The sequence below is a fragment of the Ctenopharyngodon idella genome, chromosome 16, assembly GCF_019924925.1.
Source record: "Ctenopharyngodon idella isolate HZGC_01 chromosome 16, HZGC01, whole genome shotgun sequence".
Taxonomy (NCBI): domain Eukaryota; kingdom Metazoa; phylum Chordata; class Actinopteri; order Cypriniformes; family Xenocyprididae; genus Ctenopharyngodon; species Ctenopharyngodon idella.
Window position 1 is genome coordinate 17,957,550 of NC_067235.1, and position 214,864 is coordinate 18,172,413.

Consider the following 214,864-nt stretch of genomic DNA (forward strand, 5'->3'; position numbering starts at 1 on the left):
TAGTATTTCGACTCTTTTTTTGGTGCCAGGGGTCCAAGGTAGTTCCTGTCAATGATTAACATACCCAGATGTTAAATTATGTAACAGTTACATGATGTCCGCGCAAAGCATAGACTAACCAACAGTGATAGAAAAGTGAATGGATTAATCATTCTACTTTTACTGAGTTCAGATGGTTCAGAGATTATCTTGCCCTTTGTCAAGTACGTATTTTCAGCTGAAAAGGGACATAGGAAAACACAGATTATGACTATCTGTACACATAACGCTAACTATTAACCTAGCTCTGTTAGCATAGGTCAACTCATTATCAAAAGCTCATGTAAACACCTCTGATTTCTTTATTTTTGCCATTTCACAAGTTTAACTATTCAATTTGTAAAAGTTTTCACTTAGAGTTTGCTGTATCGCCTCAGGACATTGATAAGTTAAGTATTAATCCGAGTAATAATGTTAATGTTACTTGTGTTTTAGTATTTAGCTTAAAATATTATATGTTCATATATATATATATATAAGTCATGAAACTCCAGAGGGCGGAGGCTGATAGGTCCTTTACATGCAATCTGCAAGCAATCACATCATTTCCGCATGGCCCATCTGATTGTCCTCTGCTTATCCTGCAGCCAATAAGATTGCTTGCTCAACATTTAAACAGTCTGGTTCATTGTTTTCTGTAAGCTAGTCCTGCAGCATGCTATCAGACAGTGGCGGCGCTATAGGCCGGGGCTTGCAGGGGCTACAGCCCCACCCGAAATAGCATCGGCGCAGTAATATATAATTTACTCTGTGTCACTTTCATTAAAAAAGTCATTAGAACCTAAAAAAATAAATAAATAAGAGTTAATAAATGTTGTAAATGGTTTTACTGGGGGAGGAGTCATTGAACGTTCAGGTACGGCGCGCACGTTAGGAATAGCGATCAAGTGCCTTATCAACAGCCATCATATTGGAGAGCAATGAAATATGAAGCGAAAGATCGCAGACTTTAGACACATCTCAGAATATTTCAGAAGATAACAACAGAGATATTGTCGTCTTCTCTTGCATTGTAATCTGCTATTGGTGAGTAGCTAACCTGATCTTTTGAATATTCACTCATGTTATAAACGTTAATATAAATTCTTGTGCTTTGTTCGCCCTAGCTAGCCTAGTAGTGATGAAAAAATAAAGAGAATGAGACCTTGTAAAGGTATAGTTTAAGGTAAAATGGAAAATTTAAAAAAGTAAAATGCAATAAATGCAGGGTATTGAAGTTATTAAGTTATTGATGTACATAATTTTTTTTTGACATAATCTCCATCTGGGCTGCTATTGGACTGGTGTTATGTTTTGATCAGATTTCATTTGATGAGTCCTGCAGGGAGGATGGTGAGACTGACCGTGACTGTTTGTCCAGACATACAGTCTGCCAGCTGTCTCGCCAACATAAAGGTGCTGGCAGAGCTGTGGGGTCCCTTTGGTCCCCAACAAACAATCTTCCATGACCCATCAGGAGATAAGAGCAGAGCAGGCATGTGGTCAAGGTAATTTTTGTAGGAACTGGCATCGCATGTTACGTATTGCATGTATGTGTTTAACGGATGATTTGGCATGGATATCAGACATGCCTTCTTTTCACTTATCACAACATAGCTGGTTAGTTGATGCTGAGCAAGGGAATAACCTGGCAGTTTTGATAAAGATTCAGCAATATAAAGACACTCCAGACACTACAGACAGACCATCTAAAAGCCACACACACATACACAAAAACAAAACAATACTTGAACAAATATGAATCTCATTTCACCCAACACTAACTTTCCTCCATGAGCTGTCAAATTAAGTGACTCTTCTACCCTGCTGTGAACCACATTATTTTGATAAGATTTCAATAATGATGCATGCTATTTAAAAGCAGTATATTACATCATGCACTCTGCAGTAAAATAAAATCACTTTTGAACATCACATAATGTTGTGCAATATCTTTGCAGTCACAGATTAAGAAAGTCAAGCAAAGCTTGAAACAACATGATGCCAGAACTTTATATTTGGGTGAATTATTCCTTTAAAGAGCATCATCTGAATCTGACTGACTAAATTTCCTTAATTATTTCTTAACTGTAATTCCTGTGAATCTTAAAATAATACATTGATCAGGTACTGTAGCATGTATCGTACCATTGTTGCAGAACCATATGGCTTCAAAAAGGCTCCCATACTTATAGCAACTCCATAATGCATCCGAACTGGTTTAATTGCACAGAGCTTGACTGACATCAGCTCAATGGACTTAGATCAACCTATAATTAATCATCTGACCTGTCGTTATTGAGGGCAAAGGTTAATGATCCATCAAGCCCATATTAGCTGGGTGGCCGTGACTGATCTGTCAAGCCTGAAACTCTAGACTCTTCTCACTGGTTTGCTCCACAAGCAATTTGTTACTTAAGGTGACTAGACTAATAATGAAATCACTTTTCTAAGTGTCAATACCATCTTACTTTTGAATCAATATATGATCATTGTGAAATTCTTCCTCCATCTCTCCACTGTCAGAAAGCAGTGCTTATTTAACTGGGAAAAAATTGATTTGTTTCTCTTGAGGCATTTTAAATCAATAATATTTCTGCTTCTCATTCACATTGTACTTGGATCTTCTGCCAATAAAGCACATCCTGAAATCAAGGTCACATTGTGTGAGCATGCAAAATCAGATATTACATATCCAGGCCAAGATCACAGGAATAAAAACAAATATAAGTAAAAGATAGATTTTCTTTGCTGTCAAGAAGTTTCTGTCCCAATGAGCTCAACAAATGAGACTCAATTACATTTCAATGGAACAAACTCCTGATGCAATCAGGGAAGCACATATCCAGATCCATAATTCTGTGCATCACATCAGCAATTTCTCAGCTGAGAGCTCAGGACTAATCATGTATTAATAATGATCTTACAAGACAGCCATTGTGAAGCTGTTCATGATTCGGTCATTGTTTACTCATGTAGTTCCAAACTTGAATTACTTACTTTCTTCTGTAGAATGCAAAAAGGGTGTTTATGTAAAAATGTGAATTTGGGTATTTTCTATTAATCATCAACACATTAATAAATGCGTAACACCATGTTTTACCTTTACATTTAAAGTAGCATATTTGTAATTTAAATTCTCAAAATGGCCTTATAATTGTTATTAGGAAAATCATGAATCATGAAAAGCAAGTAATGTATGAGAGTAAAAAAAACCTTAAATAGAATAGATATAAAACCTGTATCTGTCTCAAATATAGCAATCTATATTCTGCATATGTAGGTGTCAATTTTAAAGCCAGGACTGAAAGCTTTGATGCTAAGAGTTTTGCATAGTGAAATTTATATGAGAGAAGGCAGCAGATTGTGAATTTGTCATTTCATTTCCGCCTTTAATGGTTATGCACATACACACAAACACGCACACACAGAAATGTTTGGGAACAGCAACTCCAAACTTCAATCACTGATACAAATTTATACCACTCGAATGCTAGACACTTATTTTCTGACTCAGGAAATGTCTTGTGTAATGTCACAGAACGGGTATTACATTATCCCAAAAAATGATGCTTAATGTTCCTTGAATGGAATTTTTCATCTGGTAAATCAGCTGAGGAAACTGGGAAATTACTTTTTGACAAGTCACGTGTGAAAAACACTTTCTATTAATCTTTGAATAAATTCAATTGCAAATAAATTCAGGTAGGCCTATTATAATTCAGATCTCTTTCTCCATGTACATGCATGAATAGCCTACATGCCTACATACATAGTGTGTGTGTGTGTGCGCGCGCGGGTTTGCATACATCAAGAACAATTTGAGGTAATGCTTTATCCACCTTATTCCTGACTAGCCTACTGCGTTTCGAATTATGGGTTCCACTTCCGGTTTGGGGAACTTCCATTTAAAAAGACTGAAACGAATTGTTTCAAATCATAAGGTTGCCCTACAAATAAAGCTTATCCGTCAGTTTGACTGAATGAGCTGTCAATTTTTCTTTCATGTTTTATTTTCAGACATCATGAGAATAAAGTAACGCTTGGTATTTTAATGTAACATGTTATAACAAGAATATCTATGGCAAGAGCTCTTTTCAGTCACTGCTTTCTATCCTCGTGATTATTTTCTTTTGTCCCTTTGCATACCGCTGTAATAGTATGAAAAAGGACAACATATACTGCACATTTGCGGTCTGTTCTCCCGATATAATTTACGCTATATCCCATTAATAATTCACTGGAATACACGAAGAATCTCTCGTTTTTCTCCTCAAAGCCTCACGTCTCTTTCCAGGTTTGTTTTCACAGGTAAATACAATTTATTATCTGTAAAAATGATTTAAATCACTTTGAAATAGTATCACACAATGCTGAAGTTCATGAACATTTTTAATTAAGGCAACGTATATTACATAATACGGATATATATCACTATAGTTATATTTAACCCGTCTGTTATTGCTGTAGAAAGAATCGCGCTTTTTCATGGCCTGTTGAAAGTACCTTGTTGATGCTTTTACACATTTAAATGTCCTTTTAATGTTCGTTGGTTGAAGGGTGAGTAGAATAATGTCATCTCATTGTACCCAGTTTAAAAATAAAATGTATTATTGCGTTCATAGAGCGAGCCTTTCACTGACTGTTTACAGCTTAACGGAAGTTACACCCATAATTCACGCAAAGCGTCATGGGGCGTAGGAATAAGGTGGATAAAGAAAAAATATTAGCTTGTACAATACTCTTTATTATCTTTAGATAATGTTGTGTCTCATTCCTCTCTCTCATTGTCGCGGTAAGTAACGTAAACGGAAATAAAATTCGTAAGCGAATTCGGGCACTGGTCGAAACATCGGGCTAGCTGGAGTCTCTGCAACGCAATTACCTGGTCGCGTATTAAAACGTCACTGTATTTATTAACGGCGTTGCTGTATACGCGTCAGAACGGTCATCATTGTATTGTCATTTGTTTACTGGGCTACTTTGTTGTCCAATCTTTCAAAAAGTAACTTACAATCATGAAATAGGCTACGTGCTCGTCCTCAATTTCTGTTTTCTCAAATCTGAAGAAAACATGATGACATTTCCGGTAAGTGTGAACACTTGGTTTTTACGTTAAGATCAGTATGGTTTCGATGTGCGATTTTTTTTTTTTTTTTTAGAGAGAAAGAACGTTTCAGTGCACCAACAATGAGGCAGCCATAAAAATTCTTACATTTTATTAAGAAATGTTTACATTTTAGAGAGAGTTTTTACATTTTCTGAAGAAAATGTGAGCGTGCTCTGTGATAGGCTATTGAAGATGACACAACAACAACTTTCTCTGTGTTTGATAATCCATTGCCAAGGTGAGTGGTTGACAGGGTGTTGGTAAGGTATTCTGAGTAGTTCCTTGCTAGGAATTTTACAAAATCGCCAATGGGAGCATGAATTCATACTGTACCTACAGGTTAAAGTTGGCATGAAATAAAAATTCACCTATTCATCTATTTTCTAAATCATGTTATAGATCTTATTGTGAAAAATTCATCTGTGCCTATGTTTCATTTTTTTTTTTTTTAATGTTCTGATCTTGTAATGTTTAATCAAATTATCATAAATGGATCTGTTGGTGAAAACAATTTTTCTCTGGTGATGTATGCAGGATGCTCACATTCATCTTCCTCCAATTTTAAATGCAACACCTATATCTCAAAATCCAAACAACAAATAATTCATACAACCAACTCCCCATGCACCCTACATTTTTTCTTTTTCCATTACACTCAGATGTACATCACAATATGTAAGAAAAGATATGTCGCTACTTCAGACTTTAAGAATTACAAGTACTTTAGATATTTATAATATCACCCTTCAAATAAGAAAAAATAAAAGGCCAGAATATAATAAGAAAATAGTGCTTGGGTGTATTCCATACTGAGCTCACTTGCTGGAAACAGTGAGGGTTGGCATTCTCCCATATCTTCACAGGAAGGGAAGTAATATAAAAATGTTGTTTTGAACGTCAGCGTGATGATTTCCTCTGGGTTTTGGGGGATGCTAAAAAAGAGAGTCATTACTGTTTATCAGAGATATTTTTTAGAGGAGCTGCTGTAGAACATGTGAATGAGATAATTTCCCCTTCTTCGCACGAGGACATGCTAATCAGGCCGGTTCATAAGGAGTCCAGTCAGTTACCCACCCTACAGAGTATCAGACTAGTAATTCAGGAAGTTAATTATAGCAAGGTAAGGGACGCTTATTGATTATTCACCATGGATAGTCATGGGGTTTAGCATGGTGAAAGGTCAAGAAAAGGCAATGCTCTTTCTGTTAGTCCACTTAGCTGGTTGGAGATTGACAGTGTTTGAAGAGTAATATTTTTACCTTTGAATATACAGTACATCAGCACTTTGTTATTTTTATATTATAGCATATCAATCTCTTTGGATGTTGAACAAAAATTGCTTTTTTACTCTTTGCTAAATAACATCTGCTAAATAATATACTTTCATAAATATAATATAATTACACAACTGTTTTTGAATGATTGTCAATGTGAAAGGAACCAGAATGGTGGTGTTATTATGACCCTATCAGGGACTCTCCTAAAGGAATATTCTGGGTTAAATAGGTAATAATTGCATCAACAATGTACTTAAAATGTAAGTTATGTATCACACATACAGTGGTGTTCATACAATAGATGGCTTAAAACGACAGATTGTGTTTGAAAATAGAGGTTTTAGTTGTACGAGCACATAAAAAATATTGCTTCTAGGCAGTTATTGGGTACTGCATGTTTTATCCAATCAATGCATCCCATTCTGAGCTCAACAGGAGGTTTAAAATAGAGGAAAAGTGAGTGAATCAATCTCAGGTTAGGTGAGACTGAACAGAGAAATAGATCTGTATGTAATCGGATCAGAAATACCCACCAGTTTTAATGGTCCATTCTTGTTTTCCCATCATTCTCTTAGTGGCAGATGGTTATGACAAGCCTTAGGCATGTTTGTGCCACAGGTGAGCGTCACTTCTATCTTAAGGATGAAAGAATGCTCATTGCGGGGATGACAGGGTTAGATTATGAGTGATGACATGTTATCTGAGGATGTAATTGGTGGAATGACAGTTCAGTGATGGGAGAATTGATTATCAAGCCCTCACCATCTCGCTCTGCCTGTTATCTGTCGCTGCCGTGTCATGAGAACATGTACTTCCATAATCTCTCTTCAGGGATTCCTCACTACAATTTACCTCCCTTTGCCACAGATCTGTGCAGGGACATGTTTTTTTCCCCTCTCATCCTCTATATGGCTGTTAACCTGGAAAAAAACCCCTGAGGCAACGTATCAGCAATGATGTGCTCCTGATATGACCATTATGTGATATGACCGGGAAGATGTCCAGCTAGAATTATATCAGATGGTCAGATGTGTGTGAGAGGTTACAAATTGTGATAATATGGCTCTTTTTCTGTCTATGGTCCAGTGGTGGAAAAATAATATAAATAGATAATGGCCTTGCAGTCCTATATTTCAGAAAGTGATGTCACAAACTCACTGGGGCTAGTTGTCACACTGAATTTTAACTGAAAGTTGTTATTGGAAAACGGTATTTTTCATCAGGTTGGGGAAATTTGTCACATTTTATTGACACTTTAAATGATTTACATTTAATTAATTGCAATAATTGTTGGACAAAATATAGTTTGATATTTTTTGTTACATTTAAAACATTCGTGACAAGTTGGTTTTTAATAATATTTTCATGTTTCATAACTGTTTTACTGCTAAGATTTTGACTAGTCCCTCATTTTCTTAAAAAAAAAAAAAAGCAAAAACAAAGGCTACTCAGAATAAATGTGAATGGGGCCCATTTTTGGAGGATTTAAAAGCAGAAACGTGAATCTTTTTTGTAGCAGGGGCACATGTTGCCTTTTTGTGCATTTGACCTGAGAGAAACCGAGAAGCGTCAGTCCTCTCATGCCTGACAAGTGAAGAAAGGTTAATGGTTGTGTATTTCGGGAATGTGGTTCATTCTGTTTCACCTTATCTGAATGAGTGGCCCACATGGGTTTGCATATCTTTGAATTCATTAGGGCCCATTAGCGACAGAGCTTGTTACAGGCTGATCCATCGCTACATTCAGGACGCTGGGTCCTTTTGTTCCTCAAATGCCAAACACTTAGCAAGTGAGCACTGCAGTCACGCTTCTTCGGGCAAGGATCAGGTTTCAAGCGAAAATAAAATGAGACAGAGGTCAGACAAGATCAGAAAGTGAAGAGGACACTTTCAGGTGTCTGACAAGATTGCTAAATGACTGGAGAATATAATTTAGTAAATAGGTGAATTAATTGAACCCCCTACTGCTGGTCATTGCTAGAATATTCCGTAGTAGATTTTTAGAAATTATGAGTGAACAAAGCAAACGGTGTGTGCCTCCGTGCTCGCGTCCTATGTCTGACGCGGACACACACCAATACTGCTTTGTTTGTTTGGGGGAAGAGCACGCTGCTCTTGCGTTAGAAGGCTGTGATCTTTTCACAGTTAAGTTGCGCTCACCTCGCTTATTTCCAAGAGCCAGCACCTACTGTACATTCGTGGGGCTCGAGAATGGATCTGGCTGATGAGCAGGAGATGGGTCCTGCCCTTTCACCCGCATCATTATCAGATCCAGGCATTCACTCACGTGATCTCGAAGCACGCTCCGGTGCTTCTTCGACTCACGCGGCGGATGACGATTCTCATTTCAAGCTTGCTGCCTCTGAGCGTTCCTCGCACGATGATAAATCCGTTGAGGAATTACTCGAGGTGGTGACTTGGGCTGTGGCCAGATTCCAACTTGACTGGCCACAGGAAAAAGAGACCCCCAAACGCTCAAAATTAGAGGATAGGTTTCTGTCTGGTGGCTAAGGGGAGGGATCTCAACGCCAGTCTCTCCCCTTCTTTCAGGACCTCGATGATGAAATAACTAAATCATGGAGAAAACCATATACCTCCCGTATCTTTGTGCCCTCGACGTTGATTTATTCGACTATCGTGGGTGCTGAGGAACGGGGGTATACGACGATGCCCCAGGTCGAATAGATGCTCGCGAGCTATCTCTCGCCTGGATCAGCATTGTCATTAAAGAAACCTACCCTCCCCACAAAGCCCTGCAGAACCACCTCAGCACTTGTGGGTAAAGCTTTTCAAGCTGCAAGTCAGGCTGGTGCTGCTTTGCATACCATGGCGGTGTTACAAGCATACCAGGCTGACCTGCTGAAGGACCTGAGTGCGGGTGCTACCATCGACGAGGAAGCATTCACAGAGCTCTGTCAAGCCACAGACCCATCTCTCTGTGCAACCAAGTAGATGGCCTGTGCTATTGGCTGTTCTATGGCTGCTATGGTCAGCACGGAGAAGCACCTGTGGCTTAACCTAACTGGCATCAAAGACAAAGACTGCGTCTTTTTGCTTTATGCGCCAGTGTCACCTTCCAGCCTGTTACTGAGGGCAGTGTACCTTCTTAGGTACCAGTGGGAGTGGATTTACTGTCTAGACAGAAAGTACTGAGTGGGGAATGGAAACTACACCCCGAGGTGATGAAACAGATATGGCTGAGATTCTATGAAGCAGAGGTGGACCTCTTCATCTCCCATCAGACAGTGCAATGTCTCCTTTACTTCTCTCTGAATCACCCAGTCCTCCTAGGTCTGGAAGCGATGGCGCTTACATGGCCTTTGATGTGCCTGTATGCCTTTCCTCCAGTTTCTCAGCCCCCGGGAGTTCTAGCCAGAGTTCGCCAACAAGGGACTTGCCTCTTACTGATAGTGCTGCGTTGGCCGAACAGAATATGGTTCTCGGAGATAATATCTCTCCTCGACGGCTCGCCGTGGGCAATACTGAAGAGGAGGGACCTTCTGTCTGAGACGCAGGGGACAATATTTCATCCCCGGCCGGAGATGTGGAACCTTCATGTCTGGCCCCTGAGGGGAACCAGCTTAGGGACACAGGGCTTTCACCTGATGTTATCGAGACCATTTTAAATGCTAGGGCTCCCTCCACTAGATCAACAGGCACATACCCCGCCACTCTCAGGGTTATGTGGCCGCTCTTTCAGCTTGCCACATTCTGATTGACGGGGTGGCCCTGGGCAAGCATGTCCTGCTCTCTCACTTCATTCAAGGAGCTTGGCAGCTGAGGCCCCCTTCTTAGAACAAGGATCCTTACGTGGGACCTAGCAATAGTCCTAGAGAGCCTGGTTGAGACCCCCCTTTGAACCGTTAGAGTCAGTTTCTGACAAGCTGTTAACTCTGAAAATGGTTTTTCTTATGGCTATAACTTCTCTGAAAAGAATTGGGGATTGCTCTGTCCATTGTGCCATCCTGCTTAGACTTTGCCCCAGGAATGATGAAAGCTATTTTGCATCCTCATCCTGACTATCTGCCTAAGGTTCCTTTCTCGACCTTGCATCTGGTCACTCTCTATTCCTTTTTCCCTCCGTTGTTCACTACGCCGGATCAGGAGAGACTTCACAGACTGTGTCTAGTCCGTGCTCTTCAGGCCTACGTCCACCACACTAGCCAGTGGCGTAAGTCAGAGCAACTATTCGTTTGTCAAGGTGGCCATAACAGGGGTGTGGCCGCCACAAAACAGACCATGTAACATTGGGTGAGAGATGCTATTGTCCTTGCCTATGAGGTGCGTGGTCACACTTCGCCAACAGGCATCAGGGCTCATTCCACCAGGGGGGTTGCCTCTTCTAGAGCTTTGGCGGGGGGCCCCCCCTTACAAAATGTTTGTGATGCGGCAGGTTGGTCCTCTCTGCACACATTCATAAGGTTTTATAGTTTGGATGTTTTATAGTTCGGGCTCTTGCGTCCTTGAGTCAACATCGCAAGCTAATGTCTGAGACTCTCTGCGCTTTGTGACACACTTCACAGCCTGAGGGTCCGGACACATAGTGCGCCGGCGTGGGTATTCTCGTTCCCATAGCGCTGATAAAGCGCAGCTTGAGTGTAGCTTTTGAAAGGGAACGCCCCGGGTTACTTCACTGTAACCCTGTTCCCTGAAAAAGCGGGAACGAGAAGCTGCGCTTCATTGTCGCACTGGGATGTCCCAGGACTGCTCTTCAGACAAAATATCTGCAGATGCACTTGCGGCACATCTAATTATAGCCTCGCATACGACGCATTCCAGTGATGTCACGCAGGCTATAAACATAGGTCAATTTCATTGACGTTGTCTTACACACATTCACAGCTGGTCATGACTAAAGACATTCCCATAGCACTGATAAAGCGCAGCTTCTCGTTCCTGCTTTTTCAGGGAACAGGGTTACAGTGAAGTAATCCGGGGTGTTTTCATGCATTGCCGGTCTTGGCAATCAGTGCCCTGCTATAGTCAGTGGTCTAAGCCGCTCATATGCTGACCAACAACATATGGTGCTAACTCTGTCAAACTCACATTTGCCTATTGCAAATATTTTTATTTTACAGGAGATTAAAACCAAGCCACAAAGTCAAAGTTTTGAAACAACTTTTTTCACTAAAAAAAAAGTAGTTTTTTGTTTAGATACAGTATGTAGTTGGGTCCCAAATTGTAAGACCACTAGTGTAAATGAAATTTAGCATTTTTTTTTTTTACATTATTAATTTGATTTTTTTTCATTACAAATGTTAGTATTTTTATTTATTTATTTACAAATTTTTCATTGTAAATTATATTACCAGCATACAATTTTGAGTGAAACTTTCTAATGAAAAATCTGTATTTTGTCAATCTTTTGTACATTTTTCCCATAACAGATTACGTTATTAGCATAAAAATTTGAGTGAAAGGTTAGAAATTAAATGAAAATCAGTATTTCAGGTTTTTTTATTATTATTATTATTTTTTTATTTTTTTTTATGTTGTATGGATCTTTCCTTTTTTTTATGATTTCATTACACTGTAATGAAACTGCAGTTCAGTTTACTTAAAAAAAAGTTTGGAAACCGATTGCCTTATTTTTGCAAAGCAAACTTAAATGCAAAACTTAAGTTAATAATCTGCTAAAAGTAAAGAAAGCAATCTCTTCCCAAGTAAATTAAGTAATAAATATCAAATATCAAATTAAGTAATAAATATCAAGTTAGTTTAATGTCAATTCTAGTTAGCAATAAATACTCTAGAATATTTACTAATCTTACTTAAGATTAATAGTAAGATTACTGGAGGAATTCCATTTAACTAACTGCAAACATCATACATATTTTAATATGCCATTTTAAGCTATGGAGACTTAAAAAACTACGTGCAATGGGTTTCCACATTTTCTTCAAGTAAAGTGAAAGAGGAAAAGTATTGTACTGACAAAAGCTTTGTTAGTATAATTCACTAACACAAGAGTTCTAGTAACTAAAAAAAGAACTGTAGAAAGTGCTTAATTTACTTTAAATAAGATTTAATTGTTACCACTGCTGTGGTTTGCATGCTGAATGTTGAAATCTGTGTGTGACTCAAGCGCTGTCAGCTGTAAGATATTGTTACAAATACACAATCAAAACATCATTACTGAATAAGAAAATTAAACATCTAACTAAACAACATTCAGTTAGAAATCAGATCACCTTTTAAAAGTGACCTATTTATTACTTCCCTTCTTTTGAAACCACAAAATGTGATTTCTTGATGCACAGCTGCACCAAAATGAAAAGAATTATAAAAACATAAACACAGTTCCAAGTGCTCAACCAAAGGGAACATGAATCACCATAATGGTAAATAAAAAAATAAATAAAAAAAAACTTTTTAGGAAAATCAACATCAATTTATGAAGTCAGCTTATGTTGACTTATGATGTTCTCTCAAATTATTTAGTTGTATTGACAATTAAAAATTACAGATGACTTTGGGAAAAAAGTGAATGAAACTGCAGACGTGAAGGAAATGGGTGAAAAGTCTATTAAGATTTGCCCCCCCCCCCCTTTTTTTTTTTTTTTGCTTGACAACATGGTACTCAAACCAATCAATTTTCTGAGTACACAAGCCATTAATAGATAGCAAGAATAGCTTTTACCTTGATTTTACCAAAGTAGATCCATGCTGCAAACATAATGTTGAATTCTCAGTCCGTGTGCTTCTGCGCTGTGTGGGGGGAGGGAGAATTGTCATCTAGTACGCATGCGTAACAGCATGTCTTGAACATTTTTTGTAATTTTACTACAATTAAGTTAGTTATGGGAACTATCTGTTCTAATATTTCAGCAACAATTAAACATTTGCAGTAAAGTCAACATTTTGGTTAAAATCAAGTAAACATACTAGTGTTTTTATAGTAAGTAATACTATTTGAATTTACAGTGTATAAATGATATTATCAGCATAGAAATTTGAGTAAAAAGTTTAAATGAAATTGAAAAAAAAAATCTGATATTTATTAATATTTGGTTTGTCCCTGTTTTGCTTTAATGGCAGCACTGCAGCATTCAGACTTATGTTTGTGTGAAACCTGATGGTCATCTTCTCCAGTTTTATTTAACAATGTCTTGTGGTTCCATAAAAGCAAGAACATCTCTCTCTAGACTCCCCATACAATAGATTAAGAGGCTGTCAAAGGTGCCTGTGATGGTGTGCAGTTGTGCAGTTGGGAGAGCATTGTTATTCTCATCTCGGTGGTGTTTACACCCTGGTGTTATAATTTCACGCATGATCACATACACAAACACACACACACACACACACACAAACACACACATACACATAAACACACACATGCTGATGCTTGGCCATGCCTTTCCACAAGCAGCTGCGGTGTACTGACACATCTGCTTGGAACAAATAGATAAGTGGTGAAAAAACACCATTCTCTTCCTTTTTAAGCCCACATCCCTTATTTTTCTCATTATTACCTTATTGTCATTATGTTTATCTCTATTTGACACTGAGATTATAACAAACGTGTTTGGTAGATCTGCACCATAAAGAACGAGTTAAGTCCATTAAATAAACAGAGGTCAACTGGTCATATAAAGAAAATGTTGATTCACATGATATTCTTTCACCTTTTGCCCCATGACCTTTAAATCATTGTTTGTTTCATTGCTGATGGAAAATTCAGATATTAAATTAACCCTGGATATAAAGGCTTAAACCATTAAAAGCAACAATTACCAGGAAAGCACATAAACCTGTCAATATTTGATTGAGCTTTATGACTCATATAAATCTCCTGCACATTTTGCCATCTGCCTCCCCATCCTTGTTTTTTCACGAGTTGCTCATTTCAGAGGGGAAAAGGGCCTTCACTGTGGTATCATCTTGCCACCTCATGCCAACTGCTTTTTATAGGCCATTGGTTTCGTAATAATGTAGGTTGTAAATCTTGTGAGATTATAACAGTTGTTTATCTGCCGCTATCTCTGAATTTATTACTTGCAGTCCCTAAGAGCCAAATGAAAACTGAAAACACAAAGAGGGAGGCAATGGGGGGTAACAGCAATTGTGCTTGGTGAATAACAGCAAATACTAGAGAGTTATATTTCTTCATACTGCATGTGAAGTCAAGTGTAAAGTCAAGTAGTAACAGCTTCTCAGTGTAATCCTTCTTCTGAAAAGTTGGAGAGTGTAGGAGGTGACATAAAAGTGATGTTATATGTCTTGGATTGTATATTAACTATTGGTTAATATATGTGGAAGGAAAAACAGTTGCTTTTTCAATTGTTATTGTACAATTAAAATAACCTAATAAAAAATAACCTAAATAGAAGAAAAAGTTTTATTTATATAGCGCCTTTCCATAGCTCAAGGTCGCTTCACATAGTGCTATACAATATCTTTGCACATCCACATACACAATACAAACACATAAGGCCAGATTTAGCCACATTATCCAAAATACATATTGAAAAGTAAATAAAAAATAAATAAATAAAAATGTATATTTTAACAAGTACAAAACACAATTTTGAACTACTTATAGTTATATTAACTTTTATATAAATTTTAATATATGTATATATTAAATACTATTTATTATTTATGTGGATTTATATTTTATATATATAAATAATTTAATTTAAAAAGAGTTCAAAATAGTTTTTTGTTTAAAAAACTTGTAGATTTCTTGAAATAAACAGGGATTTTTATTAGTTTAGTATTAGGGAAGAAAAAAAAGTTTATCGTATTATTTATGTCATGGTATTATTTTATATTTTAGATTAGTTTTATATTATTTTATATTATTAATATTTTGTAGTAAATTAAGTAGTTCAATCCAGTTTAAATCAAATCTGTATGCATAAAATGTCTGCCAGTCAACATCTATAAATTGTGTTAGTTTTGCTTTCTTTTTCCATGTGTCAGCATGCTTGTTCTACAGTATCACCTCTGTAAACAGTCATTTCCAAAGGTCTGATGTGTGGTCATGCTATGTGAATACAAATGTACATAGTACTCTCGTCTACAGGCAGGTGATAATGAGAGGCCGACTCCTGGGGGCACTTTGGTCACTCTAAACCTGGCATTACTTTTGCTTTCATTTGGTCCCCATTTCATCTGTAGGCCAGAAAGCTTTGTTCCCTAAAGCACAAGTGTCAGCAGACTGAACTTGGAGAAAATCTATTCCATTTCCTTTTTGCCCTGTCTCGACACAAAGCTCTTTATTTAGAAAGTGAATTTCTGTAAAGCACCAGTGTAATAGGAATTTGTGTTGACATTGAATGCAGAAAATAGAAAGTCACATTTTATGAGAAAAATAGTGGCTCAGACTGATTCTCAGGGCAGATAATCAGAGATATATTTTATCCACACGGTCTTTCACCTATAGAGTCAGTTAGGTGGCAGCTGTGTTGGGAAGTTATAGGGTTATAGTGATGTAAATCAATACACAGAGTCAAACTTAATGACTAGTCTCCTTCATAGTGATGAATAGAGTGTCCACATGGAAATCGATGTGGACGAACAAGTACACTCAAGATAAAAGATATGCACGCACACACATGCATGCATGCATGCATGCACACCCTGCTCAACACTATGGGTTATAGTGATACAGTCTTGTCCTGGCGATAATGATTCATTACACTGGACACTGTTTGTTTGGCTTGGACCCTTTTTTTGTTTCTGTCCAATCAACAGCCAATACAAATTGTCACGGGTCATGTGTGATGTCCTACATAGCCATAAAACTGACAAGTAGAGTTATACTTTGGTGCTTTAATGGCCTTTTAACAAAAGTGAAAATAAATTACATTGATATAAAAAAAATGTTAGTTATTTTATCTGAAAAAGAAAGAAAAAATACTTGAAACTTGGTGAGTGGTTAACAATCTGTACATTTATATTTAACAAGACAGTACATGTATTGCACTGTAAAATAATTGTATAATATTTTATAGAATAAAAAAAAACAACGAAAATAGAACTTTTTGATTATGGGTTTTTAAAATCCCAAAATCAAAAAAAAATTCATACCCAATGAGAAGAGACTGTGGGTGGAGTCTCTCTGCAAGAGTCAATAAATACATAATCATCAGCAGCTTGTCTGTTTAGGACACTGTGTTAAGCAGATTTTTGTAGTTGAATAACTTGGTATATTAATATTACTGAACTACATATACAAATATGAACATTAAAACATATAGTCAAAATAAGTAATCTAGTAATGTCTGAAGCATTTTTACAGCAATCAGCTACTAACGTCTTATTGTAGCTAAATACAACAAGATTTTTTGTGACATGCCACGTTAAGGAACTGACAATGTACACAATTTTTTATGTCTCTCATTGATTTAGGAGGTCCAGAGGTTAACAAAAGTATTCATAATCTGTGTTTTTCTGTCATTCTGTTAGAGAAATTTATTTTTCAGGGAGCCATGACAATAGGAAAGCAAATAATCAAATCAGTGTTGTGTTTCCCTGAGGTTCCAATCAGACTCTGAGAGACGCTGGGGTGGGGAGGACAGATCCAGATGATGCTAATGATAATGACTGCATGATTTTTGACAAAAGGTTTCCCAGGAAAATGATGGAATGATTTGATTTCCTTGCTGCATTTCCACCCGGTACAAAAAAGGCCATTATAAATACTCCCCTATGGTGAATTATAATTTGTAAGCAATAATTTTGAGGGTTTTGTCTTTTGGGTAATCAAAATCAAACAGCTACTTGGAATAATAAGTGCAAATCTGAGCTAAAAAGCAATTTTGTTTGTAACAATCAACTCTATTGTCCTCATGCCCTCAAGTTGATTGAAGAGTGCATTTACTAATTTCCTGAACAGCAACAAAGAAATGAATACGTCACGTTTTAGTCCAATGATGATAAGAAAATGCCAAAAGGATGAAATTATCAAATGTTTATTAACTAACACAAAAACAGGTAATCCAAAACAAGCAAACATAAATGAAACAGCATGCATGGCACAAACGATACCAGGCAATAAACTGAAAAAATGGAGGAACTTAAATACACAGGGTGAAAGAACTCGATGATGAACAGGTGACAACTAATTAATCAAAAAACCATGGTAACAAATGAAGAGCGGGAAATTTTGTACTTAATATACTAAAAATTCTTCTTTAGTACTTCTTAAGATAATCTTAAGAACGTCTAAGTGTACTCAACTGTGCTATTTTGAGACACCATGAAATATGAACTAAAATGTGCTTTTAATATACTATCTTTGAATTTAAAAAATATATTTAGTTACCACTTGTAGTACACTATGGGTTCAAATGTACTATAAATGGTATCTAAATACATTTTTTAAATACAGAGATAGTATATTAAAAGCACATTTTAGTTCATATTTTATGGTGTCTCAAAATAGTTTGAGTACACTTAGATGTTCTTAAGATTATCTTAAGAAGTATTAAAGAAGAATTTTTAGTATATTAAGTACAAAATTAGTGCATGAAAATAGAGCACTTTAATGTACTTTTTTTCACCTGGGTAAGTAGACTGTAGGAGAAGCCAAGGAGGAACTGATGGTGAAAGGATCGGATGGTGGAAGGATCAATGGAGGAGCGGATGGCCGACAAAAGTCCAGCGCGACGGAGGCAGCCAGGAGGAAGGTGTTGGAAGCGATGGAAGGAAGGGCCAAGATGTACATTTGAGCCTGACCGACTAAGGTGACGCAGTGACATGGTGAGGCCCAGGTGAAGTCTGATTGACCGAGACACCCGGCGACATCGATGGACCAGGAGACCAAGGCGTAGTCCCTGACAACAAGCGGCAGAAGTGGAGCCAGGGGGCCTGAGGACTGAGGCTGGACTCAGTCACACTGTGCTGGACTGGATCAGTGTTTTCTCAGTATTTAAAAAATGTATTTAGTTACCACTTGTAGTGCACTATGGGTTCAAGTGTACTATAAGTTGTAACCAAATACATTTTTTAAATACAGAGATAGTATATTAAAAGCACATTTTAGTTCATACTTAATGGTGTCTCAAAATAGCACAGTTGAGTACACTTAGATGTTCTTAAGATTATCTTAAGAAGTACTAAAGAAGAATTTTTAGTATATTAAGTACAAAATTAGTGCACGAAAATAGAGCACTTTAAGTACATTATAGAAATGTACTTTTTTTCAACTGGGTTGTTTTCCAATGTGCATTGGTTTCTGTGGCAATGATGTTGCGTTGGTAGGTATATATGCCAAAAACATAAACAACTGCAACATGGAGGGGTTTGCAACACAGATGGTGTCTTATTTACAACATGAAAATGTGTAGCAGCCGCACTGGACTACTATGTCTTATGAGGCAGTGGCAGAAACGTAGGATGCTGGTTTGCATAGCTTTATTACGTGCTGTCGTCTCCGCCAGTTTCAAATTATGTCTCCATTGTATTGTCATTTTCTGCTAGTCCGGCACTTTGCAACAACACAACCTTGTTTCTGCAGCGACTTTCAGCAAGAACTCAATGATGAACAGGTGACAACTAATTAATCAAAAACCATGGTTACAAAGGAAGAGTGGGAAAATGGAACAAAAGAAAGCACAAAGTCCATAAAAACAAAAACAAACCAGGCAGTCTGTGACAGGATGCCTGTCTGAAGGAGCATCAGACGATAAGTATGGCAAAAGCAGCAGGTGAATGTTTTAAGTGACAATATCTACCAGCTGGAGGAGGTGTGTGAGGCCATTCGCCAACCTTTTCTCCACAGGTCATCACCATGTCAGATGCCGCCGACGTGGTGTTCATGGCAACCGCAGCCTAGAAGAACAATAGAAGTGCCACAGAGCACAGTGGATTGCTTTCCAAAAATAGAAAAAACTGCCACTAGCTGATAATTGTGTGTGTTCAGTGTCATCCTTTTCAAACCTTAGATCTCTCATCTTTCAACAAGAGTATGCTCATTTGACATATAGCCAAATATGCTATAAAGACAGAATGAGGGTTGGAGAGCCCTTTGGGTGTAATTATGGAAGATCAAGCTGGATGAAGAGACAGGAAACTTAAATGAAGCAGTCCAAACTGATACATCAGGTTTCTGAAGGTGAAACATGTGTGTTTACTGTGTCCAGCACGTCAAATAATTGAGCTGCCAGACTTCATCAAGAGCCTCTTTAATCACCAGCCTGTTATTGGTAGCTACTAATGATACATCGTAGGATTGTCTCCTTCACAGTGTCCTGGTACCAGGGTGGATAAAGTCAGAAGAGGACTCTGAGATTATTACGATGATTGTGTTTGAAAATGGCAGTTCATCGGTACATCATCAGCCATCAGAATTCAACTGTTTGTGAGTGATCACATCATGGTTAATTGTTTATGCCATCCCGCAGGGAGCACGCCTCAAATTCATTCTTGATTAGGGACAGAGGTGAGGGAATAATTGTAATAATAATACAATCATGTGTGGAACAACACAACTCTCAAATCAGCTAAAGACGCTCGTAAAAAGAACTTGTATTATACCCTGAGGCAGTAGCAACAGGTACTGTTGAAACTGACAAAACTGTTATCGCTGTTAGAAATGTATATTACAAATATAATCACAAAAACGTAAACGTCTTTACAGTTGGGTAACTGTGGCAGGCGGCACCAAAAGACTACAAAAAGAATGTCAGCAGATTGCGCCTGGAAAATTACTGACAGAAATTCTTTTAAAAGTTGACCACCATGGAAGTCAGTTGCAATTATTGTTGTTCAGCTAATATTTGCGGACCAAATCCAGTCATTATATAGGAATCTATGCGAATGGGTATTTTTTCGTGAGGGTGAAATGTTTCCACACAAATTTCGAAATGGGTTCAAGTTGGTCACGCAGATTTGCAACCAAACAATTGAAACAACTGTCAATAGACCTTATTCACAGCAGCACCATCTTTGATTTTTAACGGGAATGAAAGTGAGGCTGTGAGGGATTGACCTACATCTCTTTAGTGGGTTGTACTATTATTTAATGTGTTTTTGGATTGTTTGTCTGATGAAACGCTGCAAAAATACTTTTCCAAAAATTTCAGTAGACAAAAAAAACTTTAGACAACATGAGCTGTGGAAAATAATGTGATCTAAGAGCTTTATACAGCTTTTTACAGCAGACGCCATTGAAAACACGACAAATCTATCCCTCACAGCCTTGCTTTCATACCTGTCATGGCGCTGCTCTGAATAAGGTCTAATGATTTATGAATCTGCCTCAGAACTCAATTTTAAACCAATCAGCTTTGTTAGTCAACACGTCGAATCTGTAGAACACTTTGCATTATCAGTGAAGGGAAATCTTTCTCCCTTGTGCGAAATTTACAATTGAAATAACTGGATTTTGCTTGTGAAAATTCGCTGAACGATGGCAAATGTGACCTCTTCTTAACACGGTAAAGCTTTGCATGCATTAGCAATGCATTAATACGTCACTTACCACTGTAGAATTTCCACCAGGGTGCTCATAAACTGGTGAGCTCTTTTCTCATATGCAACTGAATTTAATTTATATAATATGAAAATCCAGGAACAGCCATTCATTCAAGTAATTACATATAGTACATTTGTTGCCACCTGCTCTGGATTATGCAGTCCACAATAAATCTGTATGAGTAGGCTGGTGTACTAGCTGGCCTGGTCATATTGAATTAAACTGTAATATGTACTGTTACTTTGTTTAAAGTAAAGTTGTTGTAAAGTGATGGAAAATTGGCACAAATTATGTTGGACATCTTTTATTAGGTGTGCAACTTGATTTTTTTGTATTTTTGCAGTAAAATTGGTAAACACAGTTACCAGTTTTTATTTACCAAAATATGTTTTACTGTGTAGGATTTTCTTTCAAATATCAGGGAAAGCAGATTAAAATTAGGCATTATAGTTGAATCTGGAACATTGCTATAACAGTGTGATGTTAATTAATGTGTTCTGTTCTAAATAAATAAATATCTTCCCCGATTTATCTTTTAAATCAGCGATCTGTCTATCTGTGAGCCTGTTCTTCATTTTCACTGTATTATCTGCCTGCCTTGTGCTTATCCTTACTGACAGCTCAGGCTTATCATGTCTGAAATATGTCCAGTGTAAAGTGGAGGAAGCCTTCTGATGTAATTATTTCCTCTGCTAATCTGAGCATGCACAGGTGGGCTGTGGACCGCCGTGGCATCGGTTGATCTCCATGCTGTCAAGTCACTTGAATTGTCATCCGCTTTAATAGGGGGCATGCAGGGCGCCCAGACAGCGTGGCAGTCATTTGTCATATTTCAGTTTAAACTGTGAATTATGTTCTTAAGGCCGTCAGCATTTGCCTGATATAGACTTTGAAGAATGAGGGAACTGGCATGTGCATTAGGATATCATCTTGTTTGTAAGAGGATGATGATGAACTATTAGAGTATTCATCACTATAATAACATAAATATTTAGAAAGTTTAACCAAATGAGTCTGGTAAATGAAAGAAGACTTTTACAGTATGTGTATAATAATACATAATAATGGGTAATCATATGTATGTTATTGTCCTGTTTGTGCTGAACAGCATTTGTTAACAAGAGGAAAATCATACAGTAGTTCCAGTGAATATTCTTGTGGGATGAAGAGCAAGGCAGAATAATCCCATAATCCAATATGTGATCTTATCTTAATTAAAGGGGACCTATAATGCCCCTTTTACAAGATGTAATATAAGTCTCTGGTATCCCCACCCAGATAGCAACTTTGTGCCAGCCCAGATCCGGCCCACATCTGCCACACATGGTATGATGATCTGGGCCATATGTGGCGTGGAATGATGGCACTTGGGCGGACCGCTCCTGTTTGCCAGATCTGAGCCACAAACAGGCCATAACTGGACCTTATCTGAGCCACAAAATCTTTATATATTATAGAGTACCTCAGGGATGACGTGTTGTTGTAAGCCAACCCGGAAGTTAGCGGCGCACGGGTTCCCTCGATCGAAAGCCAATGCATTTTTCCCATAGACTTTTTGAAAAAAAAAAATAAAATAAGCTCTGTGTTTAACAAAGGGTTATGACACTTACACATTTTGTCTATCAAGATAATCTTTACAAGTTAACACAACATTTATACATTTTGAAGCCTAAATAAAGTCGTCAGATATAAAAAGCTAACAGTAGGCTATAAACGGACTACAGCACACCATGGTCACCGATCAACGTCACCACCACCAAGCTTCCTCAAACTTTATTTAGAAAACAACTTTATTTAAAAACATGCTCGCTGATTATGATCTGCGCTGTGTATTAATACTTATCCACTTTTTCATGAGAAATGCTATCTAAATGACCTGTTTGACGTCTAAAGTCCCCGCCAAAGGAAGTAGTCCCTTTTAGCAATTTGTTAGCAACCGCCGTTTTTAAGACACAATAAAGGTTTAAAAAAAAAAAAAAATCACAAGCGGGTTATAACTGTTGTGTTTTATATCATAGATCAAAACGTGAAAATATTTAGAGGCTTTGTTAACCACAGACTTTATTTCAGGCGATTTAGCAAAAACCCATTCAAAAAACCCATTGACTTCGGGGCGATGGAACCGGAAGTCCTAAAATGCTAACTTGCTTCTGGGTTTTGCCTACAAAAACACGTCATCCCTGAGGTACTCTACTTATAGAACCATTTTAGCATTAACAAGCCTTTTAACAAACAGAATCACTGAAGGAAAAAAAGAGAACAGAAAAAAAGGGACAAACAGCCACAGCCTTAAATGAAAATCAACTGAAGACAAAAAACCAAAAAAAAAAAAACATTAAATTTAAGTAAAGTTAAAAGGTCAAGAGTCAAACTGCACAACTAAATCAAATACTGATCACCATAATAGTGACTGAAATTAAGTCAATCTGTTTAATCAAAAGTGAAGCTGGTAATGCTGTTTGAGGAGTTGTTTAATCCTCCTCTGCTGAGATCTTGAAAGATTTAATTCATGTGATAAGATTTGGTACTGCGTATTTATAAATTTATTGAACAAATAAGCCAGTGGTCTTAAATTCTGTTCCTGGAGGGCCAAAGCCCTGCAGAGTTTAGCTCTAACCAGCTCCATCTCATACCTGCTTGAAAGTTTCTAGTAATCCTGAAGACCTTGATTAGCTGGATCAGGTTTGATTAGGATGGGAACAAAACTGTGCAGAGATGTGGCTTTCCAGGAATTGAGTTTGAGAACACTGATTTAAGCAGTACATACACACTACAATATATAATTTGCAAATTTCAACATATATATATAGATACATATATATGTGTGTGTGTTTTAAATATTTAGTTAACAATAGTACAAGCTCACCTGAATGTATTAAACCATTGACCAAATAGCCAATCATAATCTTTCATGTCTTTATATAACAAATATACATTTGTAAGTACTTCAGCCTACTCTTCAGCACAACGGTAACCCCAAAACTTAGGACATATCAGAAACCATTTTAAATTCCAAAATAATGCATTAAACACTAACACATATCCCCCTATTTTAATATTGAGCAAAACACATGCGATGACACTTAATTTCAACATTGAAAATTCAACATCCTTTACCAGTCAGAAGCAAAGCATGCTGGGAACTAGAAATCTGCTGTAACTCATTCCGCAAATGTGGGTACATAAAACTTTATGAATTTTACATATAATGCTATTTTGTCTTCATGTCTAAATATTGTATCGATATAGCCATACATGGTCAATGTATATATTGCAGTACATTGAAAAATATAAGCACTAGTTTCCTATATATGGAAATGTATTATTACATATTTTGTGTATTTTCCCATTTATTTTTGCTACGTAAGAAGGTCTATGGTTGGAAAGATGCTTGAGAAGACCTGCAGCGGTCAACCTGAAGCTTTCACCTGCACACCCACTGAAGCTAAGCAGGGTTGAGCCCGGTCTATATCTGGATGGGAGACCTTCTGGGAGACTGGGTAGCTGTGGGAAGAAGTGTCAACCTGTGGCCCAAGTTGCAATAAGCTGTACTGTATAAAGGGTTAACATAAACCCCAGAATATAAGGGGTGTAACCTGTTGTAAAATTGTCCATACAGCACATCACATACCACCCAATGCTCCAGTACAGTCACCATAAACTGTACTAAATAAAGAGTTAAAATAAACCCCAGAAAATAAGGGGTGTAACCCTGGGGCAAAAATAATCCCTACATTACATTACATACCCGTCACAGTCTGGTGGTATAGTATTTAAACACACGATGAAGGAAATATCTTCAAGAACTTTTAATGGAGTAAACTGAACAAGGAACAGAAAAAATCACCAGAAAAACTAACTACAAACACCAAGTAACAAACAATACAGGACAAAGACTGGACTGAAACTGAGGGCTTATATACAAGGCAAACAGAGGAGTTAACAAGGCTAATTAATAAGACACGCCTGAACTGAGGACACTAAACAAATCAGTAACTATGACACCAAACAAGTGGCGGGAAACTGAGAACAAAGGAGAACATGTGACCAAAGAAAAACTCATACATGAACAGAACAGGGAAACAGATCAAAAGCAAACTCAAAACGTGACAATACCAGGTAGTTAGTTAGTTTCACATCACAAATGACATAGTTCTTTATTTAGTTCTTACAACTTAAATGGAGGCACTTTTTTTTTCATTACTATTTTTAATGTTTTTAAAAGAAGTCTCTTATGCTCATCAAGCCTGCATTTATTTGATCAAAAAATACAGAAAAACTGTAATATTTTGAAATATTATTACAATTTAAAATAAATGTTTTCTATATCAAACATGTTTGATATTTACGATTTGAGATCGGGGACCTTCTGTCTTGATCAAGAGCAGTTAAATAATCATAATGACACCACACAATATTGTGTGATTTTTTGAACGGAAAAGCCTAGAATCGGGCCACACCACCCCAATCATTCGGCGGTGCAAGTCAAACTGAAAATCGGGCTTAAAATTTTCAAGTGTGTGGGCAGCCTAACAGAACAAAACTGACTGACACTAAAAACAGACTGTCATTGAGATCTTGTAACTGAACGAAACCGAACATCATTGAAATCTTGTAAAAGAACAAAACCGACTGTTATTAAAATTTTGTTAAAAAACAAAGCCGACTGTCATTAAAATCTCGTTAGGAAACAAAACCAAGTGGCATTGAAATCTCGTAATGGAAAAAAACGACCATTATTTAAATCTCGTAAAGGAACAAAATTGACTGTCATTGAAATCTTAGAATGGAACAAAACCGACCATCTTTGAAATTTCACAAAGGAACTAAACTGACCGTCACTGAAATCTCGCAACGAAATGAAACCGACGGTTGTTGAACCCTTGTAACTGAACAAAACTGACCATCATTGAAATCTCCTAATTAAACAAAACCAAAAGTTTGATTTGTTTCAAATTCCACCGTCATTGAAATCTCATAACAGAACCAAACCAACTTTCATTGAGATCACGTAACCGAAAAAAACCGACCAAGATCCCATAACCAAACAAAACCGACCATCATTGAAATCTCGTAAAGGAACAAAACCGACGTCATTGAAATCTAAAAGCGGAACAGAAGCAGCCATCATTGAAATCTCAAAGCAAATCCATCAACCATTGAGATCTCAAAAGGAGCAAAACTTACTATCACTGAGATCTATTAAAGTAGTAAAACCGACCATCATTGAACAAAACAAACCTAACCGTCATTGAACTCTTGTAACTAAACAAAACTGACCATCATTGAAATCTCGTAACCGAACAGAACCGAACATCATTAAAATCTCAAAACAAAACTGTCAACCATTGAGATCTCAAAAGGAACAAAACTTACCATCATTGAGATGTCTTGAAGTAATAAAACCGACCATCATTAAACGAAACAAACCTGACCGTCATTGAACTCTCGTAACTGAACAAAACTGACAATCAATGAAATCTAAAAGCGGAACTGAATCAACCATCATTGACATCTCAAAACAAAAGCGTCAACCATTGAGATCTCAAAAGGAACAAAACTTACCATCATTGAGATGTCTTGAAGTAATAAAACCAACCATCATTGAACAAAACAAACCTGACAGTCATTGAACTCTTGTAACTGAACAAAACCGACCATCATTGAAATTTCGTAAAGGAACGAAACCGACGTCACTGAAATCTAAAAGCAGAACAAAACTGACCATCATTGAAATCTCGTAACCGAACAAAACTGACCATCATTGAAATCTCGTAAAAGAACACAACCAACGTCATTGAAATCTAAAAGCGGAACAGAACCAACCATCATTGAAATCTCGTAAAGGAACAAAACCGACGTCATTGAAATTGGTCAACCATTGAGATCTCAAAAGGAACAGAACTTACCATCACTGAGATCTCTTGTAGCAATAAAACCAACCATCATTGAACAAAACAAACCTGACTGTCATTGAACTGTCGTAACTGAACAAAACTGACCATCATTGAAATCTTGTAACCGAACAAAACCGACCATCATTGAAATCTCGTAAAGGAACCAACCGACCATCTTTAAAATCTTGCAAAGAAACAAAACCGACCGTTACTGAAATCTACTGTAACGAAACGAAACCGACTGTCATTGAACTCTCGTAACTGAACAAAACTGACCATCATTGAAATCTCGTGACCGAACAAAACCTACCAAGATCCCATAACCGAACAAAACCGACCATCAATGAAATCTCGTAAAGGAACAAAACCGATGTCATTGAAATCTAAAAGCAGAACAGAACCAACCATCATTGATATCTCAAAACAAAACCGTCAACCATTGAGATCTCAAAAGGAACAAAACTTACCACCAGTGAGATGTCTTGAAGTAATAAAACCGTCCATCACTGAACAAAAACAAATCTGACTGTCATTGAACTCTTGTAACTGAACAAAAGTGACCATCATTGAAATCCAAAAGCGGAACAGAACCAACAATCATTGAAGTCTCAAAACAAAACAATCAACCATTGAGATCTCAACAGGAACAAAACTTACCATCATTGAGATGTCTTGAAGCAATAAAACTGACCATCTTTAAAATCTTGCAAAGAAACAAAACCGACCGTCACTGAAATCTCGTAATGAAACGAAACCGACGTCATTGAAATCTAAAAGCAAATCCATCAACCCTTGAGATCTCAAAAGGAACAGAACTTAACATCACTGAGATCTATTGAAGTAATGAAACCGACCGTCATTGAACTCTCGTAACTGAACAAAACTGACCATCATTGAAATCTCCTAAAGGAACAAAACCGACGTCATTGAAATCCGTCAACCATTGAGATCTTAAAAGGAACAAAACTTACCATCATTGAGATCTCAAAACAAAACCATCAACCATTGAGATCTCAAAAGGAACAAACTTACCACCATTGAGATGTCTTGAAGTAAAAAAAACTGACCATCATTGAACAAAACAAATCTGACAGTCATTGAGCTCTCGTAACTGAACAAAACCGACCATCGTTGAAATCTCGTAAAGGAACAAAACAGACGTCATTGAAATCTAAAAGCAGAACAGAACCAACCATCACTGAAATCTCAAAACCAAACCGTCAACCATTGAGATCTCAAAAGGAACAAACTTACCACCATTGAGATGTCTTGAAGTAAAAAAAACCGACCATCATTGAACAAAACAAACCTGACAGTCATTGAGCTCTCGTAACTGAACAAAACCGACCATCGTTGAAATCTCGTAAAGGTAAAAAACCAACGTCATTGAAATCTAAAAGCGGAACAGAACCAACCATCATTGAATTCTCAAAGCAAAGCAAAACAATCAACCATTGAGAACAGGAACAATACTTACCATCATTGAGATGTCTTGAAGCAATAAAACCAACCATCTTTAAAATCTTGCAAAGAAACAAAACTGACGTCATTGAAATCTCATAACCGAACAAAACCAACCATCATTGAAATCTCGTAAAGGAACAAAACCGACGTCAGTGAAATCTGTCAACCATTAAGATCTTAAAAAGAACAAAACTTACCATCATTGAGATCTCTTGAAGCAATAAAACCAACCATCATTAAACAAAACAAACCAGACCGTCACTGAAATCTCATAACCAAGCAAAACCGACCATCATTGAAATATGGTAAAAGAACAAAACCGATGTCATTGAGATCTAAAAGCAGAACAGAACCAACCATCACTGAAATCTCAAAACAAAACCGTCAACCATTGAGATCTCAAAAGGAACAAAACTTACCACCAGTGAGATGTCTTGAAGTAATAAAACCGACCATCATTGAACGAAACAAACCTGACCGTCATTGAACCCTCATAACTGAACAAAACTGACCATCATTGAAATCTACAAGCGAAACAGAACCAACCATCATTGAAATCTCAAAGCAAATCCATCAAACATTGAGATCTTCAAAGGAACAAAACTTACCATCATTGAGATCTCTTTAACTAATAAAACCGACCATCATTGAACAAAACAAACCTGACTGTCATTGAACTCTCGTAACTGAACAAAACTGACCATCATTGAAATCTCGTAACCGAACAAAACCACCCATCATTGAAATCTCGTAAAGGAACAAAACCGATGTCATTGAAATCTAAAAGGGGAAAAGAACCAACTATCATTGAAATCTCAAAACAAAACCGTCAACCATCGAGATCTCAAAAGGAACAAAACTTACGATCACTGAGATGTCTTGAAGTAATAAAACCGACCTTCATTGAACGAAACATACCTGACCGTCATTGAGCTCTCATAACTGAAGAAAACTGACCATCATTAAAAATCTAAAAGTAGAACAGAGCCAGCCATCATTGAAATCTCGTAAAGGAACAAAACCGACTTCATTGAAATCTCGTAAAGGTACAAAACTGACGTCATTGAAATCTAAAAGCGGAACAGAACCAACCATCATTGAAATCTCATAAAGCAACAAAACCGAGGTCATTGAAATCTAAAAGTGGAACAGAACCAACCATCATTGAAATCTCAAAACAAAACCGTCAACCATTGAGATCTCAAAAGGAACAAAACTTACCACCATTGAGATGTCTTGAAGTAATAAAACCGACCTTCATTGAACAAAGCAAACCTGACTGTCATTGAACTCTCATAACTGAACAAACATGACCATCATTGAAATCTAAAAGCGGAACAGAACCAACGATCATTGAAATCTCAAAACAAAACCGTCAACCACTGAGATCTCAAAAGGAACAAAACTTACCATCACTGAGATGTCTTGAAGTAATAAAACCGACCTTCATTGAACGAAACAAACCTGACCGTCATTGAGCTCTCATAACTGAACAAAACTGACCATCATTGAAATCTAAAAGCAGAATAGAGCCAACCATCATTGAAATCTCGTAAAGGAACAAAACTGACGTCATTGAAATCTCGTAAAGGAACAAAACCGACGTCAGTGAAATCTAAAAGCGGAACAGAACCAACCATCATTGAAATCTCGTAAAGGAACAAAACCGACGTCATTGAAATCTAAAAGCGGAACAGAACCAACCATCATTGAAATCTCAGAGCAAATCCGTCAACCATTCAAATCTCAAAAGGAACAAAACTTACCATCACTGAGATCTCTTGAAGCAATAAAACCAACCATCATTGAACAAGACAAACCTGATTGTCACTGAAATCTCGTAACCAAACAAAACCAACCATCATTGAAATCTGGTTAAAAATAAAAAATAAAAAAAAAGAAATCTGGTAAAGGAACAAAATCAACGTCATTGAAATCTAAAAGCAGAACAGAACCAACCCTCATTGAAATCTCAAAGCAAATCCGTCAAACATTGAGATCTCTTGAAGTAATAACACAGACCATCATTGAACAAAACAAACCTCACTGTCATGAACCAACCATCATTGAAATCTCAAAGCAAATCTGTCAACCATTCAGATCTCAAAAGGAACAAAACTTACCATCACTGAGATGTCTTGAAGTAATAAAACCGACCATCATTGAACGAAAGAAACCTGAATGTCATTGAATTCTCATAACTGAACAAAACTGACCATCATTGAAATCTAAAAGCAGAACAGAGCCAACCATCATTGATATCTCAAAGCAAATCCGTCAAACATTGAGATCTCAGAAGGAATTAAACTTACCATCATTGAGATCTCATGATGTAATACAACCGACCATCATTGAATGAAACAAACCTGACCATCATTAAACTGTCGTAACTGAACAAAACTGACCATCATTGAAATCTCATAAAGCAACAAAACCGAGGTCATTGATATCTAAAAGCGGAACAGAACAAACCATCATTGAAATCTCAAAACAAAACCGTCAACCATTGAGATCTCAAAAGGAACAAAACTTACCACCATTGAGATGTCATGAAGTAATAAAACCGACCTTCATTGAACGAAACAAACCTGACTGTCATTGAACTCTCATAACTGAACAAACATAACCATCATTGAAATCTCGTAACTAAACAAAACCACCCATCATTGAAATATCGTAAAGGAACAAAACCGATGTCATTGAAATCTAAAAGTGGAAAAGAACCAACTATAATTGAAATCTCAAAACAAATCCGTCAACCATCGAGATCTCAAAAGGAACAAAACAAAACCATCACTGAGATGTCTTGAAGTAATAAAACCGACCTTCATTGAACAAAACAAATCTGACCGTCATTGAGCTCTCATAACTGAACAAAACTGACCATCATTGAAATCTCGTAAAGGAACAAAACTGACATCATTGAAATCTCGTAAATGAACAAAACCGATGTCATTGAAATCTAAAAGCGGAACAGAACCAAGCATCATTGAAATCTCGCAAAGGAACAAAACCGACGTCATTGAAATCTAAAAGCGGAATAGAACCAACCATCATTGAAATCTCAGAGCAAATCCGTCAACCATTCAAATCTCAAAAGGAACAAAACTTACCACCAGTGAGATGTCTTGAAGTAATAAAACTGACCATCATTGAACGAAACAAACCTGACTGTCATTGAACTCTCATAACTGAACAAAACTGACCATCATTGAAATCTACAAGCGAAACAGAACCAACCATCATTGAAATCTTGTAAAGGAACAAAACCAACGTCATTGAAATTCGTCAACAATTGAGATCTCAAAAGAAACAGAACTTACCATCACTGAGATCTCTCGTAACAGAACAAAACTGACCATCATTGAAATCTCATGACCGAACAAAACCTACCGCGATCCTGTAACCGAACAAAACCGACCATCATTGAAATCTCAAAACAAAACCGTCAACCATTGAGATTTCAAAAGGAACAAACTTACCACCATTGAGATGTCTTGAAGTAAAAAAACCGACCATCATTGAACAAAACAAACCTGACAGTCATTGAGCTCTCGTAACTGAACAAAACCGACCATCGTTGAAATCTCGTAAAGGTAAAAAACCAAGGTCATTGAAATCTAAAAGCGGAACAGAACCAACCATCATTGAATTCTCAAAGCAAGACAATCAACCATTGAGAACAGGAACAACACTTACCATCATTGAGATGTCTTGAAGCAATAAAACCAACCATCTTTAAAATCTTTCAAAGAAACAAAACCGACCGTCATTGAAATCTCGTAAAGGAACAAAACCGACGTCAGTGAAATCCGTCAACCATTGAGATCTTAAAAGGAACAAAACTTACCATCATTGAGATCTCTTGAAGCAATAAAACCAACCATCATTGAACAAAACAAACCAGACCGTCATTGAAATCTCATAACCAAGCAAAACCGACCATCATTGAAATCTGGTAAAGGAACAAAACCGATGTCATTGAAATCTAAAAGCAGAACAGAACCAACCATCACTGAAAACAAAACCGTCAACCATAGAGATCTCAAAAGGAACAAAACTTACCACCAGTGAGATGTCTTGAAGTAATAAAACCGACCATCATTGAACGAAACAAACCTGACTGTCATTGAACCCTCATAACTGAACAAAACTGACCATCATTGAAATCTACAAGCGAAACAGAACCAACCATCATTGAAATCTCAAAGCAAATCCATCAAACATTGAGATCTTCAAAGGAACAAAACTTACCATCATTGAGATCTCTTTAACTAATAAAACCGACCATCATTGAACAAAACAAACCTGACTGTCATTGAACTCTCGTAACTGAACAATACTGACCATCATTGAAATCTCGTAACCGAACAAAACCACCCATCATTGAAATCTCGTAAAGGAACAAAACCGATGTCATTGAAATCTAAAAGGGGAAAAGAACCAACTATAATTGAAATCTCAAAACAAATCCGTCAACCATCGAGATCTCAAAAGGAACAAAACTTACCATCACTGAGATGTCTTGAAGTAATAAAACCGACCTTCATTGAACGAAACAAATCTGACTGTCATTGAGCTCTCATAACTGAACAAAACTGACCATCATTGAAATCTAAAAGCAGAACATAGACAACCATCATTGAAATCTCGTAAAGGAACAAAACTGACATCATTGAAATCTAGTAAATGAACAAAACCGACGTCATTAAAATCTAAAAGCGGAACAGAACCAAGCATCATTGAAATCTCGCAAAGGAACAAAACCGACGTCATTGAAATCTAAAAGCGGAACAGAACCAACCATCATTGAAATCTCAGAGCAAATCCGTCAACCATTCAAATCTCAAAAGGAACAAAACTTACCATCACTGAGATCTCTTGAAGCAATAAAACTAACCATCATTGAACAAGACAAACCTGACCGTCATTGAAATCTCGTAACCGAACAAAACTGACCATCATTGAAATCTAAAAGCAGAACAGAACCAACCATCATTGAAATCTCAAAGCAAATCCATCAAAACAAAACCGTCAACCATAGAGATCTCAAAAGGAACAAAACTTACCATCACTGAGATCTCTTGAAGTAATAAAACCGACCATCATTGAACTCTCGTAACTGAACAAAACTGACCATCATTGAAATCTCGTAACCGAACAAAACTGACCATCATTGAAATTTCGTAAAGGAACACAACCGACGTCATTGAAATCTAAAAGCGAAACAAAACCAACCATCATTGAAATCTTGTAAAGGAACAAAACCGACGTCATTGAAATCCGTCAACCATTAAGATCCCAAAAGGAACAAAACTTACCATCACTGAGATCTCTTGAAGCAATAAAACTAACCATCATTGAACAAAACAAACCTGACCATCATTGATCTGTCGTAACTGAATAAAACTGACCATCATTGAAATCTTGTAACTGAACAAAACCGACCATCATTGAAATCTTGTAAAGGAACAAAACCGACAAAACTGACCGTCACTGAAATCTCGTAATGAAACTAAACCAACCGTCACTGAACTCTTGTAACTGAACAAAACTGACAATCATTGAAATCTTGTAACCAAACAAAAACGACCATCAGTGAAATCTCGTAAAGGAACAAAACCGACGTCATTGAAATCTAAAAGCGGAACTGAACCAACCATCATTGAATTCTCAAAGCAAATCCATCAAACATTGAGATCTGAAAAGGAACAAAACTTACCATCATTGAGATGTCTTGAAGTAATAAAACCGACCATCTTTGAATGAAACAAACCTGAATGTCATTGAACTCTCGTAACTGAACAAAACTGACTATCAATGAAATCTAAAAGTGGAAAAGAACCAACCATCATTGAAAATCTCAAAACAAACTGTCAACCATTGAGATCTCAAAAGGAACAAAACTTACCATCACTGAGATCTCTTGAAGTAATAAAACCGACCATCATTGAACTGTCTTAACTGAACAAAACTGACCATCATTGAAATCTCATAACCGAACAAAACCGACCATCATTGAAATTTCGTAAAGGAACAAACCGACCATCTTTAAAATCTTGCAAAGAAACAAAACCGACCGTCTCTGAAATCTCGTAATGAAATGAAACCGACTTTCTTTGAACTCTCGTAACTGAACAAAACCGACCATCATTGAAATCTCGTAACCAAACAAAACCGACCATCATTGAAATCTCGTAACCAAACAAAACCGACCATCATTGAAATCTCGTAAAGGAACAAAACCGACGTCATTGAAATCTAAAAGTGGAACAGAACCAACCATAATTGATATCTCAAAACAAAAGCGTCAACCATTGAGATCTCAAAAGGAACAAAACTTACCATCATTGAGATCTCTTGAAGTAATAAAACCGACCATCACTGAACAAAAACAAATCTGACTGTCATTGAACTCTTGTAACTGAACAAAACTGACCATCATTGAAATCTCGTAACTGAACAAAACCGACCATCATTGAAATCTCGTAACCGAACAAAACCGACCATCATTGAAATCTCATAAAGGAACAAAACCGATGTCATTGAAATCTAAAAGCGGAACAGAACCAACCATCATTGAAATCTCGTAAAGGAACAAAACCGACATCATTGAAATCCGTCAACCATTGAGATTTCAAAAGGCACAAAACTTACCATCATTGAGATGTCTTGAAGTAATAAAACCAACCATCATTGAACAAAACAAACCTGAATGTCATTGAACAAAACTGACCATCATTGAAATCTTAAAACATAACAGAGCCAACCATCATTGAAATCTCAAAGCAAATCTGTCAAACATTGAGATCTCAAAAGGAACTAAACTTACCATCATTGAGATCTCATGAAGTAATAAAACCGACTATCATTAAACGAAACAAACCTGACCATCATTAAACTGTCGTAACTGAACAAAACTGACCATCATTGAAATCTCGTAACTGAACAAAACTGACCATCATTGAAATCTAAAAGCAGAACAGAACCAACCATCATTGAAATCTCAAAACAAAACCGTCAACCATTGAGATCTCAAAAGGAACAAAACATACCATCATTGAGATGTCTTGAAGTAATAAAACCGACCTTCATTGTACGAAACAAACCTGACCGTCATTGAACTCTCATAACTGAACAAAACTGATCATCATTGAAATCTAAAAGCAGAACAAAGCCAACCATCATTGAAATCTCGTAAAGGAACAAAACCGACGTCATTGAAATATTGTAAAGGAACAAAACCAACGTCATTGAAATATTGTAAAGGAACAAAACCAACGTCATTGAAATCTAAAAGCGGAAAAGAACCAACCATTATTGAAACCTCAAAACAAAACCGTCAACCATTGAGATCTCAAAAGGAACAAAACTTACCATCATTGAGATGTCTTCAAGTAATAAAACCGACCTTCATTGAACGAAAAAAACCTGACCGTCATTGAATTCTCATAACTGAACAAAACTGACCATCATTGAAATCTAAAAGCAGAACAGAGCCAACAATCATTAAAATCTCATAAAGGAACAAAACCAACGTCATTGAAATCTCGTAAAGGAACAAAACTGACGTCATTGAAATCTAAAAGCGGAACAGAACCAACCATCATTGAAATCTCGTAAAGGAACAAAACCGACGTCATTGAAGCCTAAAAGCGGAACAGAACCAACCATCATTGAAATCTCAAAGCAAATCCGTCAACCATTCAAATCTCAAAAGGAACAAAAGGAACAAAAGGAACAAAAGATCTCACTGAGATCTCTTGAAGTAATAAAACCGACCATCATTGAACGAAACAAACCTGACCGTCACTGAACTCTCGTAACTGAACAAAACCGACGTCATTGAAATCTAAAAGTGGAACAGAACTAACCATCATTGAAATCTCGTAATGGAACAAAACTGACCTCATTGAAATCCGTCAACCATTGAGATCTCAAAAGGAACAAAACTTACCATCACTGAGATCTCTTGAAACAATAAAACCAACCATCATTAAACAAAACAAACCTGACTGTCATTGAAATCTCGTAACCGAACAAAACCGACCATCACTGAAATCTGGTAAAGGAACAAAACCGACGTCATTGAAACCTAAAAGTGGAAAGGAACAAAACTTACCACCATTGAGATGTCTTGAAGTAATAAAACTGACTATCAATGAAATCTAAAAGTGGAACAGAACCAATCATCTTTGAAATCTCAAAACAAACCGTCAACCATTGAGATCTCAAAAGGAACCAAACTTATCATCACTGAGATCGCTTGAAGCAATAAAACCAACCATCATTAAACAAAACAAACCTGACTGTCATTGAAATCTCGTAACCGAACAAAACCGACCATCATTGAAATCTGGTAAAGGAACAAAACCGACGTCATTGAAATCTAAAAGTGGAACAGAACCAACCATCATTGAAATCTCAAAACAAAACCGTCAACCATTGAGATCTCAAAAGGAACAAAACTTACCACCATTGAGATGTCTTGAAGTAATAAAAATGACTATCACTGAACGAAACAAAACTGACTATCAATGAAATCTAAAAGTGGAACAGAACCAACCATCATTGAAATCTCAAAACAAAACCGTCAACCATTGAGATCTCAAAAGGAACAAAACTTACCACCAGTGAGATGTCTTGAAGTAATAAAACCGACCATCATTGAACAAAACTAACCTGACCGTCATTGAAATCTAAAAGCGGAACAGAACCAACCATCATTGAAATCTCAAAGCAAATCCATCAAAATTGAGATCTCAAAAGGAACAAAACTTAACATCATTGAGATCTCTTGAAGTAATAAAACCGACCATCATTGAACTAAACAAACCTGACTGTCATTGAACTCTCGTAACTGAACAGAACTGACCATCATTGAAATCTCTTAACTGAACAAAACCGACATCATTGATATCTCAAAACAAAACCGTCAACCACTGAGATCTCAAAAGGAACAAAACCACCATCATTGAGATATTTTTAAGGAATAAAACTGACCATCATTGAACGAAACAAACCTGACCGTCATCGAAATCTCCTAACTGAACAAAACCGACCATCATTGAAATCTCGCAAAGGAACAAAACCGATGTCATTGAAATCTAAAAGTGGAACAGAACCAACCATCATTGAAATCTCAAAGCAAATCCATCAAAATTGAGATCTCAAAAGGAACAAAACTTAACATCATTGAGATCTCTTGAAGTAATAAAACCGACCATCATTGAACTAAACAAACCTGACTGTCATTGAACTCTCGTAACTGAACAAAACTGACCATCATTGAAATCTCTTAACTGAACAAAACCGACATCATTGATATCTCAAAACAAAACCGTCAACCATTGAGATCTCAAAAGGAACAAAACCACCATCATTGAGATATTTTTAAGGAATAAAACTGACCATCATTGAACGAAACAAACCTGACCGTCATCGAAATCTCCTAACTGAACAAAACCGACCATCATTGAAATCTCGCAAAGGAACAAAACCGATGTCATTGAAATCTAAAAGTGGAACAGAACCAACCATCATTGAAATCTCAAAGCAAATCCATCAACCATTGAGACCTCAAAAGAAACAAAACTTACCATCATTGAGATGTCTTGAAGTAATAAAACCGACCATCATTGAACAAAACAAACCTGACCATCATTGAACTTTCATAACTGAACAAAACTGACCATCATTGAAATCTTGTAACTGAACAAAACCGTTAACACTCGCGCCACCAGCCTCGCGCCGTTCCCTCACGGCTCTCGCCCGCCCTGCTCGTCACAACCAGAATTTCGTATAAAAACAAAACTATCTTTGAAATCTCGTACAAAAAAAGAAGGAACAAAACTTACCATCATTGAGATCTCATATAGAAATAAAACCGACCATCTTTGAACTCTTGTAACGAAACTGATCGTCTTTAGAATTTTTAACGGGGAAAAAAAAACAACCATCTTTGAGATCTCACAAAGAAACAAAACCAACCTTCACCAAAATCTTATAATGCATCAAAACTGACCAGAAGATTAAAAAAAACCACAAATTATTCTAAGATGACACACAAGGACATCAAGAATCAGCACATGAATCTCAACAAAGGTGACAATCAAAAGTGTCATGCCACAATGCATGCTGGGAACAATAGTACAAAACTCCCAGCATGCATTGCAGCATGAATAAATTATGCAGCTGAATTGTCCTATTATTTTCTTTAATTCTAACTATTTGCTTTTATTTTTTTCTGTGGTTTTTGTTCTGTATTTTAGTAGCTTTTTGTGATGTCCAGAATTGATCTGATTGTCTGAATTTGTTGTCACCATTGTTGAGATTCATACGCTGATTGCTCTTATCTGTGTTTGTCATTGTAGTTTATTGTTTTCTGCTCATTTTTTTTTTTAATTTTCAATCTTCTAACTGATTTTTACAATGCAGTGTGGTCTCATGTTGTTTTAAAACAGGGGCTGTAATTATGACATTCAAATGACATCAGTGATTTACACTAGCTCACAACGATTATAACCAACCTCCTTATAACCGATCTCAATTCAGTTTTTTTTTTGGTACTGCAAATGTTTTTGACAAACACACTGTCACAGCAGCCAGAGAAGACAAACATATTATAAGAGTTAAGAGCCCAACTAATGGAAACACCAATCACCATTATGGTGACAAATGAAACAAACATGAGTGTTAAACTTCTGTAGATGAATGACAGTAATATGTGAAGCTGTAATGATGTTTGTGGTTTTGTTTAACCCTCCTCTGCTGAGATCTGGAGAGATTTAATGTCTTCTTTTATCTTCAGTTGATTTCATCTAAGGCTGTGGCTGAAGTCAGTTGTAGCTCTTGTGTTTCTGTTTGTCTCTTTTTTTTCAATTCTCTTTTTTGCTTCAGTGATTCTGCTTGTTAACAGGCTTGTTAATGCTAAGATGATTATATAAATAATATATAAAGATTTTGTGGCTCAGATAAGGTCCAGTTCTGGTTTATTCCTTTGCTCTTGGCTGACCTGTGGCATTACTATGGCCTGCTTGTGGCTCACATCTGGCAAACAGGAGTGGTCCGCCCAAGCATTCCACGCCACATGTGGCCCAGATCATCATACCATGTGTGGCAGATATGGGCCGGATCTGGGCCGGCACAAAGTTGCTATCTAGGCAGAATGTGTCTGTGAAGTTTCAGCTGAAAATAGCCCACAGAACATGTATTATAGCTTGTCAAATTTGCCCCTTTTTGGGTGTGAGCAAAAACACTCCATTTTTGTGTGTTTCCCTTTAAATGCAAATTAGCAGCTGCTCCCCCTGGCCCCCTTTCCAGAATAAGGCAGAGATTTAACAGCTCGCGTTTAGATTGCTCAACAACAACAAAGCTGGACAATCTCACGCAGCCAAAATGACGATTGTCAGTAATGGTGTTCAGCCTTGCATTGTTCAAACCAGAGTTGAACACTGATGGAGAGACTTAGAAAAAAGTTACAACTTACAGAATGAAACTGGACGTTTCTGAACGGTTAGTGGATAAATTTATGTAGTTACTGTGGAGTTGATTCAACTCATCAACTAGCATGTGCCGTCATGTTAATCTTTTGTGCAAATCCAGCAGTGAATTGACCCTTGTTTGTGAAGCAGTCAACTCTTCCTCTTCTCTAAAGCAATCCCAACGTGGCCTCACCCCCTTTGTTGCATGTTCCCGGAGGAATGTTTATGTAAATTTTGGGGGTTGTGATGTTACCAACCCGGGAAGAAGCTCGTTGTAGTCCCTGTACCAGCCATTTGTTGTAGTCCTTAAAAAGCGATTTCTGTAAAAGAAAATATCTCCCTTTGCATTGTACTTTGAGCATTGTAATTTTGCAGATGTTGTTTATGATCAAACAGCAACATTACACTCTAACTAAAGTTAAAAAAAAGTGAAACCATAAGCGCCATAAGCGCATCTGCTAGTGGTAGACACACAAATCACTTCTAATGCTATTTAATTTCTAAAACTGTATGAATGACAAGGTTATAGCTGTCACCTCAGGAGCAAGTCAGAAGTCTAGTATATATTGAAACAATGGATTCATAAGGGGCATTTGGCTTGAAATAAGCTGTGCTAATAAACACAAGTCCTGGAATTTTGATTTCACACTAACAACAAAGAAACAAATAAAAAAGCATCTATTTCACTTGCTAAATGGAGTTGTTGGTGCTTTTTCTATGATATTGGTGCAGTCAAACATGAGCAAGAATTTAAAGTAATATGTCACTCTGATATGGGTTTCTTTCAACTGTTGCCCATAAAATAAGATCAATGCAAATTTGTCACTTTTGACAATCACATCAGGTTTTGAAGTCACTAAAATCACACTGAAATGCTTTGTAACCTAAAACATGGTGTTCATGTTGTAACATTTAATTTAAATGGTTTTATTCAAACAAAATTATGATATTATGATTTTATGTTAGGTTACTCCAGCTTAAGTGTTAAGTCAAGTACAAATGGCTTCCTAAAGGGAGAGCTCACCAAAAACTGAAAATACTATGAAAATAAAAAATTATATCCTTTAGTCACCCTCATGAGAGAGAAAATTTGAAAATTTGAATTTGAGAATTCTCAAAAATATTATTGTTTTTTAATTTTTTCTATAAAAATAATTTAAGAAAGCCAAACAGTTTTGGAACAACACAATGTGTTGTTGACGGAATTTTATTTTTAAATTGTCCCTTTAAGGTAAAAATTGGCACACTATGTCTCCTCTTAATGTTCTCTGGTTACACGCTGTGTTTTGCAATAATGACACTTCCCAAACTGTGACCTCTTTAAAAAAATATTTGTAATATATTCACTGTCACTGCAAGTGTTTTAAAATAAATGTATGCTGATATGTCCATTGATGTCAGACTCACTATTATTTGCTATGACCCCTGCTGATGTGTCATTGAACTGGGAAAAAACTGCTGAAAACTGCTTTATTTAAATGAACTCAGCACAACATGTTTAGACTCTGCAAGAGAAAAGTGGAGGATAAGTTATGCAGAAGGTAGCAAGAAGTGGAAAAAAGTGACAAAAAGGGGAAAAACACTAAAAGAAACCAAGATGGCTCTGATTCTGGATACTCAAACCTCTAAAATGTTATTGCCAGTAACTATTTGATAACTCTACTGCCATCACTAGGCACATCAGAACACTACAGATGTTGTGTTTGATCTGGCTGGTGATAACCATGACAATGACCAAACTTGTACAATAAGGTGATATATAAGAGCTATTCTGAGGGATTCTTGACTTTTTGACTCTATGAAACCAGATGTTCAGATAATATTTTATGAAAATTTGTGATTTTCATGTGGCTCCACACAAACTATATTCAAACAGACTCTTGGTTTGACCCAATTTAAAAACAGCATAAAATATTCCAAAAGGATTAATGTGAGTATATTTTTAGTTCGTTGTAGTAAAATGACTAAGGGTTTCCTATAACAGTGGGAGCTAATGATCTTTCACAATCTTCACGATGGTCTTTATTAAATAATGCTGATAGAACATGTGACATGTGATTAAATACTTTATATGGAGATGATATGGCAATTAATTCATCTTATTCTGCAATGTATTATAAATGAAAGAAATAGATTAGCATGACAGAACATTGATCCATTTACCACATTAAACATTTGATTAATGATATTGTCATACATTTTAAAGGACAGATTTTTGCCTTTAGCATGAAATTCGGACAAAGTTCTGTTTACTGATGTAAGTGTTCAATTATGTGAGAGGCAATGCTGGCAGAATCTCTCTTAGACTCTCTAGATAATAAGAATGAGGTTTTAAGACAAACATTATGGGTACAAAATAAATAAAGAAAACAGAAGCAATGTAAGATTCGTGGCACATTCTGCATACAGTAAATTCCTAAATCCAGCTGGCCATGATGAGGACTGTCCTGGTAAATGGCTCTTTGCTAATCCAATTCCTGACACTATGCCAATGACAAAAAATAATTCTTGTTGTCAACCTGCCACCTCTCTAAATTTGTATCTAACTGTACTGGCACATTTCAGTTCTGTTTAGCTTAGGAGAGAGAATGTGCTGTAAATCATTTCTCCAAGTAAAAACAGGGCCATGTTTGCCAGTTCCTCACCAAAAGAATATATTACTATCCATGCATTTAAACATAATTGCTCATGATCATCCAAAAGATTTAGTCCAGACTTTCAGCTATGTAACATTACTTACTCTGTTCCAAACCCAGAATTTTACGAATTAAAATAAAATAATAAATTAATAAATACCGCTGATATTTTTGTGGTTGTTCACAGCATACATAAGAATCATAAGCTGTCCTTTTAGCTCCCTCTAGTGGAATACTAAGGGAAGAAAACTGTAGATTTGATAGTTATTATTTAGTTATTAACATTTGCATATAGAGGAGACTGGTGATACTTGTCACATTGTCAAGTCTAAATTAAGGTCTAGTCAAAAGTCTAAATTCCAATTACACAAATGTGTTTTCTTTAGCAGTAATTTTGTATATGCCGTGCATTCAAACAACATAATGAAGATTGAAAGACTGAACTATGTTCTCAGGACAAGGAATATTTTTCATAAAAGTCAGGATGGAGTTGTGATATGTGTTTTTAATGTTATACAATGTAATGGTTTACTTAATCCAATAATAGGCTGTTTAATGGCAGGTTCCATTGTGATTTGTGTCAAACGATCAGTGTATGTTCAATGAACTATATTTTTTCCTGTGTAATAATGGTGGAAATTTTTTGTGGTGGCTTTTTTGTAGCCAAGATGTAAGGTATGTGATTATATAGAAATATTCACTGTATCACTGGAGTGAAAAGTGTGACAACTAGCCCTGGTCTCCCCTATAGGTATATGGTTGGTGCATAAGTTAATCAACCAGCAGTTTATGATTGTCAATGAACATTTAAACACTAGTTCAGAGTTCATTTATCAATAGTGATTTGTTTATAAAAGCATGAACTTATGACCCATTTAGATATACATAATTATGTGCAGGCCATAAAAAAGAATATTAGTCAGTGACACACTGCTCTTCTGATGCCCCAAATGTGAAAGTACAAAGAATGCCCCAGTGATCGCTGATGAAATAGTCACACTTCAGCTTCTCCAGACCAATCAGGGTCATGCTTTCTGGCCGTAGCTTGGCACTGTCTGCGGCTGTTCTGATGAAAACTCGATCAAATCGCAGGCGTATAGGATCAGGGATTTCTTTGTTATCATTGATGGATGTGTCCCAGGTGTATCTGCTTTCCTCTGGTTTCCCCAGCATCTCCCACACATCAGAGATACCGTCTGGCAGCCCCCCAAGCTTCTTCACCTGTCATAACAAACACAGTCAAACAAATTTACATATGACATTTTGACAGATTAAAATGTGAGTTTTGAATTTGAGGACATTAGAGCAAACACATGTTAATATCACACACAACCTCCCAATCCCTAAGGTTAGTATCTCCTCCAAATATGACTGAGTGGTCCTCTGGAGCCTCTTTCATCCACTTCCAGACTCTCCGCAGCTGATTCAGGCGTTCTTGAGAGCTTGTCTTACAGCTCTCCAGATGAGATGTCATAATGCACAGTGGATGGCCTAAAAAGCTCACCTAAACAAATACGCAAACACAAAATGGGAAGCTGAATGTTTTGAATAGTTTTGAATTTTATCATTAAAAACATGGTCAAAAGGGTTAAAAAAGTGCATATTCATAATCAGGCATATCAAATCAATAATTATCCAACAGCTAAAAGGGACCTACATTTGCTATTAGCAGGTTCCTGCCCATCTCTGTTGTTGGGTACTTCACAATGTTGCTCTGGAGGAATTGTACTCTGTCCTTTCTGAGCAAAATGCCAGTGAAATAGCCCTCATCACTAGCTGAAAACAGAAAATGTACACAAAAATCTCATTCTATTCATGCAAGAAATAGTATTTATTTATTGAGTTTGTATGCAACCATTAACATACCTTGCAGAAACTGATAATCATTCATAATGTTTTGTAAAATCATCAAAAAAGGAGGAATCAGCTCTTGTAACAGTACAACATCTGCACGGTGCCTGCATTAAAATCATGATTTAGTTATCAATTCATTCAAGTCTTTTTGTAAGTGGTTTTGTAATACATTAGATTTTTCTAGTTAATTGAGATGTTGAATACTGTAGACATGATGTGTGTAATGACACACTTCACCTTTAAATGTAAATGTAAATTAATATTAGTTAAGCAACCTGAGAAACACTATTATGCAACTGTAAACTCTCTAAACCTGATAATTTAAAGATTTTATTCATCCTTAATACTATATTTAATCATCCTTATAAATATGTGCATGAGAAATCTATTCATATTAATGTTTGGTCTGAAAACATATAAACATAAAAAATTGCAATTGGTAAATAACACTTACTTTCCTAAGAGTGACAGCAGACCTTTGACCCGGTTAAAGACATTATCCGAATCCAGACCGTCTATATTCCAGGATATCACTGTCAGATAGCTGCTTTTGGTGCTGGATTGGGTTTTCTGCTGATCAGCTGACTGATCTGTGAGTGAATTTTCCCAGTATGCCTGTTTTAAGGGAAAACTGGACTTTATTGTCTGGGTGGACTTGGATTCTGCTGATGGTGTGTGTACTTCCTGGAACGAAGTGGTTTGTGTTGACTGCGTTTGGACAGATTGGGGGTGTTGGGGTGACTCCGTCTGAGTTGACTGGTCACATGTAGACCGAGCTGATGTTTTTTTCTGTGCACTTTGGGCTTTTTGTCGATGAGAGGAGCTTGCAGGAGAAGTTATAGGTGAAATAGATTGATTTCTTGTTTTGCGAGTATTCTTTTCTTGCTTTGATCCTGCAGACCTTTTTTCGAGGCGCTCAGGCAGGTGTTGTGAGGGTGGTGACATCTTTTCAACAGTGACCTGAGTACACTCACCACCTGCTTTCATTTGGCATGCAGCACTCTGTCTCTTTTTATGCTTTTTATTCTTCTTGCCAGTTTTCCCCTCAACTTTGTTGTCCACAAGACATGGAGCAGTGTCATTACAGCCCACATGGGGCTCTCCTGAGCAGGTGTGACTATATCAGAATAAAATACAGTATGTCAACAAGTCATTTTTGTGGCAGCTCATATTCAGTAAAACAGCAGGATATTATCTATCAAGAATAAAGCAGCTTGACATTTTGAAATTAGATAATATAACTAGAAATTAAACAGTCTAACCAAAGCAAACTGTTTTGTATACGGTAAGACTGACATTGATTAACTACAGAAAATAAAAATAAAAATTTAATGCTTCTTGATAATACTGAATAATGTACTTACCCTGGTGAACAAGGTGGTTCATCCATTTTAATAGGGAAGATAGGTTTGTGTTCGCTTGGAGCTTTCAGATTCAATTTCTGTTCAAGGGTTTGGTACTGACAGTGATTATGCTGTCAAATTAAACCTGACATGAACAAGTTTATTCAGCCTATGCTTATGAAAAGCATAGTTAGCTCATTAGTCAAAACATGCATTGTGTCCAAAATGTCAACAATGTGAAAATTAGTCAACAGGTTAGACCTAGGTAAGCTATCACTGGGTATGTGATCTTATAATTTTGTAGGCTATCGTTTAAATCTACAATTGAACTGCCATGTGTCCGTGCTTTTACTCCTTTATATAACTTATATTAAATTTACCTTTGGCGAACTAGCATACATTTAATAAACACGGAATACTGTCAAACAATTTCGTAAAGAGGATAAATATAGAAAGAGTTAAGAGGGGTTTTTTTTAACGTACAGCTGCGAGATATAAAGTCGAAATTATGAGATAGCATAAAACATATTTCATACTACTTACAGACAACTGTACTTGTCTCCCAAGTTTCGAGTAAATCATCACTCTCTTGCCATTCCAGAGGGCAGCAGCAGTTAGTTTCGATTTCCCACACAGCGTGAGGTTGGTCTATGAAATACTGCGCGGCAATAGCAACATATTCAAATCTCAGAAGGTTTTTCTCGTACTTTATGGTATAAATTAATAAATACTTAAACAATGACAATAAGATATGTATACCTACACTGAATTAAAAACGCAGGGAAGGGTTAAAATGAGACGAGTTAGCCAGCTGCTAAACTCCGCTGGTTTTGATCTCTCTGTTGTTGTTGTTTCTCTGACCAGGTTTTGGAGTGTAGTCGACGTAATATTAATAGTAAAATTAATAAAGCTAATATAATATCTTATTTCTTAAATAACAAAATAATATAATGTTGTTTTTGTGATCACATATTTTGGGGTGTGGTCGACATAATATTAATTATTATAATTAATAATGCTAATACGATAACGTATTTTTAAAAAAAATAATATTTACATAATATAATGGTGTAAAAAAATTAAACGTAAAAAACTTTCCACTAAGCCTCAAGACGCAATTAATACCAAATCCGGGATGTGATGTGTGTTTCTGCAACATGAGAGATCACGTCACGTGTCTCCCTCCGCCCTGCTCGTCTCTGTGTTCTCTGCTGACACTCCCTCCCGGACCTGCAGACATACACCTCAACATCTCTCTAGCAATATCAGACCTTCATCAAAACATCACTGCCGCAATACCAGCTCTTCATCCCAGCATTACTTCAGTATCCTATCCAGCGCAGGTTCGCTATGGAGCAGCGGTACGGAAGCTGATTCTCGATGTCATGGAAACAGATGCTTGAATAAGAGCGTCACATCCCACGGGTACAGAAACAACTCACAATAGCTGCGCACATTTTTGCGGTTGACTTTCTCATTGTTTTTAATGATTTGCTTGTTTTATGTAACATATAGTGCTAATTGTGGTAAATAATAGGCTATAAAATTGCAGATAATATATAATGTATTTTAGTATCACATGACATTTCTCCAGAGGTATCCTAGCCCTCAGGGCCGGTTGCTGTGAGGGATGGAAGTCAAATAAAAAAGGCTATGCAACAAATGCTTTAAATTACTTAAATTGCTTTAAATTACTATTAATTGATTAACGCTGCTGCTGTAATGTTATTTTTGATCTGTCTGTTTGTGATAGCCTACCCTGTGTTGTCTCCCCTGTCTTTAACCTTATAGAAAGTTTGAAGAGGTAATGACGGTCAAAATCCATTGCTGTGAAAAGGCAGCAGTGGCATCATGAACATCTCACCAGTTCTCCCACTTGTGTTGCTCTTCTGTATCAAAGGCAAGTATATATTTCTGCATTACATGCATCACCACCAAGACAAGTCCCTACTGCCATTCTATAATATATATTATAATATATATATATATATATATATATATATATATATATATATATATATATATATATATATATATATATATATATATATAAAGTTTGCATGTGTGTTTTATTTTTTGTATCATATTTAATACATCAGGAGTGAGACTATGGAGCTCACACTAGAGGACAATCATTATATATATATGGATAATCAAGTAAACCTTAGTTGCTTCAGTCCAGTAAATGTCCATCTTGAAATATTACTAAAAATATGAAAGTTATTCTCATATTTACTTTCAAAAATTATAAGAGATTTCACAGCAAAAAGACACGTGCCACAAGCTGAAGCTAGACATTTTTAGAATTTTACTTTCTTAGGCCTTTTACCTGCTAAAAAAGTATGAATTATCAATCAGAGGGAAGAAAACATGTAGTAGATTGTGTACAACAGGTTTTTCAGCAAAGTTTTGATCATGCTGATTATTTAGAGGACTTAAAAATTAATTTAGCAAGCTGCCATTTTAACATCATTTTTAGAACATGAAAGACACTGAGAGAATAACTAGGTGATAAATGCACATAATTTTTTCATAAACTTGTATTTTAACTATCTTCTTGTTCTTTTCTGATTCTTTTGAGATGGTCTGTAGGGGCTTGGTTGTGTAATGTCTTTTTTAAATACTGAATCAAAAATGACAAACCCTAGCATTTATTTCATCATGCATTTGTTGTTGATGCAGTATCGGGACAGTGCTGGCAGGCCGCAACCTACTCGGAGAGCGTGGTGTCTCCGGAGCTGAGGAGCAGCAGTATTTTACGGGTTCCGGATGTGTCATCTCTGGCCCAGTGTGCGGGGGCCTGCTGTGATCTCCCGGGCTGTGACCTGGCCTGGTTTTTTGAGCGCCGCTGCTATGTGCTCAGTTGTCAGCGAAAAGAGAACTGCCAGCCAAAGCAAAGACCTGGTACTGAATCTCTCTTGGCCTTTTTGCAACGTGGGCCCCCACAGACACTGGTTCTGCAATCCCTGGTCCGAGGAGAGTCCTTCCCAAACCACTGGCAGCCTCTGCCCAGGCACAGGGGCTCTGAGGACCCCATGAAGGACCTTGCCTTGTTGGAAGGCATTCGAGATTTGGACAACACTGATGCTGAGTATGCCGAGAGTTTTCGAAGTTTGGAAGACAAAAGAGCTGAAGACAGGGGTGGTGCAGCTGTAGAACAAGAAGAAAGCCCTGGGCTATATGCTTGGCCACTTGTTCAAGGAAAAGAAGAATTCAACCAATCAGAAACAGAGAGAGTTGGTGAAAGACTGATGACAGTGCAGGGTTCTCTTGAAAGTAGCACCTTTTCCCCAAGTAACTTACCAGAAATGGGAAATGAAAGCAAATCATCTCTTGTTGAAGCAGAATCCAATCTTACGCCCCCAACCACTGCACTTAACTTGATGGTGAGTGTTGGTTACAGATTCATGCATAATATTTCCAGACACACTAAAGACATTAAAAACAGACAGGTAAATAAATATTATATACAGTACTGTTCAATAGTTTGGGGTCAGTAGTTTTGGGTCAGATTTTTTTGAAAGAAATTAATACTTTTATATAGCAAGGACACATTAAATTGATCAAAAGTGACAGTAACAACTTACATTGTTACAAAAGAGTTCTAAAATAAATGCTGTTCCTTTGAACTTTTTATTAATCAAAGAATCCTGAGGAAAAAAAAGTATCACTTTCCACAAAAATATTGATCGGACAACTGTTTTCAACATTAATAATAATGTATTTTTATATAATAATAATAATAATATATTATTAATGATATATACAAATATTTCTTGAGCACCAAATCAGCATATTATAATGATTTCTGAAGGATCATGCGATGCTGAAAACTGGAGTAATGATGGATTACATTTTAAAATATATTCAAATAGATAAAAGTGATTTTAAATTGTAATAATGTTTCAAAATATTACTGTTTTTACAGTACTTTCAATATATATATATATAAATATATATAAATATATATATATATATATATATATATATATATATTAAAAATGAATTTACATAGATTTCATATATATATGAAATGAAATGTTGGCATGGCAATTAGCAATGAAAGGAACTGGCTTTTCTCTTATAGATAGTTGCCAATTCATTATCATGACTTGAAATGTCATTATTCTATTTTAATGTTGTGGCGTCACTGGGAAACATGGTGTCTCAAATGTACTCTCACTCTGGCCAAGTGCTTAATCAGTGTTTCATGTCTCATCTGCTGTGTGACATCTTGTGAAATTTGTAAATAACACTTCATCATTATCCTGTTAGAGTCATGTCATTCACTTTTTATTGCCTTGTTCTGGTGTCCTCTACTAGTCTACAGACTTTGGTCGACATGGGTGACAACAGTTATGTAACACAATGTTACTTTTATCATTAAAGGTTGAAGAAGACCCACACAACATTTCGTCTGCAACTCCTTCACCTAATGTCCTGCAAGACATCAGCACAGAGCCCTCGAGGTTCAGCGCTGTCAGTAGTTTCTTCACTACTCCACTCAGCACTGAAGCCACATCGCAGATGATCTCAGAAGAGCAAGGTAATACAGATGTTTTACTGCAATATTTACATTTATTAGTGGTGCATCACTATTATTATTACTCAAATTGACTTTCTTTTTTCACACACTCACTTTGTTCAGTAAGAGCCCTGTCTGTGTCCATTGAAGGACCTGTGAAAGCAACACTGCCTCAAAATACAGTTGAACTAACTGCTACTGTTAATCCAGATGACACTGCAGGTTGGCCTTTTGCATTTTGAATTATGTGCATTCCTGAATCATAATTAAGCCTTTAATATTATGTTGACAGTACCTTTTTCCTCAGAGGCTCCTTACACATATGAGTGGACTTTGGTAACGTCACCTGATGGACACCATGGGGTGATGGAGGGGCGGCACAACAAATCTGTCAAAATTTCAGAAGTGAGACTCAACTCCTGGCCACTTTCAGTATGACTGCCAAGTGATCATTTAGAAGATTAGACAATGTAAATTTTTCTTAAAACATCTTTGTTTCCTTTATTGCAGCTTTTCATTGGTGTCTATGCTGTCAGAGTGAGAGTGAAAGCACAACAAGCATATGGAGAAAGTTCTGTGAACTTTACAGTACACCCTGGTATAACTTCACCCTCTTTAGATCATAATTTGATATTATTTGCCAAGCATACAGTATGTGCATGTGCCTCATATATATGAACAGGCTTACTTTTAATTCTGCAGCAGTGAATGTAAATAAGCCTCCTGAAGCCGTCACTCTACCCAAGAGCCAAGATGTGCTTTTTCAGGAAGGTTCCATCTTCATCATTAATGGCAGTCGTATGTAGCTTGTTTTGTCCATTTCTCTCAGTTTTTTTTCTTTAGATCATTTAGGTCATGAGTTTTTAACCAAATGTGCATCCTGATGCTTCCCAGAGAGTGTGGATGATGTTGGAGTAGTCAGTTACCTGTGGGAGAAGGTGGACGGCCCTTTTTGGAAACCTGAGGGCCCTGTTGACACACCTACACTGCAGCTACAGAATCTTTCACCAGGAGAATATACCTTCAAGTAAGGACCTAGCTAAGTTTGTACTGTAACAACAGGCCTATTGTATAATTTTCATTTTTCATCTTTTACAATTTGCTGTTGAAATCTTTGGTGGGCGATTCCTCCGGGGCTTTTTTAATTTGGCTTGACCTCATTAACTCGATCCTGACCTGATTTTGCTTGGCCTACATTAGGCTGACAGTGTCTGATTCTGATGGACTGACTGACTCCAGCACTGCCACTGTAAGGGTCAGCAGCCCAAAAGATGACCCTCCTCGGGCCAGAGCAGGCAGTGACCGGGTCATCACCCTGCCTCTCAACCACCTCACCTTGTTGGGTAACCACAGCACTGATGACCATGCCATTACCAGCTACCTCTGGACTCTCCATCCCAGCAGCCTGACCCAAAAGGTCACTATGCAGGTAATTAGATCTGTATTTTACCCAGTGGAAAAATGTGTTGCTCTAAAGTGAAGAACACTTACTGGAGTTTGTCAGTAATGTCTCAGATGTTCATTGTAAAATTCCTAAGAAGAAATAAAAGATTAGAGAACAGAAATAAATGAGACAATTGCTGTGGGAGTAAAGAGCTGTAAAACTTAATGTTAACTATATGTCCAGATGAAATACTGGATATGAATCATTAAATTGTTCATTTTATATGATTCATTGATTCATTTTATAATTGATAACATGACACATACAGTCTCTTCTGAAAATATGAGAATCAGGAAAATAAAAGCGAAAGTCTTAATTTCCTCTCCATTTAATCTCATTGCTACCTTTGAGAAACAATCAGCACAGATCTCATTTATGTCTTACGGGCATATGTTTGCTGGTTCCAGATGTTTATTAAAGGGATAGTTCGGCCAAAATGAAAATTCTGTCATTGATGTCCAAACCCGCAAGACTTTCGTTCATCTTCGGAACACGAATGAAGATATTTTTGATGAAATCTGAGAGATTTCTGCCCCTCCATAGACAGCTACGTGACTACCACTTTGACACTTCAAAAAGTTCATAAAGAGATTGTAAAACTGGTTTAGTCCAAATTTTCTAAAGAGACTTGATCGCTTTATATGATAAACAGGTTTAATTTAGGCTTTTATTTACATATAAACATTGATCAGCGAACATAAACAGAAGCTCAACCAAACCTGCATGACGCGCGAAAACAACCCTCTTGCGGAAGATCAAAAGTACTGTGTAACACATAAGAATGAACCTCAATGGTTCTCGCATGTCAAACAAACATGCTTAAGCTTCTGTTTACCACAACTGATGTGTGAGTTGATGTGAATAAAAGCCTAAATTCATCATATAAAGCGATCGTGTCTCTTCAGAAAATTTGGACTAAACCATTCAATTAATATGGATAAGTTTTACAATCTCTTTATGAACTTTCTGAAGCGTCAAAAGTGTCAGTTGCATAGCTTTTCAATGCAAGGACCAAAAGCTTTCAGATTTCATCAAAAAGATCTTCATTTGCATTCCAAAGATGAACAAAAGTCTTATGGGTTTGGAACGACATGAGGGTAAATAAATAATGACAGAATTTAAATTTTTGGGTGAACTATCCATTTAAGTAAAATTATTTTGGTTTCAGTAGACATAAATGTGGAGCAGTTGATGTTTGCATATGCTATGTGTTTTCAGGATGTGAGATCACCTTTCCTGCAGCTCTCTGATCTCCAGGAGGGTCGGTACACGTTTCAGCTGACAGTCACTGACTCCAGAGGTCAACAGGATTCAGACACCATCTCAGTTACTGTGCTCCCTGGTAAAACAAACCCACTACACCAATCAGTGTGTATAAAGAAACACTATGCATTCTCTATAATTGAAATTTTGTTGTGTGGTAGCAAACAAAGCACCAGTCGCTATAACAGGGCCAGAAAGGCAACTCTTCCTCCCAGTCAGCAGCATCACATTGAATGGCAGCGGCAGCACTGATGATCAGGCCATCATCAGTTACCAATGGGACATGATCAGGTACCAATATCATTCTTTTAATGTTGATTCTTTACAATGAACTGGTTGAACTGGTTTTTGATATCATTTAAATTATATCATATATTATTGTATATTTTATTTTATACAAACATTTTTTTACCTACACCTACTTATGTAGTGTTCAAAAGTTTGGGTGCACCAAGGCTGCATTTATTTAATCAAAAATACAGTAAAAACATGAAAATAAGCCAGACATCCCAACTCCATAAATAACTGGACAAATGTGGCATGTTGTCTTTAAGACATTTTATCTTCCTTCATACAGACCTGTCTCATATTTCAACACATTTCAAAACACATTTCTAAATCTTCAATCACCCTTAGTGTTGAATGAATAGTGAAGGATTTTGGTGAAAAGTGTATTGATGTGCCATCACCACTCTCCTATGTAACGGTGAAGTGGCCCTCCAGGCTTGAAGATAAAAGATGGCAATAAAGCGGTTGCCATAGCAACTGACCTGAGATCTGGGAATTACAAGTTCAAACTGACTGTGACAGATCAGCAGGGAGAAACAGACAGTGCAGTCCTTACCGTCACTATTAAAGAAGGTGAGCAGAATCATGTAAAATGTATAAATGTAAGTAACACATAATATGTATTTCTATACATAATTTAAACACTGACATATAAAATGTCTTCGCATTACAGAAAATAGAAAACAAATTTGCATTTATTTTAACCCTCTGGTAGTGGTCAAAAATTACAGATTTTCTTTTTATTATTATTTCAATTAAATGAATGTACTATATTTTAGTACTTTAATATTTTGTATTTTAGGGGATTTTCTGGTGCGAAATTATATTTTTTAACTTTAATACTTAAAAAAAAAATTTTTATTGTTATGAAAAATACTTTTTTCCAATTTTCTGACATATATTTTCCAAAAATATATATAAATTATGACATATATATTTTCCGTTTTACTCTAAAACTGCTAGAAAATCAAAGCCATAAATCTAAACAAGTTTTGTTCCGAATTTGAGGTTGATATTTCAAAAAATTAGCTTTCAGTAAGATTTTGTTTGGGTGCAGTACATAAAGTTTCCACTAGATGAAATTAGTTTCCCATTCATTTCCAATGCAGTCATTATTGACTGCGAACAGTACAAGTCAAGTCAGGTCCATTTAACCTTTTCAAATCATGTCCATGATTTGTGTGTGTCTGTGTGTGTGTTCACACAGCAAGTGGCAAAACCTTTACCAAGTTTTGTACCATTCCGATGAAGTAAAAAATTCTATAAAAGAAAACGTAAACATAAGAAAAATTTGAAAGAAGAGCTCCAGAGGGTTAAAGAAAGATATCACAAGAACATTTTTCAAGCTAAATATTTCACAAAAAGAAGGTTGTCTGACCTTAAATGACAGAACAATAGATACTCTGAAAAAAAGCATTCTAGGACATTTCCAGCAATTCTGTGCGTTGTTAAATTCACAGCCAAAAGCCTTCCACTGGTCGCTCATGCAAGCGGCAGCCACACGCTCACTCTGCCCAACAACTCTCTGGTGCTCAGGGGCTCGGCTTCCAACAGTGGAACAGCAAACGTGTCCTTTCTTTGGGTCCGAGATGAACAGAGTCCTGCAGCTGGGGTGAGTGAGTTATTTGTACACCATTTGCTGTAACTCAGTGTTTTACCTGATGATCTCTCTCTCTCTCTTGTTTTCACATGTTTTGAGAGTAGGATGTTTTATATGGCTCAGATCACGAGGCCTTCCTTTACCTCACCAATCTGGTAGAAGGAACGTACCTATTCCAACTCCGGGTCACTGATGCCCAGGGCCGCTCGAGCATGGCTACGGCCACTGTGGAAGTACGGCCTGGTAAGATATTACTTATTTATAGTAGGAAACAGTTGCTAGATATTTAAAGTGCATCATTAATTTGGCACGTCATAGCTGCTAAGAATACACTTGGGGCCAATAAGATTTTTAATCATTTTCAAAAAAGAAGCTTCTTTTGCATTTGTTTGATTAAAAATACAGTAAAAACAGTGATATTCAGTAGTATTTTTACAAGTTAAAATAATTATAATATGAAAATCATTCTAATAAGCTGATATGGTGCTCAAAAAAGATTTATCAATGTTAAAAACAGTTGTTCTGCCTAAAATTTTTGTAGAAACATGATACATTTTTTTCCACTGCAGAGCCACATGACATCTAGCTCCACCTCTGTGGATCTAATGGGTGGAGGAATAGAGTTATGGGTAGGGTTAGGGTGAGGTTGGACCTTCTAGCTCCACCCATTACACCCAAATGACATCCAGACTTTATGCTCCACCCATGACTCTGTAGTGAGAACAGCATATTTTGTAACATTGTAAATGCCTTTGTGACTTTTGATCAATTTAATGCATTCTTGCTTAATAAAAGAATTAATTTCTTTCAAAAAAAATTAACTCTACAAATGTACTGACAGCAAGCTTTTGAATGGTAGTGTATGAACAGCATCAGAATGATGCTATCCTTATCAGAACATTTCTACCTTCATGTAAACATTTAAGGTAATTAAAATAGTATATTCTGCTAAATTACACATTGCTTGTTTGATGCCATTGATATTTGTGTGCAGATCCACGTGAGCGAGAGGAGGTGGAGCTTGAGCTGCAGGTGGGCGTGGCTCAGGTCAGCCAGCAGCAGAAGGACACAGTAGTGAGACAGCTGGCCGCCCTACTGCATGTTCTGGACTCAGACATTGCACTGAAGGACCTGCACGGCCAGTCGGACATCAGGTACTACACGTATTAACCAAACTAACCAAACCAATGAGAACTCCATTTTGACTTGTGTTCTTAAATGAAGCAAAATTATAATTACTGAAGACTAACCCTAGTTTAGTTGAAGCCTAAATGTGTTTCTTATGTTTAGCACAGTATTTAGGTTCTCAGTGCAGGGTCCTGATGGTACGATACCAGGCCCAAAACTCGCTCGTCTGCTGAGAAACCAGCTGTTGCGAGAGAAAACCGACTTCTTGCTCTTTAAGGTCTTAAGAGTGGACACAGTTAGTGAGTGACTTGATTTGTTTCTATTGTTTTCCATTTAAGTTTCCTTAGACTGTTTAACAACAAATGGTAAGAGTAATTTATATAATAAATTAATGCAGTCTTTCTGATTTTACCTTGGTGATGAATACTTCAGTGTGTTTGCTGCTGTGTTCTGGGCGTGGTCAGTGTGACCCCATTACAAAGAGCTGTTCCTGTGACCCTCTTTGGATGGAGAACCCCATTCGCCGTTTCCTTGAAGATGGCGAGAGCAATTGCGGTTAGTGGGACTTCTCTATTCTTTCTCAGAATAAGGTGAATATGCAAATGAGACATTTTAAATAAGATAGAAGCAAGTTCATTCTTAAGGAGTGGTCATTTGCTGATTTTACATTCAAAATCAATTTATTTCAATAGGAATCTGCGCAAGCAAGAGTTTCCTGATGTAGATTTTGCATTGGGTTTGAGTGGGGGACTCAAATTGATATCAGAAAGCTGGGTAGAAAGTGACTTTTGTATGAGCGATGCTTCATGCAGTGCTATATTATTGACAATGGGCCTTTTATTCCCACAAAATTTCGCTAATGTGACCACACCTTCATTGATTCTTTCTGCTGTGCTAAATTATTTAGGGATATTTCTGATGGGTTGTCATGAAAAAACTACACTGTAAACCCTAATGCTCAAAATACTTAATTGTTTTGAGTAGGACAAACTTAAATTTAACAAATTAGTTCAGTTAAATTAACTGTTATGAGTATTTAGAACTTCCTTTTTCTTTTGAGTTCACAGAACTGATATATTTCAAGTAAACTGAACTGTTTCATTGTTTTGAGTTGTATGAACTCATTTCTTTTAATTTAGACTAACTTAAGTTTAACTGAAACTGGGCTGGGATTTCTATTTCCCAGCATGCTTTGCCCAAGGCACTCGAAAAGGAGAGTAAATGCTAAAATTAAGTGTTATATAATGTTTTGTGTGCAAAATTAATGGATAAGAGAGGTTTAGTAGTGATTAATGTTTTGTTAAGCTAATTTAGAAGAGTTTCTGTTAATGTGAGTTTTTGGAGAGTTACCATCATGGTGACAAGTGGTGCATGCGGCTAGGTTTAAGAGCAGGTAAGTTACATGTTTTAGGTTGCTGTACTCATTCAGTAAATATGCCATGCTATTGTTAACATGTTAGCAAATTAGCAAGTTGGCATTTTCTGAATTTTCTTATTAGGGTTTACAGTGAAGTAAATAACTCTTGATTTGGAAGACCTCAAAATAAAAAAATTAATTAAATATTTTATGTTTATTGCTATCAAAGTGTATGAGTTAGCTAACACAATACTTCAAGTTAAGAGCAATTAACATGCATGAGTACTACAAACTCAAAACTTGATAGTTCTGCTTACTTAAAATTGGGAACATCATAACTCAAACAATTTGATGTAACTGATTACCCTGAGTTAGCCCAACTTATCCGGGTTTACAGTGTAGAATGACAGCAGTGGAAAGGCTGAGGGCTGATCTTCTGTCTCTTCCCTGCAGACTGGAGCGTATTGTATGTCACAATCTCTTGTTTTGTGACAATCATTTTCCTCTTGTCAGTCAGCTGGATTTGCATCTGCTGCTGTAAAAGGTGATAAAGATTCTATTACTGCATGTAAACAAACGGCCTATTGAAATGTGTGGCATTAGTTATGCCATATTTTCCTGTTAGTACTACAAGTCCAGTATTAAAGGGACAGTTCAGACAAAAAAAATATAATTTGTCATTGTTTATTCATCCTCATGTCATTCCAAACCCATATAACTTCTTTTGTGGAACACAAAAGGAGATCTTTTGAATTATATAGCCTATAAATTGCTGCTTTTCCATGCAAGAACAGTGAATATCAACCTTTTAAACTTCAGGAACAACACAAAAGCATCATAAAAGTGGCCACTTTTAAACTAAAATTTTGTCAAGCCATTGTCTTCAAATGATTTTGAATATAGTGCACAGGTTGCTCTGTATGGACTGCTTTTATATTTTTGTACTCCTTCACTTTAATTATTTTTAATGGCCATTTTTTTGTTTCATGAGAAACGACATAATGGTGATTTTGTGTACTTGTGGTACGAGTATCTATAATTGTGTGTTTGTTTTGACCTGTTTTAGAGGGAGACGCACCAAAGTGAGAAAGAAAACCAAGTACACAATACTGGACAACATGGATGAGCAGGAGAGGATGGAACTTCAGCCAAAGTATAGTAAGTTTCAGACCTGATTTCTTGATTAACTTATTTCATGCTGCAATGTTTTTTACAGAGATGAATGAAGACACTCATTGAAGGCTTGTGTTTGTAAGTGGTTTGCAGCATTGTTTTAGAGGAAGACCATTAGGTTTGTAATTGTAGTTACTGCATTCACTTTTCTGTGTTTGTCATTTTTAGATATTAAACACAGGAGCACAGAGCACAACTCGAGTCTGATGATGTCAGAGTCAGAGCTGGACAGTGAGCAGGACAACATTTTCAACTACGGGAGAGCCGATAAAGCTCGAAACAGGGCCAATGGAGTGGTCAGAAATGGAGACACTCTCAGCCTTTGTCCTGTGGAGGGTTGAGTCTCACATGAACAAATGGACATTTCTTCATGGTGGATATTTACAACGCAATGGTATTGTTGAATTTTCCACAAATACAGACAAAGACTGGCTGAATGAATGGGCTACTAAACTTACTGACTACTGAATGCAGTTGGTCTTGCAATGAATAATCACGGTTTGCTGAATGATACACTTAGCCTTTCAGTTATCAATACAATTTGAATATAAAAAGACCTGCGCATTCAACTCACACAATCGCAATTTTCCTCAGTATGTGCTTAATAATACTTGTATGTTCAGTGACAAAGTGCAAGCAACTTAGATTGGTTATTTTGCTATTTATATGATGCTTCAATGATACATTTTGGGGAGAAACTGCAAATAACCGATCTATAGAAAAGCAAAATCAAAAAAAAGAAAGAAAAAAAAAGCAAATATTCTTCTTTATGCAAAAACATTTTAACTGTTCTTAACTATTTAAATGTTAATGTGCCTGATTAAAATGCACTCTTTTGTTATGATCTGTTGGTTTTTCAGTCTTGTTCCCTGATACTATACTGTGTCTTTTTAACATTCTGGTTTTACAAGCTTTTAAAATTTCTGCTTTAGCTGGAATTGCAATAGAACACAATTGCATATTGTGAAAAGGAGATGCATTTCTTATATTTTCTCTTTTGTTTCAAATGCAGCTGGAGATGCAAAAAATAAATAAATAAAGACATGTGGCCCTTTACAGAGGTTAAGACTGTTTTATAACCAAAAATACGAATTCTATATAGTAGCAGTGTCAGAAATGTCATGAATCAGTGTTGAAATGGTGCAACTAAACAGAAGTTGAAATGTTCAGAGTTGAAGTTTCTTTACTGAGACTTTCAGCTGTATTTAGCCAGCTTCACGTGATTATCAGCAAACATTTCAATCCTAATTAAAAAAAAAAAAAAAAAAATTGAATATACTTCTAAACACAATTTACAATACAATTGGGTACATCAATTGAGAATTAATATTTACAACAATTAAAAAAAAAAATACACTGGCACTTACAACATTTGGCCATGACAAATTTGTTAACTTACTATACAAATCTCTACGCTTTAATACCTCAGTTTAAGCACCCAAATATATCCCATCATTTAGATTTATACATTTTGCAGATGCTTTTATCCAAAGCGACATACAACACAAACAAACAACCGTCATTATAGTCAATGTTTCATCTTAATCTATTTCTAGAATTTACAAAAATAGAACACTTAGTAAGTTAAACATTTACACATTTACTGGAATAGCATTTTTTTAGCAAGGTTGTGCTTTTATTTCTTACTGGATCAACCCCCAATCCCTATATTTGTACATCCTTAATCATCAAGTGGGTGCGCTCATTTCTTTGTGCCTAAATGAATCAGTTACACTGCAAAAAAAAAAAAAAATTATATATATATGTATATGTGTGTGTGTGTTTTCCATCTAAAATGAAATGGGATAAAGAATAATTAAAAAAAAAAATTAGATATTCAAGATAAGAAATCTCATCTTACACAATTACACAAAAATAGTTTTATCTTGTTTTAAAGATGTTTAGCTATTTTTACATAATAAAAATAAAGAAAATGTTTTTTTTTGCAGTGCAAGTCAATCTTGTTTCAGAGCAACTAGGGTACTTCAATCAGTTATGATGGACAGAATCTGAAAGAGGACAATTTGTACCACCCCTTTTTACAGAAAATATCTAAAATACTGTCATCAAAATGTCTCTGTGTTCTTTGAGAACATCAATTCGTACAGTCACTATTCAGTTACATCTGACTAAAAGAGAGAATGGTTCACAGGGTTTCATGGATTAATGTTTTAATGATGGTCTTGCTTGAATAATGGAATACTGCCTTGTATTTTTTGCTCTAACCACTAAAAACCATTGTCTTTATGGAGAAAGTCCCCCCAAACACATGTACTTTATTTCCAGATACTCATCAATGCCATATTTGGATCCCTCTCTGCCCAGTCCAGACTGTTTGACTCCACCAAAAGAGGCTTCTGTGGCGGAGAGCAGACCTTCATTGACCCCGACCATGCCCACCTCCATCTGCTCAGCCACTCGCCAGATCTGACTGATGTCTCTGGAGTAAAAGTAACCTGTTGAAAGAAAACAGTTTTGAATGCTATGTCATGAAACTGTGTCAATTGCCAGTTGGCCGGTAACATTCTAACAATGCAAAATTGTGAGAACATGAATACAAATATTGCTCTGGACAGTGGACTGGTCAGTGCTGGATCGTCACAAAGGTTTAAAGCTTGCCAATTTAAATATTCAAGCTCAAGAAGACGCGAAAGGGAACTCAATTCATATTTGCGTGCTGTGTGGGAAGTTTTCTGTGTGCAGCATCCAAAGCACACGCACAGAAATCCGCGTCTTAGACAGCGCACGAATATTGTATTGAGTCCTCTTTCATGTCTTCTTGTGCTTGGACAGACATATTCAAACAAAATTATGTCAAAATGCCCATTTTGGCAAGTATCCTTGTAAACATAGTTGGTTATGTCTTAACTGAATGTAAACAGTTGAGAAATAAAATGCATATGTAAGAGTATATTGGATCCGTGCTCTTAAAGGGTTAGTTCACCCAAAAATGAAAATTCTGTCATTTATTACTCACCCTCATGCCGTTTTACACCCGTAAGACCTTCATTGATCTTCGGAACACAAATTAAGATATTTTTGTTTAAATCCGATGGCTCGGTGAGGCCTACATAGGGAGCAATGACATTTCCTCTCTCAAGATCCATAAAAGTACTAAAAACATATTTAAATCAGTTCATGTGAGTACAGTGGTTCAATATTAATATTATAAAGCGACGAGAATATTTTTGGTGCGCCAAAAAAAAACTAAATAACGACTTATATAGTGATGGCCGATTTCAAAACACTGCTTCAGGAAGCTTCGGAGCGTTATGAATCAGCGTATCGAATCATGATTCGGATCGCGTGTCAAACCGCCAAACTGCTGAAATCACGTGACTTTGGCGCTCCGAACTGCGGATTCGACACGCTGATTCATTACGCTCCGAAGCTTCCTGAAGCAGTGTTTTGAAATCGGCCATCACTAAATAATTCGTTATTTTGTTTTTTTTGGCGCACCAAAATATTCTCGTCACTTTATAATATTAATATTGAACCACTGTACTCACATGAACTGATTTAAATATGTTTTTAGTACATTTATGGATCTTGAGAGAGGAAATGTCATTGCTGGCTATGTAGGCCTCACTGAGCCATCGGATTTAAACAAAAATTTCTCAATTTGCGTTCCGAAGATTAACGAAGGTCTTATGGGTCTGGAACGGCATGAGCGTGAGTAATAAATAACAGAATTTTCATTTTGGGGTGAACTAACCCTTTAAAGTGACAGCAGCCTATTAATCTGTTAATCAAACAACAAAAAACAGAGAACAATCACTAATTGTTCTTGACTGAATAACTTTTGCAACTTTAATAAGGATTAATCTACGTTTCATGGCTGGTAAAACATTTATGGCTGGTAAATTTATAGCAATACATTTGTTACAGTATTTATTAATCTTCGTTAATGTTAGTTAATGAAAATACAGTTGTTCACTGTTTGTTCATGTTAGTTCACAGTGCATTAACTAATGTTAACAAGATTTTAATAATGTATTAGTAAATGTTGAAATTAACATTACCAAAGATTAATAAATGCTGCAGTTCATTAAGTGCAGTTCATTATTAGTTCATGTTAACTAATGTAGTTAACTAATGTTAACTAATGAAACTTATTGTAAAGTGTTATATATATATATATATATATTATATTTTATATATATATATATATATATATATATATATACATACATACATACATACATACATACACACACACACACACACATTAGGGGGGGGACTGGATTTCGTCCTTGGGAACTGATTGGATCATAGGAAGTTGGATGTTGCTAACTAAATGAATATAGTATGTCATGATTGATTAATTTTCTACTTGTGGTCAAATGATTGACTAGAAAAAATTCCAGTGTAGTCTATTGTACATGCCTTTCAACTAATAAGGAACACTCATCATCTTTTCAGCCATGTCTGATAATAAATAAACAGGCATGTGAGAAAAAGTGGCCACACTCAAGACTGTCCAACAAAAAAAAAAACATGATTAATTTGTACAAACCTGCTAAACCAACAGGAGAAGCATTGGCAATAGCAAGTGCCTCCTGTTCTGTGTTGAACCTGGTGAAGAAAAAAAAACAAAAACACAGTCAGCAGCTGGCAGAAGACTCAAGCAGATAAGTTAAATCATTCACACTGAAACATGTTGCCCATTAAAACCTATTCACAAAACATGTTAGGATGATGTAAAATGAAAATAAATCATTTTAAAAATCAAATGAAACCTAAATATTTTCATTAATCAAATGAAATTAAACTTTTCACTAAAATTGTTATGTTAATAATATAATGAAACCTGTAGATAGATAAATCTGTATTAAAAAAGAATTTTTTTAAATGACTACATTTGAGGTTACTAACAAGTTATATAAAACAATAAATTGTAAATACTCACTTAACAACAGGAATAAGGGGTCCAAAGGTCTCCTCTTGCATACAGAGCATGTCAGTGGTGACATTAGACAGCAGGGTGGGCTGCATGAAGGAGCCCTCCAGCCTCTTCCCACCTCGAACTATAACTGCTCCCTGTGCCACAGCATCTGTGACCTGACCCTCCACCTGAAAGAAACAACTGCATTAAATCCTTTCATCTCAACCAAATTCCCTTTACATGATCTATCTGTGTGTGTCCGTGTTGCCAAGTCCGAGGTTTTCCTGCTATTTTTACACTGTTCCAAGTTTTTTTTTTTTTTTTTAGTCCTCTGGTTAAATTTTTACCCCGCAGGAACGCTGATTGGGCTAGTTTTGGCCGTGATTGGGTTAGTTTTGATTAGCAATTGGGTTGGTTTTGTTATGTAGACCTGGCAACCCTTGTTTGTGTGCTTGTTGACAGTGACATGAGGCACCTTCTCTGCAGCACGGGCATTGATGAGCGGCCCCTGTGTAGTGGTGGGCTCCGAGCCGTGGCCAAGCTTCAGCTCAGCATCCATAGCCTTCGCCAGCTTTTCCATGAAAGCATCGTGGATCCCACTCTGTACCAAAAAGCGGTTGGAGCACACACAGGTCTACAGCAGAGATGAGTACAAGATGCATTACAGATGAGAACGCAGACAAATGTCATATATACCATGATATTTACAAGCTACTCAAAGGTATTTCAAAGAATACCATGGTACTGAATCCTGATGAGTAAAGTTCCACCATTTCACTCATTATTTATGAAAAATATTCACTTTAATACAGTTTTCTCCCTTAAAGGGTTAGTTCACCCAAAAATGAAAATAATGCCATTTATTACTCACCCTCATGCCGTTCCACACCCGTAAGACATTTGTTCATCTTCGGAACACAAATTAAGATATTTTTGTTGAAATCCGATGGCTCAGTGAGGCCTCCATAGCCAGCAATGACATTTCCTCTGTCAAGATCTATTAATGTACTAAAAACATATTTAAATCAGTTCATGTGAGTACAATGGTTCAATATTAATATTAAAAAGCGATGAGAATATTTTTGGTGTGCCAAAAAAAACAAAATAGCGACTTATCTTGTGATGGCCGATTTCAAACCACTGCTTCCTGAAGCTTCAGAGCGTTATGAATCAGCGTGTCGAATCATGATTCGGATCGTGTGTCAAACCACCAAACTGCTGAAATCACGTGACTTTGGCGCTCCAAACCGCTGATTCGACACAAAAGATTCATAACGCTCCAAAGCAGTGTTTTGAAACCGGCCATCACTATATAAGCCGTTATTTTGTTTTTTTGGTGCACCAAAAATATTCTCATCGCTTTATAATATTAATATCGAACCACTGTACTCACATGAACTGATTTAAATATGTTTTGAGTACATTAATGGATCTTGAGAGAGGAAATGTTATTGCTGGCTATGCAGACCTCACTGAGCCATCGGATTTCAACAAAAATATCTTAATTTGCGTTCCGAAGATTAACGAAGGTCTTATGGGTGTGGAACGGCATGAGGTTGAGAAATAAATTACATTATTTTCATTTTTGGGTGAACTAAGCCTTTAAAAACTGTTTAGGTGAATCTCAAAAAGAAATGTATGGGTTATATTTCTCCCCAAAATAAACAGGAAAAAAAAATATATATATATTTTGTATAAATTAAGCCTGTTTAGACAGTACCATTAAGATTATTTGCATAGTGATTATTTTCATGACAATTAAGCACATTTTTCCTCACAATTCCCTTTACTGTAACATAAAAAAGTAAATTAATTTAATTATAATTTTAATAAATACAATTATAATTTAAATATTATAAAAATATATTCATTTAAATTATAAAGTATTTATTCATCATGTTAGCTGAAGCAGAAAACTAGGCACTACCACGAGGTTATTCAATATATCAATTATTTTTAGGGAGAATTTCCAACAAAAATAACAAAGTAATAATTATATTGTGTATATCAAAATTACTCATACCATGATATAAGATTTAAATAACACTCACCTGGCCTGAGTTCCTGAATTTGGAGGCCATCGCTCCGGCAACGGCTTTATCAACATCAGCGCTGTCAAATACAATAAAGGGGGCGTGTCCTCCTAACTCCATGGAGACCTTTTTGACCGTTCCTGCAGCATGTCTTAGCAGTATCTGCAAAAGCATTTAAAATGTTTACTTAGGCAAGTACTAAATTATGGCAAACATTAATTGTCAACTGCACACATAAATGAGATGTTGGGTGGATCTTTACCTTGCCAGTGGCAGTGGAGCCGGTAAATGAGATTTTGGCCACTAGAGGGTCTGTGCAGAGCAGCTCTCCCACAGCAGGGGTCTTTTCTCTTGAGCAGGGCACCACATTAAACACCCCTGGAGGAATGCCAGCCTGAACCGACAGCTAGATAGGAACACAACAGATTATACATTCTTTTATATACATTGCCTTTCAAAAGTTTGGGGTCGATAAGATTTGTTAATGTTATTGAAAGAAATTTCTCACCAAGTCTGCATTTATCTGATTAAAAATACAGTAAAAACTAGAATATTGTGAAATATTATTACAATTAAAAAAAAAAAAAAAAATCTTTTTTAATATATTTTAAAATGTAAATAATTCCTGTGATGGCAAAGCTGAATTTTCAGCAGCCATTACTCCAGTCTTCAGTGTCACAAACTTTTGAACAGTAGTGTATCTACTAAAGCCTCAAGTTAAGTAGGCTTTAATGGAAACAGACAGACCTCAGCAAGGGCAAGAGCAGAGAGAGGAGTGTCCTCAGCCGGCTTCACCACTACAGTGCAGCCCACTGCAAGCGCTGCTCCCACCTTCCTGGTTATCATAGCACTAGGAAAATTCCACTGTAAAGAGAGAAAATTTAAAATCACACCTGGCAGTTTTAGTTTAGCTCATTGATCCTGACGGTGTTATGTTATCAGAATGAAGAAGAAAGTCTCACAGGTGTAATGATGGAAGCCACTCCCACAGGCTGCTTGAGTAACAGGATCTTGCGGTCCTTGGCTGAAGGTGCAACAATATCTCCATATACACGCCTGGCCTCTTCAGAGAACCACTCCAGAAAGGAGGCAGAATATGTAATCTCTCCAATAGACTCCTTCATGGGCTTCCCCTGTACACACATACATGTTATAACATCTCCTAATATCTGGATACTTGTAAATGGACATGTTAAGAAGTTGTACACTGTATGTAATAGGTATACCTACACACTCTGCTGTGATCAACTTGGCAAGATCTTCCCTGTTCTGAATGATGAGATCAAACCATTTCCGCAACAAAATGCTTCTTTCCTGCAAAGAGCATGCATCAATATGAGAACCTCTGACTTGAATATATTGAATTAAATTATAATTTTATTTATTTAAACAGTAAAAGAAATCTAATTCTAATATGCTGATTTGTTGCTCAAGAAACATTTCTTTTTATAAATGTTGAAAACAGTTGTGCTGCTTAATATTTTTGTGGGACCTGATATTTTTTCAGGATTTTTTGATAAATAGAAAGTTCAAAAGAACAGCATTTATTTGACATAGAACATCTCTGTAACAATGTAAAAGCATTTATGTCAGTTTTGTTCAGTTTAATGCATCCTTGCTGAATAAAAGTATTAATGAAACACTATAGCACTATGCAGGGCTTGACATTAACTTTTTTGCTCACCAGCTACTGTGCATTTTCACTGGCCACAATTTTTCTGTAGGGAAATTACATTTTATATGATTAAAGTTGACTTTGGCATGCTACATTTTTTTTTTTTTTTTAAACTTTCAAACTTTTTAAATGCAGATTGACCACCCAAATCAAGACTAAGCCTACATGGTATACCAGCTGTTATGTACGGGTGGGCAAGGGGTGGGTAATATGAACATAATATGATCAATTTTATAATTTTATAAGTTATTTTTGTTAGGCTATATAAAAAGAACAAAGAAGCAAATTAGCAAACTACAAATACGATAGTAAATTAAATAGCCTAAACTCTTTTTTCAGATACACTAGGTTTATTTAACAGGTATACATTTATTTAACAACTTTTGTTGTTTGATTAACATTAATGACAGACAGGAATTTAACTGGGCTGCTGAATGCATGGACGTAATATACTGACACATATCCAGCTTTTACCCACCTGTTTACGTCCACTTAAGCCATAACCGACTGTATTCACGCGAGATACTCCACACGATGGACATTTTGACATCTGTGTGTGCGTGTATTTGACTATTCAGGCGCAAGGAGAACTGATCGCACGCGCGACAGAGAGAGCGCTTCTGTTGTGTGTCATTCAGCGCGACTCCGCCTATCCCGTGTCACTAACTACAAGTTATTCGATAACGAATTGTGATTGGATTATAATTTTGGTTCCCACTTTATATTAAGTGGCCTTAACTTCTATGTACTTACATTTAAATTAATCATTTGATACAATGCACTTATTGTGTACATACATGTTTTTACATTGTACTTATATTTTAAAAACACCTGCATGTAATTACATCTGTAATTAATTTCTGTAATTACATTTATAATTACACTGTTGACCCATCCCTTACACCTTACCCCTACCCTTAAACCTACCCATACCACCAAAGCTTTCCCTAACCTTACCCATATCCCACCTCAATAGCAGCAAAAGTGTATTGCAATTAAATATGAACCCAATAAGTACACTGTACTTATTTTTTGATGCGAGTACACAGTAGTAAAGGCCACCTAATATATAGTGGGACCTAATTTTGTGCTACGACGAGCTTGGCTACCTTTGATTAGGCTGTAGGCTGAAATTATATTCAACCCGCCAAAGTGGCTAGTGGGAGTGGCCGTTTTACCCGCATTTGGGGGGTTGGCGGGTGTTAATGTCAAGCCTGGCACTATATAAATAGACGTAAATTATGCAACATATACGTTTTTTTCCTCCAGTGTATTTTCGGAAGAAATATGAACTGTTTTTAAGGGAGAAAAATATGTTAAACTAAATAATGAGTGAAAAGTGGGTTGTAGTATACCATAATTTTTTCAAGCTCCTTTGAGTACCATGTAAAAACCATATATATTCAGATCACCTTGGCTGTATGACTCTTCCACAGGTGAAACGCTTTGTATGCAGCATTGACAGCGTCTTGAGCTTCCTTTGTACCGCAGTCTGACACCTTCGCGATTTCTTCTCCAGTGGCTGGATCTAACACAGGGAATGTGGATGCAGCGGACACCCAGCGCCCATCTATGAAGCCTTCAGTCCGCAGGAGCTGCGCTGACACATCGAGGCTGTACGGCCGCTGCAGCATGCTGGGTAGGCCAGAGAACACCTGCCGAAGAATACATCGACCTCTTGAGAGATACAAACTGCCCATGGTAAAAACTTACAGGTCTAAAAACACTTCCGCCTGTTTGTCTGCAGGTTGAGGCGTGCAAGTCTAAAAACAAGCTCAGTCCAGTCTAAAAGGGCGGTCGCTTTAAACACGTGATTACATGCGCTTGTAACAGAATTTCCTTATTTACTTTATGCTATCGACTGATATATGTATAGCAGAAAAATCCAGCTGTTAATTTCCACTCTAAACTCTTAAAAGGCTAAAGACGGAGTATTAAAAATGAATTATAAGGCATGTTGCATAACTCTGCTTGTCACTCACTGCACAGCAGGAAATTCAATCGGGTTCAAGGTACGGTAGTGATGGAAGGCGACATTAGCGACGTCCGATTCATGAACGTTCGGATCTTTTTAATGAATCAGTCGAACCGGTTAAAAACGGTCTAAATGATTTGTTCACGAAACAGTCCGTTAAACCATACAATAGCCTATGTAACTTTAGTATTAGCTTTGAACCGAAAAAGAATCAGTTGAACCGGTTAAAAACGGTCTAAATGATTCATTCATCACGAACCAGTCCGTTAAACCATACAGTAGCCTAACATTAGTAGTAGCTTTGAACCGAACTGTTCGAAGGAATCGATTCGTGAAAATGAATCTACGTGGCACATAAACAACTCTGGCCTGTTCACAACATAAGAACAGCGCCTTCTGTGGCAACTTTAAATAAGTGGCTGTGCAGTTTAAACTACAGAAAATCTCATAATGTAACTTTTAAAAAAACTATCATGTCATAACATTCTTGTGGTCTCATCAAGGGAGGAGAATAAAAACTTGTTCATTGGTCTTCACACATAATATGAAACTGCTTTTGCTTTCTCCTTCAAATCATCCATCTGTCCAAAATGCTTTATCTTCTACAGCAGTGTTTCTTAACTCCAGTCCTCGAGACCTACCTCCCAGAATGTTTCACATGTGTCCCTGTTTAACACACCAAGAAGCTGATGAGTTCAATCAGGTGTTTTAAATAGTCTGACATCTAAACCATTCTGGTAGTTGGGTCCCCAGGACTAGAGTTGCAAAACACTGCTCTACAGGGTTGCAGGGACGCTGGAGCCTATCCCAATGTCTCGGGCCACAGGCTGGGGGCACCCTGGACACATCACAGGACTAGTGAGAAATCAAATATGTTCAAATATCCCCACTCAAATTATGAATTTTGCTTGAGCTCTTCTTTGTTCCTGTGTCCCTTTAAACAAAAGCATTTACTAGCATCCAGCTCTTGAAGTTCGAAATGTTGGTATTTTTGCAAGCACCCATTTTTCTGCTACACAAAATGAGCACGGGAAGTAATGCAAACAACAAGTGAACAAAACAACTGCAACTGGTGATGTATTATATATGTATTTATATAAAACAAACTACATAATGACATTATTTCAGTTAGAGATTCAATGTAAACTTAGACTTTCATTTGAAAACTTAGAGAACAGCACTAGAAGTCCCTCGAGCGAAAAATGACGCTCCTTTATCATAGACCTTAAAATGAAATATTTTTCGTTGGTTGTACATGGTCTCTCCACTCTGTCGCCACCAAACCTCCATCTGGAAAAACATAAAAATCAAAATGTAAGCTCAAATCAGGGCCATTTATTACAGAGTATTAGTGAAGTTTTAACAATAAACCGCACCTGTCCATGTATGTCCCTGCAGTAACCCGTGGGTAACCCCTCTACATGTAATGCCAAGTTACATTGATGAACTAGTCCCCTCTGGAGCAGGTTTGATCCCTCTTCATCATCATCTGCATCCTCCTCCTCACATCTCACCAGAATGACCATATTTCCCTTAATATCAAAACAGAAAAATAATGTCTTTACACAATGAAGCATTAAATCAATAGTCTGGCATCATCTCAGGCACTGAACCAAAAACACTGACTCACCTGTAACTCAGAGCACACGGTGGCTTGGCAGTAGAGGGTAAAGTCTAGTATTGCTCCAGCAGTAACACCTAAACTCAGGAGCACGCTGAGTTCATCTATGAGTAACACTGGAGGACCCCATGATTCACCATCATCACGTCCTCCATTCTGACGCACAGAACTTTCCACAAATCTGAACAGACCTTTCAGTCCAGCACCTGGGGACCTAGAAAAACAAAATGTCAAGACTAGTCTTTTTTTTCTGTATATATCTGACCATAATTTATATGAGGGGGGGTGTATTTAAACTAGCAACATGATTATAAACTCTTTGATACATGCCTGAGATAACTCAAAGGTTGTGTCCCCTGACTGCTTTCCTCCTGTAATAGTGCTCCAATAGAGTCCTTCAGTCCTTCGAGAAACACTAGCTGGCCCTTCTCTCTTGCCTGGGTCAGACTCACTCCCTGCACACAAACATTATGATCAAGTCACATTAATGTAATAAACAAAATATATAAATAGAGCAAACAGGTGTAGACTTACCAGCCTCTGACCGACAGCACTGTAGTGGCTGAAGGACTGAACAAGACCCAGAAAACACACCTTACAGCCAGCTGGAAATATAGAAGTTTATACATAAACGTATATCATCATAAGATTTCCTCACTATAAACAGTAGGTCACTTACCACGTAAGTAGAAAGACAGGTAGTGATGAATGAGAAATGATGCATCAGCTTGTCTGTCAGACACCAGGATGAAGTCACTCTACAAGTACAGAAGACGTCAGTTAGAGTCAATGACATTTTGTGAGATATATTAAGCGTGTAAAGAGATGTAATTACTATAATTAGTTACCGATTTGAAACTGTCTGGAGTGGAATTGAGAATACTGTTCAGTTCTGGAAACATGTCTGTGAGACAAAGATGAACTTGACAACAGTTGAGTAGGATATGCTGCTGTCTTTTCTCTACTTCTGCTTTTCTTCAGTATTTCTCATGCTGGCAAAAAAACAAAAAAAAACACGATTGTAAACAAAAGCATAGAGTTGTTTTCAAGTGCTTACTTTCATATGTATATGTAGCGCAACTATCATACTAAATTAATATTAGCGTTGTCTAAGCATTCGGAGTACCTTAAAGGAGAAGAAAACATGAAGATAATAATAACATACCTAAAGTGTCTGCAATTACATCAGTTGCTTTTACATTATGTACAAATAAATATGAAGAAATATCTCACGTTTGCCTGTTGTGCTAGTAAACGTGGGTACGGAATTCGCATTAGGACAATCTTTCTGAAAAACGCGTTTCGGTAGAGTGGTTTGAAATCATGACTAGCGAGGAATTTCACTACGAAGGAAAATATGAATATATATATATATATATATATATTTTTTTTTTTTTTTCCCCTCATTAGTGAGAGTATTTTCTTCAATAAAAATTTACAGTAGATATACCAAACCTCAGAAATATTTATTTTGACCAAAGATAATAAAATGCAGCTGCAAGTGCACTACAGACAGGCTCCAATAGTGTTTCATTACAAAAATATATATGTAAAAAATATACAAACAAGAAATCTTAGGGACAAACTGTTGATCTATGTTATGTATCATGTGCTTGTGTCTTTTAAGTTAGAACTCTTATGCATTTGCTTCCATCAAACTGAAATACAATGAGTAATTCTGCCAGTCCAAACAAACTTCACAACAAAATAAGTGTAAACATTTTTACCTATAAAGCACAGCTGATGACATCCTATACAACTGAAATTCTAAATGCATAAAAAGCAAGGGAAAAATATAAGGTAAAAACACGGTCTTGTCCAAGTGAATATCCCATTCAATAAATAGTATAATGTCCTTCTAAATCTTAATATTCATGGGTTTAGATGGAAGAAAATTGTAAATATTTGCATATGTACAGAGCAAAAATATGTTGTGCACAATAATGGTGATACAAGCCCTTAAAATTCAATTTATGGAATGTTAATCATCAGTTGTGTACCTAAAAAACATAAAGAAAACACAAAACCATTTTTCTATGAGAAGGAAATCTATAGAGCATTTAAGGTCTAGTTCCATAAAATTTCATACGGCATTCATTCACATTTTAAAACTTGACATAAAAAAAATAAATAAAAAAAAAAACTAAACAACACAACTGATGATGTAACTTTACTGAAAGACCAACTGTAAAAGCTGCTAACTGGGAAATTGGCACATGGACCAGGACCAGGCCATGGAATGCAAGCACAGACATGTTGCATACTTTTTAGAGCACAAAACTTTGAAATGCAAATCGTGATTTAGTGTCTAACAGAACAAAGGAAATGATGTAAGATTTATAAAAAAAAAAAGAAAAAAAAAAGTGAAACAACCTTTGCTCAATCTTGTACTCTGAATAGAGTAAGTTATCTTTATAAACAGCGAGAAGTATATAAAACATGAAAGAGTTTGCTTAAGTAAATACACAGCTACTTCAATTACCACGTCACCCAATGCTGACTGTATCAATAAGACACCTCGCACTGCAGGAGCAAGTCAATGGCACACAAAGCCATAACATAACAGTTCTCATCTCTGAATAATGTCTAGTATTGTTCTTTATATGATATACTGTTAACCTTCACTCTCATGTCACTATTTCAGGAATGTTCCGTGTTCAAGTTAAGCTATATTGACAGCATTTGCAATGTGACTTGTCCTTCAGTTTTTTTTTTTTTTTTTTAAAGAAACAAAAATCATGGTTATAATAAGGCACGACATGGGGCCAGGCAATAAACATTCAACTTTGATAAACATTCAACTTGTAATGACACATGATGATACTAAACTTAATCATTTCTGCACAATACTCAAGAAGATCACGGACCTAAAAAATCTTCAAAAAGAATGATTTACACTAAAATAATAGACACTGCAATTCAAATAAGTAATGCAAGTGTTTTAACAAAAAATAAGCTATTTTTATAGTATATTTTTATTAAAAGTGCCTTACTATAACCACAACTTGCATTTTTAAAAAATAAAACTAGAAAAGGACGAGTCAAAATGGTGTGTATTGAACCTGGAACATTCCTTTAAGTACACTATTGTGCGTACTAATAGTATAGTATGCACTGGAGTTGCATAATAGGCCTTGATTGGAAAGCATCATCACTAAAACTTACATGACTTGCACCGCTGTTTGTTAAAAGAACACACCTGATCTTCCTATTCTGCCAATCTGAGCAGCTCAGCATCGTTATGGCCACCTATTTATAGTTCATGCTACGTCTTTGTAGAGGTCTGTACAGAAACTGAATGCTACGAGTAAAAAAAAAAAAAAGGATAAAACAAAAGGTTATGATTTACAATAAATAAATACAACATGCCACTCCAGGTACACAGACTAGAAGAGTGTATGTAATTCCTGAGTGTTTGAGTCTTTGGGTTCACTGCTACGGCGTGCCCTCAGAAGTGGCTGTGATATCTGCCGCCTCTACTAATGTCACTGTTTCTCCTGCTGTTGAATCAAGGGGTTCCTCTTTAATGATTATGGCCCCTTCCGGCAACATGACAACTTCCTCTTCACTGACCACCTCCTCCTCTTCCTCTTCCTGGAGCACCACTTCCTCTTGGGGCTCTGTGCTGGTGCCATTGGTCTGCCCGTTGGCGATGGCTTCTAGTTTAAGCCTGTACTGCTCAGCTTCCTGTTCCTTTCTTAGTAACTGCTGTCGGTATTCCTGTGCTTTTCTGTTTGCCTCTTTTAGTTGCTGTTCCAGTAATTCCCTACTGTCCTTCTCATCGGGTTCCTGCAGAAAACATCAAACAGTTAAATTTACCATGAAATCAAAATTGACAATTTTAAAGAGGTCATGCACTGCATTTCTTTTGATTTTATGTTTCCTGAGATGCACTTATAATGTTAGTATGATTTTTTTACCCTGATTTTACCCTGTGAGACTTATATAAACGCCCACTGCTATGATTGGCTAACATACAGTGGGTACGGAAAGTATTCAGACCCCCTTAAATTTTTCACTCTTTGTTATATTGCAGCCATTTGCTAAAATGATTTTTATGTTCATTTTTTTTTCCTCATTAATGTACACACAGCACCCCATATTGACAGAAAAACACAGAATTGTTGACATTTTTGCAGATTTATTAAAAAAGAAAAACTGAAATATCACATGGCCCTAAGTATTCAGACCCTTTGCTCAGTATTTAGTAGAAGCACCCTTTTGATCTAATACAGCCATGAGTCTTTTTGGAAAAGATGCAACAAGTTTTTCACACCTGGATTTGGGGATCCTCTGCCATTCCTCCTTGCAGATCCTCTCCAGTTCTGTCAGGTTGGATGGTAAACGTTGGTGGACAGCCATTTTTAGGTCTCTCCAGAGATGCTCAGTTGGGTTTAAGTCAGGGCTCTGGCTGGGCCATTCAAGAACAGTCACAGAGTTGTTGTGAAGCCACTCCTTCGTTATTTTAGCTGTGTGCTTAGGGTCATTGTCTTGTTGGAAGGTAAACCTTCGGCCCAGTCTGAGGTCCTGAGCACTCTGGAGAAGGTTTTCGTCCAGGATATCCCTGTACTTGGCTGCATTCATCTTTCCCTCGATTGCAACCAGTCGTCCTGTCCCTGCAGCTGAAAAACACCCCCACAGCATGATGCTGCCACCACCATGCTTCACTGTTGGGACTGTATTGGACAGGTGATGAGCAGTGCCTGGTTTTCTCCACACATACCGCTTAGAATTAAGGCCAAAAAGTTCTATCTTGGTCTCATCAGACCAAAGAATCTTATTTCTCACCATCTTGGAGTCCTTCAGGTGTTTTTTCATGTGTCTTGCACTGAGGAGAGGCTTCCGTTGGGCCACTCTGCCATAAAGCCCCAACTGGTGGAGGGCTGCAGTGATGGTTGACTTTCTACAACTTTCTCCCATCTCCCAACTGCATCTCTGGAGCTCAGCCACAGTGATCTTTGGGTTCTTCTTTACCTCTCTCACCAAGGCTCTTCTCCCCCGATAGCTCAGTTTGGCCGGACGGCCAGCTCTAGGAAGGGTTCTGGTCGTCCCAAACGTCTTCCATTTAAGGATTATGGAGGCCACTGTGCTCTTAGGAACCTTAAGTGCAGCAGAAATTTTTTTGTAACCTTGGCCAGATCTGTGCCTTGCCACAATTCTGTCTCTGAGCTCTTCAGGCAGTTCCTTTGACCTCATGATTCTCATTTGCTCTGACATGCACTGTGAGCTGTAAGGTCTTATATAGACAGGTGTGTGGCTTTCCTAATCAAGTCCAATCAGTATAATCAAACACAGCTGGACTCAAATGAAGGTGTAGAACCATCTCAAGGATGATCAGAAGAAATGGACAGCACCTGAGTTAAATATATGAGTGTCACAGCAAAGGGTCTGAATACTTAGGACCATGTGATATTTCAGTTTTTCTTTTTTAATAAATCTGCAAAAATGTCAACAATTCTGTGTTTTTCTGTCAATATGGGGTGCTGTGTGTACATTAATGAGGAAAAAAAATGAACTTAAATGATTTTAGCAAATGGCTGCAATATAACAAAGAGTGACAAATTTAAGGGGGTCTGAATACTTTCCGTACCCACTGTATATGAATGCAGTAATCTCATCATTACATATCAGAAATCACAGATTAGGCATTAGAAGTAACACGGTTACTTACACATTGTGGCACTACCATCAGGTCCATATCTTACAATAAAAGTCTGTTTGCAAAGCCCGCACCAAAATTGCGTATGATTTATCAAAGGATCCTCAGTGAAATGTACTGAACATCTACTGATCTGAGACATTCACATAGTTGAAAATAAATAAGCACTTAGGATCCTTTGGAAGGTGATGTTATTTTTAGTCCAGTGATCCTGTATTGCTCTTCTCTCCTTCTCATCTCACTAACGTGCCAGTGGGCAGGGGCCAAAGACACAATGATGTAGAAGTAGGCATTGATCTTCTTCTGCCGAGGCAGTATTTCGTCACTCTGTTATGTCATAATGTGACAAAATCCTAAACTTTCCAAGTCTTTTTCAGAGCTTGGTTTCAGTAAAAGCTGTTTTTGGACTACAGGTTTGACAGGATGTTTTTATAGTACAATGACCTCTAACATGTCAAAAGATCCAGGAAAATTTGATTTCTCATTTCATGAACACTTTAATTCTTTTTTTATGGAATATTGCAGTATTATAAATGATTGATCCAAGCACATCATTATTTTTTTTAAATTCATGTGCCCTCAAAACCTTTAATCAAAATAACTTCCCCTCCCTCTTGCAGTGACATCTCTTCTCTTCTCTGATGACGTGTTCACCGGCGCGAGAGCAAGACATCCTGTCACTCACATGACATCACAGCAATAGCAAACCACAACGATCCAATCAATTTTCGATGGACAAAATCAAGTCCCGTCCTACATTTTTTTTCTTGTTCAAAAATTCGCTCAGATATTCGTCACAAAAGAAAAGACTATCGTAACTTTCTTTCATGCTGACTTTTGCATCCCAAAAAGTAAGATTTAAATAAGAATCTCTACCGGTCTCACCTTATGTTTGACATCTGTGTGGTTGACGGTTGATTCGAATTTCCGCTTCCGCGTTGGAACTGGTTTGGTGTCCTCTGTTATGATTTCTTCTGCTATCTGACCCGCGGGCACTGCAACCACTAAATATATACAGACATGTCAGAATATAAATACTGCAAAATCCTAAAAGAACTATAAAGTAATGCTGCAACAATCTACTCACTTTGCTGCCCCTGCATTGTGACAAAGAATTTCTGTCCCAAGTTGCCAGGCTGCAGGTTTCCCTGTTGGTCAGTTACTATGGTGATGACTCTCTGACCATCTTCCCCTACAAGATGCTGGATGGCAGAATCCACTGAATCAGCAGCAATCACACTCTCTGAAGCTCCTGCAGGAATATAGAAGCAATTTGTTTGGAAGGGAGAAATACACTAATAACAATCTCTAGGTGCATACAGTTCAAATATAGGTAAAAACTTTAAAATGCTAATTAAATACTGTTGTCTATGTTCCCAAACGTCAATATCAAAATGCAAAACAAGCACAAAATGCAAGAAAAATTGGCTTTAGTGAGTAAATAAAATGCCAGTTGGCAGGTAATTTTCTTATGAACCGCCACAAAATCAGTTCAAATTAATCAAATTTAAAGCGCAAATGAAAACAAGTGGTAGAAACCAGCTAAAGAAACTTGTCACAACTCATGTTGCTTAATATTTTTGTGGAAACCGTGATACTTTTTTATGAATTTTTGATGAATAGTATAGAACGTTCAAAAGCACAGCATTTATTTGAAATAGACATCTTTTTAATTATAAATGTCTTTACTGTCACTTTTGATCAATGTAATGTCTCCTTGCTAAAAAAAAAAAAAAAGTATTAATTTAGTTTAAAAAGTTCTAATGACCCCAGACTTTTGAATGGTAGTGTATATGTGAAAACTCCTTGCTTTTAAGCCAACAAACTGAGTATACTAGGAAGAAAATTAGTGATTCAGATCATTTTTGACAGGAAGGATAGAAAGAATAGATTGCCACTGCCATTGTTGTCATAGGGACACATTTTATAAATAAAAATTATGTAGAAATATATAGTACCATGCACACCCAAATCTGCAGCAGGTGTGCAACAAAACATAAAACGTAAACCAAAAAATTAAATAAATCTTGCACACCACTCGAATTTGCTGATTCACTTAACAGCTTACCTGAGGGAGGTCTGTTGGCTGCATATTAAAGCTATTAAATGATTCAGCAAGTTTGAGTGGTGTGCAAGATTTTTTTTTTTTTTTTGATTTTTTTGTTTTAAATAAAATTAAATTATATAAACGTTTCATGGCTTGCAAATTATCTGAAGTAACAAACTGTAATGAAACTCATACCTGTGTTAGCCTTAGCATTGGTGAGAACAATATCAGAGAGATTGACCACTCCAGAGGAGGAGATGATGAACTGAGGGCTGGCAGAGGCAGGTGATGTGCTGCTTAGGATTGTCCTTTCTGGATTCATGTTCACTTGGTTCTGCATTCCCTCCTAGTATAACAAACAATCCAGTCAAGTTAAGATACAGCTAAGTTATACAGCTTGATTTCACCTAAAAACATTGCTAAATACACAGCAGCTGGTGAGTTTTAGATTGTGCCTTAATATCTGATAGTAATATCTGTAATTTTTTACCTGTAACAAGAGCATCAGCTCAGTGTTTCCTCGGTCCACTGCAATGTTAAAAGGCGTCTTGTCAAACTTGCTGAGGGCGTGGGTATCAGCACCATATTTGATTAATAGCTCCACAACCCCCCTGTGCCCATGTTCCGTAGCCCAGTGCAAGGCGGTCATTTTCAGCATGTCTTTGGCATTGATGTCTGCTCCACTCTGTCCCAGACAGGAGCAGAATCAGATATAACAACACAACAAAAATTAAGAATGTCAAAATTTGAATAATCCAACTCTCTTCTGAGATCATTTGTTCTTACCTTGACCAATAATTCAACAATGCTTGAGTGGCCCTCTGCCGCAGCCATGTGGAGGGGGGTCCGATCCACTTTAGTGCGGGCATCTCTACTAACGCCGGCACGGAGAAGCACCTCAGCGGTGGAGTAGTGCCCATATTGAGCTGCTAAATGAAGTGGCGAGGTTCCCAGCTAAAACATATTACCATCATCATTACTGTTATAGTAAAATGCAGATTATAAATGGCAGACAATAGGCAATTGGTCTGCATTTGTAGTATGCTTGAGCAGCAAATACAACTCACCCAGTCTGTAGTAAAAGGAGCTCCATTGGCCATAAGTGACCTCACTTCATCATCCTGTCCTTTGCGCGCTGCCTCCAACAAACGCTTTCCCAAATCCACAAGCGACATCTAATGATGCAAATAAGGTTTGAAGCATTAGAATATACTAAATATTGATACTGAAAAGTTGCTTTATATCTCGACATCCACCTGTTTACATTCATAGGGCGTTTAACCAGATGAAGTGTTTCAAAGTAAATGTCCAAAAGATGTTAAGGAAACGGTTTTCCATATATACAAACTGTATACTGAATGACATTGTGGTTATATTAATCATAAGACTTTATTCCACAGGTATTTCCACAGTGTTTTAAGTGCCACGAAGCGGATGTGTACATTAATGTTAGACATAATTCATTATCAATAACAGGACGGGAAATAGTCATCATTTTATAATAAGGCAAGTTCCGGGGAAAGTTGATTTCATGCTGGACACTTTTGTTTACAATATCACTGTGTGGCTGGATGGACGTTTTCACACTTTAAAAAGTCAGGTTAATTATATCTATTATATAGTGATATTATTTACAAAAAAAAAAACCCAGTTTGATTACTATATCAAAACAAGCGCAACAATGACTATTGTTACCTTATTGGTTGTCTTCAATGCGATTTTTGTAATATACACAGTATATTTTCCTAGATATTATACTACAGACTGTTTTCATGCGCAAGCTAATAATCTGACAGGTAAAGAACAAATAATTTAAAGTGCAAATTTATCCTTTTCAACAAGTTGAGTAAGTTACGCGTAAGTTTTCAAGTTAGAAAATAGCTCTTCGTATTGACAGGTGATAGTCTGCAGTTACTATATCGCCAAAACCATGTAAAACATGTAATTAAAATCTCTTTTAATGACAGTTCATCAAACTCCTCCAGTCAGTTTCTAGTAAACAGAATAAAGCAAAACTTCAGCTGCTCACCTCGCCAAAAATGTTTCCCGAAGACTTTTACTGAATTATAACACGTTAGATACGGTAAAAACCAGACGTATGCTTCGTTTAATGCGATTTAGTGTTCTATCATACTTTTCGATACTTTTTGAAAACAAAAATAACATACATGGGCTATGTATCGTCAAAGATGGCGCACGAACGGTACCGGAAGTAGAAATATTTGATTGGTTCTTCTTTGGTAGTGTTTAAAAGTTGAGACGTCTGTAGCGCACCCTACTGCATAACTGGTTGATATTTGTTACACCAGAAGAAAAATGTAAATCATCTATTCTGTTTTTGGAAATGAAGAGGTTTATGCTCATTTATTTCCTCCAACTTGTTATTTTACTATTTAAATCTATTTAAAAGGTTTTCCAATGCAAAGAATTTAAAAGCACAAAATCGGTTATGTGCACGTTTGCATTAAAATAAATAAGCATAATGCATTGTGTGTCACACTATGAAAATTAATACTTTTTCGCCAATGTAATATTTATATTCATGGAAAAACAGCTCATATATATTTTAATGAATGTATTAAATGTATTTGTCGTTAAAAATACATGTTATGCTATTGTTTTCATCAATATAAACACTAATGCAAAAAAAAAATAAAATAAACTTAATGAGACTCACCGCATAATGTTTAATAGCCTACACAATTTAATGCAAAAGTGCACACTGCTTACTGCTTTTAAATATCGAGCATTGGCAATCTGATAATCTCAGCAATTATATCCTAAAGAGACTAGAGAGAAATTTAAATGCAGTAAAGTAACAAGTTGGAGGAAATTAATCTAAATAAACCTCTCAGTTTTCATCAAATAATCGACAAATCAGATGAAAAAAATATCTATAGATTAAAGAAAGGCTTTATGTATGTCTTATATTGTATGTCTACTACATACATCAGATATATTGTATATATCAATAGCCTAATGGTGGCGCTGGTGGTCTCTGGTTTGAAGTATTTCCTCATATTAATGGGGGAAACTTCAACCACACCTCAGTGATCTGGGAAACACAGAGTCATTTCCACCCTCAGCTCTCCACACAAGAGGCGCTTCACTCCAGCCGTTCACAGGGACTCTCTTTTACACGTAAGGTAGCGTTTTTCTTTATATTTTAATTCGTATGAGGAAAAATAACTTTTTCCAAGACTCTGTTGAACTTTATTAATTCATTTGAGTCGCTAACATGGCCCGGTATCGATCGAGCTGGATTGTTGTGCCAAACTTTTAGTAACAGTTAATGTTTGAATAAGAACAGCGCTGGTGTGCTTGAGTGATAAAGACCAGAAAGATAAGAGATGGACGCTGATAGTCTAGTTAACTTTAGTTGGATTACTCTCTGACAACTAAATCATCGAGGTGCTGTGAGTTAAAACTAGTCGATGGGGACTGAAAACATTTGTGAACTTTTAGACACTGCTGTATTGTTGTACTTCCTCCGGGCTGTTTGTTTTTTCTGCTTGCGGCTCAGTGGTTTGTTACTTTGTAACGTTTGTAAACCGTGGTTCCTCGTTTACTGGGCTCATTCTAGGTGTGTTTAGTAGCTGTCAGTTTAACAGGTTTCTTGCTCATAATTACACTGATTTTCCGTGTATTTCTCTTAGTTGTAACGGTTTTTCACAATAAAGGGTATTCAAGAAAGCGGTTGTGTGTCTTTAAAAAAATAGTGAACTGCCTTCCTAGACAGCATAAAGAAGCCCTATAATTGCTGTCTATCTAGACAGCTCAGCTCAAAGTTTGAGACGGTTACACAGACTGGGTTGTGCTAATATTGTTTGTTTATTGACGAATTATTTCATTTATTTATTATAAACTACCATGTTGCTTTTCGACATGCACCGTATTCTTTAAAATTAATTGGAGTACCATGTACCTGTATGAATATATTAATCATTCAATACAACAATTGTGTATATATCAATGTACTATGGTATTATTACTATATGATACGTATGGAAATGTCATGATATTACTCCATGATACTGCCATAGTACTTAATTTTCTTTTTACGAAAATGGTAATACTATTCAGATTTTTTTAAAGGTTATTTGGAGTATCTACCATATAAATAAATGCCACATTAAGTGAATATGGTAATTGTTCATTGCCATATTACATGTCAAAGTACCATGGTACTGTCATAGAAAGAAATATTAAGATATTAAGATTACAAAAACATTGTATATTTGTCTTGTTTTTAAAGTCAAGATTAGATTTGTCTTATTTGCTTCATTTGTAGTCTGTCATTTCTTGCCTTGTATGATGGATTCTTGTCTACTTCATTGAAATTGTTTTTTTTCTTTCTTTCATTAAACAGATTCGTTTGCAACATCACTGGCTCACATAAACCCCACAGTCCTACAGAATCAACTGGAAATCAGGGTCCCAGAATAACTGAGGGAATTTCTGAGGGGTCATATATATACTTAAAGCAAAGACATCAACAAGGATTCTGTTGTGATCAGGACAGAGGTTTTTGGGACGAGCCACGGCTTATATCACTGAGTGTTGAGGATTAGATTCTCTGTCTATCTCGTCTCTAAACGGACTGCAGGGTGGCGAGAGAGAGGAGGGAATCCAACCGGTGCGCGCCGGAGATGAGTGCGTTCTGGCATAAGATTGGTTGCTGCGTGGTAGCCAAACCTCCTCCGGTAAGTGCCTCATTTGGAGAGATTTATAGTTTTATTTCCCAGACTTTAATCATAAACCATTCTAATACAGTACAGCCTAGTTTTCAAGAATCTGCATGAATCACAGGTATTGATACCAGGCCCCCCTTGAGAGCAACATCTGGACTAATTTCATTAATTTGGTTTTCCCCGTGGCTCATGCGAGTTTTCTGTTCACTAATCACAAGAAGAATGACTCACGCTGGTCTAGGACAGAAAAGAAACCTTTCAGCTGATGTGAATGTGACCCAGATAGTCTCAGGAGTTTGTCAGGAGTGCAAAATGTGTTTTGGAGAGTGAAGCCAGACGTGAAACTCAGATGGACAAAGAATTCTCTGTCATTAGACGGGTGAATGTGTGGAGGTAGCGTCATGGATCCAAATCACTTTGTATGTGAAGGAAGTCTGATAAATGTGCCCATACATGCATATTTATTATTATGATAAATGATCAAGAGTTTGAGGTCAGTAAGATTTGTTTTTTAAAGAAATAATACTTTTATTCAGCAAGGATGCATTAAATTGATCATATTTAAATAAATTCTGTTCTTTTGAACTTTGTTCATTAAATTCTATTAATAAAAAATGTATCACGGGTTTCAACAAAAATATTAAGCAGCACAACTGTTTTTAAAAGTATTACTGAGAAAAGTTTCTTGAGCACCAAATCAGCATATTAGAATGATTTCTGAGGGATCATGTGACACTGAAGACTGGAGTAATGATGCTGAAAATTCAGCTTTGCCATCACAGAAATAAATAATATTTAAAATATATTAAAGTACAAAACAGCTATTTTAAATTGTAATAATATTTCACAATATTCCTTTTTTTTCCGTTTTTCGGTTTGCTAAATTGCATGATTTAGTAAATCGAGGGAACGAATTAGTAAATTGTGTGTATAGCCTACTATTTTTTTTTTTTTTTCCCTGCATGTCATGTGCGGAGCTTCGTATTGAACAGTAGTATTGAAAGGGACAGTTCACCCAAAAATGAAGATGTTGTCGTCATTTACTCACCCTCATGTTGTTCCAAACCTGTATGAGTTTTTCTTCTGTTGAACACAAAATAAGATATTTTAAAGAATGTTGGTATCCAGACAGTTGATGGCACCCATAGCACCCATTCCTACTATGGAAGTCAATGGGTGCCGTAAACTGTCTGGTTACCCACATTCTTTCAAATATCATTTTTTGTGTTGAACAGAAGAAAGAAACTCATACAGGTTTGGACTTACTCAAACTTGAGGGTAAGTAATGATGACAATTTTCATTTTTGGGTGAACTATCCATTTAAGTTCACCCAAAAATGAAAATTGATGTCATTTACTCACCCTAATGTCACTCTAAATCCACATGACTTTCTTCAGTAGAACACAAAAGAGAAGTTTAACAATGTTGACGCTGCTATTTTTCATACAATGAAAATACAGTGACCACCGTCTGTCAAATTCCAAAATGAGCAAAAAGCACCATAAAGTACTGCATGACTCATATACTATATTCCAAGCCTTCTAAAGCCATATAGTTTGATATAAGTTACTCTTCTGTAAAAAATATTATTTTCCACTTCAGCTCTGAAATCTCATTCATGCTTGGGCATATTCAGAGGTTTTACTTCAAATTTTATTGGTTCTTGCAAGTCTTGATCATGATGCAGCAAGTTTGAAAAGCAGTTTTATGTGAATAATGACTAAAATATCAGTCTGTTCCTCACACAAAATAATCATATGACTTTAAAAGACTTTTGAAAATAGAGCATGAGTTATATGGAACTCTTTTATGGCACTTTTATGACCCTGTTGGCACATGAACAGTCCCTGGCTGTGTACTTTCATTTCTTTGGAAAAAAGCAAGTTTGGACATTCTACTAATCTTCTACTTTTGTGTTGCATGAACAAAAGTCAAACATTTACAAAAAGTGAGTAAATGATGGCAGTAATTTAATTTTTGGGTGGACTATTCCTTTAATATTCTTGTAAGTAAAAGAATCATGTTTTTATTTCTAAAATAACTTAGCATATTTGACAATTTTATTTTGGCTCCATTCAATCTTTGTTAGTCTGTTTGTTTTTAGTCTGGATTGGAGTTCTGAGCCAATGATGAGTGACCCAGGTTTACCATGGTCTCCTGTAACAATGACAGGGGGTTCTGAAGGGAAGCTGGCTTCTCCGAGCTGGGAGTGCTCATTCTTTTCCTCCCTCCTTCCTGTTTTTATTTTTAGGTTCTTGTTTGTTCTATTGTTGGGTGGGTGGGGGGTGAGGTTGGACAGCAGTGGGCATCTGTAACACAGACCAATGCTACTTCCCAGTGCAAGAGCAATTTTCTTATACTGATTTAGATACATTTTTGCATTTAAAATATGGAGTTGTAACTTTAGGCTGTTTTTTTTATTATTATTTTTATTTTTTTACTATAATTATTTTAAAGGGTCATGGAGTTTTGTCAATGTTCTTTGAGGTTCACTTATAATGTTAATAATGTTTTTTGCACAAAAAACAAATACATATGCAGAAAAATGTTTATTTTCAACACTCATTCTGACACTTTCTGAAATGATCCATTTTTAAAGGGCGGCTCCTTTAAGGCTTGTCAGTAAATGGCCACTCTTATGATTGGCTAATGTCATTGCATAGGAAACGGTATCAACGGCCACTCGCTATTGCACATGTGTTTAGTGTTTTGAAAACATTATCCATGAGAAAACGTCATTTACAGGCAAAGCATTTTGAAATCATTTTCTTACGGTTTGTGATGCAGCTGCTATCAGATTCAATTCAGTCTTTCAACTAGTGTTAATTTTGTCAGCTATTTTCAGTCTTGTCAAATATACTTTTTAGTTTTTTTTTTATCATATTTAGTCAACCTTGTCCTGTTTTTGTTTAGTCAAGTGAGATTTTGGTAAAGTTTTTATTTTTTAACTACATTTTAGTCTTTTTTTTTTTTCATCAACAATATTGCATGTTGATATAGTTGCAATTTTCTCTTAGTGATCTTATTGTCGTCTCGTCTTAGTCATGGGAAAAAAAGCTTTTTGACAAACATTTTTCGTTGTAGTTTTTGTTAACGAAATTAACACTATTTTCAACAAAAGTTTATTTGCGAACTCTCCACACTGCCTTGATTACAAAACAAAATGCACCGAACAGACCTATAATTCTCTGATGCGATCCGGGACAGCATTAAATAAACCATCCATTTGTTCCTGACGCTGGGATCCTTCTGAAGTCTGTACAGAGATGCAAATGAGCTGTTTAAACTAGACACGTCAAAGCGAACATTCTTTCAGTCTTCCATTTGTCCTGTTATCGACAGATTCAAGTGCGTGGACTGAACACACATCTGTATACAGTATCCAGTGTAGACGGTGTCAGTGGTTTATAATGGGTTCTGTTTGCTTTTGATGCGACATGGCACTCACATCAAGTGTAGGCAAATGTCAGCCATTAAACAACTGCATGCCAGTGGGCGGGGCCTATGATGGGATGATGTATAACTATTCATCGATGTCTTGCTCTGGAGGCAGTTATATGCAAATGTATTTGCCCATGTAACGTCACAGATCATGCAATATCAATACGAGTTTATATTATAAAATAATTTTTAAAAAAAAATTATTATTATTATCATACAGAAATTAAAAATAAATATTTATAGCTTTATTTTATTCTAAATTGCACCTCAGAGAGTTTATTAGATTTGTCATATTGATGATTATTTAAACAGAAAGAATATTACTATTATTTTGAAAGAAAGAGCTATTTATGTAATGATAAATATAATGCTAAAGTATTAATGTTAAAGCAGATGTATAAAAATGTAATCAGTAGAAACTCACTTCTGTGAGTCGGTATGGTTCATACCAATTGTGAACGGAACAAGAGCTTACATGAACCATACACAGACCACTTTTTCAAACCGACTTTCAAAGCGGCTTGCTTGTATACTTTTACACTAGCCAAATGAACTGAACACTGACATCAAATGATCTCTGGTCTGTTTTTCAGATGAGTCTAGAAGATGTATTTGATGGTTGACAATATAAATCCACTGCTATGAAGTATGTTGTGTTAAATGCACTTTGTTCACTATGGGCAGACAAGTAATGGCATGTATGCCAACACCCCTATATGGCACATGATCTCATCAAATAATTATTCTGGTTGTTGATACAAGGTTTTTTTTTTAGATTTACTTAAATAATGTCTCACTAACTTTACCGCATAGGTCTGGGAAAGAAGGAAAAGAGAAACCGTTGAGTAAACTGTATGACATTTGGGGATTTTTAGAAACTATCCTGCTTATCTTCAGGATGTATCCAGGAATAGATTCCATAGGGAAAAATTAGTGTAATATCACCCAGGCACTGGTATGGTCACATGACAGGCTTCACTCACTACATTTATATTTTCAACAACTGTGGCTTAAGTCACCTGCCAATCAAGTGCTTTATATCTTTATGCTGCACTTTTTTTAATATAAGCCTTTATGTTCACAGAAGAAGAAACGGAGGAGAATTGACCGAAGCATGATCGGAGAGCCCACAAATTTCGTTCATCTGACACACATAGGCTCTGGTGAAATGGCAGATGGCATGCAGCCGGTAAGATGTTTTATTGTGTTATTGTGTACAGTGGGACTCACTCATCTTAATGTTTATGGCATGGCTATAATAAATTGACAATGACAGAACAAATGCTTCTGCATGGATTCTTTACTAAACCTCAGGGTCATACCGAGAAAATCTAAACGGGGTTTGCTGGGATTTTTCTACAAATACACCTGACACCCCCTTTCAAACCTTTTGAAAGTCCCTGATGTTTTTCTTTTACCCTCTTTTCCTTTCGTTTTTGCCTTCACACCAGCTGCATCTGCCAGCTGTCTGAGAATGTCATGTTTAAAGGGGTGGTTGATTATGATTTCACTTTTTTTAACTTTTTAGAGTGTAATGTTTCTGTTAGAGCATAAACCACACCTCCAAAGTTACGACGCTCAAAGTTCAAAACAAAGGGAGATATTTTCTTTTAAAGAATTCTCTGTTTAAGGACTACAACAATCAGCTGGTAGGGACTACAACGAGCTTCTTCCCGGGTTAGTGACATCACTAACTCTAAAATTTACATAAACCCTGCCCCTGAGAACACGCAACAAAGGGATGAGGCCATGTTATTGCAATACAGTGTGTAACACAAATGCAATAGCATGTCATAAAAGCAAGATGACAACATAAGTTATAACCATAATTAAACTAAACTATATCTGTTCTATCTTCATGCAGCATATATTCTCTGGCTCTGTAGGATCTTATAACAGTTCCCACACAAGCGATTTATAGATTATCATGGCAGAATATGCTAATCAATGACTTTAAGATAGTTAACTCCACATCAGCTACATAAATTAATCAACTAACCATTCAGAAATGTCCTGTTGCATTCTACATGTTGTCACTTCTTGAGTCTCTCCATCATTGTCCGACTCTGGTTTGAACATAAAAGGCTGAACAGTTTCTAACATTTTAATTGTGACTGTGTGAGGTAATCAGCGCTGCTAACATGAGCTCTTGAAACTCCGACCTGTTCTTGAGAGCAGCAGCTCATTTGCATTTAAAGGGACACACAAAAACAGTCTTTTTTATGTAAAGATCATAAATATCAAGATGTCTAATGAGCATGGGAGCAATATTTTTTCTAATTAGTTTATTTTAGTTTATAAAACCATGACAAAAATATTTTTTTTATTATGCAAAGACATCATAAATGTCAAGACTTTGTAAATGTGATGAGCTTGGGGGCACTACTCTTTCGGTTTAGTTTTTATTATTTTAAAAAATTATTTACTATTATTATTATTATTATTATTATTATTATGTAAAGACATTATAAATCTAATGAGTTAGGGGGTAATATATTTGTATTTAGTTTAAGTTTGGGGGAAAAAAAGTATTGTTCTGTCATATAGGTGTCATATAAATCTAATTCACAAAGCAAATTCATGTGTGGTTGAAAAAAGTAGACATGCTGCATGTGTGAGATGTGATACTGAAGTGGGACTTGTGTGAGATCTTAGCTTGTGTTCACTGGGCTGTTGTGTTGTCAAATAAGAAAGGTGAGGAGTTATCTAATCCTGAAGTTCACAGAGGGACTGAATACCTGGGCAGAATCAAGCAGACTGCAACTTGCTCAGAGGAATGTTGGCGGGCGGCCCATCAGGGACAGAATAGAGCTCTTTAAATGAGGAAATGTTCGTCAAGGTCTTTGCAGTGGTCATTGATTGATTTTTAAGTGGCAGTCTTTAGCTTCATGTGTTTCTTGCAAAATTTACAGCTCTTAGGTGACTCAACACCTCTTAAGAAATGCGCAGTTTATACAATGGCAGCTTTAATAGTTGTATTAAAGCAAAGGCTGAATCTGTTAACAATGCTGTGCTGATAGCTGAAACTTTCACTGATAAGTGGTATTGGTTGATATCAGCCTTTCATAGTCCATGTGATGTGCCGATTGTTGAACACAGGTGATTGACCCGCTGGGTTTTCCCTTGTGCTTCTGTTCTTTTGTGTTGTACTGGGAAATTGTGTATAGAATGAACCAGAGAAAATTGACTTCCTTCTCATTCTGCTGTGAGATTCAGTGTTCCTGAGACACATGATGTAACAATGGGTGTGACGCTGTGAAGAGCTGTGTGTGTGAAACAGGCTTGTTGATGCATGAAGGATGTAGGTTTTTTTTTTTTTTTTTTTTTCAACTCCACCTCTAGAAGTGTGAACTTCTTTAACAGTTTATGCATCATGCAGCATTGATGTAATCCAGTGTTTCTATCTAATTAACAGTTTGCCACATAAACAAAAGCTTCATTTGCAAAGACAGCACAGGGTCATATTATTATTATAATAATAATAATAATAATACAATTTAGGACTGCCCTCGACTGAAGATTTTTCTAGTCAACTAGTAGTCGTTGATTTTAAGCGATTAGTTGACTAATTGTGCGCTTTATTAATAAACCATGTAAATCATAATAATGAGCCTTTATAATAATACATGGCCTAATCTAAAATGTAATGATTATGAATGTGGCGTGAAAAAACAGGAGACTAGACATTTTAATATTTTATTGATAAACTAGTGTTTTGTGTGTTTTCAGCTGCAGAGATGAAGTCGACGATGCTGACTCGTCATCTCCTCAGTAGTGGACGTGCATGCACTTTTCATACGGATTACATAATCTGAGAATATTTGTTTAGATTTGAATCTGCTCATTTAAAAGTAGTCATTTCAAGCTTTCCATAGCATATACTTGCCTCACAGACATGATGAATATATCTGAGTTTCCGTTTGTTTTTGTGATAATAATAGCGCACATTTATCTAGGTTAACGTTAGAGCGAGCAGACTTGTAAAGTTGCTACTACTTGAATATTTCAAGTGATAAGCCATAATTGGTGTTGATAAATTATGAATGATATAGGCAAATGTTTGGATTTCTTGCCATTAATGATCTGGCCGTCACAGACTGTGTGATTTCGCTACTTCCTGTGGAGAGTTTTTTTTTTTTTTTTTTTTTCTGCGACTAACTGATTGATACCAGTTTTGGTCGACTAAGCTACTTTTCGCCGACTAACGGTTAGTCGAATATTAGGGGGCAGCCCTGATACAATTTTTTTTCATTGTTGTTAATAAATAAATAATATTTTTAAGATATCCCCTTTCATGTAGTGTGTAATATACCTGTTTGTGAATGTAAAAGGTCTGCAAAGTTTTAAAAGATCGAAGTGGATGACAAATAAAGTTATTGTCTTGTAAAAGAAAGAATCGGTTCTAAACCGTTGAAACGAGTGGTCAGCAATTCTGGTCTTACTTCCTGTTACAAACCTTTGTAACAATGTAACAAATTTGCATAAAGCCAGCCTGTGGTATTTATTGGCTGCCTGCAAACAATGTCTACTTTGACAAATCATACTGTAGTTGTAGCTCAGGCCTGTAAGAGTTTGGTTTGTGTTGTCGACATGTTGAGAAAACACTGTTTTCAGCGCTGCAGTCTACTTTGCATGCACTTCAAAAGGTTGAGGACTTGCTCTGGAATTGATGTAGAAAAAACCGACGCCATCCTTACTGTTTGTATCACTGTGTACACAAGCACTTAGGAAGCCTCCAGAGCTGAAATTCAGATATGGTAATAGGTGTTTCGTTTTTGACACACAAGACTGTCACAAAAGACTGGGCCATCTGACCAATCAGAGCAGAGTAGGCTCTTGAAAAGGCGGGATTTAGAGAGACTGAATCTTTGAAACGAATTGTTTTTAGACACTTTGAGAAATGAGGTGATGTGCAATGTATATTATGAGAAAAAGTGTTTTTTTTGACATTGGATGCTTTGTAAACCTATTGTAGGAGACCTTCAAAACAAAATTAGGACCCTTTTAAAATAGCATAATAGGGCACTTTAATGTTGGGATACTTCAGAAGGACATTTTTGCTGCTTCGTTTCAATAAAAGCTTTTTTGTTTGACACAGAAGAAGGTTTTGCATTCTGAAAGTTACTGTATTTTCCTAGTACATCAGACTATTTTACCTCAAAACATTATGTGGAATCAAATTGTCCTTTATGACCACTTTAAGACTTTCAAGGGAAAATTACTATACTACTAAAAGTATAGATGTGTTTGTTAAAATGAACTTCTGTTTTTGGACATTTTGTTAATAATTATGTACGTTTTCCATGCCGCTAACCTGATTGTGTCACTTCCTCTTGCAGTCTGGCCCAATACAGGAACAAATGAGATCCAAAGTGCCTCACGCTAATGGACGAAACAGCTTGTTATAGCCTTTTTACCTGTGAGTATGAACACGCACACCATCTTCTTCCTCTCCATCCTCTCACGTTCACTCAATTTTAACCATAGACCCCTCATCTGTTCCCCAGGATTTGTTTTTCGTTTTTACCCCAAGCTCCTTAATGTGTCTTCAGCAGAACCTGTCCAGCTAGCAGAACTGTACCAGTTAGGAGGAGATACAGAGCAGATTTTGATCAAAAAAACAACCTCCAGTTGCTGCAGCTACAAACATGGACGCCACCTCTGCAGGTTTTTTATGTTTTGGATCCTCTGGAATGTTTAAGAGGAGACATTTGTTATTAAATTTGGACCTGATTGTATGAGAACGCCTGACAAAGAGTGTGAATGTGTGACGTGTGCATTTGAGACACTGTGCTTGCTGTGGAAGAGGAAAGGCTCTTATCGCTTTGACAAAGGGGACTATTTGACTGCCTTCCCAAAGTTATAACCGGCATGTTTGTCATAGTCTGTCATTGATAAGGATGTGTGCAAATGTGTGTTTACTTTTGTTTTGTAATGGAAATGTATGTGCACCTATACCATTACAGTGTCTCCAGCTGCTTGTCATTAACAGTTGCACAAATTGTTGTTGATTAGTGTATGATAAAAAAGCTCATCTGGTATGTGTATAGTAGATGGATATATTATGAAAATATGGATTTGTTTTCATCCTGCATGTCTGATATTGCATTTACAAAAGCCGATGTGACCGGGTTGTAACTCTAAAGGAATAGTTACCCACCCCCCAATTAATATTAAGTCGTTCCTTCACACTCCATATAACTTTCTTTTTTTCTGTGGAAAATTTTTTGATAAATCTTCATGCAGGACAACATCAATGCATATTGACATCATGACTGTTGAGCTGCAAATAAAAGGCTTGTATGACCTTATATTCCAAGTTTTCTGAAGATGCTTCAAGAGATGAACAGACCAAATTTGTTATTATTCACTGATACCTTAAGTGAGCTGTTAAAGGGATAGTTCACCCAAAATTGAAAATTCTGTCAACCCCCATTGGGCCCCATTGACTTCCATAGTATTGGGGGTAAAAAATACTATGGAAGTCAATGCAAGCGATCAACTGTTTGGTTACCCATATCCTTCAAAATATCTTCTTTTGTGTCAGCAGAAGAAAGAAATTCATACAGGTTTGGAACAACTTGAGGGTGAGTAAACGATGACAGAATTTTCATTTTTGGATGAACTATCCTTTTAACTTGAGAATTATTGTTTCCGGAATATTGAGTCAATAATTTGGGATCATATGGCTTCAGATGACTTGGAATATAAAGAGATTATTACATTGGTTTTGTGCACCATATTTGGTGCTTTTTTATTTAAAATTTTGGGGGGGGAGCAACTAACATATGCACAATTGTTGTATTGAAAAAACTTCATGAAAATTCTTCAAAGCTCCACTGTAAAAAAAAAAAAAAAAAAAATAGCAGCATCTGAGTTTGGAACAATGGGAGGGTGAGTAAATGATTTTTTTTGTTTTTAGGTGAATTATTCCTTTAATTGCTAAGTATTAGAAAAAGGCTATTACCTGACTATCTGAGTTGAGACTTTGAACGTCGGATACATTCAGGCTTGCTGCCAATAGCGAGCCACTGCCCTTTGTCATTTAAATCTCACATTTAGTCTCACTTTCACACATCAAGCTCCACCCTACACAAGCTTGAACACACGCTCTCTGTTTTCAGCCCTCGCACGGCACCATGATTAAATCACTGATTTACACACACACACACTTTGTATACTTTACTCTGTACTTTGTTTTGAATACTGCTCAGTGTAGCACAATGTTGGGCTGAAATGATAAACAATATGTTTTTGCTTGTAATTGTGATGTTGTATTTTAAATGCATTGCTTTGCAAGATCCCAAACTGTAATTTACTTTTAGTGTTTGCTGTAATTTGTTAGGAAATGTCATAGGAAAAACTGTGCGTAGTGAAAGCTTTCAGAATGTGCATGCTGCTTTTAGAAATCCAATTTTTTTTTACTGTATTTGTAGAGTGGAGCTGCCCGGTGGCACTCTAGAAATGTATTTCATTCTTAGCAGACGGTGTAGACGAACATGCAGATGTTTGCATCTCAGCCAAAGACCTCAACAGCTCCTTTAACTTAATTATGCATGTTGCTTGCAGACTTTCTCACTTTTTGGTTTTGTTTGTGTGACTGTTTGAAAGCCATGATGTTTGTGCAAAGCACTCATTATGCCCTTATTGTTCTTAATACTTTTACTTTTGTTGTTTCTTACTTTTTAATTTTTTTTTTTTTTTATAAATGTCTTTTAGTTTATTAGTCCAGCTGATTGATTGTGATCAAATGGGAGCAGTAATAGTGTTCTGTTCATAAGGCATGGTAATGATGCATCCTTTTGTTGTGCTTTGATTTGCAACAATACAGTTGTACAAAGAACGGTCTGTTGGTTTTTTTTTATTGAGACACATAATAATAATAATTATTGTCTAAAGTATGTTTTAAAAATTCTCTTGGGATAATTTGAGAGGTGGATTGACATGTTTATATTAACCAAACATTTAAATGTGCAATAAGTGATTCTCTACAGAAACATTTTTTGTTATACTGGTTAAAGGGTTAGTTCACCCAAAAATGAAAATTGTCATTTATTACTCACCCTCATGTTGTTCCACACCCGTAAGACCTTCGTTCATCTTCAGAACACAAATTAAGATATTTTTAATGAAATCCGATGGCTCTGTGAGGTCTGCATTGACAGCAAGATAATTAACACTTTCAGATGCCCAGAAAGCTACAAAAGACATATTTAAAACAGTTCATGTGACTACAGTGGTTCAACCTCAATATTATAAAGTGACGAGAATACTTTTTGTGCGCCAAAAAAAACAAAATAACGACTTTTCAGCAATATCAACTGATGGCTGCTTTCAAAAACACTACTTTGAATCAGTGGTTCGGAGCTCCAAAGTCACATGATTTCAGTAAACGAGGCTTTGTTACGTCATAAGCGTTTTGAAATTTCAATAGTTCACGTGACTTTGGCAGTTTGATACGTGATCCAAACCACTGATTCGAAACAAAAGATTTGTAAAGCTTCAAAGCAGTGTTTTGAAATCGCCCATCACTAGATATTGTTGAAAAGTCATTATTTTGTTTTTTTTTTTGTAAGTATTCTCGTCGCTTTATAATATTAAGGTTGAACCACTGTAGTCACATGAACTGTTTTAAATATGTTTTTACTACCTTTCTGGGCATCTGAAAGTGTTAATTATTTTGCTGGCAATGGAGGCCTCACTGAGCCATCGGATTTTATCAAAAATTTGTGTTCTGAAGATGAACAAAGGTCTTACAGGTGTGGAACAACATGAGGGTGAGTAATAAATGACATAATTTTCATTTTTGGGTGAACTAACCCTTTAAAAGTCTCCTCCTATCCTGATAGCAATCAGTTAAACGGTCTAAATGTATTTTTACATTTATCAAATGTGGAAGGCGTAGGACCGTAAAATGTAAATCCAATCATTATATTCGGTCCGAATGAAATAATACGATGTCCTACCTACATGTTAACGTATGTTTTTACATAGCCTCACACGGCTCGTGCACCCTTGTTAGCGCAGATGCTCTGCAGAGTTTATACCAATATCTATAGTCCACTTTATACTGACAGGCCTCAGTCATGGAGCACCGCAAACAAACAGCAGCAACATTTTACAGTTCCTACCGAATCAAAACTACGAGCTTATCACGTCATAACTACCGTAATTAAGAGATGACAACCCATGATGTTCTAACCAGAACTGTTCAGTCAGACTCGGAATTATGCGTATCCATGTCGGCAGTATCAACACCAAAATTAATCTGCAGCAGTCAGGTAAGCTACAAGTTGTTTACGTTCATTATTATTGTAATGTTATGTACTTTGAGACATGAGGTAGTTTAAGGGTCTCTTGTGACGCTTTGCCGAGAGCAGCTGTTTTTGTGTGCAGGCGCATCCCTGTGTTTTGGAGGAGGCGTGGCTTTCGATGGCGATTTGCAGGGAGTGTGGGATCGTATGCTTTCAATGCTAGCAGGCTAATGTTAGCATTTCCCAGATCACTCACTGCACCTTTTAACTTAAAAAAAAAAAGTTTCTTTTTACTACTGTAAAAAAAAAAAAAGTTATAATTTTACTTTGATCATTGCTTTGTGTCTGCATAACTTAAATAGAAAATCCAATACATACTTTACATTAGGTGTCACAGTTGTTCATTTGCAGCTATACTCAGCTCAGGTACTTAATCACAAGTTGTATCTAGTTTATTAAACCGTACACTTTAAACTTCTCTACGGCTGCAAAAAGTACACAGGCTCTCTTACAGTTAAACGCTCATCGCAAATGCAATAAAAATGGATTTTAACAGGATTATCTTAATACTACACAGGGCTGTTCCTTGACTTGGTGTTTTTGTTTACCTTGTCATTCATGTTTGTGCAAATGTAAGCCTTAAATTTATGGGCGAAGAAATCAAACCTGATCCCTAAATCATGTTTTAACATCTACTGTAACATTCATTAGTAAAGCAGCCTGTGTGAAAGATTGCGCAAAACACCTACAAAAACAAAACAATGGACCTTTGGCACGAAGATTATTTAGGTCTCACACCGGTACAGACCACATTGCATTTTAATTTCCTTTTTTAACAATGGCTTGAAAAACAGTAAAATAGGCTGTTTAATGGACTAATTGTGCCGATGTTTTATTGATGAGATATTTCACTTGCTAAACATGAGACAGAGACAGAATTTATTTCCATTCTTTTATTGAATTTATATACAAAATAATTCAAACAGATACCACATATTCTTTAGAGATAGGACAAAAAAATATATATCCTGAGAAGTTTATTTGATGCATACGATTGCACAGCAGACTCATTTCAAGTCTTATATTTCATAATCACGATTTGCAGCTCTAAAGTTTGCGATTTTTTTTTTTTTTTTATATATATATTATTTGCCTACTTTCTAATTTATTTGGCTATTAAAGTATAATTGAAAAAAAAGAGAGTGGTTTTTGCATTTAATACATGTATTGCATAATTTTTGTGGCAACAATTCCATTTATGGTTCTGAAAACCAGTGAAACCATTCTGTAGTTCATTCATTGAAGTGAATTATTTGCTTACACAAATCCAAAAAAATGAACTTTCTACTAAACATTACTGACTCATTTATAACATCTGGCACATAAAGTGTTACAACGGAATCTTGTTATTTAACCTTCCAGTACTCTCTCTGTTCCTGTTTGTAACTTCAATGCATAAAGAAAAATGTTTCACCTCTCAGCTACCTCACTTCCTCTCTCTGCCAGTCCCGGTTTCCTGAAAGGCGCAAGAATATTTCCATAGCGACTCAAAAAATAAAATAAACCCCTCCCTCCCACTATTTCCTCGTTACAATTAATAGTGAATCAAAACAATAAATCACATCAGGTGTTTAATATAACCCTTTATTTCCTTAAATTTCGTAGGAAACACATACATGTAGTATATATGTGTGCAGTTTGAAAGCTCAAGTTGTTCAAGTGTGGCCTTGTATAAATATTTGCACATAGGAGTCTATTAAATGAAAGCACATTCAATGGGCCACTTTACAGGCAGCAGCAGCAGCTGAATATTAGAGAACATTTCCCTACCTTATTCCAGAAGAAAACCAAGACCTGTTATACATGTAACAAATATGTACAGGTATAAACTGAACAATGTGACTCCTTACAGCAATATTATACAATTTGTATTGTAATAGCTCTCTGATTTTGCATTAAAAGTTTGAACATTGCTGCATTTGCACTGATAACATTCACAATTAAATGCTCAAGTACAGTGTATTTTACAGAATATATAAAAACAAATTCAATAAAACAGTCAATACCACTTTACAGAAAAGACAAAAACCTGGCCATTTAAATGAAAACAGTAGTTTGAAGACTTTAAACCATGTACGATTAATGGTTCATACAGGTTTCATATAACGTACTTATAATGAGACTTTGTAACTATTTAGTGCAAATATTAAAATAGAGCCATGAAACAACCTTATTTAATCTAATATTTACCCTAATTTGGGTATGTTCACCACAAGTCAAAAAAGGAAATGTTTTTAAATATTTAGTAAGGTTGTGTATGTTTAACTTTTCATGCTTAAATATAAAAGCTTCTATAAAGGGTGTATTGTGTGATTTTGTACAGTCTGGGAAAACACTGCACATTTGTTTGTTTTTGTGTAACAGTTTAAATGACGTAAAGCAGGCTTTCATGTTGTTCACGGATCTCTCCTGACCCACCTTGTGGCTTGACACAGCTGTGTCTCTCTGAAGGACAACACTGTCTTTGTGTATTTCATCAAAGAGTCGTCTGGTAGGAAGCAGTTTTTCTGTCATTAGGGCATTTGCCCCTAAAACTTGACCTTTAACCCCAACCAGCTCTGATTCCCCAGTGTGAAGTCTGTACAGTATGTACACCTCTGCTGTCTTTCCATCAGACACCCTCACCTGTTCATCTGCTCATCATACCTACAGAACAAAACAAATCACTTCTATCACTTTCACAGTTATCATTTTTATTTAGTTAAAGGTTTAGTTCACCCAAAAATGAAAATTCTGTCATTAAGTACTCGCCCTCATGTCGTTTCAAACCTGTGTGACTTTAAATCTTAGAGCTTTCTGTCCCTCCATTGACAGCCTACACAACTACCGCTTTCAAGGCCAAGCAAGGTAGTAAAGACATCATTAAATTAATCCATGTGACTTCAGTGGTTTAACCTCAAATTTATGAAGCGATGTGAGTGCTTTGTTTGTGCAAAAAACAACAACAACAACAACATAGTTTACCACTTTATTTACACAATATTAATCTCCAACGTGTGTTTAATGTTTAATCAGAGATTAATATTTTGTAAATAAAGCGGTAAATTATGTCTTTTTGCGCAAACAAAGCACTCGTGTCACTTCATAAAATTGAGGTTAAACCACTGGAGTCACATGGATTACTTTAATGATGTCTTTACTACCTTTCTGGGCCTTGAAAGTGGTAGTTGCGTAGCTGTCAATGGAGGGTCAGAAATCTCTCAGATTTAATTAAAAAGATCTTCATTTGTGTTCCAAAGATGAACGAATGTCTTGTGGGTTTGGAATGACGTGAGGGTGAGTAATTAATGTAATTTTCATTTTGGGGTGAAATAACTCTTTAAAACAATAAAGAATTTATAAAAATGAATAACATTTTTTTATGGATTTATGTACAAAAAAGTGACTGGGGTAGCGGCTCTGGAAAATGTATCTAACTGTTTTAATTTAACTATAACAAATTTTTCATTTATTTGTAACAATAAATAATTAAATGTTTATTTTATAAATACATTTGATCAATAAATTTAATGATAATTTTAATGTAAATTATTTACAGAGAAATTACAGGATCTGATGGGTAAAAGAGGGAGAAATAGGGTCAGGAAATCAAATTTTGACTCAAACATCACTTTCACTGGTATACATTTTTTGTGTTAAATTATTTAAAACAAATTATTAAATTCATTACAAATAAATATATATAAATATTTATTTTATGAATACATTTTGTGAATTCTTGTAAATTTAATAATTAAATTTATTCATAAAATGTATTAATTAGAAATGATCAATAAATATTAATTTTATGAATACATTTATCAATACATTTAATTATGTATTGTTTAAAAAAAAAAATGAAACCAGTGAAATGAAGTTTGAGTCCTGCTCTTTTGCCCATCATATCTGGTCATTTCTCTCTAAACAATTTCCATTAAAATGATTAATAAATAAGTATTTATGAATACAATTTACGAATAGATTTTATGTAAATTATTTAGAGTGAAATGATCAGATATGATGGACAAAAGGAGGAATAGGTTCAGGAAATTAGTTTGACTCAAAGTATTTTGTATTTTTTTTTTTTTTTTTTTTTAAACATTTACTGGAAGAATTTATTTTTATAAATATTTAAAAATGTAGGTAACACTTTACAATAAGGTCTCATTTGTTAACATTAGTTAATGCATTAACTAACAACAAGCAATATATTTTTAAAGCATTTACTGATCTTTGTTAATATGCATTAGTAAAAAGTTGTTCATTATTTGTTATTAGATTACAGTGCATTAAAATCAAATTTTGTATTTGTTAACATTAGGTAATGCCATTAACCAATGTTAAATACAACTTTTGATTTAATAATGTATTAGTAAATGTTGGAATTAACATTAAATGCTGTAGAAGTATTGTTCATAGTTAACTCATGTTAACTAATGCAGTTAACTATTGTTAACAAATGAAACCTTATTGTAAACTGTATTCATATATTTTTATTTATATATATATTTTAGTTCAGGTGTCAAATAATGGCAGTGCACTAATGTGGTTTGATGTGGACACTCACTCTCTGATGCAGTCTGGGATTTGCAGCTGGTCCACAGGAACAAACTCTGCCAGTTCCTGCAAGCTGTGGATGAAGCGCATCTTCCTGCTAAATTTCTCACTGTGAGAGAGAGGGAAACGACTCAGACCGAAGGGTTTATATAATACGAACCGTCTAATAATGATTATGACATCTTGACCTCTGTTTGCTGAACTAATGATCATCCGTGCTCACCTGATGAATGGTTTGATGACGGTAATTACCGCTCTCACGTACCAGGCCGGGTGAACCACGAAAAGCCCTTTCAAGTCTTTCCTTAACCTGCAAAGGAAAAGAAAAAAAATAAAAGAAAATACATTTAAGACCCCAATCAGAAAAGCCAAAGGAAAATACTTTGTGTTAACAATTAAAGCTATTTTGTTTCCAATATCTGCTTTGGTTCTCCCACTAGAGGAACTGGTAAAATTCCCTGGATTCATGCAATTGCACGATGCCAGCAGAACATGACGACACAAGGGAGCAATCGCTGACTGGCACTAACACCAGCACCACCCGGACCCGTGTGAAACCATGAGAGGCAGGGCGTTGAATCATGGGACACAGGCAGGCAGAAACTTGGAGATGACTATTTGTTATTCCACTGGTTTCCTAGCCCAAAATATTATAACCATTTCCCTTTTTGTTTTGTTTTGTTTCTTACATATGTTATTTAAGGGTTAAGGCTTGTATGGCTCAAAGACATTATTCTGAATGTACAAAACACTTTATTCTGATCTACATAATAGAGTAGAGTCCAAAAGTATAGAAGCTTGTTTCCGCCATGGAATAAAAAATACAAAAGGTAATTGTGACTTTATCTCACAATTCTGACTTTTTTTCTTGCAATTGCGTGTTCATATCTTACAATTCTGACTTTTTTTTCTCAGAATTGCGAGATATAAAGTCAGAATTGTGTAATATAAAGTCAGAATTGCGTGATAGCCAGAATTGCAAGTTATAAAGTCAGGATTGTGTAATATAAAATCAGAATTGCATGATATAAAGTCAGAATTATGTGATATAAAGTCAGAATTGCAAGTTATAAAGTCAGAATTGTGTGATATAAAGTCAGAATTATGTGATGTAAAGTCAGAATTGTGATATAAAGTCAGAATTGCAAGTTATACAGTCAGAATTGTGAGATATAAACTCGCAATTGCGTGTTATAATGTCCAATTGTGAGGGAAAAAAACATGTTTTTTTTTTCAGAATTGTGAGTCTATATCTCACAATTCTGACTTTATAACTCACACCTACATGTTATAAAGTCAGACTTGCGAGATATAAACTCTCAATTCTGAGAAAAAAAGTCAGAATTGAGTTTATAAATCGCAATTCTGACTTTATATCATGCAATTCTGACTTTATAACTCTCAATTGCGAGTTTAAATAAAAAAAAAGTCAGAGTTGTGAGATAAAATTACTTTGTTCATTTTTTTATTTAGTGGTGGAAACAAGCTTCCATAGAAAGACAGACTGTCAGCAAAAATCTGTCTATTTTGCATTTCCAAATGTATACATTTAAAGAAAATTAGGCTAATTCTACTATTTAATTACAATTAAATACATTTTCTAACTTTAAACTTTTTTATTTGTATTATTATTTTAAATATTAACATTTAATTATGATTAATTATTTTATATAATTATTTAATTATATAAAATTAACAAGAATTTCACATTTTTTAATATTTGGTTTGTCCAAAGTGTACCTTTTGTACAAAGAAGCTGACATGGTCAATCGATCATTTATTTATAGACATTTTTGCTTTAAATACAAAATGCTAATTTTATTAGAATTGGAATGCCACATTTTAAATGCGGTCTCAGAATTTTAGACCCCACTGTATGCTTTGATGAAAAAAAAAGGACAGTGTTTACACTGAAACTCTAAATAGAGTAGCTAAAATTACAGAACTGTGTCTCAGGGATTTCCATTTAGATTCAGTGGTATTTACACGGAATTCTATCAGTTATTTTTTTCCTCCTTGATTCTTGTGAAGTCATGCTTGACAGTGTTTGTTTGTGTTGTTTTCTGTTGCTGTCTGTAGTCAGCAGCGTATGAGTGATCTAAGAGGAAACTTCATGCACTGACGCAATGGAGCCAGCAGGAATGACAAATCAGGCTTTCGAGAGCATCCCACACTCCTTAGTTCCTCATTTCCCAAACTGATCTCACATGATAAGCCATAGAAACGACCCTGAATTTCCCTCACATAAAACATTTATGAGAATGACCTTCACCTGGGAGAATGAAATACAACTGTGAAACGGCTATGCCAGAATATAAAGAATTAAAACATGAATTTACCATGGTATTTCTTCAACTGGTCAATAATCACAAAACAAACCCTTTTGGTATCTTGACCTGATCACATTCTCGAGGTTATGTTGGGATAATGACTGGCTGACTGTACGTTATCCCTTACATAATCAAAAACTGCTAGATAAGTACACAGTGATTTTTTTTTTAAAATAACATTTCCATTTGTGTGACGTCCATTGAGAACAGCCACACTGGCCTTGGAGAGCCAACACAAGAGTTATAAACCTTATGGAACTAATCCTCAATGAAGTATGCAATCTAAAAATGTCTAAATATAGCAACAACAACAAAAAAAGATGACAGCTGAGAACTGGTCAAAGGTTATCTTAGGAATGTCTGGAAGAACTCTGATAACATGGCCCTGTATGTACGAGTCCACAACATTCCTATCATATTTCATACAAGGGGCATTAAGAAAGAGAGAGCTGAGGTGGGATCTCATGTTCAACAGGAACTAAACTAAAGGAGAAGACCGCCACAGTCAGAGCAGCTTAGACACAGACGCCCTCTTCTGGAACTGATGGAAATTTCGTTTCATGAGAAATCAAAATACAATGGGGGTTTGGTGGCTTTCAAATATTGTGAAATATTATTAGCATTTAAAATAACTGTTTTCTATTCAAATATATTTTAAAATGTAATTTATTCCTGTGATGGCAATGCTGAATTTTCAGCAGCCATTACTTCAGTCTTCAGTGTCACATGATCCTTCAGAAATCATTCTAATTTGATTCGGTGCTCAAGAAACATTTCTTATTATTATCAATGTTGAAAACAATTGTGCTGCTTAATATTTGTGGAAACCATGATCCTTTTTTTTTTTTTTTTTCATTTAATTGAAATATAAACATGTATAATGTTACCAAAGATTTCTGTGATATTAATGTTTATAATCAAATATACACACTTAAGAAATTACAGTATTACATTAAAAACATTATTTATCATCTCCTGTTCAGGGGAGTATACATATTTTTGACCAATAAAATGATCTTCAGAATGAGAGCATACCCTCCCCCAATATCACCTGCCACCAGTTAGCAAAATCAAGTAGCTTTGTTTTGTTTTGTTTTTCCAGGCTGTCTCTCTATTGACTATCTGTCCTACCACAACTTCCTGTTTCAAGAGCAAACATGTCAAGATAATAAAGAAAATTTCAGTCATCAACCCATTCCATTGTGTCTTTAAAAATAATGTGAAATAAAAATTACCAATTCATTTCTTGATCAGAAAAACGAGGTTTGGTTTCATAATCATAATCAAAATTGCGATGTAATAATGGTCATCACCAATCTTTTTTGTTAGCCACATGGGTGGAGAAAATAGACAGGGCCGGATTTACCTTATATTGTGACTATAGGCAAAATAAATATCCCCCCACCCCCCAATGTAAATCAAATAAATCAATGGATGTGCCATTATATTATTAAAACTCTACCAAAGCTCAAATGGAGTATTTGACCAGTGAATGTAGGACATACATGTTTTGTTGTTTTGTCTGCCATTAGAATGGCCGCATCTGAGGCAGTAAGTGCATCGCATTATGTTTTCATCAACTTACAGGTTATAAAGTTTATTGAAGCTAGGTGAGTGCTCAGTTTTTGTAATTTGTCCAAAATCTCATGTCATAAAAGATAACGTTCTTTAAAGGATTAGTTCACTTTCAAATGAAAATTAGCCCAAGCTTTACTCACCCTCAAGTCATCCTAGGTGTATATGACTTTCTTCTTTCTGATGAACACAATCTGATTTATATTAATAAACATCCTGAAGCGTCCAAGCTTTGTAATGGCAGTCAACAGGGTTCACGGGTATTAAAGGGTTAGTTCATCCAAAAATGAAAATTCTGTCATTAATTACTCACCCTTGTGCCGTTTTACACCCGTAAGACCTTCGTTGATCTTTGGAACACAAATTAAGATATTTTTGTTTAAATCCGATGGCTCCGTGAGGCCTACATAGGGAGCAATGACATTTCCTCTTTTTGGTGCGCCAAAAAAACCAAAATAACGACTTATTTAGTGATGGCCGATTTCAAAACACTGCTTCAGGAAGATTCGGAGCATAATGAATCAGCGTGTCGAATCTGCAGTTCGGAGCGCCAAAGTCACGTGATTTCAGCAGTTTGGCGGTTTGACACGCGATCCGAATCATGATTCGACACGCTGATTCATTACGCTCCGAATCTTCCTGAAGCAGTGTTTTGAAATCGGCCATCACTAAATAAGTCGTTATTTTGGGTTTTTTTGGTGTACCAAAAATATTCTCATCGCTTTATAATATTAATATTGAACCACTGTACTCACATGAACTGATTTAAATATGTTTTAGTACCTTTATGGATCTTGAGAGAGGAAATGTCATTGCTCCCTATGTAGGCCTCACCGAGCCATCGGATTTAAACAAAAATATCTCAATTTGCGTTCCGAAGATGAGCGAAGGTCTTACGGGTCTGGAACGGCATGAGCGTGACTAATAAATTACAGAATTTTCATTTTTGGGTGAACTAACCCTTTAAGCTGAAGAAAGTGCCTCCATCCACATCCATCCATCATAAACATACTCCACATGGCTCCAGGGGGGTTAATAAAGACCTTCTGAAGCAAATCGATGCGTTTTTGTAAACAAAATATCCATATCTAACAAGTTATGAAGTAAAATAGCTAGTTTCCGCCAGACCGCCTTCCATATTCTACTTACGAAGAAAGTGTAAAACTCTCACAGTTCAAAACGCTTACGCTACATCCTACGCCTTCCCTATTTAACTTACGGAAAAAGCTTAACTGACACGACACCAGTTCCGGATTTTTTTTTTGTAAGTTGAATACGGAAGGCGGTCTGGCGGAAGCTAGATATTTTACTTCATAACTTGTTAAATATAGATATTTTTTTACACAAATGCATCATTTCGCTTCAATAGGCTTTTATTAACCCCCCCCATGTGGATAGATGCACTTTCTTTGGCTTAATAATTGTGACCCCTGTTCACTGCCATTATAAAGCTCGGATGTTTCAGGATATTTATTAATATTTCTCTGATTGTGTTCATCAGAAAGAAGAAAGTCATATACATGTAGGATGGCTTGAGGGTGAGTAAATCTTGGGGTAATTTTCATTTGAAAGTGAACTAATCCTTTATGACAGTATTGACTATGACTGAACGACAAATGATAGACTTCTCTTCCTCAAATACATAAAACAGTAGCCTTTATATATATATATATATATATATATATTATATATTATATATATATATATATATATATATATGAGAGAGAGAGAGAGAGAGTTTCTTGAGTAAAGAAAACACTTTACTTATTCAAACAACCAGTTCTTTATTTACCCTTGCAAACAAGCAGAGACGGTCCAAACTGCATGCGGCACTTCATTCATGATAGTTATGAGGTTTGACGGACATTTTGAGGATCCAATGGAGATACGAGGTTTAGTCGCTAGCTCTTTTAATACGTTATATTGGTTAAATATTTGCAAAACCTACAGACACATGTAAAGGGTGACCAATAGTAATAATTCATGGGGAAAAAATACAAAATATGGAGATATGAGGTTTCTGCACAATATTTTTCATTTTCTTAATTTAGATAGTAATTGTCTTACACTGTTTTACCATTAGAGTGAAATAATAAAAATGAAATAATAAAAATGAAATTTCAAATTTTCCTCACATAATTTCAAATAAATATTCTGCATTACTTAGAAATAAATCACATTTCTGAAATGGTACAGTCAAAAGTTTGGAAACATTACTATTTTTAATGTTTTTGAACGAAGTCTCTTATGCTCATTAAGGCTGCATTTATTTCATAATAAATACAGAAAAAAAACAATAATATTGTGAAATATTATTACAATTTAAAATTATGGTTTTCTATTTTAATATACTTTAAAATAGAATTTATTTCTGTGATGCAAAGCTGAATTTTCAGCATCATTACTCCAGTCTTCAGTGTCACATGATCCTTCAGCAATCATTGTAATATGCTGATTTGATACTCAGTTATTATCAATGTTGAAAACGGTTGTGTTGCTTAATATTTTTGGAACCTGTGATACTCTTTTCAGGATTCATTGATGAATAAAATGTTAAAAAGAACAGCATTTATTCAAGATATAAATCTTTTCTAACAATATAAATCTTTACTATCACTTTTTATCAATTTAACACATCCGTGCTGAATAAAAGTATTAATTTCTTTCAAAAAAAGAAAGAAAAAAAAAAAAAATAATGACCCCAAACTTTTGAACGGTAGCATATATTGTTACAAAAGATTTCTATTTTAAATAAATGCTGATATTTTTTTAACTTTTTATTCATCAAAGAATCCTGAAAAAGTATCACAGGTTACAAAATAATATTAAGCAGCACAACTGTCTCCAACATTGATAACAAATCAGCATATTACAATAATTTCTGAAGGATCATGTGACACTGAAGACTAGAGTAATGATGCTGACAATTCAGCTTTGCATCACAGAAATAAATTCTATTTTAATGTATATTAAAATAGAAAACCATAATTTTAAATTGTAATAATATTTCACAATATTATTGTTTTTTCTGTATTTATTATGAAATAAATGCAGCCTTAATGAGCATAAGAAACTTCGTTCAAAATCGTGAAAAATAGTAATATTTCCAAACTTTGACTGGTAGTGTATGTCTTATGAATGTCATTTCCTGTTGTTGTCTTTAAGTATAAATTTGTTAAACTTCTAGTATAGCTCACCTTCTATCAATGGACATGTAACACTGTCGGAGCCACTTAATGCCAGGCATCTTATTGCGAGGGGCCATTCCACACAGATACACCAATATGTAATTCTCAGACACCATCAAGTCCAACGTGCCAATAATGTACCTAAATCCAAATAAATCATTAAATGTGCATTTTCCCAGAATAAACATTTAAGTTCCAAAAATGTATAATTGCTCGTAGAGAAAATTCATAGCAAATCATCAGGTTTTACCTGAACAGATTGTCCATCACATACTCATAGTGTTCTGTTGTATTTTCTGGTAGGTAGCAGGCAGTAAATATGATGATGGCTGTCGATCCGTCCTCATAATACCCTATAAAAGAAGGTCAATTTAGTTTAATTATTCAGTAAAGTATATTCATCTCAACTTCTTCCACAAAAGCTCACCTCCGTGTGAGAGAACTTGGAGGTACGGCTCCAGAACACTCATGTTGACTTGGTAGTCTTGGCCACCAATATGGAATCGTCTCCATCGCCGCCCGTTGCCGTCCACCTGATCCAAGTCCAAATGTCCCATCTCTGCGTGCTCTAGTAAACTGGCTTTTCTGATTGCTGCTTTACCCATCCTAGGAAGATCATCTGCAATGACCACAGTACTAATGGTAAACCATGGTTGCCCTGTCCTACACTTCAGCATGTGATCCCAAGAGAAACAATAAACAACACAACCATAATGAGCGTCAAAATAACTGAATACCTTCCCACTCTAAGTCGTGCATGCTGTCTGGGAAGTTGCAAGACTCGCTGTCTGAGGGGGTCTCTAAGGCCTCTAGGTTAATGTCCAACTCTAGGTCATCATCAGCAGATGGTGAAATGGCGGAAGCTTCAAACTCATCTGATTTCATGCTCCGGTCAATAGAGGTTTTGTCCAGCGTTAAACTAAGCGCTGGTGCCACTAGTCGCTTCTTCCTCACAGTATTACCTGTCAGGGCCAGGGTGGTCGGTGGGACTAGTGGAAAGAAAGAATGGTCAAATGGCAAATACTATACGCTACTGTTTAAAACTTTGAGGCCAGTCAGTAAAACTGTTCAAAAGTTTGGGGTCAGTCAGTAAAACCACAAACTTTTGAACAGTAGTGTGTATACGTACAGGTCCGAAATTATATGCATTTTGGCCAGTAACTAAATGGAGAAATTAAGTTACCAGGCCTGTTTCCCTCAGCTCCAGGGCTTTCCGGTTCATCGTCAGGACTCTGTGTGTCCTCGGGAAGGGGCCTACAAAGATCACATTATTTATTCCCATTTGCACTCAAGATGAACATAAATAAGTTGCATGTACCTGTTAGTGCAGATTACCTGGGAAACTCCTCATCTTGCCATTCCTCCCGGAGCTCCATGTCGGGGATGAAGGCTGATGTTTTGCCGTTGTCTGAATGCCTGCATGAATAAATTGAAAATGTAAAGGAAGGCACAGGGGCTTCTTGGTCCATACGTTACATTTTTATTAATTATTAACCATTAAATCTTAAGGAAACAACGTACTCCTCAGTTTTGTCAAGATAAAATTCCAGGTGTATTTGTTTTAATTACAAAACAGGTCAGCACACGATCAATGTATAGAAAATATTTAATGTGCAGCCACTTAAATTCCTGCAGTGAATGACGGAGACTGATTTAATCGTTGATATTTCATAAATGCTTATATTTGCACCCTATGTAATAATTTTAGCTGCAAAAAAAAAAAAAAAAATTCAACAGCAAATCTGTCTCCCCCAATTCCCTTTATGTTAAATTATAGCTTTTATTTTTTTAAGCTTATGGTGAAATAAACCTTTCTAAAAAAAAGTTATACAAACAAATGAAAGTTTCTAAAGTTATTTACTTTAAGTATAGGTCTTTAAATACCCATTTTTAAATCCCAGTTTTTAGATTTCACTGCCTTCTTTGCTACTCAATGAAATGCAAAACCTGTATTTTAACAGCATACACACACAAAACATAAACAAACAAAACACCTCATTGTATTCATATCCATATCGAGCTTTCCAAAAAAGTTTTGTTGAAACAATCAAATCTGGACTCTTTTTGTCCTGTCTTTGACTAACACTGACATCTTCTTGTCAATAAAACACATCTCTGTTCTTAAGAGCAGAACTGAGGAAACTTTTTGGAAACAACTTTGACATATAATGTATAAGCAGATCTATCTTTTTTCATACATATACAGTCAGAGAGACAGACAGATAGACAGACAGATAGACAGATAGACAGATAGATAGATAGATAGATAGATAGATAATTAAAACTGTAAATCATTTTTAAAGATTCGTGTTGGAGTAGACAGCACGTAGTAACAGGGCTGTGTACACTTGAAACCTCGCTAACGCCCATCACATCGCTCTTTACGGACATATGTAAATAATGACAATGTAAACTCACCTTTTCAACAACTACGTAGATGCGTCTCAAAAACAAATCGCTTCTTCATTTGACAAAAAAACATGTACTACCTAAGAACATTACAAGTGCTATATAGTTAAAGTGATATTATAGGATACTGATGTAAAACTTCCCTATGAACCTTTCCTTTACAAAGACGAGGGCGATTCTCTACCTCACTAAAGCAAGTACCGTCATGCCAAACATAGAATTCAGCCAATCAGCGCGCGTCACACCTGATGACGCAGCCTCCGCACCTGAGAAAGCTGTTTAAAGTCCCCGCCCACAAACCTACAGTCCTGCGCTAGACCGAGGCATCATACCTGTGGAGATTTAGATCCGTAAAACTCCAATAGGTAAAAATTAAAATAAAAAAATTGAATGACAAGGATAGTTTCCGCTAATAAATAAATAGGTCTACAATAGAATTAAAAGCTTGGGACAAAACTTTACCCTTAGTTGCCATTAGTTTACTATTAGTCTGTCATTAGTTGTTGTTTTTATATTTTACCAAGTTAGCAGCTTGCCATAAATGACTGCATTTAATACATGTGTGATGTGCAAAATTTGGTTATTTTGTCAACACTGTAAAATCTGACGCTGATGATAGTTTGAAACCATATTGTAGTAGTGAATGCTAGATTTCTCAATATTTAAAATAAATATATGACATTCATTTTTATGTCTGACAGTGTTATTTAGAGATATCCATGGAAATATGGAGCAATTTTCTGAGAAAATGGAAGAGTCAGGAGATGTGCCCGAACATAGATGAATACCTCTAACAGATTATAACCCAAAATATGTACTATATCTTCATATTTAAACTTTTTTTCAGTTTTGTAACTTTTTTTTCTATTCATCATGTTCCTGTTTTTACCTCAAGTATTTCTTTACGTCAGCACATGTGGTAATTACACGTGGCACAAATGACCAGAAAATCTAGTTTTGTTTTCAGCTGATTCCAAGCAGGTAATGAGCCGGTGTGCTTCTGTTGTCAGCAACATAACAGCTTCTGTCATGTCACATCACTGAACCTGTTTCTGATGTGTAGCCACTAGCCAGTGACCAAATTCATTCAGCTCTTGATGGTATTGTCTTCGCTTCAAACCTGTAACCTTTGTACATTATACACTATTGTCCAGCAAGATTGCTCAAAGATTATACATTATTTCAAACATTACTTGCTCTAACATAGGAAGCAGTATGTTTTTACTTAACAACTATCTCACTGTGTTGTGTGTAATCTCAAGCCAAGTGTTGTCCTATCTGAGGCATTATCAGATGTCATAATACATTTTAAGAAATATGTAGGGCATTTTTAGGACAATGTATGACAACTGTGGAAATCTAAACCTCATGATACCTCCAATGTGAAGCATGACATTGTATACTGTTTCAGCAATTGTTCTTGATGTAACTCTTACAAGATTTAGTAAAGTAATCGCCTGTTGTGAAAACCTTTGTCTCGGCTTATAAGAAGCTTCAGCAACTCATTCTGTTACTTACTGTATTAAGGATACAGGCATTATTAGATTTAGTCATATCACAGAAACACTGAGGGTTTTTATGACACTGTTTCATGCGTTCTCTTCATGTCTGGACATGAACATGGAATTTGGTATGGAAATTAACAAGTCAAAAGATCTATTCTGTGGATTATAGTAGCATTATTATCGCATTAAAGCTTTAATATAATCTCCATTTTACACTCTAAAACTGTTAAAACTAACTGTTAATAATGACAGTGTTTTTTAAGTGGTGCTGGTGGAAATCAAGCATTACGGATTGTGGTAAAAGTATGTTCTGCTTTAAAACATTATAACAACTTAAAATACATTTTTTGAAGATTTCCATTTATAGTTGCATTTTTAACTCATAACAGATGCGAAACCCTTGTTATTGTGTCAAATGTAAATGGCAGAAAATCTGATGATCTGTCAGGTGACAGGATACGAAAGGTAATGTTTTTCTGTGTGTTTTTTCTTAAATATTAGTCAAGAAGGTTGGCAAAAGTGCCGGAAATCAGTTCAACTGCAACTTCCCTTTTCTGAAATCCTCTTTCTAAATAACCAGATACAGAAGTTGTACAAGGATTTCTTTCTTGTCCTACTGCTGTCCACTTCACAGCACAACAACTTGTAAATTCGTCTCTGGTTTGTCCAGTACAGTATGTGCTTATGGCCTTTTCTGGTACTTGTTTTGATATTATAAATGTGTTTGACCATGTATAGTAACTGAAACCTTTGAAAATGGAGGCCACGTAAACAGTACATTGTGTACAAATCCATTACTTTATTTATGTTACTTCAGTATTTAGGAGCAGGCAATCTAAATTTTGACTCACCCATTTTGCAGGTATCCATCCTTTCGGTCTGAGTAAGTCCCCATGTCCAAAGTCTTTAAAAGAAAGTGTCTAGATTAGAAATGCATTCAGTGAACTCAGTTGATGACCATGACCTGAGGTGGTTCATGAGCTTCAGCACAATGGCAGCCAGTTTCAGAGACTGTATCTTGTGTCTTGTGTTAGGGAACTCACCCTGACTGTCAGTACAGGTTTTTCAACATTTCTGACTTCTGCTGACTGAATTGTCTGTCTCCCATTGGCTCAACTGCTTTGAGCACTTCTGCTCCCCCACAGGGAAGGCTGGGAAGGTGGAGGAAGACACCACAAAAAGGCATAACTTCATGGTCCTAATACCCTTGAAGTTACAGGCCTCTCCAAAAGACAACCACATATCTTTTGATTATTATATTCTATTAGATATATACTCTACTTTTGGGGTCAGTAAGATTTTATTTATTTATTTATTTATTTTTGAAATAAAAAAATAAGACTTTTATTCAGTAAGGGTGGATTAAATTGACCAAAAGTGACAGTAAAGACATTTACATTGTTACAAAAACATTCTATTTTAAATAAATGCTGTTCTTTAGAACATTCTGTTCTTTAGAACATTCATTTCAAGAATCTTGAAAAAAGGTATGAAGGTTTACCACAAAAATATTAAGCAGCACAACTGTTTTCAAGAAATGTCACTCTGAAGGATCATGTGACACTGAACACTGGAGTAATGACTGCTGAAAATTCAGCTTTGCTATCACAGAAATAAATTACATTTTAAAATACATTAAAGTAGAAAATTTACAGTAAGAATTTGAATGCATTTTCGATCAAATAAATGCAGCCTTGGTGACAATTTTTATAGATAAAGCTCACAAACCAAATATGGAACAATATGAAATGTTTTATTGAGTTGAGGAATACTTGAAATAAAAAAGGCCTTGGCAATAAAATACGTAACAGAGGATGTGCTTCGGAATATCCTGCTTTACAAACATATCACATTAAAACATTTACATTAAATCAACATTTAATACAACATTATGATGATATTGGCATTATTCAGTGTGCTTTATTCTCCTGAGGCAGCATGCAGCAATCCTCTGCTGTCACCATGCCAAATCTCACCAAACTATCACTTAGGGTTAATTCACACGAGATACACAACACCTCAAAACACCAACATACCATCTAATATGTTTCATGTCTGATATAAACTGATTTTGATTAACAGTTTTATTTTTTTTTGTGTGTGTATATGAAGCCATGACAAAACTAGTTCTATGGGAAGAAAAACATCTTTATATAACTGTCCAATAAAACGTCATTATATAAGATTAATCCAATTAGGTCTTTGAAATACCTTGTATTGCGTTTTTGTATTTACTAATATAATGAATGCCGTAATTACAATGCTAATCCAGTTTGAATCAATCTTTAGATTTTCCATCATGAATGACAGATGGTGACTGATCTCTAATAACTGTTAATAAGCTGAAGGCCGTAAAACAAATCAAAAGGACAGTTCATGACAACAACCACCATTTTTTTTTAACCCTAATGTACTCAAAACGTAAATCATCAAATAAATTATATAATATAACATAATAGAAATCAACAGAATACTGAAGTTATATATTTTAAAACTCAAATGATCAAATGCTTAACATGCCTCACATACAAATACAACTGAGGTCTTTGGTAATTAATGGCAAAATTTAATTGAGTAAAATGCAGGTGCCCTAATTCTAACCAGGAGTAGGTCAGTTAACACCTATAACATAAAAAAGGCCACAGAGGGGTGACACTCACTTTTCATTTACCAACAATCACTCTTTTACAATATTATTGGGGTAATCATGACAAGATGTACTAATCCAATGCATCTTCATTTACATCCGTTGCAGCGTGAGATCAAATGAAAAGTGTTGTCATCAATTTAAAGGATTAGTTCATTTTTTAAAATGAAAATTACCCCAAGATTTACTCACCCTCAAGCAATCCTAGGTGTATTTGGCTTTCGTCTTTCTGATGAACACAATCAGAGTTATATTAATAAATATCCTGACGCGTCCAAGCTTTATAATGGCAGTAAACGGGACCAACGTGTTTTAAGCTCATGAAAGTGCATCCACCCATTATAAACATACTCCACACAGCTCCGGGGGTTAATAAAGGCCTTCTGAAGTGAAGCGATGCATTTGTGTAAGAAAAATATCCATATTTACAAGTTGTAAAGTAAAATATCTAGATTCCGCCAGACCGCCTTCGATATTCAACTTACGAAGAAAGTCTAACGCCTCTCGCAGTTCAAAACGCTTACGCTACATCCTACGCCTTCCCTATTCAACTTATGTAACTGAGGTCTAGCGGAAGTTAGATATTTTACTTTATTACTTGTTAAAGATGGATATTTTTCTTACATCGCTTCGCTTCAGAAGGCCTTTATTAACCCCCGGAGCTGTGTGGAGTACATTTATGATGGATGGATGGATGCACTTTCTTGAGCTTCAAACTCGTTGCCCCCATTCACTGACATAATAAAGCTTAGACACATCATATTAATTAATATGACTCCAATTGTGTTCATCAGAAAGAAAAAAGTCATACACACCTAGGATGGCTTGAGGTTGAGTAAAGCTTAGGGTAATTTCATTTTAAAGTGAACTAATCCTTTAAGATATATTATTTTGACTCATCCTAACAGGAACTGCTTATATATGCTTATTTTGGAAGCCTAGCAGACAAGCAGGCAGCACTGTGCGAATATTTATTATATATATATATATATATTTTTTTTTTTTTAATGTATAAGTGTATATGCAACTATTACATTTTTCAAAATTTAACACGAATCATGACCAGCTAAAAAGTAAACCTGCAGTTTATATCAGTGTCCAAATGATTAAAATTTTTTATGCCTGCTGGGCTAACACGGTAAGAGAACTGTAAATGCATTTTCCTTTCGTTTTTACAAATCAAGGGACAAGTCAAAATAATAATAATAATAATAATAATAATAATATGTGGGAATCAATTCCATGCTACATACGTGGTCTGCAGACAAGCTGAAAATAACTTTTTTAATATTATAAAGAATGCAGTATGTTAGTGGCACCAAAAGCAACGATAACTACCACATTATAATTGTATAATAACGGAAATTAATTCAGAATTGGTTAATTCTATCAATTGTCAGTCGCTAGCTTGCACTGCGTGCGTATTGTCAATTTTGGAACTGAATAAGCTCATGTTTACCTGGAAATAATTTAGAAGATCAAATATGAATACTACTGCGAGCAATAAATAAATGGACTAAACCTGAAATTTTACAGTCATTTTTATGACACCCAAACTTTAAACATCTTATATGTGATGCATTTATGTAATGCTCCATTTGAATCATCATGTACCAGTCCTTAGAAAAAGTCACTTCAGACCGTATTGTACCTTTGTGAGTTAACTAGATCAAAAAAGTGCCATTACATTCTCACGCCCTGATGCACCACTGTTGTATATCCACCACATCCTCTTAAAGATGCAGAAGGACTTTTCTTCTCCAGCTTTTATCCAAGACTCTCTTAGACAACAGATCTTCATCATTGTCCCTCAGGAGATGTGTCCTCCATGCTGGCCATCTTGGTAACTTTCTCTACCAAAACCTCAGGGCTGATTTTTGGTAGGCCATTGTCCAAGGGACAACCCTCAACCAGACTGTTCATTGGCGTTGGAGGAAATGGAGTATCGTCCTCAATCCCAGCGTCTTCAGTACATTGCTGAGAGTCACTCTGGTACTGATTAGAATCATCGTCCAGATATAGGTCCTCTATGTTTCCACTTTGAGCCACTTTCCTTTCCCTCTCCTTCAGGAAGTCTGTGATTATGGGCATTACCTTCTTGCGGGATGCTAGTGTGTTTCCCTGTAAATAGGCCTTGACATCCAGATATGGACTGCTCATTGGTTTAAGGTCCAGACTAGGGGTTTTGGCGTTTTCTAGTGCTTTACTCATCTATGAAAAGAAAAAGAAAAAAAGATATCAATTAGAACAGATTCTCAACTTATTTTATACACCACCTTTCAAAAATTTGGGGTCGGTAAGAAGGTAGTTTATTCATATGAAGGCAAAGCTGAATTTTCAGCAGCCATTACTTTAGTCTTCAGTGTCACATGATCCTTCAGAAATCATTCTAATATGCTGATTTGGTGCTCAAGGAATGTTGAAAACAGTTGTGCTGCGTAATATTTTTGTGGAAACCCTAGTACCCTTTTCCAGGATTCTTTGATGAATAGAAAGTTCAAAAGAATCGCATTTATTATATGCAGAGTAAACTATAAGAAAGACATTTGTAGGTTGATTTCCTTAATAAGTGTAAAGCATAATGAGTACCTCTTCCCTGTAGACAGTGCTGGAACTGTAGACGGCTAGCTGTCGGAAGGGCTCCTTGTTGTCGTTGAAAGAGATTGTCATTGCGATCAGCAGGTTGTAGCTGTGATTGTGGCAGAATTCACAGAGGTCCTGCTGTAAGCCACGCCTCTGAAGAAAAGCCTAAAAACAGAACAGCTCTTTTAACATATGAGCATTACAAAAAGGACTGCAATCATTTCACTTTGTGAGACATTTTCAAACACAAACAGATCTGGAGATAAATATTTTTAATGCCCAATATTTTTCTTCTGCCCTTTACAGTTTTGATGCCTTTGAATTCCAACATATATCTTTTTTTTTTTTTTTTTTTGCAGTTAGTAATATTTTATTACGATTGTAATATTATTTTATTATTGTATTTTAAATTATTTTAATGAAATAATTTATGACTGAAAAATATAACCTTTAAAATATGCACGTCACACATCTTTTCTTCTTATGACACATCTCTGATTCTTGTCAATCAACTGGACAAATATTTCTGAATAACTTTAATGGCCACTCACATTATTCCTGACAGTTAAAATAATAAAGTAATGGAATTATTACTTTGAAGTATTAAAATGAGATTTTAGTGTGCTATAATGAACATACTGGGGCCGATTTTGAATCTATGACTTTCTTATGCCATATTAAAAAAATTCTCCTGTACTGTGAACAGTTCTGATACACATCTGATTCAGCAACATTGTCTTATTATTGTATGTGTACTAACAAGAGAACAGAAGAGCCTGTCACGGAGGTTAACGTCTGGTGTAATCAGTGGGTGTGTGAGACAGGCCGCCCAGCCCTGCGGTGAGTCCGGGTGTGTCTGACTTGGATGCGGTTGTGCTTCAGTATTAATGAGGAATTCACATGAGTCATGAGGATGGGCACATGAGCACATTTTGTGCCCACAACAAGAGCTCCTTACTTTTCAGAATCTGCATTTCCTCTTTGTGGAACCAAGTACTGAGACTAAATACATAGCACAAAAACAAGATTCACTTCATTCAAGAGGAAACATGTAATTTGCATGTGATCTTCTAAAATTAAAGTCCTGCTATAGTGTTTTAGAAATGCTGCAAGTATGCAATGAGATTCCACACATAACTTATAGGTTATAGAGGTTATATAGATGCACCAATATTTAATTATTGATCAAAATAAAACCATTGCAATAAGCCATAAGCATGAAACAGCAGATCTTTTGTCTTTGTCCATGAATCAAATGTCACTGTTTACTTGCGCTGTAAGTATTATATGATTTCAAGATGAAATCCAAAAATATGTTTAAGAACACAAGAATACATTGTTCAGTATTGAATCTCATTTAATAGATAATAAAATAGACTAATCTGTGAAAAGCACTAAAGCTTTTTCCTGTGAGTATTTTTTATGTTCCATGACAACTTGTAAAAAGTGGATTTTATTGTTTAAAACATTAGTATCGTATTATATTATATTATATATTATATTATTTTTCTTTCATTGTGCCCATTTAATATTGCAATTTACAAAAAAATACTAAATTATATATAATACCAATATTATGAAGACACTATAAAAGAAAAAGAAAAATTCAATGGACATTACAGAATTTTACAACAACAGTTAAAACATTTGGTAAGACTTTATTTTACAGTGTCCTTTACTAATTTACAGTAAAATTACATGTTACATGTAGTTACTGTAGTAATAACTATATATTATGCATAATTACATGCAACTTACACTAAACAAAACCCTAATCCTAACCCTACTGTAAGAACATGTAGTTAACTATTACTACTCAGTACTTAAATGTATAATTACACAATAACAAGGACACTAAAATAAAGTGTAACCAAAAGTTTTTGTACTTCTTTCTAGGGGTGTAATTAAATCCTTTAAAAAGAAAGTGGCAAAATATCAAAATCTGTATATATCTGCAGAAATATCTGTATAAATATCAGTTTTTGTTAAAAGCTGTATCAGCCAAAAACATCCAAATCAATACATAGCAAGCTTCTGAGATTGTAGAAGCTTTTAGAGGTCAAGTGAAAGATGTCATAACAGTACTGACCTCTAGTGTCATGTAAATGACACTGACAGCCAAGTTCAGATCCCCAGCAGATGCAGCTTTCATGTCTTTCAACAGCATCTGCTCTGTGGAGAGGCCTGAAATACAGAGCAGTACTGTGAAATTTCTTTTGATGAACACATGCTTTAAAGTTTTAATAAGTCTACAAGCAGATTGTTTCATTAACCTACACAATAAAAGATTCTCTCACCTGACACGTCAAACTTGGCATTCTGTAACGACTGAAACAGAGCGCCCCTCGGAGGCAGCTTTGGAAAACGTTTCTCCAAAAAGATGGCGTACTGGCTGTCCTTAGGGGTGACTTTACCTGCCTCAGGTGCCATGTTAACACAGTCTAGGATAATGGTACCTGTCAACGCAAAGCAGAAATACATTCCGCAACTTAACAAGATTTTATCTTTCTGCTGACATCTCACGTCTCTATCATATTGCAAGTACAAGTCAAATCTATCTGTTCCAGCCAAATGCCACTGAAGACCATGCTGTGCCCATCTGATGTCTAACAGTGTCTAGCAGATTGAACAGCAGTCATGCTGTGAGAGCTCACATTCCTCTCTGTGTTTATCATGTCGCCATGACACTCACCGTATAAAAGCTGAGCCACTTGTTGGTCGAGCACCTCAGGCGCTTTTTGGGCAATGAGCTCTGTCACCAAGGTGGCACAGGAGCCCACGGTCTCCACAGTGACAGGGCAGGAGGGAGATGAGGGCCTCTGTAGGAGGTGGTGGTCAATCACTTCTACAACTGCATCCTCCAGCTCACTGTCAGCACTACAGAATAAAACAGGTTTATTATAAAAGAAGTTTGTATCATGCTTCTGTGGTCACAGGTTGGGTTCAGTAAATACTTTTTATGTCGCTATTAGTGGTGGACTAATTAGATTAATTTGACGTAGATATAAAAAGCCATTATTGTAACAACATTCTGATATTTATTTTGGTTGCCATTTACATGCATGCATTTATATGGTGCAGTAAAATGCACCATAATAGAATGGTGGAATTATGGCACTTTGTCACAATTGTCACTTTATAGGCCAATTGGCAGTTAGCATCACGCTGGTTCCCTTGACAGGTCCAATACGATTTATTTTCCCATAGGCTTTTGGATTATCAAAAAAAAAAAAAAAAAAAGGGGTTATCAAAAAAAAGTTTATGATACTTACACGTTTTGTCCATCAAGATAATTTTTCACAGTATATATATATATATATATATATATATATTTTTTTTTTTTTTCAACAGAAAATTCACTATATAGTTCAAGTTCATTAATTATTTAAAATCTGACTCCTTTATAGGGGTGTGCGATATTGAAAAAAAAAAAAAAAGATATCAATATTTTCTGGGATTTTGTCAATAATGATGATTAGACGATATGTTCCTGATTGTTACTGTACTGGTACCTTGGCAGGTTTAGGATTGCTGTGGACAGCTGACTTCTAAAGTTTTTGTTATTCTTCATATTTTGTGTATATGTTTTACCTTTATGAGGGCAATTTGGTTCTTACCTATTTAATAACACACTATAGGGCTGTTACCAATCAAATGAAATCAATATCAACAAAATCTGTCTTTGCATTGCAGAGGAAATATAGAAGCTGCATCTGAAGTGCCATTTAGATGTATTTACACAGACTGTTTAATGCAGCTCAGAGGTATAAATGCATTTATCCTGCAGTTACAAATGCATAAATAATGTTTTGATGTTTTAAAAATAAAACGATGATATATGAAATTAAAATTTTAAAATTGAAAAGATACTTTAAATTTGAAACTAAAACCACCAGTAGGTGGCGGCAAGTCACTGTTAATGAGCGAATCATTGAGTCATTAATTCAAACAATTCGTTCAAATGGACTGATTAATTCAGCAACGAAACACCGCTGCTTGTTGCTCAGAGATGCAAAACAGTTCTGCTGTAGCTTTGTTTGGAACTATTTTCAGCGAAATAGGGCAAAACAGGCAATATTGTGTCTAAAATGTAAGTCACTTAATTGTTTCTTAAACTGTTTAATGATTGCTTTACTATATCATATTATATAAATATAGCCTAAAAGACAAATACTCATACAGGGGCATTTTAATTGCATTTTTAGAGTAAATCTCGCAGTGAGAAAGTGCACTCTAAATGCGCACGTGCAGTAGTCTAACCTAAACCAAAAAGTCTAAATGACGCAGTGTATGCACTCTCCAGGCATTTTTCTGTTTTTTTTTTTTTTGAGGGACATATTCGATAATGTCAGATTGCACATTGTTAAAACAACAATTACAATATTATCATAGACTATATATAATCGCACACCCCTACTTCTTTATCATTCTCTTTTTTTATGTGAAGATGGAAGATGGAACATGGTGCAGTTCATGTATTGCATATGTCCTACAGAACAGAACACTGACCTGGGCAGAACGTTGTGGTCAACCAGGGTCAAGGTCAGCTGTTTGTTCTTGTGCAGGCTGTGGAGGTCCACCTCGTCCCTGAAAAGCAGGTAGTCCTGCGACAAACCGGTTTCTCTCAGCAGAAAGCTGCTGTCAGAGCGCAAGGGAAACTCAGCTCGTGGGATGTTGAGTACAGGCACCGGCACCCTCTTACAATCAAGACTCTGCAACAGGTCAACAATAATGATGAACAAAACAATAATCCTCAACCTCCAGTAAAGAATTATCACATCTATTTTCTCGACACAATTCTCAAGCTTTCCAAGAACACCACAGCAAATACGGTTTATTAGGTTGGGCGTTGCATACCTTTGAAAGAAAGTAGGCGAAGGTCAGGGCTGATACCATGGAGTCCACATCACAAGCCTCATTTCCCATTACGACATGCAGCCCTGGGCTGTTCTTACTACAAGCCTGAGAATGAAGGAGAATAATGTCACAGGCTGTTGGACTAATATAGGACAGGAATTCATAACATATAACTGCAAGCCAAGTTCTTCATAATAAGGCTTTGGTGGCCTCTATTAAACTGCAGGCTGAAATACCAAACTAAAATGTCTATACGCACAAATATCTACAGCAAGTAAACTACATGACAGGCTGAAAATGCATTCAATAGGCTGTGAAGACTTCCAGCTCCATTCAGAGCTTCATCTGACAAACAATGTTGAACTTGATCAACCAGTCACTCTGTATCACTGACAGCCAGTGTGAGGCTCGGTGCAATGTCAAAGATAAAACACATTCTGTGGCTTCTCAACAGATATAGTACAGCAGTGTATGCCTTTAACAGATGATAACATGGATGACAACAAAACTCATTTTTTTATGTTAAGTATTTGTTCTTAAAGGGATAGTTCACCCCAAAATGACAATTCTATCATCATTTATTCAAATTCTTGTGTTCCAAACCTGTACAACTTTCTTTCTTCCATGGAACATAAAAGAAGATGTCGACACTGCTCTTGTTCATACAATAAAACCATACAGCGATCAAGGGTTAACAAGAAAGGACAAAGAAGAAGCTCCATAAGTAGTCCATACAACCTATGTACTGTATAGCAAAATGGTATATTTGCCTGAGGAACAGAGCTGAAATGCAAGTCTGTTATTAGCTGAAAATCTTCCTTTCTGCCAAAACTTTCAAATCTCATTTGCGCTTCCACATATTCAAACTTGCCATGTGAAGACATTTTAAAGTCAACAATATCAAATAATGTCTTGTAACCAATTACACAGCAAGTATGAATATAGGCCATGTTCAAAGCAACAAAATCGTCTGTCAGTTCTGTATTTGAGTCTTTAATATGGTTACGTTCACGCACAGTTCAGTTATATTTCACAACCGCATTCTCGGAAAACCTGTGCTGTGTGAACAGAACCGGATTGGACAACTAGTTATGTCTAGATACTAGATATGAGCTGTGTGTCATCGGAAGGTTTTAGATCCAGTCACTGTTCTCTGTTCAGTTTTGTGTTCTAGGCGTGACTCAAATATTCTGCTTTCCACCCGGATATAAAAGCTGCTATCGGCTAATGAAGATTTCTGCTGCAGTTTTATGGACGTCGCCATCTTTGAAATCACTGTTTAGAGAATACACGATTGACTCCCAATGCACGTTCATACAGACAGTATTCGAGAAGCTACTGTATGTTTCTGTGTGAACGGGACATTTCGAGACTCATACCTGTAAGTAAATGTGGTTGTCAACCCCAAAAACTGACAGTGTGGAAGTAGCAATGTAGCCATACAGAAGCGCAAATAAGATTTGAGACATATGGTGGAGGACATTGAAGATTTTCAGAGCATAATAACTTAAATTTCAGTGTTGTTCCTAACAAAGGTAATTACAGTTAACTAAAACCATAAAACATTTTGTTACTGAAATAAAATAAAATATAAAAAAAATGTAAACTTATTTTATTTCAGCTAGTTCCTAAGGCAACATTTCTCACTTTCATTTGGTTTAACTTCATGTATTAAAACTAAAACAAAAACTGAAATAAAAATTAATAAAAACTATATAGACATATTATTAAAAGTCTATTTTAATAATACTAATGTTCATTTTAATTAAAAAAAAGACAAAATTCTTAAAACTAAACTGAAAATGAAAAAATATAACAATAAAAACTAATTAAAAATAATAAAAACTATAATAGTATCTCAATGATACTAAAATAACACTGGGTTCAGAAGACTTGGAATATACACTACTGTTCAAAAGTTTGTTGTCTGTAAGATTTGATAATGTTTTTGAAAATAGTTTCTTTTACTCACTAAGGCTGCATTTATTTGATTATATCATACATTTAAATGATAAGAACAGTACAATTGTGAAATATTACAACAATTTAAAATAAACGTTTTATATTTTAATTAATATATTTTAAAATATAATTTATTCCTGTGACGGCAAAGCTGAATTTCCAGCAGTCATTCAGTGTCACATGATCCTTCAGAAAACTATCCAATACGCTGATTTCATGCTCAAGAAAAAAAGTCTTATTATCAATGTTGAAAACAGACGTGCTGCTAAATATTTTTGAGAAAACCAAACTTTTTTGATACTTTTTTTTTTCATGATTCTTTGAGGAATAGAAAATTCAAAAGAACAGCATTTATTTGAAATACAAATGTTTTGTAACATTAGAAATGTCTTTAATGTCATTTTTGATCAATTAAATGCATCCTTGCTAAATAAAAAGAAAAAACACTGACCCACAATTTCAAACAATAGTGTAGTTATTATAGACTACATTTGTTACTTAAAATATGCTTTCTTCTTTCTTTTTTTGGGCTTGAGAACCCACAACTCTATATTGAAGTCTATTTACTGGACCACTTGTGAGATGAAGAGCAATTTTAATAGAATAACACTGAATGCATCACCCTGGGTTCCATAAAGCCTTTTATCTCTCCTCATGATGACTCCTCGTCCAGCGTTAATTAGCATTTGGCCTTCTCCATTACTCCAGCCGAATACAGAAGCCATCTGTGACGTCAGCATTAAATGATGTACTGTGATCTGGGCAACCAGCTGGGGTTTGTTTTAAATACTGAACGATGGACTGTCAACACAGACTGACTGAGCTCACAGCTGGCACAGCCCAGGGGCGAGGCTTGTTTAGGGTGAGATTTTGGCAAGCTCCTTCTCTCTCATGTGATAATCATCACCAAAAACCTTCTTAGATGGGGAAGTGCAGGAAAAACATGCTTATTCATGTCCATATGTGCATAGCCAGGGGACAGCGCAGGAAGTTAGTCACCACAATGTGAAATGGACCACGGGATGGTGAGTAAACAGTACAGAACCTGTGGGTATTGGGTCAGTGTGCGCTCTATTTGCAACCTCATGCTTCAGTGCAGACAAAAAGCACTTTAACCACAAGTGCAACTGTATAATTTCTTCAATCATTGACTGAATTAGTTAAAGAACCCATCTCTGCTTGCTTCCATGAGCTGAGAGTCTCAAAGTAAACACAGGACTTCATAATGTGTCAGGGTGTTTGGGTTTAAAACAACAGTGTTTAGGGTAAAGAGATGCACTGCTGCTGGACAGATGCTGTCAGGATCATATGCAATGGACAGCAGGTGTTATTGTCTCTGCAAATAGGGCCACCTTCATTCTTGAAACTGAGCACATTAAGCTGTAAAACTAGAAAAGTGGGAATTTTTCTTATTGACTAAACACACTGCCAGAAAATAGACAACATATTACAGATGGATTTGCACCAAACAGCTTAATAAACTGACCTTTTAAAACTGAAAGCATGGCAAAACTGTGTTTATGTATGTGTGTGTGTGTATATATATATATATATATATATATATATATATATTATATATATACACACACACACATATATGTACATGTATGTATATGTATGTGTGTGTTATGCATGTGTCATTGATATAAAAGTGATATAAAGTGAAGTGATATAAAAACACACTAGTTAACTCTTTTCGTATAAAAAATATAATAAAATAATTAATGTAAACAGACTTATGTGCTTTCTCTCTTTCTCTCAATGCATGTGGTCGCTTGTCATTGGCGCATGCGGCCAGGGTCTATGCACGCGCGTCATGCCATATGACTTGTGTCAATATCGAGTGTACGTCAAACAAAACAGCATACGTTATTTTTTCACACCAAGCTATCATATACGGCAAACACACTCATGTTTCTAAATGTCTCATAACACAGACCGTGCAAGAACTGGCCACTGCCCCCTTTTTAAGTGGGTAAAATGGTAGTAGCCAAGCCAGCATACCACGCGTAACCCTCTCTTAAAGCGTCCAGTACCATAGTCTTACCTTAATCACATCACGACAGCTCCGTAAATATGCCTCCATTGTTACACGGAGCCCGAAGATTTTCATGTAACGGAATATCCTAAAGGAGTATAAAAATGCCCCCGAGTGCCTCTGAAATGTGAAGTGTCTCAGCGGTTCACTGTGTGCAAGTTATGCCACTCGGAATTCAGAGGTTTGCGAGAGAAGAGACGTAATGCTCGTCTCGAGTTACGTCCTGACGTCACATTATGTGCTGGAAAATGTAGTTCTGCGGGGTTACAAAAGAACATGATGAGTGAGAGTTTGTAGTTTTTAGTCCATGTGTGTTACCTTTGAGACCAACTCTACGCTAGTGTACTTCTAAACGTTGACAAAATTATTTTATCACTTTTGAAAATTACGTTTTTTTGAAAATCACAATGTTTTTTTTTGGTTAATTTTCTGAAGAAAATTAACCAAAAATATTTATCATTGATGACTCATCCTGCACTAAACAGATTTTTGTCCAATCAAATGATTTCTACAATGACAAGCAATGGTGGGGGTAATGCATTACAAGTAATGAGTTACGTAATCAGATTACTTTTTCAAGTAACTAGTAAAGTAACACATTACTTTTTTTAATTTAAAACAAAATATCAGTTACTTTTTCAAATAAGGTGAGAGAAATAAAGTGCAGAGGTGTTGTGTGCGCTGTGTGAACATGATGGTTATTGTAGTTCTAGACTAAATGTGAGCGTTTAGTTATCTCACTTGCACAAAAACATTCAGTATTCCTCAAATTCCTCAATGAAAACAGTGAAATGCAATCTCAGAATTTTATGCAAATCTGTAATAATCAACTATATTAAATTACACATCACAAATATACTTTATGTATTTAATCTCACTTTATTAACCAATGTCTTTGCTGCTGACCTTCAATGATCTAATTCTACCATACTAATAAGCAAAAATTACTTTAAATTAGATTTAGAAATAAGAGTGTTGAACTTCCTTCTCCTGTATCCTGTTCTTCTTTAACCCAGAAAGGCAGCACAGCTGAAAGATTTGTTTGAGCTGCGCCCTCTACTGTGCAGGCATAAATATGCACTTCCTTCAGCCTGAGCCTTATTTATTTCACTTTTGGCAAATATAGAACTTTCTTTGTTGTTGTTATAAAAAAACAAACAAGCATACCCAGCCCTGGTGAGAAAAACTAACGCAAAAGTAATGTAACATTACTTTTCATAAAAAGTAACACAATTAGTTACTTTTTTAGAGAGTAACGCAATATTGTAATGCATTACTTTTAAAAGTAACACTGATGACAAGTCCCTTGCTCTAAGTACACCTGCATCTGACTAGCAAGTAGCACATTATGACTCACGGCTGTGATGTACCTAAAAATACATTTTTTTTATTTAATTAAATAAATAAATTAAAAGCCAATGAACACTTCAATATGTCCCACTCCATCTTGCTGCTTCATTAGGAAATTTGTCTATAACGGGGGAAAACTGTGCTTGTCAAATGACCTAACAAGCCTTTAAAACAATTTCCATGATGCTTATAATGGAAAAATTAACCAAAAAAGGTTCCATTTTATTTTTGTTCTCCGAGTATCTGAAAACAGCTTTTCTGATTTTATACAATTGCACAATATCATTAAAAAAGAAGAATTTGGATATTTAAAAAATACAACTTCAGTAGAATACAGTACATTAAAATACTGATGTATTCATTCTATTCTCCAAAAACATTTAAAAACCTATAGTGAAACAACATTATAGTTTTTCTTCTACATGCATGTCTAATATTACTTTCTATAAAAAAATTAAATCACATAAAAGTTCATCAGGGGGTCTAAAGAAGGATCCTACTGAATATTTGTCAGAGTGGCACCTTTTGCAGTAAACATCCATGCACTTGGGGATATGATTTGGCACCGAGCTGCTTTGATATAATGCTGATGCTTTGTTCTTCTTGATCTAATTTCTGCAATGAATCACATTTTGTCCAATAGCATGCCAGTTTAGATCTTCTCAACGTAGTTGCCAGGAAACATGCCTTCCTTTCCTCGAAGACGGCCTAGCCACCAACCTGAGGGGTCTGGTCAGACAGCACATCTTGGGTTAGTGCAGAATTCACTTAGTCAGTATAAAGTTCACTATTAATGGTATAAAAATAGATTACCTTCACTTAGGATATCTATGATTTCATCTGTTTGAAAGCTGAGCTCATCTGTGTCTTGAGCATCATAAGCGTAGAGTGCTCTGCATTGTGGGGTGCGGGGTCTGGGTTTGGGTCGCCCTGACCCTGGGAGAGGCTTGTACTCTTTCGAACGTCTGCGATGCATCCTGAGAGAAAAGAGATAACATTTTATTTAAAAGACAAAAATAACCAGAAACACTCAAAATTGGACTAAAACAAAACAAAAAAATAACTAAAACTAACTAAACTAACTAAAATACAAGAGTAAAAAAAACATTATTTTTAGGTAATTAAATTAAATTAAATTCAAATGACAAGCTGAAAATAAAAAATAAAAAATTAAAAAACACAATTAACCTAATTGTGTCATGTACACAATTGCATATACTGATTCGTGACAACTAATTCCAGCTGAACAGGTTATGATATTGTAAAGTCATCAGTCAGTATGGCATGGAGGATATAATTCTGATAATAGCATTCATCTGAGCTTCCTGCTGTCATATGATCCATCATCTCACCCTGCCACGCCTTGATCAGGAACACTCATGAAGCCCATATCAGTGTAGATCTGGCTCTCCTGCTGACCGCGGCGAGATCCCTGGAGTCGGGGAAGGGTGGGCTGATCCATACTGGACTGCTGACGGAGCAGAGAGTTCCTAATGGCGGGCTGCCCTTGGGTTCCTCTACCTCGACCATCAGATTTGGACTTGGGAGCTTCTGAAATCACAAGCCATAAAAACATTTTAAAACCATTTCTAAAACAGTTTAGTAGCAATTCTTGTGAAATACATAAAACTGTGGTCTTACCACGTGAATTCTGGCCTACATTGCGATTCTGGTTGCCCATGTACCTGCTCTTTCGGTTGTCACGCCGTGTTGGTCCTGTAGAATTGAGAAAATATGTTATAAAAAGTATCACAGTTTCCACAAAAATATTAAGCAACACAACTGTTTTCAACATTGATAATAATAATAATAATAATAATAATAATAAGATGAAATCTTGAGCATCAAATCAGCATATTAGAATGATTTCTGAAGGATTATGTGACACTGAAGCCTGAAAATTCAGCTTTGACATCACAGAAATAATTTACATCTTAAAATTTATTCTTCTGCTGAACAAAAAAGAAGATATTTTGAATAAACAGTTGATGAGCACCATTGACTTCCATAGTATGGGGAAAAATACTATGGAAGTCTATGGGGCCCATCAACTGTTTGGTTACCGACATTCTTCAAAATATCTTCTTTTGTGTTCAGCAGAAGAAAGAAATTCATATGGGTTTGGAACGACTTGAGGGTGAGTAAATTATGACATAATTTTCATTTTTAGGTGAACTATCCCTTGGTACTGCAACCCCCTAAACTAGTTTTACTAAAATACAAAATTTCAACACACACTCACTTGCGTTTTTAGGCAAACCGGGGCCAATACTGACAGTCAGGACCTTACTGCTCGGCTTCAGAACTGCATCGTCCCCCTGACCCATCTGAAACTGGATCTGTCGAGAGCCAGCAGATGCAAATGGACCCCATCCCCCTTTCTTCACCTTAAATTCAAGTCTGAGAGAGAAAAATGTTGAATGTTAGAATTACAAGATCAACATATGCACATGATACTTTTTCTGAGTATGATGTAATACAGCACATGGTAAATTTCACAATGAGGGAAATATTGCTCACAGGTTGTTGAACTTGAGTGGCAACTTTTTCCGTGTTTTTTCCTCATAACGCTTGTACAGCAGACTGAGGAACTCCGTTTTAAAGACAGACTGCAGAACACTGTCATATTGATCCTCGTGCAGTATGAAGAGGTCATCCTGAAGTGTGCTGAGGAAAGAGATCCACCCATCATCATCATCATGCAATTAAAACATGCTTAAAGGGTTAGTTCACCCAAAAATGAAAATTCTGTCATTTATTACTCACTCTCATGTCATTCCACACATGTAAGACCTTCGTTCATCTTCGGAACACAAATTAAGATATTTTTATTAAATCCGAGAGCTCTCTGACCTCTGTTAGACTGCAGCGTTATTACCACTTTCAAGGCCCAGAAAGTTAGTAAAGACATCATTAAAATAGTTAATGTGACTACAGTGGTTCAACCTTAATGTTACGAAGCAACGAGAATAATTTTTGTGCACAAAAAACAAACAAAATAACGACTTTATTCAACAATTTCTTATCTTCCATGTCAGTCTCCTACGCTTAAAGCTTATGGATTTCATCAAAAATATCTTCATTTGTGTTCCAAAAATGAACGAAGGTCTTATGGGTTTGGAATGACATAAGGATGAGTAAAATGTTAGTAAAATGAGTAATTAATGACAGAATTTTCATTTTTGGGTGAACTAACCCTTTAAATGCTTGCTGAAGTACTTTAGTGTTAGAAAACATTGAGATTTTTCATTATGCTGTAATTGTATGATTTATTAAGCATTTTAATGCTGTACGATAGGGAGTCCTAAAGATTATCATGCATATTGCATGATAAATTACCTTAGAGAGACAGACTGGATCTTCTCCACCTCAATCTTCCTCTTCAAGACCTCCTGGATCTGGCCTTTCTCAGGACCCTGTTTCACCTTCTCGCGTCCAATCAGATAGAGGAACTTAGGGGTGAGAATGAGGTCACGCTTGACAGTCTGTGGGTGTTGAAACAGCATATGAGTATGTGATCACATGAAATATGTGAGATGAACTACAATGTGCAGAATGAAACATCTGCTGTTGAGCAGCTTCAGTAAACTAGTACAAAATACTACTGAACAGTTACAGAGGAAGTGATCCATGAATTTCAGTATGTTAAATGGGACTTTGAATAATACCTTAAATCTACGGTCGTATTTGACCACCACATCAGCAAAGTCAATCCTCTCCCTACGACCCACAAACTGCCGAATCTCCGGATGGTTGTCCGTGCCGATGTAGTCTCCCATGAAATTGCGATTCAGACTGTTCTTTCGTCTCTCCTTCTTGTTCAACAGGAGGTCAGACGCTGGAATCAGTAAAACAGCAATGTAATTTAATATGAATTTGTATTCCCAAGGCCTTACAGTTTATTTGAGGCTTTTATTGACTGATAAAGAAGAAGAGCAATGGGATCTGGACAGTCTTTATATGTCTTTAAAAAGTGTCTAAATTATTAGCCTGCATGCATCAACATGAAAAATCTCTCACCTTCCTCTCGCATGCGGACATACTTGCGCACAGCGATGTGTTTGCGCCAGGCTTGTTGGATTACCCGAGCATATCCATTGTATTTTCTTTCCCTCATCTCCTCCAGCAGGAACAACTGAAGATCAACATGTCATACTTAATTTTCATAGTCATCACATTTCAGAATATCAACAAAATGCAGACATCCATGAAATCACCAAAACAACTTTGAGAACTGTTTCCACCCATTGAAGTTCACAAGACTATTGCCTGAACATGCAGAGTCCATTCTTTATAAACATAGCCAACAAGAAGCCATTTGAACAACAGCTGAAGAAATTTTTAATATTCACTTAACATGACTGAATTACATTTAATCTTTTGCACAACGCCCAAGGAATGCATTTAAGTAGCCAAACTGAGAAGTAATTCAATTTGTCCGTGACGAAAATAAACAGACCCACCTCTGAAGAAATGAGTTACAATGGCAACATGGCCCCAAATCTTCATTTAATGAATTAGATTATTATTTCTCATATTTCAGAAAACATCACATTAAATCACAACTGTGAAATTATCTGTTCACATTAGTACCTTCAATTTACAAACTAAAGGGGTGGTCGCATTACACTTTTTGTGCCACTTACTTACATTCATACGCATTAAAAAGTGGGACACAGGAAATGTACGCTCAAGCAAATAAGTTTCGCATTTCGCTGCATTCCAAAATTTAAGTTTGTTGAACTCTGCCCTGTGAATTTGTATCACATAAAGATGTGTAACCAAGAGAAGACTAATATGCCACAGCGTGACATTTTAGCTCAATGAAAAAAATGAAAATTTAAATTTGCAGGACTGCAGTGAAGTGGAGTAAATTTTTGATGTATCATATGTTGAATTATGTTTTTAAAAAAATACGCCGCAGTGTGTTATGTCATTTTGCAACCGTTGATGTGTCCGTAAAAAATTCATGTGCTCAAAGTCAAGTATGACCGCAGCATAATACATACAGATTCTGGGGCCTTGATGAAGATTTTGGTCTTGCCCAGCTGGTACTGGTCAGAGTCCATGTTGACAGATTTTAAAAGGTGCAGGACACCCTGTTTCTCATCTCCACGCCACTGGGGCCATGATTCTTTGGTCAAGATGGCATATCTGAGCAAATAATAGAACAGTTAATTATAGTACATCACATTTTACAAGAGCAACTTATCAAAATTCCCATACATAGCATTTGGCATCCTGACAGGCATTAGTGGTGGTGATTTTACCTTTGCAGGAATTTCTTGAAGACACGTCGGAAGGCGTAGCCGGCCCTGCGCACACGGATGTTCTCTCGCAGTCCCAGATATTCCACCTGGTGTTTGACACGGCTTTCCTCCCAGTCGCGAGGCTTTTTGGTCTCGTTGGGCTTGATGCACCGAATATAGTGTGGGGTGCATTTCATTAACGTCTGGACAAGATTATTTGCTTGTTTCTGTAAGGGGGGAAGAGAGAAAATCAAAGAAAGAAAATTAACAATAGCATCACATAAATTTATGAGCATAATATCACATTCATATATAGCACAAAACTGTAGTATACACAGGCTCCAAAACACTCGCCAGGCACAAAATGTAAGTAAACAGAATACATGGTTTAAATCAAATGTTTCTAGTTCTATAGTTTCTATATTTTATAAGTCTATTATTTCACCTTAATCTTTGAACCTGCAGTGGTGGGACGGCCCCTTTTCTCAGCCTCAAGGTTCTCTGGGAACAGATCTTTGATGAAGGCGCTATGAGGATGACCAGAAAAAGGGATTTACCATTTCAAACATCTCTGAAACCCTAATATCGTTTATGGAAGACATAATCAGAGCTGTCTCTAGTAAAGTAATACACCACAGAATATCTCTCACAAGAAGAAAAACAACTCATCATCCTCCATAAAAATGCTACACTATATTGATTTTATGATTTATTTATGTGACTTATTATTTCATTAAGGAACTACAGCTGAACTGCAGATGTTCTGCATCAGTGCATTAGTGCATTTAGGGGCTTTTAAAAAGCTTCAGCTGATCTGGGCTAAAAAAAAAAGCAGCTAAAATATCCAAATAACCACTTACAACTCACTGCTCTGCATGAGCTCGATAATGTCACTGAACAGCACATCCCTGTTCCTCTCACAGAAGCCGCTCACATCATAAGACACCTGGAAATAAGGGCTCTTATTACTCTCACCAGGAATACAATCAATATTAGTGAGACTCTACTTGCTGGAAGCACTCCCTAAAACAAACACATCTATATTCAGCTATATTTCAATCCATCCATTTGCTTGTGCTGGGCCAAAGAACTCTGTTGAAACCTTGATAAATGAATGCTGTTTTATGGGAATTAAAATAAAAGAGATTCAATCAGTACGTTTAATTAGTAAAAAGACAAAGCTATGAGAAGCACACACACTACATCCACAGGGGGGCAGTGTTGTAGCCACACTAGAGGTCTACACGAGTCCACTTCGATCCGGAAACCTGAGGTCTGACCTGAGAGGTTTCGAGTCCAAAACTTTGACGAATACCTAGGACACGGGTCGGTCTGGTATTAGTAGTCTTGGGTAATTTTAAATCAATTTTTTACCAACCCGAGAATACCCACATTCTTTTAAATATGCCTACTTTCCATTATTTGTTTTGTACATTTAACAATATTTTAATATTTAAAACAAATACACATTAAATAATTATATGATTACATTATTATCCCCCTTCTCTGCTTTCTGTCAGTCTGCACTTTTGAGAGAATGAGTGCAGGGTTTGCTTATTAATATTAACTTTAATATAAATTTGTCACCTTGTCATCTGAAGCGCAACATAAAACTTGTGAGTGGTTTATCTATTGGAATTGCTTGGGCAAGTGGAAAAATGATGAGAATGAATTTCATCTACAAATAAGGTAGAAGATGGTCATACTTTTAAATCTGCACCTACAGCGGTGTTTCTTATTTGCCGTCTCTGAATTGAAAAACAAATTGGGTTTGAAAAAAATTGCCATCGGGTGCCGACTCTGGTCTGATTTTATCTGGTCTATCTTGGGTCGGGTTTGTCTTTTTTAAAAATTGATTTATGCCTGTCGGGTTAGGGTAAGAAGTGATTTGGGTCAGTTCTGGTTAGTTACATATTATAGGACCCAACAAGGCCTCTAATCCACACTACTGCCAACCATCAAAAAAATGCATTTTATACTGTCTGATTATGTTTACCACTTATTCCTGAGTTTGAAACTTTATTTTGCTAAAGATGTTTGCTAAATAGACATTTATCTATATATAGAGTTCTATTTGAAAAGTGTCTCTTACCTTGCCTGCGTAGTGGTGCACTATGAAACCTTTGTTCCAGCTGTTGAAATGCTCATGAGTGCCAATTTGTGACTGCAGCTTTTGCAGCAGAGTCTGGTCTGCACCCTCTCCTTTTGCATGCATGGTGGCACACACATCATCCAAGATGCTCATGATGCCAATAGGATTCTGGGTTATTAAGGTGAACATTAGATGCCATTAGTTGAACGGGCGATGTTATGCCTGATAACCATTTTGATGCAGAAAACCCTGAAAGTGTAAACTCACCACTTTGGACTCAATTAGATCACATACAACTTTGTTGTTAAAGTACTCAATGGCGGTCCATCTGATTCCCTCTTGCACGTACTCTTCCTGCAAAAGAGTTAGCGGAAAACATTAGCAAACACTTCTATAGAGGCCTATTTGCATTGGTTTATTAAAAATCATTATTCTCACCTGCTCTGCTTTTAGTGTGAGCTCAATAAAAATCTGCTGCAGTTTTTCATTCACAAAGTTAATGCAGAATTGTTCAAATCCATTTTTCTGGAGAAAAAAAGGCATGAGGTTATTTAAAATGAATATGATGAGTAAAAATGAGATGCATTTAGAAAATGTAACTAAATTCACCTGAAAGATTTCAAAGCCATAGATGTCCAGAACTCCAATGTTTAAATCCTCACGGTCTTTCTGCATTGCCTTGTTTATGGCCTGCAAATGCAAGCAGAAACTAATTTAAATTAGCCTTCAAATGTTTATAAAACGACCAAGTGAAAAATTCGCCTACGCTGTTTACGTTGTAGACACAGTTCAGCGCTTCCAGGTTCTACGTCAGATCGCCGACTCATTATTGGCCGGCTCCTGGATCAGCAGACACGTATGCGTTGTGCTGCTCACATGTACAGCGTTGGCCAATACTGAGTTGGCGTTTTAATGTAGAACCTGGAAACTACAATGTAAACAGCAGGACAAGGAAGAGAAGAAATTGTTGAATAAAGTTGTTATTTTTGTTTTGTAAAGTATTCTCGTCGCTTTATAAAATTAAGGTTGAACCACTGTAGTCACGTGGACTATTTTAACGAGGTCTTTACTACTTTTCTGGGTCTTGAAAGTGTTCATTAAATTGCAGTCAATCAATGGAGGTGTCAGAGAGCTCTCGGATTTCATCAAAAATATCTTGTGTTCTAAAGATGAATGAAGGTCTTACGGGTTTGGAACGACATGAGGGTGAGTAATTAATGACAGAATTTTCATTTTTGGGTGAACTAACCTTTTACTGCACATCTATTTTGACATACAGTATCAGATTGTTTTGTCCTGTCTGTTGCTGTGGTTATATCACTGTCAATCATTGCAGTTTCACATTTCACATATGCATTTAAATACAGTTGTAAAACCATAAACTTTGCAGTGTACTGAGCAGCATGAAAAACAAAACTTTCATACAAATTGTATATGTTAAAAACAGAAAGCAAGCAAAGAGCACTCCCTTTATAATTACTGAAGCTGTCAATCACTTACAGGCTACATGCAGTGCCTGCTCATCGAGATCTACACTCCCACTATAATCAAAAAAGCTGTCTACACTGCATATTGCATCTCTTATTTGCATCGTGTTTTCGATTTGTTGGTAAGGATTCGCCAGAGTGCAGAACTTTAAAGAACGCGGTGAATGAAAACTCCAGTGTTTTGAGAAGGTGTTGAGCAGATTCTGACTAACTTAAACACCTCTGATTGGCTATGACATTCAAGTGCTCAACAGATGTGTATGTAATCGCTTACACAGATATACATGGGGGCATTTGAAAACAGCCGCCTAGCAGCAGGTGCCGAATATACCTGGTATTACCGGTACTGCAGAAATGCTGGTATCATTTGTCACATTTTTTAAAATTTCAGTACCGACTTGGTACCGAAGTACCAGTACTTTTGATAACCCTGGTATATACCATACGTAGGAACACAAAACATATTTTTTTGGTAATTTGAATCTAGCAGATTGACTTACATCAACCAAGTAGTCAAAGAGTCTAGAATACAGTGCTTTAGACAGGGCGTCTCGAGTGAAGGAGGCCTGCTCCGTGTTTAAGGTGACCGAAATAGTCTCCGTCTTGCCACCCCACTTGCTGTCCATGATGCGACTGGTCAATTTGCTCTTTAGACCATCCTGATTGATTCCCAAAAGGTATGACGGGAATGCCAGGACTGCAGCAGAGTGAGAAAGTGAATTCATTACATTAGGTAAGATACTTATCTGTATACAAGAATTTCTTGTTTTGTACTTCTCACTTGGAATCAGATACACAGACCTGCTAAATGAATAAATACAAGCATAAACTCACAGTCTTCACTCTCCACCACAGCATAATTGCCCTCCTCTCTGAAAGCGATGTTTCCAAGATGGAGGATTGCTGCCACAATCTGCAGCACAGTATCCTGTGCATCCACAGAAAGGCCGACCACAGACATGGCAGCCTAAAAAATGTAATATTTATAATTTATCATTATGAGATTGTATATACTGAATGGCAGGAACACAACCAGGTGGTTTGTATTAGGATACAATGCTTTACACCCACCATTGTGTCTTCAAACTCCTTCTTGTCATTGACGTCCTCCACAGTGTAGGTGCTGGACTGGTTTAAGTAGAAGTAGTAATCAGGGGTTGTGACGCCTAAATTCTCTCTCTGTTCCTTGGTGGCTCCTTGCAAGAGCTGATACGGAAACATTGGCAAATAACAAATTGGCCTTAAATCATCCTGACCTAACATGACACACAACAATTTGTCAACTCGCATTACACATCATTCCCTGCAATGATCTTTTCTTAGACGTGTTTTCTTGAGTTCACAAATTTACCTGGTAGTATATATGGAAATTCCTTTCCCCATGGTTCTGAGACACTACTCTGGATTTTTCCAGTAGGAAGTTAGAGATCTTTCCACCATCTGGTTCTCCTCCTCGGCTGAACTGTATTTCAAAGTATTTTCCCTGAGGTATGAAATAAACATATCATGCAGTGAACTCAAAGCTTGTACACTGATATTATTACATATTACGTGTTGACATACAGTACCACTGCAGAAAAGGAAATGAACAGTAAAGCCTACTGAACTACACTTTCACAGTCTACACACACACACAAACTGCACTCCAGCAAACACATCCTGCAACAGCCAACAAGCTATGACATGTTGAGGACCAGCATGCTCCAAATGACATTCTTAAAACTAGACAGCACACCTATTCCAGAGACTGAACAGCGGATAGGCTAACATGCTCCTTCTGAAAAGATTGTTAAAATAATATTAAAAAATATTTTATTTGATTAAAATTTCAATATTATTTTATAATTTGCAAGATATTTATAGAATTTAAAATTATTATATTTACTTTTAAAATTAATGATTAATACATTTTACTTTTAACAAAATTAGATATATATATATATATATATATATATATATATATATATATATATATATAAAAAACTATACACACAATATATGCACAAAATTATTCTTATTATTATATTACATTATTATATATATATATATATATATATAGTTTGAGACTAATCATTGCAGCAAGACTTACAAAGCGACTAGAGTTGTTGTTGCGGACAGTTTTGGCATTCCCAAAAGCCTCCAGGAGCGGGTTAGACTGGAGAATGATGTCTTTAACATGCTAAACAAGGAAAGAGGAAACAACATGACATCACAGACCGTTCAAGTATGCCATGTATGATAAACACTAGACTTGTACACTAAACACTGTTCATTTGTTTAAACTATGAAAAGCAGTTTACATGATAATTTTATAGTTCCTGATTCATTCCATATACTTAGATCTGGTAGCAAACTGTTCAGTGTCACAGAAAAAATAAAGAGATCACTGTTTGTGATCTCAGATAACCATCTAGGTGATTTCAAGAGTGCAACATTACACATACAATAAGCACAAAATGTGGACAATATTAACAAAAGAAACAACCACACCCATGAGTTCACATAGATTTTGGGTTGAGTTCAGTCTGGCTCTTTTTAAGCACAGGGCCATCTAGCCCAGGGATTCACAAACTTTTTTTGTCAGCCACACCTGTTTGACCTAAAATAATTACTTGAAGTACCTCCCTGAGATTTTAAGTTAATTTAGCAACACATTTGCATGTTCATGGTTCTCTGATGTCAGGTTAATGGTGACATGACTACATGCAACTCAAAAAAATAAAATCTTTTCTTACTTTGTTATATTATTTTATACTGTTTTTTATTTTATTTTACATATTTAATAATTATTATTAATTTAATATTAATTTATTTATTTATTTTATTTAATTCATTTATTTAATTAATTAATTATCAGCTTTTTTTATCAAACCCCCTGGAGTTCCTCAAAAAACACTGATTATTTGCAAATCCCAGTTTGAGAAACCCTGATCTAGCAGACAATAAACTCACCTGAACTTTAGGCCCACCTCCAGAGACTTTAGAGATGTAGCTCATAATGTACTTGGCTGCCACTGTCTTTCCCGCTCCACTCTCTCCGCTGTATCAGACACATTTAGACCACATATAATGCAAACATTTAATGCAACACAAATACTTTCAACGTGCCTCATGGTGAGGGCATCAGATTCTTGATCCCTAACCTGATAATGACACACTGGTTCTCTGAGTCAATCATCATGTTGCGGTACACATTGTCGGCCAGAGCGTAGATGTGGGGGGGATTCTCATACTGTGCCTGGGAACGACAGAATACACGTACATCGTGGAGTTTAATATGGCGGTCTTGGAAAATTAAAAGTCACATTTGCATGAAATTGAAGTAGTGACATTATTCCGTAACCAGAAACACCTCCTGATTTGCATCTGTGCTTTCTATGATTTGGCCATCCAGGGGAAGATGTTAACAAATACAGATCCGTAGGCAGTCTCTGGAAGTCAGTGGCAAGACTAGACATGCAATGGCATTGCTCTGCTCTGTCTGGCCATGTGTAAATGTCTTATCTTGCAGGAATGATTATTCATCTGAACTTTAATTCCATTTCTTATTCATGTATTTAGGTATGCTGTACTTACGGCTCCCTGATAAAGTTCAATCTCACGATCTGTGAAATATGGTAGCTGTTTGAAGGGGTTCACTGATATCAGCACAGGACCAATGTATGTCTGAAGAGTTGTGGTTATGGCAAAAACAAGAGCTGGTACATTGAAAAAAAAGATGTGAGATGAGCTATCAGCAGTTTGCTTCTCTCAAATGCATATTTATGACATTTGGAGAGCAGGGAAAATGGACAGCAGTCTCCAAATAAGATATTGGTGTGTATAAATAAATATATATATATATGATTTATAGATGGATAGAAAGACTAAATAATCATTGTACATTACAGACATAAGGATACAAAAATGTAGTCATCCATGTATCTTTTCTTGAGGTTATCTGTGATGGCTTCTTCACTGATTTTGGAGAGGAGGACCATGTCATCCACACCACTGACCTTAACATTCTGGGTCTGCCAGTGATATTTCTCTTTGCTCCCCTGTGCGAGAGAGACAGAGGACAGGTTATTTATTCAAACACATCTCTATGGTCACCTGTGATCAAATGCTGACACACTGTTGGGTAAATAAAGCTTTAAATGCATTCTACAAGTTTAAACATTTGCCAGCACTGCATTAGACAGAAGGGCTGGTGTTGAGTAGAATTAATAAGTTAACAAGTTAATTAAAGAGTTAATAAGTGTAAGAATATACTGATTAACTGAGAGCCGGTGGTAACCATGCACATATGAGGAAATGACATTTATAAAATAGCCTGCTTTCTGTGCTTGCATAAGACTTGTGAAACGTTAAAGCCTCTGACACTTTGACAAGACAGTACTATGACAATAACAAAACTACTACTGAGTCTCTGAGCTCCTGTACAGATTAGATTTAAAAGCATGTTATTTAGTCAGGCATTTGCGGTCCAGGTCTACAACAAAACAAAGAATCGTAAGCCATATTTCTATTTACCCCCAAGCAATAAACTTTAGGCAAACGGTTAGTCAGGTGATTAAGAATTAAGTATGACAATTAAAATCTGTGATACATATAATAAGAGTATCTACTCCTTTCATAAGTCATAAACAGTAATTCTGAAAATATGTGTGCTCCCCTCCCAGATTCTGAATAGAAAAATAAAAATCCACAAATGTTTTATTTTCAGGCTTGAATTGATTTTGAACTCAGATTAATCAAGTTTATTTATTTTTATCATTTTTCCCCAATGGAACTCACTGACATTTTCATCAATAGAATTGTATAAATAAACTGGAACAATTTCCCTTTTCCCCCCTCCCTTGAATCCTAGGATTTAATGAAGTTATTGTGCTTTAGATTTTCTTAACAGAATTCTTGTTTATGTAATGTCCCAAAAAATCAAGTTTGATAGTGTTAGACGAGAAAAACAATGTCGACCTAATATCCAAAAGTTATTCCTGGTTATTCAGGCCTTACTCATGATTTGAGATTTCACTGATTCACTCTGACAGGAAAAATAATGGCGCAAATGTCTTCAAATCTTATAAATCTTCACAAATAACCATTTGTTTCGTCGACAATTAAAGTGCAACTTCTATGTTGTAGTAGTAGCCATGCTATCGAACAATCACAACTTTTATTAACAAGATTTAGAGCCAGCAGCAGCTCTTAATTTATTAACTCTACTTAGAAATAATTTTAATAAGTAATTTCAAGTTGTTTTTTTTTCTTTTAAACCACTTACCATTATGAATTAAAGGTACTTCCTGTATCACACCCTTGATAAACTTCCAGTCCTGTGTGGACTCCTCGAGGAACTCTTGCAAGCTTCAGGTGAAACTCCAGGATTTAACTAGTCGTCCATTTGATATTCCATCTTTAACCTCCGATACAATTTCTTAATTATATCCAAAAGCGTAAACGGCTCTGGATATAGTGTTTCATGTATCGGAAACACAGTAAAACGATTAAATAGTTGGTTTTACGGGTGTTGTCCATGCAGCAGCAAGTGTAGGCAGGTATCGGAGTTTTTTCCTTCTTTCGGTTGCGGAAGGAATCGCAGATACTCGCACATAACGGCGCCACCCCTCGATCCTGAACGGATTTACCTGCGCCACAGGTAATCACAGCACACTACAAGCACAGGAAAATGAGCCTCTGGGCCAGGGCTATAGCTAGTGAGGTGAAACGATTTCAGTGGCTCAAAACACTTTCAAAATGTTATTTAAAAAAATGGTATAGGGTCAGACTTTCTAACTACGACCCTGCTAAGTATGAAGACATTATTTCTGAGATACCCAACATCCTTTATGAAACCCATCAGATATGTTGTTAATTTATTTTTTAAAAGCGCTTCACAGTTAATCATAGTTTCCACCAAAATCACTACAATTACGGCTACTGTATTATTGTATTATTTAACAGTATCTATTAGTATTTTATCATTTATTGGAATATTTTTTGTAAAGGATCCACCTAGACATACACAACACTAGAACTTAAAATAGTTGCATGTAGGATTGTGATATTAACAATTAGCCCCAAAAACAAAACAAAAAAATGAATAATATCAATTACTGGGTCTCAAAAGACTATTTGAAAATATAGTTTTTGGAACGGGAACATTTAATTTATTGTACAAAGGAACATTCACAAGGAAGGTTATTCACATGATCATAAGAGCTGGTCCATTTTACAAGTTTCAAAGGAAAGTTTGACGTTGAAACAATAGAAGTATAAAATAGTAAAGAGAAAAGATAAGCTGCTGAAAACATATATATAGTTTAAATTGCCCTCGCACAGGCAAACAAATGAAAGGAAATTGTGACTGAGAAGATGAATTAAAACAATTAAGAGAAGCACTGATGTCACAGGGAAAGAAGACGAGGCTCAACACACGCCCCAGTTTCTACTAAATTAAAGAACAATAATAATAAAAACTAAAAAAAACTAAATGTTACACAGGGAATTTTATACCTGTACATGTGTAGGAAATAAAAACAAAGAATTAATGTGTTGATTTCTCTCGCTTTTTTCATAGCCCTTTCCATTTCTCCTGTGCAACAGATCTGAAATTCTCTCCGTTAAAAGAAAAGAAAAGAAAAAAAAAAAAAAAAAATCTCCAGTGGCTCACAGTCACACATTTAAACATGGCCGCCCACCTCAGAATGAGGTCAGCTGTAAGAACGCACATTATAAATTCAGGTTAGCTGTACAAACTAGTTTGCATTGCAACTTGTGCCAAACAAAATGAAATGAAATCCACAGAGAACATGTTGAGAAAGTGTTATTTCATACATATCATATAAGTATATGAAATATTTGTAAAAGGGCAATAAATAGTGTTCATATCTCTCAGTCCACCACATTTCAGTCCAGACCTTTGGAAACTCAAAATAGTTTCTTTATACATTTATTTTGACCTAGAAAACAGATGAGGATATTTTAATTAAGTCCTAATTATTTTATATTAGCTTTTATATCAAATCAATCAAAGATTAATACTTTTGTATGATTGGCGGAGCCACTGGTCTGTCTTTGGTGTTTTGACGTTTAACAAATCCATATTGAATTAAAAAGCTTCATTAACCCTATTATGGGCAAAGCGCTCTTCACAGGGCCAAATGAGAACCCTTTAAGCAAATGTTTCATGGCTTAATGGCTCTTTGTGCGGCACTGAGCTCTGAAGATCTCTTAAACGGTTAATGTAACACTGACTTCACAAAGCTGAACAATGCAGCAATGTTTACCACCTGATTCCCTCAATTCACAATGCAATTTACAGGCGTAGATACAACATCTCCTGTTTCCCGTCCCATTGTATGTGTGTGTCGAAATTCTGAATGTTATTCATCCGAAGTGTACAGCATTAAGTGGTAATGCGAACAAAAAAAAAGCTGATGATGATAATATTATGGGGGGTTGAAGTCAGTCAGTACACAGGTGAGAGTAAAACCAGAAGTCACAGAGCAGCTTAGTGTTTAAATGAGGCACTGGAAAGCTGGATAAAGTTCAACTCTAGGCATTCAGAGTACTGTAAGATGACATGACAAAAAACAAAAGGAAAGGCTGTTGGAAAAAAAAAGACGACAAGGTTACTTCACAGCTCAAGACCTCTTCAGTCAAAGTAAAAAAACTAACAAAAAATCCATCTTTAAAGATAATCAGTCTGAAGGGTGCAGACACACAGGGGTGGTTATGGGAAGCGGGCATTGGGAGTGGTTTTTAAAGTGGTGCAGCCTTTTTTTTCCAGTTTTCTCTCTCAAGTCTGTATGCACCCCAGTCGCCGCTCACATGATGCCATTGGTGAGATACTGGAAGCCGTCGTACAGCTTGGTAGTGATGGAACGCATGGAGCCGTCCACCATCTGCTCCACTAACACCTGCAGCTGCTCCTCCGTCAGGTTCATGTGGAAACGCTCCTTAAGGTTACGGATGGTGCTGGAGCCGTGGAAGCAGGGAAGCTGAGATCCTGCAGGACATACAAACGGTTCTGTAACAAAAGCTGAAGGATAAAGTGTCCTCAGATGATTATAGTAAGAGAAAGATGCTACCTTGCTGCATGATTTCTACAATCTGGATGACCTTCTCCATGTGCTTGCGTGCAGCGATGAGGCCTTGGAGCATAAGCATCTTGTAGTAGTTGAACATGTCTCCATCCAGACCTCCCATTACCTAAAACAAGAGATGCACAGATATTAAAATTCTGGACGATATTGTGAAGCCAGTAACTATAATAATGATTAATGGCCTCACTATAATGGTTCACCATTTTGTCTGTGTGAATTAAAATGAAAACATTAAAAACTAAAATAAATTGTTTTAATATATAAATAAAACTGAGATGACTTTTAAATGTTGAGTTATTTAGTTAATGTCCAGTATGTAAAATGGATATTAATTTTAAGACTTGGTAAAGATTACATTTAACAGTATGATTAAATAAATAATATTTTAAAGATTAACTTTAAGTGAGCGTTAGATGACAGCAAAAATGAATCTGAATGTAAAAATAGTGGAAATATGCATGCAGGACTAAATATACAATAAAAAAAACCCTCTAATATAAGTACAAAATAGGGGTGTAAATCAATTCGATTCGTGATTCATAAGTTTACTGTTCGATTCAGGAATGACTACAGTGCTATTGTGAGAGAGCTGTGTCATCTGCTCATGTGATAGTCAGTGACCATCATGAGGAGAGATCAAACATGAGGTTCTCAGAAAACTGTTCAGAAAAGTGTCTATGAGTGTTACAAAAATGGAGGGAGAGCGAGCCCAGGGCTGCCATGATAACCGCAATATTGTAATACTGCGATACTAAGGAATGAATGAATATAATGAATGAATCAGCATTTTTGAACGTATTAGTTGAGTAAACCGCTTAATGACTCACTCAAAATCCCTATTCAAAAGGGACTAGTTTTACAAACATACTTTGATTTTCAATTATTTTCACCCAATGGCTGTGATTTTATGTACCACTTTGGATGGGACTAACATCTCCATGTTTATTAGAGGGGGGAGTGTATGTGTTCTGGATGTGGGCATTACGAAGCTCATGTGCTGCATTTGCATGCATCATTTATGACGTTTATCTCTTTTAATTTACTTATTGATATATTTTTAATTTATTATTAAAACCCTATTTAAGTAAAATTCACTGTGAAACTGTGAACCATGAAATGCAAATTTCTCTAATGTCCCCTTGTAAAAATAGTCCCGTCCAAGGGCTAAAGAATTTCATTTGCCGCCACCTAGTGGTGTAACAATGTAACTGCACTGACCCATCTAGAATGTGCAGAGACCATCAGTGGTGATGCTGGATACTTATGGGAAATATCAGCAGTCTTAGAAAGTCTCTCAGTCCAGTCAGGTTCAAGGATCGGAACTAACTGTTATACATATAAAAGTAGTCCAACGAGCCAATTGTCAGGTTTATGTTCTGTTATACAGACCCTTATTTTAACATTCTGATCTGTTTCCTTTAGTTTCTGTTTCCCCGCTCGGTTTAGTTTCGGTTTCATTGGTTACTGATTATGTCCGAGTTTATTGCTAAAGTCACGTGTTAGTTTCACATATGTCTAGTTTACTTTTTCTTGTTTTACCTCGGTTTATTTAGCCCTGTGTTTCAGTTGTTCTTGGTCATTTTGTGTTTATGCATTGTGTGGTTTGCGTTGTTTTTGAATCTCCTTCGTCTTTGTGCTTTTGCTGACCACATTGTAACACTTATTTATATAGCAAAAAATAGTAGTAATAATAATAATAATAATAATAATAAAATAAAATAAAAACCACCGCAAGGGAAATTCCTTCAATGCAACAGCCCTAAGCGAGTGCAATCCAGTAAAAGGTGTGTCTGTGATGGAGAGCTGTGAGAGTGCAAATGAAGCCACACTATGTCTTCGATAATTTGTCCAAGCAAGTAATGTTTAGAGATTTTAAAATATGGAATGAGTTTACTGAATTGCGATTCATTCTATTTTTAGCAATTTAAATCAGTTGCTGACCAATTCAAACAATTCACGAATCAAAAACCCATGTTTCAAGATCGATGCATATGCAGCAGCATTATTTTAATTGATGCATCTTGAAAACAAGTGATTCATTACACTTCTAGTAGATAGCCAATATGGTACTGATTCATCATGCAAACTTTAGCCATAAAACCTAGAGCACAGTCATCATCCTTATCCAAATGTAGGACAGGAGTACTCCACCAATGATACAACTATATCCTATATAAACAGCTGTACTTACATCAACAAATTCACTGGTTAGTTTGAAGGCAGATGTCTCGAAGCCTAGGTTTCGTGGAGAGCTGGAAAGGATGAAGCCAAAGTCGATGTGAATGATGTGGCCCTCAGAGTCCAGCAGGATATTTCCATTGTGCCTGAAAAACAAGAGGAAACATTAGTGGTTACAACTTATCTAAATTATTTAGTTTCCAATATGATTCAGCAATGATTTTACCATCCATGGTCTCTCTCACCTGTCCTTGACCTGCAGCAGATAGCAGATGAGACAGTAGCCAGCGCAGCTCTGAACAAAGTTGCGCTGAGCAGTAAGGAATTCCTCTGTAGTGTAGTTGCCATGCTCTTGCCGGAAGTAGTCGAGCAATAAAAGCTGACTCTGTTTCTTCACCTGGTGAATGGACACAGCGTTGACCACTGGCTCAATCATGCCACTGTCTGAAGAAATGACCAGGATCTTATAGGGCTTGATCCACAAGGGAACCCGTTCTTGCTCCCAGATAATCTGAAAGACAACAATGGTGAGAGGATTCAGTATAGCAACACTGCCTCAGCAGACCTCACTTGAATAAACACTTTTGTAAATTGCGGAGAATTAACACTTTTATTTAGCAAGGATGCATTAAATTGATCAAAAGTTTCAGTAAAGACATTTACAATGTTATAAAATATTTATATTCCAAATAAATGCTGTTCTTTTGAACTTTCTATTCATCAAAGAATCCTAAAAAATTTATCAGTTTCCACAAAATATTTTTAACATTGATAATAATAAGAAAATGTTTCTTGAGCACAAAATGATCATATTAGAATGATTTCTGACACTGAAGACTCGAATGATGTCTGCTGAAAATTCAGCTTTGCCATCATAGGAATAAAATACATTTTATTCAATTTATACATTGAATTTATACATTTTATACTAGTATTAAATTGTAAGAGTATTTCACAATATTACTATTTTTACTGTATTGTTGATCAAATAAATGCTGCTTTGGCATACCATCTTTAAAAAAAAACAAAAAAAAAACCTTACCAACCCCAAACTTTTAAACGGTAGTGTGTATATATACGTAATATAAAAATAATACAGATCGAAACATTATGTCCTAGCAATTACGTTCTGATATAACTAGGGATGCACCGATATTAAAATTCCGGGCAATACAATAAACCACTATTTTTGAAAATGCTTTGGCTGTTAATCAATTTTGTTTAAATAGATTTTAAATAGATTTTTGTTTAAAATTAAAAATACTAAAAAATAAAATAAATTGCTCTAAATGCTACAAGTTAATTTAGGCATCGTAACATTCTAATGAAAAGTGTAAAAATGTAATTTAAATGTAAAAAATAGGGGAAATGAGCAAGCCCAATTACATATACAATATTAGCCAAAAACCAATATGATACCGATACATTGTGCATCCCTAGATCTAACCCCATTTTGAAAGACAAAATACGAAGAGTGGAACCTGCAGCTGTTTCAGAACTTGATAGGCGAGAAGCTCTTGTCTCAGGTCATCACCACATTTCACAATAACAGAAAGTAGACGCCAGTTGGGCAGGTGGCCATAGGGGGAGCCCTCCCTGATCCGTCTATTCAACAGCACAAGAAAGACAAAATCAGACTCAATAAACGAAGAAACCAACTAACCCTGTTAGAGAATGTTGTACACATACCTCACTTTCTCCTGCCACGGTTCCTTTAAGGCTACAGCTGAGGGATCCTCTGGGTCCCTTCTGAATGTGGTGGGGGTGTGGGCGAGTTGCTCGGATAGGCGTCGCCTGAAATAATGAAAACATTACAATTAAATTAGAATTTGTCTTTTTTAAGGCCAATTCACATTGCTTCGACAGACGTCGACCAATGAGGACAATCATCAGATTACAGTACGTCACTTCTCAGACATTCCACTCTGTCCGTCAGTGCAATGTTAATTGACCTTTACTGTATGCAACCACACATACGCCAGCTCCAAGTGTACCTGATATCTCCAGCTGCAATAAAAATAGGTTCTTTGCTCTCTTGGCTGGTGATGCTATCTACTGAGAACTGGGAGATGTTGTCACAGCTGTTGGTGTGGATCTCTGGAAGCTTAAGAAGAAGAAAAAAAAAAACAGATCAGCTCTCTGAGGATAATGACAACCACAAATTTGTAAAGGATGTTTTGATCATCACACTTTCCGAGTACCTCCACTTGTAACTCTCCAATGTCATCTACAGACCATGCCTCATCATCGTTATCGTAATTGGGAACTGTGGAGAAGCTGCTGGCACGCTGGTCAGGTGTGATGCCACAATCCGGAAGATTCTCTACAGATCGCGTGCTGCGGATCCGTGTTTCCGGGATCCTCACAGGCACACTTGACGTCTCAAAGTTCTCACATTCCAGAACTTCTACATAGATTAAGTAAGGTGCCTGAAGAAGCACAAAAAGGCAGTTAGCACTGAAATTAGCAAAGAAAAAGTTCAAAACCCAATAGAACCAAACAACACTCAATATTTCTTCCATTTAAAAAGTCTGGATTCATATCCACATCAATCTGAGCACAACCTCACCTTATCCTTTGAGTTAAGCACGACGGCCTGCGTATGGGGCACGCGCACCACGTGGTGGTCAAAGGCAGCCGTGGGCAACCACACCCGGGCAGGCAGCTTGTGGTTGAGTAGGGACAGCTCCGAGATGAGCCTCTGGGTCTTCTGTTCTTTAGTGGGCAGAGTGGCAAGTCTCTTCCCGATGCCCATCAGAGACTTAATGAACTCCCTCTGAGGGGTCAGACGCACGGGCTGAGAGCGGAAGGAAGATTGAGAGAGGAAAGAAAAGAGAAACATCATTGTACCACACAAAATGAAATGTATGCAGATTTGGGCATTTGCAGAGAAATTATTCTACCAAAAAAGGATTGCAAAATATACTGGTACAAAAAATAAAATGGTTTAAAAAAAAAAAAAAAAAAAAAAAAAAAGTACCACTGCTTTACAATGGTATGATACCAATATATCACAATTTTCGTTAATGTACTGATTTTTAGCACAGTTTGTCTATTTAGACAATGGAAGCAAAAAAAAAACACAGTTAAATGCGATGTGTCCTTTTATTTAATTTCAAAATACTCCTATCCCAGCTAAATGGCATATTATGTAAATATTCCAATTATTATTGGTTTTCAATTATTAATGTTCACATTATGTAATATGTAAATCTCTCAGTCTGATTTAGTATCAATACTGTAGTATCAGAGCTGGTATCGTACCAAAGCCTAAAATTTAGTTTCGAGCTGACAGTACAACCAAATAAAACCAGTCACTGAATTTCTATGGATGTATGAGTTATTGCATTTTATTATTCAGCACAGGAATGTGTGAGACAGCGCTCAAAACTGCTAAAAATCTGCATGCATGATCGGTACAGCATTCTAAACTCAAAGGTGAAGCATGGGCGTAAAAATAAATCAGAAATGGTAAGAAAGTGTTTTAGCAACAGCTGACCACAGGGTAGAGCAAGTGAGTCATGAATGAATAGCATCACCTGAAATGAGGAAAAAGTATTAACACAAATACACAATGTCATCAAAGGACAGGAAAATGTGGAGTAAGACTCATCAAACTCCTCCACATGTGCAACCTATGGTTTATAGATGTCAAATAATACATGGATATCTGTAATCCATGTAGAAGGGGTTACAAAAACAAATGACAAGATCATAAAATGATTTTTTCCAAACAACTATACCACTTAATCCTTTGCAAATATGCAAAGGAGCACCCAAAACACCCAGGGAAAGAATTCAATCCACCAAATTAAAACACTTTACAGAGAATTCTCCTTTGCTAAGGTTTACAAAGTCTCTGTAGGAAACCACAGGTCTTGTAGTTGATCACAGAACCCAAAACAAATCGAATTGACCCATATCTTTTGACTTTATTAGTCAAAAATATATACACTTATACATTGACTGATTAAATAAGAGAATTAGAGAGAAAAAATGTCACATCCAAATAATTAATTACAGCTAAAATGACAACAACCACCACACAAAGAACAAGTGTTTGCAAGCATGCCATCAGTTCACAGAAGAAGATGTATTGTTCATATTAATATGCAACATGCAACAGGCATTTCCCCAAATTAGGTACAAATTGGTGTCATTACTTTTTTTTTAAGAAATAAAGGCCCAAATCCAACATCTACTTAGAAATTACATAAAATATCAAACTTAAAACTAATCAAAAGTAGCTAGTTTTTATTATTAAATTGTAGTGATGACTGCAATTAACCTTTCATTCAACACTGTTCCCTACATATAATATATTTAGTTTTATCTCCAGAGGTTTACAAAATATTGTAAACCTCAATAAAAAAGGGGGGAAAATATCCCAATATTCATGTAAAGTGCCAATATTATGCCCAGTTTGTGATGTTTTATGGCATGATTGCAAATCTCGAAGGTACACATTTGAAGGAATCTGTGGAGTCAACCCCGCCTGCAAACAGACACAGCCATCATCCCACTACGCACAGAGGAGCGTTATTAGACGGTGAGAGACTTACTGTACCAGCCTCTAGCTCGAGACTGTCGGAGCTGGAGCTCAGATCCTGGGAAAAGGAAAAGGGAGGGAGGGGGGAGTTACAGTGCAAGAGCAGGGGAGGGTGGAGGGGGGGTGAGAACAAGACAAAAACACATCTCAAGGTTACACTCGTCCCATCTGTTTGAGCAGCTGGGCCTGGCCATGACTCCGCAGGCCTGAAAAATTTACTGTGTCATATTTATCTCTGGCTGCTGATGTGACTGGGCCTAATCTCTGAGAGTCGCTCTGATCAAACCCATGTAAAGCACCACGGTTGGTGGTGAGGACAAGCTGAAGGATTACAGGAGGCACTCACACATATACACACTCCGACGACAAGGCCATGGCTTATGGCTGGATTAGTTTTACCATCTACATATTAACATAAAACTGGCATGATTCAGAAGACCAACAATAAAGCCTTATCATCATGGTGTACTGCCAAGCGAACACTCCCCATGATCCTTGATCATACCGATTACTAATTCTAAAAAAAGCTGTTGATCACAGCCAATCAGAAGGTATGTAATGTTTAATGTACTGTAATAAGAAGCAGCAGTTTTCACAGGGGGTGTGGCAAGGCCACAGGAATAACTGTCACTAGTCGTGGTTGGTTAGGACATGAACATGAACGAGAGTGTAAAATCGCATGTGGATTTATCATACCACACCTGGTTAAAACGCAGAGCTAAGCATGAAAACTTTTACTAATATACTATACTACTAACATTAAAACTACTATTATCCTATTGTTAATTATCCAAATTATAATACCATATAGACTATACCATATTATTGCTGACAAAAATGAGTGGTAGACTGGAGTATGTGGACATGATACACAGAAAAACACGTTGTGCTAACGGCACTATTCATTATTGCATTAACCTCCAGACTGCATAAATTAATCATGCTTTTACTCACATGACGCAGAGCGTGTGTTCCTGCTCACTAACGCACAACAAGGGCGAAGAGGCCACAAACATAAAATGGATTACTTCCCCCTAGATACTAAAGCAGTAAACCACAGACGTCTGTGCATTACAGTGCTTTGGTCAATGTTAAGGTGTTTTGCCAAGAACAATGTCAAATAGGATTCAAATGTTCAACACATAATAGCATTTATTAATAATATATAATATAACAAATATAACCTAATACAGTATTTTTTAATATGATATATTACCGTTCAAATGTTTGGGGTCAGTAAGATTTTTTTATTTAATAAAAAACAACAAAACAAACAAACAAACAAAAAAAAAAAAACAGTAAAATCTGTAAAACTGTGAAATATAATATTAAAATTTAAAATAACTTCTCTATTTTAAAATATATTCATGTGATAGCAAAGCTGAATTTCTGAAAGCTGAAAATCAGCAGCCATTATTCTAGTCTTCAGTGTCACATGATCCTTCAGAAATCATTTCAAGAATTCATTTGTGATTAAAATATCTAAATATGTAATAAATGTATATATTTTTTTATTCTGGCATGATTTTATAACATCATATATCAACATAGTGCAAAATGGTATTAAAATTATGTGTAGAAGTCGTTGCTTTGTTATGAGAAAGAATGAATTTCATTGATGTCATTCAGAGTAACCAATATAAAGGGACTATTTTGGATCAAGTCATGCGGTCAGTATCATGTGACAGGATGTGACATCATTCAGACACCTGTAAAGGACCACATGATCGTGAAGCAAAGTAACTAACTCTCTTTTAACTATTTGAAAAATTCATGTTTTCACTTGCTCATACGCACGTCCCAAAACATCAGGTCATTCGGTACAACCGCTATAAAACATTGAAAATGTTGTAATATTTTAAAAACTTGTACTAAATATAAAATATTTGGTTGTCCTTTTGCTAGCTAGCTAGATATCAGCCTGTTAACACGGTTTGAAAATATCATCATTCGGTATAACCAAAAGTGTCATTCGGTAAAACTGAAATTTTGGTTAAACCGAGTGACTTTTTTGGTGACAAATGTTGTCCATATTGTAAAAAAAATGACAAAAGCAGTGTTAAATGATTATTAAAACCACATAATCTTACTGTTAACACTTAATAAAACTTCAAAATTAATTATATCTACATTATGTTTTTTGTACACTTTTAAAAACTGTCAAAATTGTCAATGACCCCTACATATATATATATATTTGCTGCACTAGTAGGAAATGTAAATAAACAGATCCACACTACTCAGCTGGGTGCACTAAAAGTGTATGCATAGTGAGCCCTGGAGCCTGACTAACCCCTAAAGCAGAACATCCTGCAACTGAGAAAAGCACGACTCTCCTCTTCCTCTCTGCCATCTGAAAAAAGATACCAGCATCTGAGCCAGATCTGCCAGGCTTCTTCCCCCACATCGTATGACCACTGGACACCTAAGCTGCTTGCCGCCCACCTGAAACTCAACGGATCTGCACTCGTAATTACAAACCTGCATTGGACATACTTTGCATTCAACTTGCATGGACCGAACTCTGTTCTCCAGGGTCATGTAACAGCTGTCGAACAGCTGTCGTGTTTTAGTTCTCAGGGAGTGCTGAACAGCGGCCTTGCTTCAACTCTCATGGAGTATCAAGCAGCTGTCATGTTTAACTGTACCTCATCCAGCAAACAGTCACTTTATACTTCAGTCATGTTTACAAGATATGGTCAAGCATCCTGTGCAGGCAACTCTTGCACAGGCAAGGACCACTCAGAAAATGTAAAGACTTGGAGAAAAAAATAATCAAGGTTACAGAGTGACACTTGCAATGGAATTAAATGGTGCCATTTTTTTAGGAGTAAAAAGCAGAAATGTGAAGCTTATAATTTTAATAAAGCACTTACATTACATCGTCATGGCAACATGGCTATATTATTGAAACAGTGAGTATTTTAATCTTTATAAATTGGCCCTTTTCAATTCTATTGTAAATGCCTCACTGTAACCCAGGCTTCTGCTCTGTGTACTGGTTGAATTGGCATGGTGAAAGAGTTGTCAGTGGCCAAACAGGGGTCCAAATTCCACATGATAATACATAGTGGACTTTCTCTTATGGAAAACCTATATCCTGAAAAGCTTTCAAAAAAGAGGGAGATGATAAGACTTGTTTTATCTTTCTTGAATAAATCTTCACTGTTTGGAGAAAAAAATCCAGCAGACTGAAATATTTACATGATTAGGTTGAAAAACTGCAGCCTAAATGTGCAAATAAATCACAGTGGATCTGATTAACTTATCAGAGCAGGTTGCGTGGGATATAAGATAAGGCTCAACACCCGTTCCACCAATAGAAGAGTAAGCAAGATGCAAAGCTAAAAGGTCAACGACCAAAACTAGCTGTATTTTTTCTTTTTAAAATGCACATTCTTGCCCAATACAGCATTTCAGGTTTTTTTTCTATTTACATCATTCAGATGTTCTTTCTCAAAGAAAGGCCATCAAGCCTTTGAGCAGCCCTACTGATGTTTTTTCAGGCTTAACGCAATTCACATTAGACACCTACACTCCACTTCACAAGGTGGAGATAAAACCACAAAGTGGCATTCCTATATTAACACCATTAGCTCTCAAAAGAAGTTCGCTAACATGTGTAAACAGTGTGTAGGAGTTGTGGAGCAATGTATTTCGTAATTGCTGATCTTTACTCCATTTACCAGTGGAGCGGCTCGCTGCCATGTGAATGGCAACGTCGCTGTTGCCATAGCAGCACATGCAGCGCCAAGATCACGTTCGAGGAATAAGGAAGGGAAGAAACTGTACTGGAGGAAGATAAAAGAGGAAGGCGAGTGAACATGCACATCACTGAATGTCAGAACAGAGGGTGTGTTGTATGACGAGGTTAAAATCTGAAGGGAGCTCTAAAGTTACATCAGAATAGAACTTGATCCATGGTAGGTTATTACATAACCTTCTGCCCTATGGTTTCACTGACACAATATAATGGTCAAGAAATACAAACGGCAATGGGCACGTCTATTACTAACAAACAGTATATTGGCCAGACCAACTAAACTCATTTTGACATTAATAGCATTAGGTAATAATTTTGTTGAATGGGTTTATGGTTGGCAAGGACAAGCTAAGGGATTTAAGTACACACAGGTTCAAAATCACACTGATACCCACTAGTGAATTAAAGTGGTTAATTCACCCAAAAATGAAAATTCTGTCATTAATTACTCATCCTCATGTCGTTCCACACCCGTGAGACCTTTGTTCATCTTCGGAACACAAATTAAGATGTTTTTGATAAAATCTGATGGCTCAGTGAGGCCTCCATTGCCAGCCAGATAATTAACACTTTCAGATGCCCAGAAAGCTACTAAAGACATATTTAATACAGTTCATATGACTACAGTGGTTCAACCTTAATGTTATGAAGAGACGAGAATACGTTTTGTGCGCCAAAAAACAAAACGACTTCATTCAACAATATCTAGTGATGGGCGATTTCAAAACACTGCTTCATGAAGGATTTACGAATCTTTTGTTTCGAATCAGTGGTTTGGAGCATGTATCAAAGTCACGCGATTTCAGTAAACGAGGCTCCATTACATCATAAGTGTTTTGAAATTTCAATGGTTCACCACCGGAGGGCGTGACTTTGGCAGTTTGATACACGCTCCAAACCACTGATTCGAAACAAAAGATTCGTAAAGCTTCGAAGCTTCATGAAGCAGTGTTTTGAAATCGCCCATCACTAGATATTGTTGAATAAAGTCGTTATTTTGTTTTTTTGGTGCACAAAAAGTATTCTCGTCTCCTCATAACATTAAGGTTGAACCACTGTAGTCACATGAGCTGTTTTAAATGTGTCTTTAGTAGATTTCTGGGCATCTGAAAGTGTTAATTATCTGGCTGTCAATGAAGGCCTCACTGAGACATCAGATTTTGTCAAAAATATCTTAATTTGTGTTCTGAAGATGAATGAAGGTCTTACGGGTGTGCAATGACATGAGAGTGAGTAATGTGAACTAAACCTTTAATTTCCTTATCTACATATTAAAATGTCATGCCTTTCGATTACAAACCATAAAACCTTATCAGAAAATAATTATTTGTATCTGAGTGTATTATGGAGCATTGCTACATTCTAATTACTCTATCTTCCCTCTGACCACACCGATTAGCCTACTGTTAAGGGGAAGAAAAGATAAATGCACAATCTGAAGTTCAAAGTCATCACAAGTCTTCATGTTTAACAGAGAAAACCTAATTTATCTAATATTGCATTAGGGTAAAAATCAAATAGTCTACTAATACTAGTGATAGATACACTACCATTTGGGGTTCCTAAGTTTTTTTTTTGTTGTTGTTTGTTTGTTTTAAGAAATTAATACTTTTATTCAGCAAGGGTGCATTACATTGATCAAAAGTTACATAAAGATTTCTATTTCAAATAAATGCTTTTCTTTTTAACTTTCTATTCATCAAAGAATCCTGAAAAAAAAAAAATATATATATATATCACGGTTACCACAAAAATATGCAGCACAACTATTTTCAACATTGATAATAAGAAATGTTTCTTGAGCAGCATATTAAAATGATTTCTGAAGGATCACGTGAAACTGAAAACTGGAGTTATAATGTCTGCTGGAAATTCTGCATCACAGGAATAAATTACATTTTACAATATAACAAAATCGAACAGTTATTGTAAATTTTGATAATATATCATAATACTACTGTTTTGCTGTACTTTCATCAAATGAATGCAACCTTGGTGAGCATAAGAGACTTTTTTCAAAAACAAAGTTGTGCATTTTGTTCTATACTTGTTCATTTGATCAAATTAAAGTGTTTAAAGGATTAGTCCACTTTTAAATTAAAATTTCCTGATAATTTATTCACCCCCATGTCATCTAAGATGTCCATGTCCTTCTTTCTTCAGTCGAAAAGAAATGAAGGTTTTTGGAGGAAAACATTCCAGGATTTTTCTCCATATAGTGGAAATCAGTGGTCTCCAAACGGTTGAAGGTAAAAATTACAGTTTCAGTGGAGCTTCAAAGGGCTTTAAACAATACCAGACGAGGAATAAGGGTCTTATCTAGAGAAACGATCGGTCATTTTCTAAAAAAAAATTAAATGTATATACTTTATATAAACAAATGATCGCCTTAGGACGATCGCTGTATGTCCTACGCCTTCCCTATTCTACTTACGGAAAAAACATACATTTCAATTTCTTTTAGAAAATGGCCGATCGTTTCGCTAGATAAGACCCTTATTCCTTGTCTGGTATCGTTTAAAGCCCTTTGAAGCTCCACTGAAACTGTAATTTTGACCTTCAACCGTTTGGAGGCCATTGAAGTCCACTATATGGAGAAAAGTCCTGGAACGTTTTCCTCAAAAACCTTCATTTCTTTTCGACTGAAGAAAGAAATACATAAATATCTTTGATGACATGGGGGTGAGTAAATTATCATGAAATTTTAATTGGAAAGTGAACTAATCCTTTAAGTCAATTAACAGTTCTTCACTTGTCTAGCAGTTCCAAAAGCAGCTAGTACCTACAGCTGTCAATAAAGACATTTTCACATGCTTTGAGTAAATACTGTGTTACAGCAAATGTATGTATAGGCCTATCTATCATTAAAATTTACTGTAGGCCACCTGGGAATCTCTCATGATAAAAGAATAATCCAATGCATGTGGTACGAACAGGATCTGATCTGCCTGCCACACTGATCTCAGATCTAATCCTGGAGCTGCGATTTGTAACGTGCCACTTATTAACAGCATGAAACGTGATTTGTTAGTGGCATGACATTTAGCCCCGAGGACTTTTATCATGACTGTGCAAATTAACACAAAGAGAGAGGGGTTGTCTTAACAGAAGAGCTGCAGAGATGTCAAGATTTTTCTGGAAATCAGCCAGCAGTGGTAGTTAATTATTTTCTGAGAGCAAAAACAAAAATCTATTCATCCCCCTGTTGGCTTCTGCCTTCACTGGGATTAGCACTGAAAAATTTATAGTCATAGCTGCCACGTGGCAGACCAACTCAAACACAGTAAGCAAGTCGACACAGCTCTGTTCTAAAACCTAGTGAGCTACCAACCTAGTAAACAGCATTTTAAAATGGTTTAAATTCCATTGATTAAATGGAAATAGTGACAGATCTTTTCTTCAATATTGTGACGTACATCCGAGTAAAAAGGATAATCGAAAAATAAAAAAAATTAGGGTGGGGACTTGTTTTAATCCATCGGTTGTTGATTGGATGAAAGCAGCTCTGAATGTGAGCTTGCAGTTGATTGTAAGAAAGGGGCATGGATTAAGCAGAATAAATGATTGTCAAAGTCTGTTGTTTCACCAGAAGATCAAGTTATGACATTTTGATTAAAAATTAAACATATTCACATGCATTTAGAAATAGAGAATTTTCATTTCATGCCAACTTTAAGGCATTATAGGCATAATCCCAACACCAAGTCTGTTCTGAAAAGGCTGCCTTCTACGATAACTTGTTTTGGCCAAATTGTAAGTCACCATCAGAAGTCAGTGAAGTTGATCCAAAAATCATATAAAATATCAAGAGGAACATTGACAATATTTCACTCAATATGGAAAAGATATGTTAAAAGACGGATTTTTTTTCTATTAAAAAAAAAAAAAAAAATCTGTATTATGCTTATTAGATGTCAATATTAACTTGGCAACATGCTAACATAAAAGTCTATCAGAATCCATTGTAAGTTGACTCTCCCATGCTTTTACATAAAAAGAGTGTTAATTGTCTAAGTTGTTACCTAAGAAGATTGTGCCAAATCGGTTACTTTTTAGGTTCCATTTAAGTTAGGGTGCTGCCTAAGAAGAAAGCTCACATTGTGTTTAAAATAGTAGCTCATCCATCTGTCATTAAAGTAACTACATGAAATTCTATTTTATTTTCAGAGCTCGTGAGTGTGTGAGTGTTAGCTTCACATCATGTGGCACATCGACACGCCTTTTCCAGCGCAGCCATAGAAACCACACAAATCTGAGCTGTTTGCCTTCCTCATTTGCATGTAACAGCTGAGAAACAACATCTGTGGGAGGTGGAAGCGACGGCCAGACACTGATCAACTAAAATCAGCTTACTTGTAACTAACTAGGTAAGCAAGCATGTGACATCACAGGTGTCTCACCTCATCCTGGCTGGCCTCTACTTTGGGGTTGCTGGCGGTTCTCTTCAGGTTGCTGCTGAGGCTGATGCTGACCGTGGCATCAGATTTGGAGCGTTGGTGGGTGCGTTTGGAGGGTGAGAGGCTGTGTTCGCTCATGCTCTGACCGTGATGGAGGGGTGGGGGGCAGGAAGGGGGAGGCTGCGGCACCTCCCTGCGGATGCGCTGGCTGGAGGGCTTGAGCTCATCTGACAGGATGAGTTTGCGCAGTTTGGTGCCACGGGAGTAGCGCTGCGTGGAGATGTGCATGTCAGAGGAGTAGGCCCCCAGCAGCCAGGCGCACTGCAGGGAGAAATTTATGCTCTGCCGGCAGCGGTGCACCACATAGGGCTTAATGGCATCGCCCACATCCTCGTCCATGTGGATGTACATATTGAGCAACTGGGGCAAGTAGAAGTCTACGTCTTCGTTCCGGAAGCTGAAGAGCCGATTGCCGATGTAGGCTTGCACACCGGGCTCCTTGGAATTGTAAAGATAGGAGATGGCCATGGAGATGTCAAACAGCTTGGACTCGAAGAGACGCAGGAGCCAGGACTGCTTGGAGGAGTTGTTCTTCTGACGCCGCCGCACGCTCTTCACAGGCTCTGCTTCCTCTGTGGTGATCTTGGGAGGTTTTCCTCCATCAGTGGACTCAGGGTGCGATGTACCGTTCACCAAAACGGGCTCTGAAGTGGCTGAAGATACATCTCCATCAACCTTCAGGAACTTCACCTTTTGAAGCACCTCCTGGCAGGCTTTTTTAGCCACCTCGGTATCAATGACCAGGCTGAGTTCACCCACTCCCTCTGATATGACATCTAGAGTAGGGCTGGAGGTGGGCAGGCCTTCGCTGGTGCTCGGGCTTGAGCTGGTGAGGGGACGAGGGCCAGAAGAGGGAGACGAGGGCAGGGACAGCGAGGAGGTAGTGGAGGTTGAGGAGGTGGATGGGCTCTTCTGTAGCTCCTCAAGCCGAGCGGGAGAGAGCTCCAGCTCTGTGTCACCCATGGCCACTGCAAAACACAGAGAGGCACACAATCAGCAAGCTTGACAAAGCAGAAAACATGATGACGTTCAATGCATTTAAACTGCTGTTTATGAGTGAAATAATGTGGGATGGGATATGATCTTATTCATTAAGACTTGATTGGATCATGTGAAATGTTGTTATCATATATTGATTACTATTTTCCCAGACTCCATTTGTCCCTTAGTTATGTCAGCAGAAAAGTGATTACATAGTCGGAAAAAGATATTACCTACACTACCATTTCAAAAGGGGTCAGTATGTTTTTTTTTGTTTTTTAAAGGGGTCCTTGATTATGATTTCACTTTTTTAACTTTAGTTAATGTGCAATGTTGCTGTTAGAGCATAAACATCATCTGCAAAGTTACAACTCTCAAAGTTCAATGCAAAGGGAGATATTTTCTTTTACAGAAATTGCTTTTTAAGGACTACAACAAACGGCTGGTAGGGACATCACAAACCCCAAAATGTACATAAACGCTGCCCCCAGGTACATGCAGCAAAGGAGGTGAGGCCATGTTGGGCTGCTTTAGAGAAGAGGAAGAGTTGCTGTAGTAGAGTGTTGTTGCCATGCCGTCATTTTACGCCGGACTGCTTCACAAACGAGGGTCAGTTCAAAGCTGGATTTGCACAAAAGATTAACATGACGGCACATGCTAGTTGATGAGTTGAATCAACTCCAAAACAACTCCATAAATTTATCCAATAACCATTCAAAAACATTCAACTGCATTCTAAAAGTTGTAACTTCTTCCCGAGTCTCTCCATCAGTGCCCGACTCCCGTTTGAACAAAGTAAAGTTGAACTCCGCTACTGACAATCGTCATTTTGGCTGCGTGAGATTCTCCAGCTTTGTTGTTGTTTATCAACTGAAGTGCGAGTTGTTAAATCTCCGCCCTCTTTTGGAAAGCGGCCGGGAACAGCAGCTCATTTGCATTTAAATCACACCCACATAGGGGGCAAATTTGACAAGCTACAATAAATTATCTGAGGGGTATTTTGAGCTAAAGCTTCACAGACACATTCTGGGGACACCGAAGACTTATATTACATCTTGTGAAAAGGGGCATTATAGGTCCCCTTTAAGAAATGAATTCTTTTATTCAGCAAAGATGCATTAAATTGATGAAAAGGGACAGTAAACACATTTGTAACATAACATATAACAGATTTCTATTTCAAATAAATGCTGTTCTTTTAAGCTTTCTTTTCAACAAAAGAATCCTGAAAAAAAAAAAAAAAATGTATCATGGTTTCCACAAAAAATATGAAGCAGCACAACTATTATTATCAACAGTGAATAATAAGAAACAAGTATTTTAGAATTAGAATTCTGAAGGATCATGTGACACTGAAGACTAGAGTAATGATGCTGAAAATTCAACCTTGCCATTACAGGAATAAATTACACTTAAAATAGCTTATTTTAATAGTAACAACATTTTACAATATTACCGTTTTACTGTATTTTTTATCAAATAAATGCAGCCTTGGTGAGCATAAGAGGGTTCTTTCAAAAACACTTTAAAATCTTTCTGACCCCATACTTTTGGACGGTAGAGTACATTTTACTGAAACAAAATCTTTTTTTTTCCCCCTTTAGAATAACACTGGTGAATTATGCACAATAAGAGCAGATACAATTATAAACAGTATAAACAGACAGTAAAAGGGGTCGGTTCAGTTTCTTTTTACGTTTAAAATATCAACTTACATATAAAGTCAGAGATCTGAGAACAGCAAGAACTTCCATGATGGACTGTTGCTAAAACTGAAGTTTTGACCAATATGAGACCACAAATCCCATAAACAGCCATTCAAATATAAAACTGACAATAACTCAGAGGAACAGGCTTTACTAAAAGCCACTTCCTCAGTGTCACGGCGTCCCACTGATCCACAGCTACGCAGGACAGCGCCATAATCCGCCTCCAGCAGATTACCTTACCATTACCAGCAGGCCAATATCAGATAAAGTAAAGCATCAGTCTCAGATTCCACAAAGCTGCTACATTAAAAAAAAAACCCGCTGAACTTTAAAACACATCATTCTGTCAGAAAGATGCAGTTCACCAGAAAAGGTCATGAAGCTATACCCCTGGTTCTACTTTCATGTTGTTAGTGGTAGTGATGGAAAGTCCTCAAGTTAACAATGGAAATTCAGATGATTTAGGCTGATCAGTTTAGCTAGATGGAAGAGAAATTAGCATAAGCAAAAGTAGCTGTTCTTAGATCACTGAAATGTAAGAGCAGAAACTACAACAGAACAAATGAAAACTGATTCTGAAAGTAATGAGATTAAAGCACATGTCAACTGGTGGAGACTGAGTCAGCTTTGGCTAAGATGCCAGCTCTCCTCTCACATATCACATGCTGAATCCAACTCTGGTGGATAGTTTACTCTTAACTGACAGTTTGTGTGTTGTTCTAGCTTGCCAGTTCTTTCTCCAAGTTAAATCCTGCACAATCAAAAACAACAAGCTTAAAGTGATAACAATAAGAGTTGCAATACTGATTCACCACAAGCACAGGTTTATTTCTATTGTTCGGTATCAAAACCTTTAACTAAACCTCTCAGATTGCAATGGAAAGAGTAAATTCAATCAGCCTTTGCCCTGAAATGTGAGAGCAGGACAGAGTGAAACAGTGATCTAGAGGAACACAAAACATGTAGATCATGAATGATCAATCTCAAGAGTCTCCTTCTGCCAACACCCACAACACTTTCCACAATCCGAAGCCATCATTATCAAACTATTTGATGAAACCCTTGAGTAACTAGATTACAAGACTGTCAACAGCATAAATAAACCATGAAATCTAATATTCTTCAGGTCAAACACACTGGAACAAAATCAACAAACTTAAAGCCAGGTCAATAAAGGCTATAATTTGGACAGATGTGATGCATCAGTTGGCTCGATCAGGACATAAAGATCTACATAAACTAAAATTATAATGGAGAACTAGTTAATCAACTTGCCATACAAACATTCTCAATGTAATTTCCTTTCGTAGTTAAAAGTCTAAATACAAATGGGAGTACAAGCACATCAAGCTAAATATGTGCAGTTATGGGTGCCAAACGTCGTAATAACGCCCATATTTACGATTTATAATCATAATATTACCTGTTTTGTCTTACTTCAGATGTTAAAAAGTAAGCAGTCTATCAGTCAGATGACTTTTGCACTCAAGTTAGCATCTGAGCCTGTTTAGCTGAGACCTTTACGAGACACGTCGACTACTTTTCTCTCTTGCATGGCTCAAACTCATTTTTAATGAAAAACAGTGTAACAGTAAGTGTGCTGAAGTAGAGTATAACTTAATAATTACATTATTACATTGTTCAACTGTTACTATGGCCTGAAAGGATAAGCCTCATAAAAACACAAACGGATGCTACACTTAGCCAAGCAGCTAACGCAACGTCTCTACTTTATAACGTTCTTCTACTTTTGAACCGACCCAGGGGAACATGAATTCCTATGACTTACCTCAAAATAATCCGGGTGAGGGTTTAAATAATCGGTTTATCTGTGTTTTAACTGCCCCATTTGGGAGGTGCGCTTCTCCTGTTGCTGAATAGCCGGTGTTGTTCGCTAAGAAAGTGAGTGGCGAGATGACACACGCAGGGGCTGCCCACATCAACTGCCTGATTCCAGCATACACACTTACATCCTGTGTCTCAAAACACAAGACTACATTCTCGGCCGTATACACAATTCCCACACGTTATCTAGATAGGAAGCTCTCTAGGCTTTGAGTCACAGGTAAAGAGTGTGATAAATATTTTACATGCTTAATCTTTTTTTTCATAGGATGTTAATGCATTTTTAAAAGAGTAAAAACGTTTTGCTCAGCGTTTATTATAAGAATAAACAATATATATATATATATATAAAGTAAAATATAAATACATTTTCACTAGAACAATCATTACAGCAGATTTCATCTGGTTTTGTCAGTGGATGATCTTTCATTTGATGCTTATTACATTTATTACTAACCATTTTACCTATTTCTCCTATTTATTGTTGTATTTGTCTTTAATCATTGTCCTTATCAGCAGATTTGGGCAGATAACTTTTCATACTTGTATATTATGAATGGAAATAAACTAAACTAAACTCCTTGAAAATTGTTTGCGTTGTTAAAAAAAAAGTTGCATTTGTTCTCTTTTTCTGCAGCTTGATGATACGCCTTAAAATAATATGTAAAAATATACACGCTATTACAGTTGTTACATGTCCATATTTTGTTTCTAAGCACTGAAAACCAAAATACAACATAATTGACTGCTTTATGTTAGAACATTTTTTGAAACAGGATACTTCAAAATATGTGGTGAGCGTGTACTCTCTGTGTGCACTTGCATCATGTGTTTAAAATCTGCTTTGCAATTCTAATGATTTGGAAAGCCATTACAACAACAAATGACAAAGCCTTTGAGTTCACTGGGATACATAATATGTATTTTTTTTTTTTAAATAGTAGAAAGGGTACAAAGACAATGAAATTTAGTTTTTGTAGTTGAGATGTGATTCACAACATAATTCAGTCTTGGAATCGTTAATAGACACATAATATGATTAAGGATTTGGTACATACATAGGCTAAACATGATCATAATGATGATATATCTGCACTCAATTGTGAGAATATGGGAATAATAATTCTGCTCCTTGGAACACGATGGCTTGGCCCTAATTTCAAAGCCAGATATCAGAAGTGCAGTCTCCACCAGGATATCTGAGCTCATGAGCAAGTGCAGGACCTTCTGGCTCTGCTCCGAAATCCACAAGGAAATTCTCATTGAGCTTCAGGCCACCTTTATCTGTGTCCACGTCAATCTGCATCATGACTGACCCTTCCCTAAAGTGAATAAGAGGCATGTTGCAGCATAATAAATCAGAGGTAATTTCTGAAACATTTTAGACCGACTATAACACTTGACCTATACTATGGAAGCTTGTTTCTGCCACAGAATAATAAAAATTCAAGTAATTGCAACTTTTTATCTCATAATTCTGAGAAATTAAGTCAAAATTCGGACTTTATAACTCGCAATTCTGATTTTTTTCAGATCTTTCAAATATAAACTTGCAATTGAGTTATAAAGTTTGAATTGTGTAATGTAAACTCACAATTGTGAGTTATAAAGTTAGAATTGTGAGTCAGAATTGCGAGAAAAATTTGCAATTACCTTTTTTATGTTTTTATTCTGTGACAAAAACAGGCTTTCATACTTATACTTTACACAAAATACTCAAATAACATTTCTAATAAAGATTTTTTGTCTCACTTGACAAGGTCAGGGTAGAACTGCTTGTCCCAGGCACTGTATAAAGAAGTGGTGACATAGAGTCGTTTTCCATCCAAGCTCAGCTGCAGCATCTGGGGGCCTCCCTGCACCCGCTTTCCCTGATGAGGAAAAGAACATTTTAACCTCCAGCAAATGATGTGCTCTAATTGCTCTGTTTAGCTCTGTATGACCTAATGATTTGGAGGACAATAAGCTAGGTCATCTGTCAATTAGTTAGTTGCCAACAGCTTTAGGCTGTTTTCCTCTCCATAAATGGCTAACTCAAATGTGTACACAGAGCTCACATGAAATAAAAAGGTACCTTTATTATCCGTGGGGTTGGCTGGCTGTCCAGTTCTTTGTCCTCCAAAACTTTCACTGGTCCATCTTTCAAAATACTGCCTCCAAGGAAGACCTTAAAAATGCATTTCATGAATTAAAAATGCAAGTTCTGCTGTTTTGACACTTCATTTCGTTGTTCACATGATTCTATAAAATGTACACAAATGTGTCTTGATCCTGAGAATCGAAGTTGTCTTACCTGACCAACCATACGTGGATTCCTCCTGTCAGTGACATCATACTGTCGAATGTCTCCATGCAGCCAGTTACTGAAGTAGAGGAAGCGATCATCCAGTGAGATCAAGATGTCTGTAATGAGACCTATGGCAAAAAAAAAAAAAAAAAAAAAAAAAATCCACGAGTAACGGTGTCTTATATTTTTAACTTTTTGCCATTATAGCACATTGTCACACCGGGGACTAGAAAAAATACAAAAGGGGAAAAAAACAAAGCTTTACTAAATGTATTTTCATATATTAAATGTTTAATACAAAATTTAAACATTGCAATGAAATTTAGTAAATTTATTTTCAAAAAACTTAATCCCATAAAATATATAAAATCCCATAAAATATAAAAAAAAGTAAGTCAGTTTAAAAAAAAAAAAAAAAAGGTTTATATATCCTACATTACACTAAAAATATACAGAAAAAATATACACAAATTAATATTCTCCAGACAATATTTTAATATTTTAATATTTTTCCATTACAGCAGATTGTTAAACTGGGGTCTAGGAAAAACTTCAGAGTGAAAGAGAAAAAAAAAAAAAAAATTCAAACATTTTACTAATGTTAAATATCTGTTAGATATCAATGTTTAATACAAGAATTTTTTTTAAAACATTTGCTAAATTTCATATTACAGTATCATCCTTTTAAAAACTAGTTAAAAATAGTAAAATAGTAAAAATAGTAATAAATGAATAACTATAATCATAACTATTTTGACAGCCCTAGTTTTTAACAGTCAGATATAAATGTTGATAAATCATACATCACATTAATAATATGAAGAAAAAAAACACAATATTTTAATAATTTCTTTAGACTTTAGTATGTTATGTGTATAATATCACACTTAATATTTTTTCACAGAGTATAAATGGTTCTTTATACACAAAAATATATAGCCAGAAAGGGGGTCCTTTGCAATGGGATCATTATATTTGGGGGTTATTGATCTACTAGAGCATATTTTTGTTCTTTTTTTCTCTCTCTCCCTGTTCTGTTGTTTCTTTTTGAACATCACATTGTGCACATAAGTGTTATTTATTCATTAATAATAAATAAAAACTACGCAAAAAACTATACTATAGTATATTTCTAAAAGCACTCACCTGGCATTTCAGGAAGAGCCCAACCTTCCACTTTTTTACTAGGAACTTTGATGACCTTCTCTGCAGCCCAGTCCCCTTTCTGTGAAACAGAATTTGAAGCTAAAAACATTAACTGCCTAAAAACTGAAAAAAAAAAAAAAAAAAAGAAAGCCTTCAGCGTTCATGTTGAAAAGTCTATATAGGCCTTTATAAAAAGACTAGAAAAGAGGAACAGTAAACAGTGAAAGGGCTTTTTTTATGTTCTTGCCGGAGTCTTGTAGAAACGGTAGACGGTGCTCTGAAGCGCACAGCCTACGAATCCTTCAGCCGCAGCAGGGTCATGCAGGAATCGGATCTCTAGAGGAATAGCACCCTCTTCCCCCAGATCCAGAGTCTGAATCCGTTTGTGTGTGGTCCAGTCCCACACATGGAGGCGCTGCCCATAGTGACCTGCAAACAGATCCAATCATCACTGCCAGTCGGCTACAATGCATCACACATACTCTTGAACATGCACATACCTGCTTTTACATCTGCAGGGTTAAAGCCATTTCCCAAAGCTTTGGGTGCTCCCCACTCGGTGCTGATCATGACATTGTGGCGAGGCTGGTACCAGAAGTCATAACCAAACGGTGCTGCTTCACCTGGCTGCTCCCAGTTGCCAATGACTTCAAAAGTCTCACCATCCAGCAACACAAAACCACCTTACAATGAACACAAACAAAAAGTAAGCCTACTTTGTATTGTAAATTGAGTTAAACACAGCATCTTACCCTTGCCATTGCCAGAGGGATCACCCATGGCACTGATCATGATTTGGCCACTGCCTAAGCAGTGAGAAGTGTGGGGGTTGGCAAGGCCGCATTTCCAGAACAGATCTGTGGGCTCGACCATCTGGAGGAGGACAGAGATGGAAAGAATTCACCGGTTTGGCAAGAGCAAAACCTTCTCAGAGCCAACAGTCTTGTATTAAGGTGCAGTCACACTTGATGTTAAGCATTATGTTGTAGACGTTAAACAAAATTACTTTGGACCCCAATTAATATGGGCAACAGGACATAATGTCATGCCTCTGGACTTTTAAAATAAAATCAAACTGTTAAAATGCACTCTCTTTACTTTCTTTTTAACTGAAGTTTGGAGGGTAAACAGATGCTGTCGATAGAGCTTATTTATTCGATAGAGCTCGATAGAGAAGGCATTTATTAACCCAGAGTCGTATGGATTACTTTTATGATGGATGGATTCACTTTTTGGAGCTTCAAAAACTCAGGCACTATTCAATGCCATTACAAAGCTGGGAAGAGCCAGGATATTATGTGTTCGGCTAAAAGAAAGAAGTCATATACACCTAGGATGGCTTGAGGGTGAGTAAATTATGGGATAATTTTCATTTTTGGGTGAACTATTCCTTTAAAGTGCCCCTATTATGCCATTTTTAAAGGTTCCTAATATTGTTTTGGGAGTCTCCTACAACAGGTTTACATGCATGGAAGGGCAAAAAACACTTTCGTTTTCTCAAAATATACATTTAATTTCACCTCAGTTCACCAAAGATTGGTAAACGATTCGTTTGAAGCAGTTCAATGAATCAGTCTCTCTAAACCCCTCCTTTCTGTGAGCCTACACTGCTCTGATTGGTCAGATGGCCCAATCCTTTGTGATGGGTCTACCCACCCATTGCTATAATTGAACGACAGCTATCAATTCACAAGACATTGTATAGAATGTATGGACAGAACGATAGCATCGATTTTACCGTATCAATTCGAGCCCAAGTCCGACGATGAAACGTCTGAAGTAGTCGATCAACTAGAAACTGATTCGCAATCACGACTGGAGTAGGACGGCTCTATATGGTAAGTGTCACCTTAGTTTGCGTTATTTATAAGACGTGATAGCAGCATCACTGTTATACTTTATGTAGGTGCACCTGTGGGAACTGTATCAGAATGCCAAGCGAAGCTGAAACCTCTAACATAAGACAATCATTTAGGCCAGATGTGTACACAGACTTTTTCGTCATAACTATTAACAAAGAAATTGGCTATATCATTGTTTGACATTACAATGAGTGTTTACCATTTACAGAGAGAATACTTCAACTAGTTAGCGCAGACTAGCATCTTAACATCCTATTACAATACAGATAGAGCTCCACTCTACTGTAATAATAAAAATGCAGAGGAAAAAAAAAAAGTTTGTTTTGTATGTTGTAAACTCCCACGTTAGCCGAGTACAAATGTGAATAGCTAATAATGCATTAGACTTTGTAAACAAAAGTCATCATTACTTCAAGTAATAAGACAGACAAGCTGCATTAATCGACACACTTTTAGACAATATTGGACCCACATCTGAATAGCAGAACTACAGAAACATGAGTTAGCCGGTTAGCAGGAGACAGACTGGTGTATGTTACACAAAAAAGCATACAAAACTACGAATTTTGAACGATCGCTAGAAAATATAAACATCATTTATTAATCATACTTACAGGTTGAGATTCAGAGGAGCAAGCTGGTCCAAATAAACTGGGCATTGATCCATATTTTAAGACCAAGCGTTTTGTGAATCCTGCGTTAAACTCCCCAAGGTTTGAGAAGCAGTCCTCAGTAAAATGACGGGAACCCAAAAGATTGTACTGCTGTGGTATTGTTGAAAAAATTAATTTTCCCTGCCGTCTGTGCGCGCAATAAGTGCACAGGCAATATGCTAATGTTTCGTTGGCTTCAGTTTACAAATGACTCGTTTAATTGACTCTGAGTCGACTCTTACTTTTGAGAGACAATAACTTTATATACGGTGCACTTTCAGATTTAAAACTTTGCAGGATGTTTTCATTCACTTAGAGCTATGTTACACACTACATGAATGGTAATTTTCAAAAATCCATAATAGGGGCACTTTAATAGAGCTTTTAAATCAAGATGATATGAAATCATTAAAAAGTTTTGTTTGATGTTCACCCAAGTGGTTCATCTTTTAGATTGTGATGCCCTTTGGTCAAACATCTTTTCATGATACAAATTTGCTGGTCTGAGTTTACCAAACTTGAAGTATGAAGTAGCAAGCAGTAAAAGATAAAAATTGCAAGTGTATGCATAGAAGTAAGAACAGCCTCGTTTAGGGGCACAAAAGTGAAAAAGTCATTTAAGTAACTCTCCAGTTCTTAAATTTTACTCCCTCAAATTACTAACCCAGATGTTTACCCACAAAGTTAACACCGTCAAATATGTGTATTCCTATAAAGAGAGACTCTTGTGAACCTTGTGAAGCCGTGGGGCCCGAGGATCCGTCCCTACATCAACGACATAGATACGGGAGGAGATCAGGGAAGGCAGAATGAGACGATTGCGCCTTTTGGAGGGATCATCATAACAACTGCTACAGGCATTCCAACCAGAATGATGCAATTCATCCTTCAGATTGGGCATGGGCAACCTGTGAATCACCTAGACCATCACAAAATGGAGAAAATGTTACTAAAGTAACAGTTATACTAAGAAATAATTAAAATAAATGTGTTGCTGCCACATTTTAATCCAAAACAGTTTTAGTTTTGAATCATATTTGCTTTTACCTTGCAAAAATTGGGAGATTGTGGATTGATATCAACAGTTGCAAGATAGTCGGGTTTCTGGATGTCTGTGTTGCGATAAATGCATGGCAGGTAGACTATCTCTTCTCGAGGACCTGTTGGAAGAATTTATGTTTAAGTTTAGAGTTTTAATATTTATTGATCTTTGTTTCCTATAAGTGCTCTAAAAATCTGCTATTACATGTTTTGCAAGCTTAAATACACAAATCAAAATAAAATTTTTAAAATTAATATGATTATGGTGTTTTTTTTATATGCATATATGCATTTTTATGTGTGCATATAGCAAGTCGAACACAGATTTTATTTTAAATATAAAAAAAACCTGTATTAAAAACTAAATTTTGCAAAGACAAAATGTCTACTGGTTTCTCATTCACGTTAGATCAATCACATTTATATATTAAAAATGTATTATAATTTAATGCACATAATAATTTATAATAACCTGTGATAATTTAACCAACACAATGCATTTTATCAGCTTAAAAGCATTTTCGAAATTTAGAAATTTACTTTTATTAAATGCAAAAAAAAAAAAAACAAACAAAAAAATCCATTTTGTAGTTTAACTACAAACTTTTTATTCAGAGTAACTTTTATTTGGAACAGTGACTTGAGGAAAGTTTTTTATTTATGGTGAGGGATTTTATTAAATTTGAAGTAGGCAAATTCAGAAGCAAAATCAAAAAAGACAGGGTGCGTCTCAATCAGCTCCCTATGTCTGAACCAGGATAGTGCACACACGATTTGGGCACTGGTAAGGACCCTGGCTGGCTCACTACACTAAATGCAACTTGACAACATGAGGTAAAGCAGAAAGCAAACCAAACAATGCAGTACAATGCCAATCTACATGTAAGGGGGACCTCTGGTGGTAGGGAGGAGAAGCTGCTAGATCAAATGTTGACAGTCAATCTCTAGTGCAAAGGTCACCACTACCTCATAGTGACTTGCAACTATGAAATTCTAACTCATGTTAATATATTCTACAAACTTATTAATTAGCACAATATGTTGTCTTATGCTTTAAAGCAACTTACCTTTCATAGCATCCAGAGGGGTTTTATATCCTGGTCCACATCCTGAACAGGTTGAAGCTTTAAGCAGACATCAAATATCAGATCTCAAATATCTCAATCTGAGTTACACTCAAATTATAAAAAAAATTTAAGACTCATGCAGTTACACAGACTCAATGCAATCTGTGAAGTATCCAATCATAAACCCAGTTTTGCTTGTTATTGCATTTCATCTGTAATAAAAATCTGAAAGACTGAATGAAAGCATGAAAGTGGCCTATTTGTTTTGTATGTTACTTCAAAGTGGGATTTGTGATTATCTATTTGCCTACATAGTGCACCATCATGAGTGTGAGTCCCAAGTTACTGTTCATTCTTAAAAGGCATAAATGATGCCTCGCCAAGTGAACTATTAAGATATTAACTAGATAATACATTTTACTGCCCTGGGGCCAGTCGTTCAAATGTAATCTGATCAGATTTAGGCTATCGGATTGGATCAAATCTTGAAAATGGGTTGTTCAAGAGGAAAAAAGGATTCTGAAATCAGATTAGATCTCAAATTCAATCTTGATTTTGATCTGGACAAAATCATCAGTTTGTGTTGTTCAACACTTTTTAGTAAGATTGGGATTCCTTTGAACCAAAAAATCTGGATTATACTGATCCCATCAGAAGGGTGGAACAAATGTGTAACAAAACTTTAAAACTGGTAAAAAGAAAAATTCTCGGGTAAACGCAACGTGGAACTTTTCTGAGACTTTTTCATTGAGAACTTTTTCATTGAAATGTTTTTTCCCCAACCATCTTCTTCAACCATATTCTTTTTATGACCATGTCTCTTTAGGGCAGGGGTGTCCAAACTCCGTCCTGGAGTTTTTCCTGCAGAGTTTTTCCCCACCTTGCCTCAATACACCGGACTGGAAGTTTCTAGTACAGTGGGTACGGAAAGTATTCAGACCCCCTTAAATTTTTCACTCTTTGTTATATTGCAGCCATTTGCTCAAATCATTTAAATTCATTTTTTTCCCTCATTAATGTACACACAGCACCCCATATTGACAGAAAAACACAGAATTGTTGACATTTTTGCAGATTTATTAAAAAAGAAAAACTGAAATATCACATGGTCCTAAGTATTCAGACCCTTCGCTTAGTATTTAGTAGAAGCACCCTTTTGATCTAATAAAGCAATGAGTCTTTTTGGGAAAGATGCAACAAGTTTTTCACACCTGGATTTGGGGATCCTCTCCAGTTCTGTCAGGTTGGATGGTAAATGTTGGTGGACAGCCATTTTTAGGTCTCTCCAGAGATGCTCAATTAGGTTTAAGTCAGGGCTCTGGCTAGGCCATTCAAGAACAGTCACGGAGTTGTTGTGAAGCCACTCCTTCTTTATTTTAGCTGTGTGCTTAGGGTCATTGTCTTGTTGGAAGGTAAACCTTCGGCCCAGTCTGAGGTCCTGAGCACTCTGGAAAAGGTTTTTGTCCAGGATATCCCTGTACTTGGCCACATTCATCTTTCCCTCGATTGCAACCAGTCGTCCTGTCCCTGCAGCTGAAAAACACCCCCACAGCATGATGCTGCCACCACCATGCTTCACTGTTGGGACTGTATTGGACAGGTGATGAGCAGTGCCTGGTTTTCTCCACACATACCACTTAGAATTAAGGTAAAGAAGTTCTATCTTGGTCTCATCAGACCAGAGAATCTTATTTCTCACCATCTTGGAGTCCTTCAGGTGTTTTTACATGTGTCTTGCACTGAGGAGAGGCTTCCGTCGGGCCACTCTGCCATAAAGCCCCGACTGGTGGAGGGCTGCAGTGATGGTTGACTTTCTACAACTTTCTCCCATCTCCTGACTGCATCTCTGGAGCTCAGCCACAGTGATCTTTGGTTTCTTCTTTACCTCTCTCACCAAGGCTCTTCTCCCCCGATAGCTCAGTTTGGCCGGACGGCCAGCTCTAGGAAGGGTTCTGGTCGTCCCAAACGTCTTCCATTTAAGGATTATGGAGGCCACTGTGCTCTTAGGAACATTAAGTGCAGCAGAATTTTTTTTGTAACCTTGGCCAGATCTGTGCCTTGCCACAATTCTGTCTCTGAGCTCTTCAGGCAGTTCCTTTGACTTCATGATTCTCATTTGCTCTGACATGCACTGTGAGCTGTAAGGTCTTATATAGACAAGTGTGTGGCTTTCCTAATCAAGTCCAATCAGTATAATCAAACACAGCTGGACTCAAATGAAGGTATAGAACTATCTCAAGGATGATCAGAAGAAATGGACAGCACCTGAGTTAAATATATGAGTGTTACATCAAAGGGTCTGAATACTTAGGACCATGTGATATTTTAGTTTTTCTTTTTTAATAAATCTGCAAAAATGTCAACAATTCTGTGTTTTTCTGTCAATATGGGGTGCTGTGTGTACATTAATGAGGAAAAAAAAATGAACTTGATTTTAGCAAATGGCTGCAATATAACAAAGAGTGAAAAATTTAAGGGGGTCTGAATACTTTCCGTACCCACTGTATGTCTACTAGACCTTGAGTGGCTGGTTCAGGTGTTTAATTGGGGTTGGAGCTAAACTCTGCAGGATGGTGGCCCTCCAGGAGCAAGATTGGATACCCCTGCTTCAGGGGCTCCGTAGAGAATGAGTAATCCAGATTTGGTCATCTGAAAAAGTGTGTATCTGGATCAGGGTGATCAAATCCAATTTTGCTTTGAAAAATCAGCACAAACGTAAGATGGATTCCCTGATCCTGGATAGAAAAACATGGGATTTCCAAATACAGATCATTCTGATCCAGATTAAACTTTTTGAAAAACTGGCCCCTGAAGATGTTTATAAAATACACATACAAACACACAAACCAACTATAACAGATGGCTCATGTCACAATCTAGGAGATAACATGTCTTGCCAAGAATTGTTCAACATCCTTCCCTTGATAGCCAGACAAATATTTTGGGGTTAAGTGAAGGTCAGCCCCCTCACTGAACAACCATCCCCGAATGAAAAGTGTTGTGGAAATACAGTAAAACTTTATTTTACGTCACACATACTTTTGTTTGACATACTTTTTTAAAGATCTGTGTTAAATAATGTCAATTCCTTGTGAAGTCTAATGAGGAATCAATGAGAAATACACGAAATGTATATGGTTTTTCTTATTTATTATTAACAATTACTTATGTAGGATATTGCACGAGATTAATATATACTGAAAAGTAAAACTAAGTATGTTTGTTGTAAATCACGCAATGACATTGAAAAACGTTAGCACCATCCAACCACTGACCTTAGCCACTAATTAAACTTCGATTTTGATTACATGGCGCTTTAAAGTCAACATGCCTCGGTAAAAAAATGTTAAAAAGCAAATTTAGTTCACTACGCAGCTACAATATGGCACGAATTCTACCTTAATGATTTTGACAGGTAACCTAGGCCTATAAAATTGAAAGAATCTGAAGCTATACTTTCTTCCAAACTGGAGCAATTGCGTCTTAAACATAACGATTAAAATGTCGAGTGCTTGAAATAAAGTGTAATCAACACTGCTGCAAAACGTGCATTAGAAGTGAAACTTACCCATGCTGCTGCTTGCACAGGCAGAAACTCACTGACCCAATAAAGCGCGTCGGACGTGCAGAAAGATTTTATATCGCTGTTGGATTAACTCTTTCAGCTAGGACTGGGAGATGATCCTGAAAAACCACACCCAGATATTCAATTGAAGAATAAAAATATCAAATGTCGCTTTGCCACCTCGGTCACAGGAAATCAGCCCACAAACAGGAAACAAAGCCCCTACTTCTTTGCCCTACTGAACAAACTTTCTCACAGTTAAAGTACATTGGTAAGAGAAAATCTGCAGCTGCTATAAATGTTTGCCAGGGCCGAAAACAAATGTGTCAGTGTGTTAGAGATTAGTTTTTTTAATGAATGCTCAGGGTTGCGCGCAACACTCTTTCATTCCAAATCAGTTCCTGAATTTGAATTAAGGTAGTAAGGGTGCAGAACTGTAATTTGAATTTCCAAGCATTTAAACTACAGCAGGATTAGTTTTTAAATACACTAAATTTTCATGAGAAAAAAAAACAAAAAAAACCACATACATGCATACAGCATATGTTTTTTTGTTTTTTTTTCTGAATCAATAAATTTAACTGTTATTTAATTGGCCACAGTGGGTGAACATTACATTTCCCAGAATGGTTAAATTTACCTTAAATGTTGAATTCAAAGTTTATTTTCAATATATCTGAAAACTATTGGGTAGAAAATGTGTGCTGTAACCCACAAAATGTGAAAAACTTTTAAAGAAATGAGCAGGGAAGCATGGTAAAAAGAGTGGGCTTTATGCACAAACTGAGTTTATTTAAAGTTTATTCATGAGAAATTGTCAAAGAATGCCAAGTCACACACGTAACACCTTTTCTCTTAAATTATCGATTTTTGATTAGTCTTCTTTACAGTTTAATCAAAATAACACATCCAAAAACACCCCCGTTATACAAACTCCCACTTACCTTCGTAATCAGACTATGTTTACATAAAGTCTCACTGTTTAGTATATGTATATTACACACAAAATTGTTGCAGCAAACAGAGATGAAATCAAAGTAAGCACCTTTACAAACATGGAAGGGCACCAATAAAGTGCTACAGAACATCTTTGAATTGAATGTCAATGGATGTCACCTGGAGTGTATTTACACTATCCTGTGGGTGCTACGGTAAATTCAGATGCTGAAAGTAATACTGAATATACATTCACTGATCCCACTCCATTCACTGCTGCTGCAATACCAATGCTAAGACTCTTCAGCATGTATCATGGTTCATACGGTGTGTAAGTAGATAAATAACCAAAATGGAAGAACTTAAAAGTCTGTTGCCAACCAACACTGCAATCTGGACTTTAGTACAATCACATAAAGTAATCGTGTTGCAACTTTAACAGACTCTGTAAAGTTATGGAACAAAAGTTGTATTGTTCAGTAATGGACAATCCAAATGCAAGAGCTATAATAAATTATCACTAAATTAAACAAGTTCAGTTAGTACTATTTGAAATAGTATTTGCTTGATTTTTCATTTTTAAGTGTAATTTTTTTTTTTATTGTCTGCCTCTGTGGGCCTTAATCAGGCTCTCATTACAGCTTCAGAATGACTGAAACATAAGCAGATGTAAAAACACTGATTAACTTTAAGCAGATGTAGAATCTAAACATAATATGACCATGGACAAAAAAAGCCTAAAACTGTGGAAGATATATTGTTTTATACTAGTGAATAAACAAAATGGATGAACAGTAGAAAACTTAGCAAAAGTCAATCATGCAATGTTTAATCTGTAAATCTATACAGTATTTAGGGTGTAAAAAAAAAAAAAAAAAAAAAAAGATTTCCAAATGTTTTTACATTTTCACTCCACTACACAATAAGTTGTAAATTAAATATCCTCAGTCACATTCAGCCCAAATAGGTATGTCTGAGCCCAAATCCTTCTGTTCAACTTCACAGTGTCTCTTAGTAGATCAAATATCACCTGTTTGCCAAGTCAGTTTGGCAAGCGCTGGGATCCAGACCGGATTCTGAGAAATTATCTTGTTCAGAGTTGTGTGAAGGGGTCTCAGATTCAGGGGATGAATGTGAGAAATCTGTGGACTCACTTGCAATTTCCACACATTCATCATTTTTTTCCTTTTGTTGTTTTGTCTTTTTTATCTCAATTGGCATTACGTCTTTATCCTTCATTTGTTCGACTTCATTTTCTGTATCGTCTTGGTCCAGTGTCAGATCAATTTTCTCAGTTACCTGACTCACTTTGTCTACTGTATGTGTGTCCATTGGCTCTTCTTCTTCTGACTCAAGATCTACTACTTCAGGTCCAAGCGTGGTCTCTGACAGCATATTGAAGAGCTCCAACGGATTACCAGGCAAATTTGTATGTGCTTCCCGATCAGGAAGCACATGGGCCAAGCAAAACGAGTGCTGAATAAATTCAGTATTACCAGAGAAGCAAGACATGGCCTCTTCCAACCAAGATAAGAGAAGCTGCACAAGGTCTTCAGGCTTAACCCCAGATGCACCATCACTAGGCTGTTGTGCCCAACGAGCAAGAAGTAACCTTTGCAGCACAGGGCGTACACACATCTCTAGAGGTTGATGTCGGCCTGTACACCCAGCTGGAACGGTGGCGAGGAAGACTTTGGTGCTACTGATTGTGGATATGACATTCTCAGATGTTTGACAATGATGGCTATCCATAACCAGCAGGGCTTCGTTCGCATTCTGCGAGTCTAGATGCTGATTCCACACTTTGGTGGCCCAAACTTCTAGCTCTTCCTTTGCACTGAAACCTTCCTCTTTGGCCATAAGTAGGATTGAGTCTGGTGGGCTTCTGCTCAGCATGCTTGCGGCCTGACTTGTGAAGAGAGCTGCAGGTAGCATTGTACCGTTTGCAAGCATTGCAAGGTAAATCTTTACAAAAGGCTTCCCAGACCCAGTAAACTGAAAAGCGGTCTCTCTGCTTATTCTGGTTTTCTCATTCAGCATGTTGAAGTCCACAAAAACAGAAAGCTGGTCCATAGCACCAATGACACACTGTGGGATGCTGTTTGTCTTTATTTGACTGTGCACAAACTCTGTGAAGTGACGACAGTTTTCCTCCATGGCATTAGGGAGTTCCCGATGTACGGTGAAAGAGGTATCCAAGCCCAATTTGTGCTGCATCATGAAGCTCACGGCCCACTCGTAAGAAATACGGAAAGAACCGCTCTCATTGGTTTGGCTTTGGAGCTCCGAAGCTTTTTCAAACAGTTTTGCCTCACTGATAGGACGCTGCTGTTCCCGTTGGGTTAGAACCCACTCCACTAGACGATCAACGGCCTCTCCACAGCTCCTGCTGCTGCATTCATTTAATTGATCCTCTTTGTCTTGAAGCCAAGTCTTAATCAGCTGAGGTTTGGTTTCCATTTCTTTAGCTGCCTTCTGGATCCCAGAGCACAGTGCAAGGAGTAGTATTCGACGCTGATGAATAGACAGAGTCTCCTCTCTGTTTTTCACAGGTTGTGAAAGTGTATTGGTTACCGTTCCCTCTACCTTACGTCCAGCCACTGTTTGATGTGGCATGTCCTCATCGCTTTCTGTTGTCTCAGAGACCGAGTCAGTGTCTTCATCTTCTAGAGGGGCCATTTCCTGGTCCACATCTTCATCCAGACTAGCATCGGCACTATGGGAAAAAGCTTTGACGTCCACTGAAGATCTTTGCAGGCCTCTTTCCAACATTTCAGTTCTATATTTAAGTCCAGGCTCCGTGCCTTCCCTGGAAGGGAAATAGTGCGTCACTTTCCAGGGTCTGTGTAACATGAAAAATGTTGAAACATAAAATTTGCAAATTAAAAAAAAAAAAAAAAAAAAAAAGAAGCCTTTGCACATTACATTTACATTTCAAATTCCAAGGGTTTGACAATTTATCTATTGCAGGTTGCTATTTTAAATGTTTTAGAAAGTATTTCAGAAAACACCTTTGTTTTATAAGATACGTACCTCTTAGAATCAACGAATCCAACTTTAGCATTACCTGTACAGGAAAAAAAATTAACATGAATTATAATAATCTAGGACAATAAATGTAAACAATGTGTTTAGGTTATCTTCCATGTTAAAAATACAATGCATTATCACTTTAATGCATGCCAATTAAAAAGCTTTTTGAAAACTATTCTTTAATTTTGTGCAACATCTGAATAGAGAACAAACATTCAGAAATACATTGATTAATATTTAGTGTCAGTATTTGAACTGTATAACCTTGGAAATTAGGCGAGAAACCATGGTAGTCCCAGAAGCAGCAAGAACGCTTGCACAGATTCACACGGCATGCTGTGCAGCCATATACACTCTCATGACGCTCGTTTTTCAGGTTGCAAACTTTACATCTCCTTGTCCTACGAGTAATTTTGGCTAATCGATGTCTGACCCCTTCTTGAGTCTCCAGTTTTTCTTTTTTTACAATCTGTTGCTCAAGCATGCTATCATGGACTTGGTTCTGGCGAGCATATCTTTCGGCACACTTGGCCAGCTGGTACCCCAGACGTTTACGGTAGATGGCCTGGGAAAAGTGACCCCCCTGAAACCACCCGGGTGGGTTGTCTTTGCGAGTCTCTCGAAGGACAATGAAAGAGTTGATGATGCTCAAGTTGACAAGGAACCAGAAGAGACGCCGCCAATTGGTGTCAAGAACCAGCCCACCGAGTTGGTTGCACGTCAGCAGCTGGTTACAGATGTCAACACCACGCATGTTGTCCTGGAGCAACTTAAAGGCCTGGGGCCTTTCAATGGTGCAAAGCTCACCAATCTTAGTGGGAGATCTCCTCCACACCACATCTGGCTGGCCTGCATCAGCATTTGTGGAGAGGCATACCAGCTGCTTGTTATCTTTCCATCTTGTGGCAAGGAGTGGGGTGTGTTCATACTGTTGGAAATCACCTGGATTGTTCAATGGAGGTTCATTCCAAAACTCCTTGGGCAAAATGGGACTTTGGGGCAGGACGGAGCTAGAGCAGTATATACCAGTGTCATAAAGCTCCCGCATGAGTGGCACAGATGCAAGTGAGCTGGACAAGAAAATGTGGTGGTGTTTACCCTCAAGGCCCTCTATGAGTTTCGGTACAACTGATTTTCCCAAGTCTTTGTTTTTCTCATGTCGTGTTAAGACCAGCAGTTTATGGCAGTAGCCTGACTTTGAGTCACACAGTAGCCATATCCTCGGCTGGGAATTTCTACTCTTCTCCTGAGCGATTCCTTTGTCATGGCTTGGTAGAAAAGCTTGATCGACTGTCAGGCACTTGTTTGGCCTGTAGGCATCCTGCATGCTTGTCTGCAGGATGCTCAGCATAGGCTGAAAAAAGGACAACTTGTCGGCACTCTGGTTGTCATTCTCCATAAGCATGCTGCTCATTCGGATGTGAGTGCTGATCTGCTTGAAGCGTTTGACTGACATGGTCCTGTAAAAGAGCTCACATGTTCTGGAGCCATGGCGGCCTTGGTGATGGTCCCAGGACCAGTACAACTCTGGCTCCACCTGGCCTTGAAGACCCATGAGGATAGAGAGACCAAAGAAGCCTTTGATTTCCTCAATGGACACAGAGTGCCAGGAAGGATCCCCCTGGCCCATAGAGCAGCAATAAGTAGCATATGAATTGGTCTCAAAAACAATCTGCTCAAAGAGGACGTCGGGAAAAAGAAGCTGGAAGTAGTCGAGGACATCGTTATTTCTGGCCATTATATGCTGTGGGCCACAACTGTCCATGAATTCTGGCACAGTTCCTTCCTCTTTGGGCACACTCCACTCCTTCATGGACAACCAGTCAGGCTGTGTCCCAACATCACTAGCTTCATCCCCTTGTGGACCCTCCACCTCCTCCTCAACCTGGCAGAACTCAATATCTGTCTCCAAACACTCTGTAGGGGAGGGGAGGGATTACAGGAACACAGAGTTAGTCTTCTCCTTGGAGTCTCTACCATCACCAATAATCCATTTTATAACACCATGCTCAATGTATATGTGGTTCTGATAGGTCAGTTAGCTTTTGAAAAAGAAAACAATAAGCAGCTCAGAAGCAGCAGATAATTTCCCGATGGATAGTCCTTGTCGTTATTCATTTGTCATGTTTCTAAATTAACCCATTTTAGGGTTTTTTTTTTTTCTTTTACTCCTCCTGATATTCTCCAGTTCAGGTGGTGTGCAGTAGGATTTGTGTAAATACTCATTTACTCATCCAGAGTGCTCTTGCAAAGGCTTGCCAGTAAGTCCTGCAAAGTCACACCAAGTACAAAAGGCCCCCGTTTGTCCATTTTGACAATGGAGAGCTTGAGCTCATACCCCACATGTGTGATTGCTGTGTATCACATACTGCGGGCTATTACTCAAGACTGGCCTCTTTGCAAATGTTTTAAGCATATCTGTAATGTTTGAGTTTAGCTAAGAATGCATGGAAAAATGATCCTTCTTTATTGTAGGTGTCTATCAACAGAATAAATAACATTCAAGCAGTGAAAATATATATACAGTGCTAAGCAGGGTGTGTCACTAAGATGCTCTGATGTAAGAAATCTGCTGTCAATGAGTTTGATCCAATTACAAAGTTCTGAACGAACTGATGTAATTACTTCATGCTGTTTAATTAAGCCTGTAGATATGGATAAAAGACAAAAAGTTGTTGCATGTGTAAATAGCAGATGCTGTACATTTACTGAAAAAGCTAATCCAGCAATTATACAGCAATTTAATGGGTCTTACATTGTGAATAAAACTTGTATTTTGATATTACAGAAGAATTTACACACCCAGGAAAAATTTTTTTATTTCCATTACATGCATTTGGCACTTGACAAGCATTCATTTTGGATCCTGTTGTTAAGTAAATGTCATTTAGTTATAAGTTGTACTGACAAGATTCAAGTAGCAGTGATTGTCATGATACTATTAGTTTAGTTCAAACGTATTTTTACTTTTGTGTCTATTAGTACTATATTAGTATTATAATCATGCAATTAATGACACCTACAATAGAGTCAGATGCCTTCTAACTACAGGAGTAAAAAAGCAGAGAAAGAAAAACAAGCATGCAGAAAGACAACATTTTCCAAAGACTCAGGAAAAACACAAATATTTTGTTGAGTTGGAGAACACCCACCTTTACGAGTGAAGATGCAGTGGGAGTGATTAGAGAACTTAATGAGATGTTTGGCCATCAAATTCCCTAGAGCAGTGGAGTACTCGCAACCCGCACAGTTCAGCTTCACACCGCTACAAAAGAGCACCAAATTACCCATAAAACACTGTTTCAGATTGTGTAAAATAGAACTTAAAATCAAAACATTAATATATTACCTCGGAGGCCCCTTTTTAGAAGCTTTTGGGACTCTTCCAGGAACATGATTGCTGAAATAAAAAATTAATTGCAAATCAGTATATTGTCACATTGACTGCCTGGTAGGGTTGGGAATCATGAGAAATTTTCCGTTTCTGGTTCCGATTCCGGTTCTGGTTCCATTAAAATAATTAAACAACTAATAAAAAAAAAAAAATAAAAAAAAAAATAAAAAAAAATAGTAGTAAGGGAAAAAATGCACAATACTCGACTCAAACAGTCCTTTTTGTGTTTATTATTCTTGTAAAGTGAATTTAACAAACTGTTAATCTCAACAAATTCACTAACACTACAGTAAGGTTCATTAGTTAACATAAGTTAACTGCATTAACATGAACTAATAATGAACTGCATTTCTACAGCATTTATTAATTTTTGTTAATGTTAATTTCAACATTTACTAATACTTTATTAAAATCAAGAGTTGTATTTATTAACAGTTAATGCACTGTGAAGTAACATGAACAAACTATGAACGGCTGTATTTTTATTAACTAACATTAACAAAGATTAACAAATACAGTAACAAATGTATTACTCATGGTTAGTTCATAAATGAACCTTATTGTAAAGTGTTGCCACAAATTAGATAAGATGCTTGAACAAACATGTAAGATTCAGACAGGTGAAACAGAAAATTTTTGTAAGTTGGATTCATAAAGACTTGTTTCTGAAAGAATGATTCAGTGATAGACACATTTTTAACAGTAAATTTGTTGCCACCTAGTGGCGTAACGACTGTATCGATTGCATTGTTATTTGAAGTCCAGTTACTTTTAGAAGGTAATTTATTATACATGAACATCAGCGTTTCTATCTGTATAATAAGCTTTTTTATACTTCTGTTATAATTGGAATAGGCCCATTTGTCACACAGAAATAATGATACTGTGCATTAGAACAGATTGTTTGTGAAGCTGTTTATATCTACACATGACAACTCTCTTTAGATCAATGGCAGCGCACACGCAGATTTGAAAGTCGCGATTTTATTTTTGTCAAGCGTTTAATATACACGGGTGAATCGTTGTCATTTAGGAAATAGATCATGTGGGTGATGAAATCGAGAACGCGATCTTTTAAAGATTAATGGTGCAGCTTTGGGCACCTCTCTCTCTCTCTCTCCCTGCATTGTAATCTGACGTATATGAGTAGCGCGAGGGCTTTTCAGTGCATTCATTGCTATAATATTCATGATGTGAGATGTCTCTATTAAAGGATACGCTCCCCACACTTCGCCCACCCATCACACCAGAACCATTTTCGGAACCGAAACTTAGAAATCTTGCACGGTTCCGGTTCTTTTCAAAAAACACTACCGGTTCCGTATGAGAACCGGTTCTCGGTTCCCAACCCTACTGCCTGGCATACCAAACTAAACATCAAACTCCAATTTCAAGTGCCACAGTTTTTTTATTTACAGAGGTGCAAAAGGATGTAGAGAACGATATATGACTTGACTTACTTGATCATGTGGTTTGCATAAGCACGAGAACAGCACGTGCTATAGAAGCAAAGTGAGCAGTGAACATAAGTAGGGTAGTGATTCGCAAAGTCTGGAATGTCAAAAGTGCACTCCACACACTTATGTCTGCCGAGTAGTGCCCTGGAGAGAGGAAGACCAAAAGTACATACTTCAAAGTTCTGATATCAAGTCGAAATGGTTTAATGTAAAATGCAACACAAGCTTACCTCTGCTCTTGGAACTTGGACAAGAAGTCAAACGTCTTGCTGACCTGTTTCCTCCCAGGTCCATGTCGTTGTGATTGCTGGTCACCACTACAAGTTGATGTTTGTGAACTGCCTACACTATTCTTCTGAAAGTTAGTGGATGCTTTTGAAGATGCCTGACCTGGTGACTTCTTTGTCCCAACATATGCCCTAATGGTCACCTAGAAATAAGCAGATGACATATAAAACAACATATATTTTTGCAATAGTTGAACTTGCTCTCAAACAAACAAACGGGGCTTTTGCACCGTATATTTATAGGAACTTAGTTATAGGAACTAGCCACCAGGGCGGTTCCCCGAGAACTAAATGTTCCCCTAGGGTCATTTTACTTGTATATGAACCGCCAGTAAGAACTCTTGAAGTGACGTAAGCTTGTTTTTGTGACTTTTATTTTGACAGCGCTGAGAAGGCTAGAGCCTAAGCACACTGAACTCCCATTCTCCGTCTTTCATTAGTTTATGATCTGTTTAACAGTCTTATCTAATATGATATTAGATAGACCTGTTATACAAAGAAAGTAAACCGTATATGGAAAAAAAAAAAAGAAAAAAAGCATTTGATACGTTATGATACGCCGTGTCATAGCTGAGCAGATGCATAATCATGTTTTGCTTGGTTGAGAAGAAGTTGAGAAGTCCATCTATCACTGCTTTCTATGTCGTTGAGTTAGTACGTGGAGTGAATACATAGGCTATAATCTGTGTTTACATGGCTTTTTTTTTTTTTTTTTTTTTTTTAAATGACAGGTACCGGTGTTTCGCATGCTTACATTTATGTCACTGGTAGTTCCTATTGTGCTGGGTTAGACCCTACTCTGAAGTAGGAGCTAATTTAGTCCCCCCAAAAGGCATTCCTAGAATTAAAATTGTTCACAGTTATTGTGGTGCAAATACGCCAAAAAGAGGGTAATTCTGCCAATAGTTCTAGGAACTATGAAAACTTCCCTCTGATGAGAAAGCCCCTAAACAGACAAATATATTTTACTTTTGTCCCAGGCTGGAGTCCTTCCAATTCACGAGGCTTTCGGAAAGTCCTGTGGTGGTTGATTTTATGCTCAACTTTGTCTTTTGTGAACAAGAACTGGAGACGGCATTTGTTACAGTGGTAAACCGTTGACTTCTGGAGAGAACAAAAGAACAGTCAGAGTCACACAGTTCAAAATATATGTCTGTTGAGTCAAGCAATAAAGGACATAGGCACATGACATGCATCTTTCTTTGCAAAATATTTAAACAATGCATCCTCATGGACCCCCTCATCCAAGTGTGAAAATCACCAGACTATTTAATTGACCAATAAGACCAGTAAGACAAAAGGAGAATATGTTGAAAATATTTATACATGCAATTATTATTTCTATTTTTATTATATTCTAATTTATTCTTATAATGCTCACCTGATGACGAATATAGTGCTGCTGGTAACTGGTGGAATGCTTGAAAACCTTGAGGCAGTACTGGCACAGAAGGTGGCGGGTATCCTCATGCCAGGTACGAAAGTGGTTAAACACATCCGAGTAGAAGGAGGAGCGGTATTCACACACCTGAAAGTGTCAAGGCATTATAGACTCTGAGACACTCCTACTATTATAGATGAAGACTGGTCATAAGGTGCATCCAGGTCAATTTCACTTAATTTACCTGACACACATAAGGCATCTCTCCAGGTTTGTGGGTGTTCTTCATGTGCTGCAGGAACACTGGCTCACTCTCGAAGGACCACTCACATATCTTACACTTGGCTGAACAGAAAGCATAACGACTAAATCAGCTGACAAAACTGAACTTACTGCAGTTTACAGACACTGTAGCAAACCAGCAAAAAGGTCAGGGCAAACATGCACCATCTGAATTAAAATGTGTTAAAGTTAAATATGTTTGAAAAAAAAAAAAAAATGTGTTGCCCCAGTAACCTCTTCATGTTTGAATGTAGTCAAATACACTAGTGCACATAGCAACAGTGTGTCTGTTAAAAAAAAAAAAAACTATCTGCATTGGCTCTAACCAGCATAACCAGTTTTGCATGCAATTTTTTTTTTTTTTTTTTTTTTTTTTTAAATCTGACTCCAACTGGTGGCCAACTAAACACTGAATAATTTACTTTTTTGGGACAAGTGTGGGATGATGAACAACCTCTAGAAAGCTAAATGTATCAAAAAGCTTCATCTATATCTGTATGACCTGATTCTCTGTAAAGAAAGCTGCTGATGTTTCTTATGCATAATAATATTACGGTATACGGAAAATTACCATGAGGTGGTGGGAAACACAAATGTAAAATCCAGTTATGTGAGGACAGCTGCATTAGGATACATTTCATTGATGAAAATACAACATCACCCATCTTTATGTTTAACTGGAATAACATACGGACTGAATGTTGTAAATATCATTAGAGAATTCTGGGTAACAAACAAATACAGTTGTATGTAAACAAATAATGTACACTACCATGCAAAAGTTTGGGGTCAGTAAGATTTTTTTTTTAAAGAAAATAATTATATTCAGCAAGCATGCATTAAATTGATCAAAAGTGAAGGACAACATTCCGGTACAGAAATTGAATAATCAAATGTAAAATAACACTGCATAGTCTTCACTGTATAAGTTAAATATAATTAATCTTTGTCAAAGCTACAAAAGTTATTTTCTCTTTGTGTTTGTTGTCTTATTAACATTAATGACTCAAGACAGCAGCAGGAATAGTAGTCTGCTGTCACTTTGCGACCTAATGCATGGATCCAATATAATGATAAGCATCCATTTTCTTTCTCAATTGTTTACGTTCACGTAAGCAATAAGCAACTGTGTTTACGAGGATACTAGCTGAGACTGGCATTTTGACATAATTTTGCGTGTATGTGTCCGTTCAAACACAAATAGATGCAAAAGAAAGCTGAATTCGGTGTTTGCAGTTCTGAATTTAGTTCTTTTTCGCGTCTTATTACCCTAAAATGGTTTAAAATCACTTGAATGTTTAAACTGACAGAACCTAAAACATGCAAATGATAAACTTTTGCTCTATGATGGTTAAACTGCAATTAATCCGAGAATGCATTTTGAACTGTGCCTGGTCCGTATGGATCAACTATGATCCCTATACTTGACATCGCACATCCTGCGATGTGCACATCAGCGATAGTCACATCGCGGTAACGATGATAATAATAAGAAATGTTTCTTGACCATCAAATCAGTATATTTCAATGATTTCAGAAGGATCGTCTGACACTGAAGACTGGAGTGATGGCTGCTGACAATTCAACTTTGCCATCACAGAAATAAATTACTTTCTAAATATATATTACAATAGAAAAAAGTCATTTTAAATTGTAATAATATTTCACAATATTACTGTTTTTATTGTATATTTGGATCAAATTAATGCAGCCTTGTGAGCACAAATGTTTTTCTCTCAAAAACATTTATAAAAAAAAATAAAATAAAAAAAAATCATACACGGCCCTCATGTTTGAATGGTAGTGTATACTTCAAAGGTCTTTGAAGTTTTAAAACTGGAAAAAGTTCTTACTAGATGACTCAATGGCAGTGTGGACACTCTCCAGGTGGCATTGAAGACGAAATGGTGTGGGAAAGCGGCGGAAACAGTGCTGGCAGGACGTGTGCGTGTCCATCTCCCCATTTTGCTGCTCCAACTCAACATGGTACCTCATATGATTCATAAGCCTGCAAGGGAACAAGCACTTACTAAATGCAGCATTCTAGTATATGAAAGAAAACCTCTTCAGTCTAAGTTCAGAAGAAGCACTGGGAAATATCATCTGCAACTAGACAAATATATCCATAATTTCTACCCTAACTTGACTGTCCATCAACGTACCTAACATTATTCTTCAGTCTCTTGTTACAGGAGAGGCATTTGAATGATAATGGTTCTTTTGAGTTGTCCATTGGTACATAGACTCGATTCCCCTCAAATGTGCCATAGTAGAAATCATCCACCAGCATGACAAGTCTGGGCTGGGTATCTCCAGCCTTTGTAGGTGGGCTATCCACCTTGACACTAGGCACAACAGAGACACTCTTAGGTGGCGTGGCTGGAGTGTTAACAGCAGTTGCTGTACTGCTTGTGTCTGCCATCTGGACAAGATCTGGGCAGCAGAACTAAAGAGAGGATAAGATTAATTGACCACTTTTTTGGTGACCAGGCACATATAAAGTATCTGCAAAAAATGTATACTTACACACATATGACTCCGTAGGGCCTCGATCATTTTGAACTGAGCGCCACAACGAGCACACGAATTAGAGATTGTTGATGGTGTTGTATGTGTAACAGGGATTGCTACAAAGAAAGAAAAGTTTGGAATTTATCAGCATGGCTTTACTCCAGTATGAAACTGATGCATCAACAAAGACACATTAACAAAGAACAGAACAACAAACTTACTTTGGACAACATTTTGTGTCATGACAGGGACAGCAGAGGAAACAACAGTGCCGTTATTGGTTTTTTGGTTGCTCATGACAACAAATGTCTGTGCTTGAGCCCCACCGGGAAGGTTAACAGATTTCACAAGGCTCATGATGTTTTGCATGTCCAAGGGTCCATTTCCTGGCTTTATTGTCACTGTAAATAGGAATAAATCCAATTTTTAAACAGATAATTGCAGTCCTGGATGCTTATTGGTCAATATAGTGTTCCAGCTGTGATAAATACCTATTTACATGATTTTATCTTTTAGCAGAACAATGGTGCTTAATGAATTCACGTGTACACTTTTTTTTTCTTTTAGTTAAAATTTGGTCCCTAGTATTTCAATAATTTTTTTTTTAATTAATTCACTGTTTCTTAAAAAAATACAAGCTAAAGTCTTTGTCTAAAAACAAAAATCAGAAATAGAGTTTAGTTCTGTAATGAATACAGGAGCATCTTACCAATTTTAGTTGTGGTTCGTGCTGCGGAGGGCTGAGTAAGGGTTGTAGAGGACATGGTGGCCAGTGAATTGACTGCAGGTGGGGCGACCGCTGTTGTGGTACGAATAGTGAGAGTAGCAGGGATCTGCACCGTGCTAAAAGTGCTAGGCGTTTGGGCCCTGTTTGCGACCGGCGCTCCGGCCCTTATTTGAGCTGGCTGGGTAATTATTTGGGTTGCTCCAACGGCTGGTTTAAAAATTTGTGTCCCAGGTGCTGAAAATACATAAAAATGAAATATTGTTAATCAAACAATGAGCAAATCGAAACCTGCTAAACTAAAACAGAAGCTTAAGGCGCACTTCGACATACCTTGGACTAAAGTAATGGGTCGAACAGTCTGGCCTTGTTGAACATTCAGCACCAAACTCATTGGGCTCTGGCCAGGCTGGGCAGGGTGGATATTATGCACAGGAAGACCCTGTATCACACACAATAGGAAACATTTTGATTAACAAATTTTGAGATAACCAGAAATGAGCTGGGATCTATGAGGTGGGATAACAGCACCTGTGTGGTAAAGTAAATCGGCTGGGTGTTGGTGGCATTGCCAATAGGAGATGTGCCAGGCAGAAGAACCTGCGACAGAGCCACAGTGCCCAGCCCCCCTCCTCCTGATGCTAAAAAGACCTGCTGCCCTTGCACTGCTTTAGGAATATCTGCCGGCACAGCAGCAGGAACCACGCGTTGAGTCACTGAAAGAATTAAAAACTGATTAAAGGAGTAGTGCAGATAAAATGTAAAATGCAGTCATCAAGACGGTGGCGATGGAACTGGTGCACCATTTTTGTAGTTTATACAACTTTTGTGCTCCCTTTCTGAGCTTCGACATGGATTATGAGTGGATTTTCAGTCTCTCCCTTCAAAACACTTATATATGGCTCACACGTCACACAAATTTAAATACTTTTATAATATTTTTTTTGTCATTTTAAAGCTTGACAGCCCCAGTTGTAAGTCACTTTTATTAAATGGAAAAGAGCAGCCAAGATAGTTTTCATAATTAGTTTGTGTTCAACAGAACAGAGCCTGTCATACGGGTTTGGAACAACATGAGGATGAGTAAATAATGACAGAATTTTCATTTAATAGGTAAAAGAACTGATAATCACTCAACAGTGCCATAAGCAACAAGATACTCACATGTATTTGTGATCAGCGGAACAGTGTTTGCCGTATTTACAATGGGTGGTAGGTTTGGGATCACCACGGTCTTAGGCTCAGCTGGAATATCAACCGCCATGGCAGGAGTGGAAGACACTAAACAGCAGAGAAGGACAGGTTTTAGCATAATGATATTAAAATAAATATTAAAATAAAAATATTCCTTAATCTAAACATACATTTAACTATAAATAATACAGAAAGAATATATAAAATTACACACCAGTGGGAGTACTGCTTTCAGCATTTCCCACTAAATCATCCGCTGAATTTTGCTGTTGCCATGGTTCCAGCTCCTCCTCCTCACACTCCATAAACAAATCCGCATCCATGTTTCTGAAATATAAAATGTTTACTGAGCTACATGCCTTTACAATATACATTTAGAAAAACAGTAATGTTATTCCTGCCCATGGTATTTAGTGTATTAATAAATCTTAATTCGGGAAATTTTAAGGTTTCATTTTAGATTTGACAGGTAAATGACATGTTTGAATGAAGACCCTCACAATATTCACCGGGCTCTGACAGCATTCAGGTCCGACCAGTTTCAACGTCAAGGGTGGCGTTTACAAAACCGCCTCATCCTGCAAAATACATAAATAAATAAACAAACAAACGAGTGAGTAAACCACATTTTGTGTTCATATATATTCTATATAAAATAAAATATCCCGTATTAAAAGGGTTAGATATTCAGTGCACTACCGTGTCACTTCAAAAATTGTCTAAGTACGCGCAATGTGATTTCATCCAACTGAAATGGGAGAAGAGAAAAGTAGTTCCTGTGCCCTTATATCCAGTGCGTGAGACTGGATGATTTGACAGACTTAAATGAAAGCATGCGCCTTAGATATGTGTACAATAACAATAAATGCGGGTTAAAATCTAAAGAGGGTTGAAACGAGAGACAGCGCGATGTTTATTACAAATACTCGGTCACAAATTATGCAGCAACCCCCTCGCGCGCTAAGTGCGCACTCCGCATACTGTCCCCTGCGCATATAATGAACGATGGTCATCTAATGCGTGGATTAAAGCGCAAATACAATGAATATGGTCGAATTTATAAATAATACTTACCGGATTATAGTCTATATGGAAATATGCTCAATGTGATATATTGAAAGCACACAAAGCCTGCCGGTACGTCACAGACGAGACGAATAAATGCGCTAAATGGGCAGAGGCGCTGCTCTTTCTGAGGCAGCGATTGGTTGATGCGCGCAAAACGCCACTTCCTGTTTTAGATTCGGACCTCTGATTGGCTGTAATCTCTGAAATAAGGAGGAGTGGTTACTGGAACAAGAAAATGGCTTCCTTCCTTGCAACGACAACATTTTACACTATATAACCAACTGCTGGCTTAATAATGGCAAGCAGATAGTGTCTGGATTTTATTCAACACATTGCTGGTGTTTTGCAGATAAACTGTCAAGACCATCATAGACTGGTCTTTTCTGAACTCAATTCATGATTTTAAATTATTGATCACTTAAAATATCTCCCATATGAAAATATTGGCTAAATATGTGCATATATACTTCACTTACATGTACAAAGCACCGATAAATAGGTTAGGAACCAAAAACCTGTACTTTTTCAGAACCAGTTCCATTTTTAAAAGATACTGGAAACGAATGATTTCGAAAAAAAAAAAGTTACTGGAAACGAATGAGATTCGGTTTCATTAACGGTTCTCAAACGTGCGTCTTTCCGCCAATGTGGACGGAACATCACACTGCAGTGTTTACTGCAGTACTATTCAGATTCACTGCAAAGCCTCTACTGGATATACAGCACGAAACGAGTGGTCCGATGTCCGATTCACAAACAAACGACTCTTATGAGTCGGTTCTTTTTAGTGCATCAGGCGACCAGTATGTAGCCCCACTACCGAACAAATGACTCTTCTGAATCGATTCTTTTTAGTGTATCAAAAGCATTATGACTCAGAAGGAGAGGTTAACTGACTGAATCAATAACTTTACTGTTTTATGTTGTATTTTATTTTAACATAAATAATTAATTTCAAAATATCCACCGCAAAATGTCCCAGGCAGGCCTGTTGTACTCTCAGCTCTGAATATTATTAAAACCACTGAATTTATATTCATGCAAGAAACTTATTTTCTTATTGTGATGCTGAGATAAACGTTTCATAATACATTGAAATCTTCTGCTAAATGATGAGACGCGTGTAATCAGCCAGTTGGCTAGCGGACAGCAGGGTAGGCCACTAAGCTGTTGTTGTTGTTGCTTAATATAGCATTCTGCACAGGACACAATGTAACATACCAGGGTTATTCTTCATTTTGTACACCTGCTACATGAGAGGTGATGGATCGAGTCACATCATCTGATCGAGTGAACTATGGCGCTGTCCTCGCGCTGGCGGTGATCAGTAAGTTACGCTTAGCCTATTATTTGACATTTTTAGAACTTTTATTAGAATCTTTATTTAAAATAAAGTGGTTTTTTTTTTATATTTTACTTTATTTAAAGTAAAATATTTAAAATCTCTCTCTCACACACTTATATTTGGGGTACGAAATTTCGAAAGAAATTAATACTTTTATTCATCAGTAGCCTACGGATGAATCAAGATCCAGATTACAGACATTTATAATGTTACAAGGGATTTCTGTTTCAAATAATTGCTTTCATTTCAAATAATTGATAATTCATCAAAGAATCCTGAAAAGAAAATGTATCATGGTTTGCCTCAAAAATCTTGAGCAACACAACTGTTAATAATAATTAACACAATTTAAGAAGAAATGTTGCATGACGAATCGGCAGAATGGTTTCTGAAGGATCATGTGACACTGAAGACTGGAGTAATGGCTACATTAATTCAGCTTTGCTATCACAGGAATAATAAATTACATGTTAAAATATATAAAAATACAAAACCACTATTTTAAATTGTAATACTGTTTCAGAATATTACAGTTTCCACGGTATTTTTGATCAAATAAATGCAGCCTTGGTGAACTTTAATTAAGCATTGTGCTTTAATTCCAACTCCCATACAGGCTTTATGCTGCTGCGAAAATGGATAGCTGGTGGTGTCTGCAAAAGCTGTGCTCGTTTGGATGGAAAAACAGTTGTGATCACTGGTGCCAACACAGGGATTGGCAAGGAAACTGCAAGAGATATGGCTCATAGAGGTATGGCAGATTAGCTAAATCCTCATCTATTAATTCCCTTACTTTTAGTGTACGAGTATGTATGTGTGTTTGTGCATATAGGGGCTCGGGTAATCATGGCCTGCCGTGACCTGACACGTGCTGAGAGTGCTGCCGAATATATTCGTCGCTCCACAGGAAATGGCAATGTAGTCATCAGACACTTAAATCTAGCCTCTCTCTATTCTGTCCGAGAATTTGCCAAAGAGTTCATAGCCACAGAAGAACGACTGGATATACTCATCAACAATGCAGGTGAGTAAGATTCCATAAGGAGGAAGCAAGCGATGCAGAGACAGATTTTAAAGTATTGTTTGTTTTGTTTTTCTGACAGGTGTGATGATGTGTCCAAAGTGGATCACAGAGGATGGCTTTGAGACACAGCTGGCTGTCAATCACTTGGGACATTTTCTTCTGACCAATCTACTATTAGGAATGCTAAAGAGATCCTCCCCCAGCCGCGTAGTGAATGTGTCCAGTGTTGCACATGTTGGTGGTAATTTTCCAGAAAAAAAAAAAAAAAAAAAAAATTCAAAAGTTTGGAATATTTTTTTGGAAAGACATTTTTTATGCTCACCAAGGCTGCATTAATTTGATTAAAAATACAGAAAAAAAAAACGAATATTGTGAAATATTATTACAATTTAAAACCTCTGTCATTCTTTTTCTTTTATTATTCTATTCTATTATTCATTCAAATGTTGGCAAAGCTGTATTTTCAGCAGCCATTACTCCAGTCTTCAAGGGTTAGTTCACCCAAAAATGAAATTTTCTCACTCTCATGTCATCCCAAACCCGTAAGACCTTTGTTTGTCTTTTGGAACACAAATTAAGATATTTTTGATGAAATCCGAGGGTTTCTGAACCACACGTAGGCAGCAACGACATTGCACATTTTGAGGTCCAGGAAGGTACTAAAGACATCGTTAAAACCGTCGAAGTGACTATAGTGGTTCAACCTTAATATTATGAAGTGACGAGAATACTTTTTGTACGCAGAAACAAAACAAAAATAATGACTTTATTTAACAAATTCGTCTGTCCCTGTCATACTGCTACGCTATTTTCGTTGCAGACTTTCATTGTTTAAGTCTGAACGGCGGCTCAGTATTGGCCGGCATTAGTCATGTGAGCAGCACGACACATGCGTGTGATGCTGATGCAGGAGCCAGACAATACTGAGCTCGCATTCAGACATAAACACTGAAGCTCTGCAACGAAAATAGCAGTAGCAGTATGACAGGGACAGATGAATTTGTTGAATAAAGTCATTATTTTTGTTTAGTTTTTTTTCGCGCATAATATTAAGGTTGAACCACTGTAGTCGTGGCAATGTTTTTAACGATGTCTTTAGTACTTTTCTGGACCTCAAAAGGTGCAATGTCGTTGCTTCGTATGTGTGGATCAGATACCCTCGGATTTCATCAAAAATATCTTAATTTGTGTTCCGAAGACAAACAAAGGTCTTACGGGTTTGGGACGACATGAGGGTGAGTACTTAATGACAGAAATTACATTTTTGGGTGAACTAACCCTTTCAGTGTCACATGATCCTTCAGAAATCATTCTAATATGCTGATTATTTTGATTATTATCAATGTATAAAACAGTTGTGCAGATTAGTATTTTTGTGGAAACATTTTATTCAGGATTCTTTGATGAATACAAAGTTCAATTTAATGCATTCTTGCTGAAAAAAGAATATTTCTTCACAAATTAAAATCTTACTGTGCCCAAACTTTTGAACAGTAGTGTAGATGTTAAATTAAAATACAACAAAACAATAGAACCTTTTTAACTTTTGAGTACAATAAATATCCATATTTGCCACTGTTTTCCTATAGGTAAGATTGAATTTGATGACCTTTTCTTTGACAAAAGGCCTTATAGTCCTTTGGTCAGCTATAAACAGAGTAAGCTGGCCAATGTGCTTTTCTCCAAAGAACTTGCACGAAGAACGAAAGGTAAGATACTACTACAGTTTCTGGTATAGCAAACAAGTTTGAAACCTAACAAACAAAATAACAAAAGCTGTTTGTTTATTTTGAGCAAAAAGTAGACAATATGTTTTAGGGTACGTTTACACGACAACAGAAAAGTTTTTCCTTTGATCTTTTGCATAGACAACACCATTGTCGAAACGATCCCCGTTCACACGGATTCGTGAAAAATGACTAAAAATGCTGGATTATGCATGCCAGGCCAGTAGTTGGTGATGTCACTTTGTAAAGAAATAAGCACCTATAGACTGAACATGTAATACGCATGCGCATGATGTGACCGTTTCCACAAAGTTTTTGTAGTTTACATGGAGACGATAATGGTTAAACGGTATAGTTTTCAAAAACTTGTACTTTGAAACCCATTTGCAAAAGTTTGTGTTTTCAGGCCCCCAAAACGCCGTTGTTGTGTAAATGAATGGTAAATGAAAGTCTGCAACCAGTTCTTATGCAAATAAAGCAATTGACCCTTCGCAAAGACCCGCCCCCCTCAGTTACTGTTGCTACACCCGACAAGCCATGGTGCTCTCATACCACACGTTCTCATGCAGTGAAAAATACATTTTCGAGTGAAGGACACTGATAACGCGCCAGCAGTCAAGACAGAGGTTATTTTTGTATGAAACAAAGTCTTAGCTTTCAAATTTTGTCATTTTTGAAGAAATTCAAACAATAAATACCATTTTGTGGCTCTTTAATGTGTAGTTTAAGCAGCAAGTGAACTGATCCATCTCTTCCTACTAGTTATTATAGCATTAAATAAACATGAATTAAGATCATGTTATTTCAACCACAGAAAGATGTCAATACACACCATTTTTTAAGTTCAAATCCACCCACGTTAATCTACTAACTCTCCTGTCTGGTTTGATTGTCAGACAAAATGGATGATTCGGCTTTATGATTGGTCAGATTGCCTGTCAATCAAATCCTGGCAAAGGGTGAATTACATGAATACTTTTTTGTTGTTTTTCGTGTTGCTTTATATATAAATGAATGCTTCCATAGGTACAGGAGTTTCCTCATACTGTCTGCATCCAGGAGTGATTCGAACAGAGCTGAATCGCCATATTCTCTTATGGTACCCCATGCTGAAGACTATACTGTCTTTGCCCAGTATGCTGCTGATGAAAACTCCCTGGCAGGGCGCACAGACCTCCATCTACTGCGCTGTCACCGAAGGCTTAGAGAGGAAGTCTGGCTGCTACTTCAGGTAAATGCAATACTTTGTCAATTGCTAAAGCATTGACCATTTTGCTCAAACACAATTTACAATCAAAAAAGTATTTATTATAATGTTATTCATAAATATAAATTATTCTTTAATCATAAAAACTTTCCCTCCTCCTCGCAACAAGATCTCTTCTCTGATGACGTTTACTGGTGTGAGGGTGGGACAATCTGTCACTCACATGAGATCACAGCAATAGAGTGGTGCAGGGATGATGTATTTTTGTAGGCCAAGCTGGAAGTTAGCACCCCCCTGGTTCCCTCGACAAAAAACGACAACCTCTGTAGTCCCATTTAGCCACTTATTAGCAACCGCTTTTTACAAGACAAGTAAAAGCTCTTTAAAAAAAAAAAAAAAATCACAGAGTATTACTGATATATTTTATATCATAGAATAAATGTGAAAATCTTGAGCTTGTGTTCACCTTCAAGCATTTAACCAAAAACCCACTTAAAAAAACATTGACTTCAGGACGATGGAACCAAAAGTGCTAAAATGCTAACTCGTTTGTAGGTTTTGGTCTACAAAAATACGTCATCCCTGCACTCAGTCCACCTTTTTTCCCTAACGAGCCTACTGTGTATTAGATTATGGAAGGCACTTCCGGTTTCGATGGTTGTCATCTCATTGTAGGCCTAGCCAGGTTTTGAAAATGCTTATTATTGCGTTCACAGAGTAGGAAAATGGTGGATAGCAAGCCACAATGACCAAATCAAGTCCCGCCCTACATTTTTTCAGGTGCTTCTCAAACGGAAGGCTGCATCCTTCCTAGTCCTGTCCTTCGGAGGCTTCTAGGATGGAGTCCTCCTCAGCATTAAATGATGGTCTAGTAAGTGCGCATGGCTATGTCACATATGTTCCCGCCCCACAGTCACAGCACAAAAATACTATTAAAACTTTTGGAATAATACTTTGTATTAAAAATCTTTATATTAAGGCTTTTTATTAATGTAATATAGTGAATTACAACCATCTGTGGTACAGTGTCATACATTATTGGCAGTTTAGTGTTAAAGGGTTAGTTCACCCAAAAATTTTATTACTTTTATTACTCACCCTCATGTCGTTCTACACCTGTAAGACCTTCGTTCATCTTCGGAACACAAATTAAGATATTGTTGATGAAATCTGATGGCTCAGTGAGGCCTCTATTGAGAGCAAAGCCATTCAAACTCTCAAGGTCCATAAAGGTACTGAAACATATTTGAAACCACTCATGTGAGTTCAGTGGTTCTATCTTAATATTATAAAGCGACAAGAATACTTTTTGTGCGCCAAAAAACCCCAAAATAACGACTTTTTAACAATATCTATATGGGCCGATTTCATAATACTGCTTCTTGAAGCTTCTGAGCTTTATGAATCTTTTCGAATTAGTGATTCGGATCTCCTATCAAATGGCTAAACAGCTGAAATCACGTGATTTTGGTGCTCCGATTCACTGATTCGATTTGTAAAGCTCTGAAGCAGTGTTTTGAAATCGCCCATATAGATATTGTTGAAAAGTCTTAATTTTGTTTTTTTGGCGCACAAAAAGTATCCTTGTCGCTTTATAATATTAAGATAGAAGAACCACCTGAACTCACATAAACTGTTTCAAATATATTTTTAGTACCTTTATGGACCTTGAGAGATGGTCCTCACGGCAGAACACAAGATCCAGGGGGTGGTGTTGGATCTAGATCCAACTCCTCCCACTTTACATAGCCCTAAACCTACCCGACTCCGCCCCCTGGATCTCGTGTGTTCTGCAGTGAGGGGCTACTGACAATATCTTAATTTGTGTTTGGAAGATGAATGAAGGTCTTACGGCTGTAGAATGACATGAGGGTGAGTAATAAATGACATTAGTTTCATTTTTGGGTGAACTAACCCTTTAAGTGATTAATTTACACCAAAACAAAATATAACATGTAGGCCTATGCCTTTATCTCCGAAAACATAATTTTCTTATATTTCATAATGAACTCAAACAAGCTCAGTTTTCCAGCAGTTTTCGTGAATTTGAATATGTGCAAAGGATTGTGGGTGAGTGAAGGATAAAAATGCATACTTCAAAATGAGCTGAATGAAGGACACGAAATAAAGGCTGCCGTCCAAGGATCCTTCAAATTGAGACGTCCTTTGACTGAACTGGACGTGGCAGCCGAGATGTGAAGCCTTACCAGGACGAGGACGCAGCCTTCTGTTTGAGAAGCACATCGAAGTTTCAATCGGATATACACAATAGGGAAGAAAAGACTATCGCAACTTCCATTTCATGACTATTTTTAAAGACTTGGCAGGATAACTAGTTAAACTCAGACTGGTTTTTGTTCATCTGTGTTTTGTGCAGTGATTGTGCTGAAAAATACCCTGCTCCAGAAGGAAAAGATGATGCAGTGGCAAGAAGGTTGTGGGAGGAAAGTGCTCGACTGGTCGGACTAAACAACCAGCACTGACACTCTTCCTGATTGCAAGCGCTCCCCCTAGTGGTGATACCTGTGACCCAAAACTTTATAGTTAGCAGAACCACAGAAAGGAAGTCATGGCACAGCTAGTGCCAAGGCAAATTACATGATTTGCATCGGGTCGGGAGATGCATATTTGTCAGCATTGTGTGTGTGTGTGATTCTTGGAATAGGATTTTCAAGAAAAAAACATAGATGTGTGGCTGTGTTTTCTTTGAAATTGATCACATTCTTATAAATTAGATGTGGACCACTTTAGGGAAAGAGCAAGAAGCAATTTGTGCTCTGTTTGTTAACCATCCATCAATGAGTTATGCTTTTTCAAAATCTGTGTTCTCAGGATTCATTCATGATGACATGATGGTGCCCAGCACATTGTGCCTAACATATCAGAACAAACTCCTGTTAAATTCTTTAAAAAGAAACTAGAGGTTACATTGTGTCCAGTATGTTCATATCTAATTACGTGTATAGATTATATTTGTTATAATTTATATAATTTAACCACTAGATGGCGATAAATGTGTGTTTTTGGAAACATGGCATGCTATGCATTTCCCCCTACTTAAATGATGATACAACAAAAGAAGCAGACCCTGGATCACATGAACACCATGATGTGGTTGTAGGTTACAGTTGCATTTATGTAACAAGGACACTAAAATCAATATAAAACATTCTGATATTTTACATTCCGATATTTCCCCCCCCAATTATTAACATATTAACAGTGAAAAATCCTAAGTTGCTTGGTTATGTTGTGGCTGTAAAAAAAATAAATAAATAATTTTGGCCATTTCATGGTTATTCATTTTTATTCTTATTCTCATATTGCAATGATTTAATTAATTCTAATCTGTTAAAAAAATCATTATACACTACCATTCAAAAAAGTTTTTTGAACGAAATTAAAACTTGTATTCAGTAATCAAAAACGAAAGTTAAGACATTAATAATGTTACAGAGAATTTCTATTTTAAATAAATGCTATTTTTCAAATTTCTATTCATCAAAGAATCCTAGAATATTATATATGTATCATGGTTTCCACAAAAATATTAGACACCACAACTGTTTTCAAGATTGACAATAATAAGAAATGTTTCTTAAGCACCTAATCAGCATATTAGATTGACTTCTTATCATGATTTCATATAATATCCAAGATATGCACTGAATACTGGAGTAATAGCTGCTGAAAATTCAGCTTTATCATCACAGGAATAAATTAAAATATATTACAATGAAAAACAGTTATTTTAAATTACAATAACATATCACAATACTACATTTTATTATATTTTTACTGTATATTGTATCAAATAAATCACTGCAAACCTAAAACTTTTAAAATAACAATGTATGTGAAAAATAAATATGAAAAAAAAAAGTGCTGCATAATGTAAGTCAAAACAATTGAAAATAATAATCTGACTGAGACTGAAAAAAATTTACTGATGAGTTCCCTGCCAGCAAATAACAAATCGTACTCTTCAATTGAGCCTCTGTCCCTGAGAACGTTTTCTCCAGGGAATCATTTGTGTGTGAAATTGGCTTCCAAACAGCTGAGTCATTTCCCTGTATTCATTTCTTTGTGCACATTACTGACAATAAATGATTGGTAAATAACGTGTAGTGTTGCAGATAGTGCACACAGAGCCACCTTTGTACCTCAGCAGGACAAAGATGTTTCATGTAAACATAATTAGTCCAAAAAAAAAAAGATTAATCAAAGACTTCAAGGCATGAGAATGCACAACACCCTCAGTCATTTCTGGGTGCCTTGCAACAGAGAATAAAGATGAAATCCAATTAAAAACCTATTGCTGGGCCAATCAAACCATCCAGCTCCCAGCGCAATTCAGCTTGTAGCATTAGCACATCATTTATGGTCGACACAGAGCATAATTCACTAAACTCTTTCCATCATATCCAGCACCATAATGCTTGTGAAGAGCTGAACCCAATCAATGAGCGCTCTGCTTGTGTGGCCCCTATGGGCAATGCCCGGCGCCTGCCTGTCTCCACTGGCCTCATACAAGAGGAAGAGCATTAAACAGAGATATGCTGATTCTCTTGTACAGTACACTAATATAAGAAAAGAAAAAGCAGCATTTAACTAAAACCTGTTATTCATATTTACAAAATAACTCATGTCACGAATCTATATCATTCAGACTTGAACATCCATAATGTGCTGATATCATCAGATGTGGATGTACTACAGTGTGACATGTCTGCAGGTTGCAGAGTATAATTTACATGTAACCAATATGAATTTTGCATTCAAATGTGTGGTCTGTCGTTGAGCTTATTTTTAGGGGAATTTTAGCAACGGCTCTCATATCTGAAGCCGTATTGTATGGAATCGTATTTTTTTTCACGGAATAAAAATATAAAAAAGGTAATTGTGACTTTTTAATCACACAAATCTGACTTTTTCACAATCGCGAGTTTATATCACACAATTCAGACTTGAGAGATTCAGACTCTGAGTTTACATCTTGCAATTCTGCCTTTTTTCTTGGAATTCTTTATATATATATATATATATATATATATATATATACACACATATACACACACACACACACACACACACACACACACCGATCAGGCATAACATTATGACCACTGACAGGTGAAATGAATAACGCTGATTATCTCTTCATCACGGCACCTGTTAGTGGGTGGGATATATTAGGCAGCAAGTGAACATTTTGTCCTCAAAGTTGATGTGTTAGAAGCAAAAAAAATGGGAAAGCGTAAGGATTTGAGCAAGTTTGACAAGGGCCAAATTGTGATGGCTAGATGACTGGGTCAGAGCACCTCCAAAACTGCAGCTCTTGTGGGGTGTACCCGGTCTGCAGGGGTCAGTAGGCTATCTATCAAAAGTGGTCCAAGGAAGGAACAGTGGTGAACCGGCGACGGGGTCATGGGTGGCCAAGGCTCATTCAGCATCTTGGTGCCAGATACCACAGCACACCTTCAGGGGTCTAGTGGAGTCCATGCCTCAACAGGTCAGGGGTGTTTTGGCAGCAAAAGTGGGACCAACACAATATTAGGAAGGTGGTCATAATGTTATGCCTGATCGGTGTATATATTTTTTTTAAGCTTCTATAATATTGGCCAGCAAAACACAAACAAATACAAATTTACAACTTAGAGGGATGGTTCACCCTCCAAACCTGTATGACTATCCCTTTAAAAGTAAGTCAAAACTGTGATGGACTTCAACAACAATATAGTCGTGGACGAGTCTAAAAGTCTAAATGCCTGTGTTCTTATAAAAGTACGTCATCATGACCATCTCTATTTGTTTTGCCCCAGGGGTTAATGTTGTGCTCAACCCCCTATCCATTATGCCTTGATGAGGCTTTTGGGAGGATTTGTGGGAAACGGGAGGCCTGTAGTAGAACCTCAATGGAGACCAGCTGAGCTCTGAAAAGATCATAAAAGCTTCATCTTGAAGCGTCCCAGTGTGGTTGGCTCCAAGAGCTAAGAGGTCACGGCAACTGCTGACCCATACGGTTGACTCGACTGTTAGGGGCCCCATTAAAGTCAGCCCTTCACTAGCTCTGAGGGAATTTGATTCAGCTTAACTGCCATGTTTTTTTTCTGGCCAACTTAGTGCTGGAATGCAGCAAACCCAATAATAATGGTACATGGAGAGGTCTTTCATTTGAAAGAATGGACTAGTGTACAGGACTCCATTCCGGGAAAGCCGGTCTGATTTGCAGTCCCTTAGGGGTCATCATCGGTCTCTCTGTTATTTATGAGTCTCCCTGTACACACACACACACTACCTCTAAAGCTATTTGAATCATAGGGTGCTGTCACAAAGGGAACTACTAACAGAAATAGCCTAGGGACAAGAGGGAGGCATGACATGAAGAATATCTCACTCTTTTACCCACAGATTAACTGTTTTTATCTCAGGAGATAATCAGTTCAGCGAGAACTGCCATGCATTGAAACCTGAGAGCTCATCTTCCTGGATTCTTCTTGGATTCATTAGTAGTAAACAGTAAACATGCTGCAACTGTGAGAGAAGGTGGAGGACATTGCGGGGCAATGGGCCAGGGGCGAGAACAGGTGAGGGAGAGTGAAATCCGAGACCACCGGTTATCACCAACAGCTGATGGGATACCGCAGTCGTCCACAGGCTGCTTACTCAGCATGACACCCCCTACAAATACACCTGCTTAGGGATTTTAAGTCTTGTGAGGATACTGATGTGTGTGTGTGTGCGTGTTTGTACTCGTTTCGCTATACATGTCAGGGCCAAAATCTCTGATAATGTCCTCACATAAACTATACATCTTAAAACTGACTCTCCAACAACAAAATTTGAGGTTATGTGGCATTTTATAATCTTTCAAAATGTATGCAATGAATGCAATGCCCGTTGCTTTGGATAAAATGGCAAATGCATAAATAAAATAAAATAAAATAAAAGAAAGGAAAGGAAAATAAAATAAAATGAAAAAAAGAAATACAATAAAATAAAATAAAAATATTTGTATTGGCTTGGTGATAGTGCTTTAGTTTTCCTGGCATTATCATCAATATTGATGCATTGTTACATCATAAAGTGAATATTCCAAAATAAAATAATTAATATTTAATCAAGTTTAAAAAAATAAAATTACATTTAAAAATTAAATAATCATATTTAAAAATAAAGTATGAGCAACTCTAGAATAGTAACAATAAAAAAAAAATGCACTGAAAAAACCCAATGGAAGGTTCAGTCTACACACCCCTGTTAAAACAGCTAGTTTTTGTGATGAAAAAATGAAACAAAGATAAATCATATCAGAATTTAGCACATTATTCCACACATTATTATTTTTTTCTTTCTCTGAAATATGTCACTTCGGTTTTCAGTGGCATTGCATAGGTTGTAATTTTTACATTAAACATGCAAAAGTTCTGATGTTTCATTTTTTTACATCACAAAAACCAGCTTTTTCAACAGAGACCTTTGGTTACACTTGGATTTGATGGTCCACTTTAGACATTCTACTAACTATAAGTAACTTTGTAACATGTCAACTAACTCAGAGTATTAGTAGATTTGTAAGTAGACTGCTATGTTAGGGTTAGGTTTTAAGGTTTGATTTAGTAGAACAAGTTGACATGTAGTTGCAAAGTTACTTTGAGTCAGTAGAATACCTGTTGAGAAACCATCAAAATAAAGTGTTAGCAGATATTAAGCAGACAGTCTACTAATACTCTAATGACTGCTAGTTTACATGTAGTTGCAAAGTGACTTAAGTGGACCATCAAAATAAAGTGTTACCAGAATTTTTATATCCACTGTACTATCGACTGAATTTTTTAACACAATGTGGTCAAATATTTGAAATACTACTATGGTATGCTGATATAAGCTGATAAAACTGAAAATTTCCAGCTGAGAGGTATCTTCCTCAAAAGTCCTTCTTCCTTGCTGTTCCTTGTGAGGATAATTTGCACAGAACAAGAGCGTAATCATACCAAGCACCCCAGCAGCTTCTCGGCCTGAATCTGCAGTGGTCTGATGGGTGTTTAAGCTGGGCTCTTTAGAGGAAGGCGGCACATCAGGGCACATAATTAATGCTGATCTCTGACGGCAGCTTGCAGCTGCTTGAGTACAGTAATCGCTGCACACTGCTTTCTGCTGTACAGATACATGTGGGCATGCTCACAAATATAGTGAGTGAGTGGTATAGAAACAGCTGGCTGCTTTTATAAATGCAGGTCAGCAAGCCTTGACACACATACACACAAGGTTTCATGGTATCTGGGTGTTGTGCTTTTGCACTTTGAGACCTTCCTTGATGAAACTAACTGATGTCCCACAACCAGCTGTCTAGAATCAGACACATGGCAAGTTTAAGGCACACTGGACTCACAAGACAGAATACTCCATGTGTTTTTGAAATAAAAAACATCACTTTTTATTATTCAGTTTAAGGTGGGTATGATTTTTGAATGCTTTAAAAAATGCTTATGCTATACATATATTTGATCAAAATAGAAAACAGTAATTTGTGAATTTTTTTTTTTTTTAATAGCTGTTTGATTTGAACATATTTGAAAATGTAATTTATTCCTTTGATGGCAAAGCTGAATTTTCAGCATCATTACTCCAGTCTTCAGTGTCACATGATCCTTCAGAGATCATTCTAATGTGCTGATTTGGTGCACAAGAAACATTTATTATTATCAATGATGGAAACAGTTGTGGAAATGGTGATACAGTGTTTATAATAAATATATTTGCACTGTGACATTTTCATGATTAGGTACATTTTCCTTTCAAATTCTCACTCTGTAACATATAAATACACACACACACACACACACACACACACATATATATAATTAAAAACATTATAAATTAAATTCAGTACTCTGAATTCTATGATATACTTTTATAAGATTATACTTAACAAAAGTCCTTTACAACTTAAATAATTTAATATTATTTTTTCACATTGTTAACGATTCTTTTGCATTTCTTAGACATTTTTGTGAGATTCACCTTTCTGCTTTTAAGATTACTGTATGCTGACTAATATACTGGCATATGACTTCATTTATACCGTCTTGGCAACAGTGCTTTATTTTTCCCGGCAGTATGATCAATACTGATGCATTTTTAATCCCATCCATTTAGACCTAATAAACCCCACAGACATCTTCAAAATGACAGGAAGTAAACCTCCTGACTGTAAATCTACGTTACTTTATTGTGATAATTACAGTTTCAGTGGAGCTTCAAACGGCTTTAAACGATGCCAGAGGAGGAATAAGGGTCTTATCTAGTGAAACGATCGGTCATTTTCTAATTTTTTTTTTTTTTTTTTTTTTTTAATGTAGGCGCTTTATATAAACAAATGATCGCCGTCAAGTGGTTCCGCCAAAACCACACTTCTGTATTCTTCAAAAAGCTTACGCTGTATGTCCTACTCCTTCCCTATTCAACTTACGGAACGAACGCGTCGCCAGTTCCGTTTTTTCCGTAAGTAGAATAGGGAAGGCGTAGGACATACAGCGTAAGCATTTTGAAGAATACAGAAGTGCGGTTTTGGCGGAACCACTTGACGGCGATCATTTGTTTATATAAAGCGCATACATTTAAAAAAAATTAGAAAATGACCTATCGTTTCTCTAGATAAGACCCTTATTCCTCGTCTGGTATCGTTTAAAGCCCTTTGAAGCTGCACTGAAACTGTAATTTTTACCTTCAACCGTCTGGAGACCATTGAAGTCCACTATATGGAGAAAAATCCTGGAATGTTTTTCTCAAAAACCTTCATTTCTTTTCGACTGAAGAAAGAAGGACACGGACATCTTAGATGACATGGGGGTGAGTAAATAATCAGGAAATTTTAATTTAAAAGTGGAGTAATCCTTTAACTAAAATAGTGCATTTATAATTACAAACTGAATCAAAATAATGCTCTCATCCATGTTTTCCCAGATTCATTAAAAAATCAATCTGAAATGTTACATTTTATGTTTCATTACAACATCAGATGTCCACTGAAAGTCACTGTGACATTGGTGCATGATCACAGGCCTTGTAATGAGTGAGAGAGAAGGCTGTATTGATCTTGAGAGCTTCGATTGGGTTATCTAACTTAATGTAGCCAGCAGACATTTTCAAGTGACCATACTGTGCTCTAAATGGAAAAACACAAAACAGTGTCTGTCTGTGATGGAGAAAGATCACATGGCACACAACAGCACTGTGCTGCAGGAGCAGGTCAATATCTCAAACCCAGTGACCTGGTTTGAACTGACTGGACATGGTGGTGCCTAATATTATTATATAACTGGAAGAGTCAAGTTATGTTTTGTGTTTGGATATGTTGAGTAAATGAAAATGATTTTTATTACCTTTAGCCAGTTGTAAAACAGATGCCTGGCTAAATCCATTCCATGGTGGTCCGTGAAGGGGTCTGTGAAGATAATATATAAACATATTCTTACATTTTCATGACAATTTGTACAACCCGAATTCCGGAAAAGTTGGGACTTTTTTTTTTTTTTTTTTTTTTAAATTTGAATAAAATGAAAACTAAAAGACTTTCAAATCACATGAGCCAATATTTTATTCACAATAGAACATAGATAACATAAATGTTTAAACTGAGACATTTTACACTTTTATCCACTAAATGAGCTCATTCTTGCTGAAAAAGCAAGAAATTTAGAAAAGATTCAGCTTGAAGAACATCTAGCAACTAATTAAGTTAATTGATATCAGGTCTGTAACATGATTAGCTATGAAAGGGATGTCTTAGAGAGGCAGAGTCTCTCAGAAGTAAAGATGGGCAGAGCTGTGAAAGAGTGCATAAAAAGATTGTGGAAACTAAGTTCCTTAACGTCAAATTGCAAAGGCTTTGCAAATCTCATCATCTACAGTGCATAACATCATCAAAAGATTCACAGAAACTGGAGAAACAAATCTCTGTGTGTAAGGGACAAGGCTGAAAAACTTTATTGGATGCCCGTGGTCTTCAGGCCCTCAGACGACACTGCATCACTCATCGTCATGATTGAGTCAATGACATTACTAAATGGGCCCTGGAATACTTCCAGAAACCACTGTCGGTAAACACAATCTGCCGTGCCATCTGCAGATGCCAACTAAAGCTCTATCATGCATAAAGGAAGCCATATGTGAGCATGGTCCAGAAGCGCCGTCGTGTCATGTGGGCCAAGGCTCATTTAAAATGGACTGTTTCAAAGTGGAAAAGTGTTCTATGGTCAGACGAGTCCAAATTTTACATTCTTGCTGGAAACGCCACGGACGCCGTGTCCTCCGGGCTAAAGAGGAGGGAGACCTTCCAGCGTGTTATCAGCATTCAGTTTAAAAGCCAGCATCTCTGATGGTATGGGGGTGCATAAGTGCATATGGTATGGGCAGCTTGCATGTTTTGGAAGGCACTATGAATGCTGAAAGGTATATAAAGGTTTCCAGACAGTGTCTATTTCAGGGAAGGCCTTGTGTATTTCAGCAGGAGAATGCAAAACCACATACTGCAGCTATTACAACAACATGGCTTCGTCGTAGAAGAGTCCGGGTGCTGAATTGGCCTGCCTGCAGTGCAGATCTTTCACCTATAGAGAACATTTGGTACATCATTAAACGAAAAATACGTCAAAGACGACCACAAACTCTTCAGCAGCTGGAAACCTATATCAGACAAGAATAGGAACAAATTCCAACACCAAAACTCGAGAAACTCATAACCTTGATGCCCAGACGTCTTCAAACTGTTTTGAAAAGAAGAGGAGATGCTACGGCATGGTAAACATGCCCCCGTCCCAACTATTTTGAGACCTGTAGCAAATTTGAAATGAGCTCATTTTGTGCATAAAATTGTAAAATTTCTAATGCTTTATTGTAAATAAAATATTGGCTCATGTGATTTGAAAGTCTTTTAGTTTTCATTTTATTCAAATTTAAAAAACGTCCCAACTTTTCCGGAATTCGGGTTGTACTATTTGAGCTATGTAAATAAATTAATGATCTGAAAATGATCATAGATTGTCTCGGGTTTTGATTTTGGGTTTGTTCAGAGTCTGTATGTGGGGTCCCTGAATCTGTAAAGGTTAAAACCCCTATATTTTATTTCTGGTATATGATGGATTGGTCTAATGACAAGATAGGATCTCTAAAGGATGAGTGAGAGGACACCGCTCCCTTTTAAAAGCTTATAAATTATGTGCAACCCAATAAAAGATGCTTAAATAATGAATGAGGGCACTCAGATCACACATAAACCTCAGACCAACCTGCAATGCTAAAATACAAGCCTAAAATGACACTCTGTTGCACAGGATGCACTGTGGATTTTGATATTTACTCCACACAGTCATTAAAACCTCAAGAAAATATGAATGATAGAAAATGCAGAGAAGCATTAAAAGGAAAAATAAATCTGATGCTGATGTCATAAAATGTTGATAGACCTTTTACAAAAAACAAACAAACAAACAAACAAACAAAAAAAAACAGTCCTTTCTAACAGTCCTTTCACATTTCTAATCGAAGTGTGCTTGTATGCAGGAAATGTGATATTTTAGAATACCACATGATCTGTCAAAAGTTCAATCATTCCTTGATGGTATGCATTGTTCAACGATGCAAAGCATGTAGAAATCTGGTTGGTAAGAGAGAGAATTAAGATGCCTGTGTGCATGTCTGCTATTTCCTGCAACCACAAAGAAACTTGGAAAAAAATTTTGCTGTTAATCTATTGTTCTGGATGGTGCAGAAATGTTTTAAAGAAAGATAGCAGACAGGAGAGAGTGTCACTAAAGGTCCCTGACGTTGGTCTACTTTATAATTGATAGGTCTCCAGAGTTGAATTTCACAGCTAGCATTACAAGACCCGGTTGTATCTCCTTCAGGTAAAGCTACGCTATTGTCAGAGCAGCAATCCATCTTTTGTCCAAAACATTGTCTCTAAAAAACTAGAAGCTTCTCTTGCACTGGCATTGAATATGTAGCACATTTATCATTAGAAAATTGATTTAACAACAGATTTGACTTGTTTTTGAACATCCTGATATATCTAGACTGTCGTAATGTGACACGTTAGATTGCTAATGACACTCTACTCAGAAGTGGTTTTCACAGGTTTTTGTGTTAACTGGAATTAGGTATTACAATGTGCCTTTCCCTGAGACTAACAGATTGCACAAAAAGTTTTAGTTACTGAAAAATGCAAAATAAAATAAAAGCATTTGGTAACCCTTTAGAACAGAGATGGGCAATGGTCCGGAAGGGCCACTGTCCTGCAGAGTTTAGCTTCAACCCTAATCAAACATACCTGAACTGTTTTATGCATCTTTTCTATTTAATAAAGACAAACATCTGGAATTAACTTGGCTCTTCTTTAATGAACTTATAAGCCCCTACACACATCTCACAGCTGTGTCTGAAATCTTAAAAATGTTGCCTTCGGAGGATAGGTGAGATACCTTCATCGGATCGATTTTTGATGCCCTCTGAAAGTTGTGGTTGGTGGTAAGTTTGTGTGTAAATGTATGTTTTTGTCCAATGTTTTCCACTTTTGGTGTCATTTCTAGTGAAAATTTTCATGAACACCTTCATGAGCAAACTCTGCCTGCAAAATCATTGCCTGATAAGACAGCGAGGCGACAAGTCAGCTGCCTAAGTTTTTGGACGCAGCCCACATGTGCTTAAACCCAGGTGTGTTACAATCTTTTAGTCCCCACTACAACAAAATATACAACAATTGTTCCTACTGTCACATGAACAAGCTAATTAATATCTTCAGGATTGGTAAGCTACAGGCAGGTGAGTTTTTAATCAGGGTTGGAGCCAAACTCTGCAGGACAGTGGCTCTCCAGGACAAAAGTTGCCCATCCCTGCTTTAGAATAATAGTCCGTCATTGATAGGTACCTATGCAGTTAGTAATGCAGGACAAATGAGTAGTTCATTTCAGCTACTGTTATTAACTATGGAAGCAAGATTAACTAATAAATAAGTAATAGCAAATTTAGGCTTATTAGGTAATCAATAATTAGTGAATGAGATTACCCTTATTAGGAACTATTAACTTTGACAAATTATAAAGAATTATCAATTAATCACTAATCATATCATTAATCTTTTTTTTACTCTGAACATGGTCATAAAATGCATCACTAATTAGTCAAATGTTACCTATAATCAATCTGCAGGAACTACAAGTGATCTGGACCATATTAGTTTCATATTAGTTAGTAGTAGCGTAAGTGTTAACGTAGAACTACTCATTTGTTCTGCATTACTTCCTGCATAGTTACCTATTAATGTCAAACCATTATTCTAAAGTGTTACCGCATTTGTTATTTCATACAGCTTGCAGGCCCAAAAGAAAATCAGCAAAAGATTAGATTACAGATTACAAGATTACAACTAGATTACAATTTTTAGTAAATATATTTTTTAAATTGTTTAAAATACCACAATGATTCATTTATTTTGAATTTTGGGTGCACATTATTTTACAGAATGTGTACTTACCTAAGAAAGTAGTGGGCACTACAAGGTAACTACATGGGTTAAGGTTTAGGGGTAAGTTCAGGGTTAGTACCTAGTTATTACCCAGTTATTACGCAGTAATTACTATAATAAGTACATAGTATGTACATGCGGAACAGGACTGTAAAATAAAGTGCTACCAGAATTTTTTTTTTATTTTTTTTTTTTTACACATTTTATAAACAAGTTAAAAAGAGTACCAATGCTGTCTCAGGGTGCACAGAACAGTAGGTTGCATAACTGGTTTGATATATGAAGTCAAATACAGAAAGAATGCTCTGTACCTCTGAAAGAGAGCATCAGCTTTTATATCACAGTAGTCCCTGTTATGCCCTCCCAAATCCACCTGCTTTCATTTATAATCCCAGTGAAGCTGGGACATTTGCTCAAGAGTCCATTCTCCATGAGATTAGCATTGCATGACCCTCTGATGTAATGAATGGAGTGAAACATCATGCTGTTGTGGTACATTCTGGAACTAAATGTAGAAGCAGCTGCTCTTTTGTTTGCAACATCAGTCATATTGTTCCTTCTCTGTGCAATTTTGAATCAATTCAATCAATCAATTTAAGTGCCTGTCAGAAAAGAGAATATGAAACGGACTTAACCCTGACCCTGGTTATGTTTTTGATGATAAAGTGCTCCTGTTTTGTGGGGCACTTTAAAGTGGTGAAATCAGATCCTCTGTGTCTGATATTTCCTGAAAATGTCAGTGGGACAACAAGTCTGAGAACGGATACAGTTCCACAACTCACTCTACACTAACATTTTACTACTTGGTCACTCAAAGGTTGACGAATAGATTCATCAGTGTGAAGGAGATGAGGTTTCACTGAATGTTTCATTGACTAGTGTAAGGTAACAATACAATGACAGGGAGCCAACAGTCTATCTTTGAACTGATGGGTATTTAGTTTTATGTTTGCTTTGGTGGAATCATATCTTCTCAAACAAATATGCAAATTAAGGAATATAATTAAAGTATATGAATAAAACACAAACTTAGTCACAAATAAAGAATTAATACAGCATCATAATTATTATTGCACATAGTTAAGGATTTGAACAGATCTTCAAGTCTAAAAACGAATCTTCAGCCCGTAACTGTTGCGGAGTGGTGTGCTTTTACTTTTCAAAGTAAAGAATGCATGTTGTCCTGTCCAAACAGAAACAACAAGATAATTAGGGTGGATCAACTTTTATTATTGCGGCTACTTTTCTGTCGAATCAGCATCCGTGGTATGAGGATGTGGGATGGTGTGTCTTGATTGTCTGTTTGTGTCAGCACAGTTGAAATGCCACTTCAAATTTTAAGGCTTTATTTCACATTCCACATTCACTCTGGGCCGCAATAAACCTTCTAAAACCATCCCCAAAAACTCTTGCCTTTAAACTTAAGTATATGTTTCGGTCCTGTGCAAATGGCCAATGAGACGTGGTTAGAGTAACCAAACATTTAGCTTCATTTGGATGAAGATAACGTATAACAACATAAACACAGGAAAGGAACCCATTGTCTCCTCATATTAAGCAACGCAGCTAACATTCCAATTATAATTTAAGCACTTGTGATTAAAGAATTAAAGGGATAGTTCACCCAAAAATGGACATTCTGGACCATATTATAATTTACTCACCCTCAAAACTAAAAAATGCTGGGTTAACATAATTTGGGTCATTTTGGCAAACCAGCGCAAAAGTTTTGTTTTGACCTAGCAGGGTTGGGTTAAATGTTGAGACCAATATGCTGGGCTGTTTTTTATGGTTTAAAATTACTACACTGCTAGGATAAAATTAACCCAAAATGGATTGAAAATTAAAACCAGAAATCTTGCTCATTTTAAAATCACTTTTAACCACACAGAATGACTATCAAAAGGTAAAAAAAATGTTAAGAACAGGGGCAAAGAGTTAAAAGTAACATCAACCTGCATGTGAGAAGAAATGTAGAAAAGAATGGCAAAACAGCTACACAGTTTATACAGTTAAATGAAATTTTATTTAACAGTTCACTGAACATTGTTGAATATATCTTTTGAATATAACTGTTAAGACCAAATTTGACAGTTTTTTTGCCTCTAACGAAAATAGTCTCATTACTCAATCTCATGACATTTCATTGTCTTTAATGGTATTTTGTGCTATTTAATTGTGACTGAGGTCAGATTGAAACATTATCTCTACTCCAAGCACCATAGCAACATCTGGTCATTATACAGTTGGTCGCATAGATCAAATTCTTGTCAGCATCTGTCATGTGATTCCACTAAGACTACATTGCTAGACACTCATCCGTTTCTTCTCAAATCTGGAGACAGGTTGGAGTCTTCTTCTTCTCTCTATGGCTTTTTTGCTTTCTGCACCAATGAGGATCAAGGGCTTCTACATCTAATCTTTAAATATTAGTTAAAGACACCCCAACACTTACAAATTGTGTCTGTATTGTGGCCTATACATTGGTGGATAAACCAAGGCCAGCTGCTCTCCCATAATCTACTGTACAAACGTCCGTTTATCTCCATCCAAGAATATCCAGCGGAGCAACAGTGGCTCATGTTGGGTCTCTTCCCACCATCACATCTGATGGTCAGTCCACTGCTGTCCTACAGATCAATATAAAAACCAGCCTATAACACAAAATTAACTTTGAAATCAATCTAGCTTTTAGCACTCAATGGCAAATGAGAATGCTATTCTGAAACACATAGCTCTATATAAAAAAAAACAAACAAACAAACATACAACTATAAAATTGTTCAGTCGCAACATAGAGGGCCAGAGCACTTAATAAGATGTTGTGTCAGAACAGGGAACACTTGAACTGATCAAGTATGATAAAATAATGTGACATTCATCTTAGGCCAGAGATGATTAGCAGTACAAAATGTCTAGTTCTTCACATGGACAATTTAACCTGATGAGAAAAGCCACCTCAAGCCTTGCTGTTTATGTTTCTTTTTTTTCAGCAGCAGTTGAAAACCTTACGAGAGTCCACTCTGTAAGCTGATTTCCGCTGCGGTTGCGCAAGAGCTCTATTTAAACTGGGACAGCGGCGCTGCTTAATTCTACTTCAGTGCTGGATTAACGCGTGTCATTACAATGATGCCAATGTAAGATTACCTGGGTTTATAAAGACCAGCATTAACTAAAAAATGGGTATTTATACTGTACATGCATGGATTAGAAAACTATTTCACATAAAATGGCTAAATGCAGAAAAATAGTCTATACTCATATATATATATATATATATATTTTTTTTTTTGTTAAAAGAATTACATATAAGAAAGAAAGAAAGAAAGACTGGATTGCACCATTTTGTTGTTTTCAGCCCATTCCTAGATGGATTTACTGAAAGCCTCTTGTTTGGGCCAAGCAGAAGGATTGTGTGGTGAATACTGATCTTAAGGAATAAACTACAGCAATGCACACAAAAAGGACATTCATTTACGAAATAGCAAATGACAGCATTGAGAATTCAGCACATACTAGAGTGAATTATCTTTACACTTACAAGTCTCACCATCCAATAAATAACTAGATTAGATGAACATCCTGACTTGTTATACACCATACAAGAGCTTCCTCAGCTTCCTGTTTTGATACAGCTTTTAAATGCTCTCATTTCTCACTTAATATGTGGATTTTTTTAGGGGACTAATGTAAATGTGTCAGGCTCTGTTTAACAGATAAACAGCCGGTCACCCTGTGCCATACGCCTGACAAACAGCCGCTCTGACTGACCCATATTGGCCCTTTAAATGCCCTAAACTGTAATCCGTGATATGCTAACCATGTTCTTAGCATGACTTAAATTTGGATCATAATATCTCATTCATATATTTAAAGGGTTAGTTCACCCAAAAATGAAAATAATGTCATTTATTACTCACCCTCATGCCGTTCCACACCCGTAAGACCTTCGTTCATCTTCGGAACACAAATTAAGATATTTTTGTTGAAATCCGATGGCTCAGTGAGGCCTGCAGTGAGGCCTGCATAGCCTGCATGAACTAATTTAAATATGTTTTTAGTACATTAATGGATCTCGAGAGAGGAAATGTCATTGCTGGCTATGCAGGCCTCACTGAGCCATCGGATTTCAACAAAAATATC

At 36.6% G+C, this 214,864-nt stretch overlaps 13 protein-coding genes across 27 annotated transcripts; 3 read left to right on the plus strand and 10 right to left on the minus strand.

Annotated features, from left to right (window-relative positions):
- Positions 1-41,484: 41,484 nt before the first annotated feature.
- LOC127497173 (tyrosyl-DNA phosphodiesterase 2) lies at positions 41,485-46,445 on the minus strand. The gene is made up of 8 exons (XM_051865467.1): positions 46,270-46,445; positions 46,050-46,164; positions 45,528-45,651; positions 44,618-45,280; positions 44,176-44,267; positions 43,967-44,085; positions 43,643-43,813; positions 41,485-43,530 (listed from the first exon to the last, which is right to left on the minus strand). The coding sequence occupies exons 3-8, from the start codon at positions 45,551-45,553 to the stop codon at positions 43,225-43,227; spliced, it is 1,377 nt and encodes a 458-aa protein (XP_051721427.1). The 5' UTR covers positions 45,554-45,651; positions 46,050-46,164; positions 46,270-46,445; the 3' UTR covers positions 41,485-43,224.
- Positions 46,446-46,712: 267 nt separating this feature from the next.
- kiaa0319 (KIAA0319 ortholog) lies at positions 46,713-59,340 on the plus strand. 2 transcript variants are annotated; one of them, XM_051865458.1, is made up of 21 exons: positions 46,714-46,931; positions 47,298-47,406; positions 48,189-48,892; positions 49,896-50,052; positions 50,155-50,253; positions 50,339-50,436; positions 50,542-50,629; positions 50,734-50,829; positions 50,926-51,058; positions 51,232-51,460; positions 52,694-52,817; positions 52,900-53,029; positions 53,451-53,599; positions 54,487-54,638; positions 54,731-54,869; positions 55,621-55,780; positions 55,917-56,053; positions 56,187-56,309; positions 57,565-57,655; positions 58,178-58,269; positions 58,453-59,340. In XM_051865458.1, exons 2-21 carry the CDS (start codon positions 47,358-47,360, stop codon positions 58,623-58,625), a joined length of 3,123 nt encoding a protein of 1,040 aa, XP_051721418.1. In that variant the 5' UTR covers positions 46,714-46,931; positions 47,298-47,357; the 3' UTR covers positions 58,626-59,340. The 2 variants fall into 2 exon arrangements, 1 of the variants encoding a protein (XP_051721418.1); XR_007925470.1 differs by lacking the exon at positions 57,565-57,655 and having other exon boundaries at positions 46,713-46,931.
- On the minus strand, positions 59,337-69,786 carry aldh5a1 (aldehyde dehydrogenase 5 family, member A1 (succinate-semialdehyde dehydrogenase)). Of its 2 annotated transcripts, XM_051865463.1 has the most exons (11): positions 68,860-69,786; positions 68,290-68,532; positions 66,433-66,516; positions 66,165-66,335; positions 65,950-66,066; positions 65,465-65,608; positions 65,221-65,364; positions 63,645-63,803; positions 63,194-63,357; positions 62,801-62,859; positions 59,337-60,740 (listed from the first exon to the last, which is right to left on the minus strand). In XM_051865463.1, exons 2-11 carry the CDS (start codon positions 68,509-68,511, stop codon positions 60,529-60,531), a joined length of 1,476 nt encoding a protein of 491 aa, XP_051721423.1. In that variant the 5' UTR covers positions 68,512-68,532; positions 68,860-69,786; the 3' UTR covers positions 59,337-60,528. The 2 variants fall into 2 exon arrangements, with proteins under 2 accessions (XP_051721423.1, XP_051721422.1); XM_051865462.1 differs by lacking the exon at positions 68,860-69,786 and having other exon boundaries at positions 68,290-68,853.
- Positions 69,787-69,925: 139 nt separating this feature from the next.
- On the minus strand, positions 69,926-71,811 carry elp6 (elongator acetyltransferase complex subunit 6). 2 transcript variants are annotated; one of them, XM_051865473.1, is made up of 8 exons: positions 71,707-71,811; positions 71,322-71,465; positions 71,153-71,231; positions 71,008-71,078; positions 70,804-70,928; positions 70,483-70,687; positions 70,229-70,384; positions 69,926-70,142 (listed from the first exon to the last, which is right to left on the minus strand). In XM_051865473.1, the coding sequence occupies exons 2-8, from the start codon at positions 71,373-71,375 to the stop codon at positions 70,020-70,022; spliced, it is 813 nt and encodes a 270-aa protein (XP_051721433.1). In that variant the 5' UTR covers positions 71,376-71,465; positions 71,707-71,811; the 3' UTR covers positions 69,926-70,019. The 2 variants fall into 2 exon arrangements, with proteins under 2 accessions (XP_051721433.1, XP_051721431.1); XM_051865471.1 differs by having other exon boundaries at positions 71,639-71,779.
- Positions 71,812-71,918: 107 nt separating this feature from the next.
- gabpb2b (GA binding protein transcription factor subunit beta 2b) lies at positions 71,919-80,408 on the minus strand. Its single transcript, XM_051865468.1, has 8 exons — positions 80,209-80,408; positions 79,247-79,354; positions 78,966-79,133; positions 78,670-78,864; positions 78,375-78,525; positions 77,220-77,384; positions 77,018-77,136; positions 71,919-74,262 (listed from the first exon to the last, which is right to left on the minus strand). The coding sequence occupies exons 2-8, from the start codon at positions 79,352-79,354 to the stop codon at positions 73,909-73,911; spliced, it is 1,260 nt and encodes a 419-aa protein (XP_051721428.1). The 5' UTR covers positions 80,209-80,408; the 3' UTR covers positions 71,919-73,908.
- A 759-nt stretch (positions 80,409-81,167) lies between these two features.
- Positions 81,168-94,155, plus strand: cdc42se1 (CDC42 small effector 1). Of its 4 annotated transcripts, none has more exons than XM_051865474.1 (5): positions 81,168-81,325; positions 82,549-82,882; positions 87,397-87,501; positions 91,652-91,731; positions 91,820-94,155. In XM_051865474.1, exons 2-4 carry the CDS (start codon positions 82,829-82,831, stop codon positions 91,718-91,720), a joined length of 228 nt encoding a protein of 75 aa, XP_051721434.1. In that variant the 5' UTR covers positions 81,168-81,325; positions 82,549-82,828; the 3' UTR covers positions 91,721-91,731; positions 91,820-94,155. The 4 variants fall into 4 exon arrangements, with proteins under 4 accessions (XP_051721434.1, XP_051721436.1, XP_051721437.1 ...); XM_051865476.1 differs by having other exon boundaries at positions 91,865-94,155; XM_051865477.1 differs by having other exon boundaries at positions 91,868-94,155.
- A 3,039-nt stretch (positions 94,156-97,194) lies between these two features.
- On the minus strand, positions 97,195-112,320 carry bnipl (BCL2 interacting protein like). Of its 2 annotated transcripts, XM_051865469.1 has the most exons (11): positions 112,213-112,320; positions 112,021-112,073; positions 108,591-108,671; positions 108,439-108,509; positions 107,993-108,244; positions 107,683-107,874; positions 107,506-107,608; positions 107,265-107,396; positions 100,386-100,472; positions 100,173-100,271; positions 97,195-98,272 (listed from the first exon to the last, which is right to left on the minus strand). In XM_051865469.1, exons 2-11 carry the CDS (start codon positions 112,062-112,064, stop codon positions 98,248-98,250), a joined length of 1,086 nt encoding a protein of 361 aa, XP_051721429.1. In that variant the 5' UTR covers positions 112,065-112,073; positions 112,213-112,320; the 3' UTR covers positions 97,195-98,247. The 2 variants fall into 2 exon arrangements, with proteins under 2 accessions (XP_051721429.1, XP_051721430.1); XM_051865470.1 differs by lacking the exons at positions 112,021-112,073; positions 112,213-112,320 and adding an exon at positions 109,674-109,835.
- Positions 112,321-112,901: 581 nt separating this feature from the next.
- On the minus strand, positions 112,902-125,478 carry prune (prune exopolyphosphatase). 2 transcript variants are annotated; one of them, XM_051865465.1, is made up of 8 exons: positions 125,266-125,478; positions 121,257-121,361; positions 120,909-121,111; positions 119,092-119,276; positions 118,697-118,855; positions 118,489-118,583; positions 116,406-116,564; positions 112,902-116,027 (listed from the first exon to the last, which is right to left on the minus strand). In XM_051865465.1, the coding sequence occupies exons 1-8, from the start codon at positions 125,329-125,331 to the stop codon at positions 115,617-115,619; spliced, it is 1,383 nt and encodes a 460-aa protein (XP_051721425.1). In that variant the 5' UTR covers positions 125,332-125,478; the 3' UTR covers positions 112,902-115,616. The 2 variants fall into 2 exon arrangements, with proteins under 2 accessions (XP_051721425.1, XP_051721426.1); XM_051865466.1 differs by lacking the exon at positions 125,266-125,478 and adding an exon at positions 123,841-124,004.
- Positions 125,479-126,793: 1,315 nt separating this feature from the next.
- On the minus strand, positions 126,794-141,087 carry myo1eb (myosin IEb). Its single transcript, XM_051865457.1, has 27 exons — positions 140,701-141,087; positions 139,337-139,474; positions 139,011-139,100; positions 138,578-138,672; positions 138,387-138,474; positions 137,524-137,613; positions 136,786-136,917; positions 136,506-136,640; positions 136,269-136,401; positions 135,935-136,131; positions 134,557-134,637; positions 134,386-134,472; positions 134,215-134,301; positions 133,948-134,115; positions 132,716-132,801; positions 132,301-132,382; positions 131,877-132,082; positions 131,616-131,760; positions 130,627-130,741; positions 130,275-130,444; positions 129,946-130,091; positions 129,127-129,273; positions 128,849-129,006; positions 128,248-128,322; positions 127,959-128,157; positions 127,420-127,583; positions 126,794-127,335 (listed from the first exon to the last, which is right to left on the minus strand). The coding sequence occupies exons 1-27, from the start codon at positions 140,701-140,703 to the stop codon at positions 127,259-127,261; spliced, it is 3,294 nt and encodes a 1,097-aa protein (XP_051721417.1). The 5' UTR covers positions 140,704-141,087; the 3' UTR covers positions 126,794-127,258.
- Positions 141,088-141,560: 473 nt separating this feature from the next.
- pi4kb (phosphatidylinositol 4-kinase, catalytic, beta) lies at positions 141,561-163,143 on the minus strand. 2 transcript variants are annotated; one of them, XM_051865459.1, is made up of 12 exons: positions 162,951-163,143; positions 158,415-159,439; positions 150,265-150,309; positions 148,272-148,499; positions 147,904-148,131; positions 147,697-147,806; positions 147,392-147,496; positions 147,184-147,307; positions 145,948-146,213; positions 145,716-145,848; positions 143,510-143,630; positions 141,561-143,427 (listed from the first exon to the last, which is right to left on the minus strand). In XM_051865459.1, the coding sequence occupies exons 2-12, from the start codon at positions 159,432-159,434 to the stop codon at positions 143,246-143,248; spliced, it is 2,562 nt and encodes an 853-aa protein (XP_051721419.1). In that variant the 5' UTR covers positions 159,435-159,439; positions 162,951-163,143; the 3' UTR covers positions 141,561-143,245. The 2 variants fall into 2 exon arrangements, with proteins under 2 accessions (XP_051721419.1, XP_051721421.1); XM_051865461.1 differs by lacking the exon at positions 150,265-150,309 and having other exon boundaries at positions 162,951-163,141.
- A 763-nt stretch (positions 163,144-163,906) lies between these two features.
- Positions 163,907-174,917, minus strand: selenbp1 (selenium binding protein 1). Its single transcript, XM_051865464.1, has 12 exons — positions 174,631-174,917; positions 171,063-171,119; positions 170,002-170,114; positions 169,688-169,873; positions 167,192-167,312; positions 166,940-167,122; positions 166,687-166,868; positions 166,440-166,518; positions 165,300-165,421; positions 165,081-165,173; positions 164,759-164,877; positions 163,907-164,328 (listed from the first exon to the last, which is right to left on the minus strand). Exons 1-12 carry the CDS (start codon positions 174,632-174,634, stop codon positions 164,166-164,168), a joined length of 1,422 nt encoding a protein of 473 aa, XP_051721424.1. The 5' UTR covers positions 174,635-174,917; the 3' UTR covers positions 163,907-164,165.
- A 467-nt stretch (positions 174,918-175,384) lies between these two features.
- On the minus strand, positions 175,385-191,054 carry pogzb (pogo transposable element derived with ZNF domain b). Of its 5 annotated transcripts, none has more exons than XM_051865618.1 (21): positions 190,901-191,054; positions 190,336-190,404; positions 190,041-190,153; positions 189,797-189,913; positions 189,164-189,348; positions 188,966-189,074; positions 188,618-188,869; positions 188,130-188,309; positions 187,924-188,024; positions 187,560-187,843; positions 187,251-187,405; positions 185,360-185,460; positions 185,116-185,262; positions 184,704-184,838; positions 183,678-183,877; positions 183,451-183,591; positions 181,946-181,996; positions 181,749-181,861; positions 178,861-180,513; positions 178,597-178,630; positions 175,385-178,405 (listed from the first exon to the last, which is right to left on the minus strand). In XM_051865618.1, exons 3-21 carry the CDS (start codon positions 190,147-190,149, stop codon positions 176,590-176,592), a joined length of 5,883 nt encoding a protein of 1,960 aa, XP_051721578.1. In that variant the 5' UTR covers positions 190,150-190,153; positions 190,336-190,404; positions 190,901-191,054; the 3' UTR covers positions 175,385-176,589. The 5 variants fall into 5 exon arrangements, with proteins under 5 accessions (XP_051721578.1, XP_051721579.1, XP_051721577.1 ...); XM_051865619.1 differs by having other exon boundaries at positions 175,385-178,372; positions 190,327-190,404; XM_051865617.1 differs by having other exon boundaries at positions 190,327-190,404.
- Positions 191,055-192,084: 1,030 nt separating this feature from the next.
- Positions 192,085-199,488, plus strand: si:dkey-23o4.6 (retinol dehydrogenase 13). Of its 2 annotated transcripts, none has more exons than XM_051866536.1 (7): positions 192,085-192,221; positions 192,856-192,990; positions 193,072-193,263; positions 193,343-193,504; positions 194,853-194,972; positions 196,017-196,221; positions 198,575-199,488. In XM_051866536.1, exons 1-7 carry the CDS (start codon positions 192,158-192,160, stop codon positions 198,678-198,680), a joined length of 984 nt encoding a protein of 327 aa, XP_051722496.1. In that variant the 5' UTR covers positions 192,085-192,157; the 3' UTR covers positions 198,681-199,488. The 2 variants fall into 2 exon arrangements, with proteins under 2 accessions (XP_051722496.1, XP_051722497.1); XM_051866537.1 differs by lacking the exon at positions 198,575-199,488 and adding an exon at positions 196,978-197,355.
- The last annotated feature ends 15,376 nt before the right edge of the window (positions 199,489-214,864 follow it).

What these genes read in the sequence shown, in the direction of transcription:
- LOC127497173 (XM_051865467.1), bottom strand. Translation starts at nt 45,553, where the DNA reads ATGGATGAACCACCTTGTTCACCAGG. An exon ending in CTGCTGTCACTCTTAGGAAA is followed by an intron (nt 44,268 to 44,617) that starts GTAAGTGTTATT and finishes ATTTTAATGCAG; the next exon opens with GCACCGTGCAGATGTTGTAC. An exon ending in TGATTATCAGTTTCTGCAAG is followed by an intron (nt 44,086 to 44,175) that starts GTATGTTAATGG and finishes TTCTGTTTTCAG; the next exon opens with CTAGTGATGAGGGCTATTTC.
- si:dkey-23o4.6 (XM_051866536.1), top strand. Translation starts at nt 192,158, where the DNA reads ATGGATCGAGTCACATCATCTGATCGAGTGAACTATGGCGCTGTCCTC. An exon ending in AAGAGATATGGCTCATAGAG is followed by an intron (nt 192,991 to 193,071) that starts GTATGGCAGATT and finishes TTGTGCATATAG; the next exon opens with GGGCTCGGGTAATCATGGCC. An exon ending in TATACTCATCAACAATGCAG is followed by an intron (nt 193,264 to 193,342) that starts GTGAGTAAGATT and finishes TTTTTCTGACAG; the next exon opens with GTGTGATGATGTGTCCAAAG.
- aldh5a1 (XM_051865462.1), bottom strand. Translation starts at nt 68,577, where the DNA reads ATGGGCAGTTTGTATCTCTCAAGAGGTCGATGTATTCTTCGGCAGGTG. An exon ending in AGTTGATCACAGCAGAGTGT is followed by an intron (nt 66,336 to 66,432) that starts GTAGGTATACCT and finishes ATGTGTGTACAG; the next exon opens with GGGAAGCCCATGAAGGAGTC. An exon ending in GCTCCACTGCCACTGGCAAG is followed by an intron (nt 65,365 to 65,464) that starts GTAAAGATCCAC and finishes ATGCTTTTGCAG; the next exon opens with ATACTGCTAAGACATGCTGC.
- gabpb2b (XM_051865468.1), bottom strand. Translation starts at nt 79,354, where the DNA reads ATGTCGCTTGTGGATTTGGGAAAGCGTTTGTTGGAGGCAGCGCGCAAA. An exon ending in CAATGCTAAGGCTAACACAG is followed by an intron (nt 77,385 to 78,374) that starts GTATGAGTTTCA and finishes ATATTCCTGCAG; the next exon opens with GAGCTTCAGAGAGTGTGATT. An exon ending in CACAATGCAGGGGCAGCAAA is followed by an intron (nt 77,137 to 77,219) that starts GTGAGTAGATTG and finishes GTATATATTTAG; the next exon opens with TGGTTGCAGTGCCCGCGGGT.
- pi4kb (XM_051865459.1), bottom strand. Translation starts at nt 159,434, where the DNA reads ATGGGTGACACAGAGCTGGAGCTCTCTCCCGCTCGGCTTGAGGAGCTA. An exon ending in TGCTTAACTCAAAGGATAAG is followed by an intron (nt 148,132 to 148,271) that starts GTGAGGTTGTGC and finishes GTGCTTCTTCAG; the next exon opens with GCACCTTACTTAATCTATGT. An exon ending in AAGTTCTGAAACAGCTGCAG is followed by an intron (nt 146,214 to 147,183) that starts GTTCCACTCTTC and finishes GTTGTCTTTCAG; the next exon opens with ATTATCTGGGAGCAAGAACG.
- prune (XM_051865465.1), bottom strand. Translation starts at nt 125,331, where the DNA reads ATGAAAATCTTCGGGCTCCGTGTAACAATGGAGGCATATTTACGGAGC. An exon ending in GCTGTCGTGATGTGATTAAG is followed by an intron (nt 121,362 to 125,265) that starts GTAAGACTATGG and finishes CTTCATTCTCAG; the next exon opens with GCTTGTAGTAAGAACAGCCC. An exon ending in TGCCAAGTTTGACGTGTCAG is followed by an intron (nt 118,584 to 118,696) that starts GTGAGAGAATCT and finishes TCTGTATTTCAG; the next exon opens with GCCTCTCCACAGAGCAGATG.
- bnipl (XM_051865469.1), bottom strand. Translation starts at nt 112,064, where the DNA reads ATGGGGACTTACTCAGACCGAAAGGATGGATACCTGCAAAATGG. An exon ending in CAAGATGAGGAGTTTCCCAG is followed by an intron (nt 108,510 to 108,590) that starts GTAATCTGCACT and finishes TGATCTTTGTAG; the next exon opens with GCCCCTTCCCGAGGACACAC. An exon ending in GTCATCAAACCATTCATCAG is followed by an intron (nt 100,272 to 100,385) that starts GTGAGCACGGAT and finishes TCTCTCTCACAG; the next exon opens with TGAGAAATTTAGCAGGAAGA.
- selenbp1 (XM_051865464.1), bottom strand. An exon ending in AATCTCCCAATTTTTGCAAG is followed by an intron (nt 169,874 to 170,001) that starts GTAAAAGCAAAT and finishes GTGATGGTCTAG; the next exon opens with GTGATTCACAGGTTGCCCAT. An exon ending in GGGCCCCACGGCTTCACAAG is followed by an intron (nt 167,313 to 169,687) that starts GTTCACAAGAGT and finishes GTCCTCCTCCAG; the next exon opens with ATGGTCGAGCCCACAGATCT.
- myo1eb (XM_051865457.1), bottom strand. An exon ending in TCTTTGACTACTTGGTTGAT is followed by an intron (nt 134,638 to 135,934) that starts GTAAGTCAATCT and finishes TTGCATTTGCAG; the next exon opens with GCCATAAACAAGGCAATGCA. An exon ending in TTCAAGAAATTCCTGCAAAG is followed by an intron (nt 131,761 to 131,876) that starts GTAAAATCACCA and finishes TTATTTGCTCAG; the next exon opens with ATATGCCATCTTGACCAAAG.
- cdc42se1 (XM_051865474.1), top strand. Translation starts at nt 82,829, where the DNA reads ATGAGTGCGTTCTGGCATAAGATTGGTTGCTGCGTGGTAGCCAAACCT. An exon ending in TGGTAGCCAAACCTCCTCCG is followed by an intron (nt 82,883 to 87,396) that starts GTAAGTGCCTCA and finishes TTATGTTCACAG; the next exon opens with AAGAAGAAACGGAGGAGAAT. An exon ending in TGGCAGATGGCATGCAGCCG is followed by an intron (nt 87,502 to 91,651) that starts GTAAGATGTTTT and finishes TTCCTCTTGCAG; the next exon opens with TCTGGCCCAATACAGGAACA.
- kiaa0319 (XM_051865458.1), top strand. Translation starts at nt 47,358, where the DNA reads ATGAACATCTCACCAGTTCTCCCACTTGTGTTGCTCTTCTGTATCAAA. An exon ending in CTTCATCATTAATGGCAGTC is followed by an intron (nt 50,830 to 50,925) that starts GTATGTAGCTTG and finishes GATGCTTCCCAG; the next exon opens with AGAGTGTGGATGATGTTGGA. An exon ending in CTCAGTTACTGTGCTCCCTG is followed by an intron (nt 52,818 to 52,899) that starts GTAAAACAAACC and finishes GTTGTGTGGTAG; the next exon opens with CAAACAAAGCACCAGTCGCT.
- elp6 (XM_051865473.1), bottom strand. Translation starts at nt 71,375, where the DNA reads ATGTTTCCAGAACTGAACAGTATTCTCAATTCCACTCCAGACAGTTTC. An exon ending in CTCCAGACAGTTTCAAATCG is followed by an intron (nt 71,232 to 71,321) that starts GTAACTAATTAT and finishes CTGTACTTGTAG; the next exon opens with AGTGACTTCATCCTGGTGTC. An exon ending in CCTGTCTTTCTACTTACGTG is followed by an intron (nt 71,079 to 71,152) that starts GTAAGTGACCTA and finishes CTATATTTCCAG; the next exon opens with CTGGCTGTAAGGTGTGTTTT.
- pogzb (XM_051865618.1), bottom strand. Translation starts at nt 190,149, where the DNA reads ATGGATGCGGATTTGTTTATGGAGTGTGAGGAGGAGGAGCTGGAACCA. An exon ending in ACGAACCACAACTAAAATTG is followed by an intron (nt 188,310 to 188,617) that starts GTAAGATGCTCC and finishes TCCTATTTACAG; the next exon opens with TGACAATAAAGCCAGGAAAT. An exon ending in GACACAAAATGTTGTCCAAA is followed by an intron (nt 188,025 to 188,129) that starts GTAAGTTTGTTG and finishes CTTTCTTTGTAG; the next exon opens with CAATCCCTGTTACACATACA.